The following is a 288,358-nucleotide window of genomic DNA, read 5'->3' as shown; positions in this document are numbered from 1 at the left end:
TATGGCCGAGAAATGTAATTTTGATGTTAACTCCCAAACCGCTGCGCTGAAGTAAACCAAACTTCACCCATTAGTGTATTGTATCACAATCTAGTAGTTACATGTGGAAATTTGGTTCTAGGACATTTGATTTTAGCGCAATCCTCAAACTTAGGTCAAAAAAGCCATTTAAGCCTTTTCACAGTGAGATCTATGCGATATGGCCGAGAAATGTAATTTTGATGTTAACTCCCAAACCGCTGCGCAGAAGTCAACTAAACTTCACCCAATAGTGTATTGTATCACATTCTAGTAGTTACATTTGAAAATTTCGTTCTAGGACATTTGGTTTGAGCGCAATCATTAAACTTAATTAAAAAAGTCATTTAAGCCTTTTCACAGTGAGATCTATGCGATATGGCCGAGAAATGTAATTTTGATGTTAACTACCAAACCGCTGCGCAGAAGTCAACCAAACTTCACCCAATAGTGTATTGTATCACAATCTAGTAGTTACATTTAAAAATTTTGTTCTAGGACATTTTGTTTGAGCGCAATCCTCAAACTTAGGTCAAAAAAGCCATTTAAGCCTTTTCACAGTGAGATCTATGCGATATGGCCGAGAAATGTAATTTTGATGTTAACTCCCAAACCGCTGCGCAGAAGTCAACCAAACTTCACCCAATAGTGTATTGTATCACAATCTAGTAGTTACATTTGAAAATTTCGTTCTAGGACATTTTGTTTGAACGCAATCATCAAACTTAATTAAAAAAGTCATTTAAGCCTTTTCACAGTGAGATCTATGCGATATGGCCGAGAAATGTAATTTTGATGTTAACTCCCAAACCGCTGCGCAGAAGTCAACCAAACTTCACCCAATAGTGTATTGTATCACAATCTAGTAGTTACATTTGAAAATTTTGTTCTAGAAAATTTTGTTTGAGCGCAATCATCAAACTTAATTAAAAAAGTCATTTAAGCCTTTTCACAGTGAGATCTATGCGATATGGCCGAGAAATGTAATTTTGATGTTAACTCCCAAACCGCTGCGCAGAAGTCAACCAAACTTCACCCATTAGTGTATTTTATCACAATCTAGTAGTTACATGTGGAAATTTGGTTCTAGGACATTTGATTTGAGCGCAATCCTCAAACTTAGGTCAAAAAAGCCATTTAAGCCTTTTCACAGTGAGATCTATGCGATATGGCCGAGAAATGTAATTTTGATGTTAACTCCCAAACCGCTGCGCAGAAGTCAACCAAACTTCACCCAATAGTGTATTGTATCACAATCTAGTAGTTACATTTAAAAATTTTGTTCTAGGACATTTTGTTTGAACGCAATCATCAAACTTAATTAAAAAAGTCATTTAAGCCTTTTCACAGTGAGATCTATGCGATATGGCCGAGAAATGTAATTTTGATGTTAACTCCCAAACCGCTGCGCAGAAGTCAACCAAACTTCACCCATTAGTGTATTGTATCACAATCTAGTAGTTACATGTGGAAATTTGGTTATAGGACATTTGATTTGAGCGCAATCCTCAAACTTAGGTCAAAAAAGCCATTTAAGCCTTTTCACAGTGAGATCTTTGCGATATGGCCGAGAAATGTAATTTTGATGTTAACTCCCAAACCGCTGCGCAGAAGTCAACCAAACTTCACCCAATAGTGTATTGTATCACATTCTAGTAGTTACATTTGAAAATTTCGTTCTAGGACATTTGGTTTGAGCGCAATCCTCAAACTTAGGTCAAAAAAGCCATTTAAGCCTTTTCACAGTGAGATCTATGCGATATGGCCGAGAAATGTAATTTTGATGTTAACTCCCAAACCCCTGCGCAGAAGTCAACCAAACTTCACCCAATAGTGTATTGTATCACAATCTAGTAGTTACATTTGAAAATTTTGTTCTAGGACATTTTGTTTGAACGCAATCATCAAACTTAATTAAAAAAGTCATTTAAGCCTTTTCACAGTGAGATCTATGCGATATGGCCGAGAAATGTAATTTTGATGTTAACTCCCAAACCGCTGCGCAGAAGTCAACCAAACTTCACCCAATAGTGTATTGTATCACAATCTAGTAGTTACATTTGAAAATTTTGTTCTAGGACATTTTGTTTGAGCGCAATCCTCAAACTTAGGTCAAAAAAGCCATTTAAGCCTTTTCACAGTGAGATCTATGCGATATGGCCGAGAAATGTAATTTTGATGTTAACTCCCAAACCGCTGCGCAGAAGTCAACCAAACTTCACCCAATAGTGTATTGTATCACAATCTAGTAGTTACATTTGAAAATTTTGTTCTAGGACATTTTGTTTGAACGCAATCATCAAACTTAATTAAAAAAGTCATTTAAGCCTTTTCACAGTGAGATCTATGCGATATGGCCGAGAATGTAATTTTGATGTTAACTCCCAAACCGCTGCGCAGAAGTCAACCAAACTTCACCCAATAGTGTATTGTATCACATTCTAGTAGTTACATTTGAAAATTTCGTTCTAGGACATTTGGTTTGAGCGCAATCCTCAAACTTAGGTCAAAAAAGCCATTTAAGCCTTTTCACAGTGAGATCTATGCGATATGGCCGAGAAATGTAATTTTGATGTTAACTCCCAAACCGCTGCGTAGAAGTCAACCAAACTTCACCCAATAGTGTATTGTATCACAATCTAGTAGTTACATTTGAAAATTTTGTTCTAGGACATTTTGTTTGAACGCAATCATCAAACTTAATTAAAAAAGTCATTTAAGCCTTTTCACAGTGAGATCTATGCGGTATGGCCGAGAAATGTAATTTTGATGTTAACTCCCAAACCGCTGCGCAGAAGTCAACCAAACTTCACCCAATAGTGTATTGTATCACAATCTAGTAGTTACATTTGAAAATTTCGTTCTAGGACATTTGGTTTGAGCGCAATCTTTAAAGTTAGGTCAAAAAAGCCATTTAAGCCTTTTCACAGTGAGATCTATGCGATATGGCCGAGAAATGTAATTTTGATGTTAACTCCCAAACCGCTGCGCAGAAGTCAACCAAACTTCACCCAATAGTGTATTGTATCACAATCTAGTAGTTACATTTGAAAATTTTGTTCTAGGAAATTTTGTTTGAGCGCAATCATCAAACTTAATTAAAAAAGTCATTTAAGCCTTTTCACAGTGAGATCTATGCGATATGGCCGAGAAATGTAATTTTGATGTTAACTCCCAAACCGCTGCGCAGAAGTCAACCAAACTTCACCCAATAGTGTATTGTATCACATTCTAGTAGTTACATTTGAAAATTTCGTTCTAGGACATTTTGTTTGAACGCAATCATCAAACTTAATTAAAAAAGTCATTTAAGCCTTTTCACAGTGAGATCTATGCGATATGGCCGAGAAATGTAATTTTGATGTTAACTCCCAAACCGCTGCGCAGAAGTCAACCAAACTTCACCCAATAGTGTATTGTATCACAATCTAGTAGTTACATTTGAAAATTTTGTTCTAGGAAATTTTGTTTGAGCGAAATCATCAAACTTAATTAAAAAAGTCATTTAAGCCTTTTCACAGTGAGATCTATGCGATATGGCCGAGAAATGTAATTTTGATGTTAACTCCCAAACCGCTGCGCAGAAGTCAACCAAACTTCACCCATTAGTGTATTGTATCACAATCTAGTAGTTACATTTGAAAATTTTGTTCTAGGACATTTTGTTTGAACGCAATCATCAAACTTAATTAAAAAAGTCATTTAAGCCTTTTCACAGTGAGATCTATGCGATATGGCCGAGAAATGTAATTTTGATGTTAACTCCCAAACCGCTGCGCAGAAGTCAACCAAACTTCACCCAATAGTGTATTGTATCACAATCTAGTAGTTACATTTGAAAATTTTGTTCTAGGACATTTTGTTTGAGCGCAATCCTCAAACTTAGGTCAAAAAAGCCATTTAAGCCTTTTCACAGTGAGATCTATGCGATATGGCCGAGAAATGTAATTTTGATGTTAACTCCCAAACCGCTGCGCAGAAGTCAACCAAACTTCACCCAATAGTGTATTGTATCACATTCTAGTAGTTACATTTTAAAATTTCGTTCAAGGACATTTGGTTTGAGCGCAATTATTAAACTTAGGTCAAAAAAGCCATTTAAGCCTTTTCACAGTGAGATCTATGCGATATGGCCGAGAAATGTAATTTTGATGTTAACTCCCAAACCGCTGCGCAGAAGTCAACCAAACTTCACCCATTAGTGTATTGTATCACAATCTAGTAGTTACATGTGGAAATTGGGTTCTAGGACATTTGATTTGAGCGCAATCCTCAAACTTAGGTCAAAAAAGCCATTTAAGCCTTTTCACAGTGAGATCTATGCGATATGGCCGAGAAATGTAATTTTGATGTTAACTCCCAAACCGCTGCGCAGAAGTCAACCAAACTTCACCCAATAGTGTATTGTATCACATTCTAGTAGTTACATTTGAAAATTTCGTTCTAGGACATTTGGTTTGAGCGCAATTATTAAACATAGGTCAAAAAAGCCATTTAAGCCTTTTCACAGTGAGATCTATGCGATATGGCCGAGAAATGTAATTTTGATGTTAACTCCCAAACCGCTGCGCTGAAGTAAACCAAACTTCACCCATTAGTGTATTGTATCACAATCTAGTAGTTACATGTGGAAATTTGGTTCTAGGACATTTGATTTTAGCGCAATCCTCAAACTTAGGTCAAAAAAGCCATTTAAGCCTTTTCACAGTGAGATCTATGCGATATGGCCGAGAAATGTAATTTTGATGTTAACTCCCAAACCGCTGCGCAGAAGTCAACTAAACTTCACCCAATAGTGTATTGTATCACATTCTAGTAGTTACATTTGAAAATTTCGTTCTAGGACATTTGGTTTGAGCGCAATCATTAAACTTAATTAAAAAAGTCATTTAAGCCTTTTCACAGTGAGATCTATGCGATATGGCCGAGAAATGTAATTTTGATGTTAACTACCAAACCGCTGCGCAGAAGTCAACCAAACTTCACCCAATAGTGTATTGTATCACAATCTAGTAGTTACATTTAAAAATTTTGTTCTAGGACATTTTGTTTGAGCGCAATCCTCAAACTTAGGTCAAAAAAGCCATTTAAGCCTTTTCACAGTGAGATCTATGCGATATGGCCGAGAAATGTAATTTTGATGTTAACTCCCAAACCGCTGCGCAGAAGTCAACCAAACTTCACCCAATAGTGTATTGTATCACAATCTAGTAGTTACATTTGAAAATTTTGTTCTAGAAAATTTTGTTTGAGCGCAATCATCAAACTTAATTAAAAAAGTCATTTAAGCCTTTTCACAGTGAGATCTATGCGATATGGCCGAGAAATGTAATTTTGATGTTAACTCCCAAACCGCTGCGCAGAAGTCAACCAAACTTCACCCATTAGTGTATTTTATCACAATCTAGTAGTTACATGTGGAAATTTGGTTCTAGGACATTTGATTTGAGCGCAATCCTCAAACTTAGGTCAAAAAAGCCATTTAAGCCTTTTCACAGTGAGATCTATGCGATATGGCCGAGAAATGTAATTTTGATGTTAACTCCCAAACCGCTGCGCAGAAGTCAACCAAACTTCACCCAATAGTGTATTGTATCACAATCTAGTAGTTACATTTAAAAATTTTGTTCTAGGACATTTTGTTTGAACGCAATCATCAAACTTAATTAAAAAAGTCATTTAAGCCTTTTCACAGTGAGATCTATGCGATATGGCCGAGAAATGTAATTTTGATGTTAACTCCCAAACCGCTGCGCAGAAGTCAACCAAACTTCACCCATTAGTGTATTGTATCACAATCTAGTAGTTACATGTGGAAATTTGGTTATAGGACATTTGATTTGAGCGCAATCCTCAAACTTAGGTCAAAAAAGCCATTTAAGCCTTTTCACAGTGAGATCTTTGCGATATGGCCGAGAAATGTAATTTTGATGTTAACTCCCAAACCGCTGCGCAGAAGTCAACCAAACTTCACCCAATAGTGTATTGTATCACATTCTAGTAGTTACATTTGAAAATTTCGTTCTAGGACATTTGGTTTGAGCGCAATCCTCAAACTTAGGTCAAAAAAGCCATTTAAGCCTTTTCACAGTGAGATCTATGCGATATGGCCGAGAAATGTAATTTTGATGTTAACTCCCAAACCCCTGCGCAGAAGTCAACCAAACTTCACCCAATAGTGTATTGTATCACAATCTAGTAGTTACATTTGAAAATTTTGTTCTAGGACATTTTGTTTGAACGCAATCATCAAACTTAATTAAAAAAGTCATTTAAGCCTTTTCACAGTGAGATCTATGCGATATGGCCGAGAAATGTAATTTTGATGTTAACTCCCAAACCGCTGCGCAGAAGTCAACCAAACTTCACCCAATAGTGTATTGTATCACAATCTAGTAGTTACATTTGAAAATTTTGTTCTAGGACATTTTGTTTGAGCGCAATCCTCAAACTTAGGTCAAAAAAGCCATTTAAGCCTTTTCACAGTGAGATCTATGCGATATGGCCGAGAAATGTAATTTTGATGTTAACTCCCAAACCGCTGCGCAGAAGTCAACCAAACTTCACCCAATAGTGTATTGTATCACATTCTAGTAGTTACATTTGAAAATTTCGTTCTAGGACATTTGGTTTGAGCGCAATTATTAAACATAGGTCAAAAAAGCCATTTAAGCCTTTTCACAGTGAGATCTATGCGATATGGCCGAGAAATGTAATTTTGATGTTAACTCCCAAACCGCTGCGCTGAAGTAAACCAAACTTCACCCATTAGTGTATTGTATCACAATCTAGTAGTTACATTTGAAAATTTTGTTCTAGGACATTTTGTTTGAGCGCAATCCTCAAACTTAGGTCAAAAAAGCCATTTAAGCCTTTTCACAGTGAGATCTATGCGATATGGCCGAGAAATGTAATTTTGATGTTAACTCCCAAACCGCTGCGCAGAAGTCAACCAAACTTCACCCAATAGTGTATTGTATCACATTCTAGTAGTTACATTTGAAAATTTCGTTCTAGGACATTTGGTTTGAGCGCAATCCTCAAACTTAGGTCAAAAAAGCCATTTAAGCCTTTTCACAGTGAGATCTATGCGATATGGCCGAGAAATGTAATTTTGATGTTAACTCCCAAACCGCTGCGTAGAAGTCAACCAAACTTCACCCAATAGTGTATTGTATCACAATCTAGTAGTTACATTTGAAAATTTTGTTCTAGGACATTTTGTTTGAACGCAATCATCAAACTTAATTAAAAAAGTCATTTAAGCCTTTTCACAGTGAGATCTATGCGGTATGGCCGAGAAATGTAATTTTGATGTTAACTCCCAAACCGCTGCGCAGAAGTCAACCAAACTTCACCCAATAGTGTATTGTATCACAATCTAGTAGTTACATTTGAAAATTTCGTTCTAGGACATTTGGTTTGAGCGCAATCTTTAAAGTTAGGTCAAAAAAGCCATTTAAGCCTTTTCACAGTGAGATCTATGCGATATGGCCGAGAAATGTAATTTTGATGTTAACTCCCAAACCGCTGCGCAGAAGTCAACCAAACTTCACCCAATAGTGTATTGTATCACAATCTAGTAGTTACATTTGAAAATTTTGTTCTAGGAAATTTTGTTTGAGCGCAATCATCAAACTTAATTAAAAAAGTCATTTAAGCCTTTTCACAGTGAGATCTATGCGATATGGCCGAGAAATGTAATTTTGATGTTAACTCCCAAACCGCTGCGCAGAAGTCAACCAAACTTCACCCAATAGTGTATTGTATCACATTCTAGTAGTTACATTTGAAAATTTCGTTCTAGGACATTTGGTTTGAGCGCAATCCTCAAACTTAGGTCAAAAAAGCCATTTAAGCCTTTTCACAGTGAGATCTATGCGATATGGCCGAGAAATGTAATTTTGATGTTAACTCCCAAACCGCTGCGCAGAAGTCAACCAAACTTCACCCAATAGTGTATTGTATCACAATCTAGTAGTTACATTTGAAAATTTTGTTCTAGGACATTTTGTTTGAACGCAATCATCAAACTTAATTAAAAAAGTCATTTAAGCCTTTTCACAGTGAGATCTATGCGATATGGCCGAGAAATGTAATTTTGATGTTAACTCCCAAACCGCTGCGCAGAAGTCAACCAAACTTCACCCAATAGTGTATTGTATCACAATCTAGTAGTTACATTTGAAAATTTTGTTCTAGGACATTTTGTTTGAGCGCAATCCTCAAACTTAGGTCAAAAAAGCCATTTAAGCCTTTTCACAGTGAGATCTATGCGATATGGCCGAGAAATGTAATTTTGATGTTAACTCCCAAACCGCTGCGCAGAAGTCAACCAAACTTCACCCAATAGTGTATTGTATCACATTCTAGTAGTTACATTTTAAAATTTCGTTCAAGGACATTTGGTTTGAGCGCAATTATTAAACTTAGGTCAAAAAAGCCATTTAAGCCTTTTCACAGTGAGATCTATGCGATATGGCCGAGAAATGTAATTTTGATGTTAACTCCCAAACCGCTGCGCAGAAGTCAACCAAACTTCACCCATTAGTGTATTGTATCACAATCTAGTAGTTACATGTGGAAATTGGGTTCTAGGACATTTGATTTGAGCGCAATCCTCAAACTTAGGTCAAAAAAGCCATTTAAGCCTTTTCACAGTGAGATCTATGCGATATGGCCGAGAAATGTAATTTTGATGTTAACTCCCAAACCGCTGCGCAGAAGTCAACCAAACTTCACCCAATAGTGTATTGTATCACATTCTAGTAGTTACATTTGAAAATTTCGTTCTAGGACATTTGGTTTGAGCGCAATTATTAAACATAGGTCAAAAAAGCCATTTAAGCCTTTTCACAGTGAGATCTATGCGATATGGCCGAGAAATGTAATTTTGATGTTAACTCCCAAACCGCTGCGCTGAAGTAAACCAAACTTCACCCATTAGTGTATTGTATCACAATCTAGTAGTTACATGTGGAAATTTGGTTCTAGGACATTTGATTTTAGCGCAATCCTCAAACTTAGGTCAAAAAAGCCATTTAAGCCTTTTCACAGTGAGATCTATGCGATATGGCCGAGAAATGTAATTTTGATGTTAACTCCCAAACCGCTGCGCAGAAGTCAACTAAACTTCACCCAATAGTGTATTGTATCACATTCTAGTAGTTACATTTGAAAATTTCGTTCTAGGACATTTGGTTTGAGCGCAATCATTAAACTTAATTAAAAAAGTCATTTAAGCCTTTTCACAGTGAGATCTATGCGATATGGCCGAGAAATGTAATTTTGATGTTAACTACCAAACCGCTGCGCAGAAGTCAACCAAACTTCACCCAATAGTGTATTGTATCACAATCTAGTAGTTACATTTAAAAATTTTGTTCTAGGACATTTTGTTTGAGCGCAATCCTCAAACTTAGGTCAAAAAAGCCATTTAAGCCTTTTCACAGTGAGATCTATGCGATATGGCCGAGAAATGTAATTTTGATGTTAACTCCCAAACCGCTGCGCAGAAGTCAACCAAACTTCACCCAATAGTGTATTGTATCACAATCTAGTAGTTACATTTGAAAATTTTGTTCTAGGACATTTTGTTTGAACGCAATCATCAAACTTAATTAAAAAAGTCATTTAAGCCTTTTCACAGTGAGATCTATGCGATATGGCCGAGAAATGTAATTTTGATGTTAACTCCCAAACCGCTGCGCAGAAGTCAACCAAACTTCACCCAATAGTGTATTGTATCACAATCTAGTAGTTACATTTGAAAATTTTGTTCTAGAAAATTTTGTTTGAGCGCAATCATCAAACTTAATTAAAAAAGTCATTTAAGCCTTTTCACAGTGAGATCTATGCGATATGGCCGAGAAATGTAATTTTGATGTTAACTCCCAAACCGCTGCGCAGAAGTCAACCAAACTTCACCCATTAGTGTATTTTATCACAATCTAGTAGTTACATGTGGAAATTTGGTTCTAGGACATTTGATTTGAGCGCAATCCTCAAACTTAGGTCAAAAAAGCCATTTAAGCCTTTTCACAGTGAGATCTATGCGATATGGCCGAGAAATGTAATTTTGATGTTAACTCCCAAACCGCTGCGCAGAAGTCAACCAAACTTCACCCAATAGTGTATTGTATCACAATCTAGTAGTTACATTTAAAAATTTTGTTCTAGGACATTTTGTTTGAACGCAATCATCAAACTTAATTAAAAAAGTCATTTAAGCCTTTTCACAGTGAGATCTATGCGATATGGCCGAGAAATGTAATTTTGATGTTAACTCCCAAACCGCTGCGCAGAAGTCAACCAAACTTCACCCATTAGTGTATTGTATCACAATCTAGTAGTTACATGTGGAAATTTGGTTATAGGACATTTGATTTGAGCGCAATCCTCAAACTTAGGTCAAAAAAGCCATTTAAGCCTTTTCACAGTGAGATCTTTGCGATATGGCCGAGAAATGTAATTTTGATGTTAACTCCCAAACCGCTGCGCAGAAGTCAACCAAACTTCACCCAATAGTGTATTGTATCACATTCTAGTAGTTACATTTGAAAATTTCGTTCTAGGACATTTGGTTTGAGCGCAATCCTCAAACTTAGGTCAAAAAAGCCATTTAAGCCTTTTCACAGTGAGATCTATGCGATATGGCCGAGAAATGTAATTTTGATGTTAACTCCCAAACCCCTGCGCAGAAGTCAACCAAACTTCACCCAATAGTGTATTGTATCACAATCTAGTAGTTACATTTGAAAATTTTGTTCTAGGACATTTTGTTTGAACGCAATCATCAAACTTAATTAAAAAAGTCATTTAAGCCTTTTCACAGTGAGATCTATGCGATATGGCCGAGAAATGTAATTTTGATGTTAACTCCCAAACCGCTGCGCAGAAGTCAACCAAACTTCACCCAATAGTGTATTGTATCACAATCTAGTAGTTACATTTGAAAATTTTGTTCTAGGACATTTTGTTTGAGCGCAATCCTCAAACTTAGGTCAAAAAAGCCATTTAAGCCTTTTCACAGTGAGATCTATGCGATATGGCCGAGAAATGTAATTTTGATGTTAACTCCCAAACCGCTGCGCAGAAGTCAACCAAACTTCACCCAATAGTGTATTGTATCACAATCTAGTAGTTACATTTGAAAATTTTGTTCTAGGACATTTTGTTTGAACGCAATCATCAAACTTAATTAAAAAAGTCATTTAAGCCTTTTCACAGTGAGATCTATGCGATATGGCCGAGAATGTAATTTTGATGTTAACTCCCAAACCGCTGCGCAGAAGTCAACCAAACTTCACCCAATAGTGTATTGTATCACATTCTAGTAGTTACATTTGAAAATTTCGTTCTAGGACATTTGGTTTGAGCGCAATCCTCAAACTTAGGTCAAAAAAGCCATTTAAGCCTTTTCACAGTGAGATCTATGCGATATGGCCGAGAAATGTAATTTTGATGTTAACTCCCAAACCGCTGCGTAGAAGTCAACCAAACTTCACCCAATAGTGTATTGTATCACAATCTAGTAGTTACATTTGAAAATTTTGTTCTAGGACATTTTGTTTGAACGCAATCATCAAACTTAATTAAAAAAGTCATTTAAGCCTTTTCACAGTGAGATCTATGCGGTATGGCCGAGAAATGTAATTTTGATGTTAACTCCCAAACCGCTGCGCAGAAGTCAACCAAACTTCACCCAATAGTGTATTGTATCACAATCTAGTAGTTACATTTGAAAATTTCGTTCTAGGACATTTGGTTTGAGCGCAATCTTTAAAGTTAGGTCAAAAAAGCCATTTAAGCCTTTTCACAGTGAGATCTATGCGATATGGCCGAGAAATGTAATTTTGATGTTAACTCCCAAACCGCTGCGCAGAAGTCAACCAAACTTCACCCAATAGTGTATTGTATCACAATCTAGTAGTTACATTTGAAAATTTTGTTCTAGGAAATTTTGTTTGAGCACAATCATCAAACTTAATTAAAAAAGTCATTTAAGCCTTTTCACAGTGAGATCTATGCGATATGGCCGAGAAATGTAATTTTGATGTTAACTCCCAAACCGCTGCGCAGAAGTCAACCAAACTTCACCCAATAGTGTATTGTATCACATTCTAGTAGTTACATTTGAAAATTTCGTTCTAGGACATTTGGTTTGAGCGCAATCCTCAAACTTAGGTCAAAAAAGCCATTTAAGCCTTTTCACAGTGAGATCTATGCGATATGGCCGAGAAATGTAATTTTGATGTTAACTCCCAAACCGCTGCGCAGAAGTCAACCAAACTTCACCCAATAGTGTATTGTATCACAATCTAGTAGTTACATTTGAAAATTTTGTTCTAGGACATTTTGTTTGAACGCAATCATCAAACTTAATTAAAAAAGTCATTTAAGCCTTTTCACAGTGAGATCTATGCGATATGGCCGAGAAATGTAATTTTGATGTTAACTCCCAAACCGCTGCGCAGAAGTCAACCAAACTTCACCCAATAGTGTATTGTATCACAATCTAGTAGTTACATTTGAAAATTTTGTTCTAGGACATTTTGTTTGAGCGCAATCCTCAAACTTAGGTCAAAAAAGCCATTTAAGCCTTTTCACAGTGAGATCTATGCGATATGGCCGAGAAATGTAATTTTGATGTTAACTCCCAAACCGCTGCGCAGAAGTCAACCAAACTTCACCCAATAGTGTATTGTATCACAATCTAGTAGTTACATTTGAAAATATTGTTCTAGGACATTTTGTTTGAACGCAATCATCAAACTTAATTAAAAAAGTCATTTAAGCCTTTTCACAGTGAGATCTATGCGATATGGCCGAGAATGTAATTTTGATGTTAACTCCCAAACCGCTGCGCAGAAGTCAACCAAACTTCACCCAATAGTGTATTGTATCACATTCTAGTAGTTACATTTGAAAATTTCGTTCTAGGACATTTGGTTTGAGCGCAATCCTCAAACTTAGGTCAAAAAAGCCATTTAAGCCTTTTCACAGTGAGATCTTTGCGATATGGCCGAGAAATGTAATTTTGATGTTAACTCCCAAACCGCTGCGCAGAAGTCAACCAAACTTCACCCAATAGTGTATTGTATCACATTCTAGTAGTTACATTTGAAAATTTCGTTCTAGGACATTTGGTTTGAGCGCAATCCTCAAACTTAGGTCAAAAAAGCCATTTAAGCCTTTTCACAGTGAGATCTATGCGATATGGCCGAGAAATGTAATTTTGATGTTAACTCCCAAACCCCTGCGCAGAAGTCAACCAAACTTCACCCAATAGTGTATTGTATCACAATCTAGTAGTTACATTTGAAAATTTTGTTCTAGGACATTTTGTTTGAACGCAATCATCAAACTTAATTAAAAAAGTCATTTAAGCCTTTTCACAGTGAGATCTATGCGATATGGCCGAGAATGTAATTTTGATGTTAACTCCCAAACCGCTGCGCAGAAGTCAACCAAACTTCACCCAATAGTGTATTGTATCACATTCTAGTAGTTACATTTGAAAATTTCGTTCTAGGACATTTGGTTTGAGCGCAATCCTCAAACTTAGGTCAAAAAAGCCATTTAAGCCTTTTCACAGTGAGATCTATGCGATATGGCCGAGAAATGTAATTTTGATGTTAACTCCCAAACCGCTGCGTAGAAGTCAACCAAACTTCACCCAATAGTGTATTGTATCACAATCTAGTAGTTACATTTGAAAATTTTGTTCTAGGACATTTTGTTTGAACGCAATCATCAAACTTAATTAAAAAAGTCATTTAAGCCTTTTCACAGTGAGATCTATGCGGTATGGCCGAGAAATGTAATTTTGATGTTAACTCCCAAACCGCTGCGCAGAAGTCAACCAAACTTCACCCAATAGTGTATTGTATCACAATCTAGTAGTTACATTTGAAAATTTCGTTCTAGGACATTTGGTTTGAGCGCAATCTTTAAAGTTAGGTCAAAAAAGCCATTTAAGCCTTTTCACAGTGAGATCTATGCGATATGGCCGAGAAATGTAATTTTGATGTTAACTCCCAAACCGCTGCGCAGAAGTCAACCAAACTTCACCCAATAGTGTATTGTATCACAATCTAGTAGGTACATTTGAAAATTTTGTTCTAGGAAATTTTGTTTGAGCGCAATCATCAAACTTAATTAAAAAAGTCATTTAAGCCTTTTCACAGTGAGATCTATGCGATATGGCCGAGAAATGTAATTTTGATGTTAACTCCCAAACCGCTGCGCAGAAGTCAACCAAACTTCACCCAATAGTGTATTGTATCACATTCTAGTAGTTACATTTGAAAATTTCGTTCTAGGACATTTGGTTTGAGCGCAATCCTCAAACTTAGGTCAAAAAAGCCATTTAAGCCTTTTCACAGTGAGATCTATGCGATATGGCCGAGAAATGTAATTTTGATGTTAACTCCCAAACCGCTGCGCAGAAGTCAACCAAACTTCACCCAATAGTGTATTGTATCACAATCTAGTAGTTACATTTGAAAATTTTGTTCTAGGACATTTTGTTTGAACGCAATCATCAAACTTAATTAAAAAAGTCATTTAAGCCTTTTCACAGTGAGATCTATGCGATATGGCCGAGAAATGTAATTTTGATGTTAACTCCCAAACCGCTGCGCAGAAGTCAACCAAACTTCACCCAATAGTGTATTGTATCACAATCTAGTAGTTACATTTGAAAATTTTGTTCTAGGACATTTTGTTTGAGCGCAATCCTCAAACTTAGGTCAAAAAAGCCATTTAAGCCTTTTCACAGTGAGATCTATGCGATATGGCCGAGAAATGTAATTTTGATGTTAACTCCCAAACCGCTGCGCAGAAGTCAACCAAACTTCACCCAATAGTGTATTGTATCACAATCTAGTAGTTACATTTGAAAATATTGTTCTAGGACATTTTGTTTGAACGCAATCATCAAACTTAATTAAAAAAGTCATTTAAGCCTTTTCACAGTGAGATCTATGCGATATGGCCGAGAATGTAATTTTGATGTTAACTCCCAAACCGCTGCGCAGAAGTCAACCAAACTTCACCCAATAGTGTATTGTATCACATTCTAGTAGTTACATTTGAAAATTTCGTTCTAGGACATTTGGTTTGAGCGCAATCCTCAAACTTAGGTCAAAAAAGCCATTTAAGCCTTTTCACAGTGAGATCTATGCGATATGGCCGAGAAATGTAATTTTGATGTTAACTCCCAAACCGCTGCGTAGAAGTCAACCAAACTTCACCCAATAGTGTATTGTATCACAATCTAGTAGTTACATTTGAAAATTTTGTTCTAGGACATTTTGTTTGAACGCAATCATCAAACTTAATTAAAAAAGTCATTTAAGCCTTTTCACAGTGAGATCTATGCGGTAAGGCCGAGAAATGTAATTTTGATGTTAACTCCCAAACCGCTGCGCAGAAGTCAACCAAACTTCACCCAATAGTGTATTGTATCACAATCTAGTAGTTACATTTGAAAATTTTGTTCTAGGAAATTTTGTTTGAGCGCAATCATCAAACTTAATTAAAAAAGTCATTTAAGCCTTTTCACAGTGAGATCTATGCGATATGGCCGAGAAATGTAATTTAATGTTAACTCCCAAACCGCTGCGCAGAAGTCAACCAAACTTCACCCATTAGTGTATTGTATCACAATCTAGTAGTTACATGTGGAAATTTGGTTATAGGACATTTGATTTGAGCGCAATCCTCAAACTTAGGTCAAAAAAGCCATTTAAGCCTTTTCACAGTGAGATCTATGCGATATGGCCGAGAAATGTAATTTTGATGTTAACTCCCAAACCGCTGTACAGAAGTCAACCAAACTTCACCCAATAGTGTATTGTATCAGATTCTAGTAGTTACATTTGAAAATTTCGTTCTAGGACATTTGGTTTGAGCGCAATCCTCAAACTTAGGTCAAAAAAGCCATTTAAGCCTTTTCACAGTGAGATCTATGCGATATGGCCGAGAAATGTAATTTTGATGTTAACTCCCAAACCGCTGCGCAGAAGTCAACTAAACTTCACCCAATAGTGTATTGTATCACATTCTAGTAGTTACATTTGAAAATTTCGTTCTAGGACATTTGGTTTGAGCGCAATCATTAAACTTAATAAAAAAAGTCATTTAAGCCTTTTCACAGTGAGATCTATGCGATGTGGCCGAGAAATGTAATTTTGATGTTAACTACCAAACCGCTGCGCAGAAGTCAACCAAACTTCACCCAATAGTGTATTGTATCACAATCTAGTAGTTACATTTGGAAATTTTGTTCTAGGACATTTTGTTTGAACGCAATCATCAAACTTAATTAAAAAAGTCATTTAAGCCTTTTCACAGTGAGATCTATGCGATATGGCCGAGAAATGTAATTTTGATGTTAACTCCCAAACCGCTGCGCAGAAGTCAACCAAACTTCACCCAATAGTGTATTGTATCACAATCTAGTAGTTACATTTGAAAATTTTGTTTTAGGAAATTTTGTTTGAGCGCAATCCTCAAACTTAGGTCAAAAAAGCCATTTAAGCCTTTTCACAGTGAGATCTATGCGATATGGCCGAGAAATGTAATTTTGATGTTAACTCCCAAACCGCTGCGCAGAAGTCAACCAAACTTCACCCAATAGTGTATTGTATCACAATCTAGTAGTTACATTTGAAAATTTTGTTTTAGGAAATTTTGTTTGAGCGCAATCATCAAACTTAATTAAAAAAGTCATTTAAGCCTTTTCACAGTGAGATCTATGCGATATGGCCGAGAAATGTAATTTTGATGTTAACTCCCAAACCGCTGCGCAGAAGTCAACCAAACTTCACCCATTAGTGTATTGTATCACAATCTAGTAGTTACATGTGGAAATTTGGTTATAGGACATTTGATTTGAGCGCAATCCTCAAACTTAGGTCAAAAAAGCCATTTAAGCCTTTTCACAGTGAGATCTATGCGATATGGCCGAGAAATGTAATTTTGATGTTAACTCCCAAACCGCTGCGCAGAAGTCAACCAAACTTCACCCAATAGTGTATTGTATCACAATCTAGTAGTTACATTTGAAAATTTTGTTCTAGGAAATTTTGTTTGAGCGCAATCATCAAACTTAATTAAAAAAGTCATTTAAGCCTTTTCACAGTGAGATCTATGCGATATGGCCGAGAAATGTAATTTTGATGTTAACTCCCAAACCGCTGCGCAGAAGTCAACCAAACTTCACCCATTAGTGTATTGTATCACAATCTAGTAGTTACATGTGGAAATTTGGTTATAGGACATTTGATTTGAGCGCAATCCTCAAACTTAGGTCAAAAAAGCCATTTAAGCCTTTTCACAGTGAGATCTATGCGATATGGCCGAGAAATGTAATTTTGATGTTAACTCCCAAACCGCTGTACAGAAGTCAACCAAACTTCACCCAATAGTGTATTGTATCAGATTCTAGTAGTTACATTTGAAAATTTCGTTCTAGGACATTTGGTTTGAGCGCAATCCTCAAACTTAGGTCAAAAAAGCCATTTAAGCCTTTTCACAGTGAGATCTATGCGATATGGCCGAGAAATGTAATTTTGATGTTAACTCCCAAACCGCTGCGCAGAAGTCAACCAAACTTCACCCAATAGTGTATTGTATCACAATCTAGTAGTTACATTTGAAAATTTTGTTCTAGGACATTTTGTTTGAACGCAATCATCAAACTTAATTTAAAAAGTTATTTAAGCCTTTTCACAGTGAGATCTATGCGATATGGCCGAGAAATGTAATTTTGATGTTAACTCCCAAACCGCTGCGCAGAAGTCAACCAAACTTCACCCAATAGTGTATTGTATCACAATCTAGTAGTTACATTTAAAAATTTTGTTCTAGGACATTTTGTTTGAGCGCAATCCTCAAACTTAGGTCAAAAAAGCCATTTAAGCCTTTTCACAGTGAGATCTATGCGATATGGCCGAGAAATGTAATTTTGATGTTAACTCCCAAACCGCTGCGCAGAAGTCAACCAAACTTCACCCAATAGTGTATTGTATCACAATCTAGTAGTTACATTTGAAAATTTTGTTCTAGAAAATTTTGTTTGAGCGCAATCATCAAACTTAATTAAAAAAGTCATTTAAGCCTTTTCACAGTGAGATCTATGCGATATGGCCGAGAAATGTAATTTTGATGTTAACTCCCAAACCGCTGCGCAGAAGTCAACCAAACTTCACCCATTAGTGTATTTTATCACAATCTAGTAGTTACATGTGGAAATTTGGTTCTAGGACATTTGATTTGAGCGCAATCCTCAAACTTAGGTCAAAAAAGCCATTTAAGCCTTTTCACAGTGAGATCTATGCGATATGGCCGAGAAATGTAATTTTGATGTTAACTCCCAAACCGCTGCGCAGAAGTCAACCAAACTTCACCCAATAGTGTATTGTATCACAATCTAGTAGTTACATTTAAAAATTTTGTTCTAGGACATTTTGTTTGAACGCAATCATCAAACTTAATTAAAAAAGTCATTTAAGCCTTTTCACAGTGAGATCTATGCGATATGGCCGAGAAATGTAATTTTGATGTTAACTCCCAAACCGCTGCGCAGAAGTCAACCAAACTTCACCCATTAGTGTATTGTATCACAATCTAGTAGTTACATGTGGAAATTTGGTTATAGGACATTTGATTTGAGCGCAATCCTCAAACTTAGGTCAAAAAAGCCATTTAAGCCTTTTCACAGTGAGATCTATGCGATATGGCCGAGAAATGTAATTTTGATAACTCCCAAACCGCTGCGCAGAAGTCAACCAAACTTCACCCAATAGTGTATTGTATCACATTCTAGTAGTTACATTTGAAAATTTCGTTCTAGGACATTTGGTTTGAGCGCAATCCTCAAACTTAGGTCAAAAAAGCCATTTAAGCCTTTTCACAGTGAGATCTATGCGATATGGCCGAGAAATGTAATTTTGATGTTAACTCCCAAACCCCTGCGCAGAAGTCAACCAAACTTCACCCAATAGTGTATTGTATCACAATCTAGTAGTTACATTTGAAAATTTTGTTCTAGGACATTTTGTTTGAACGCAATCATCAAACTTAATTAAAAAAGTCATTTAAGCCTTTTCACAGTGAGATCTATGCGATATGGCCGAGAAATGTAATTTTGATGTTAACTCCCAAACCGCTGCGCAGAAGTCAACCAAACTTCACCCAATAGTGTATTGTATCACAATCTAGTAGTTACATTTGAAAATTTTGTTCTAGGACATTTTGTTTGAGCGCAATCCTCAAACTTAGGTCAAAAAAGCCATTTAAGCCTTTTCACAGTGAGATCTATGCGATATGGCCGAGAAATGTAATTTTGATGTTAACTCCCAAACCGCTGCGCAGAAGTCAACCAAACTTCACCCAATAGTGTATTGTATCACAATCTAGTAGTTACATTTGAAAATTTTGTTCTAGGACATTTTGTTTGAACGCAATCATCAAACTTAATTAAAAAAGTCATTTAAGCCTTTTCACAGTGAGATCTATGCGATATGGCCGAGAATGTAATTTAAATGTTAACTCCCAAACCGCTGCGCAGAAGTCAACCAAACTTCACCCAATAGTGTATTGTATCACATTCTAGTAGTTACATTTGAAAATTTCGTTCTAGGACATTTGGTTTGAGCGCAATCCTCAAACTTAGGTCAAAAAAGCCATTTAAGCCTTTTCACAGTGAGATCTATGCGATATGGCCGAGAAATGTAATTTTGATGTTAACTCCCAAACCGCTGCGTAGAAGTCAACCAAACTTCACCCAATAGTGTATTGTATCACAATCTAGTAGTTACATTTGAAAATTTTGTTCTAGGACATTTTGTTTGAACGCAATCATCAAACTTAATTAAAAAAGTCATTTAAGCCTTTTCACAGTGAGATCTATGCGGTATGGCCGAGAAATGTAATTTTGATGTTAACTCCCAAACCGCTGCGCAGAAGTCAACCAAACTTCACCCAATAGTGTATTGTATCACAATCTAGTAGTTACATTTGAAAATTTCGTTCTAGGACATTTGGTTTGAGCGCAATCTTTAAACTTAGGTCAAAAAAGCCATTTAAGCCTTTTCACAGTGAGATCTATGCGATATGGCCGAGAAATGTAATTTTGATGTTAACTCCCAAACCGCTGCGCAGAAGTCAACCAAACTTCACCCAATAGTGTATTGTATCACAATCTAGTAGTTACATTTGAAAATTTTGTTCTAGGAAATTTTGTTTGAGCGCAATCATCAAACTTAATTAAAAAAGTCATTTAAGCCTTTTCACAGTGAGATCTATGCGATATGGCCGAGAAATGTAATTTTGATGTTAACTCCCAAACCGCTGCGCAGAAGTCAACCAAACTTCACCCAATAGTGTATTGTATCACATTCTAGTAGTTACATTTGAAAATTTCGTTCTAGGACATTTGGTTTGAGCGCAATCCTCAAACTTAGGTCAAAAAAGCCATTTAAGCCTTTTCACAGTGAGATCTATGCGATATGGCCGAGAAATGTAATTTTGATGTTAACTCCCAAACCGCTGCGCAGAAGTCAACCAAACTTCACCCAATAGTGTATTGTATCACAATCTAGTAGTTACATTTGAAAATTTTGTTCTAGGACATTTTGTTTGAACGCAATCATCAAACTTAATTAAAAAAGTCATTTAAGCCTTTTCACAGTGAGATCTATGCGATATGGCCGAGAAATGTAATTTTGATGTTAAATCCCAAACCGCTGCGCAGAAGTCAACCAAACTTCACCCAATAGTGTATTGTATCACAATCTAGTAGTTACATTTGAAAATTTTGTTCTAGGACATTTTGTTTGAGCGCAATCCTCAAACTTAGGTCAAAAAAGCCATTTAAGCCTTTTCACAGTGAGATCTATGCGATATGGCCGAGAAATGTAATTTTGATGTTAACTCCCAAACCGCTGCGCAGAAGTCAACCAAACTTCACCCAATAGTGTATTGTATCACAATCTAGTAGTTACATTTGAAAATATTGTTCTAGGACATTTTGTTTGAACGCAATCATCAAACTTAATTAAAAAAGTCATTTAAGCCTTTTCACAGTGAGATCTATGCGATATGGCCGAGAATGTAATTTTGATGTTAACTCCCAAACCGCTGCGCAGAAGTCAACCAAACTTCACCCAATAGTGTATTGTATCACATTCTAGTAGTTACATTTGAAAATTTTGTTCTAGGAAATTTTGTTTGAGCGCAATCATCAAACTTAATTAAAAAAGTCATTTAAGCCTTTTCACAGTGAGATCTATGCGATATGGCCGAGAAATGTAATTTTGATGTTAACTCCCAAACCGCTGCGCAGAAGTCAACCAAACTTCACCCATTAGTGTATTGTATCACAATCTAGTAGTTACATGTGGAAATTTGGTTATAGGACATTTGATTTGAGCGCAATCCTCAAACTTAGGTCAAAAAAGCCATTTAAGCCTTTTCACAGTGAGATCTATGCGATATGGCCGAGAAATGTAATTTTGATGTTAACTCCCAAACCGCTGTACAGAAGTCAACCAAACTTCACCCAATAGTGTATTGTATCAGATTCTAGTAGTTACATTTGAAAATTTCGTTCTAGGACATTTGGTTTGAGCGCAATCCTCAAACTTAGGTCAAAAAAGCCATTTAAGCCTTTTCACAGTGAGATCTATGCGATATGGCCGAGAAATGTAATTTTGATGTTAACTCCCAAACCGCTGCGCAGAAGTCAACCAAACTTCACCCAATAGTGTATTGTATCACAATCTAGTAGTTACATTTGAAAATTTTGTTCTAGGACATTTTGTTTGAACGCAATCATCAAACTTAATTTAAAAAGTTATTTAAGCCTTTTCACAGTTAGATCTATGCGATATGGCCGAGAAATGTAATTTTGATGTTAACTCCCAAACCGCTGCGCAGAAGTCAACCAAACTTCACCCAATAGTGTATTGTATCACAATCTAGTAGTTACATTTAAAAATTTTGTTCTAGGACATTTTGTTTGAGCGCAATCCTCAAACTTAGGTCAAAAAAGCCATTTAAGCCTTTTCACAGTGAGATCTATGCGATATGGCCGAGAAATGTAATTTTGATGTTAACTCCCAAACCGCTGCGCAGAAGTCAACCAAACTTCACCCAATAGTGTATTGTATCACAATCTAGTAGTTACATTTGAAAATTTTGTTCTAGAAAATTTTGTTTGAGCGCAATCATCAAACTTAATTAAAAAAGTCATTTAAGCCTTTTCACAGTGAGATCTATGCGATATGGCCGAGAAATGTAATTTTGATGTTAACTCCCAAACCGCTGCGCAGAAGTCAACCAAACTTCACCCATTAGTGTATTTTATCACAATCTAGTAGTTACATGTGGAAATTTGGTTCTAGGACATTTGATTTGAGCGCAATCCTCAAACTTAGGTCAAAAAAGCCATTTAAGCCTTTTCACAGTGAGATCTATGCGATATGGCCGAGAAATGTAATTTTGATGTTAACTCCCAAACCGCTGCGCAGAAGTCAACCAAACTTCACCCAATAGTGTATTGTATCACAATCTAGTAGTTACATTTAAAAATTTTGTTCTAGGACATTTTGTTTGAACGCAATCATCAAACTTAATTAAAAAAGTCATTTAAGCCTTTTCACAGTGAGATCTATGCGATATGGCCGAGAAATGTAATTTTGATGTTAACTCCCAAACCGCTGCGCAGAAGTCAACCAAACTTCACCCATTAGTGTATTGTATCACAATCTAGTAGTTACATGTGGAAATTTGGTTATAGGACATTTGATTTGAGCGCAATCCTCAAACTTAGGTCAAAAAAGCCATTTAAGCCTTTTCACAGTGAGATCTATGCGATATGGCCGAGAAATGTAATTTTGATGTTAACTCCCAAACCGCTGCGCAGAAGTCAACCAAACTTCACCCAATAGTGTATTGTATCACATTCTAGTAGTTACATTTGAAAATTTCGTTCTAGGACATTTGGTTTGAGCGCAATCCTCAAACTTAGGTCAAAAAAGCCATTTAAGCCTTTTCACAGTGAGATCTATGCGATATGGCCGAGAAATGTAATTTTGATGTTAACTCCCAAACCCCAGCGCAGAAGTCAACCAAACTTCACCCAATAGTGTATTGTATCACAATCTAGTAGTTACATTTGAAAATTTTGTTCTAGGACATTTTGTTTGAACGCAATCATCAAACTTAATTAAAAAAGTCATTTAAGCCTTTTCACAGTGAGATCTATGCGATATGGCCGAGAAATGTAATTTTGATGTTAACTCCCAAACCGCTGCGCAGAAGTCAACCAAACTTCACCCAATAGTGTATTGTATCACAATCTAGTAGTTACATTTGAAAATTTTGTTCTAGGACATTTTGTTTGAGCGCAATCCTCAAACTTAGGTCAAAAAAGCCATTTAAGCCTTTTCACAGTGAGATCTATGCGATATGGCCGAGAAATGTAATTTTGATGTTAACTCCCAAACCGCTGCGCAGAAGTCAACCAAACTTCACCCAATAGTGTATTGTATCACAATCTAGTAGTTACATTTGAAAATTTTGTTCTAGGACATTTTGTTTGAACGCAATCATCAAACTTAATTAAAAAAGTCATTTAAGCCTTTTCACAGTGAGATCTATGCGATATGGCCGAGAATGTAATTTAAATGTTAACTCCCAAACCGCTGCGCAGAAGTCAACCAAACTTCACCCAATAGTGTATTGTATCACATTCTAGTAGTTACATTTGAAAATTTCGTTCTAGGACATTTGGTTTGAGCGCAATCCTCAAACTTAGGTCAAAAAAGCCATTTAAGCCTTTTCACAGTGAGATCTATGCGATATGGCCGAGAAATGTAATTTTGATGTTAACTCCCAAACCGCTGCGTAGAAGTCAACCAAACTTCACCCAATAGTGTATTGTATCACAATCTAGTAGTTACATTTGAAAATTTTGTTCTAGGACATTTTGTTTGAACGCAATCATCAAACTTAATTAAAAAAGTCATTTAAGCCTTTTCACAGTGAGATCTATGCGGTATGGCCGAGAAATGTAATTTTGATGTTAACTCCCAAACCGCTGCGCAGAAGTCAACCAAACTTCACCCAATAGTGTATTGTATCACAATCTAGTAGTTACATTTGATAATTTCGTTCTAGGACATTTGGTTTGAGCGCAATCTTTAAACTTAGGTCAAAAAAGCCATTTAAGCCTTTTCACAGTGAGATCTATGCGATATGGCCGAGAAATGTAATTTTGATGTTAACTCCCAAACCGCTGCGCAGAAGTCAACCAAACTTCACCCAATAGTGTATTGTATCACAATCTAGTAGTTACATTTGAAAATTTTGTTCTAGGAAATTTTGTTTGAGCGCAATCATCAAACTTAATTAAAAAAGTCATTTAAGCCTTTTCACAGTGAGATCTATGCGATATGGCCGAGAAATGTAATTTTGATGTTAACTCCCAAACCGCTGCGCAGAAGTCAACCAAACTTCACCCAATAGTGTATTGTATCACATTCTAGTAGTTACATTTGAAAATTTCGTTCTAGGACATTTGGTTTGAGCGCAATCCTCAAACTTAGGTCAAAAAAGCCATTTAAGCCTTTTCACAGTGAGATCTATGCGATATGGCCGAGAAATGTAATTTTGATGTTAACTCCCAAACCGCTGCGCAGAAGTCAACCAAACTTCACCCAATAGTGTATTGTATCACAATCTAGTAGTTACATTTGAAAATTTTGTTCTAGGACATTTTGTTTGAACGCAATCATCAAACTTAATTAAAAAAGTCATTTAAGCCTTTTCACAGTGAGATCTATGCGATATGGCCGAGAAATGTAATTTTGATGTTAAATCCCAAACCGCTGCGCAGAAGTCAACCAAACTTCACCCAATAGTGTATTGTATCACAATCTAGTAGTTACATTTGAAAATTTTGTTCTAGGACATTTTGTTTGAGCGCAATCCTCAAACTTAGGTCAAAAAAGCCATTTAAGCCTTTTCACAGTGAGATCTATGCGATATGGCCGAGAAATGTAATTTTGATGTTAACTCCCAAACCGCTGCGCAGAAGTCAACCAAACTTCACCCAATAGTGTATTGTATCACAATCTAGTAGTTACATTTGAAAATATTGTTCTAGGACATTTTGTTTGAACGCAATCATCAAACTTAATTAAAAAAGTCATTTAAGCCTTTTCACAGTGAGATCTATGCGATATGGCCGAGAATGTAATTTTGATGTTAACTCCCAAACCGCTGCGCAGAAGTCAACCAAACTTCACCCAATAGTGTATTGTATCACATTCTAGTAGTTACATTTGAAAATTTCGTTCTAGGACATTTGGTTTGAGCGCAATCCTCAAACTTAGGTCAAAAAAGCCATTTAAGCCTTTTCACAGTGAGATCTATGCGATATGGCCGAGAAATGTAATTTTGATGTTAACTCCCAAACCGCTGCGTAGAAGTCAACCAAACTTCACCCAATAGTGTATTGTATCACAATCTAGTAGTTACATTTGAAAATTTTGTTCTAGGACATTTTGTTTGAACGCAATCATCAAACTTAATTAAAAAAGTCATTTAAGCCTTTTCACAGTGAGATCTATGCGGTAAGGCCGAGAAATGTAATTTTGATGTTAACTCCCAAACCGCTGCGCAGAAGTCAACCAAACTTCACCCAATAGTGTATTGTATCACAATCTAGTAGTTACATTTGAAAATTTCGTTCTAGGACATTTGGTTTGAGCGCAATCTTTAAACTTAGGTCAAAAAAGCCATTTAAGCCTTTTCACAGTGAGATCTATGCGATATGGCCGAGAAATGTAATTTTGATGTTAACTCCCAAACCGCTGCGCAGAAGTCAACCAAACTTCACCCAATAGTGTATTGTATCACAATCTAGTAGTTACATTTGAAAATTTTGTTCTAGGAAATTTTGTTTGAGCGCAATCATCAAACTTAATTTAAAAAGTCATTTAAGCCTTTTCACAGTGAGATCTATGCGATATGGCCGAGAAATGTAATTTTGATGTTAACTCCCAAACCGCTGCGCAGAAGTCAACCAAACTTCAGCCATTAGTGTATTGTATCACAATCTAGTAGTTACATTTGAAAATTTTGTTCTAGGACATTTTGTTTGAACGCAATCATCAAACTTAATTAAAAAAGTCATTTAAGCCTTTTCACAGTGAGATCTATGCGATATGGCCGAGAAATGTAATTTTGATGTTAACTCCCAAACCGCTGCGCAGAAGTCAACCAAACTTCACCCATTAGTGTATTTTATCACAATCTAGTAGTTACATGTGGAAATTTGGTTCTAAGACATTTGATTTGAGCGCAATCCTCAAACTTAGGTCAAAAAAGCCATTTAAGCCTTTTCACAGTGAGATCTATGCGATATGGCCGAGAAATGTAATTTTGATGTTAACTCCCAAACCGCTGCGCAGAAGTCAACCAAACTTCACCCAATAGTGTATTGTATCACATTCTAGTAGTTACATTTTAAAATTTCGTTCTAGGGCATTTGGTTTGAGCGCAATCCTCAAACTTAGGTCAAAAAAGCCATTTAAGCCTTTTCACAGTGAGATCTATGCGATATGGCCGAGAAATGTAATTTTGATGTTAACTCCCAAACCGCTTCGCAGAAGTCAACCAAACTTCACCCAATAGTGTATTGTATCACATTCTAGTAGTTACATTTGAAAATTTCGTTCTAGGACATTTGGTTTGAGCGCAATTATTAAACTTAGGTCAAAAAAGCCATTTAAGCCTTTTCACAGTGAGATCTATGCGATATGGCCGAGAAATGTAATTTTGATGTTAACTCCCAAACCGCTGCGCTGAAGTAAACCAAACTTCACCCATTAGTGTATTGTATCACAATCTAGTAGTTACATGTGGAAATTTGGTTCTAGGACATTTGATTTTAGCGCAATCCTCAAACTTAGGTCAAAAAAGCCATTTAAGCCTTTTCACAGTGAGATCTATGCGATATGGCCGAGAAATGTAATTTTGATGTTAACTCCCAAACCGCTGCGCAGAAGTCAACTAAACTTCACCCAATAGTGTATTGTATCACATTCTAGTAGTTACATTTGAAAATTTCGTTCTAGGACATTTGGTTTGAGCGCAATCATTAAACTTAATTAAAAAAGTCATTTAAGCCTTTTCACAGTGAGATCTATGCGATATGGCCGAGAAATGTAATTTTGATGTTAACTACCAAACCGCTGCGCAGAAGTCAACCAAACTTCACCCAATAGTGTATTGTATCACAATCTAGTAGTTACATTTGAAAATTTTGTTCTAGGACATTTTGTTTGAACGCAATCATCAAACTTAATTAAAAAAGTCATTTAAGCCTTTTCACAGTGAGATCTATGCGATATGGCCGAGAAATGTAATTTTGATGTTAACTCCCAAACCGCTGCGCAGAAGTCAACCAAACTTCACCCAATAGTGTATTGTATCACAATCTAGTAGTTACATTTGAAAATTTTGTTTTAGGAAATTTTGTTTGAGCGCAATCATCAAACTTAATTAAAAAAGTCATTTAAGCCTTTTCACAGTGAGATATATGCGATATGGCCGAGAAATGTAATTTTGATGTTCACTCCCAAACCGCTGCGCAGAAGACAACCAAACTTCACCCATTAGTGTATTGTATCACAATCTAGTAGTTACATGTGGAAATTTGGTTATAGGACATTTGATTTGAGCGCAATCCTCAAACTTAGGTCAAAAAAGCCATTTAAGCCTTTTCACAGTGAGATCTATGCGATATGGCCGAGAAATGTAATTTTGATGTTAACTCCCAAACCGCTGCGCAGAAGTCAACCAAACTTCACCCATTAGTGTATTGTATCACAATCTAGTAGTTACATTTGAAAATTTCGTTCTAGGACATTTGGTTTGAGCGCAATCTTTAAACTTAGGTCAAAAAAGCCATTTAAGCCTTTTCACAGTGAGATCTATGCGATATGGCCGAGAAATGTAATTTTGATGTTAACTCCCAAACCGCTGCGCAGAAGTCAACCAAACTTCACCCAATAGTGTATTGTATCACAATCTAGTAGTTACATTTGAAAATTTTGTTCTAGGACATTTTGTTTGAACGCAATCATCAAACTTAATTAAAAAAGTCATTTAAGCCTTTTCACAGTGAGATCTATGCGATATGGCCGAGAAATGTAATTTTGATGTTAACTCCCAAACCGCTGCGCAGAAGTCAACCAAACTTCACCCAATAGTGTATTGTATCACAATCTAGTAGTTACATTTGAAAATTTTGTTCTAGGAAATTTTGTTTGAGCGCAATCATCAAACTTAATTAAAAAAGTCATTTAAGCCTTTTCACAGTGAGATCTATGCGATATGGCCGAGAAATGTAATTTTGATGTTAACTCCCAAACCGCTGCGCAGAAGTCAACCAAACTTCACCCATTAGTGTATTTTATCACAATCTAGTAGTTACATGTGGAAATTTGGTTCTAGGACATTTGATTTGAGCGCAATCCTCAAACTTAGGTCAAAAAAGCCATTTAAGCCTTTTCACAGTGAGATCTATGCGATATGGCCGAGAAATGTAATTTTGATAACTCCCAAACCGCTGCGCAGAAGTCAACCAAACTTCACCCAATAGTGTATTGTATCACAATCTAGTAGTTACATTTGAAAATTTTGTTCTAGGAAATTTTGTTTGAGCGCAATCATCAAACTTAATTTAAAAAGTCATTTAAGCCTTTTCACAGTGAGATCTATGCGATATGGCCGAGAAATGTAATTTTGATGTTAACTCCCAAACCGCTGCGCAGAAGTCAACCAAACTTCACCCATTAGTGTATTGTATCACAATCTAGTAGTTACATTTGAAAATTTTGTTCTAGGACATTTTGTTTGAACGCAATCATCAAACTTAATTAAAAAAGTCATTTAAGCCTTTTCACAGTGAGATCTATGCGATATGGCCGAGAAATGTAATTTTGATGTTAACTCCCAAACCGCTGCGCAGAAGTCAACCAAACTTCACCCATTAGTGTATTTTATCACAATCTAGTAGTTACATGTGGAAATTTGGTTCTAAGACATTTGATTTGAGCGCAATCCTCAAACTTAGGTCAAAAAAGCCATTTAAGCCTTTTCACAGTGAGATCTATGCGATATGGCCGAGAAATGTAATTTTGATGTTAACTCCCAAACCGCTGCGCAGAAGTCAACCAAACTTCACCCAATAGTGTATTGTATCACATTCTAGTAGTTACATTTTAAAATTTCGTTCTAGGACATTTGGTTTGAGCGCAATCCTCAAACTTAGGTCAAAAAAGCCATTTAAGCCTTTTCACAGTGAGATCTATGCGATATGGCCGAGAAATGTAATTTTGATGTTAACTCCCAAACCGCTTCGCAGAAGTCAACCAAACTTCACCCAATAGTGTATTGTATCACATTCTAGTAGTTACATTTGAAAATTTCGTTCTAGGACATTTGGTTTGAGCGCAATTATTAAACTTAGGTCAAAAAAGCCATTTAAGCCTTTTCACAGTGAGATCTATGCGATATGGCCGAGAAATGTAATTTTGATGTTAACTCCCAAACCGCTGCGCTGAAGTAAACCAAACTTCACCCATTAGTGTATTGTATCACAATCTAGTAGTTACATGTGGAAATTTGGTTCTAGGACATTTGATTTTAGCGCAATCCTCAAACTTAGGTCAAAAAAGCCATTTAAGCCTTTTCACAGTGAGATCTATGCGATATGGCCGAGAAATGTAATTTTGATGTTAACTCCCAAACCGCTGCGCAGAAGTCAACTAAACTTCACCCAATAGTGTATTGTATCACATTCTAGTAGTTACATTTGAAAATTTCGTTCTAGGACATTTGGTTTGAGCGCAATCATTAAACTTAATTAAAAAAGTCATTTAAGCCTTTTCACAGTGAGATCTATGCGATATGGCCGAGAAATGTAATTTTGATGTTAACTACCAAACCGCTGCGCAGAAGTCAACCAAACTTCACCCAATAGTGTATTGTATCACAATCTAGTAGTTACATTTGAAAATTTTGTTCTAGGACATTTTGTTTGAACGCAATCATCAAACTTAATTAAAAAAGTCATTTAAGCCTTTTCACAGTGAGATCTATGCGATATGGCCGAGAAATGTAATTTTGATGTTAACTCCCAAACCGCTGCGCAGAAGTCAACCAAACTTCACCCAATAGTGTATTGTATCACAATCTAGTAGTTACATTTGAAAATTTTGTTTTAGGAAATTTTGTTTGAGCGCAATCATCAAACTTAATTAAAAAAGTCATTTAAGCCTTTTCACAGTGAGATCTATGCGGTAAGGCCGAGAAATGTAATTTTGATGTTAACTCCCAAACCGCTGCGCAGAAGTCAACCAAACTTCACCCAATAGTGTATTGTATCACAATCTAGTAGTTACATTTGAAAATTTCGTTCTAGGACATTTGGTTTGAGCGCAATCTTTAAACTTAGGTCAAAAAAGCCATTTAAGCCTTTTCACAGTGAGATCTATGCGATATGGCCGAGAAATGTAATTTTGATGTTAACTCCCAAACCGCTGCGCAGAAGTCAACCAAACTTCACCCAATAGTGTATTGTATCACAATCTAGTAGTTACATTTGAAAATTTTGTTCTAGGACATTTTGTTTGAACGCAATCATCAAACTTAATTAAAAAAGTCATTTAAGCCTTTTCACAGTGAGATCTATGCGATATGGCCGAGAAATGTAATTTTGATGTTAACTCCCAAACCGCTGCGCAGAAGTCAACCAAACTTTACCCAATAGTGTATTGTATCACAATCTAGTAGTTACATTTGAAAATTTTGTTCTAGGAAATTTTGTTTGAGCGCAATCATCAAACTTAATTTAAAAAGTCATTTAAGCCTTTTCACATTGAGATCTATGCGATATGGCCGAGAAATGTAATTTTGATGTTAACTCCCAAACCGCTGCGCAGAAGTCAACCAAACTTCACCCATTAGTGTATTGTATCACAATCTAGTAGTTACATTTGAAAATTTTGTTCTAGGACATTTTGTTTGAACGCAATCATCAAACTTAATTAAAAAAGTCATTTAAGCCTTTTCACAGTGAGATCTATGCGATATGGCCGAGAAATGTAATTTTGATGTTAACTCCCAAACCGCTGCGCAGAAGTCAACCAAACTTCACCCATTAGTGTATTTTATCACAATCTAGTAGTTACATGTGGAAATTTGGTTCTAAGACATTTGATTTGAGCGCAATCCTCAAACTTAGGTCAAAAAAGCCATTTAAGCCTTTTCACAGTGAGATCTATGCGATATGGCCGAGAAATGTAATTTTGATGTTAACTCCCAAACCGCTGCGCAGAAGTCAACCAAACTTCACCCAATAGTGTATTGTATCACATTCTAGTAGTTACATTTTAAAATTTCGTTCTAGGACATTTGGTTTGAGCGCAATCCTCAAACTTAGGTCAAAAAAGCCATTTAAGCCTTTTCACAGTGAGATCTATGCGATATGGCCGAGAAATGTAATTTTGATGTTAACTCCCAAACCGCTTCGCAGAAGTCAACCAAACTTCACCCAATAGTGTATTGTATCACATTCTAGTAGTTACATTTGAAAATTTCGTTCTAGGACATTTGGTTTGAGCGCAATTATTAAACTTAGGTCAAAAAAGCCATTTAAGCCTTTTCACAGTGAGATCTATGCGATATGGCCGAGAAATGTAATTTTGATGTTAACTCCCAAACCGCTGCGCTGAAGTAAACCAAACTTCACCCATTAGTGTATTGTATCACAATCTAGTAGTTACATGTGGAAATTTGGTTCTAGGACATTTGATTTTAGCGCAATCCTCAAACTTAGGTCAAAAAAGCCATTTAAGCCTTTTCACAGTGAGATCTATGCGATATGGCCGAGAAATGTAATTTTGATGTTAACTCCCAAACCGCTGCGCAGAAGTCAACTAAACTTCACCCAATAGTGTATTGTATCACATTCTAGTAGTTACATTTGAAAATTTCGTTCTAGGACATTTGGTTTGAGCGCAATCATTAAACTTAATTAAAAAAGTCATTTAAGCCTTTTCACAGTGAGATCTATGCGATATGGCCGAGAAATGTAATTTTGATGTTAACTACCAAACCGCTGCGCAGAACTCAACCAAACTTCACCCAATAGTGTATTGTATCACAATCTAGTAGTTACATTTGAAAATTTTGTTCTAGGACATTTTGTTTGAACGCAATCATCAAACTTAATTAAAAAAGTCATTTAAGCCTTTTCACAGTGAGATCTATGCGATATGGCCGAGAAATGTAATTTTGATGTTAACTCCCAAACCGCTGCGCAGAAGTCAACCAAACTTCACCCAATAGTGTATTGTATCACAATCTAGTAGTTACATTTGAAAATTTTGTTTTAGGAAATTTTGTTTGAGCGCAATCATCAAACTTAATTAAAAAAGTCATTTAAGCCTTTTCACAGTGAGATATATGCGATATGGCCGAGAAATGTAATTTTGATGTTCACTCCCAAACCGCTGCGCAGAAGACAACCAAACTTCACCCATTAGTGTATTGTATCACAATCTAGTAGTTACATGTGGAAATTTGGTTATAGGACATTTGATTTGAGCGCAATCCTCAAACTTAGGTCAAAAAAGCCATTTAAGCCTTTTCACAGTGAGATCTATGCGATATGGCCGAGAAATGTAATTTTGATGTTAACTCCCAAACCGCTGCGCAGAAGTCAACCAAACTTCACCCATTAGTGTATTGTATCACAATCTAGTAGTTACATTTGAAAATTTCGTTCTAGGACATTTGGTTTGAGCGCAATCTTTAAACTTAGGTCAAAAAAGCCATTTAAGCCTTTTCACAGTGAGATCTATGCGATATGGCCGAGAAATGTAATTTTGATGTTAACTCCCAAACCGCTGCGCAGAAGTCAACCAAACTTCACCCAATAGTGTATTGTATCACAATCTAGTAGTTACATTTGAAAATTTTGTTCTAGGACATTTTGTTTGAACGCAATCATCAAACTTAATTAAAAAAGTCATTTAAGCCTTTTCACAGTGAGATCTATGCGATATGGCCGAGAAATGTAATTTTGATGTTAACTCCCAAACCGCTGCGCAGAAGTCAACCAAACTTCACCCAATAGTGTATTGTATCACAATCTAGTAGTTACATTTGAAAATTTTGTTCTAGGAAATTTTGTTTGAGCGCAATCATCAAACTTAATTAAAAAAGTCATTTAAGCCTTTTCACAGTGAGATCTATGCGATATGGCCGAGAAATGTAATTTTGATGTTAACTCCCAAACCGCTGCGCAGAAGTCAACCAAACTTCACCCATTAGTGTATTTTATCACAATCTAGTAGTTACATGTGGAAATTTGGTTCTAGGACATTTGATTTGAGCGCAATCCTCAAACTTAGGTCAAAAAAGCCATTTAAGCCTTTTCACAGTGAGATCTATGCGATATGGCCGAGAAATGTAATTTTGATGTTAACTCCCAAACCGCTGCGCAGAAGTCAACCAAACTTCACCCAATAGTGTATTGTATCACAATCTAGTAGTTACATTTGAAAATTTTGTTCTAGGAAATTTTGTTTGAGCGCAATCATCAAACTTAATTAAAAAAGTCATTTAAGCCTTTTCACAGTGAGATCTATGCGATATGGCCAAGAAATGTAATTTTGATGTTAACTCCCAAACCGCTGCGCAGAAGTCAACCAAACTTCACCCATTAGTGTATTGTATCACAATCTAGTAGTTACATGTGGAAATTTGGTTATAGGACATTTGATTTGAGCGCAATCCTCAAACTTAGGTCAAAAAAGCCATTTAAGCCTTTTCACAGTGAGATCTATGCGATATGGCCGAGAAATGTAATTTTGATAACTCCCAAACCGCTGCGCAGAAGTCAACCAAACTTCACCCAATAGTGTATTGTATCACATTCTAGTAGTTACATTTTAAAATTTCGTTCAAGGACATTTGGTTTGAGCGCAATTATTAAACTTAGGTCAAAAAAGCCATTTAAGCCTTTTCACAGTGAGATCTATGCGATATGGCCGAGAAATGTAATTTTGATGTTAACTCCCAAACCGCTGCGCAGAAGTAAACCAAACTTCACCCATTAGTGTATTTTATCACAATCTAGTAGTTACATGTGGAAATTTGGTTCTAGGACATTTGATTTGAGCGCAATCCTCAAACTTAGGTCAAAAAAGCCATTTAAGCCTTTTCACAGTGAGATCTATGCGATATGGCCGAGAAATGTAATTTTGATGTTCACTCCCAAACCGCTGCGCAGAAGTCAACCAAACTTCACCCATTAGTGTATTGTATCACAATCTAGTAGTTACATGTGGAAATTTGGTTATAGGACATTTGATTTGAGCGCAATCCTCAAACTTAGGTCAAAAAAGCCATTTAAGCCTTTTCACAGTGAGATCTATGCGATATGGCCGAGAAATGTAATTTTGATGTTAACTCCCAAACCGCTGCGCAGAAGTCAACCAAACTTCACCCAATAGTGTATTGTATCACATTCTAGTAGTTACATTTTAAAATTTCGTTCAAGGACATTTTGTTTGAGCGCAATTATTAAACTTAGGTCAAAAAAGCCATTTAAGCCTTTTCACAGTGAGATCTATGCGATATGGCCGAGAAATGTAATTTTGATGTTAACTCCCAAACCGCTGCGCAGAAGTCAACCAAACTTCACCCAATAGTGTATTGTATCACAATCTAGTAGTTACATTTGAAAATTTTGTTCTAGGACATTTTGTTTGAACTCAATCATCAAACTTAATTAAAAAAGTCATTTAAGCCTTTTCACAGTGAGATCTATGCGATATGGCCGAGAAATGTAATTTTGATGTTAACTCCCAAACCGCTGCGCAGAAGTCAACCAAACTTCACCCAATAGTGTATTGTATCACAATCTAGTAGTTACATTTGAAAATTTTGTTCTAGGACATTTTGTTTGAACGCAATCATCAAACTTAATTAAAAAAGTCATTTAAGCCTTTTCACAGTGAGATCTATGCGATATGGCCGAGAAATGTAATTTTGATGTTAACTCCCAAACCGCTGCGCAGAAGTCAACCAAACTTCACCCAATAGTGTATTGTATCACAATCTAGTAGTTACATTTGAAAATTTTGTTCTAGGAAATTTTGTTTGAGCGCAATCATCAAACTTAATTAAAAAAGTCATTTAAGCCTTTTCACAGTGAGATCTATGCGATATGGCCGAGAAATGTAATTTTGATGTTAACTCCCAAACCGCTGCGCAGAAGTCAACCAAACTTCACCCATTAGTGTATTTTATCACAATCTAGTAGTTACATGTGGAAATTTGGTTATAGGACATTTGATTTGAGCGCAATCCTCAAACTTAGGTCAAAAAAGCCATTTAAGCCTTTTCACAGTGAGATCTATGCGATATGGCCGAGAAATGTAATTTTGATAACTCCCAAACCGCTGCGCAGAAGTCAACCAAACTTCACCCAATAGTGTATTGTATCACATTCTAGTAGTTACATTTTAAAATTTCGTTCAAGGACATTTGGTTTGAGCGCAATTATTAAACTTAGGTCAAAAAAGCCATTTAAGCCTTTTCACAGTGAGATCTATGCGATATGGCCGAGAAATGTAATTTTGATGTTAACTCCCAAACCGCTGCGCAGAAGTAAACCAAACTTCACCCATTAGTGTATTTTATCACAATCTAGTAGTTACATGTGGAAATTTGGTTCTAGGACATTTGATTTGAGCGCAATCCTCAAACTTAGGTCAAAAAAGCCATTTAAGCCTTTTCACAGTGAGATCTATGCGATATGGCCGAGAAATGTAATTTTGATGTTCACTCCCAAACCGCTGCGCAGAAGTCAACCAAACTTCACCCATTAGTGTATTGTATCACAATCTAGTAGTTACATGTGGAAATTTGGTTATAGGACATTTGATTTGAGCGCAATCCTCAAACTTAGGTCAAAAAAGCCATTTAAGCCTTTTCACAGTGAGATCTATGCGATATGGCCGAGAAATGTAATTTTGATGTTAACTCCCAAACCGCTGCGCAGAAGTCAACCAAACTTCACCCAATAGTGTATTGTATCACAATCTAGTAGTTACATTTGAAAATTTTGTTCTAGGACATTTTGTTTGAACGCAATCATCAAACTTAATTAAAAAAGTCATTTAAGCCTTTTCACAGTGAGATCTATGCGATATGGCCGAGAAATGTAATTTTGATGTTAACTCCCAAACCGCTGCGCAGAAGTCAACCAAACTTCACCCAATAGTGTATTGTATCACAATCTAGTAGTTACATGTGGAAATTTGGTTATAGGACATTTGATTTGAGCGCAATCCTCAAACTTAGGTCAAAAAAGCCATTTAAGCCTTTTCACAGTGAGATCTATGCGATATGGCCGAGAAATGTAATTTTGATGTTAACTCCCAAACCGCTGCGCAGAAGTCAACCAAACTTCACCCAATAGTGTATTGTATCACAATCTAGTAGTTACATTTGAAAATTTTGTTCTAGGACATTTTGTTTGAACGCAATCATCAAACTTAATTAAAAAAGTCATTTAAGCCTTTTCACAGTGAGATCTATGCGATATGGCCGAGAAATGTAATTTTGATGTTAACTCCCAAACCGCTGCGCAGAAGTCAACCAAACTTCACCCAATAGTGTATTGTATCACAATCTAGTAGTTACATTTGAAAATTTTGTTCTAGGAAATTTTGTTTGAGCGCAATCATAAAACTTAATTAAAAAAGTCATTTAAGCCTTTTCACAGTGAGATCTATGCGATATGGCCGAGAAATGTAATTTTGATGTTAACTCCCAAACCGCTGCGCAGAAGTCAACCAAACTTCACCCATTAGTGTATTGTATCACAATCTAGTAGTTACATTTGAAAATTTTGTTCTAGGACATTTTGTTTGAACGCAATCATCAAACTTAATTAAAAAAGTCATTTAAGCCTTTTCACAGTGAGATCTATGCGATATGGCCGAGAAATGTAATTTTGATGTTAACTCCCAAACCGCTGCGCAGAAGTCAACCAAACTTCACCCATTAGTGTATTGTATCACAATCTAGTAGTTACATGTGGAAATTTGGTTATAGGACATTTGATTTGAGCGCAATCCTCAAACTTAGGTCAAAAAAGCCATTTAAGCCTTTTCACAGTGAGATCTATGCGATATGGCCGAGAAATGTAATTTTGATGTTAACTCCCAAACCGCTGCGCAGAAGTCAACCAAACTTCACCCAATAGTGTATTGTATCACAATCTAGTAGTTACATTTGAAAATTTTGTTCTAGGAAATTTTGTTTGAGCGCAATCATCAAACTTAATTAAAAAAGTCATTTAAGCCTTTTCACAGTGAGATCTATGCGATATGGCCGAGAAATGTAATTTTGATGTTAACTCCCAAACCGCTGCGCAGAAGTCAACCAAACTTCACCCAATAGTGTATTGTATCACAATCTAGTAGTTACATTTGAAAATTTTGTTCTAGGACATTTTGTTTGAGCGCAATCCTCAAACTTAGGTCAAAAAAGCCATTTAAGCCTTTTCACAGTGAGATCTATGCGATATGGCCGAGAAATGTAATTTTGATGTTAACTCCCAAACCGCTGCGCAGAAGTCAACCAAACTTCACCCATTAGTGTATTGTATCACAATCTAGTAGTTACATGTGGAAATTTGGTTATAGGACATTTGATTTGAGCGCAATCCTCAAACTTAGGTCAAAAAAGCCATTTAAGCCTTTTCACAGTGAGATCTATGCGATATGGCCGAGAAATGTAATTTTGATGTTAACTCCCAAACCGCTGCGCAGAAGTCAACCAAACTTCACCCAATAGTGTATTGTATCACATTCTAGTAGTTACATTTTAAAATTTCGTTCAAGGACATTTTGTTTGAGCGCAATTATTAAACTTAGGTCAAAAAAGCCATTTAAGCCTTTTCACAGTGAGATCTATGCGATATGGCCGAGAAATGTAATTTTGATGTTAACTCCCAAACCGCTGCGCAGAAGTAAACCAAACTTCACCCATTAGTGTATTGTATCACAATCTAGTAGTTACATGTGGAAATTTGGTTCTAGGACATTTGATTTGAGCGCAATCCTCAAACTTAGGTCAAAAAAGCCATTTAAGCCTTTTCACAGTGAGATCTATGCGATATGGCCGAGAAATGTAATTTTGATGTTAACTCCCAAACCGCTGCGCAGAAGTCAACCAAACTTCACCCATTAGTGTATTGTATCACAATCTAGTAGTTACATTTGAAAATTTCGTTCTAGGACATTTGGTTTGAGCGCAATCTTTAAACTTAGGTCAAAAAAGCCATTTAAGCCTTTTCACAGTGAGATCTATGCGATATGGCCGAGAAATGTAATTTTGATGTTAACTCCCAAACCGCTGCGCAGAAGTCAACCAAACTTCACCCAATAGTGTATTGTATCACAATCTAGTAGTTACATTTGAAAATTTTGTTCTAGGACATTTTGTTTGAACTCAATCATCAAACTTAATTAAAAAAGTCATTTAAGCCTTTTCACAGTGAGATCTATGCGATATGGCCGAGAAATGTAATTTTGATGTTAACTCCCAAACCGCTGCGCAGAAGTCAACCAAACTTCACCCAATAGTGTATTGTATCACAATCTAGTAGTTACATTTGAAAATTTTGTTCTAGAAAATTTTGTTTGAGCGCAATCATCAAACTTAATTAAAAAAGCCATTTAAGCCTTTTCACAGTGAGATCTATGCGATATGGCCGAGAAATGTAATTTTGATGTTAACTCCCAAACCGCTGCGCAGAAGTCAACCAAACTTCACCCATTAGTGTATTTTATCACAATCTAGTAGTTACATGTGGAAATTTGGTTCTAGGACATTTGATTTGAGCGCAATCCTCAAACTTAGGTCAAAAAAGCCATTTAAGCCTTTTCACAGTGAGATCTATGCGATATGGCCGAGAAATGTAATTTTGATGTTAACTCCCAAACCGCTGCGCAGAAGTCAACCAAACTTCACCCAATAGTGTATTGTATCACAATCTAGTAGTTACATTTAAAAATTTTGTTCTAGGACATTTTGTTTGAACGCAATCATCAAACTTAATTAAAAAAGTCATTTAAGCCTTTTCACAGTGAGATCTATGCGATATGGCCGAGAAATGTAATTTTGATGTTAACTCCCAAACCGCTGCGCAGAAGTCAACCAAACTTCACCCATTAGTGTATTGTATCACAATCTAGTAGTTACATGTGGAAATTTGGTTATAGGACATTTGATTTGAGCGCAATCCTCAAACTTAGGTCAAAAAAGCCATTTAAGCCTTTTCACAGTGAGATCTATGCGATATGGCCGAGAAATGTAATTTTGATGTTAACTCCCAAACCGCTGCGCAGAAGTCAACCAAACTTCACCCAATAGTGTATTGTATCACATTCTAGTAGTTACATTTGAAAATTTCGTTCTAGGACATTTGGTTTGAGCGCAATCCTCAAACTTAGGTCAAAAAAGCCATTTAAGCCTTTTCACAGTGAGATCTATGCGATATGGCCGAGAAATGTAATTTTGATGTTAACTCCCAAACCCCTGCGCAGAAGTCAACCAAACTTCACCCAATAGTGTATTGTATCACAATCTAGTAGTTACATTTGAAAATTTTGTTCTAGGACATTTTGTTTGAACGCAATCATCAAACTTAATTAAAAAAGTCATTTAAGCCTTTTCACAGTGAGATCTATGCGATATGGCCGAGAAATGTAATTTTGATGTTAACTCCCAAACCGCTGCGCAGAAGTCAACCAAACTTCACCCAATAGTGTATTGTATCACAATCTAGTAGTTACATTTGAAAATTTTGTTCTAGGACATTTTGTTTGAGCGCAATCCTCAAACTTAGGTCAAAAAAGCCATTTAAGCCTTTTCACAGTGAGATCTATGCGATATGGCCGAGAAATGTAATTTTGATGTTAACTCCCAAACCGCTGCGCAGAAGTCAACCAAACTTCACCCAATAGTGTATTGTATCACAATCTAGTAGTTACATTTGAAAATTTTGTTCTAGGACATTTTGTTTGAACGCAATCATCAAACTTAATTAAAAAAGTCATTTAAGCCTTTTCACAGTGAGATCTATGCGATATGGCCGAGAATGTAATTTAAATGTTAACTCCCAAACCGCTGCGCAGAAGTCAACCAAACTTCACCCAATAGTGTATTGTATCACATTCTAGTAGTTACATTTGAAAATTTCGTTCTAGGACATTTGGTTTGAGCGCAATCTTTAAACTTAGGTCAAAAAAGCCATTTAAGCCTTTTCACAGTGAGATCTATGCGATATGGCCGAGAAATGTAATTTTGATGTTAACTCCCAAACCGCTGCGCAGAAGTCAACCAAACTTCACCCAATAGTGTATTGTATCACAATCTAGTAGTTACATTTGAAAATTTTGTTCTAGGACATTTTGTTTGAACTCAATCATCAAACTTAATTAAAAAAGTCATTTAAGCCTTTTCACAGTGAGATCTATGCGATATGGCCGAGAAATGTAATTTTGATGTTAACTCCCAAACCGCTGCGCAGAAGTCAACCAAACTTCACCCAATAGTGTATTGTATCACATTCTAGTAGTTACATTTGAAAATTTCGTTCTAGGACATTTGGTTTGAGCGCAATCCTCAAACTTAGGTCAAAAAAGCCATTTAAGCCTTTTCACAGTGAGATCTATGCGATATGGCCGAGAAATGTAATTTTGATGTTAACTCCCAAACCCCTGCGCAGAAGTCAACCAAACTTCACCCAATAGTGTATTGTATCACAATCTAGTAGTTACATTTGAAAATTTTGTTCTAGGACATTTTGTTTGAACGCAATCATCAAACTTAATTAAAAAAGTCATTTAAGCCTTTTCACAGTGAGATCTATGCGATATGGCCGAGAAATGTAATTTTGATGTTAACTCCCAAACCGCTGCGCAGAAGTCAACCAAACTTCACCCAATAGTGTATTGTATCACAATCTAGTAGTTACATTTGAAAATTTTGTTCTAGGACATTTTGTTTGAGCGCAATCCTCAAACTTAGGTCAAAAAAGCCATTTAAGCCTTTTCACAGTGAGATCTATGCGATATGGCCGAGAAATGTAATTTTGATGTTAACTCCCAAACCGCTGCGCAGAAGTCAACCAAACTTCACCCAATAGTGTATTGTATCACAATCTAGTAGTTACATTTGAAAATTTTGTTCTAGGACATTTTGTTTGAACGCAATCATCAAACTTAATTAAAAAAGTCATTTAAGCCTTTTCACAGTGAGATCTATGCGATATGGCCGAGAATGTAATTTAAATGTTAACTCCCAAACCGCTGCGCAGAAGTCAACCAAACTTCACCCAATAGTGTATTGTATCACATTCTAGTAGTTACATTTGAAAATTTCGTTCTAGGACATTTGGTTTGAGCGCAATCCTCAAACTTAGGTCAAAAAAGCCATTTAAGCCTTTTCACAGTGAGATCTATGCGATATGGCCGAGAAATGTAATTTTGATGTTAACTCCCAAACCGCTGCGTAGAAGTCAACCAAACTTCACCCAATAGTGTATTGTATCACAATCTAGTAGTTAGATTTGAAAATTTTGTTCTAGGACATTTTGTTTGAACGCAATCATCAAACTTAATTAAAAAAGTCATTTAAGCCTTTTCACAGTGAGATCTATGCGGTATGGCCGAGAAATGTAATTTTGATGTTAACTCCCAAACCGCTGCGCAGAAGTCAACCAAACTTCACCCAATAGTGTATTGTATCACAATCTAGTAGTTACATTTGAAAATTTCGTTCTAGGACATTTGGTTTGAGCGCAATCTTTAAACTTAGGTCAAAAAAGCCATTTAAGCCTTTTCACAGTGAGATCTATGCGATATGGCCGAGAAATGTAATTTTGATGTTAACTCCCAAACCGCTGCGCAGAAGTCAACCAAACTTCACCCAATAGTGTATTGTATCACAATCTAGTAGTTACATTTGAAAATTTTGTTCTAGGAAATTTTGTTTGAGCGCAATCATCAAACTTAATTAAAAAAGTCATTTAAGCCTTTTCACAGTGAGATCTATGCGATATGGCCGAGAAATGTAATTTTGATGTTAACTCCCAAACCGCTGCGCAGAAGTCAACCAAACTTCACCCAATAGTGTATTGTATCACATTCTAGTAGTTACATTTGAAAATTTCGTTCTAGGACATTTGGTTTGAGCGCAATCCTCAAACTTAGGTCAAAAAAGCCATTTAAGCCTTTTCACAGTGAGATCTATGCGATATGGCCGAGAAATGTAATTTTGATGTTAACTCCCAAACCGCTGCGCAGAAGTCAACCAAACTTCACCCAATAGTGTATTGTATCACAATCTAGTAGTTACATTTGAAAATTTTGTTCTAGGACATTTTGTTTGAACGCAATCATCAAACTTAATTAAAAAAGTCATTTAAGCCTTTTCACAGTGAGATCTATGCGATATGGCCGAGAAATGTAATTTTGATGTTAACTCCCAAACCGCTGCGCAGAAGTCAACCAAACTTCACCCAATAGTGTATTGTATCACAATCTAGTAGTTACATTTGAAAATTTTGTTCTAGGACATTTTGTTTGAGCGCAATCCTCAAACTTAGGTCAAAAAAGCCATTTAAGCCTTTTCACAGTGAGATCTATGCGATATGGCCGAGAAATGTAATTTTGATGTTAACTCCCAAACCGCTGCGCAGAAGTCAACCAAACTTCACCCAATAGTGTATTGTATCACAATCTAGTAGTTACATTTGAAAATATTGTTCTAGGACATTTTGTTTGAACGCAATCATCAAACTTAATTAAAAAAGTCATTTAAGCCTTTTCACAGTGAGATCTATGCGATATGGCCGAGAATGTAATTTTGATGTTAACTCCCAAACCGCTGCGCAGAAGTCAACCAAACTTCACCCAATAGTGTATTGTATCACATTCTAGTAGTTACATTTGAAAATTTCGTTCTAGGACATTTGGTTTGAGCGCAATCCTCAAACTTAGGTCAAAAAAGCCATTTAAGCCTTTTCACAGTGAGATCTATGCGATATGGCCGAGAAATGTAATTTTGATGTTAACTCCCAAACCGCTGCGCAGAAGTCAACCAAACTTCACCCATTAGTGTATTGTATCACAATCTAGTAGTTACATGTGGAAATTTGGTTATAGGACATTTGATTTGAGCGCAATCCTCAAACTTAGGTCAAAAAAGCCATTTAAGCCTTTTCACAGTGAGATCTATGCGATATGGCCGAGAAATGTAATTTTGATGTTAACTCCCAAACCGCTGCGCAGAAGTCAACCAAACTTCACCCAATAGTGTATTGTATCACATTCTAGTAGTTACATTTTAAAATTTCGTTCAAGGACATTTGGTTTGAGCGCAATTATTAAACTTAGGTCAAAAAAGCCATTTAAGCCTTTTCACAGTGAGATCTATGCGATATGGCCGAGAAATGTAATTTTGATGTTAACTCCCAAACCGCTGCGCAGAAGTAAACCAAACTTCACCCATTAGTGTATTGTATCACAATCTAGTAGTTACATGTAGAAATTTGGTTCTAGGACATTTGATTTGAGCGCAATCCTCAAACTTAGGTCAAAAAAGCCATTTAAGCCTTTTCACAGTGAGATCTATGCGATATGGCCGAGAAATGTAATTTTGATGTTAACTCCCAAACCGCTGCGCAGAAGTCAACCAAACTTCACCCATTAGTGTATTGTATCACAATCTAGTAGTTACATTTGAAAATTTCGTTCTAGGACATTTGGTTTGAGCGCAATCTTTAAACTTAGGTCAAAAAAGCCATTTAAGCCTTTTCACAGTGAGATCTATGCGATATGGCCGAGAAATGTAATTTTGATGTTAACTCCCAAACCGCTGCGCAGAAGTCAACCAAACTTCACCCAATAGTGTATTGTATCACAATCTAGTAGTTACATGTGGAAATTTGGTTATAGGACATTTGATTTGAGCGCAATCCTCAAACTTAGGTCAAAAAAGCCATTTAAGCCTTTTCACAGTGAGATCTATGCGATATGGCCGAGAAATGTAATTTTGATGTTAACTCCCAAACCGCTGCGCAGAAGTCAACCAAACTTCACCCAATAGTGTATTGTATCACAATCTAGTAGTTACATTTGAAAATTTTGTTCTAGGAAATTTTGTTTGAGCGCAATCATCAAACTTAATTAAAAAAGTCATTTAAGCCTTTTCACAGTGAGATCTATGCGATATGGCCGAGAAATGTAATTTTGATGTTAACTCCCAAACCGCTGCGCAGAAGTCAACCAAACTTCACCCAATAGTGTATTGTATCACAATCTAGTAGTTACATTTGAAAATTTCGTTCTAGGACATTTGGTTTGAGCGCAATCTTTAAACTTAGGTCAAAAAAGCCATTTAAGCCTTTTCACAGTGAGATCTATGCGATATGGCCGAGAAATGTAATTTTGATGTTAACTCCCAAACCGCTGCGCAGAAGTCAACCAAACTTCACCCAATAGTGTATTGTATCACAATCTAGTAGTTACATTTGAAAATTTTGTTCTAAGACATTTTGTTTGAGCGCAATCCTCAAACTTAGGTCAAAAAAGCCATTTAAGCCTTTTCACAGTGAGATCTATGCGATATGGCCGAGAAATGTAATTTTGATGTTAACTCCCAAACCGCTGCGCAGAAGTCAACCAAACTTCACCCAATAGTGTATTGTATCACAATCTAGTAGTTACATTTGAAAATATTGTTCTAGGACATTTTGTTTGAACGCAATCATCAAACTTAATTAAAAAAGTCATTTAAGCCTTTTCACAGTGAGATCTATGCGATATGGCCGAGAATGTAATTTTGATGTTAACTCCCAAACCGCTGCGCAGAAGTCAACCAAACTTCACCCAATAGTGTATTGTATCACATTCTAGTAGTTACATTTGAAAATTTCGTTCTAGGACATTTGGTTTGAGCGCAATCCTCAAACTTAGGTCAAAAAAGCCATTTAAGCCTTTTCACAGTGAGATCTATGCGATATGGCCGAGAAATGTAATTTTGATGTTAACTCCCAAACCGCTGCGCAGAAGTCAACCAAACTTCACCCATTAGTGTATTGTATCACAATCTAGTAGTTACATGTGGAAATTTGGTTATAGGACATTTGATTTGAGCGCAATCCTCAAACTTAGGTCAAAAAAGCCATTTAAGCCTTTTCACAGTGAGATCTATGCGATATGGCCGAGAAATGTAATTTTGATGTTAACTCCCAAACCGCTGCGCAGAAGTCAACCAAACTTCACCCAATAGTGTATTGTATCACATTCTAGTAGTTACATTTTAAAATTTCGTTCAAGGACATTTGGTTTGAGCGCAATTATTAAACTTAGGTCAAAAAAGCCATTTAAGCCTTTTCACAGTGAGATCTATGCGATATGGCCGAGAAATGTAATTTTGATGTTAACTCCCAAACCGCTGCGCAGAAGTAAACCAAACTTCACCCATTAGTGTATTGTATCACAATCTAGTAGTTACATGTGGAAATTTGGTTCTAGGACATTTGATTTGAGCGCAATCCTCAAACTTAGGTCAAAAAAGCCATTTAAGCCTTTTCACAGTGAGATCTATGCGATATGGCCGAGAAATGTAATTTTGATGTTAACTCCCAAACCGCTGCGCAGAAGTCAACCAAACTTCACCCATTAGTGTATTGTATCACAATCTAGTAGTTACATTTGAAAATTTCGTTCTAGGACATTTGGTTTGAGCGCAATCTTTAAACTTAGGTCAAAAAAGCCATTTAAGCCTTTTCACAGTGAGATCTATGCGATATGGCCGAGAAATGTAATTTTGATGTTAACTCCCAAACCGCTGCGCAGAAGTCAACCAAACTTCACCCAATAGTGTATTGTATCACAATCTAGTAGTTACATGTGGAAATTTGGTTATAGGACATTTGATTTGAGCGCAATCCTCAAACTTAGGTCAAAAAAGCCATTTAAGCCTTTTCACAGTGAGATCTATGCGATATGGCCGAGAAATGTAATTTTGATGTTAACTCCCAAACCGCTGCGCAGAAGTCAACCAAACTTCACCCAATAGTGTATTGTATCACAATCTAGTAGTTACATTTGAAAATTTTGTTCTAGGAAATTTTGTTTGAGCGCAATCATCAAACTTAATTAAAAAAGTCATTTAAGCCTTTTCACAGTGAGATCTATGCGATATGGCCGAGAAATGTAATTTTGATGTTAACTCCCAAACCGCTGCGCAGAAGTCAACCAAACTTCACCCATTAGTGTATTTTATCACAATCTAGTAGTTACATGTGGAAATTTGGTTCTAGGACATTTGATTTGAGCGCAATCCTCAAACTTAGGTCAAAAAAGCCATTTAAGCCTTTTCACAGTGAGATCTATGCGATATGGCCGAGAAATGTAATTTTGATGTTAACTCCCAAACCGCTGCGCAGAAGTCAACCAAACTTCACCCAATAGTGTATTGTATCACAATCTAGTAGTTACATTTAAAAATTTTGTTCTAGGACATTTTGTTTGAGCGCAATCCTCAAACTTAGGTCAAAAAAGCCATTTAAGCCTTTTCACAGTGAGATCTATGCGATATGGCCGAGAAATGTAATTTTGATGTTAACTCCCAAACCGCTGCGCAGAAGTCAACCAAACTTCACCCAATAGTGTATTGTATCACAATCTAGTAGTTACATTTGAAAATTTTGTTCTAGGACATTTTGTTTGAACGCAATCATCAAACTTAATTAAAAAAGTCATTTAAGCCTTTTCACAGTGAGATCTATGCGATATGGCCGAGAAATGTAATTTTGATGTTAACTCCCAAACCGCTGCGCAGAAGTCAACCAAACTTCACCCAATAGTGTATTGTATCACAATCTAGTAGTTACATTTGAAAATTTTGTTCTAGAAAATTTTGTTTGAGCGCAATCATCAAACTTAATTAAAAAAGTCATTTAAGCCTTTTCACAGTGAGATCTATGCGATATGGCCGAGAAATGTAATTTTGATGTTAACTCCCAAACCGCTGCGCAGAAGTCAACCAAACTTCACCCATTAGTGTATTTTATCACAATCTAGTAGTTACATGTGGAAATTTGGTTCTAGGACATTTGATTTGAGCGCAATCCTCAAACTTAGGTCAAAAAAGCCATTTAAGCCTTTTCACAGTGAGATCTATGCGATATGGCCGAGAAATGTAATTTTGATGTTAACTCCCAAACCGCTGCGCAGAAGTCAACCAAACTTCACCCAATAGTGTATTGTATCACAATCTAGTAGTTACATTTAAAAATGTTGTTCTAGGACATTTTGTTTGAACGCAATCATCAAACTTAATTAAAAAAGTCATTTAAGCCTTTTCACAGTGAGATCTATGCGATATGGCCGAGAAATGTAATTTTGATGTTAACTCCCAAACCGCTGCGCAGAAGTCAACCAAACTTCACCCATTAGTGTATTGTATCACAATCTAGTAGTTACATGTGGAAATTTGGTTATAGGACATTTGATTTGAGCGCAATCCTCAAACTTAGGTCAAAAAAGCCATTTAAGCCTTTTCACAGTGAGATCTATGCGATATGGCCGAGAAATGTAATTTTGATGTTAACTCCCAAACCGCTGCGCAGAAGTCAACCAAACTTCACCCAATAGTGTATTGTATCACATTCTAGTAGTTACATTTGAAAATTTCGTTCTAGGACATTTGGTTTGAGCGCAATCCTCAAACTTAGGTCAAAAAAGCCATTTAAGCCTTTTCACAGTGAGATCTATGCGATATGGCCGAGAAATGTAATTTTGATGTTAACTCCCAAACCCCTGCGCAGAAGTCAACCAAACTTCACCCAATAGTGTATTGTATCACAATCTAGTAGTTACATTTGAAAATTTTGTTCTAGGACATTTTGTTTGAACGCAATCATCAAACTTAATTAAAAAAGTCATTTAAGCCTTTTCACAGTGAGATCTATGCGATATGGCCGAGAAATGTAATTTTGATGTTAACTCCCAAACCGCTGCGCAGAAGTCAACCAAACTTCACCCAATAGTGTATTGTATCACAATCTAGTAGTTACATTTGAAAATTTCGTTCTAGGACATTTGGTTTGAGCGCAATTTTTAAACTTAGGTCAAAAAAGCCATTTAAGCCTTTTCACAGTGAGATCTATGCGATATGGCCGAGAAATGTAATTTTGATGTTAACTCCCAAACCGCTGCGCAGAAGTCAACCAAACTTCACCCAATAGTGTATTGTATCACAATCTAGTAGTTACATTTGAAAATTTTGTTCTAGGAAATTTTGTTTGAGCGCAATCATCAAACTTAATTAAAAAAGTCATTTAAGCCTTTTCACAGTGAGATCTATGCGATATGGCCGAGAAATGTAATTTTGATGTTAACTCCCAAACCGCTGCGCAGAAGTCAACCAAACTTCACCCAATAGTGTATTGTATCACATTCTAGTAGTTACATTTGAAAATTTCGTTCTAGGACATTTGGTTTGAGCGCAATCCTCAAACTTAGGTCAAAAAAGCCATTTAAGCCTTTTCACAGTGAGATCTATGCGATATGGCCGAGAAATGTAATTTTGATGTTAACTCCCAAACCGCTGCGCAGAAGTCAACCAAACTTCACCCAATAGTGTATTGTATCACAATCTAGTAGTTACATTTGAAAATTTTGTTCTAGGACATTTTGTTTGAACGCAATCATCAAACTTAATTAAAAAAGTCATTTAAGCCTTTTCACAGTGAGATCTATGCGATATGGCCGAGAAATGTAATTTTGATGTTAACTCCCAAACCGCTGCGCAGAAGTCAACCAAACTTCACCCAATAGTGTATTGTATCACAATCTAGTAGTTACATTTGAAAATTTTGTTCTAGGACATTTTGTTTGAGCGCAATCCTCAAACTTAGGTCAAAAAAGCCATTTAAGCCTTTTCACAGTGAGATCTATGCGATATGGCCGAGAAATGTAATTTTGATGTTAACTCCCAAACCGCTGCGCAGAAGTCAACCAAACTTCACCCAATAGTGTATTGTATCACAATCTAGTAGTTACATTTGAAAATATTGTTCTAGGACATTTTGTTTGAACGCAATCATCAAACTTAATTAAAAAAGTCATTTAAGCCTTTTCACAGTGAGATCTATGCGATATGGCCGAGAATGTAATTTTGATGTTAACTCCCAAACCGCTGCGCAGAAGTCAACCAAACTTCACCCAATAGTGTATTGTATCACATTCTAGTAGTTACATTTGAAAATTTCGTTCTAGGACATTTGGTTTGAGCGCAATCCTCAAACTTAGGTCAAAAAAGCCATTTAAGCCTTTTCACAGTGAGATCTATGCGATATGGCCGAGAAATGTAATTTTGATGTTAACTCCCAAACCGCTGCGCAGAAGTCAACCAAACTTCACCCATTAGTGTATTGTATCACAATCTAGTAGTTACATGTGGAAATTTGGTTATAGGACATTTGATTTGAGCGCAATCCTCAAACTTAGGTCAAAAAAGCCATTTAAGCCTTTTCACAGTGAGATCTATGCGATATGGCCGAGAAATGTAATTTTGATGTTAACTCCCAAACCGCTGCGCAGAAGTCAACCAAACTTCACCCAATAGTGTATTGTATCACATTCTAGTAGTTACATTTTAAAATTTCGTTCAAGGACATTTGGTTTGAGCGCAATTATTAAACTTAGGTCAAAAAAGCCATTTAAGCCTTTTCACAGTGAGATCTATGCGATATGGCCGAGAAATGTAATTTTGATGTTAACTCCCAAACCGCTGCGCAGAAGTAAACCAAACTTCATCCATTACTGTATTGTATCACAATCTAGTAGTTACATGTGGAAATTTGGTTCTAGGACATTTGATTTGAGCGCAATCCTCAAACTTAGGTCAAAAAAGCCATTTAAGCCTTTTCACAGTGAGATCTATGCGATATGGCCGAGAAATGTAATTTTGATGTTAACTCCCAAACCGCTGCGCAGAAGTCAACCAAACTTCACCCATTAGTGTATTGTATCACAATCTAGTAGTTACATTTGAAAATTTCGTTCTAGGACATTTGGTTTGAGCGCAATCTTTAAACTTAGGTCAAAAAAGCCATTTAAGCCTTTTCACAGTGAGATCTATGCGATATGGCCGAGAAATGTAATTTTGATGTTAACTCCCAAACCGCTGCGCAGAAGTCAACCAAACTTCACCCAATAGTGTATTGTATCACAATCTAGTAGTTACATGTGGAAATTTGGTTATAGGACATTTGATTTGAGCGCAATCCTCAAACTTAGGTCAAAAAAGCCATTTAAGCCTTTTCACAGTGAGATCTATGCGATATGGCCGAGAAATGTAATTTTGATGTTAACTCCCAAACCGCTGCGCAGAAGTCAACCAAACTTCACCCAATAGTGTATTGTATCACAATCTAGTAGTTACATTTGAAAATTTTGTTCTAGGAAATTTTGTTTGAGCGCAATCATCAAACTTAATTAAAAAAGTCATTTAAGCCTTTTCACAGTGAGATCTATGCGATATGGCCGAGAAATGTAATTTTGATGTTAACTCCCAAACCGCTGCGCAGAAGTCAACCAAACTTCACCCAATAGTGTATTGTATCACAATCTAGTAGTTACATTTGAAAATTTCGTTCTAGGACATTTGGTTTGAGCGCAATCTTTAAACTTAGGTCAAAAAAGCCATTTAAGCCTTTTCACAGTGAGATCTATGCGATATGGCCGAGAAATGTAATTTTGATGTTAACTCCCAAACCGCTGCGCAGAAGTCAACCAAACTTCACCCAATAGTGTATTGTATCACAATCTAGTAGTTACATTTGAAAATTTTGTTCTAGGACATTTTGTTTGAGCGCAATCCTCAAACTTAGGTCAAAAAAGCCATTTAAGCCTTTTCACAGTGAGATCTATGCGATATGGCCGAGAAATGTAATTTTGATGTTAACTTCCAAACCGCTGCGCAGAAGTCAACCAAACTTCACCCAATAGTGTATTGTATCACAATCTAGTAGTTACATTTGAAAATATTGTTCTAGGACATTTTGTTTGAACGCAATCATCAAACTTAATTAAAAAAGTCATTTAAGCCTTTTCACAGTGAGATCTATGCGATATGGCCGAGAATGTAATTTTGATGTTAACTCCCAAACCGCTGCGCAGAAGTCAACCAAACTTCACCCAATAGTGTATTGTATCACATTCTAGTAGTTACATTTGAAAATTTCGTTCTAGGACATTTGGTTTGAGCGCAATCCTCAAACTTAGGTCAAAAAAGCCATTTAAGCCTTTTCACAGTGAGATCTATGCGATATGGCCGAGAAATGTAATTTTGATGTTAACTCCCAAACCGCTGCGCAGAAGTCAACCAAACTTCACCCATTAGTGTATTGTATCACAATCTAGTAGTTACATGTGGAAATTTGGTTATAGGACATTTGATTTGAGCGCAATCCTCAAACTTAGGTCAAAAAAGCCATTTAAGCCTTTTCACAGTGAGATCTATGCGATATGGCCGAGAAATGTAATTTTGATGTTAACTCCCAAACCGCTGCGCAGAAGTCAACCAAACTTCACCCAATAGTGTATTGTATCACATTCTAGTAGTTACATTTTAAAATTTCGTTCAAGGACATTTGGTTTGAGCGCAATTATTAAACTTAGGTCAAAAAAGCCATTTAAGCCTTTTCACAGTGAGATCTATGCGATATGGCCGAGAAATGTAATTTTGATGTTAACTCCCAAACCGCTGCGCAGAAGTAAACCAAACTTCACCCATTAGTGTATTGTATCACAATCTAGTAGTTACATGTGGAAATTTGGTTCTAGGACATTTGATTTGAGCGCAATCCTCAAACTTAGGTCAAAAAAGCCATTTAAGCCTTTTCACAGTGAGATCTATGCGATATGGCCGAGAAATGTAATTTTGATGTTAACTCCCAAACCGCTGCGCAGAAGTCAACCAAACTTCACCCATTAGTGTATTGTATCACAATCTAGTAGTTACATTTGAAAATTTCGTTCTAGGACATTTGGTTTGAGCGCAATCTTTAAACTTAGGTCAAAAAAGCCATTTAAGCCTTTTCACAGTGAGATCTATGCGATATGGCCGAGAAATGTAATTTTGATGTTAACTCCCAAACCGCTGCGCAGAAGTCAACCAAACTTCACCCAATAGTGTACTGTATCACAATCTAGTAGTTACATGTGGAAATTTGGTTATAGGACATTTGATTTGAGCGCAATCCTCAAACTTAGGTCAAAAAAGCCATTTAAGCCTTTTCACAGTGAGATCTATGCGATATGGCCGAGAAATGTAATTTTGATGTTAACTCCCAAACCGCTGCGCAGAAGTCAACCAAACTTCACCCAATAGTGTATTGTATCACAATCTAGTAGTTACATTTGAAAATTTTGTTCTAGGAAATTTTGTTTGAGCGCAATCATCAAACTTAATTAAAAAAGTCATTTAAGCCTTTTCACAGTGAGATCTATGCGATATGGCCGAGAAATGTAATTTTGATGTTAACTCCCAAACCGCTGCGCAGAAGTCAACCAAACTTCACCCATTAGTGTATTTTATCACAATCTAGTAGTTACATGTGGAAATTTGGTTCTAGGACATTTGATTTGAGCGCAATCCTCAAACTTAGGTCAAAAAAGCCATTTAAGCCTTTTCACAGTGAGATCTATGCGATATGGCCGAGAAATGTAATTTTGATGTTAACTCCCAAACCGCTGCGCAGAAGTCAACCAAACTTCACCCAATAGTGTATTGTATCACAATCTAGTAGTTACATTTAAAAATTTTGTTCTAGGACATTTTGTTTGAGCGCAATCCTCAAACTTAGGTCAAAAAAGCCATTTAAGCCTTTTCACAGTGAGATCTATGCGATATGGCCGAGAAATGTAATTTTGATGTTAACTCCCAAACCGCTGCGCAGAAGTCAACCAAACTTCACCCAATAGTGTATTGTATCACAATCTAGTAGTTACATTTGAAAATTTTGTTCTAGGACATTTTGTTTGAACGCAATCATCAAACTTAATTAAAAAAGTCATTTAAGCCTTTTCACAGTGAGATCTATGCGATATGGCCGAGAAATGTAATTTTGATGTTAACTCCCAAACCGCTGCGCAGAAGTCAACCAAACTTCACCCAATAGTGTATTGTATCACAATCTAGTAGTTACATTTGAAAATTTTGTTCTAGAAAATTTTGTTTGAGCGCAATCATCAAACTTAATTAAAAAAGTCATTTAAGCCTTTTCACAGTGAGATCTATGCGATATGGCCGAGAAATGTAATTTTGATGTTAACTCCCAAACCGCTGCGCAGAAGTCAACCAAACTTCACCCATTAGTGTATTTTATCACAATCTAGTAGTTACATGTGGAAATTTGGTTCTAGGACATTTGATTTGAGCGCAATCCTCAAACTTAGGTCAAAAAAGCCATTTAAGCCTTTTCACAGTGAGATCTATGCGATATGGCCGAGAAATGTAATTTTGATGTTAACTCCCAAACCGCTGCGCAGAAGTCAACCAAACTTCACCCAATAGTGTATTGTATCACAATCTAGTAGTTACATTTAAAAATTTTGTTCTAGGACATTTTGTTTGAACGCAATCATCAAACTTAATTAAAAAAGTCATTTAAGCCTTTTCACAGTGAGATCTATGCGATATGGCCGAGAAATGTAATTTTGATGTTAACTCCCAAACCGCTGCGCAGAAGTCAACCAAACTTCACCCATTAGTGTATTGTATCACAATCTAGTAGTTACATGTGGAAATTTGGTTATAGGACATTTGATTTGAGCGCAATCCTCAAACTTAGGTCAAAAAAGCCATTTAAGCCTTTTCACAGTGAGATCTATGCGATATGGCCGAGAAATGTAATTTTGATGTTAACTCCCAAACCGCTGCGCAGAAGTCAACCAAACTTCACCCAATAGTGTATTGTATCACATTCTAGTAGTTACATTTGAAAATTTCGTTCTAGGACATTTGGTTTGAGCGCAATCCTCAAACTTAGGTCAAAAAAGCCATTTAAGCCTTTTCACAGTGAGATCTATGCGATATGGCCGAGAAATGTAATTTTGATGTTAACTCCCAAACCCCTGCGCAGAAGTCAACCAAACTTCACCCAATAGTGTATTGTATCACAATCTAGTAGTTACATTTGAAAATTTTGTTCTAGGACATTTTGTTTGAACGCAATCATCAAACTTAATTAAAAAAGTCATTTAAGCCTTTTCACAGTGAGATCTATGCGATATGGCCGAGAAATGTAATTTTGATGTTAACTCCCAAACCGCTGCGCAGAAGTCAACCAAACTTCACCCAATAGTGTATTGTATCACAATCTAGTAGTTACATTTGAAAATTTTGTTCTAGGACATTTTGTTTGAGCGCAATCCTCAAACTTAGGTCAAAAAAGCCATTTAAGCCTTTTCACAGTGAGATCTATGCGATATGGCCGAGAAATGTAATTTTGATGTTAACTCCCAAACCGCTGCGCAGAAGTCAACCAAACTTCACCCAATAGTGTATTGTATCACAATCTAGTAGTTACATTTGAAAATTTTGTTCTAGGACATTTTGTTTGAACGCAATCATCAAACTTAATTAAAAAAGTCATTTAAGCCTTTTCACAGTGAGATCTATGCGATATGGCCGAGAATGTAATTTAAATGTTAACTCCCAAACCGCTGCGCAGAAGTCAACCAAACTTCACCCAATAGTGTATTGTATCACATTCTAGTAGTTACATTTGAAAATTTCGTTCTAGGACATTTGGTTTGAGCGCAATCCTCAAACTTAGGTCAAAAAAGCCATTTAAGCCTTTTCACAGTGAGATCTATGCGATATGGCCGAGAAATGTAATTTTGATGTTAACTCCCAAACCGCTGCGTAGAAGTCAACCAAACTTCACCCAATAGTGTATTGTAACACAATCTAGTAGTTACATTTGAAAATTTTGTTCTAGGACATTTTGTTTGAACGCAATCATCAAACTTAATTAAAAAAGTCATTTAAGCCTTTTCACAGTGAGATCTATGCGGTATGGCCGAGAAATGTAATTTTGATGTTAACTCCCAAACCGCTGCGCAGAAGTCAACCAAACTTCACCCAATAGTGTATTGTATCACAATCTAGTAGTTACATTTGAAAATTTCGTTCTAGGACATTTGGTTTGAGCGCAATCTTTAAACTTAGGTCAAAAAAGCCATTTAAGCCTTTTCACAGTGAGATCTATGCGATATGGCCGAGAAATGTAATTTTGATGTTAACTCCCAAACCGCTGCGCAGAAGTCAACCAAACTTCACCCAATAGTGTATTGTATCACAATCTAGTAGTTACATTTGAAAATTTTGTTCTAGGAAATTTTGTTTGAGCGCAATCATCAAACTTAATTAAAAAAGTCATTTAAGCCTTTTCACAGTGAGAACTATGCGATATGGCCGAGAAATGTAATTTTGATGTTAACTCCCAAACCGCTGCGCAGAAGTCAACCAAACTTCACCCAATAGTGTATTGTATCACATTCTAGTAGTTACATTTGAAAATTTCGTTCTAGGACATTTGGTTTGAGCGCAATCCTCAAACTTAGGTCAAAAAAGCCATTTAAGCCTTTTCACAGTGAGATCTATGCGATATGGCCGAGAAATGTAATTTTGATGTTAACTCCCAAACCGCTGCGCAGAAGTCAACCAAACTTCACCCAATAGTGTATTGTATCACAATCTAGTAGTTACATTTGAAAATTTTGTTCTAGGACATTTTGTTTGAACGCAATCATCAAACTTAATTAAAAAAGTCATTTAAGCCTTTTCACAGTGAGATCTATGCGATATGGCCGAGAAATGTAATTTTGATGTTAACTCCCAAACCGCTGCGCAGAAGTCAACCAAACTTCACCCAATAGTGTATTGTATCACAATCTAGTAGTTACATTTGAAAATTTTGTTCTAGGACATTTTGTTTGAGCGCAATCCTCAAACTTAGGTCAAAAAAGCCATTTAAGCCTTTTCACAGTGAGATCTATGCGATATGGCCGAGAAATGTAATTTTGATGTTAACTCCCAAACCGCTGCGCAGAAGTCAACCAAACTTCACTCAATAGTGTATTGTATCACAATCTAGTAGTTACATTTGAAAATATTGTTCTAGGACATTTTGTTTGAACGCAATCATCAAACTTAATTAAAAAAGTCATTTAAGCCTTTTCACAGTGAGATCTATGCGATATGGCCGAGAATGTAATTTTGATGTTAACTCCCAAACCGCTGCGCAGAAGTCAACCAAACTTCACCCAATAGTGTATTGTATCACATTCTAGTAGTTACATTTAAAAATTTCGTTCTAGGACATTTGGTTTGAGCGCAATCCTCAAACTTAGGTCAAAAAAGCCATTTAAGCCTTTTCACAGTGAGATCTATGCGATATGGCCGAGAAATGTAATTTTGATGTTAACTCCCAAACCGCTGCGTAGAAGTCAACCAAACTTCACCCAATAGTGTATTGTATCACAATCTAGTAGTTACATTTGAAAATTTTGTTCTAGGACATTTTGTTTGAACGCAATCATCAAACTTAATTAAAAAAGTCATTTAAGCCTTTTCACAGTGAGATCTATGCGGTAAGGCCGAGAAATGTAATTTTGATGTTAACTCCCAAACCGCTGCGCAGAAGTCAACCAAACTTCACCCAATAGTGTATTGTATCACAATCTAGTAGTTACATTTGAAAATTTCGTTCTAGGACATTTGGTTTGAGCGCAATCTTTAAACTTAGGTCAAAAAAGCCATTTAAGCCTTTTCACAGTGAGATCTATGCGATATGGCCGAGAAATGTAATTTTGATGTTAACTCCCAAACCGCTGCGCAGAAGTCAACCAAACTTCACCCAATAGTGTATTGTATCACAATCTAGTAGTTACATTTGAAAATTTTGTTCTAGGACATTTTGTTTGAACGCAATCATCAAACTTAATTAAAAAAGTCATTTAAGCCTTTTCACAGTGAGATCTATGCGATATGGCCGAGAAATGTAATTTTGATGTTAACTCCCAAACCGCTGCGCAGAAGTCAACCAAACTTCACCCAATAGTGTATTGTATCACAATCTAGTAGTTACATTTGAAAATTTTGTTCTAGGAAATTTTGTTTGAGCGCAATCATCAAACTTAATTTAAAAAGTCATTTAAGCCTTTTCACAGTGAGATCTATGCGATATGGCCGAGAAATGTAATTTTGATGTTAACTCCCAAACCGCTGCGCAGAAGTCAACCAAACTTCACCCATTAGTGTATTGTATCACAATCTAGTAGTTACATTTGAAAATTTTGTTCTAGGACATTTTGTTTGAACGCAATCATCAAACTTAATTAAAAAAGTCATTTAAGCCTTTTCACAGTGAGATCTATGCGATATGGCCGAGAAATGTAATTTTGATGTTAACTCCCAAACCGCTGCGCAGAAGTCAACCAAACTTCACCCATTAGTGTATTTTATCACAATCTAGTAGTTACATGTGGAAATTTGGTTCTAAGACATTTGATTTGAGCGCAATCCTCAAACTTAGGTCAAAAAAGCCATTTAAGCCTTTTCACAGTGAGATCTATGCGATATGGCCGAGAAATGTAATTTTGATGTTAACTCCCAAACCGCTGCGCAGAAGTCAACCAAACTTCAACCAATAGTGTATTGTATCACATTCTAGTAGTTACATTTTAAAATTTCGTTCTAGGACATTTGGTTTGAGCGCAATCCTCAAACTTAGGTCAAAAAAGCCATGTAAGCCTTTTCACAGTGAGATCTATGCGATATGGCCGAGAAATGTAATTTTGATGTTAACTCCCAAACCGCTTCGCAGAAGTCAACCAAACTTCACCCAATAGTGTATTGTATCACATTCTAGTAGTTACATTTGAAAATTTCGTTCTAGGACATTTGGTTTGAGCGCAATTATTAAACTTAGGTCAAAAAAGCCATTTAAGCCTTTTCACAGTGAGATCTATGCGATATGGCAGAGAAATGTAATTTTGATGTTAACTCCCAAACCGCTGCGCTGAAGTAAACCAAACTTCACCCATTAGTGTATTGTATCACAATCTAGTAGTTACATGTGGAAATTTGGTTCTAGGACATTTGATTTTAGCGCAATCCTCAAACTTAGGTCAAAAAAGCCATTTAAGCCTTTTCACAGTGAGATCTATGCGATATGGCCGAGAAATGTAATTTTGATGTTAACTCCCAAACCGCTGCGCAGAAGTCAACTAAACTTCACCCAATAGTGTATTGTATCACATTCTAGTAGTTACATTTGAAAATTTCGTTCTAGGACATTTGGTTTGAGCGCAATCATTAAACTTAATTAAAAAAGTCATTTAAGCCTTTTCACAGTGAGATCTATGCGATATGGCCGAGAAATGTAATTTTGATGTTAACTACCAAACCGCTGCGCAGAAGTCAACCAAACTTCACCCAATAGTGTATTGTATCACAATCTAGTAGTTACATTTGAAAATTTTGTTCTAGGACATTTTGTTTGAACGCAATCATCAAACTTAATTAAAAAAGTCATTTAAGCCTTTTCACAGTGAGATCTATGCGATATGGCCGAGAAATGTAATTTTGATGTTAACTCCCAAACCGCTGCGCAGAAGTCAACCAAACTTCACCCAATAGTGTATTGTATCACAATCTAGTAGTTACATTTGAAAATTTTGTTTTAGGAAATTTTGTTTGAGCGCAATCATCAAACTTAATTAAAAAAGTCATTTAAGCCTTTTCACAGTGAGATATATGCGATATGGCCGAGAAATGTAATTTTGATGTTCACTCCCAAACCGCTGCGCAGAAGACAACCAAACTTCACCCATTAGTGTATTGTATCACAATCTAGTAGTTACATGTGGAAATTTGGTTATAGGACATTTGATTTGAGCGCAATCCTCAAACTTAGGTCAAAAAAGCCATTTAAGCCTTTTCACAGTGAGATCTATGCGATATGGCCGAGAAATGTAATTTTGATGTTAACTCCCAAACCGCTGCGCAGAAGTCAACCAAACTTCACCCATTAGTGTATTGTATCACAATCTAGTAGTTACATTTGAAAATTTCGTTCTAGGACATTTGGTTTGAGCGCAATCTTTAAACTTAGGTCAAAAAAGCCATTTAAGCCTTTTCACAGTGAGATCTATGCGATATGGCCGAGAAATGTAATTTTGATGTTAACTCCCAAACCGCTGCGCAGAAGTCAACCAAACTTCACCCAATAGTGTATTGTATCACAATCTAGTAGTTACATTTGAAAATTTTGTTCTAGGACATTTTGTTTGAACGCAATCATCAAACTTAATTAAAAAAGTCATTTAAGCCTTTTCACAGTGAGATCTATGCGATATGGCCGAGAAATGTAATTTTGATGTTAACTCCCAAACCGCTGCGCAGAAGTCAACCAAACTTCACCCAATAGTGTATTGTATCACAATCTAGTAGTTACATTTGAAAATTTTGTTCTAGGAAATTTTGTTTGAGCGCAATCATCAAACTTAATTAAAAAAGTCATTTAAGCCTTTTCACAGTGAGATCTATGCGATATGGCCGAGAAATGTAATTTTGATGTTAACTCCCAAACCGCTGCGCAGAAGTCAACCAAACTTCACCCATTAGTGTATTTTATCACAATCTAGTAGTTACATGTGGAAATTTGGTTCTAGGACATTTGATTTGAGCGCAATCCTCAAACTTAGGTCAAAAAAGCCATTTAAGCCTTTTCACAGTGAGATCTATGCGATATGGCCGAGAAATGTAATTTTGATGTTAACTCCCAAACCGCTGCGCAGAAGTCAACCAAACTTCACCCAATAGTGTATTGTATCACAATCTAGTAGTTACATTTGAAAATTTTGTTCTAGGAAATTTTGTTTGAGCGCAATCATCAAACTTAATTAAAAAAGTCATTTAAGCCTTTTCACAGTGAGATCTATGCGATATGGCCAAGAAATGTAATTTTGATGTTAACTCCCAAACCGCTGCGCAGAAGTCAACCAAACTTCACCCATTAGTGTATTGTATCACAATCTAGTAGTAACATGTGGAAATTTGGTTATAGGACATTTGATTTGAGCGCAATCCTCAAACTTAGGTCAAAAAAGCCATTTAAGCCTTTTCACAGTGAGATCTATGCGATATGGCCGAGAAATGTAATTTTGATAACTCCCAAACCGCTGCGCAGAAGTCAACCAAACTTCACCCAATAGTGTATTGTATCACATTCTAGTAGTTACATTTTAAAATTTCGTTCAAGGACATTTGGTTTGAGCGCAATTATTAAACTTAGGTCAAAAAAGCCATTTAAGCCTTTTCACAGTGAGATCTATGCGATATGGCCGAGAAATGTAATTTTGATGTTAACTCCCAAACCGCTGCGCAGAAGTAAACCAAACTTCACCCATTAGTGTATTTTATCACAATCTAGTAGTTACATGTGGAAATTTGGTTCTAGGACATTTGATTTGAGCGCAATCCTCAAACTTAGGTCAAAAAAGCCATTTAAGCCTTTTCACAGTGAGATCTATGCGATATGGCCGAGAAATGTAATTTTGATGTTCACTCCCAAACCGCTGCGCAGAAGTCAACCAAACTTCACCCATTAGTGTATTGTATCACAATCTAGTAGTTACATGTGGAAATTTGGTTATAGGACATTTGATTTGAGCGCAATCCTCAAACTTAGGTCAAAAAAGCCATTTAAGCCTTTTCACAGTGAGATCTATGCGATATGGCCGAGAAATGTAATTTTGATGTTAACTCCCAAACCGCTGCGCAGAAGTCAACCAAACTTCACCCAATAGTGTATTGTATCACAATCTAGTAGTTACATTTGAAAATTTTGTTCTAGGACATTTTGTTTGAACGCAATCATCAAACTTAATTAAAAAAGTCATTTAAGCCTTTTCACAGTGAGATCTATGCGATATGGCCGAGAAATGTAATTTTGATGTTAACTCCCAAACCGCTGCGCAGAAGTCAACCAAACTTCACCCAATAGTGTATTGTATCACAATCTAGTAGTTACATGTGGAAATTTGGTTATAGGACATTTGATTTGAGCGCAATCCTCAAACTTAGGTCAAAAAAGCCATTTAAGCCTTTTCACAGTGAGATCTATGCGATATGGCCGAGAAATGTAATTTTGATGTTAACTCCCAAACCGCTGCGCAGAAGTCAACCAAACTTCACCCAATAGTGTATTGTATCACAATCTAGTAGTTACATTTGAAAATTTTGTTCTAGGACATTTTGTTTGAACGCAATCATCAAACTTAATTAAAAAAGTCATTTAAGCCTTTTCACAGTGAGATCTATGCGATATGGCCGAGAAATGTAATTTTGATGTTAACTCCCAAACCGCTGCGCAGAAGTCAACCAAACTTCACCCAATAGTGTATTGTATCACAATCTAGTAGTTACATTTGAAAATTTTGTTCTAGGAAATTTTGTTTGAGCGCAATCATCAAACTTAATTAAAAAAGTCATTTAAGCCTTTTCACAGTGAGATCTATGCGATATGGCCGAGAAATGTAATTTTGATGTTAACTCCCAAACCGCTGCGCAGAAGTCAACCAAACTTCACCCATTAGTGTATTGTATCACAATCTAGTAGTTACATTTGAAAATTTTGTTCTAGGACATTTTGTTTGAACGCAATCATCAAACTTAATTAAAAAAGTCATTTAAGCCTTTTCACAGTGAGATCTATGCGATATGGCCGAGAAATGTAATTTTGATGTTAACTCCCAAACCGCTGCGCAGAAGTCAACCAAACTTCACCCATTAGTGTATTGTATCACAATCTAGTAGTTACATGTGGAAATTTGGTTATAGGACATTTGATTTGAGCGCAATCCTCAAACTTAGGTCAAAAAAGCCATTTAAGCCTTTTCACAGTGAGATCTATGCGATATGGCCGAGAAATGTAATTTTGATGTTAACTCCCAAACCGCTGCGCAGAAGTCAACCAAACTTCACCCAATAGTGTATTGTATCACAATCTAGTAGTTACATTTGAAAATTTTGTTCTAGGACATTTTGTTTGAACGCAATCATCAAACTTAATTAAAAAAGTCATTTAAGCCTTTTCACAGTGAGATCTATGCGATATGGCCGAGAAATGTAATTTTGATGTTAACTCCCAAACCGCTGCGCAGAAGTCAACCAAACTTCACCCAATAGTGTATTGTATCACAATCTAGTAGTTACATTTGAAAATTTTGTTCTAGGAAATTTTGTTTGAGCGCAATCATCAAACTTAATTTAAAAAGTCATTTAAGCCTTTTCACAGTGAGATCTATGCGATATGGCCGAGAAATGTAATTTTGATGTTAACTCCCAAACCGCTGCGCAGAAGTCAACCAAACTTCACCCATTAGTGTATTGTATCACAATCTAGTAGTTACATTTGAAAATTTTGTTCTAGGACATTTTGTTTGAACGCAATCATCAAACTTAATTAAAAAAGTCATTTAAGCCTTTTCACAGTGAGATCTATGCGATATGGCCGAGAAATGTAATTTTGATGTTAACTCCCAAACTGCTGCGCAGAAGTCAACCAAACTTCACCCATTAGTGTATTTTATCACAATCTAGTAGTTACATGTGGAAATTTGGTTCTAAGACATTTGATTTGAGCGCAATCCTCAAACTTAGGTCAAAAAAGCCATTTAAGCCTTTTCACAGTGAGATCTATGCGATATGGCCGAGAAATGTAATTTTGATGTTAACTCCCAAACCGCTGCGCAGAAGTCAACCAAACTTCACCCAATAGTGTATTGTATCACATTCTAGTAGTTACATTTTAAAATTTCGTTCTAGGACATTTGGTTTGAGCGCAATCCTCAAACTTAGGTCAAAAAAGCCATGTAAGCCTTTTCACAGTGAGATCTATGCGATATGGCCGAGAAATGTAATTTTGATGTTAACTCCCAAACCGCTTCGCAGAAGTCAACCAAACTTCACCCAATAGTGTATTGTATCACATTCTAGTAGTTACATTTGAAAATTTCGTTCTAGGACATTTGGTTTGAGCGCAATTATTAAACTTAGGTCAAAAAAGCCATTTAAGCCTTTTCACAGTGAGATCTATGCGATATGGCCGAGAAATGTAATTTTGATGTTAACTCCCAAACCGCTGCGCTGAAGTAAACCAAACTTCACCCATTAGTGTATTGTATCACAATCTAGTAGTTACATGTGGAAATTTGGTTCTAGGACATTTGATTTTAGCGCAATCCTCAAACTTAGGTCAAAAAAGCCATTTAAGCCTTTTCACAGTGAGATCTATGCGATATGGCCGAGAAATGTAATTTTGATGTTAACTCCCAAACCGCTGCGCAGAAGTCAACTAAACTTCACCCAATAGTGTATTGTATCACATTCTAGTAGTTACATTTGAAAATTTCGTTCTAGGACATTTGGTTTGAGCGCAATCATTAAACTTAATTAAAAAAGTCATTTAAGCCTTTTCACAGTGAGATCTATGCGATATGGCCGAGAAATGTAATTTTGATGTTAACTACCAAACCGCTGCGCAGAAGTCAACCAAACTTCACCCAATAGTGTATTGTATCACAATCTAGTAGTTACATTTGAAAATTTTGTTCTAGGACATTTTGTTTGAACGCAATCATCAAACTTAATTAAAAAAGTCATTTAAGCCTTTTCACAGTGAGATCTATGCGATATGGCCGAGAAATGTAATTTTGATGTTAACTCCCAAACCGCTGCGCAGAAGTCAACCAAACTTCACCCAATAGTGTATTGTATCACAATCTAGTAGTTACATTTGAAAATTTTGTTTTAGGAAATTTTGTTTGAGCGCAATCATCAAACTTAATTAAAAAAGTCATTTAAGCCTTTTCACAGTGAGATATATGCGATATGGCCGAGAAATGTAATTTTGATGTTCACTCCCAAACCGCTGCGCAGAAGACAACCAAACTTCACCCATTAGTGTATTGTATCACAATCTAGTAGTTACATGTGGAAATTTGGTTATAGGACATTTGATTTGAGCGCAATCCTCAAACTTAGGTCAAAAAAGCCATTTAAGCCTTTTCACAGTGAGATCTATGCGATATGGCCGAGAAATGTAATTTTGATGTTAACTCCCAAACCGCTGCGCAGAAGTCAACCAAACTTCACCCATTAGTGTATTGTATCACAATCTAGTAGTTACATTTGAAAATTTCGTTCTAGGACATTTGGTTTGAGCGCAATCTTTAAACTTAGGTCAAAAAAGCCATTTAAGCCTTTTCACAGTGAGATCTATGCGATATGGCCGAGAAATGTAATTTTGATGTTAACTCCCAAACCGCTGCGCAGAAGTCAACCAAACTTCACCCAATAGTGTATTGTATCACAATCTAGTAGTTACATTTGAAAATTTTGTTCTAGGACATTTTGTTTGAACGCAATCATCAAACTTAATTAAAAAAGTCATTTAAGCCTTTTCACAGTGAGATCTATGCGATATGGCCGAGAAATGTAATTTTGATGTTAACTCCCAAACCGCTGCGCAGAAGTCAACCAAACTTCACCCAATAGTGTATTGTATCACAATCTAGTAGTTACATTTGAAAATTTTGTTCTAGGAAATTTTGTTTGAGCGCAATCATCAAACTTAATTAAAAAAGTCATTTAAGCCTTTTCACAGTGAGATCTATGCGATATGGCCGAGAAATGTAATTTTGATGTTAACTCCCAAACCGCTGCGCAGAAGTCAACCAAACTTCACCCATTAGTGTATTTTATCACAATCTAGTAGTTACATGTGGAAATTTGGTTCTAGGACATTTGATTTGAGCGCAATCCTCAAACTTAGGTCAAAAAAGCCATTTAAGCCTTTTCACAGTGAGATCTATGCGATATGGCCGAGAAATGTAATTTTGATGTTAACTCCCAAACCGCTGCGCAGAAGTCAACCAAACTTCACCCAATAGTGTATTGTATCACAATCTAGTAGTTACATTTGAAAATTTTGTTCTAGGAAATTTTGTTTGAGCGCAATCATCAAACTTAATTAAAAAAGTCATTTAAGCCTTTTCACAGTGAGATCTATGCGATATGGCCAAGAAATGTAATTTTGATGTTAACTCCCAAACCGCTGCGCAGAAGTCAACCAAACTTCACCCATTAGTGTATTGTATCACAATCTAGTAGTAACATGTGGAAATTTGGTTATAGGACATTTGATTTGAGCGCAATCCTCAAACTTAGGTCAAAAAAGCCATTTAAGCCTTTTCACAGTGAGATCTATGCGATATGGCCGAGAAATGTAATTTTGATAACTCCCAAACCGCTGCGCAGAAGTCAACCAAACTTCACCCAATAGTGTATTGTATCACATTCTAGTAGTTACATTTTAAAATTTCGTTCAAGGACATTTGGTTTGAGCGCAATTATTAAACTTAGGTCAAAAAAGCCATTTAAGCCTTTTCACAGTGAGATCTATGCGATATGGCCGAGAAATGTAATTTTGATGTTAACTCCCAAACCGCTGCGCAGAAGTAAACCAAACTTCACCCATTAGTGTATTTTATCACAATCTAGTAGTTACATGTGGAAATTTGGTTCTAGGACATTTGATTTGAGCGCAATCCTCAAACTTAGGTCAAAAAAGCCATTTAAGCCTTTTCACAGTGAGATCTATGCGATATGGCCGAGAAATGTAATTTTGATGTTCACTCCCAAACCGCTCCGCAGAAGTCAACCAAACTTCACCCATTAGTGTATTGTATCACAATTTAGTAGTTACATGTAGAAATTTGGTTATAGGACATTTGATTTGAGCGCAATCCTCAAACTTAGGTCAAAAAAGCCATTTAAGCCTTTTCACAGTGAGATCTATGCGATATGGCCGAGAAATGTAATTTTGATGTTAACTCCCAAACCGCTGCGCAGAAGTCAACCAAACTTCACCCAATAGTGTATTGTATCACAATCTAGTAGTTACATTTGAAAATTTTGTTCTAGGACATTTTGTTTGAACGCAATCATCAAACTTAATTAAAAAAGTCATTTAAGCCTTTTCACAGTGAGATCTATGCGATATGGCCGAGAAATGTAATTTTGATGTTAACTCCCAAACCGCTGCGCAGAAGTCAACCAAACTTCACCCAATAGTGTATTGTATCACAATCTAGTAGTTACATGTGGAAATTTGGTTATAGGACATTTGATTTGAGCGCAATCCTCAAACTTAGGTCAAAAAAGCCATTTAAGCCTTTTCACAGTGAGATCTATGCGATATGGCCGAGAAATGTAATTTTGATGTTAACTCCCAAACCGCTGCGCAGAAGTCAACCAAACTTCACCCAATAGTGTATTGTATCACAATCTAGTAGTTACATTTGAAAATTTTGTTCTAGGACATTTTGTTTGAACGCAATCATCAAACTTAATTAAAAAAGTCATTTAAGCCTTTTCACAGTGAGATCTATGCGATATGGCCGAGAAATGTAATTTTGATGTTAACTCCCAAACCGCTGCGCAGAAGTCAACCAAACTTCACCCAATAGTGTATTGTATCACAATCTAGTAGTTACATTTGAAAATTTTGTTCTAGGAAATTTTGTTTGAGCGCAATCATCAAACTTAATTAAAAAAGTCATTTAAGCCTTTTCACAGTGAGATCTATGCGATATGGCCGAGAAATGTAATTTTGATGTTAACTCCCAAACCGCTGCGCAGAAGTCAACCAAACTTCACCCATTAGTGTATTGTATCACAATCTAGTAGTTACATTTGAAAATTTTGTTCTAGGACATTTTGTTTGAACGCAATCATCAAACTTAATTAAAAAAGTCATTTAAGCCTTTTCACAGTGAGATCTATGCGATATGGCCGAGAAATGTAATTTTGATGTTAACTCCCAAACCGCTGCGCAGAAGTCAACCAAACTTCACCCATTAGTGTATTGTATCACAATCTAGTAGTTACATGTGGAAATTTGGTTATAGGACATTTGATTTGAGCGCAATCCTCAAACTTAGGTCAAAAAAGCCATTTAAGCCTTTTCACAGTGAGATCTATGCGATATGGCCGAGAAATGTAATTTTGATGTTAACTCCCAAACCGCTGCGCAGAAGTCAACCAAACTTCACCCAATAGTGTATTGTATCACAATCTAGTAGTTACATTTGAAAATTTTGTTCTAGGAAATTTTGTTTGAGCGCAATCATCAAACTTAATTAAAAAAGTCATTTAAGCCTTTTCACAGTGAGATCTATGCGATATGGCCGAGAAATGTAATTTTGATGTTAACTCCCAAACCGCTGCGCAGAAGTCAACCAAACTTCACCCAATAGTGTATTGTATCACAATCTAGTAGTTACATTTGAAAATTTTGTTCTAGGACATTTTGTTTGAGCGCAATCCTCAAACTTAGGTCAAAAAAGCCATTTAAGCCTTTTCACAGTGAGATCTATGCGATATGGCCGAGAAATGTAATTTTGATGTTAACTCCCAAACCGCTGCGCAGAAGTCAACCAAACTTCACCCATTAGTGTATTGTATCACAATCTAGTAGTTACATGTGGAAATTTGGTTATAGGACATTTGATTTGAGCGCAATCCTCAAACTTAGGTCAAAAAAGCCATTTAAGCCTTTTCACAGTGAGATCTATGCGATATGGCCGAGAAATGTAATTTTGATGTTAACTCCCAAACCGCTGCGCAGAAGTCAACCAAACTTCACCCAATAGTGTATTGTATCACATTCTAGTAGTTACATTTTAAAATTTCGTTCAAGGACATTTGGTTTGAGCGCAATTATTAAACTTAGGTCAAAAAAGCCATTTAAGCCTTTTCACAGTGAGATCTATGCGATATGGCCGAGAAATGTAATTTTGATGTTAACTCCCAAACCGCTGCGCAGAAGTAAACCAAACTTCACCCATTAGTGTATTGTATCACAATCTAGTAGTTACATGTGGAAATTTGGTTCTAGGACATTTGATTTGAGCGCAATCCTCAAACTTAGGTCAAAAAAGCCATTTAAGCCTTTTCACAGTGAGATCTATGCGATATGGCCGAGAAATGTAATTTTGATGTTAACTCCCAAACCGCTGCGCAGAAGTCAACCAAACTTCACCCATTAGTGTATTGTATCACAATCTAGTAGTTACATTTGAAAATTTCGTTCTAGGACATTTGGTTTGAGCGCAATCTTTAAACTTAGGTCAAAAAAGTCATTTAAGCCTTTTCACAGTGAGATCTATGCGATATGGCCGAGAAATGTAATTTTGATGTTAACTCCCAAACCGCTGCGCAGAAGTCAACCAAACTTCACCCAATAGTGTATTGTATCACAATCTAGTAGTTACATGTGGAAATTTGGTTATAGGACATTTGATTTGAGCGCAATCCTCAAACTTAGGTCAAAAAAGCCATTTAAGCCTTTTCACAGTGAGATCTATGCGATATGGCCGAGAAATGTAATTTTGATGTTAACTCCCAAACCGCTGCGCAGAAGTCAACCAAACTTCATCCAATAGTGTATTGTATCACAATCTAGTAGTTACATTTGAAAATTTTGTTCTAGGACATTTTGTTTGAACGCAATCATCAAACTTAATTAAAAAAGTCATTTAAGCCTTTTCACAGTGAGATCTATGCGATATGGCCGAGAAATGTAATTTTGATGTTAACTCCCAAACCGCTGCGCAGAAGTCAACCAAACTTCACCCAATAGTGTATTGTATCACAATCTAGTAGTTACATTTGAAAATTTTGTTCTAGGAAATTTTGTTTGAGCGCAATCATCAAACTTAATTAAAAAAGTCATTTAAGCCTTTTCACAGTGAGATCTATGCGATATGGCCGAGAAATGTAATTTTGATGTTAACTCCCAAACCGCTGCGCAGAAGTCAACCAAACTTCACCCATTAGTGTATTGTATCACAATCTAGTAGTTACATTTGAAAATTTTGTTCTAGGACATTTTGTTTGAACGCAATCATCAAACTTAATTAAAAAAGTCATTTAAGCCTTTTCACAGTGAGATCTATGCGATATGGCCGAGAAATGTAATTTTGATGTTAACTCCCAAACCGCTGCGCAGAAGTCAACCAAACTTCACCCATTAGTGTATTGTATCACAATCTAGTAGTTACATGTGGAAATTTGGTTATAGGACATTTGATTTGAGCGCAATCCTCAAACTTAGGTCAAAAAAGCCATTTAAGCCTTTTCACAGTGAGATCTATGCGATATGGCCGAGAAATGTAATTTTGATGTTAACTCCCAAACCGCTGCGCAGAAGTCAACCAAACTTCACCCAATAGTGTATTGTATCACAATCTAGTAGTTACATTTGAAAATTTTGTTCTAGGAAATTTTGTTTGAGCGCAATCATCAAACTTAATTAAAAAAGTCATTTAAGCCTTTTCACAGTGAGATCTATGCGATATGGCCGAGAAATGTAATTTTGATGTTAACTCCCAAACCGCTGCGCAGAAGTCAACCAAACTTCACCCAATAGTGTATTGTATCACAATCTAGTAGTTACATTTGAAAATTTTGTTCTAGGACATTTTGTTTGAGCGCAATCCTCAAACTTAGGTCAAAAAAGCCATTTAAGCCTTTTCACAGTGAGATCTATGCGATATGGCCGAGAAATGTAATTTTGATGTTAACTCCCAAACCGCTGCGCAGAAGTCAACCAAACTTCACCCATTAGTGTATTGTATCACAATCTAGTAGTTACATGTGGAAATTTGGTTATAGGACATTTGATTTGAGCGCAATCCTCAAACTTAGGTCAAAAAAGCCATTTAAGCCTTTTCACAGTGAGATCTATGCGATATGGCCGAGAAATGTAATTTTGATGTTAACTCCCAAACCGCTGCGCAGAAGTCAACCAAACTTCACCCAATAGTGTATTGTATCACATTCTAGTAGTTACATTTTAAAATTTCGTTCAAGGACATTTGGTTTGAGCGCAATTATTAAACTTAGGTCAAAAAAGCCATTTAAGCCTTTTCACAGTGAGATCTATGCGATATGGCCGAGAAATGTAATTTTGATGTTAACTCCCAAACCGCTGCGCAGAAGTAAACCAAACTTCACCCATTAGTGTATTGTATCACAATCTAGTAGTTACATGTGGAAATTTGGTTCTAGGACATTTGATTTGAGCGCAATCCTCAAACTTAGGTCAAAAAAGCCATTTAAGCCTTTTCACAGTGAGATCTATGCGATATGGCCGAGAAATGTAATTTTGATGTTAACTCCCAAACCGCTGCGCAGAAGTCAACCAAACTTCACCCATTAGTGTATTGTATCACAATCTAGTAGTTACATTTGAAAATTTCGTTCTAGGACATTTGGTTTGAGCGCAATCTTTAAACTTAGGTCAAAAAAGCCATTTAAGCCTTTTCACAGTGAGATCTATGCGATATGGCCGAGAAATGTAATTTTGATGTTAACTCCCAAACCGCTGCGCAGAAGTCAACCAAACTTCACCCAATAGTGTATTGTATCACAATCTAGTAGTTACATGTGGAAATTTGGTTATAGGACATTTGATTTGAGCGCAATCCTCAAACTTAGGTCAAAAAAGCCATTTAAGCCTTTTCACAGTGAGATCTATGCGATATGGCCGAGAAATGTAATTTTGATGTTAACTCCCAAACCGCTGCGCAGAAGTCAACCAAACTTCACCCAATAGTGTATTGTATCACAATCTAGTAGTTACATTTGAAAATTTTGTTCTAGGAAATTTTGTTTGAGCGCAATCATCAAACTTAATTAAAAAAGTCATTTAAGCCTTTTCACAGTGAGATCTATGCGATATGGCCGAGAAATGTAATTTTGATGTTAACTCCCAAACCGCTGCGCAGAAGTCAACCAAACTTCACCCATTAGTGTATTTTATCACAATCTAGTAGTTACATGTGGAAATTTGGTTCTAGGACATTTGATTTGAGCGCAATCCTCAAACTTAGGTCAAAAAAGCCATTTAAGCCTTTTCACAGTGAGATCTATGCGATATGGCCGAGAAATGTAATTTTGATGTTAACTCCCAAACCGCTGCGCAGAAGTCAACCAAACTTCACCCAATAGTGTATTGTATCACATTCTAGTAGTTACATTTGAAAATTTCGTTCTAGGACATTTGGTTTGAGCGCAATCCTCAAACTTAGGTCAAAAAAGCCATTTAAGCCTTTTCACAGTGAGATCTATGCGATATGGCCGAGAAATGTAATTTTGATGTTAACTCCCAAACCGCTGCGCAGAAGTCAACCAAACTTCACCCAATAGTGTATTGTATCACAATCTAGTAGTTACATTTAAAAATTTTGTTCTAGGACATTTTGTTTGAACGCAATCATCAAACTTAATTAAAAAAGTCATTTAAGCCTTTTCACAGTGAGATCTATGCGATATGGCCGAGAAATGTAATTTTGATGTTAACTCCCAAACCGCTGCGCAGAAGTCAACCAAACTTCACCCAATAGTGTATTGTATCACAATCTAGTAGTTACATTTGAAAATTTTGTTCTAGGACATTTTGTTTGAGCGCAATCCTCAAACTTAGGTCAAAAAAGCCATTTAAGCCTTTTCACAGTGAGATCTATGCGATATGGCCGAGAAATGTAATTTTGATGTTAACTCCCAAACCGCTGCGCAGAAGTCAACCAAACTTCACCCATTAGTGTATTGTATCACAATCTAGTAGTTACATGTGGAAATTTGGTTATAGGACATTTGATTTGAGCGCAATCCTCAAACTTAGGTCAAAAAAGCCATTTAAGCCTTTTCACAGTGAGATCTATGCGATATGGCCGAGAAATGTAATTTTGATGTTAACTCCCAAACCGCTGCGCAGAAGTCAACCAAACTTCACCCAATAGTGTATTGTATCACATTCTAGTAGTTACATTTGAAAATTTCGTTCTAGGACATTTGGTTTGAGCGCAATCATTAAACTTAATTAAAAAAGTCATTTAAGCCTTTTCACAGTGAGATCTATGCGATATGGCCGAGAAATGTAATTTTGATGTTAACTCCCAAACCGCTGCGCAGAAGTCAACCAAACTTCACCCAATAGTGTATTGTATCACAATCTAGTAGTTACATTTGAAAATTTTGTTTTAGGAAATTTTGTTTGAGCGCAATCATCAAACTTAATTAAAAAAGTCATTTAAGCCTTTTCACAGTGAGATATATGCGATATGGCCGAGAAATGTAATTTTGATGTTCACTCCCAAACCGCTGCGCAGAAGACAACCAAACTTCACCCATTAGTGTATTGTATCACAATCTAGTAGTTACATGTGGAAATTTGGTTATAGGACATTTGATTTGAGCGCAATCCTCAAACTTAGGTCAAAAAAGCCATTTAAGCCTTTTCACAGTGAGATCTATGCGATATGGCCGAGAAATGTAATTTTGATGTTAACTCCCAAACCGCTGCGCAGAAGTCAACCAAACTTCACCCATTAGTGTATTGTATCACAATCTAGTAGTTACATTTGAAAATTTCGTTCTAGGACATTTGGTTTGAGCGCAATCTTTAAACTTAGGTCAAAAAAGCCATTTAAGCCTTTTCACAGTGAGATCTATGCGATATGGCCGAGAAATGTAATTTTGATGTTAACTCCCAAACCGCTGCGCAGAAGTCAACCAAACTTCACCCAATAGTGTATTGTATCACAATCTAGTAGTTACATTTGAAAATTTTGTTCTAGGAAATTTTGTTTGAGCGCAATCATCAAACTTAATTAAAAAAGTCATTTAAGCCTTTTCACAGTGAGATCTATGCGATATGGCCGAGAAATGTAATTTTGATGTTAACTCCCAAACCGCTGCGCAGAAGTCAACCAAACTTCACCCAATAGTGTATTGTATCACAATCTACTAGTTACATTTGAAAATTTCGTTCTAGGACATTTGGTTTGAGCGCAATCTTTAAACTTAGGTCAAAAAAGCCATTTAAGCCTTTTCACAGTGAGATCTATGCGATATGGCCGAGAAATGTAATTTTGATGTTAACTCCCAAACCGCTGCGCAGAAGTCAACCAAACTTCACCCAATAGTGTATTGTATCACAATCTAGTAGTTACATTTGAAAATTTTGTTCTAGGAAATTTTGTTTGAGCGCAATCATCAAACTTAATTAAAAAAGTCATTTAAGCCTTTTCACAGTGAGATCTATGCGATATGGCCGAGAAATGTAATTTTGATGTTAACTCCCAAACCGCTGCGCAGAAGTCAACCAAACTTCACCCAATAGTGTATTGTATCACATTCTAGTAGTTACATTTGAAAATTTCGTTCTAGGACATTTGGTTTGAGCGCAATCCTCAAACTTAGGTCAAAAAAGCCATTTAAGCCTTTTCACAGTGAGATCTATGCGATATGGCCGAGAAATGTAATTTTGATGTTAACTCCCAAACCGCTGCGCAGAAGTCAACCAAACTTCACCCAATAGTGTATTGTATCACAATCTAGTAGTTACATTTGAAAATTTTGTTCTAGGACATTTTGTTTGAACGCAATCATCAAACTTAATTAAAAAAGTCATTTAAGCCTTTTCACAGTGAGATCTATGCGATATGGCCGAGAAATGTAATTTTGATGTTAACTCCCAAACCGCTGCGCAGAAGTCAACCAAACTTCACCCAATAGTGTATTGTATCACAATCTAGTAGTTACATTTGAAAATTTTGTTCTAGGACATTTTGTTTGAGCGCAATCCTCAAACTTAGGTCAAAAAAGCCATTTAAGCCTTTTCACAGTGAGATCTATGCGATATGGCCGAGAAATGTAATTTTGATGTTCACTCCCAAACCGCTGCGCAGAAGACAACCAAACTTCACCCATTAGTGTATTGTATCACAATCTAGTAGTTACATGTGGAAATTTGGTTATAGGACATTTGATTTGAGCGCAATCCTCAAACTTAGGTCAAAAAAGCCATTTAAGCCTTTTCACAGTGAGATCTATGCGATATGGCCGAGAAATGTAATTTTGATGTTAACTCCCAAACCGCTGCGCAGAAGTCAACCAAACTTCACCCATTAGTGTATTGTATCACAATCTAGTAGTTACATTTGAAAATTTCGTTCTAGGACATTTGGTTTGAGCGCAATCTTTAAACTTAGGTCAAAAAAGCCATTTAAGCCTTTTCACAGTGAGATCTATGCGATATGGCCGAGAAATGTAATTTTGATGTTAACTCCCAAACCGCTGCGCAGAAGTCAACCAAACTTCACCCAATAGTGTATTGTATCACAATCTAGTAGTTACATTTGAAAATTTTGTTCTAGGAAATTTTGTTTGAGCGCAATCATCAAACTTAATTAAAAAAGTCATTTAAGCCTTTTCACAGTGAGATCTATGCGATATGGCCGAGAAATGTAATTTTGATGTTAACTCCCAAACCGCTGCGCAGAAGTCAACCAAACTTCACCCAATAGTGTATTGTATCACAATCTAGTAGTTACATTTGAAAATTTCGTTCTAGGACATTTGGTTTGAGCGCAATCTTTAAACTTAGGTCAAAAAAGCCATTTAAGCCTTTTCACAGTGAGATCTATGCGATATGGCCGAGAAATGTAATTTTGATGTTAACTCCCAAACCGCTGCGCAGAAGTCAACCAAACTTCACCCAATAGTGTATTGTATCACAATCTAGTAGTTACATTTGAAAATTTTGTTCTAGGAAATTTTGTTTGAGCGCAATCATCAAACTTAATTAAAAAAGTCATTTAAGCCTTTTCACAGTGAGATCTATGCGATATGGCCGAGAAATGTAATTTTGATGTTAACTCCCAAACCGCTGCGCAGAAGTCAACCAAACTTCACCCAATAGTGTATTGTATCACATTCTAGTAGTTACATTTGAAAATTTCGTTCTAGGACATTTGGTTTGAGCGCAATCCTCAAACTTAGGTCAAAAAAGCCATTTAAGCCTTTTCACAGTGAGATCTATGCGATATGGCCGAGAAATGTAATTTTGATGTTAACTCCCAAACCGCTGCGCAGAAGTCAACCAAACTTCACCCAATAGTGTATTGTATCACAATCTAGTAGTTACATTTGAAAATTTTGTTCTAGGACATTTTGTTTGAACGCAATCATCAAACTTAATTAAAAAAGTCATTTAAGCCTTTTCACAGTGAGATCTATGCGATATGGCCGAGAAATGTAATTTTGATGTTAACTCCCAAACCGCTGCGCAGAAGTCAACCAAACTTCACCCAATAGTGTATTGTATCACAATCTAGTAGTTACATTTGAAAATTTTGTTCTAGGACATTTTGTTTGAGCGCAATCCTCAAACTTAGGTCAAAAAAGCCATTTAAGCCTTTTCACAGTGAGATCTATGCGATATGGCCGAGAAATGTAATTTTGATGTTAACTCCCAAACCGCTGCGCAGAAGTCAACCAAACTTCACCCAATAGTGTATTGTATCACAATCTAGTAGTTACATTTGAAAATATTGTTCTAGGACATTTTGTTTGAACGCAATCATCAAACTTAATTAAAAAAGTCATTTAAGCCTTTTCACAGTGAGATCTATGCGATATGGCCGAGAATGTAATTTTGATGTTAACTCCCAAACCGCTGCGCAGAAGTCAACCAAACCTCACCCAATAGTGTATTGTATCACATTCTAGTAGTTACATTTGAAAATTTCGTTCTAGGACATTTGGTTTGAGCGCAATCCTCAAACTTAGGTCAAAAAAGCCATTTAAGCCTTTTCACAGTGAGATCTATGCGATATGGCCGAGAAATGTAATTTTGATGTTAACTCCCAAACCGCTGCGTAGAAGTCAACCAAACTTCACCCAATAGTGTATTGTATCACAATCTAGTAGTTACATTTGAAAATTTTGTTCTAGGACATTTTGTTTGAACGCAATCATCAAACTTAATTAAAAAAGTCATTTAAGCCTTTTCACAGTGAGATCTATGCGGTAAGGCCGAGAAATGTAATTTTGATGTTAACTCCCAAACCGCTGCGCAGAAGTCAACCAAACTTCACCCAATAGTGTATTGTATCACAATCTAGTAGTTACATTTGAAAATTTCGTTCTAGGACATTTGGTTTGAGCGCAATCTTTAAACTTAGGTCAAAAAAGCCATTTAAGCCTTTTCAGAGTGAGATCTATGCGATATGGCCGAGAAATGTAATTTTGATGTTAACTCCCAAACCGCTGCGCAGAAGTCAACCAAACTTCACCCAATAGTGTATTGTATCACAATCTAGTAGTTACATTTGAAAATTTTGTTCTAGGACATTTTGTTTGAACGCAATCATCAAACTTAATTAAAAAAGTCATTTAAGCCTTTTCACAGTGAGATCTATGCGATATGGCCGAGAAATGTAATTTTGATGTTAACTCCCAAACCGCTGCGCAGAAGTCAACCAAACTTCACCCAATAGTGTATTGTATCACAATCTAGTAGTTACATTTGAAAATTTTGTTCTAGGAAATTTTGTTTGAGCGCAATCATCAAACTTAATTTAAAAAGTCATTTAAGCCTTTTCACAGTGAGATCTATGCGATATGGCCGAGAAATGTAATTTTGATGTTAACTCCCAAACCGCTGCGCAGAAGTCAACCAAACTTCACCCATTAGTGTATTGTATCACAATCTAGTAGTTACATTTGAAAATTTTGTTCTAGGACATTTTGTTTGAACGCAATCATCAAACTTAATTAAAAAAGTCATTTAAGCCTTTTCACAGTGAGATCTATGCGATATGGCCGAGAAATGTAATTTTGATGTTAACTCCCAAACCGCTGCGCAGAAGTCAACCAAACTTCACCCATTAGTGTATTTTATCACAATCTAGTAGTTACATGTGGAAATTTGGTTCTAAGACATTTGATTTGAGCGCAATCCTCAAACTTAGGTCAAAAAAGCCATTTAAGCCTTTTCACAGTGAGATCTATGCGATATGGCCGAGAAATGTAATTTTGATGTTAACTCCCAAACCGCTGCGCAGAAGTCAACCAAACTTCACCCAATAGTGTATTGTATCACATTCTAGTAGTTACATTTTAAAATTTCGTTCTAGGACATTTGGTTTGAGCGCAATCCTCAAACTTAGGTCAAAAATGCCATGTAAGCCTTTTCACAGTGAGATCTATGCGATATGGCCGAGAAATGTAATTTTGATGTTAACTCCCAAACCGCTTCGCAGAAGTCAACCAAACTTCACCCAATAGTGTATTGTATCACATTCTAGTAGTTACATTTGAAAATTTCGTTCTAGGACATTTGGTTTGAGCGCAATTATTAAACTTAGGTCAAAAAAGCCATTTAAGCCTTTTCACAGTGAGATCTATGCGATATGGCCGAGAAATGTAATTTTGATGTTAACTCCCAAACCGCTGCGCTGAAGTAAACCAAACTTCACCCATTAGTGTATTGTATCACAATCTAGTAGTTACATGTGGAAATTTGGTTCTAGGACATTTGATTTTAGCGCAATCCTCAAACTTAGGTCAAAAAAGCCATTTAAGCCTTTTCACAGTGAGATCTATGCGATATGGCCGAGAAATGTAATTTTGATGTTAACTCCCAAACCGCTGCGCAGAAGTCAACTAAACTTCACCCAATAGTGTATTGTATCACATTCTAGTAGTTACATTTGAAAATTTCGTTCTAGGACATTTGGTTTGAGCGCAATCATTAAACTTAATTAAAAAAGTCATTTAAGCCTTTTCACAGTGAGATCTATGCGATATGGCCGAGAAATGTAATTTTGATGTTAACTACCAAACTGCTGCGCAGAAGTCAACCAAACTTCACCCAATAGTGTATTGTATCACAATCTAGTAGTTACATTTGAAAATTTTGTTCTAGGACATTTTGTTTGAACGCAATCATCAAACTTAATTAAAAAAGTCATTTAAGCCTTTTCACAGTGAGATATATGCGATATGGCCGAGAAATGTAATTTTGATGTTCACTCCCAAACCGCTGCGCAGAAGACAACCAAACTTCACCCATTAGTGTATTGTATCACAATCTAGTAGTTACATGTGGAAATTTGGTTATAGGACATTTGATTTGAGCGCAATCCTCAAACTTAGGTCAAAAAAGCCATTTAAGCCTTTTCACAGTGAGATCTATGCGATATGGCCGAGAAATGTAATTTTGATGTTAACTCCCAAACCGCTGCGCAGAAGTCAACCAAACTTCACCCATTAGTGTATTGTATCACAATCTAGTAGTTACATTTGAAAATTTCGTTCTAGGACATTTGGTTTGAGCGCAATCTTTAAACTTAGGTCAAAAAAGCCATTTAAGCCTTTTCACAGTGAGATCTATGCGATATGGCCGAGAAATGTAATTTTGATGTTAACTCCCAAACCGCTGCGCAGAAGTCAACCAAACTTCACCCAATAGTGTATTGTATCACAATCTAGTAGTTACATTTGAAAATTTTGTTCTAGGACATTTTGTTTGAACGCAATCATCAAACTTAATTAAAAAAGTCATTTAAGCCTTTTCACAGTGAGATCTATGCGATATGGCCGAGAAATGTAATTTTGATGTTAACTCCCAAACCGCTGCGCAGAAGTCAACCAAACTTCACCCAATAGTGTATTGTATCACAATCTAGTAGTTACATTTGAAAATTTTGTTCTAGGAAATTTTGTTTGAGCGCAATCATCAAACTTAATTAAAAAAGTCATTTAAGCCTTTTCACAGTGAGATCTATGCGATATGGCCGAGAAATGTAATTTTGATGTTAACTCCCAAACCGCTGCGCAGAAGTCAACCAAACTTCACCCATTAGTGTATTTTATCACAATCTAGTAGTTACATGTGGAAATTTGGTTCTAGGACATTTGATTTGAGCGCAATCCTCAAACTTAGGTCAAAAAAGCCATTTAAGCCTTTTCACAGTGAGATCTATGCGATATGGCCGAGAAATGTAATTTTGATAACTCCCAAACCGCTGCGCAGAAGTCAACCAAACTTCACCCATTAGTGTATTGTATCACAATCTAGTAGTTACATGTGGAAATTTGGTTATAGGACATTTGATTTGAGCGCAATCCTCAAACTTAGGTCAAAAAAGCCATTTAAGCCTTTTCACAGTGAGATCTATGCGATATGGCCGAGAAATGTAATTTTGATGTTAACTCCCAAACCGCTGCGCAGAAGTCAACCAAACTTCACCCAATAGTGTATTGTATCACATTCTAGTAGTTACATTTGAAAATTTCGTTCTAGGACATTTGGTTTGAGCGCAATCATTAAACTTAATTAAAAAAGTCATTTAAGCCTTTTCACAGTGAGATCTATGCGATATGGCCGAGAAATGTAATTTTGATGTTAACTCCCAAACCGCTGCGCAGAAGTCAACCAAACTTCACCCAATAGTGTATTGTATCACAATCTAGTAGTTACATTTGAAAATTTTGTTTTAGGAAATTTTGTTTGAGCGCAATCATCAAACTTAATTAAAAAAGTCATTTAAGCCTTTTCACAGTGAGATATATGCGATATGGCCGAGAAATGTAATTTTGATGTTCACTCCCAAACCGCTGCGCAGAAGACAACCAAACTTCACCCATTAGTGTATTGTATCACAATCTAGTAGTTACATGTGGAAATTTGGTTATAGGACATTTGATTTGAGCGCAATCCTCAAACTTAGGTCAAAAAAGCCATTTAAGCCTTTTCACAGTGAGATCTATGCGATATGGCCGAGAAATGTAATTTTGATGTTAACTCCCAAACCGCTGCGCAGAAGTCAACCAAACTTCACCCATTAGTGTATTGTATCACAATCTAGTAGTTACATTTGAAAATTTCGTTCTAGGACATTTGGTTTGAGCGCAATCTTTAAACTTAGGTCAAAAAAGCCATTTAAGCCTTTTCACAGTGAGATCTATGCGATATGGCCGAGAAATGTAATTTTGATGTTAACTCCCAAACCGCTGCGCAGAAGTCAACCAAACTTCACCCAATAGTGTATTGTATCACAATCTAGTAGTTACATTTGAAAATTTTGTTCTAGGAAATTTTGTTTGAGCGCAATCATCAAACTTAATTAAAAAAGTCATTTAAGCCTTTTCACAGTGAGATCTATGCGATATGGCCGAGAAATGTAATTTTGATGTTAACTCCCAAACCGCTGCGCAGAAGTCAACCAAACTTCACCCAATAGTGTATTGTATCACAATCTAGTAGTTACATTTGAAAATTTCGTTCTAGGACATTTGGTTTGAGCGCAATCTTTAAACTTAGGTCAAAAAAGCCATTTAAGCCTTTTCACAGTGAGATCTATGCGATATGGCCGAGAAATGTAATTTTGATGTTAACTCCCAAACCGCTGCGCAGAAGTCAACCAAACTTCACCCAATAGTGTATTGTATCACAATCTAGTAGTTACATTTGAAAATTTTGTTCTAGGAAATTTTGTTTGAGCGCAATCATCAAACTTAATTAAAAAAGTCATTTAAGCCTTTTCACAGTGAGATCTATGCGATATGGCCGAGAAATGTAATTTTGATGTTAACTCCCAAACCGCTGCGCAGAAGTCAACCAAACTTCACCCAATAGTGTATTGTATCACATTCTAGTAGTTACATTTGAAAATTTCGTTCTAGGACATTTGGTTTGAGCGCAATCCTCAAACTTAGGTCAAAAAAGCCATTTAAGCCTTTTCACAGTGAGATCTATGCGATATGGCCGAGAAATGTAATTTTGATGTTAACTCCCAAACCGCTGCGCAGAAGTCAACCAAACTTCACCCAATAGTGTATTGTATCACAATCTAGTAGTTACATTTGAAAATTTTGTTCTAGGACATTTTGTTTGAACGCAATCATCAAACTTAATTAAAAAAGTCATTTAAGCCTTTTCACAGTGAGATCTATGCGATATGGCCGAGAAATGTAATTTTGATGTTAACTCCCAAACCGCTGCGCAGAAGTCAACCAAACTTCACCCAATAGTGTATTGTATCACAATCTAGTAGTTACATTTGAAAATTTTGTTCTAGGACATTTTGTTTGAGCGCAATCCTCAAACTTAGGTCAAAAAAGCCATTTAAGCCTTTTCACAGTGAGATCTATGCGATATGGCCGAGAAATGTAATTTTGATGTTCACTCCCAAACCGCTGCGCAGAAGACAACCAAACTTCACCCATTAGTGTATTGTATCACAATCTAGTAGTTACATGTGGAAATTTGGTTATAGGACATTTGATTTGAGCGCAATCCTCAAACTTAGGTCAAAAAAGCCATTTAAGCCTTTTCACAGTGAGATCTATGCGATATGGCCGAGAAATGTAATTTTGATGTTAACTCCCAAACCGCTGCGCAGAAGTCAACCAAACTTCACCCATTAGTGTATTGTATCACAATCTAGTAGTTACATTTGAAAATTTCGTTCTAGGACATTTGGTTTGAGCGCAATCTTTAAACTTAGGTCAAAAAAGCCATTTAAGCCTTTTCACAGTGAGATCTATGCGATATGGCCGAGAAATGTAATTTTGATGTTAACTCCCAAACCGCTGCGCAGAAGTCAACCAATCTTCACCCAATAGTGTATTGTATCACAATCTAGTAGTTACATTTGAAAATTTTGTTCTAGGAAATTTTGTTTGAGCGCAATCATCAAACTTAATTAAAAAAGTCATTTAAGCCTTTTCACAGTGAGATCTATGCGATATGGCCGAGAAATGTAATTTTGATGTTAACTCCCAAACCGCTGCGCAGAAGTCAACCAAACTTCACCCAATAGTGTATTGTATCACAATCTAGTAGTTACATTTGAAAATTTCGTTCTAGGACATTTGGTTTGAGCGCAATCTTTAAACTTAGGTCAAAAAAGCCATTTAAGCCTTTTCACAGTGAGATCTATGCGATATGGCCGAGAAATGTAATTTTGATGTTAACTCCCAAACCGCTGCGCAGAAGTCAACCAAACTTCACCCAATAGTGTATTGTATCACAATCTAGTAGTTACATTTGAAAATTTTGTTCTAGGAAATTTTGTTTGAGCGCAATCATCAAACTTAATTAAAAAAGTCATTTAAGCCTTTTCACAGTGAGATCTATGCGATATGGCCGAGAAATGTAATTTTGATGTTAACTCCCAAACCGCTGCGCAGAAGTCAACCAAACTTCACCCAATAGTGTATTGTATCACATTCTAGTAGTTACATTTGAAAATTTCGTTCTAGGACATTTGGTTTGAGCGCAATCCTCAAACTTAGGTCAAAAAAGCCATTTAAGCCTTTTCACAGTGAGATCTATGCGATATGGCCGAGAAATGTAATTTTGATGTTAACTCCCAAACCGCTGCGCAGAAGTCAACCAAACTTCACCCAATAGTGTATTGTATCACAATCTAGTAGTTACATTTGAAAATTTTGTTCTAGGACATTTTGTTTGAACGCAATCATCAAACTTAATTAAAAAAGTCATTTAAGCCTTTTCACAGTGAGATCTATGCGATATGGCCGAGAAATGTAATTTTGATGTTAACTCCCAAACCGCTGCGCAGAAGTCAACCAAACTTCACCCAATAGTGTATTGTATCACAATCTAGTAGTTACATTTGAAAATTTTGTTCTAGGACATTTTGTTTGAGCGCAATCCTCAAACTTAGGTCAAAAAAGCCATTTAAGCCTTTTCACAGTGAGATCTATGCGATATGGCCGAGAAATGTAATTTTGATGTTAACTCCCAAACCGCTGCGCAGAAGTCAACCAAACTTCACCCAATAGTGTATTGTATCACAATCTAGTAGTTACATTTGAAAATATTGTTCTAGGACATTTTGTTTGAACGCAATCATCAAACTTAATTAAAAAAGTCATTTAAGCCTTTTCACAGTGAGATCTATGCGATATGGCCGAGAATGTAATTTTGATGTTAACTCCCAAACCGCTGCGCAGAAGTCAACCAAACCTCACCCAATAGTGTATTGTATCACATTCTAGTAGTTACATTTGAAAATTTCGTTCTAGGACATTTGGTTTGAGCGCAATCCTCAAACTTAGGTCAAAAAAGCCATTTAAGCCTTTTCACAGTGAGATCTATGCGATATGGCCGAGAAATGTAATTTTGATGTTAACTCCCAAACCGCTGCGTAGAAGTCAACCAAACTTCACCCAATAGTGTATTGTATCACAATCTAGTAGTTACATTTGAAAATTTTGTTCTAGGACATTTTGTTTGAACGCAATCATCAAACTTAATTAAAAAAGTCATTTAAGCCTTTTCACAGTGAGATCTATGCGGTAAGGCCGAGAAATGTAATTTTGATGTTAACTCCCAAACCGCTGCGCAGAAGTCAACCAAACTTCACCCAATAGTGTATTGTATCACAATCTAGTAGTTACATTTGAAAATTTCGTTCTAGGACATTTGGTTTGAGCGCAATCTTTAAACTTAGGTCAAAAAAGCCATTTAAGCCTTTTCAGAGTGAGATCTATGCGATATGGCCGAGAAATGTAATTTTGATGTTAACTCCCAAACCGCTGCGCAGAAGTCAACCAAACTTCACCCAATAGTGTATTGTATCACAATCTAGTAGTTACATTTGAAAATTTTGTTCTAGGACATTTTGTTTGAACGCAATCATCAAACTTAATTAAAAAAGTCATTTAAGCCTTTTCACAGTGAGATCTATGCGGTAAGGCCGAGAAATGTAATTTTGATGTTAACTCCCAAACCGCTGCGCAGAAGTCAACCAAACTTCACCCAATAGTGTATTGTATCACAATCTAGTAGTTACATTTGAAAATTTCGTTCTAGGACATTTGGTTTGAGCGCAATCTTTAAACTTAGGTCAAAAAAGCCATTTAAGCCTTTTCAGAGTGAGATCTATGCGATATGGCCGAGAAATGTAATTTTGATGTTAACTCCCAAACCGCTGCGCAGAAGTCAACCAAACTTCACCCAATAGTGTATTGTATCACAATCTAGTAGTTACATTTGAAAATTTTGTTCTAGGACATTTTGTTTGAACGCAATCATCAAACTTAATTAAAAAAGTCATTTAAGCCTTTTCACAGTGAGATCTATGCGATATGGCCGAGAAATGTAATTTTGATGTTAACTCCCAAACCGCTGCGCAGAAGTCAACCAAACTTCACCCAATAGTGTATTGTATCACAATCTAGTAGTTACATTTGAAAATTTTGTTCTAGGAAATTTTGTTTGAGCGCAATCATCAAACTTAATTTAAAAAGTCATTTAAGCCTTTTCACAGTGAGATCTATGCGATATGGCCGAGAAATGTAATTTTGATGTTAACTCCCAAACCGCTGCGCAGAAGTCAACCAAACTTCACCCATTAGTGTATTGTATCACAATCTAGTAGTTACATTTGAAAATTTTGTTCTAGGACATTTTGTTTGAACGCAATCATCAAACTTAATTAAAAAAGTCATTTAAGCCTTTTCACAGTGAGATCTATGCGATATGGCCGAGAAATGTAATTTTGATGTTAACTCCCAAACCGCTGCGCAGAAGTCAACCAAACTTCACCCATTAGTGTATTTTATCACAATCTAGTAGTTACATGTGGAAATTTGGTTCTAAGACATTTGATTTGAGCGCAATCCTCAAACTTAGGTCAAAAAAGCCATTTAAGCCTTTTCACAGTGAGATCTATGCGATATGGCCGAGAAATGTAATTTTGATGTTAACTCCCAAACCGCTGCGCAGAAGTCAACCAAACTTCACCCAATAGTGTATTGTATCACATTCTAGTAGTTACATTTTAAAATTTCGTTCTAGGACATTTGGTTTGAGCGCAATCCTCAAACTTAGGTCAAAAAAGCCATGTAAGCCTTTTCACAGTGAGATCTATGCGATATGGCCGAGAAATGTAATTTTGATGTTAACTCCCAAACCGCTTCGCAGAAGTCAACCAAACTTCACCCAATAGTGTATTGTATCACATTCTAGTAGTTACATTTGAAAATTTCGTTCTAGGACATTTGGTTTGAGCGCAATTATTAAACTTAGGTCAAAAAAGCCATTTAAGCCTTTTCACAGTGAGATCTATGCGATATGGCCGAGAAATGTAATTTTGATGTTAACTCCCAAACCGCTGCGCTGAAGTAAACCAAACTTCACCCATTAGTGTATTGTATCACAATCTAGTAGTTACATGTGGAAATTTGGTTCTAGGACATTTGATTTTAGCGCAATCCTCAAACTTAGGTCAAAAAAGCCATTTAAGCCTTTTCACAGTGAGATCTATGCGATATGGCCGAGAAATGTAATTTTGATGTTAACTCCCAAACCGCTGCGCAGAAGTCAACTAAACTTCACCCAATAGTGTATTGTATCACATTCTAGTAGTTACATTTTAAAATTTCGTTCTAGGACATTTGGTTTGAGCGCAATCTTTAAACTTAGGTCAAAAAAGCCATTTAAGCCTTTTCACAGTGAGATCTATGCGATATGGCCGAGAAATGTAATTTTGATGTTAACTCCCAAACCGCTGCGCAGAAGTCAACCAAACTTCACCCAATAGTGTATTGTATCACAATCTAGTAGTTACATTTGAAAATTTTGTTCTAGGAAATTTTGTTTGAGCGCAATCATCAAACTTAATTAAAAAAGTCATTTAAGCCTTTTCACAGTGAGATCTATGCGATATGGCCGAGAAATGTAATTTTGATGTTAACTCCCAAACCGCTGCGCAGAAGTCAACCAAACTTCACCCAATAGTGTATTGTATCACAATCTAGTAGTTACATTTGAAAATTTCGTTCTAGGACATTTGGTTTGAGCGCAATCTTTAAACTTAGGTCAAAAAAGCCATTTAAGCCTTTTCACAGTGAGATCTATGCGATATGGCCGAGAAATGTAATTTTGATGTTAACTCCCAAACCGCTGCGCAGAAGTCAACCAAACTTCACCCAATAGTGTATTGTATCACAATCTAGTAGTTACATTTGAAAATTTTGTTCTAGGAAATTTTGTTTGAGCGCAATCATCAAACTTAATTAAAAAAGTCATTTAAGCCTTTTCACAGTGAGATCTATGCGATATGGCCGAGAAATGTAATTTTGATGTTAACTCCCAAACCGCTGCGCAGAAGTCAACCAAACTTCACCCAATAGTGTATTGTATCACATTCTAGTAGTTACATTTGAAAATTTCGTTCTAGGACATTTGGTTTGAGCGCAATCCTCAAACTTAGGTCAAAAAAGCCATTTAAGCCTTTTCACAGTGAGATCTATGCGATATGGCCGAGAAATGTAATTTTGATGTTAACTCCCAAACCGCTGCGCAGAAGTCAACCAAACTTCACCCAATAGTGTATTGTATCACAATCTAGTAGTTACATTTGAAAATTTTGTTCTAGGACATTTTGTTTGAACGCAATCATCAAACTTAATTAAAAAAGTCATTTAAGCCTTTTCACAGTGAGATCTATGCGATATGGCCGAGAAATGTAATTTTGATGTTAACTCCCAAACCGCTGCGCAGAAGTCAACCAAACTTCACCCAATAGTGTATTGTATCACAATCTAGTAGTTACATTTGAAAATTTTGTTCTAGGACATTTTGTTTGAGCGCAATCCTCAAACTTAGGTCAAAAAAGCCATTTAAGCCTTTTCACAGTGAGATCTATGCGATATGGCCGAGAAATGTAATTTTGATGTTCACTCCCAAACCGCTGCGCAGAAGACAACCAAACTTCACCCATTAGTGTATTGTATCACAATCTAGTAGTTACATGTGGAAATTTGGTTATAGGACATTTGATTTGAGCGCAATCCTCAAACTTAGGTCAAAAAAGCCATTTAAGCCTTTTCACAGTGAGATCTATGCGATATGGCCGAGAAATGTAATTTTGATGTTAACTCCCAAACCGCTGCGCAGAAGTCAACCAAACTTCACCCATTAGTGTATTGTATCACAATCTAGTAGTTACATTTGAAAATTTCGTTCTAGGACATTTGGTTTGAGCGCAATCTTTAAACTTAGGTCAAAAAAGCCATTTAAGCCTTTTCACAGTGAGATCTATGCGATATGGCCGAGAAATGTAATTTTGATGTTAACTCCCAAACCGCTGCGCAGAAGTCAACCAAACTTCACCCAATAGTGTATTGTATCACAATCTAGTAGTTACATTTGAAAATTTTGTTCTAGGAAATTTTGTTTGAGCGCAATCATCAAACTTAATTAAAAAAGTCATTTAAGCCTTTTCACAGTGAGATCTATGCGATATGGCCGAGAAATGTAATTTTGATGTTAACTCCCAAACCGCTGCGCAGAAGTCAACCAAACTTCACCCAATAGTGTATTGTATCACAATCTAGTAGTTACATTTGAAAATTTCGTTCTAGGACATTTGGTTTGAGCGCAATCTTTAAACTTAGGTCAAAAAAGCCATTTAAGCCTTTTCACAGTGAGATCTATGCGATATGGCCGAGAAATGTAATTTTGATGTTAACTCCCAAACCGCTGCGCAGAAGTCAACCAAACTTCACCCAATAGTGTATTGTATCACAATCTAGTAGTTACATTTGAAAATTTTGTTCTAGGAAATTTTGTTTGAGCGCAATCATCAAACTTAATTAAAAAAGTCATTTAAGCCTTTTCACAGTGAGATCTATGCGATATGGCCGAGAAATGTAATTTTGATGTTAACTCCCAAACCGCTGCGCAGAAGTCAACCAAACTTCACCCAATAGTGTATTGTATCACATTCTAGTAGTTACATTTGAAAATTTCGTTCTAGGACATTTGGTTTGAGCGCAATCCTCAAACTTCGGTCAAAAAAGCCATTTAAGCCTTTTCACAGTGAGATCTATGCGATATGGCCGAGAAATGTAATTTTGATGTTAACTCCCAAACCGCTGCGCAGAAGTCAACCAAACTTCACCCAATAGTGTATTGTATCACAATCTAGTAGTTACATTTGAAAATTTTGTTCTAGGACATTTTGTTTGAACGCAATCATCAAACTTAATTAAAAAAGTCATTTAAGCCTTTTCACAGTGAGATCTATGCGATATGGCCGAGAAATGTAATTTTGATGTTAACTCCCAAACCGCTGCGCAGAAGTCAACCAAACTTCACCCAATAGTGTATTGTATCACAATCTAGTAGTTACATTTGAAAATTTTGTTCTAGGACATTTTGTTTGAGCGCAATCCTCAAACTTAGGTCAAAAAAGCCATTTAAGCCTTTTCACAGTGAGATCTATGCGATATGGCCGAGAAATGTAATTTTGATGTTAACTCCCAAACCGCTGCGCAGAAGTCAACCAAACTTCACCCAATAGTGTATTGTATCACAATCTAGTAGTTACATTTGAAAATATTGTTCTAGGACATTTTGTTTGAACGCAATCATCAAACTTAATTAAAAAAGTCATTTAAGCCTTTTCACAGTGAGATCTATGCGATATGGCCGAGAATGTAATTTTGATGTTAACTCCCAAACCGCTGCGCAGAAGTCAACCAAACCTCACCCAATAGTGTATTGTATCACATTCTAGTAGTTACATTTGAAAATTTCGTTCTAGGACATTTGGTTTGAGCGCAATCCTCAAACTTAGGTCAAAAAAGCCATTTAAGCCTTTTCACAGTGAGATCTATGCGATATGGCCGAGAAATGTAATTTTGATGTTAACTCCCAAACCGCTGCGTAGAAGTCAACCAAACTTCACCCAATAGTGTATTGTATCACAATCTAGTAGTTACATTTGAAAATTTTGTTCTAGGACATTTTGTTTGAACGCAATCATCAAACTTAATTAAAAAAGTCATTTAAGCCTTTTCACAGTGAGATCTATGCGGTAAGGCCGAGAAATGTAATTTTGATGTTAACTCCCAAACCGCTGCGCAGAAGTCAACCAAACTTCACCCAATAGTGTATTGTATCACAATCTAGTAGTTACATTTGAAAATTTCGTTCTAGGACATTTGGTTTGAGCGCAATCTTTAAACTTAGGTCAAAAAAGCCATTTAAGCCTTTTCAGAGTGAGATCTATGCGATATGGCCGAGAAATGTAATTTTGATGTTAACTCCCAAACCGCTGCGCAGAAGTCAACCAAACTTCACCCAATAGTGTATTGTATCACAATCTAGTAGTTACATTTGAAAATTTTGTTCTAGGACATTTTGTTTGAACGCAATCATCAAACTTAATTAAAAAAGTCATTTAAGCCTTTTCACAGTGAGATCTATGCGATATGGCCGAGAAATGTAATTTTGATGTTAACTCCCAAACCGCTGCGCAGAAGTCAACCAAACTTCACCCAATAGTGTATTGTATCACAATCTAGTAGTTACATTTGAAAATTTTGTTCTAGGAAATTTTGTTTGAGCGCAATCATCAAACTTAATTTAAAAAGTCATTTAAGCCTTTTCACAGTGAGATCTATGCGATATGGCCGAGAAATGTAATTTTGATGTTAACTCCCAAACCGCTGCGCAGAAGTCAACCAAACTTCACCCATTAGTGTATTGTATCACAATCTAGTAGTTACATTTGAAAATTTTGTTCTAGGACATTTTGTTTGAACGCAATCATCAAACTTAATTAAAAAAGTCATTTAAGCCTTTTCACAGTGAGATCTATGCGATATGGCCGAGAAATGTAATTTTGATGTTAACTCCCAAACCGCTGCGCAGAAGTCAACCAAACTTCACCCATTAGTGTATTTTATCACAATCTAGTAGTTACATGTGGAAATTTGGTTCTAAGACATTTGATTTGAGCGCAATCCTCAAACTTAGGTCAAAAAAGCCATTTAAGCCTTTTCACAGTGAGATCTATGCGATATGGCCGAGAAATGTAATTTTGATGTTAACTCCCAAACCGCTGCGCAGAAGTCAACCAAACTTCACCCAATAGTGTATTGTATCACATTCTAGTAGTTACATTTTAAAATTTCGTTCTAGGACATTTGGTTTGAGCGCAATCCTCAAACTTAGGTCAAAAAAGCCATGTAAGCCTTTTCACAGTGAGATCTATGCGATATGGCCGAGAAATGTAATTTTGATGTTAACTCCCAAACCGCTTCGCAGAAGTCAACCAAACTTCACCCAATAGTGTATTGTATCACATTCTAGTAGTTACATTTGAAAATTTCGTTCTAGGACATTTGGTTTGAGCGCAATTATTAAACTTAGGTCAAAAAAGCCATTTAAGCCTTTTCACAGTGAGATCTATGCGATATGGCCGAGAAATGTAATTTTGATGTTAACTCCCAAACCGCTGCGCTGAAGTAAACCAAACTTCACCCATTAGTGTATTGTATCACAATCTAGTAGTTACATGTGGAAATTTGGTTCTAGGACATTTCATTTTAGCGCAATCCTCAAACTTAGGTCAAAAAAGCCATTTAAGCCTTTTCACAGTGAGATCTATGCGATATGGCCGAGAAATGTAATTTTGATGTTAACTCCCAAACCGCTGCGCAGAAGTCAACTAAACTTCACCCAATAGTGTATTGTATCACATTCTAGTAGTTACATTTGAAAATTTCGTTCTAGGACATTTGGTTTGAGCGCAATCATTAAACTTAATTAAAAAAGTCATTTAAGCCTTTTCACAGTGAGATCTATGCGATATGGCCGAGAAATGTAATTTTGATGTTAACTACCAAACCGCTGCGCAGAAGTCAACCAAACTTCACCCAATAGTGTATTGTATCACAATCTAGTAGTTACATTTGAAAATTTTGTTCTAGGACATTTTGTTTGAACGCAATCATCAAACTTAATTAAAAAAGTCATTTAAGCCTTTTCACAGTGAGATATATGCGATATGGCCGAGAAATGTAATTTTGATGTTCACTCCCAAACCGCTGCGCAGAAGACAACCAAACTTCACCCATTAGTGTATTGTATCACAATCTAGTAGTTACATGTGGAAATTTGGTTATAGGACATTTGATTTGAGCGCAATCCTCAAACTTAGGTCAAAAAAGCCATTTAAGCCTTTTCACAGTGAGATCTATGCGATATGGCCGAGAAATGTAATTTTGATGTTAACTCCCAAACCGCTGCGCAGAAGTCAACCAAACTTCACCCATTAGTGTATTGTATCACAATCTAGTAGTTACATTTGAAAATTTCGTTCTAGGACATTTGGTTTGAGCGCAATCTTTAAACTTAGGTCAAAAAAGCCATTTAAGCCTTTTCACAGTGAGATCTATGCGATATGGCCGAGAAATGTAATTTTGATGTTAACTCCCAAACCGCTGCGCAGAAGTCAACCAAACTTCACCCAATAGTGTATTGTATCACAATCTAGTAGTTACATTTGAAAATTTTGTTCTAGGACATTTTGTTTGAACGCAATCATCAAACTTAATTAAAAAAGTCATTTAAGCCTTTTCACAGTGAGATCTATGCGATATGGCCGAGAAATGTAATTTTGATGTTAACTCCCAAACCGCTGCGCAGAAGTCAACCAAACTTCACCCAATAGTGTATTGTATCACAATCTAGTAGTTACATTTGAAAATTTTGTTCTAGGAAATTTTGTTTGAGCGCAATCATCAAACTTAATTAAAAAAGTCATTTAAGCCTTTTCACAGTGAGATCTATGCGATATGGCCGAGAAATGTAATTTTGATGTTAACTCCCAAACCGCTGCGCAGAAGTCAACCAAACTTCACCCATTAGTGTATTTTATCACAATCTAGTAGTTACATGTGGAAATTTGGTGCTAGGACATTTGATTTGAGCGCAATCCTCAAACTTAGGTCAAAAAAGCCATTTAAGCCTTTTCACAGTGAGATCTATGCGATATGGCCGAGAAATGTAATTTTGATGTTAACTCCCAAACCGCTGCGCAGAAGTCAACCAAACTTCACCCAATAGTGTATTGTATCACAATCTAGTAGTTACATTTGAAAATTTTGTTCTAGGAAATTTTGTTTGAGCGCAATCATCAAACTTAATTAAAAAAGTCATTTAAGCCTTTTCACAGTGAGATCTATGCGATATGGCCAAGAAATGTAATTTTGATGTTAACTCCCAAACCGCTGCGCAGAAGTCAACCAAACTTCACCCATTAGTGTATTGTATCACAATCTAGTAGTTACATGTGGAAATTTGGTTATAGGACATTTGATTTGAGCGCAATCCTCAAACTTAGGTCAAAAAAGCCATTTAAGCCTTTTCACAGTGAGATCTATGCGATATGGCCGAGAAATGTAATTTTGATAACTCCCAAACCGCTGCGCAGAAGTCAACCAAACTTCACCCAATAGTGTATTGTATCACATTCTAGTAGTTACATTTTAAAATTTCGTTCAAGGACATTTGGTTTGAGCGCAATTATTAAACTTAGGTCAAAAAAGCCATTTAAGCCTTTTCACAGTGAGATCTATGCGATATGGCCGAGAAATGTAATTTTGATGTTAACTCCCAAACCGCTGCGCAGAAGTAAACCAAACTTCACCCATTAGTGTATTTTATCACAATCTAGTAGTTACATGTGGAAATTTGGTTCTAGGACATTTGATTTGAGCGCAATCCTCAAACTTAGGTCAAAAAAGCCATTTAAGCCTTTTCACAGTGAGATCTATGCGATATGGCCGAGAAATGTAATTTTGATGTTCACTCCCAAACCGCTGCGCAGAAGTCAACCAAACTTCACCCATTAGTGTATTGTATCACAATCTAGTAGTTACATGTGGAAATTTGGTTATAGGACATTTGATTTGAGCGCAATCCTCAAACTTAGGTCAAAAAAGCCATTTAAGCCTTTTCACAGTGAGATCTATGCGATATGGCCGAGAAATGTAATTTTGATGTTAACTCCCAAACCGCTGCGCAGAAGTCAACCAAACTTCACCCAATAGTGTATTGTATCACAATCTAGTAGTTACATTTGAAAATTTTGTTCTAGGACATTTTGTTTGAACGCAATCATCAAACTTAATTAAAAAAGTCATTTAAGCCTTTTCACAGTGAGATCTATGCGATATGGCCGAGAAATGTAATTTTGATGTTAACTCCCAAACCGCTGCGCAGAAGTCAACCAAACTTCACCCAATAGTGTATTGTATCACAATCTAGTAGTTACATGTGGAAATTTGGTTATAGGACATTTGATTTGAGCGCAATCCTCAAACTTAGGTCAAAAAAGCCATTTAAGCCTTTTCACAGTGAGATCTATGCGATATGGCCGAGAAATGTAATTTTGATGTTAACTCCCAAACCGCTGCGCAGAAGTCAACCAAACTTCACCCAATAGTGTATTGTATCACAATCTAGTAGTTACATTTGAAAATTTTGTTCTAGGACATTTTGTTTGAACGCAATCATCAAACTTAATTAAAAAAGTCATTTAAGCCTTTTCACAGTGAGATCTATGCGATATGGCCGAGAAATGTAATTTTGATGTTAACTCCCAAACCGCTGCGCAGAAGTCAACCAAACTTCACCCAATAGTGTATTGTATCACAATCTAGTAGTTACATTTGAAAATTTTGTTCTAGGAAATTTTGTTTGAGCGCAATCATCAAACTTAATTAAAAAAGTCATTTAAGCCTTTTCACAGTGAGATCTATGCGATATGGCCGAGAAATGTAATTTTGATGTTAACTCCCAAACCGCTGCGCAGAAGTCAACCAAACTTCACCCATTAGTGTATTGTATCACAATCTAGTAGTTACATTTGAAAATTTTGTTCTAGGACATTTTGTTTGAACGCAATCATCAAACTTAATTAAAAAAGTCATTTAAGCCTTTTCACAGTGAGATCTATGCGATATGGCCGAGAAATGTAATTTTGATGTTAACTCCCAAACCGCTGCGCAGAAGTCAACCAAACTTCACCCAATAGTGTATTGTATCACAATCTAGTAGTTACATTTGAAAATTTTGTTCTAGGACATTTTGTTTGAGCGCAATCATCAAACTTAGGTCAAAAAAGCCATTTAAGCCTTTTCACAGTGAGATCTATGCGATATGGCCGAGAAATGTAATTTTGATGTTAACTCCCAAACCGCTGCGCAGAAGTCAACCAAACTTCACCCATTAGTGTATTGTATCACAATCTAGTAGTTACATGTGGAAATTTGGTTATAGGATATTTGATTTGAGCGCAATCCTCAAACTTAGGTCAAAAAAGCCATTTAAGCCTTTTCACAGTGAGATCTATGCGATATGGCCGAGAAATGTAATTTTGATGTTAACTCCCAAACCGCTGCGCAGAAGTCAACCAAACTTCACCCAATAGTGTATTGTATCACATTCTAGTAGTTACATTTTAAAATTTCGTTCAAGGACATTTGGTTTGAGCGCAATTATTAAACTTAGGTCAAAAAAGCCATTTAAGCCTTTTCACAGTGAGATCTATGCGATATGGCCGAGAAATGTAATTTTGATGTTAACTCCCAAACCGCTGCGCAGAAGTAAACCAAACTTCACCCATTAGTGTATTGTATCACAATCTAGTAGTTACATGTGGAAATTTGGTTCTAGGACATTTGATTTGAGCGCAATCCTCAAACTTAGGTCAAAAAAGCCATTTAAGCCTTTTCACAGTGAGATCTATGCGATATGGCCGAGAAATGTAATTTTGATGTTAACTCCCAAACCGCTGCGCAGAAGTCAACCAAACTTCACCCATTAGTGTATTGTATCACAATCTAGTAGTTACATTTGAAAATTTCGTTCTAGGACATTTGGTTTGAGCGCAATCTTTAAACTTAGGTCAAAAAAGCCATTTAAGCCTTTTCACAGTGAGATCTATGCGATATGGCCGAGAAATGTAATTTTGATGTTAACTCCCAAACCGCTGCGCAGAAGTCAACCAAACTTCACCCAATAGTGTATTGTATCACAATCTAGTAGTTACATGTGGAAATTTGGTTATAGGACATTTGATTTGAGCGCAATCCTCAAACTTAGGTCAAAAAAGCCATTTAAGCCTTTTCACAGTGAGATCTATGCGATATGGCCGAGAAATGTAATTTTGATGTTAACTCCCAAACCGCTGCGCAGAAGTCAACCAAACTTCACCCAATAGTGTATTGTATCACAATCTAGTAGTTACATTTGAAAATTTTGTTCTAGGAAATTTTGTTTGAGCGCAATCATCAAACTTAATTAAAAAAGTCATTTAAGCCTTTTCACAGTGAGATCTATGCGATATGGCCGAGAAATGTAATTTTGATGTTAACTCCCAAACCGCTGCGCAGAAGTCAACCAAACTTCACCCATTAGTGTATTTTATCACAATCTAGTAGTTACATGTGGAAATTTGGTTCTAGGACATTTGATTTGAGCGCAATCCTCAAACTTAGGTCAAAAAAGCCATTTAAGCCTTTTCACAGTGAGATCTATGCGATATGGCCGAGAAATGTAATTTTGATGTTAACTCCCAAACCGCTGCGCAGAAGTCAACCAAACTTCACCCAATAGTGTATTGTATCACATTCTAGTAGTTACATTTGAAAATTTCGTTCTAGGACATTTGGTTTGAGCGCAATCCTCAAACTTAGGTCAAAAAAGCCATTTAAGCCTTTTCACAGTGAGATCTATGCGATATGGCCGAGAAATGTAATGTTGATGTTAACTCCCAAACCGCTGCGCAGAAGTCAACCAAACTTCACCCAATAGTGTATTGTATCACAATCTAGTAGTTACATTTGAAAATTTTGTTCTAGGAAATTTTGTTTGAGCGCAATCATCAAACTTAATTAAAAAAGTCATTTAAGCCTTTTCACAGTGAGATATATGCGATATGGCCGAGAAATGTAATTTTGATGTTCACTCCCAAACCGCTGCGCAGAAGACAACCAAACTTCACCCATTAGTGTATTGTATCACAATCTAGTAGTTACATGTGGAAATTTGGTTATAGGACATTTGATTTGAGCGCAATCCTCAAACTTAGGTCAAAAAAGCCATTTAAGCCTTTTCACAGTGAGATCTATGCGATATGGCCGAGAAATGTAATTTTGATGTTAACTCCCAAACCGCTGCGCAGAAGTCAACCAAACTTCACCCATTAGTGTATTGTATCACAATCTAGTAGTTACATTTGAAAATTTCGTTCTAGGACATTTGGTTTGAGCGCAATCTTTAAACTTAGGTCAAAAAAGCCATTTAAGCCTTTTCACAGTGAGATCTATGCGATATGGCCGAGAAATGTAATTTTGATGTTAACTCCCAAACCGCTGCGCAGAAGTCAACCAAACTTCACCCAATAGTGTATTGTATCACAATCTAGTAGTTACATTTGAAAATTTTGTTCTAGGACATTTTGTTTGAACGCAATCATCAAACTTAATTAAAAAAGTCATTTAAGCCTTTTCACAGTGAGATCTATGCGATATGGCCGAGAAATGTAATTTTGATGTTAACTCCCAAACCGCTGCGCAGAAGTCAACCAAACTTCACCCAATAGTGTATTGTATCACAATCTAGTAGTTACATTTGAAAATTTTGTTCTAGGAAATTTTGTTTGAGCGCAATCATCAAACTTAATTAAAAAAGTCATTTAAGCCTTTTCACAGTGAGATCTATGCGATATGGCCGAGAAATGTAATTTTGATGTTAACTCCCAAACCGCTGCGCAGAAGTCAACCAAACTTCACCCATTAGTGTATTTTATCACAATCTAGTAGTTACATGTGGAAATTTGGTTCTAGGACATTTGATTTGAGCGCAATCCTCAAACTTAGGTCAAAAAAGCCATTTAAGCCTTTTCACAGTGAGATCTATGCGATATGGCCGAGAAATGTAATTTTGATGTTAACTCCCAAACCGCTGCGCAGAAGTCAACCAAACTTCACCCAATAGTGTATTGTATCACAATCTAGTAGTTACATTTGAAAATTTTGTTCTAGGAAATTTTGTTTGAGCGCAATCATCAAACTTAATTAAAAAAGTCATTTAAGCCTTTTCACAGTGAGATCTATGCGATATGGCCAAGAAATGTAATTTTGATGTTAACTCCCAAACCGCTGCGCAGAAGTCAACCAAACTTCACCCATTAGTGTATTGTATCACAATCTAGTAGTTACATGTGGAAATTTGGTTATAGGACATTTGATTTGAGCGCAATCCTCAAACTTAGGTCAAAAAAGCCATTTAAGCCTTTTCACAGTGAGATCTATGCGATATGGCCGAGAAATGTAATTTTGATAACTCCCAAACCGCTGCGCAGAAGTCAACCAAACTTCACCCAATAGTGTATTGTATCACATTCTAGTAGTTACATTTTAAAATTTCGTTCAAGGACATTTGGTTTGAGCGCAATTATTAAACTTAGGTCAAAAAAGCCATTTAAGCCTTTTCACAGTGAGATCTATGCGATATGGCCGAGAAATGTAATTTTGATGTTAACTCCCAAACCGCTGCGCAGAAGTAAACCAAACTTCACCCATTAGTGTATTTTATCACAATCTAGTAGTTACATGTGGAAATTTGGTTCTAGGACATTTGATTTGAGCGCAATCCTCAAACTTAGGTCAAAAAAGCCATTTAAGCCTTTTCACAGTGAGATCTATGCGATATGGCCGAGAAATGTAATTTTGATGTTAACTCCCAAACCGCTGCGCAGAAGTCAACCAAACTTCACCCATTAGTGTATTGTATCACAATCTAGTAGTTACATTTGAAAATTTCGTTCTAGGACATTTGGTTTGAGCGCAATCTTTAAACTTAGGTCAAAAAAGCCATTTAAGCCTTTTCACAGTGAGATCTATGCGATATGGCCGAGAAATGTAATTTTGATGTTAACTCCCAAACCGCTGCGCAGAAGTCAACCAAACTTCACCCAATAGTGTATTGTATCACAATCTAGTAGTTACATGTGGAAATTTGGTTATAGGACATTTGATTTGAGCGCAATCCTCAAACTTAGGTCAAAAAAGCCATTTAAGCCTTTTCACAGTGAGATCTATGCGATATGGCCGAGAAATGTAATTTTGATGTTAACTCCCAAACCGCTGCGCAGAAGTCAACCAAACTTCACCCAATAGTGTATTGTATCACAATCTAGTAGTTACATTTGAAAATTTTGTTCTAGGAAATTTTGTTTGAGCGCAATCATCAAACTTAATTAAAAAAGTCATTTAAGCCTTTTCACAGTGAGATCTATGCGATATGGCCGAGAAATGTAATTTTGATGTTAACTCCCAAACCGCTGCGCAGAAGTCAACCAAACTTCACCCATTAGTGTATTTTATCACAATCTAGTAGTTACATGTGGAAATTTGGTTCTAGGACATTTGATTTGAGCGCAATCCTCAAACTTAGGTCAAAAAAGCCATTTAAGCCTTTTCACAGTGAGATCTATGCGATATGGCCGAGAAATGTAATTTTGATGTTAACTCCCAAACCGCTGCGCAGAAGTCAACCAAACTTCACCCAATAGTGTATTGTATCACATTCTAGTAGTTACATTTGAAAATTTCGTTCTAGGACATTTGGTTTGAGCGCAATCCTCAAACTTAGGTCAAAAAAGCCATTTAAGCCTTTTCACAGTGAGATCTATGCGATATGGCCGAGAAATGTAATGTTGATGTTAACTCCCAAACCGCTGCGCAGAAGTCAACCAAACTTCACCCAATAGTGTATTGTATCACAATCTAGTAGTTACATTTGAAAATTTTGTTCTAGGAAATTTTGTTTGAGCGCAATCATCAAACTTAATTAAAAAAGTCATTTAAGCCTTTTCACAGTGAGATCTATGCGATATGGCCGAGAAATGTAATTTTGATGTTAACTCCCAAACCGCTGCGCAGAAGTCAACCAAACTTCACCCATTAGTGTATTGTATCACAATCTAGTAGTTACATTTGAAAATTTTGTTCTAGGACATTTTGTTTGAACGCAATCATCAAACTTAATTAAAAAAGTCATTTAAGCCTTTTCACAGTGAGATCTATGCGATATGGCCGAGAAATGTAATTTTGATGTTAACTCCCAAACCGCTGCGCAGAAGTCAACCAAACTTCACCCATTAGTGTATTGTATCACAATCTAGTAGTTACATGTGGAAATTTGGTTATAGGACATTTGATTTGAGCGCAATCCTCAAACTTAGGTCAAAAAAGCCATTTAAGCCTTTTCACAGTGAGATCTATGCGATATGGCCGAGAAATGTAATTTTGATGTTAACTCCCAAACCGCTGCGCAGAAGTCAACCAAACTTCACCCAATAGTGTATTGTATCACAATCTAGTAGTTACATTTGAAAATTTCGTTCTAGGACATTTGATTTGAGCGCAATCCTCAAACTTAGGTCAAAAAAGCCATTTAAGCCTTTTCACAGTGAGATCTATGCGATATGGCCGAGAAATGTAATTTTGATGTTAACTCCCAAACCGCTGCGCAGAAGTCAACCAAACTTCACCCAATAGTGTATTGTATCACAATCTAGTAGTTACATGTGGAAATTTGGTTATAGGACATTTGATTTGAGCGCAATCCTCAAACTTAGGTCAAAAAAGCCATTTAAGCCTTTTCACAGTGAGATCTATGCGATATGGCCGAGAAATGTAATTTTGATGTTAACTCCCAAACCGCTGCGCAGAAGTCAACCAAACTTCACCCAATAGTGTATTGTATCACAATCTAGTAGTTACATTTGAAAATTTTGTTCTAGGAAATTTTGTTTGAGCGCAATCATCAAACTTAATTAAAAAAGTCATTTAAGCCTTTTCACAGTGAGATCTATGCGATATGGCCGAGAAATGTAATTTTGATGTTAACTCCCAAACCGCTGCGCAGAAGTCAACCAAACTTCACCCATTAGTGTATTTTATCACAATCTAGTAGTTACATGTGGAAATTTGGTTCTAGGACATTTGATTTGAGCGCAATCCTCAAACTTAGGTCAAAAAAGCCATTTAAGCCTTTTCACAGTGAGATCTATGCGATATGGCCGAGAAATGTAATTTTGATGTTAACTCCCAAACCGCTGCGCAGAAGTCAACCAAACTTCACCCAATAGTGTATTGTATCACATTCTAGTAGTTACATTTGAAAATTTCGTTCTAGGACATTTGGTTTGAGCGCAATCCTCAAACTTAGGTCAAAAAAGCCATTTAAGCCTTTTCACAGTGAGATCTATGCGATATGGCCGAGAAATGTAATGTTGATGTTAACTCCCAAACCGCTGCGCAGAAGTCAACCAAACTTCACCCAATAGTGTATTGTATCACAATCTAGTAGTTACATTTAAAAATTTTGTTCTAGGACATTTTGTTTGAACGCAATCATCAAACTTAATTAAAAAAGTCATTTAAGCCTTTTCACAGTGAGATCTATGCGATATGGCCGAGAAATGTAATTTTGATGTTAACTCCCAAACCGCTGCGCAGAAGTCAACCAAACTTCACCCATTAGTGTATTGTATCACAATCTAGTAGTTACATGTGGAAATTTGGTTATAGGACATTTGATTTGAGCGCAATCCTCAAACTTAGGTCAAAAAAGCCATTTAAGCCTTTTCACAGTGAGATCTATGCGATATGGCCGAGAAATGTAATTTTGATGTTAACTCCCAAACCGCTGCGCAGAAGTCAACCAAACTTCACCCAATAGTGTATTGTATCACATTCTAGTAGTTACATTTGAAAATTTCGTTCTAGGACATTTGGTTTGAGCGCAATCATTAAACTTAATTAAAAAAGTCATTTAAGCCTTTTCACAGTGAGATCTATGCGATATGGCCGAGAAATGTAATTTTGATGTTAACTCCCAAACCGCTGCGCAGAAGTCAACCAAACTTCACCCAATAGTGTATTGTATCACAATCTAGTAGTTACATTTGAAAATTTTGTTTTAGGAAATTTTGTTTGAGCGCAATCATCAAACTTAATTAAAAAAGTCATTTAAGCCTTTTCACAGTGAGATATATGCGATATGGCCGAGAAATGTAATTTTGATGTTCACTCCCAAACCGCTGCGCAGAAGACAACCAAACTTCACCCATTAGTGTATTGTATCACAATCTAGTAGTTACATGTGGAAATTTGGTTATAGGACATTTGATTTGAGCGCAATCCTCAAACTTAGGTCAAAAAAGCCATTTAAGCCTTTTCACAGTGAGATCTATGCGATATGGCCGAGAAATGTAATTTTGATGTTAACTCCCAAACCGCTGCGCAGAAGTCAACCAAACTTCACCCATTAGTGTATTGTATCACAATCTAGTAGTTACATTTGAAAATTTCGTTCTAGGACATTTGGTTTGAGCGCAATCTTTAAACTTAGGTCAAAAAAGCCATTTAAGCCTTTTCACAGTGAGATCTATGCGATATGGCCGAGAAATGTAATTTTGATGTTAACTCCCAAACCGCTGCGCAGAAGTCAACCAAACTTCACCCAATAGTGTATTGTATCACAATCTAGTAGTTACATTTGAAAATTTTGTTCTAGGAAATTTTGTTTGAGCGCAATCATCAAACTTAATTAAAAAAGTCATTTAAGCCTTTTCACAGTGAGATCTATGCGATATGGCCGAGAAATGTAATTTTGATGTTAACTCCCAAACCGCTGCGCAGAAGTCAACCAAACTTCACCCATTAGTGTATTTTATCACAATCTAGTAGTTACATGTGGAAATTTGGTTCTAGGACATTTGATTTGAGCGCAATCCTCAAACTTAGGTCAAAAAAGCCATTTAAGCCTTTTCACAGTGAGATCTATGCGATATGGCCGAGAAATGTAATTTTGATGTTAACTCCCAAACCGCTGCGCAGAAGTCAACCAAACTTCACCCAATAGTGTATTGTATCACAATCTAGTAGTTACATTTGAAAATTTTGTTCTAGGAAATTTTGTTTGAGCGCAATCATCAAACTTAATTAAAAAAGTCATTTAAGCCTTTTCACAGTGAGATCTATGCGATATGGCCAAGAAATGTAATTTTGATGTTAACTCCCAAACCGCTGCGCAGAAGTCAACCAAACTTCACCCATTAGTGTATTGTATCACAATCTAGTAGTTACATGTGGAAATTTGGTTATAGGACATTTGATTTGAGCGCAATCCTCAAACTTAGGTCAAAAAAGCCATTTAAGCCTTTTCACAGTGAGATCTATGCGATATGGCCGAGAAATGTAATTTTGATAACTCCCAAACCGCTGCGCAGAAGTCAACCAAACTTCACCCAATAGTGTATTGTATCACATTCTAGTAGTTACATTTTAAAATTTCGTTCAAGGACATTTGGTTTGAGCGCAATTATTAAACTTAGGTCAAAAAAGCCATTTAAGCCTTTTCACAGTGAGATCTATGCGATATGGCCGAGAAATGTAATTTTGATGTTAACTCCCAAACCGCTGCGCAGAAGTAAACCAAACTTCACCCATTAGTGTATTTTATCACAATCTAGTAGTTACATGTGGAAATTTGGTTCTAGGACATTTGATTTGAGCGCAATCCTCAAACTTAGGTCAAAAAAGCCATTTAAGCCTTTTCACAGTGAGATCTATGCGATATGGCCGAGAAATGTAATTTTGATGTTCACTCCCAAACCGCTGCGCAGAAGTCAACCAAACTTCACCCATTAGTGTATTGTATCACAATCTAGTAGTTACATGTGGAAATTTGGTTATAGGACATTTGATTTGAGCGCAATCCTCAAACTTAGGTCAAAAAAGCCATTTAAGCCTTTTCACAGTGAGATCTATGCGATATGGCCGAGAAATGTAATTTTGATGTTAACTCCCAAACCGCTGCGCAGAAGTCAACCAAACTTCACCCAATAGTGTATTGTATCACAATCTAGTAGTTACATTTGAAAATTTTGTTCTAGGACATTTTGTTTGAACGCAATCATCAAACTTAATTAAAAAAGTCATTTAAGCCTTTTCACAGTGAGATCTATGCGATATGGCCGAGAAATGTAATTTTGATGTTAACTCCCAAACCGCTGCGCAGAAGTCAACCAAACTTCACCCAATAGTGTATTGTATCACAATCTAGTAGTTACATGTGGAAATTTGGTTATAGGACATTTGATTTGAGCGCAATCCTCAAACTTAGGTCAAAAAAGCCATTTAAGCCTTTTCACAGTGAGATCTATGCGATATGGCCGAGAAATGTAATTTTGATGTTAACTCCCAAACCGCTGCGCAGAAGTCAACCAAACTTCACCCAATAGTGTATTGTATCACAATCTAGTAGTTACATTTGAAAATTTTGTTCTAGGACATTTTGTTTGAACGCAATCATCAAACTTAATTAAAAAAGTCATTTAAGCCTTTTCACAGTGAGATCTATGCGATATGGCCGAGAAATGTAATTTTGATGTTAACTCCCAAACCGCTGCGCAGAAGTCAACCAAACTTCACCCAATAGTGTATTGTATCACAATCTAGTAGTTACATTTGAAAATTTTGTTCTAGGAAATTTTGTTTGAGCGCAATCATCAAACTTAATTAAAAAAGTCATTTAAGCCTTTTCACAGTGAGATCTATGCAATATGGCCGAGAAATGTAATTTTGATGTTAACTCCCAAACCGCTGCGCAGAAGTCAACCAAACTTCACCCATTAGTGTATTGTATCACAATCTAGTAGTTACATTTGAAAATTTTGTTCTAGGACATTTTGTTTGAACGCAATCATCAAACTTAATTAAAAAAGTCATTTAAGCCTTTTCACAGTGAGATCTATGCGATATGGCCGAGAAATGTAATTTTGATGTTAACTCCCAAACCGCTGCGCAGAAGTCAACCAAACTTCACCCATTAGTGTATTGTATCACAATCTAGTAGTTACATGTGGAAATTTGGTTATAGGACATTTGATTTGAGCGCAATCCTCAAACTTAGGTCAAAAAAGCCATTTAAGCCTTTTCACAGTGAGATCTATGCGATATGGCCGAGAAATGTAATTTTGATGTTAACTCCCAAACCGCTGCGCAGAAGTCAACCAAACTTCACCCAATAGTGTATTGTATCACAATCTAGTAGTTACATTTGAAAATTTTGTTCTAGGAAATTTTGTTTGAGCGCAATCATCAAACTTAATTAAAAAAGTCATTTAAGCCTTTTCACAGTGAGATCTATGCGATATGGCCGAGAAATGTAATTTTGATGTTAACTCCCAAACCGCTGCGCAGAAGTCAACCAAACTTCACCCAATAGTGTATTGTATCACAATCTAGTAGTTACATTTGAAAATTTTGTTCTAGGACATTTTGTTTGAGCGCAATCCTCAAACTTAGGTCAAAAAAGCCATTTAAGCCTTTTCACAGTGAGATCTATGCGATATGGCCGAGAAATGTAATTTTGATGTTAACTCCCAAACCGCTGCGCAGAAGTCAACCAAACTTCACCCATTAGTGTATTGTATCACAATCTAGTAGTTACATGTGGAAATTTGGTTATAGGACATTTGATTTGAGCGCAATCCTCAAACTTAGGTCAAAAAAGCCATTTAAGCCTTTTCACAGTGAGATCTATGCGATATGGCCGAGAAATGTAATTTTGATGTTAACTCCCAAACCGCTGCGCAGAAGTCAACCAAACTTCACCCAATAGTGTATTGTATCACATTCTAGTAGTTACATTTTAAAATTTCGTTCAAGGACATTTGGTTTGAGCGCAATTATTAAACTTAGGTCAAAAAAGCCATTTAAGCCTTTTCACAGTGAGATCTATGCGATATGGCCGAGAAATGTAATTTTGATGTTAACTCCCAAACCGCTGCGCAGAAGTAAACCAAACTTCACCCATTAGTGTATTGTATCACAATCTAGTAGTTACATGTGGAAATTTGGTTCTAGGACATTTGATTTGAGCGCAATCCTCAAACTTAGGTCAAAAAAGCCATTTAAGCCTTTTCACAGTGAGATCTATGCGATATGGCCGAGAAATGTAATTTTGATGTTAACTCCCAAACCGCTGCGCAGAAGTCAACCAAACTTCACCCATTAGTGTATTGTATCACAATCTAGTAGTTACATTTGAAAATTTCGTTCTAGGACATTTGGTTTGAGCGCAATCTTTAAACTTAGGTCAAAAAAGCCATTTAAGCCTTTTCACAGTGAGATCTATGCGATATGGCCGAGAAATGTAATTTTGATGTTAACTCCCAAACCGCTGCGCAGAAGTCAACCAAACTTCACCCAATAGTGTATTGTATCACAATCTAGTAGTTACATGTGGAAATTTGGTTATAGGACATTTGATTTGAGCGCAATCCTCAAACTTAGGTCAAAAAAGCCATTTAAGCCTTTTCACAGTGAGATCTATGCGATATGGCCGAGAAATGTAATTTTGAGGTTAACTCCCAAACCGCTGCGCAGAAGTCAACCAAACTTCACCCAATAGTGTATTGTATCACAATCTAGTAGTTACATTTGAAAATTTTGTTCTAGGAAATTTTGTTTGAGCGCAATCATCAAACTTAATTAAAAAAGTCATTTAAGCCTTTTCACAGTGAGATCTATGCGATATGGCCGAGAAATGTAATTTTGATGTTAACTCCCAAACCGCTGCGCAGAAGTCAACCAAACTTCACCCATTAGTGTATTTTATCACAATCTAGTAGTTACATGTGGAAATTTGGTTCTAGGACATTTGATTTGAGCGCAATCCTCAAACTTAGGTCAAAAAAGCCATTTAAGCCTTTTCACAGTGAGATCTATGCGATATGGCCGAGAAATGTAATTTTGATGTTAACTCCCAAACCGCTGCGCAGAAGTCAACCAAACTTCACCCAATAGTGTATTGTATCACATTCTAGTAGTTACATTTGAAAATTTCGTTCTAGGACATTTGGTTTGAGCGCAATCCTCAAACTTAGGTCAAAAAAGCCATTTAAGCCTTTTCACAGTGAGATCTATGCGATATGGCCGAGAAATGTAATGTTGATGTTAACTCCCAAACCGCTGCGCAGAAGTCAACCAAACTTCACCCAATAGTGTATTGTATCACAATCTAGTAGTTACATTTAAAAATTTTGTTCTAGGACATTTTGTTTGAACGCAATCATCAAACTTAATTAAAAAAGTCATTTAAGCCTTTTCACAGTGAGATCTATGCGATATGGCCGAGAAATGTAATTTTGATGTTAACTCCCAAACCGCTGCGCAGAAGTCAACCAAACTTCACCCAATAGTGTATTGTATCACAATCTAGTAGTTACATTTGAAAATTTTGTTCTAGGACATTTTGTTTGAGCGCAATCCTCAAACTTAGGTCAAAAAAGCCATTTAAGCCTTTTCACAGTGAGATCTATGCGATATGGCCGAGAAATGTAATTTTGATGTTAACTCCCAAACCGCTGCGCAGAAGTCAACCAAACTTCACCCATTAGTGTATTGTATCACAATCTAGTAGTTACATGTGGAAATTTGGTTATAGGACATTTGATTTGAGCGCAATCCTCAAACTTAGGTCAAAAAAGCCATTTAAGCCTTTTCACAGTGAGATCTATGCGATATGGCCGAGAAATGTAATTTTGATGTTAACTCCCAAACCGCTGCGCAGAAGTCAACCAAACTTCACCCAATAGTGTATTGTATCACATTCTAGTAGTTACATTTGAAAATTTCGTTCTAGGACATTTGGTTTGAGCGCAATCATTAAACTTAATTAAAAAAGTCATTTAAGCCTTTTCACAGTGAGATCTATGCGATATGGCCGAGAAATGTAATTTTGATGTTAACTCCCAAACCGCTGCGCAGAAGTCAACCAAACTTCACCCAATAGTGTATTGTATCACAATCTAGTAGTTACATTTGAAAATTTTGTTTTAGGAAATTTTGTTTGAGCGCAATCATCAAACTTAATTAAAAAAGTCATTTAAGCCTTTTCACAGTGAGATATATGCGATATGGCCGAGAAATGTAATTTTGATGTTCACTCCCAAACCGCTGCGCAGAAGACAACCAAACTTCACCCATTAGTGTATTGTATCACAATCTAGTAGTTACATGTGGAAATTTGGTTCTAGGACATTTGATTTGAGCGCAATCCTCAAACTTAGGTCAAAAAAGCCATTTAAGCCTTTTCACAGTGAGATCTATGCGATATGGCCGAGAAATGTAATTTTGATGTTAACTCCCAAACCGCTGCGCAGAAGTAAACCAAACTTCACCCATTAGTGTATTTTATCACAATCTAGTAGTTACATGTGGAAATTTGGTTCTAGGACATTTGATTTGAGCGCAATCCTCAAACTTAGGTCAAAAAAGCCATTTAAGCCTTTTCACAGTGAGATCTATGCGATATGGCCGAGAAATGTAATTTTGATGTTCACTCCCAAACCGCTGCGCAGAAGTCAACCAAACTTCACCCATTAGTGTATTGTATCACAATCTAGTAGTTACATGTGGAAATTTGGTTATAGGACATTTGATTTGAGCGCAATCCTCAAACTTAGGTCAAAAAAGCAATTTAAGCCTTTTCACAGTGAGATCTATGCGATATGGCCGAGAAATGTAATTTTGATGTTAACTCCCAAACCGCTGCGCAGAAGTCAACCAAACTTCACCCAATAGTGTATTGTATCACAATCTAGTAGTTACATTTGAAAATTTTTTTGTAGGACATTTTGTTTGAACGCAATCATCAAACTTAATTAAAAAAGTCATTTAAGCCTTTTCACAGTGAGATCTATGCGATATGGCCGAGAAATGTAATTTTGATGTTAACTCCCAAACCGCTGCGCAGAAGTCAACCAAACTTCACCCAATAGTGTATTGTTTCACAATCTAGTAGTTACATGTGGAAATTTGGTTATAGGACATTTGATTTGTGCGCAATCCTCAAACTTAGGTCAAAAAAGCCATTTAAGCCTTTTCACAGTGAGATCTATGCGATATGGCCGAGAAATGTAATTTTGATGTTAACTCCCAAACCGCTGCGCAGAAGTCAACCAAACTTCACCCAATAGTGTATTGTATCACAATCTAGTAGTTACATTTGAAAATTTTGTTCTAGGAAATTTTGTTTGAGCGCAATCATCAAACTTAATTAAAAAAGTCATTTAAGCCTTTTCACAGTGAGATCTATGCGATATGGCCGAGAAATGTAATTTTGATGTTAACTCCCAAACCGCTGCGCAGAAGTCAACCAAACTTCACCCATTAGTGTATTTTATCACAATCTAGTAGTTACATGTGGAAATTTGGTTCTAGGACATTTGATTTGAGCGCAATCCTCAAACTTAGGTCAAAAAAGCCATTTAAGCCTTTTCACAGTGAGATCTATGCGATATGGCCGAGAAATGTAATTTTGATGTTAACTCCCAAACCGCTGCGCAGAAGTCAACCAAACTTCACCCAATAGTGTATTGTATCACATTCTAGTAGTTACATTTGAAAATTTCGTTCTAGGACATTTGGTTTGAGCGCAATCCTCAAACTTAGGTCAAAAAAGCCATTTAAGCCTTTTCACAGTGAGATCTATGCGATATGGCCGAGAAATGTAATTTTGATGTTAACTCCCAAACCGCTGCGCAGAAGTCAACCAAACTTCACCCAATAGTGTATTGTATCACAATCTAGTAGTTACATTTAAAAATTTTGTTCTAGGACATTTTGTTTGAACGCAATCATCAAACTTAATTAAAAAAGTCATTTAAGCCTTTTCACAGTGAGATCTATGCGATATGGCCGAGAAATGTAATTTTGATGTTAACTCCCAAACCGCTGCGCAGAAGTCAACCAAACTTCACCCAATAGTGTATTGTATCACAATCTAGTAGTTACATTTGAAAATTTTGTTCTAGGACATTTTGTTTGAGTGCAATCCTCAAACTTAGGTCAAAAAAGTCATTTAAGCCTTTTCACAGTGAGATCTATGCGATATGGCCAAGAAATGTAATTTTGATGTTAACTCCCAAACCGCTGCGCAGAAGTCAACCAAACTTCACCCATTAGTGTATTGTATCACAATCTAGTAGTTACATGTGGAAATTTGGTTATAGGACATTTGATTTGAGCGCAATCCTCAAACTTAGGTCAAAAAAGCCATTTAAGCCTTTTCACAGTGAGATCTATGCGATATGGCCGAGAAATGTAATTTTGATAACTCCCAAACCGCTGCGCAGAAGTCAACCAAACTTCACCCAATAGTGTATTGTATCACATTCTAGTAGTTACATTTTAAAATTTCGTTCAAGGACATTTGGTTTGAGCGCAATTATTAAACTTAGGTCAAAAAAGCCATTTAAGCCTTTTCACAGTGAGATCTATGCGATATGGCCGAGAAATGTAATTTTGATGTTAACTCCCAAACCGCTGCGCAGAAGTAAACCAAACTTCACCCATTAGTGTATTTTATCACAATCTAGTAGTTACATGTGGAAATTTGGTTCTAGGACATTTGATTTGAGCGCAATCCTCAAACTTAGGTCAAAAAAGCCATTTAAGCCTTTTCACAGTGAGATCTATGCGATATGGCCGAGAAATGTAATTTTGATGTTCACTCCCAAACCGCTGCGCAGAAGTCAACCAAACTTCACCCATTAGTGTATTGTATCACAATCTAGTAGTTACATGTGGAAATTTGGTTATAGGACATTTGATTTGAGCGCAATCCTCAAACTTAGGTCAAAAAAGCCATTTAAGCCTTTTCACAGTGAGATCTATGCGATATGGCCGAGAAATGTAATTTTGATGTTAACTCCCAAACCGCTGCGCAGAAGTCAACCAAACTTCACCCAATAGTGTATTGTATCACAATCTAGTAGTTACATTTGAAAATTTTGTTCTAGGACATTTTGTTTGAACGCAATCATCAAACTTAATTAAAAAAGTCATTTAAGCCTTTTCACAGTGAGATCTATGCGATATGGCCGAGAAATGTAATTTTGATGTTAACTCCCAAACCGCTGCGCAGAAGTCAACCAAACTTCACCCAATAGTGTATTGTATCACAATCTAGTAGTTACATGTGGAAATTTGGTTATAGGACATTTGATTTGAGCGCAATCCTCAAACTTAGGTCAAAAAAGCCATTTAAGCCTTTTCACAGTGAGATCTATGCGATATGGCCGAGAAATGTAATTTTGATGTTAACTCCCAAACCGCTGCGCAGAAGTCAACCAAACTTCACCCAATAGTGTATTGTATCACATTCTAGTAGTTACATTTGAAAATTTCGTTCTAGGACATTTGGTTTGAGCGCAATCCTCAAACTTAGGTCAAAAAAGCCATTTAAGCCTTTTCACAGTGAGATCTATGCGATATGGCCGAGAAATGTAATTTTGATGTTAACTCCCAAACCGCTGCGCAGAAGTCAACCAAACTTCACCCAATAGTGTATTGTATCACAATCTAGTAGTTACATTTAAAAATTTTGTTCTAGGACATTTTGTTTGAACGCAATCATCAAACTTAATTAAAAAAGTCATTTAAGCCTTTTCACAGTGAGATCTATGCGATATGGCCGAGAAATGTAATTTTGATGTTAACTCCCAAACCGCTGCGCAGAAGTCAACCAAACTTCACCCAATAGTGTATTGTATCACAATCTAGTAGTTACATTTGAAAATTTTGTTCTAGGACATTTTGTTTGAGTGCAATCCTCAAACTTAGGTCAAAAAAGCCATTTAAGCCTTTTCACAGTGAGATCTATGCGATATGGCCGAGAAATGTAATTTTGATGTTAACTCCCAAACCGCTGCGCAGAAGTCAACCAAACTTCACCCATTAGTGTATTGTATCACAATCTAGTAGTTACATGTGGAAATTTGGTTATAGGACATTTGATTTGAGCGCAATCCTCAAACTTAGGTCAAAAAAGCCATTTAAGCCTTTTCACAGTGAGATCTATGCGATATGGCCGAGAAATGTAATTTTGATGTTAACTCCCAAACCGCTGCGCAGAAGTCAACCAAACTTCACCCAATAGTGTATTGTATCACATTCTAGTAGTTACATTTTAAAATTTCGTTCAAGGACATTTGGTTTGAGCGCAATTATTAAACTTAGGTCAAAAAAGCCATTTAAGCCTTTTCACAGTGAGATCTATGCGATATGGCCGAGAAATGTAATTTTGATGTTAACTCCCAAACCGCTGCGCAGAAGTAAACCAAACTTCACCCATTAGTGTATTGTATCACAATCTAGTAGTTACATGTGGAAATTTGGTTCTAGGACATTTGATTTGAGCGCAATCCTCAAACTTAGGTCAAAAAAGCCATTTAAGCCTTTTCACAGTGAGATCTATGCGATATGGCCGAGAAATGTAATTTTGATGTTAACTCCCAAACCGCTGCGCAGAAGTCAACCAAACTTCACCCAATAGTGTATTGTATCACATTCTAGTAGTTACATTTGAAAATTTCGTTCTAGGACATTTGGTTTGAGCGCAATTATTAAACTTAGGTCAAAAAAGCCATTTAAGTCTTTTTTACAGTGAGATCTATGCGATATGGCCGAGAAATGTAATTTTGATGTTAACTCCCAAACCGCTGCGCAGAAGTAAACCAAACTTCACCCATTAGTGTATTGTATCACAATCTAGTAGTTACATGTGGAAATTTGGTTCTAGGACATTTGATTTTAGCGCAATCCTCAAACTTAGGTCAAAAAAGCCATTTAAGCCTTTTCACAGTGAGATCTATGCGATATGGCCGAGAAATGTAATTTTGATGTTAACTCCCAAACCGCTGCGCAGAAGTCAACCAAACTTCACCCAATAGTGTATTGTATCACAATCTAGTAGTTACATTTGAAAATTTTGTTCTAGGAAATTTTGTTTGAGCGCAATCATCAAACTTAATTAAAAAAGTCATTTAAGCCTTTTCACAGTGAGATCTATGCGATATGGCCGAGAAATGTAATTTTGATGTTAACTCCCAAACCGCTGCGCAGAAGTCAACCAAACTTCACCCATTAGTGTATTGTATCACAATCTAGTAGTTACATGTGGAAATTTGGTTCTAGGACATTTGATTTGAGCGCAATCCTCAAACTTAGGTCAAAAAAGCCATTTAAGCCTTTTCACAGTGAGATCTATGCGATATGGCCGAGAAATGTAATTTTGATGTTAACTCCCAAACCGCTGCGCAGAAGTCAACCAAACTTCACCCAATAGTATATTGTATCACATTCTAGTAGTTACATTTTAAAATTTCGTTCTAGGACATTTGGTTTGAGCGCAATTATTAAACTTAGGTCAAAAAAGCCATTTAAGCCTTTTCACAGTGAGATCTATGCGATATGGCCGAGAAATGTAATTTTGATGTTAACTCCCAAACCGCTGCGCAGAAGTAAACCAAACTTCACCCATTTGTGTATTGTATCACAATCTAGTAGTTACATGTGGAAATTTGGTTCTAGGACATTTGATTTGAGCGCAATCCTCAAACTTAGGTCAAAAAAGCCATTTAAGCCTTTTCACAGTGAGATCTATGCGATATGGCCGAGAAATGTAATTTTGATGTTAACTCCCAAACCGCTGCGCAGAAGTCAACCAAACTTCACCCAATAGTGTATTGTATCACAATCTAGTAGTTACATTGGAAAATTTTGTTCTAGGACATTTTGTTTGAATGCTATCATCAAACTTAATTAAAAAAGTCATTTAAGCCTTTTCACAGTGAGATCTATGCGATATGGCCGAGAAATGTAATTTTGATGTTAACTCCCAAACCGCTGCGCAGAAGTCAACCAAACTTCACCCATTAGTGTATTGTATCACAATCTAGTAGTTACATGTGGAAATTTGGTTATAGGACATTTGATTTGAGCGCAATCCTCAAACTTAGGTCAAAAAAGCCATTTAAGCCTTTTCACAGTGAGATCTATGCGATATGGCCGAGAAATGTAATTTTGATGTTAACTCCCAAACCGCTGCGCAGAAGTCAACCAAACTTCACCCATTAGTGTATTTTATCACAATCTAGTAGTTACATGTGGAAATTTGGTTCTAGGACATTTGATTTGAGCGCAATCCTCAAACTTAGGTCAAAAAAGCCATTTAAGCCTTTTCACAGTGAGATCTATGCGATATGGCCGAGAAATGTAATTTTGATGTTCACTCCCAAACCGCTGCGCAGAAGTCAACCAAACTTCACCCATTAGTGTATTGTATCACAATCTAGTAGTTACATGTGGAAATTTGGTTCTAGGACATTTGATTTGAGCGCAATTATTAAACTTAGGTCAAAAAAGCCATTTAAGCCTTTTCACAGTGAGATCTATGCGATATGGCCGAGAAATGTAATTTTGATGTTAACTCCCAAACCGCTGCGCAGAAGTCAACTAAACTTCACCCAATAGTGTATTGTATCACATTCTAGTAGTTACATTTGAAAATTTCGTTCTAGGACATTTGGTTTGAGCGCAATCATTAAACTTAATTAAAAAAGTCATTTAAGCCTTTTCACAGTGAGATCTATGCGATATGGCCGAGAAATGTAATTTTGATGTTAACTACCTAACCGCTGCGCAGAAGTCAACCAAACTTCACCCAATAGTGTATTGTATCACAATCTAGTAGTTACATTTGAAAATTTTGTTCTAGGACATTTTGTTTGAACGCAATCATCAAACTTGATTAAAAAAGTCATTTAAGCCTTTTCACAGTGAGATCTATGCGATATGGCCGAGAAATGTAATTTTGATGTTAACTCCCAAACCGCTGCGCAGAAGTCAACCAAACTTCACCCAATAGTGTATTGTATCACAATCTAGTAGTTACATTTGAAAATTTTGTTCTAGGAAATTTTGTTTGAGCGCAATCATCAAACTTAATTAAAAAAGTCATTTAAGCCTTTTCACAGTGAGATCTATGCGATATGGCCGAGAAATGTAATTTTGATGTTAACTCCCAAACCGCTGCGCAGAAGTCAACCAAACTTCACCCATTAGTGTATTGTATCACAATCTAGTAGTTACATGTGGAAATTTGGTTCTAGGACATTTGATTTGAGCGCAATCCTCAAACTTAGGTCAAAAAAGCCATTTAAGCCTTTTCACAGTGAGATCTATGCGATATGGCCGAGAAATGTAATTTTGATGTTAACTCCCAAACCGCTGCGCAGAAGTCAACCAAACTTCACCCAATAGTGTATTGTATCACATTCTAGTAGTTACATTTTAAAATTTCGTTCTAGGACATTTGGTTTGAGCGCAATTATTAAACTTAGGTCAAAAAAGCCATTTAAGCCTTTTCACAGTGAGATCTATGCGATATGGCCGAGAAATGTAATTTTGATGTTAACTCCCAAACCGCTGCGCAGAAGTAAACCAAACTTCACCCATTTGTGTATTGTATCACAATCTAGTAGTTACATGTGGAAATTTGGTTCTAGGACATTTGATTTGAGCGCAATCCTCAAACTTAGGTCAAAAAAGCCATTTAAGCCTTTTCACAGTGAGATCTATGCGATATGGCCGAGAAATGTAATTTTGATGTTAACTCCCAAACCGCTGCGCAGAAGTCAACCAAACTTCACCCAGTAGTGTATTGTATCACAATCTAGTAGTTACATTGGAAAATTTTGTTCTAGGACATTTTGTTTGAATGCTATCATCAAACTTAATTAAAAAAGTCATTTAAGCCTTTTCACAGTGAGATCTATGCGATATGGCCGAGAAATGTAATTTTGATGTTAACTCCCAAACCGCTGCGCAGAAGTCAACCAAACTTCACCCATTAGTGTATTGTATCACAATCTAGTAGTTACATGTGGAAATTTGGTTATAGGACATTTGATTTGAGCGCAATCCTCAAACTTAGGTCAAAAAAGCCATTTAAGCCTTTTCACAGTGAGATCTATGCGATATGGCCGAGAAATGTAATTTTGATGTTAACTCCCAAACCGCTGCGCAGAAGTCAACTAAACTTCACCCAATAGTGTATTGTATCACATTCTAGTAGTTACATTTGAAAATTTCGTTCTAGGACATTTGGTTTGAGCGCAATCATTAAACTTAATTAAAAAAGTCATTTAAGCCTTTTCACAGTGAGATCTATGCGATATGGCCGAGAAATGTAATTTTGATGTTAACTACCTAACCGCTGCGCAGAAGTCAACCAAACTTCACCCAATAGTGTATTGTATCACAATCTAGTAGTTACATTTGAAAATTTTGTTCTAGGACATTTTGTTTGAACGCAATCATCAAACTTGATTAAAAAAGTCATTTAAGCCTTTTCACAGTGAGATCTATGCGATATGGCCGAGAAATGTAATTTTGATGTTAACTCCCAAACCGCTGCGCAGAAGTCAACCAAACTTCACCCAATAGTGTATTGTATCACAATCTAGTAGTTACATTTGAAAATTTTGTTTTAGGAAATTTTGTTTGAGCGCAATCATCAAACTTAATTAAAAAAGTCATTTAAGCCTTTTCACAGTGAGATATATGCGATATGGCCGAGAAATGTAATTTTGATGTTCACTCCCAAACCGCTGCGCAGAAGACAACCAAACTTCACCCATTAGTGTATTGTATCACAATCTAGTAGTTACATGTGGAAATTTGGTTATAGGACATTTGATTTGAGCGCAATCCTCAAACTTAGGTCAAAAAAGCCATTTAAGCCTTTTCACAGTGAGATCTATGCGATATGGCCGAGAAATGTAATTTTGATGTTAACTTCCAAACCGCTGCGCAGAAGTCAACCAAACTTCACCCATTAGTGTATTGTATCACAATCTAGTAGTTACATTTGAAAATTTCGTTCTAGGACATTTGGTTTGAGCGCAATCTTTAAACTTAAGTCAAAAAAGCCATTTAAGCCTTTTCACAGTGAGATCTATGCGATATGGCCGAGAAATGTAATTTTGATGTTAACTCCCAAACCGCTGCGCAGAAGTCAACCAAACTTCACCCAATAGTGTATTGTATCACAATCTAGTAGTTACATTTGAAAATTTTGTTCTAGGACATTTTGTTTGAACGCAATCATCAAACTTAATTAAAAAAGTCATTTAAGCCTTTTCACAGTGAGATCTATGCGATATGGCCGAGAAATGTAATTTTGATGTTAACTCCCAAACCGCTGCGCAGAAGTCAACCAAACTTCACCCAATAGTGTATTGTATCACAATCTAGTAGTTACATTTGAAAATTTTGTTCTAGGAAATTTTGTTTGAGCGCAATCATCAAACTTAATTAAAAAAGTCATTTAAGCCTTTTCACAGTGAGATCTATGCGATATGGCCGAGAAATGTAATTTTGATGTTAACTCCCAAACCGCTGCGCAGAAGTCAACCAAACTTCACCCATTAGTGTATTTTATCACAATCTAGTAGTTACATGTGGAAATTTGGTTCTAGGACATTTGATTTGAGCGCAATCCTCAAACTTAGGTCAAAAAAGCCATTTAAGCCTTTTCACAGTGAGATCTATGCGATATGGCCGAGAAATGTAATTTTGATGTTAACTCCCAAACCGCTGCGCAGAAGTCAACCAAACTTCACCCAATAGTGTATTGTATCACAATCTAGTAGTTACATTTGAAAATTTTGTTCTAGGACATTTTGTTTGAACGCAATCATCAAACTTAATTAAAAAAGTCATTTAAGCCTTTTCACAGTGAGATCTATGCGATATGGCCGAGAAATGTAATTTTGATGTTAACTCCCAAACCGCTGCGCAGAAGTCAACCAAACTTCACCCATTAGTGTATTGTATCACAATCTAGTAGTTACATGTGGAAATTTGGTTATAGGACATTTGATTTGAGCGCAATCCTCAAACTTAGGTCAAAAAAGCCATTTAAGCCTTTTCACAGTGAGATCTATGCGATATGGCCGAGAAATGTAATTTTGATGTTAACTCCCAAACCGCTGCGCAGAAGTCAACCAAACTTCACCCATTAGTGTATTGTATCACAATCTAGTAGTTACATGTGGAAATTTGGTTCTAGGACATTTGATTTGAGCGCAATCCTCAAACTTAGGTCAAAAAAGCCATTTAAGCCTTTTCACAGTGAGATCTATGCGATATGGCCGAGAAATGTAATTTTGATGTTCACTCCCAAACCGCTGCGCAGAAGTAAACCAAACTTCACCCATTAGTGTATTTTATCACAATCTAGTAGTTACATGTGGAAATTTGGTTCTAGGACATTTGATTTGAGCGCAATCCTCAAACTTAGGTCAAAAAAGCCATTTAAGCCTTTTCACAGTGAGATCTATGCGATATGGCCGAGAAATGTAATTTTGATGTTCACTCCCAAACCGCTGCGCAGAAGTCAACCAAACTTCACCCATTAGTGTATTGTATCACAATCTAGTAGTTACATGTGGAAATTTGGTTATAGGACATTTGATTTGAGCGCAATCCTCAAACTTAGGTCAAAAAAGCCATTTAAGCCTTTTCACAGTGAGATCTATGCGATATGGCCGAGAAATGTAATTTTGATGTTAACTCCCAAACCGCTGCGCAGAAGTCAACCAAACTTCACCCAATAGTGTATTGTATCACAATCTAGTAGTTACATTTGAAAATTTTGTTCTAGGACATTTTGTTTGAACGCAATCATCAAACTTAATTAAAAAAGTCATTTAAGCCTTTTCACAGTGAGATCTATGCGATATGGCCGAGAAATGTAATTTTGATGTTAACTCCCAAACCGCTGCGCAGAAGTCAACCAAACTTCACCCAATAGTGTATTGTATCACAATCTAGTAGTTACATGTGGAAATTTGGTTATAGGACATTTGATTTGAGCGCAATCCTCAAACTTAGGTCAAAAAAGCCATTTAAGCCTTTTCACAGTGAGATCTATGCGATATGGCCGAGAAATGTAATTTTGATGTTAACTCCCAAACCGCTGCGCAGAAGTCAACCAAACTTCACCCAATAGTGTATTGTATCACATTCTAGTAGTTACATTTGAAAATTTCGTTCTAGGACATTTGGTTTGAGCGCAATCCTCAAACTTAGGTCAAAAAAGCCATTTAAGCCTTTTCACAGTGAGATCTATGCGATATGGCCGAGAAATGTAATTTTGATGTTAACTCCCAAACCGCTGCGCAGAAGTCAACCAAACTTCACCCAATAGTGTATTGTATCACAATCTAGTAGTTACATTTAAAAATTTTGTTCTAGGACATTTTGTTTGAACGCAATCATCAAACTTAATTAAAAAAGTCATTTAAGCCTTTTCACAGTGAGATCTATGCGATATGGCCGAGAAATGTAATTTTGATGTTAACTCCCAAACCGCTGCGCAGAAGTCAACCAAACTTCACCCAATAGTGTATTGTATCACAATCTAGTAGTTACATTTGAAAATTTTGTTCTAGGACATTTTGTTTGAGTGCAATCCTCAAACTTAGGTCAAAAAAGCCATTTAAGCCTTTTCACAGTGAGATCTATGCGATATGGCCGAGAAATGTAATTTTGATGTTAACTCCCAAACCGCTGCGCAGAAGTCAACCAAACTTCACCCATTAGTGTATTGTATCACAATCTAGTAGTTACATGTGGAAATTTGGTTATAGGACATTTGATTTGAGCGCAATCCTCAAACTTAGGTCAAAAAAGCCATTTAAGCCTTTTCACAGTGAGATCTATGCGATATGGCCGAGAAATGTAATTTTGATGTTAACTCCCAAACCGCTGCGCAGAAGTCAACCAAACTTCACCCAATAGTGTATTGTATCACATTCTAGTAGTTACATTTTAAAATTTCGTTCAAGGACATTTGGTTTGAGCGCAATTATTAAACTTAGGTCAAAAAAGCCATTTAAGCCTTTTCACAGTGAGATCTATGCGATATGGCCGAGAAATGTAATTTTGATGTTAACTCCCAAACCGCTGCGCAGAAGTAAACCAAACTTCACCCATTAGTGTATTGTATCACAATCTAGTAGTTACATGTGGAAATTTGGTTCTAGGACATTTGATTTGAGCGCAATCCTCAAACTTAGGTCAAAAAAGCCATTTAAGCCTTTTCACAGTGAGATCTATGCGATATGGCCGAGAAATGTAATTTTGATGTTAACTCCCAAACCGCTGCGCAGAAGTCAACCAAACTTCACCCAATAGTGTATTGTATCACATTCTAGTAGTTACATTTGAAAATTTCGTTCTAGGACATTTGGTTTGAGCGCAATTATTAAACTTAGGTCAAAAAAGCCATTTAAGTCTTTTTTACAGTGAGATCTATGCGATATGGCCGAGAAATGTAATTTTGATGTTAACTCCCAAACCGCTGCGCAGAAGTAAACCAAACTTCACCCATTAGTGTATTGTATCACAATCTAGTAGTTACATGTGGAAATTTGGTTCTAGGACATTTGATTTTAGCGCAATCCTCAAACTTAGGTCAAAAAAGCCATTTAAGCCTTTTCACAGTGAGATCTATGCGATATGGCCGAGAAATGTAATTTTGATGTTAACTCCCAAACCGCTGCGCAGAAGTCAACCAAACTTCACCCAATAGTGTATTGTATCACAATCTAGTAGTTACATTTGAAAATTTTGTTCTAGGAAATTTTGTTTGAGCGCAATCATCAAACTTAATTAAAAAAGTCATTTAAGCCTTTTCACAGTGAGATCTATGCGATATGGCCGAGAAATGTAATTTTGATGTTAACTCCCAAACCGCTGCGCAGAAGTCAACCAAACTTCACCCATTAGTGTATTGTATCACAATCTAGTAGTTACATGTGGAAATTTGGTTCTAGGACATTTGATTTGAGCGCAATCCTCAAACTTAGGTCAAAAAAGCCATTTAAGCCTTTTCACAGTGAGATCTATGCGATATGGCCGAGAAATGTAATTTTGATGTTAACTCCCAAACCGCTGCGCAGAAGTCAACCAAACTTCACCCAATAGTGTATTGTATCACATTCTAGTAGTTACATTTTAAAATTTCGTTCTAGGACATTTGGTTTGAGCGCAATTATTAAACTTAGGTCAAAAAAGCCATTTAAGCCTTTTCACAGTGAGATCTATGCGATATGGCCGAGAAATGTAATTTTGATGTTAACTCCCAAACCGCTGCGCAGAAGTAAACCAAACTTCACCCATTTGTGTATTGTATCACAATCTAGTAGTTACATGTGGAAATTTGGTTCTAGGACATTTGATTTGAGCGCAATCCTCAAACTTAGGTCAAAAAAGCCATTTAAGCCTTTTCACAGTGAGATCTATGCGATATGGCCGAGAAATGTAATTTTGATGTTAACTCCCAAACCGCTGCGCAGAAGTCAACCAAACTTCACCCAATAGTGTATTGTATCACAATCTAGTAGTTACATTGGAAAATTTTGTTCTAGGACATTTTGTTTGAATGCTATCATCAAACTTAATTAAAAAAGTCATTTAAGCCTTTTCACAGTGAGATCTATGCGATATGGCCGAGAAATGTAATTTTGATGTTAACTCCCAAACCGCTGCGCAGAAGTCAACCAAACTTCACCCATTAGTGTATTGTATCACAATCTAGTAGTTACATGTGGAAATTTGGTTATAGGACATTTGATTTGAGCGCAATCCTCAAACTTAGGTCAAAAAAGCCATTTAAGCCTTTTCACAGTGAGATCTATGCGATATGGCCGAGAAATGTAATTTTGATGTTAACTCCCAAACCGCTGCGCAGAAGTCAACTAAACTTCACCCAATAGTGTATTGTATCACATTCTAGTAGTTACATTTGAAAATTTCGTTCTAGGACATTTGGTTTGAGCGCAATCATTAAACTTAATTAAAAAAGTCATTTAAGCCTTTTCACAGTGAGATCTATGCGATATGGCCGAGAAATGTAATTTTGATGTTAACTACCTATGTTCTGCCCCCTTTATTTGTCTGAACATTGTCATGTGTTTCACGGGTGCACTGCCCCTTTAAGAGAGTCAGGAAGTTTGTGCGCGGGAATGTGCGCCACTCTCGGTAGAACAGAAAAGCAAATGGTACTGTGCGGATGTGTGTCATCACTATTAGTTCTTACATTGGCATTCCCTGTAAGTATACGGACATTTATGTTAATATTTAAGAGGGATGTGCTGACTGAGAAGCACACTAATTTTTGTTGTGTATTTCAATGTTTCAGTTTTACACCTGCCATATAAATCGAGGTCCAAACCCATCCTGGCGTCTGTGACTTTTTGTGTGGAGGTGTTTAACTCGCTGGATAGCAGAAAGGCTCTGTGAGTCCAGTATAGTAAAAAGGGAATTCAGTAAAAAGGGAATCCAGTAAAAAGGTATTCCTGTAAAAAGGACACCAGTGAAAAGAGACCAAAGAATTGGGACGCCTTTTGAGGAGCTCCGTACCTCGCGCTGCACGTCATACGCTGTATCCTGACCAGCACGGCATACGCAGTATCATCGAGGGAGCTTAAAGGCACATCACACCCGCAAACACCATGGATCACGAAGTACGTTCTTCATCTTCAAGACAGTCAAGCCGTTCCACTGCATCCAGTGTAATACTAGCAGCTGCCACAGCTAGAGCCAAAGCAGAAGCTGCCCAAAAGAAAGCCGAGTTTGCGAGGAAAGAACTCGAGCTAAAAGTCGAAAAAGCCAAATTAGAGGCTAAGCTAGATGTGCTAGCAATGCAAGGAGAAGCTGAGGCTGCCGCTGTCGAAGCGGCAGTTCTGGAGTCAGTTGCTGCTGAGTTCAACACCAATGAGAGTCTGCGATCGAGGTTTCTACCGACAGAGATGCAAAGCACTCATGAACGAACTGCAGATTACGTCCAAAGACATCGTCGACCCAGTGATTCTGCTACAGCACCGTCAGAAATAATGGGTAACCAAGACGAAAGTGTGCATTCAGTCAAAGGGGAAGATTCACAAATGTCACGCGGAATTCCACCGAAAGTAACAAAAAGTTTTGAAAGTCCGAGATCGCCAGAAAATAATGACGCTAAACCCGTTTATTCACCAGAAAGAGTGGGAGAGCAATCCCAAGAAAATAATTATCAGCAGCGAAGACGTTATGTTTCTCCTGGTCTTACGCTGCCCTCTGTCGGCCAGTCTCAGCATTACACTCAGGCGCAACAAAGTGACACAAATGAACTTGCAAAGTATTTGTTGAAAAGCCAGTTGTTGACATCACAACTCAGCAAGTTCGATGACAAACCAGAGAACTATTTGTGTTGGAAATCGTCATTTTTCAATGCAATCAAGACACTCAATTTCAATGAAACAGAAGAAGTTGATCTCCTAATAAAGTCCCTCGGACCTGAATCCAGCAAGCATGCACAACGCATAAAAGCAGTGAATATAAACAAACCATATATGGCAGTCGACCTTATATGGGAGAGACTAGAACATGAGTATGGTTCACCAGAAGCCATAGAGGGCGCTCTTTTCACAAAACTGGAACATTTTCCTAAAATAGGAAACAGAGACAACAGAAAGCTAAGAGAATTAAGTGATCTTCTACTGGAAATTAATTCTGCAAAAGAAGAAGGATATTTGCACGGACTTTCTTACCTTGACACAGCAAGGGGGATCGCTCCAATTGTGGACAAACTTCCATTTGGACTACAGGACAAGTGGATGATGGAGGGTTCGCGTTACAAGCAACAGCATAAGGTAACCTTTCCCCCATTTGGATTCTTTCTGGATTTCATCGAAACACAAGCAAGGGCACGCAACGACCCAAGCTTTCATCCACACGTACTGGATGCTACTGGAGCTAATAGAGACAGATACAATGAGTGTCAAAATATCAGACGCAAGACTGTGTCAGTGCATAAAACCAATATTACTGCCCTGCCTGCTGAAGGACCGGACAAGCACTGTCCTCTGCATAATAAACCACATGCCTTGCAGCAGTGTAGAGGTTTCAGGGAGAAACCTCTCCAAGAACGAAAGACAATATTAAAGGAACACAATATCTGTTATAAATGCTGTGCGTCCAACAAACATGTGGCTCGTGACTGTGATGTTGTCGTTAAATGTTCAGAATGTCACAGTGAAAAGCATCCAACTGCTTTGCATTCAGATGTTCCTCACACCACCAAACTTCCCCAAGCCTCAGCAGATAACGGCGGGGAGTTTCAAGAAGAACAGGAGGAAACTGTTGTTTCAAGTTGTACTGAAGTGTGCGGAGTGGGATTTGCTGGGAAGTCATGCGCTAAAATATGCCTGGTCACCGTTTATCCTGAAAACAATCCCACAAATCGCAAGAAAATGTACGCTATGCTAGATGACCAAAGCAATGTGTCTCTCGCACGCTCCGAGTTTTTCGACACATTTAAAGTTCAAGGTAATGCGACACCTTACACCCTCCAAACATGTAGTGGTACAAACCTTACAGCTGGAAGAAGAGCCTTCGGCTACATAATCGAATCCATAGATGGCACGCTTGCCATTCCCTTACCCACGCTAACTGAGTGCAACATGATTCCAAACAAAAGAGAAGAAATCCCTACTCCAGCTGCTGCAAATGGGCATCGCCATCTTGAAAGCATTTCTCACAAAGTGCCTCCTTTAGACAGCAATGCTGAGATTTTGTTGCTACTTGGACGGGACATTTTGAGGGTTCATAAAGTGCGCAGTCAAATCAATGGTCCTCATGATGCTCCATACGCTCAGAGGTTGGATTTGGGATGGGTGATAGTAGGAGATGTGTGCTTGGGCAGTACTCATAAACCTCCACAAGTCACTACATTAAAGACTCACATCCTAACTAATGGGAGGCCCACACATTTCCTTCCATGTGAAAGCCACTTTGCTGTCAGACCTGTCATTCCCCATCCAAATGAACAAATGTCATTCATTAACACAACAGATGTGAAGGGCAACTCAAAAAACAACACAATAGGAAACGGTGTGTTTTGCCAAACTAAAAACGACAACAAAATTGCTCCATCAATGGAAGATCTGCTTTTCCTCGAATTGATGGACAAAGAGTGTTTTAAAGATGGAACACAAAGTTGGGTTGCTCCGCTGCCATTTCGCCAACCGAGGGCGGTGTTGCCTAACAATCGCCAATATGCAATCAGCCGCTTCAAGTCACTACAACGAATATTGAAGAAAAGGCCAGAGATGAAGGCTCATTTTTTGGACTTTATGCAGAAGATGTTAAACAATGGACACGCTGAGCTGGCACCTCCTATTGAGGAAGACAAAGAATATTGGTATTTGCCCTATTTCGGCGTATACCATCCACAAAAGCCATCACAAATTCGAGTAGTATTTGACTCCAGCGCACAGTTTCAAGGTACTTCACTCAATGCTGTACTTCTATCAGGCCCTAATTTGAACAACAGCTTGTTGGGGGTGCTTCTTAGGTTCAGGAAGCATCCAGTCGCTGTCACTGCAGACATTCAACAAATGTTCTATTGCTTCCTTGTGCGTGAAGACTGCAGGGATGTACTCAGGTTTATTTGGCACAAAGACAACAACACACAAAATGAACTCGTTGACTACAGAATGCGTGTTCACGTGTTTGGCAACAGTCCGTCGCCTGCTGTAGCTACCTACGGATTAAGGAGAGCTGCTCAACAGGGAGAAGACAAATACGGCACTGATGTCCGTCAATTTGTTGAACGTGATTTTTACGTGGATGATGCGTTAAAATCAGTTCCCACTGAGCATGAGGCCATTCACCTCTTAAAACGAACACAATCAATGCTGGCAGAATCAAATCTCCGCCTTCTAAAAATAGCGTCAAATAAGGTCAAAGTAATGGATGCATTCCCTGTTGAAGATCGTGCCAAAGATCTTCAGCATTTGGATCTATTCAAGGATGCTCTTCCAGATCAACGCAGCCTCGGTGTGAAGTGGAACGTAATGGAGGACTATTTCACCTTCCACATTCCACATGTCGAAAAACCCTACACACGCAGAGGAGTTCTCTCCACCGTGAACAGCGTGTTTGACCCTCTTGGGTTTTTGTCTCCAGTGATTATTGAAGGACGACTCCTTCTAAGAGAACTCTCACTTCAAACCACTGAGTGGGATTCACCTCTTCCGGAAGACATGAAAGACAGATGGATGACGTGGCACCAGTCACTTCAATGTCTCAGTAAGGTTTGTGTACCTCGTTCATATACTGAACTGTCAATGTATCAAGCCAAAAACATCGAACTGTGCATGTTTTCAGACGCATCAATGAAAGCAATTTGTGCAGTGTCATACCTCAAGGTCACTGCTCATGATGACACGATAGAGGTTGGATTTGTTTTAGGCAAATCACGTCTCGCTCCTCAGCCAGAGCTAACCGTTCCCAGACTAGAACTCTGTGCCGCTGTCATGGCAGTCGAAATGGCCGAAGTGATATGTGAAGAGATTGATCACTCAATAGACAATGTTAATTTCTACACAGACAGTAAAGTGGTCCTTGGTTATATCCACAACCAGTCACGGCGCTTTTATGTGTATGTAAACAATCGTGTCCGACGTATTAGAGAGTCAACGACTCCCGAACAATGGCACTTTGTCCCAACCAACCAGAATCCTGCTGACTATGGCTCATGGTCAGTCCCAGCTTCTGTGTTACAGACTACGTCGTGGTTCACCGGTCCATCCTTTCTCCACCGTCCTGCTGAAATACAGCTGGAGCAGCCAGAATTCATTTTGCAGGATCCTGACAATGACACAGAGGTTCGTCCAATCGTGCAAACATTCTATACTGACGTTTCAAAAACAGCTCTAAGTTCAGATTGTTTGGAGCGTTTCTCAACATGGAAGTCTCTTAGAAGAGCAGTGTCAAATCTTGTCCATATTGCAAAGGGGTTTTCTCAGTCTGCTAGTGATGAAATAAGCAAGTGTTCAGGATGGCACATTTGTAAAACAGCCATCACCCCTGAACTGTTAGAACAATCAGAGACTGTAATCATTAGGAATGTTCAGCTTCAAACATATGCAGATGAAATTAAATGCATCTCAGAAAGACAAAATCTTCCCAAAACCAGCCCACTTGTGAAGCTCAACCCCATCATTGGCAAAGACAAGCTTCTGAGAGTTGGTGGTCGTATAGCTCATGCTGGACTGGGAATCAAAGAAACAAATCCTATCATCTTACCAGGCAAACACCACGCCACAACCCTTTTAGTATGCCACCATCACGAAAAGGTGAACCATCAAGGCAGGCATTTTACAGAGGGCGCTGTTCGGGAAAGCGGTTTGTGGATTATAGGAGCAAAACGATGTATTGGCAAAGTCATCAGCAAGTGTGTGACATGCAAAAGACTGAGAGGAAGATTTGAAGAGCAAATAATGAGTGACCTGCCGGCCGACAGGCTTAAAATAGAGCCACCGTTCTCCTATGTAGGTATGGACATGTTTGGGCCATGGGAGGTATCTGCAAGGCGGACGAGAGGTGGACAGGCAAACAGCAAACGGTGGGCAGTGCTCTTCACATGCTTGTGCACCAGAGCCGTCCATATTGAAGTAGTGGAGGAAATGAGTTCTTCAAGTTTCATCAACGCATTGAGGCGCTTCCTTGCTCTTCGTGGGCCCGTGAAGCAACTACGCTCAGATTGCGGCACTAACTTTGTGGGTGCTCACAAGGAAATGTCAACTTTTGCATCAGAAGAGGACCAGGTACAACACTACCTGAAAGATCACATGTGCAAGTGGATCTTCAACCCGCCGCATTCATCCCATATGGGAGGAGTATGGGAGCGGATGATTGGCGTGGCACGCCGAATACTCAACAACATGCTAATGCAAGTGGGTCATGTTCAGCTCACTCATGAAATCCTGACCACATTTCTTGCAGAAGTAACAGCCATCATAAATGCACGTCCTTTGCTGCCAGTGTCATCTGACCCGGAAAATCCGCACATCTTGTCACCTGCGATGCTGCTGACACAAAAAACACAAGCTGCTTCCCAAATTTGTGACACTGTCAGCCAGAAAGAAATGCTTCGGAGCCACTGGAAACGTGTTCAATTCCTTGCTGACAACTTCTGGAGCAGATGGCGTAAGGAGTACCTGAACAGTCTTCAAGCTCGACAGAAATGGCATCGCAGAACACCTGACATCAAAGAAGGAGATGTTATTCTTCTAAAGGACAAACAAACAAAAAGGAATGAGTGGCCTCTGGGCGTGATAGTAAAGACGATTCCCAGTGAAGATGGAATCGTGAGGAAGGCTGAAGTTCGAGTAGCCTCCCAAGGGACTGTTAAGACTTTTTATAGGCCCATTTCAGAGATGGTATTGTTATTCTCGGGTGCTATTTAAGTTGTGGTATCCCTAAGATACCAGACGGGGAGTGTTCTGCCCCCTTTATTTGTCTGAACATTGTCATGTGTTTCACGGGTGCACTGCCCCTTTAAGAGAGTCAGGAAGTTTGTGCGCGGGAATGTGCGCCACTCTCGGTAGAACAGAAAAGCAAATGGTACTGTGCGGATGTGTGTCATCACTATTAGTTCTTACATTGGCATTCCCTGTAAGTATACGGACATTTATGTTAATATTTAAGAGGGATGTGCTGACTGAGAAGCACACTAATTTTTGTTGTGTATTTCAATGTTTCAGTTTTACACCTGCCATATAAATCGAGGTCCAAACCCATCCTGGCGTCTGTGACTTTTTGTGTGGAGGTGTTTAACTCGCTGGATAGCAGAAAGGCTCTGTGAGTCCAGTATAACCTAACCGCTGCGCAGAAGTCAACCAAACTTCACCCAATAGTGTATTGTATCACAATCTAGTAGTTACATTTGAAAATTTTGTTCTAGGACATTTTGTTTGAACGCAATCATCAAACTTGATTAAAAAAGTCATTTAAGCCTTTTCACAGTGAGATCTATGCGATATGGCCGAGAAATGTAATTTTGATGTTAACTCCCAAACCGCTGCGCAGAAGTCAACCAAACTTCACCCAATAGTGTATTGTATCACAATCTAGTAGTTACATTTGAAAATTTTGTTTTAGGAAATTTTGTTTGAGCGCAATCATCAAACTTAATTAAAAAAGTCATTTAAGCCTTTTCACAGTGAGATATATGCGATATGGCCGAGAAATGTAATTTTGATGTTCACTCCCAAACCGCTGCGCAGAAGACAACCAAACTTCACCCATTAGTGTATTGTATCACAATCTAGTAGTTACATGTGGAAATTTGGTTATAGGACATTTGATTTGAGCGCAATCCTCAAACTTAGGTCAAAAAAGCCATTTAAGCCTTTTCACAGTGAGATCTATGCGATATGGCCGAGAAATGTAATTTTGATGTTAACTTCCAAACCGCTGCGCAGAAGTCAACCAAACTTCACCCATTAGTGTATTGTATCACAATCTAGTAGTTACATTTGAAAATTTCGTTCTAGGACATTTGGTTTGAGCGCAATCTTTAAACTTAAGTCAAAAAAGCCATTTAAGCCTTTTCACAGTGAGATCTATGCGATATGGCCGAGAAATGTAATTTTGATGTTAACTCCCAAACCGCTGCGCAGAAGTCAACCAAACTTCACCCAATAGTGTATTGTATCACAATCTAGTAGTTACATTTGAAAATTTTGTTCTAGGACATTTTGTTTGAACGCAATCATCAAACTTAATTAAAAAAGTCATTTAAGCCTTTTCACAGTGAGATCTATGCGATATGGCCGAGAAATGTAATTTTGATGTTAACTCCCAAACCGCTGCGCAGAAGTCAACCAAACTTCACCCAATAGTGTATTGTATCACAATCTAGTAGTTACATTTGAAAATTTTGTTCTAGGAAATTTTGTTTGAGCGCAATCATCAAACTTAATTAAAAAAGTCATTTAAGCCTTTTCACAGTGAGATCTATGCGATATGGCCGAGAAATGTAATTTTGATGTTAACTCCCAAACCGCTGCGCAGAAGTCAACCAAACTTCACCCATTAGTGTATTTTATCACAATCTAGTAGTTACATGTGGAAATTTGGTTCTAGGACATTTGATTTGAGCGCAATCCTCAAACTTAGGTCAAAAAAGCCATTTAAGCCTTTTCACAGTGAGATCTATGCGATATGGCCGAGAAATGTAATTTTGATGTTAACTCCCAAACCGCTGCGCAGAAGTCAACCAAACTTCACCCAATAGTGTATTGTATCACAATCTAGTAGTTACATTTGAAAATTTTGTTCTAGGACATTTTGTTTGAACGCAATCATCAAACTTAATTAAAAAAGTCATTTAAGCCTTTTCACAGTGAGATCTATGCGATATGGCCGAGAAATGTAATTTTGATGTTAACTCCCAAACCGCTGCGCAGAAGTCAACCAAACTTCACCCATTAGTGTATTGTATCACAATCTAGTAGTTACATGTGGAAATTTGGTTATAGGACATTTGATTTGAGCGCAATCCTCAAACTTAGGTCAAAAAAGCCATTTAAGCCTTTTCACAGTGAGATCTATGCGATATGGCCGAGAAATGTAATTTTGATGTTAACTCCCAAACCGCTGCGCAGAAGTCAACCAAACTTCACCCATTAGTGTATTGTATCACAATCTAGTAGTTACATGTGGAAATTTGGTTCTAGGACATTTGATTTGAGCGCAATCCTCAAACTTAGGTCAAAAAAGCCATTTAAGCCTTTTCACAGTGAGATCTATGCGATATGGCCGAGAAATGTAATTTTGATGTTCACTCCCAAACCGCTGCGCAGAAGTAAACCAAACTTCACCCATTAGTGTATTTTATCACAATCTAGTAGTTACATGTGGAAATTTGGTTCTAGGACATTTGATTTGAGCGCAATCCTCAAACTTAGGTCAAAAAAGCCATTTAAGCCTTTTCACAGTGAGATCTATGCGATATGGCCGAGAAATGTAATTTTGATGTTCACTCCCAAACCGCTGCGCAGAAGTCAACCAAACTTCACCCATTAGTGTATTGTATCACAATCTAGTAGTTACATGTGGAAATTTGGTTATAGGACATTTGATTTGAGCGCAATCCTCAAACTTAGGTCAAAAAAGCCATTTAAGCCTTTTCACAGTGAGATCTATGCGATATGGCCGAGAAATGTAATTTTGATGTTAACTCCCAAACCGCTGCGCAGAAGTCAACCAAACTTCACCCAATAGTGTATTGTATCACAATCTAGTAGTTACATTTGAAAATTTTGTTCTAGGACATTTTGTTTGAACGCAATCATCAAACTTAATTAAAAAAGTCATTTAAGCCTTTTCACAGTGAGATCTATGCGATATGGCCGAGAAATGTAATTTTGATGTTAACTACCTAACCGCTGCGCAGAAGTCAACCAAACTTCACCCAATAGTGTATTGTATCACAATCTAGTAGTTACATTTGAAAATTTTGTTCTAGGACATTTTGTTTGAACGCAATCATCAAACTTGATTAAAAAAGTCATTTAAGCCTTTTCACAGTGAGATCTATGCGATATGGCCGAGAAATGTAATTTTGATGTTAACTCCCAAACCGCTGCGCAGAAGTCAACCAAACTTCACCCATTAGTGTATTGTATCACAATCTAGTAGTTACATGTGGAAATTTGGTTATAGGACATTTGATTTGAGCGCAATCCTCAAACTTAGGTCAAAAAAGCCATTTAAGCCTTTTCACAGTGAGATCTATGCGATATGGCCGAGAAATGTAATTTTGATGTTAACTCCTAAACCGCTGCGCAGAAGTCAACCAAACTTCACCCAATAGTGTATTGTATCACAATCTAGTAGTTACATTTGAAAATTTTGTTCTAGGAAATTTTGTTTGAGCGCAATCATCAAACTTAATTAAAAAAGTCATTTAAGCCTTTTCACAGTGAGATCTATGCGATATGGCCGAGAAATGTAATTTTGATGTTAACTCCCAAACCGCTGCGCAGAAGTCAACCAAACTTCACCCATTAGTGTATTTTATCACAATCTAGTAGTTACATGTGGAAATTTGGTTCTAGGACATTTGATTTGAGCGCAATCCTCAAACTTAGGTCAAAAAAGCCATTTAAGCCTTTTCACAGTGAGATCTATGCGATATGGCCGAGAAATGTAATTTTGATGTTCACTCCCAAACCGCTGCGCAGAAGTCAACCAAACTTCACCCATTAGTGTATTGTATCACAATCTAGTAGTTACATGTGGAAATTTGGTTCTAGGACATTTGATTTGAGCGCAATCCTCAAACTTAGGTCAAAAAAGCCATTTAAGCCTTTTCACAGTGAGATCTATGCGATATGGCCGAGAAATGTAATTTTGATGTTAACTCCCAAACCGCTGCGCAGAAGTCAACCAAACTTCACCCAATAGTGTATTGTATCACAATCTAGTAGTTACATTTGAAAATTTTGTTCTAGGACATTTTGTTTGAACGCAATCATCAAACTTAATTAAAAAAGTCATTTAAGCCTTTTCACAGTGAGATCTATGCGATATGGCCGAGAAATGTAATTTTGATGTTAACTCCCAAACCGCTGCGCAGAAGTCAACCAAACTTCACCCATTAGTGTATTGTATCATAATCTAGTAGTTACATGTGGAAATTTGGTTATAGGACATTTGATTTGAGCGCAATCCTCAAACTTAGGTCAAAAAAGCCATTTAAGCCTTTTCACAGTGAGATCTATGCGATATGGCCGAGAAATGTAATTTTGATGTTAACTCCCAAACCGCTGCGCAGAAGTCAACCAAACTTCACCCAATAGTGTATTGTATCACAATCTAGTAGTTACATTTGAAAATTTTGTTCTAGGAAATTTTGTTTGAGCGCAATCATCAAACTTAATTAAAAAAGTCATTTAAGCCTTTTCACAGTGAGATCTATGCGATATGGCCGAGAAATGTAATTTTGATGTTAACTCCCAAACCGCTGCGCAGAAGTCAACCAAACTTCACCCAATAGTGTATTGTATCACAATCTAGTAGTTACATTTGAAAATTTTGTTCTAGGAAATTTTGTTTGAGCGCAATCATCAAACTTAATTAAAAAAGTCATTTAAGCCTTTTCACAGTGAGATCTATGCGATATGGCCGAGAAATGTAATTTTGATGTTAACTCCCAAACCGCTGCGCAGAAGTCAACCAAACTTCACCCATTAGTGTATTTTATCACAATCTAGTAGTTACATGTGGAAATTTGGTTCTAGGACATTTGATTTGAGCGCAATCCTCAAACTTAGGTCAAAAAAGCCATTTAAGCCTTTTCACAGTGAGATCTATGCGATATGGCCGAGAAATGTAATTTTGATGTTCACTCCCAAACCGCTGCGCAGAAGTCAACCAAACTTCACCCATTAGTGTATTGTATCACAATCTAGTAGTTACATGTGGAAATTTGGTTATAGGACATTTGATTTGAGCGCAATCCTCAAACTTAGGTCAAAAAAGCCATTTAAGCCTTTTCACAGTGAGATCTATGCGATATGGCCGAGAAATGTAATTTTGATGTTAACTACCTAACCGCTGCGCAGAAGTCAACCAAACTTCACCCAATAGTGTATTGTATCACAATCTAGTAGTTACATTTGAAAATGTTGTTCTAGGACATTTTGTTTGAACGCAATCATCAAACTTGATTAAAAAAGTCATTTAAGCCTTTTCACAGTGAGATCTATGCGATATGGCCGAGAACGGTAATTTTGATGTTAACTCCCAAACCGCTGCGCAGAAGTCAACCAAACTTCACCCATTAGTGTATTGTATCACAATCTAGTAGTTACATGTGGAAATTTGGTTATAGGACATTTGATTTGAGCGCAATCCTCAAACTTAGGTCAAAAAAGCCATTTAAGCCTTTTCACAGTGAGATCTATGCGATATGGCCGAGAAATGTAATTTTGATGTTAACTCCCAAACCGCTGCGCAGAAGTCAACCAAACTTCACCCAATAGTGTATTGTATCACAATCTAGTAGTTACATTTGAAAATTTTGTTCTAGGAAATTTTGTTTGAGCGCAATCATCAAACTTAATTAAAAAAGTCATTTAAGCCTTTTCACAGTGAGATCTATGCGATATGGCCGAGAAATGTAATTTTGATGTTAACTCCCAAACCGCTGCGCAGAAGTCAACCAAACTTCACCCATTAGTGTATTTTATCACAATCTAGTAGTTACATGTGGAAATTTGGTTCTAGGACATTTGATTTGAGCGCAATCCTCAAACTTAGGTCAAAAAAGCCATTTAAGCCTTTTCACAGTGAGATCTATGCGATATGGCCGAGAAATGTAATTTTGATGTTCACTCCCAAACCGCTGCGCAGAAGTCAACCAAACTTCACCCATTAGTGTATTTTATCACAATCTAGTAGTTACATGTGGAAATTTGGTTCTAGGACATTTGATTTGAGCGCAATCCTCAAACTTAGGTCAAAAAAGCCATTTAAGCCTTTTCACAGTGAGATCTATGCGATATGGCCGAGAAATGTAATTTTGATGTTCACTCCCAAACCGCTGCGCAGAAGTCAACCAAACTTCACCCATTAGTGTATTGTATCACAATCTAGTAGTTACATGTGGAAATTTGGTTATAGGACATTTGATTTGAGCGCAATCCTCAAACTTAGGTCAAAAAAGCCATTTAAGCCTTTTCACAGTGAGATCTATGCGATATGGCCGAGAAATGTAATTTTGATGTTAACTCCCAAACCGCTGCGCAGAAGTCAACCAAACTTCACCCAATAGTGTATTGTATCACAATCTAGTAGTTACATTTGAAAATTTTGTTCTAGGACATTTTTTTTGAACGCAATCATCAAACTTAATTAAAAAAGTCATTTAAGCCTTTTCACAGTGAGATCTATGCGATATGGCCGAGAAATGTAATTTTGATGTTAACTACCTAACCGCTGCGCAGAAGTCAACCAAACTTCACCCAATAGTGTATTGTATCACAATCTAGTAGTTACATTTGAAAATTTTGTTTTAGGAAATTTTGTTTGAGCGCAATCATCAAACTTAATTAAAAAAGTCATTTAAGCCTTTTCACAGTGAGATATATGCGATATGGCCGAGAAATGTAATTTTGATGTTCACTCCCAAACCGCTGCGCAGAAGACAACCAAACTTCACCCATTAGTGTATTGTATCACAATCTAGTAGTTACATGTGGAAATTTGGTTATAGGACATTTGATTTGAGCGCAATCCTCAAACTTAGGTCAAAAAAGCCATTTAAGCCTTTTCACAGTGAGATCTCTGCGATATGACCGAGAAATGTAATTTTGATGTTAACTCCCAAACCGCTGCGCAGAAGTCAACCAAACTTCACCCATTAGTGTATTGTATCACAATCTAGTAGTTACATTTGAAAATTTCGTTCTAGGACATTTGGTTTGAGCGCAATCTTTAAACTTAGGTCAAAAAAGCCATTTAAGCCTTTTCACAGTGAGATCTATGCGATATGGCCGAGAAATGTAATTTTGATGTTAACTCCCAAACCGCTGCGCAGAAGTCAACCAAACTTCACCCAATAGTGTATTGTATCACAATCTAGTAGTTACATTTGAAAATTTTGTTCTAGGACATTTTGTTTGAACGCAATCATCAAACTTAATTAAAAAAGTCATTTAAGCCTTTTCACAGTGAGATCTATGCGATATGGCCGAGAAATGTAATTTTGATGTTAACTCCCAAACCGCTGCGCAGAAGTCAACCAAACTTCACCCAATAGTGTATTGTATCACAATCTAGTAGTTACATTTGAAAATTTTGTTCTAGGAAATTTTGTTTGAGCGCAATCATCAAACTTAATTAAAAAAGTCATTTAAGCCTTTTCACAGTGAGATCTATGCGATATGGCCGAGAAATGTAATTTTGATGTTAACTCCCAAACCGCTGCGCAGAAGTCAACCAAACTTCACCCATTAGTGTATTTTATCACAATCTAGTAGTTACATGTGGAAATTTGGTTCTAGGACATTTGATTTGAGCGCAATCCTCAAACTTAGGTCAAAAAAGCCATTTAAGCCTTTTCACAGTGAGATCTATGCGATATGGCCGAGAAATGTAATTTTGATGTTAACTCCCAAACCGCTGCGCAGAAGTCAACCAAACTTCACCCAATAGTGTATTGTATCACAATCTAGTAGTTACATTTGAAAATTTTGTTCTAGAAAATTTTGTTTGAGCGCAATCATCAAACTTAATTAAAAAAGTCATTTAAGCCTTTTCACAGTGAGATCTATGCGATATGGCCGAGAAATGTAATTTTGATGTTAACTCCCAAACCGCTGCGCAGAAGTCAACCAAACTTCACCCATTAGTGTATTTTATCACAATCTAGTAGTTACATGTGGAAATTTGGTTCTAGGACATTTGATTTGAGCGCAATCCTCAAACTTAGGTCAAAAAAGCCATTTAAGCCTTTTCACAGTGAGATCTATGCGATATGGCCGAGAAATGTAATTTTGATGTTAACTCCCAAACCGCTGCGCAGAAGTCAACCAAACTTCACCCAATAGTGTATTGTATCACAATCTAGTAGTTACATTTGAAAATTTTGTTCTAGAAAATTTTGTTTGAGCGCAATCATCAAACTTAATTAAAAAAGTCATTTAAGCCTTTTCACAGTGAGATCTATGCGATATGGCCGAGAAATGTAATTTTGATGTTAACTCCCAAACCGCTGCGCAGAAGTCAACCAAACTTCACCCAATAGTGTATTGTATCACAATCTAGTAGTTACATTTGAAAATTTTGTTCTAGAAAATTTTGTTTGAGCGCAATCATCAAACTTAATTAAAAAAGTCATTTAAGCCTTTTCACAGTGAGATCTATGCGATATGGCCGAGAAATGTAATTTTGATGTTAACTCCCATACCGCTGCGCAGAAGTCAACCAAACTTCACCCATTAGTGTATTTTATCACAATCTAGTAGTTACATGTGGAAATTTGGTTCTAGGACATTTGATTTGAGCGCAATCCTCAAACTTAGGTCAAAAAAGCCATTTAAGCCTTTTCACAGTGAGATCTATGCGATATGGCCGAGAAATGTAATTTTGATGTTAACTCCCAAACCGCTGCGCAGAAGTCAACCAAACTTCACCCAATAGTGTATTGTATCACAATCTAGTAGTTACATTTAAAAATTTTGTTCTAGGACATTTTGTTTGAACGCAATCATCAAACTTAATTAAAAAAGTCATTTAAGCCTTTTCACAGTGAGATCTATGCGATATGGCCGAGAAATGTAATTTTGATGTTAACTCCCAAACCGCTGCGCAGAAGTCAACCAAACTTCACCCATTAGTGTATTGTATCACAATCTAGTAGTTACATGTGGAAATTTGGTTATAGGACATTTGATTTGAGCGCAATCCTCAAACTTAGGTCAAAAAAGCCATTTAAGCCTTTTCACAGTGAGATCTATGCGATATGGCCGAGAAATGTAATTTTGATGTTAACTCCCAAACCGCTGCGCAGAAGTCAACCAAACTTCACCCAATAGTGTATTGTATCACAATCTAGTAGTTACATGTGGAAATTTGGTTATAGGACATTTGATTTGAGCGCAATCCTCAAACTTAGGTCAAAAAAGCCATTTAAGCCTTTTCACAGTGAGATCTATGCGATATGGCCGAGAAATGTAATTTTGATGTTAAGTCCCAAACCGCTGCGCAGAAGTCAACCAAACCACCCATTAGTGTATTTTATCACAATCTAGTAGTTACATGTGGAAATTTGGTTCTAGGACATTTGGTTTAAACGCAATCTTTAAACTTAGGTCAAAAAAGCCATTTAAGCCTTTTCACAGTGAGATCTATGCGATATGGCCGAGAAATGTAATTTTGATGTTAACTCCCAAACCGCTGCGCAGAAGTCAACCAAACTTCACCCAATAGTGTATTGTATCACAATCTAGTAGTTACATTTGAAAATTTTGTTCTAGGACATTTTGTTTGAACGCAATCATCAAACTTAATTAAAAAAGTCATTTAAGCCTTTTCACAGTGAGATCTATGCGATATGGCCGAGAAATGTAATTTTGATGTTAACTCCCAAACCGCTGCGCAGAAGTCAACCAAACTTCACCCAATAGTGTATTGTATCACAATCTAGTAGTTACATTTGAAAATTTTGTTCTAGGAAATTTTGTTTGAGCGCAATCATCAAACTTAATTAAAAAAGTCATTTAAGCCTTTTCACAGTGAGATCTATGCGATATGGCCGAGAAATGTAATTTTGATGTTAACTCCCAAACCGCTGCGCAGAAGTCAACCAAACTTCACCCATTAGTGTATTGTATCACATTCTAGTAGTTACATTTGAAAATTTCGTTCTAGGACATTTGGTTTGAGCGCAATCCTCAAACTTAGGTCAAAAAAGCCATTTAAGCCTTTTCACAGTGAGATCTATGCGATATGGCCGAGAAATGTAATGTTGATGTTAACTCCCAAACCGCTGCGCAGAAGTCAACCAAACTTCACCCAATAGTGTATTGTATCACAATCTAGTAGTTACATTTAAAAATTTTGTTCTAGGACATTTTGTTTGAACGCAATCATCAAACTTAATTAAAAAAGTCATTTAAGCCTTTTCACAGTGAGATCTATGCGATATGGCCGAGAAATGTAATTTTGATGTTAACTCCCAAACCGCTGCGCAGAAGTCAACCAAACTTCACCCAATAGTGTATTGTATCACAATCTAGTAGTTACATTTGAAAATTTTGTTCTAGGACATTTTGTTTGAGCGCAATCCTCAAACTTAGGTCAAAAAAGCCATTTAAGCCTTTTCACAGTGAGATCTATGCGATATGGCCGAGAAATGTAATTTTGATGTTAACTCCCAAACCGCTGCGCAGAAGTCAACCAAACTTCACCCATTAGTGTATTGTATCACAATCTAGTAGTTACATGTGGAAATTTGGTTATAGGACATTTGATTTGAGCGCAATCCTCAAACTTAGGTCAAAAAAGCCATTTAAGCCTTTTCACAGTGAGATCTATGCGATATGGCCGAGAAATGTAATTTTGATGTTAACTCCCAAACCGCTGCGCAGAAGTCAACCAAACTTCACCCAATAGTGTATTGTATCACATTCTAGTAGTTACATTTGAAAATTTCGTTCTAGGACATTTGGTTTGAGCGCAATCATTAAACTTAATTAAAAAAGTCATTTAAGCCTTTTCACAGTGAGATCTATGCGATATGGCCGAGAAATGTAATTTTGATGTTAACTCCCAAACCGCTGCGCAGAAGTCAACCAAACTTCACCCAATAGTGTATTGTATCACAATCTAGTAGTTACATTTGAAAATTTTGTTTTAGGAAATTTTGTTTGAGCGCAATCATCAAACTTAATTAAAAAAGTCATTTAAGCCTTTTCACAGTGAGATATATGCGATATGGCCGAGAAATGTAATTTTGATGTTCACTCCCAAACCGCTGCGCAGAAGACAACCAAACTTCACCCATTAGTGTATTGTATCACAATCTAGTAGTTACATGTGGAAATTTGGTTCTAGGACATTTGATTTGAGCGCAATCCTCAAACTTAGGTCAAAAAAGCCATTTAAGCCTTTTCACAGTGAGATCTATGCGATATGGCCGAGAAATGTAATTTTGATGTTAACTCCCAAACCGCTGCGCAGAAGTCAACCAAACTTCACCCAATAGTGTATTGTATCACAATCTAGTAGTTACATTTGAAAATTTTGTTCTAGGAAATTTTGTTTGAGCGCAATCATCAAACTTAATTAAAAAAGTCATTTAAGCCTTTTCACAGTGAGATCTATGCGATATGGCCAAGAAATGTAATTTTGATGTTAACTCCCAAACCGCTGCGCAGAAGTCAACCAAACTTCACCCATTAGTGTATTGTATCACAATCTAGTAGTTACATGTGGAAATTTGGTTATAGGACATTTGATTTGAGCGCAATCCTCAAACTTAGGTCAAAAAAGCCATTTAAGCCTTTTCACAGTGAGATCTATGCGATATGGCCGAGAAATGTAATTTTGATAACTCCCAAACCGCTGCGCAGAAGTCAACCAAACTTCACCCAATAGTGTATTGTATCACATTCTAGTAGTTACATTTTAAAATTTCGTTCAAGGACATTTGGTTTGAGCGCAATTATTAAACATAGGTCAAAAAAGCCATTTAAGCCTTTTCACAGTGAGATCTATGCGATATGGCCGAGAAATGTAATTTTGATGTTAACTCCCAAACCGCTGCGCAGAAGTAAACCAAACTTCACCCATTAGTGTATTTTATCACAATCTAGTAGTTACATGTGGAAATTTGGTTCTAGGACATTTGATTTGAGCGCAATCCTCAAACTTAGGTCAAAAAAGCCATTTAAGCCTTTTCACAGTGAGATCTATGCGATATGGCCGAGAAATGTAATTTTGATGTTCACTCCCAAACCGCTGCGCAGAAGTCAACCAAACTTCACCCATTAGTGTATTGTATCACAATCTAGTAGTTACATGTGGAAATTTGGTTATAGGACATTTGATTTGAGCGCAATCCTCAAACTTAGGTCAAAAAAGCAATTTAAGCCTTTTCACAGTGAGATCTATGCGATATGGCCGAGAAATGTAATTTTGATGTTAACTCCCAAACCGCTGCGCAGAAGTCAACCAAACTTCACCCAATAGTGTATTGTATCACAATCTAGTAGTTACATTTGAAAATTTTTTTGTAGGACATTTTGTTTGAACGCAATCATCAAACTTAATTAAAAAAGTCATTTAAGCCTTTTCACAGTGAGATCTATGCGATATGGCCGAGAAATGTAATTTTGATGTTAACTCCCAAACCGCTGCGCAGAAGTCAACCAAACTTCACCCAATAGTGTATTGTATCACAATCTAGTAGTTACATGTGGAAATTTGGTTATAGGACATTTGATTTGTGCGCAATCCTCAAACTTAGGTCAAAAAAGCCATTTAAGCCTTTTCACAGTGAGATCTATGCGATATGGCCGAGAAATGTAATTTTGATGTTAACTCCCAAACCGCTGCGCAGAAGTCAACCAAACTTCACCCAATAGTGTATTGTATCACAATCTAGTAGTTACATTTGAAAATTTTGTTCTAGGAAATTTTGTTTGAGCGCAATCATCAAACTTAATTAAAAAAGTCATTTAAGCCTTTTCACAGTGAGATCTATGCGATATGGCCGAGAAATGTAATTTTGATGTTAACTCCCAAACCGCTGCGCAGAAGTCAACCAAACTTAACCCATTAGTGTATTTTATCACAATCTAGTAGTTACATGTGGAAATTTGGTTCTAGGACATTTGATTTGAGCGCAATCCTCAAACTTAGGTCAAAAAAGCCATTTAAGCCTTTTCACAGTGAGATCTATGCGATATGGCCGAGAAATGTAATTTTGATGTTAACTCCCAAACCGCTGCGCAGAAGTCAACCAAACTTCACCCAATAGTGTATTGTATCACATTCTAGTAGTTACATTTGAAAATTTCGTTCTAGGACATTTGGTTTGAGCGCAATCCTCAAACTTAGGTCAAAAAAGCCATTTAAGCCTTTTCACAGTGAGATCTATGCGATATGGCCGAGAAATGTAATTTTGATGTTAACTCCCAAACCGCTGCGCAGAAGTCAACCAAACTTCACCCAATAGTGTATTGTATCACAATCTAGTAGTTACATTTAAAAATTTTGTTCTAGGACATTTTGTTTGAACGCAATCATCAAACTTAATTAAAAAAGTCATTTAAGCCTTTTCACAGTGAGATCTATGCGATATGGCCGAGAAATGTAATTTTGATGTTAACTCCCAAACCGCTGCGCAGAAGTCAACCAAACTTCACCCAATAGTGTATTGTATCACAATCTAGTAGTTACATTTGAAAATTTTGTTCTAGGACATTTTGTTTGAGTGCAATCCTCAAACTTAGGTCAAAAAAGTCATTTAAGCCTTTTCACAGTGAGATCTATGCGATATGGCCAAGAAATGTAATTTTGATGTTAACTCCCAAACCGCTGCGCAGAAGTCAACCAAACTTCACCCATTAGTGTATTGTATCACAATCTAGTAGTTACATGTGGAAATTTGGTTATAGGACATTTGATTTGAGCGCAATCCTCAAACTTAGGTCAAAAAAGCCATTTAAGCCTTTTCACAGTGAGATCTATGCGATATGGCCGAGAAATGTAATTTTGATAACTCCCAAACCGCTGCGCAGAAGTCAACCAAACTTCACCCAATAGTGTATTGTATCACATTCTAGTAGTTACATTTTAAAATTTCGTTCAAGGACATTTGGTTTGAGCGCAATTATTAAACTTAGGTCAAAAAAGCCATTTAAGCCTTTTCACAGTGAGATCTATGCGATATGGCCGAGAAATGTAATTTTGATGTTAACTCCCAAACCGCTGCGCAGAAGTAAACCAAACTTCACCCATTAGTGTATTTTATCACAATCTAGTAGTTACATGTGGAAATTTGGTTCTAGGACATTTGATTTGAGCGCAATCCTCAAACTTAGGTCAAAAAAGCCATTTAAGCCTTTTCACAGTGAGATCTATGCGATATGGCCGAGAAATGTAATTTTGATGTTAACTCCCAAACCGCTGCGCAGAAGTCAACCAAACTTCACCCATTAGTGTATTGTATCACAATCTAGTAGTTACATGTGGAAATTTGGTTATAGGACATTTGATTTGAGCGCAATCCTCAAACTTAGGTCAAAAAAGCCATTTAAGCCTTTTCACAGTGAGATCTATGCGATATGGCCGAGAAATGTAATTTTGATGTTAACTCCCAAACCGCTGCGCAGAAGTCAACCAAACTTCACCCAATAGTGTATTGTATCACATTCTAGTAGTTACATTTGAAAATTTCGTTCTAGGACATTTGGTTTGAGCGCAATCATTAAACTTAATTAAAAAAGTCATTTAAGCCTTTTCACAGTGAGATCTATGCGATATGGCCGAGAAATGTAATTTTGATGTTAACTCCCAAACCGCTGCGCAGAAGTCAACCAAACTTCACCCAATAGTGTATTGTATCACAATCTAGTAGTTACATTTGAAAATTTTGTTTTAGGAAATTTTGTTTGAGCGCAATCATCAAACTTAATTAAAAAAGTCATTTAAGCCTTTTCACAGTGAGATATATGCGATATGGCCGAGAAATGTAATTTTGATGTTCACTCCCAAACCGCTGCGCAGAAGACAACCAAACTTCACCCATTAGTGTTATGTATCACAATCTAGTAGTTACATGTGGAAATTTGGTTCTAGGACATTTGATTTGAGCGCAATCCTCAAACTTAGGTCAAAAAAGCCATTTAAGCCTTTTCACAGTGAGATCTATGCGATATGGCCGAGAAATGTAATTTTGATGTTAACTCCCAAACCGCTGCGCAGAAGTCAACCAAACTTCACCCAATAGTGTATTGTATCACAATCTAGTAGTTACATTTGAAAATTTTGTTCTAGGAAATTTTGTTTGAGCGCAATCATCAAACTTAATTAAAAAAGTCATTTAAGCCTTTTCACAGTGAGATCTATGCGATATGGCCAAGAAATGTAATTTTGATGTTAACTCCCAAACCGCTGCGCAGAAGTCAACCAAACTTCACCCATTAGTGTATTGTATCACAATCTAGTAGTTACATGTGGAAATTTGGTTATAGGACATTTGATTTGAGCGCAATCCTCAAACTTAGGTCAAAAAAGCCATTTAAGCCTTTTCACAGTGAGATCTATGCGATATGGCCGAGAAATGTAATTTTGATAACTCCCAAACCGCTGCGCAGAAGTCAACCAAACTTCACCCAATAGTGTATTGTATCACATTCTAGTAGTTACATTTTAAAATTTCGTTCAAGGACATTTGGTTTGAGCGCAATTATTAAACATAGGTCAAAAAAGCCATTTAAGCCTTTTCACAGTGAGATCTATGCGATATGGCCGAGAAATGTAATTTTGATGTTAACTCCCAAACCGCTGCGCAGAAGTAAACCAAACTTCACCCATTAGTGTATTTTATCACAATCTAGTAGTTACATGTGGAAATTTGGTTCTAGGACATTTGATTTGAGCGCAATCCTCAAACTTAGGTCAAAAAAGCCATTTAAGCCTTTTCACAGTGAGATCTATGCGATATGGCCGAGAAATGTAATTTTGATGTTCACTCCCAAACCGCTGCGCAGAAGTCAACCAAACTTCACCCATTAGTGTATTGTATCACAATCTAGTAGTTACATGTGGAAATTTGGTTATAGGACATTTGATTTGAGCGCAATCCTCAAACTTAGGTCAAAAAAGCAATTTAAGCCTTTTCACAGTGAGATCTATGCGATATGGCCGAGAAATGTAATTTTGATGTTAACTCCCAAACCGCTGCGCAGAAGTCAACCAAACTTCACCCAATAGTGTATTGTATCACAATCTAGTAGTTACATTTGAAAATTTTTTTGTAGGACATTTTGTTTGAACGCAATCATCAAACTTAATTAAAAAAGTCATTTAAGCCTTTTCACAGTGAGATCTATGCGATATGGCCGAGAAATGTAATTTTGATGTTAACTCCCAAACCGCTGCGCAGAAGTCAACCAAACTTCACCCAATAGTGTATTGTATCACAATCTAGTAGTTACATGTGGAAATTTGGTTATAGGACATTTGATTTGTGCGCAATCCTCAAACTTAGGTCAAAAAAGCCATTTAAGCCTTTTCACAGTGAGATCTATGCGATATGGCCGAGAAATGTAATTTTGATGTTAACTCCCAAACCGCTGCGCAGAAGTCAACCAAACTTCACCCAATAGTGTATTGTATCACAATCTAGTAGTTACATTTGAAAATTTTGTTCTAGGAAATTTTGTTTGAGCGCAATCATCAAACTTAATTAAAAAAGTCATTTAAGCCTTTTCACAGTGAGATCTATGCGATATGGCCGAGAAATGTAATTTTGATGTTAACTCCCAAACCGCTGCGCAGAAGTCAACCAAACTTCACCCATTAGTGTATTTTATCACAATCTAGTAGTTACATGTGGAAATTTGGTTCTAGGACATTTGATTTGAGCGCAATCCTCAAACTTAGGTCAAAAAAGCCATTTAAGCCTTTTCACAGTGAGATCTATGCGATATGGCCGAGAAATGTAATTTTGATGTTAACTCCCAAACCGCTGCGCAGAAGTCAACCAAACTTCACCCAATAGTGTATTGTATCACATTCTAGTAGTTACATTTGAAAATTTCGTTCTAGGACATTTGGTTTGAGCGCAATCCTCAAACTTAGGTCAAAAAAGCCATTTAAGCCTTTTCACAGTGAGATCTATGCGATATGGCCGAGAAATGTAATTTTGATGTTAACTCCCAAACCGCTGCGCAGAAGTCAACCAAACTTCACCCAATAGTGTATTGTATCACAATCTAGTAGTTACATTTAAAAATTTTGTTCTAGGACATTTTGTTTGAACGCAATCATCAAACTTAATTAAAAAAGTCATTTAAGCCTTTTCACAGTGAGATCTATGCGATATGGCCGAGAAATGTAATTTTGATGTTAACTCCCAAACCGCTGCGCAGAAGTCAACCAAACTTCACCCAATAGTGTATTGTATCACAATCTAGTAGTTACATTTGAAAATTTTGTTCTAGGACATTTTGTTTGAGTGCAATCCTCAAACTTAGGTCAAAAAAGTCATTTAAGCCTTTTCACAGTGAGATCTATGCGATATGGCCAAGAAATGTAATTTTGATGTTAACTCCCAAACCGCTGCGCAGAAGTCAACCAAACTTCACCCATTAGTGTATTGTATCACAATCTAGTAGTTACATGTGGAAATTTGGTTATAGGACATTTGATTTGAGCGCAATCCTCAAACTTAGGTCAAAAAAGCCATTTAAGCCTTTTCACAGTGAGATCTATGCGATATGGCCGAGAAATGTAATTTTGATAACTCCCAAACCGCTGCGCAGAAGTCAACCAAACTTCACCCAATAGTGTATTGTATCACATTCTAGTAGTTACATTTTAAAATTTCGTTCAAGGACATTTGGTTTGAGCGCAATTATTAAACTTAGGTCAAAAAAGCCATTTAAGCCTTTTCACAGTGAGATCTATGCGATATGGCCGAGAAATGTAATTTTGATGTTAACTCCCAAACCGCTGCGCAGAAGTAAACCAAACTTCACCCATTAGTGTATTTTATCACAATCTAGTAGTTACATGTGGAAATTTGGTTCTAGGACATTTGATTTGAGCGCAATCCTCAAACTTAGGTCAAAAAAGCCATTTAAGCCTTTTCACAGTGAGATCTATGCGATATGGCCGAGAAATGTAATTTTGATGTTCACTCCCAAACCGCTGCGCAGAAGTCAACCAAACTTCACCCATTAGTGTATTGTATCACAATCTAGTAGTTACATGTGGAAATTTGGTTATAGGACATTTGATTTGAGCGCAATCCTCAAACTTAGGTCAAAAAAGCCATTTAAGCCTTTTCACAGTGAGATCTATGCGATATGGCCGAGAAATGTAATTTTGATGTTAACTCCCAAACCGCTGCGCAGAAGTCAACCAAACTTCACCCAATAGTGTATTGTATCACAATCTAGTAGTTACATTTGAAAATTTTGTTCTAGGACATTTTGTTTGAACGCAATCATCAAACTTAATTAAAAAAGTCATTTAAGCCTTTTCACAGTGAGATCTATGCGATATGGCCGAGAAATGTAATTTTGATGTTAACTCCCAAACCGCTGCGCAGAAGTCAACCAAACTTCACCCATTAGTGTATTGTATCACAATCTAGTAGTTACATGTGGAAATTTGGTTATAGGACATTTGATTTGAGCGCAATCCTCAAACTTAGGTCAAAAAAGCCATTTAAGCCTTTTCACAGTGAGATCTATGCGATATGGCCGAGAAATGTAATTTTGATAACTCCCAAACCGCTGCGCAGAAGTCAACCAAACTTCACCCAATAGTGTATTGTATCACATTCTAGTAGTTACATTTTAAAATTTCGTTCAAGGACATTTGGTTTGAGCGCAATTATTAAACTTAGGTCAAAAAAGCCATTTAAGCCTTTTCACAGTGAGATCTATGCGATATGGCCGAGAAATGTAATTTTGATGTTAACTCCCAAACCGCTGCGCAGAAGTAAACCAAACTTCACCCATTAGTGTATTTTATCACAATCTAGTAGTTACATGTGGAAATTTGGTTCTAGGACATTTGATTTGAGCGCAATCCTCAAACTTAGGTCAAAAAAGCCATTTAAGCCTTTTCACAGTGAGATCTATGCGATATGGCCGAGAAATGTAATTTTGATGTTAACTCCCAAACCGCTGCGCAGAAGTCAACCAAACTTCACCCATTAGTGTATTGTATCACAATCTAGTAGTTACATGTGGAAATTTGGTTCTAGGACATTTGATTTGAGCGCAATCCTCAAACTTAGGTCAAAAAAGCCATTTAAGCCTTTTCACAGTGAGATCTATGCGATATGGCCGAGAAATGTAATTTTGATGTTAACTCCCAAACCGCTGCGCAGAAGTCAACCAAACTTCACCCAATAGTGTATTGTATCACATTCTAGTAGTTACATTTGAAAATTTCGTTCTAGGACATTTGGTTTGAGCGCAATCATTAAACTTAATTAAAAAAGTCATTTAAGCCTTTTCACAGTGAGATCTATGCGATATGGCCGAGAAATGTAATTTTGATGTTAACTCCCAAACCGCTGCGCAGAAGTCAACCAAACTTCACCCAATAGTGTATTGTATCACAATCTAGTAGTTACATTTGAAAATTTTGTTTTAGGAAATTTTGTTTGAGCGCAATCATCAAACTTAATTAAAAAAGTCATTTAAGCCTTTTCACAGTGAGATATATGCGATATGGCCGAGAAATGTAATTTTGATGTTCACTCCCAAACCGCTGCGCAGAAGACAACCAAACTTCACCCATTAGTGTATTGTATCACAATCTAGTAGTTACATGTGGAAATTTGGTTCTAGGACATTTGATTTGAGCGCAATCCTCAAACTTAGGTCAAAAAAGCCATTTAAGCCTTTTCACAGTGAGATCTATGCGATATGGCCGAGAAATGTAATTTTGATGTTAACTCCCAAACCGCTGCGCAGAAGTCAACCAAACTTCACCCAATAGTGTATTGTATCACAATCTAGTAGTTACATTTGAAAATTTTGTTCTAGGAAATTTTGTTTGAGCGCAATCATCAAACTTAATTAAAAAAGTCATTTAAGCCTTTTCACAGTGAGATCTATGCGATATGGCCAAGAAATGTAATTTTGATGTTAACTCCCAAACCGCTGCGCAGAAGTCAACCAAACTTCACCCATTAGTTTATTGTATCACAATCTAGTAGTTACATGTGGAAATTTGGTTATAGGACATTTGATTTGAGCGCAATCCTCAAACTTAGGTCAAAAAAGCCATTTAAGCCTTTTCACAGTGAGATCTATGCGATATGGCCGAGAAATGTAATTTTGATAACTCCCAAACCGCTGCGCAGAAGTCAACCAAACTTCACCCAATAGTGTATTGTATCACATTCTAGTAGTTACATTTTAAAATTTCGTTCAAGGACATTTGGTTTGAGCGCAATTATTAAACATAGGTCAAAAAAGCCATTTAAGCCTTTTCACAGTGAGATCTATGCGATATGGCCGAGAAATGTAATTTTGATGTTAACTCCCAAACCGCTGCGCAGAAGTAAACCAAACTTCACCCATTAGTGTATTTTATCACAATCTAGTAGTTACATGTGGAAATTTGGTTCTAGGACATTTGATTTGAGCGCAATCCTCAAACTTAGGTCAAAAAAGCCATTTAAGCCTTTTCACAGTGAGATCTATGCGATATGGCCGAGAAATGTAATTTTGATGTTCACTCCCAAACCGCTGCGCAGAAGTCAACCAAACTTCACCCATTAGTGTATTGTATCACAATCTAGTAGTTACATGTGGAAATTTGGTTATAGGACATTTGATTTGAGCGCAATCCTCAAACTTAGGTCAAAAAAGCAATTTAAGCCTTTTCACAGTGAGATCTATGCGATATGGCCGAGAAATGTAATTTTGATGTTAACTCCCAAACCGCTGCGCAGAAGTCAACCAAACTTCACCCAATAGTGTATTGTATCACAATCTAGTAGTTACATTTGAAAATTTTTTTGTAGGACATTTTGTTTGAACGCAATCATCAAACTTAATTAAAAAAGTCATTTAAGCCTTTTCACAGTGAGATCTATGCGATATGGCCGAGAAATGTAATTTTGATGTTAACTCCCAAACCGCTGCGCAGAAGTCAACCAAACTTCACCCAATAGTGTATTGTATCACAATCTAGTAGTTACATGTGGAAATTTGGTTATAGGACATTTGATTTGTGCGCAATCCTCAAACTTAGGTCAAAAAAGCCATTTAAGCCTTTTCACAGTGAGATCTATGCGATATGGCCGAGAAATGTAATTTTGATGTTAACTCCCAAACCGCTGCGCAGAAGTCAACCAAACTTCACCCAATAGTGTATTGTATCACAATCTAGTAGTTACATTTGAAAATTTTGTTCTAGGAAATTTTGTTTGAGCGCAATCATCAAACTTAATTAAAAAAGTCATTTAAGCCTTTTCACAGTGAGATCTATGCGATATGGCCGAGAAATGTAATTTTGATGTTAACTCCCAAACCGCTGCGCAGAAGTCAACCAAACTTCACCCATTAGTGTATTTTATCACAATCTAGTAGTTACATGTGGAAATTTGGTTCTAGGACATTTGATTTGAGCGCAATCCTCAAACTTAGGTCAAAAAAGCCATTTAAGCCTTTTCACAGTGAGATCTATGCGATATGGCCGAGAAATGTAATTTTGATGTTAACTCCCAAACCGCTGCGCAGAAGTCAACCAAACTTCACCCATTAGTGTATTGTATCACAATCTAGTAGTTACATGTGGAAATTTGGTTCTAGGACATTTGATTTGAGCGCAATCCTCAAACTTAGGTCAAAAAAGCCATTTAAGCCTTTTCACAGTGAGATCTATGCGATATGGCCGAGAAATGTAATTTTGATGTTAACTCCCAAACCGCTGCGCAGAAGTCAACCAAACTTCACCCAATAGTGTATTGTATCACATTCTAGTAGTTACATTTGAAAATTTCGTTCTAGGACATTTGGTTTGAGCGCAATCATTAAACTTAATTAAAAAAGTCATTTAAGCCTTTTCACAGTGAGATCTATGCGATATGGCCGAGAAATGTAATTTTGATGTTAACTCCCAAACCGCTGCGCAGAAGTCAACCAAACTTCACCCAATAGTGTATTGTATCACAATCTAGTAGTTACATTTGAAAATTTTGTTTTAGGAAATTTTGTTTGAGCGCAATCATCAAACTTAATTAAAAAAGTCATTTAAGCCTTTTCACAGTGAGATATATGCGATATGGCCGAGAAATGTAATTTTGATGTTCACTCCCAAACCGCTGCGCAGAAGACAACCAAACTTCACCCATTAGTGTATTGTATCACAATCTAGTAGTTACATGTGGAAATTTGGTTCTAGGACATTTGATTTGAGCGCAATCCTCAAACTTAGGTCAAAAAAGCCATTTAAGCCTTTTCACAGTGAGATCTATGCGATATGGCCGAGAAATGTAATTTTGATGTTAACTCCCAAACCGCTGCGCAGAAGTCAACCAAACTTCACCCAATAGTGTATTGTATCACAATCTAGTAGTTACATTTGAAAATTTTGTTCTAGGAAATTTTGTTTGAGCGCAATCATCAAACTTAATTAAAAAAGTCATTTAAGCCTTTTCACAGTGAGATCTATGCGATATGGCCAAGAAATGTAATTTTGATGTTAACTCCCAAACCGCTGCGCAGAAGTCAACCAAACTTCACCCATTAGTTTATTGTATCACAATCTAGTAGTTACATGTGGAAATTTGGTTATAGGACATTTGATTTGAGCGCAATCCTCAAACTTAGGTCAAAAAAGCCATTTAAGCCTTTTCACAGTGAGATCTATGCGATATGGCCGAGAAATGTAATTTTGATAACTCCCAAACCGCTGCGCAGAAGTCAACCAAACTTCACCCAATAGTGTATTGTATCACATTCTAGTAGTTACATTTTAAAATTTCGTTCAAGGACATTTGGTTTGAGCGCAATTATTAAACATAGGTCAAAAAAGCCATTTAAGCCTTTTCACAGTGAGATCTATGCGATATGGCCGAGAAATGTAATTTTGATGTTAACTCCCAAACCGCTGCGCAGAAGTAAACCAAACTTCACCCATTAGTGTATTTTATCACAATCTAGTAGTTACATGTGGAAATTTGGTTCTAGGACATTTGATTTGAGCGCAATCCTCAAACTTAGGTCAAAAAAGCCATTTAAGCCTTTTCACAGTGAGATCTATGCGATATGGCCGAGAAATGTAATTTTGATGTTCACTCCCAAACCGCTGCGCAGAAGTCAACCAAACTTCACCCATTAGTGTATTGTATCACAATCTAGTAGTTACATGTGGAAATTTGGTTATAGGACATTTGATTTGAGCGCAATCCTCAAACTTAGGTCAAAAAAGCAATTTAAGCCTTTTCACAGTGAGATCTATGCGATATGGCCGAGAAATGTAATTTTGATGTTAACTCCCAAACCGCTGCGCAGAAGTCAACCAAACTTCACCCAATAGTGTATTGTATCACAATCTAGTAGTTACATTTGAAAATTTTTTTGTAGGACATTTTGTTTGAACGCAATCATCAAACTTAATTAAAAAAGTCATTTAAGCCTTTTCACAGTGAGATCTATGCGATATGGCCGAGAAATGTAATTTTGATGTTAACTCCCAAACCGCTGCGCAGAAGTCAACCAAACTTCACCCAATAGTGTATTGTATCACAATCTAGTAGTTACATGTGGAAATTTGGTTATAGGACATTTGATTTGTGCGCAATCCTCAAACTTAGGTCAAAAAAGCCACTTAAGCCTTTTCACAGTGAGATCTATGCGATATGGCCGAGAAATGTAATTTTGATGTTAACTCCCAAACCGCTGCGCAGAAGTCAACCAAACTTCACCCAATAGTGTATTGTATCACAATCTAGTAGTTACATTTGAAAATTTTGTTCTAGGAAATTTTGTTTGAGCGCAATCATCAAACTTAATTAAAAAAGTCATTTAAGCCTTTTCACAGTGAGATCTATGCGATATGGCCGAGAAATGTAATTTTGATGTTAACTCCCAAACCGCTGCGCAGAAGTCAACCAAACTTCACCCATTAGTGTATTTTATCACAATCTAGTAGTTACATGTGGAAATTTGGTTCTAGGACATTTGATTTGAGCGCAATCCTCAAACTTAGGTCAAAAAAGCCATTTAAGCCTTTTCACAGTGAGATCTATGCGATATGGCCGAGAAATGTAATTTTGATGTTAACTCCCAAACCGCTGCGCAGAAGTCAACCAAACTTCACCCAATAGTGTATTGTATCACATTCTAGTAGTTACATTTGAAAATTTCGTTCTAGGACATTTGGTTTGAGCGCAATCCTCAAACTTAGGTCAAAAAAGCCATTTAAGCCTTTTCACAGTGAGATCTATGCGATATGGCCGAGAAATGTAATTTTGATGTTAACTCCCAAACCGCTGCGCAGAAGTCAACCAAACTTCACCCAATAGTGTATTGTATCACAATCTAGTAGTTACATTTAAAAATTTTGTTCTAGGACATTTTGTTTGAACGCAATCATCAAACTTAATTAAAAAAGTCATTTAAGCCTTTTCACAGTGAGATCTATGCGATATGGCCGAGAAATGTAATTTTGATGTTAACTCCCAAACCGCTGCGCAGAAGTCAACCAAACTTCACCCAATAGTGTATTGTATCACAATCTAGTAGTTACATTTGAAAATTTTGTTCTAGGACATTTTGTTTGAGTGCAATCCTCAAACTTAGGTCAAAAAAGTCATTTAAGCCTTTTCACAGTGAGATCTATGCGATATGGCCAAGAAATGTAATTTTGATGTTAACTCCCAAACCGCTGCGCAGAAGTCAACCAAACTTCACCCATTAGTGTATTGTATCACAATCTAGTAGTTACATGTGGAAATTTGGTTATAGGACATTTGATTTGAGCGCAATCCTCAAACTTAGGTCAAAAAAGCCATTTAAGCCTTTTCACAGTGAGATCTATGCGATATGGCCGAGAAATGTAATTTTGATAACTCCCAAACCGCTGCGCAGAAGTCAACCAAACTTCACCCAATAGTGTATTGTATCACATTCTAGTAGTTACATTTTAAAATTTCGTTCAAGGACATTTGGTTTGAGCGCAATTATTAAACTTAGGTCAAAAAAGCCATTTAAGCCTTTTCACAGTGAGATCTATGCGATATGGCCGAGAAATGTAATTTTGATGTTAACTCCCAAACCGCTGCGCAGAAGTAAACCAAAATTCACCCATTAGTGTATTTTATCACAATCTAGTAGTTACATGTGGAAATTTGGTTCTAGGATATTTGATTTGAGCGCAATCCTCAAACTTAGGTCAAAAAAGCCATTTAAGCCTTTTCACAGTGAGATCTATGCGATATGGCCGAGAAATGTAATTTTGATGTTCACTCCCAAACCGCTGCGCAGAAGTCAACCAAACTTCACCCATTAGTGTATTGTATCACAATCTAGTAGTTACATGTGGAAATTTGGTTATAGGACATTTGATTTGAGCGCAATCCTCAAACTTAGGTCAAAAAAGCCATTTAAGCCTTTTCACAGTGAGATCTATGCGATATGGCCGAGAAATGTAATTTTGATGTTAACTCCCAAACCGCTGCGCAGAAGTCAACCAAACTTCACCCAATAGTGTATTGTATCACAATCTAGTAGTTACATTTGAAAATTTTGTTCTAGGACATTTTGTTTGAACGCAATCATCAAACTTAATTAAAAAAGTCATTTAAGCCTTTTCACAGTGAGATCTATGCGATATGGCCGAGAAATGTAATTTTGATGTTAACTCCCAAACCGCTGCGCAGAAGTCAACCAAACTTCACCCAATAGTGTATTGTATCACAATCTAGTAGTTACATGTGGAAATTTGGTTATAGGACATTTGATTTGAGCGCAATCCTCAAACTTAGGTCAAAAAAGCCATTTAAGCCTTTTCACAGTGAGATCTATGCGATATGGCCGAGAAATGTAATTTTGATGTTAACTCCCAAACCGCTGCGCAGAAGTCAACCAAACTTCACCCAATAGTGTATTGTATCACATTCTAGTAGTTACATTTGAAAATTTCGTTCTAGGACATTTGGTTTGAGCGCAATCCTCAAACTTAGGTCAAAAAAGCCATTTAAGCCTTTTCACAGTGAGATCTATGCGATATGGCCGAGAAATGTAATTTTGATGTTAACTCCCAAACCGCTGCGCAGAAGTCAACCAAACTTCACCCAATAGTGTATTGTATCACAATCTAGTAGTTACATTTAAAAATTTTGTTCTAGGACATTTTGTTTGAACGCAATCATCAAACTTAATTAAAAAAGTCATTTAAGCCTTTTCACAGTGAGATCTATGCGATATGGCCGAGAAATGTAATTTTGATGTTAACTCCCAAACCGCTGCGCAGAAGTCAACCAAACTTCACCCAATAGTGTATTGTATCACAATCTAGTAGTTACATTTGAAAATTTTGTTCTAGGACATTTTGTTTGAGTGCAATCCTCAAACTTAGGTCAAAAAAGCCATTTAAGCCTTTTCACAGTGAGATCTATGCGATATGGCCGAGAAATGTAATTTTGATGTTAACTCCCAAACCGCTGCGCAGAAGTCAACCAAACTTCACCCATTAGTGTATTGTATCACAATCTAGTAGTTACATGTGGAAATTTGGTTATAGGACATTTGATTTGAGCGCAATCCTCAAACTTAGGTCAAAAAAGCCATTTAAGCCTTTTCACAGTGAGATCTATGCGATATGGCCGAGAAATGTAATTTTGATGTTAACTCCCAAACCGCTGCGCAGAAGTCAACCAAACTTCACCCAATAGTGTATTGTATCACATTCTAGTAGTTACATTTTAAAATTTCGTTCAAGGACATTTGGTTTGAGCGCAATTATTAAACTTAGGTCAAAAAAGCCATTTAAGCCTTTTCACAGTGAGATCTATGCGATATGGCCGAGAAATGTAATTTTGATGTTAACTCCCAAACCGCTGCGCAGAAGTAAACCAAACTTCACCCATTAGTGTATTGTATCACAATCTAGTAGTTACATGTGTAAATTTGGTTCTAGGACATTTGATTTGAGCGCAATCCTCAAACTTAGGTCAAAAAAGCCATTTAAGCCTTTTCACAGTGAGATCTATGCGATATGGCCGAGAAATGTAATTTTGATGTTAACTCCCAAACCGCTGCGCAGAAGTCAACCAAACTTCACCCAATAGTGTATTGTATCACATTCTAGTAGTTACATTTGAAAATTTCGTTCTAGGACATTTGGTTTGAGCGCAATTATTAAACTTAGGTCAAAAAAGCCATTTAAGTCTTTTTTACAGTGAGATCTATGCGATATGGCCGAGAAATGTAATTTTGATGTTAACTCCCAAACCGCTGCGCAGAAGTAAACCAAACTTCACCCATTAGTGTATTGTATCACAATCTAGTAGTTACATGTGGAAATTTGGTTCTAGGACATTTGATTTTAGCGCAATCCTCAAACTTAGGTCAAAAAAGCCATTTAAGCCTTTTCACAGTGAGATCTATGCGATATGGCCGAGAAATGTAATTTTGATGTTAACTCCCAAACCGCTGCGCAGAAGTCAACCAAACTTCACCCAATAGTGTATTGTATCACAATCTAGTAGTTACATTTGAAAATTTTGTTCTAGGAAATTTTGTTTGAGCGCAATCATCAAACTTAATTAAAAAAGTCATTTAAGCCTTTTCACAGTGAGATCTATGCGATATGGCCGAGAAATGTAATTTTGATGTTAACTCCCAAACCGCTGCGCAGAAGTCAACCAAACTTCACCCATTAGTGTATTGTATCACAATCTAGTAGTTACATGTGGAAATTTGGTTCTAGGACATTTGATTTGAGCGCAATCCTCAAACTTAGGTCAAAAAAGCCATTTAAGCCTTTTCACAGTGAGATCTATGCGATATGGCCGAGAAATGTAATTTTGATGTTAACTCCCAAACCGCTGCGCAGAAGTCAACCAAACTTCACCCAATAGTGTATTGTATCACATTCTAGTAGTTACATTTTAAAATTTCGTTCTAGGACATTTGGTTTGAGCGCAATTATTAAACTTAGGTCAAAAAAGCCATTTAAGCCTTTTCACAGTGAGATCTATGCGATATGGCCGAGAAATGTAATTTTGATGTTAACTCCCAAACCGCTGCGCAGAAGTAAACCAAACTTCACCCATTTGTGTATTGTATCACAATCTAGTAGTTACATGTGGAAATTTGGTTCTAGGACATTTGATTTGAGCGCAATCCTCAAACTTAGGTCAAAAAAGCCATTTAAGCCTTTTCACAGTGAGATCTATGCGATATGGCCGAGAAATGTAATTTTGATGTTAACTCCCAAACCGCTGCGCAGAAGTCAACCAAACTTCACCCAATAGTGTATTGTATCACAATCTAGTAGTTACATTGGAAAATTTTGTTCTAGGACATTTTGTTTGAATGCTATCATCAAACTTAATTAAAAAAGTCATTTAAGCCTTTTCACAGTGAGATCTATGCGATATGGCCGAGAAATGTAATTTTGATGTTAACTCCCAAACCGCTGCGCAGAAGTCAACCAAACTTCACCCATTAGTGTATTGTATCACAATCTAGTAGTTACATGTGGAAATTTGGTTATAGGACATTTGATTTGAGCGCAATCCTCAAACTTAGGTCAAAAAAGCCATTTAAGCCTTTTCACAGTGAGATCTATGCGATATGGCCGAGAAATGTAATTTTGATGTTAACTCCCAAACCGCTGCGCAGAAGTCAACTAAACTTCACCCAATAGTGTATTGTATCACATTCTAGTAGTTACATTTGAAAATTTCGTTCTAGGACATTTGGTTTGAGCGCAATCATTAAACTTAATTAAAAAAGTCATTTAAGCCTTTTCACAGTGAGATCTATGCGATATGGCCGAGAAATGTAATTTTGATGTTAACTACCTAACCGCTGCGCAGAAGTCAACCAAACTTCACCCAATAGTGTATTGTATCACAATCTAGTAGTTACATTTGAAAATTTTGTTCTAGGACATTTTGTTTGAACGCAATCATCAAACTTGATTAAAAAAGTCATTTAAGCCTTTTCACAGTGAGATCTATGCGATATGGCCGAGAAATGTAATTTTGATGTTAACTCCCAAACCGCTGCGCAGAAGTCAACCAAACTTCACCCAATAGTGTATTGTATCACAATCTAGTAGTTACATTTGAAAATTTTGTTCTAGGAAATTTTGTTTGAGCGCAATCATCAAACTTAATTAAAAAAGTCATTTAAGCCTTTTCACAGTGAGATCTATGCGATATGGCCGAGAAATGTAATTTTGATGTTAACTCCCAAACCGCTGCGCAGAAGTCAACCAAACTTCACCCATTAGTGTATTGTATCACAATCTAGTAGTTACATGTGGAAATTTGGTTCTAGGACATTTGATTTGAGCGCAATCCTCAAACTTAGGTCAAAAAAGCCATTTAAGCCTTTTCACAGTGAGATCTATGCGATATGGCCGAGAAATGTAATTTTGATGTTAACTCCCAAACCGCTGCGCAGAAGTCAACCAAACTTCACCCAATAGTGTATTGTATCACATTCTAGTAGTTACATTTTAAAATTTCGTTCTAGGACATTTGGTTTGAGCGCAATTATTAAACTTAGGTCAAAAAAGCCATTTAAGCCTTTTCACAGTGAGATCTATGCGATATGGCCGAGAAATGTAATTTTGATGTTAACTCCCAAACCGCTGCGCAGAAGTAAACCAAACTTCACCCATTTGTGTATTGTATCACAATCTAGTAGTTACATGTGGAAATTTGGTTCTAGGACATTTGATTTGAGCGCAATCCTCAAACTTAGGTCAAAAAAGCCATTTAAGCCTTTTCACAGTGAGATCTATGCGATATGGCCGAGAAATGTAATTTTGATGTTAACTCCCAAACCGCTGCGCAGAAGTCAACCAAACTTCACCCAATAGTGTATTGTATCACAATCTAGTAGTTACATTGGAAAATTTTGTTCTAGGACATTTTGTTTGAATGCTATCATCAAACTTAATTAAAAAAGTCATTTAAGCCTTTTCACAGTGAGATCTATGCGATATGGCCGAGAAATGTAATTTTGATGTTAACTCCCAAACCGCTGCGCAGAAGTCAACCAAACTTCACCCATTAGTGTATTGTATCACAATCTAGTAGTTACATGTGGAAATTTGGTTATAGGACATTTGATTTGAGCGCAATCCTCAAACTTAGGTCAAAAAAGCCATTTAAGCCTTTTCACAGTGAGATCTATGCGATATGGCCGAGAAATGTAATTTTGATGTTAACTCCCAAACCGCTGCGCAGAAGTCAACTAAACTTCACCCAATAGTGTATTGTATCACATTCTAGTAGTTACATTTGAAAATTTCGTTCTAGGACATTTGGTTTGAGCGCAATCATTAAACTTAATTAAAAAAGTCATTTAAGCCTTTTCACAGTGAGATCTATGCGATATGGCCGAGAAATGTAATTTTGATGTTAACTACCTAACCGCTGCGCAGAAGTCAACCAAACTTCACCCAATAGTGTATTGTATCACAATCTAGTAGTTACATTTGAAAATTTTGTTCTAGGACATTTTGTTTGAACGCAATCATCAAACTTGATTAAAAAAGTCATTTAAGCCTTTTCACAGTGAGATCTATGCGATATGGCCGAGAAATGTAATTTTGATGTTAACTCCCAAACCGCTGCGCAGAAGTCAACCAAACTTCACCCAATAGTGTATTGTATCACAATCTAGTAGTTACATTTGAAAATTTTGTTTTAGGAAATTTTGTTTGAGCGCAATCATCAAACTTAATTAAAAAAGTCATTTAAGCCTTTTCACAGTGAGATATATGCGATATGGCCGAGAAATGTAATTTTGATGTTCACTCCCAAACCGCTGCGCAGAAGACAACCAAACTTCACCCATTAGTGTATTGTATCACAATCTAGTAGTTACATGTGGAAATTTGGTTATAGGACATTTGATTTGAGCGCAATCCTCAAACTTAGGTCAAAAAAGCCATTTAAGCCTTTTCACAGTGAGATCTATGCGATATGGCCGAGAAATGTAATTTTGATGTTAACTTCCAAACCGCTGCGCAGAAGTCAACCAAACTTCACCCATTAGTGTATTGTATCACAATCTAGTAGTTACATTTGAAAATTTCGTTCTAGGACATTTGGTTTGAGCGCAATCTTTAAACTTAAGTCAAAAAAGCCATTTAAGCCTTTTCACAGTGAGATCTATGCGATATGGCCGAGAAATGTAATTTTGATGTTAACTCCCAAACCGCTGCGCAGAAGTCAACCAAACTTCACCCAATAGTGTATTGTATCACAATCTAGTAGTTACATTTGAAAATTTTGTTCTAGGACATTTTGTTTGAACGCAATCATCAAACTTAATTAAAAAAGTCATTTAAGCCTTTTCACAGTGAGATCTATGCGATATGGCCGAGAAATGTAATTTTGATGTTAACTCCCAAACCGCTGCGCAGAAGTCAACCAAACTTCACCCAATAGTGTATTGTATCACAATCTAGTAGTTACATTTGAAAATTTTGTTCTAGGAAATTTTGTTTGAGCGCAATCATCAAACTTAATTAAAAAAGTCATTTAAGCCTTTTCACAGTGAGATCTATGCGATATGGCCGAGAAATGTAATTTTGATGTTAACTCCCAAACCGCTGCGCAGAAGTCAACCAAACTTCACCCATTAGTGTATTGTATCACAATCTAGTAGTTACATGTGGAAATTTGGTTCTAGGACATTTGATTTGAGCGCAATCCTCAAACTTAGGTCAAAAAAGCCATTTAAGCCTTTTCACAGTGAGATCTATGCGATATGGCCGAGAAATGTAATTTTGATGTTAACTCCCAAACCGCTGCGCAGAAGTCAACCAAACTTCACCCAATAGTGTATTGTATCACATTCTAGTAGTTACATTTTAAAATTTCGTTCTAGGACATTTGGTTTGAGCGCAATTATTAAACTTAGGTCAAAAAAGCCATTTAAGCCTTTTCACAGTGAGATCTATGCGATATGGCCGAGAAATGTAATTTTGATGTTAACTCCCAAACCGCTGCGCAGAAGTAAACCAAACTTCACCCATTTGTGTATTGTATCACAATCTAGTAGTTACATGTGGAAATTTGGTTCTAGGACATTTGATTTGAGCGCAATCCTCAAACTTAGGTCAAAAAAGCCATTTAAGCCTTTTCACAGTGAGATCTATGCGATATGGCCGAGAAATGTAATTTTGATGTTAACTCCCAAACCGCTGCGCAGAAGTCAACCAAACTTCACCCAATAGTGTATTGTATCACAATCTAGTAGTTACATTGGAAAATTTTGTTCTAGGACATTTTGTTTGAATGCTATCATCAAACTTAATTAAAAAAGTCATTTAAGCCTTTTCACAGTGAGATCTATGCGATATGGCCGAGAAATGTAATTTTGATGTTAACTCCCAAACCTCTGCGCAGAAGTCAACCAAACTTCACCCATTAGTGTATTGTATCACAATCTAGTAGTTACATGTGGAAATTTGGTTATAGGACATTTGATTTGAGCGCAATCCTCAAACTTAGGTCAAAAAAGCCATTTAAGCCTTTTCACAGTGAGATCTATGCGATATGGCCGAGAAATGTAATTTTGATGTTAACTCCCAAACCGCTGCGCAGAAGTCAACTAAACTTCACCCAATAGTGTATTGTATCACATTCTAGTAGTTACATTTGAAAATTTCGTTCTAGGACATTTGGTTTGAGCGCAATCATTAAACTTAATTAAAAAAGTCATTTAAGCCTTTTCACAGTGAGATCTATGCGATATGGCCGAGAAATGTAATTTTGATGTTAACTACCTAACCGCTGCGCAGAAGTCAACCAAACTTCACCCAATAGTGTATTGTATCACAATCTAGTAGTTACATTTGAAAATTTTGTTCTAGGACATTTTGTTTGAACGCAATCATCAAACTTGATTAAAAAAGTCATTTAAGCCTTTTCACAGTGAGATCTATGCGATATGGCCGAGAAATGTAATTTTGATGTTAACTCCCAAACCGCTGCGCAGAAGTCAACCAAACTTCACCCAATAGTGTATTGTATCACAATCTAGTAGTTACATTTGAAAATTTTGTTCTAGGAAATTTTGTTTGAGCGCAATCATCAAACTTAATTAAAAAAGTCATTTAAGCCTTTTCACAGTGAGATCTATGCGATATGGCCGAGAAATGTAATTTTGATGTTAACTCCCAAACCGCTGCGCAGAAGTCAACCAAACTTCACCCATTAGTGTATTGTATCACAATCTAGTAGTTACATGTGGAAATTTGGTTCTAGGACATTTGATTTGAGCGCAATCCTCAAACTTAGGTCAAAAAAGCCATTTAAGCCTTTTCACAGTGAGATCTATGCGATATGGCCGAGAAATGTAATTTTGATGTTAACTCCCAAACCGCTGCGCAGAAGTCAACCAAACTTCACCCAATAGTGTATTGTATCACATTCTAGTAGTTACATTTTAAAATTTCGTTCTAGGACATTTGGTTTGAGCGCAATTATTAAACTTAGGTCAAAAAAGCCATTTAAGCCTTTTCACAGTGAGATCTATGCGATATGGCCGAGAAATGTAATTTTGATGTTAACTCCCAAACCGCTGCGCAGAAGTAAACCAAACTTCACCCATTTGTGTATTGTATCACAATCTAGTAGTTACATGTGGAAATTTGGTTCTAGGACATTTGATTTGAGCGCAATCCTCAAACTTAGGTCAAAAAAGCCATTTAAGCCTTTTCACAGTGAGATCTATGCGATATGGCCGAGAAATGTAATTTTGATGTTAACTTCCAAACCGCTGCGCAGAAGTCAACCAAACTTCACCCATTAGTGTATTGTATCACAATCTAGTAGTTACATTTGAAAATTTCGTTCTAGGACATTTGGTTTGAGCGCAATCTTTAAACTTAAGTCAAAAAAGCCATTTAAGCCTTTTCACAGTGAGATCTATGCGATATGGCCGAGAAATGTAATTTTGATGTTAACTCCCAAACCGCTGCGCAGAAGTCAACCAAACTTCACCCAATAGTGTATTGTATCACAATCTAGTAGTTACATTTGAAAATTTTGTTCTAGGACATTTTGTTTGAACGCAATCATCAAACTTAATTAAAAAAGTCATTTAAGCCTTTTCACAGTGAGATCTATGCGATATGGCCGAGAAATGTAATTTTGATGTTAACTCCCAAACCGCTGCGCAGAAGTCAACCAAACTTCACCCATTAGTGTATTGTATCACAATCTAGTAGTTACATGTGGAAATTTGGTTCTAGGACATTTGATTTGAGCGCAATCCTCAAACTTAGGTCAAAAAAGCCATTTAAGCCTTTTCACAGTGAGATCTATGCGATATGGCCGAGAAATGTAATTTTGATGTTAACTCCCAAACCGCTGCGCAGAAGTCAACCAAACTTCACCCAATAGTGTATTGTATCACATTCTAGTAGTTACATTTGAAAATTTCGTTCTAGGACATTTGGTTTGAGCGCAATTATTAAACTTAGGTCAAAAAAGCCATTTAAGTCTTTTTTACAGTGAGATCTATGCGATATGGCCGAGAAATGTAATTTTGATGTTAACTCCCAAACCGCTGCGCAGAAGTAAACCAAACTTCACCCATTAGTGTATTGTATCACAATCTAGTAGTTACATGTGGAAATTTGGTTCTAGGACATTTGATTTTAGCGCAATCCTCAAACTTAGGTCAAAAAAGCCATTTAAGCCTTTTCACAGTGAGATCTATGCGATATGGCCGAGAAATGTAATATTGATGTTAACTCCCAAACCGCTGCGCAGAAGTCAACCAAACTTCACCCAATAGTGTATTGTATCACAATCTAGTAGTTACATTTGAAAATTTTGTTCTAGGAAATTTTGTTTGAGCGCAATCATCAAACTTAATTAAAAAAGTCATTTAAGCCTTTTCACAGTGAGATCTATGCGATATGGCCGAGAAATGTAATTTTGATGTTAACTCCCAAACCGCTGCGCAGAAGTCAACCAAACTTCACCCATTAGTGTATTGTATCACAATCTAGTAGTTACATGTGGAAATTTGGTTCTAGGACATTTGATTTGAGCGCAATCCTCAAACTTAGGTCAAAAAAGCCATTTAAGCCTTTTCACAGTGAGATCTATGCGATATGGCCGAGAAATGTAATTTTGATGTTAACTCCCAAACCGCTGCGCAGAAGTCAACCAAACTTCACCCAATAGTGTATTGTATCACATTCTAGTAGTTACATTTTAAAATTTCGTTCTAGGACATTTGGTTTGAGCGCAATTATTAAACTTAGGTCAAAAAAGCCATTTAAGCCTTTTCACAGTGAGATCTATGCGATATGGCCGAGAAATGTAATTTTGATGTTAACTCCCAAACCGCTGCGCAGAAGTAAACCAAACTTCACCCATTTGTGTATTGTATCACAATCTAGTAGTTACATGTGGAAATTTGGTTCTAGGACATTTGATTTGAGCGCAATCCTCAAACTTAGGTCAAAAAAGCCATTTAAGCCTTTTCACAGTGAGATCTATGCGATATGGCCGAGAAATGTAATTTTGATGTTAACTCCCAAACCGCTGCGCAGAAGTCAACCAAACTTCACCCAATAGTGTATTGTATCACAATCTAGTAGTTACATTGGAAAATTTTGTTCTAGGACATTTTGTTTGAATGCTATCATCAAACTTAATTAAAAAAGTCATTTAAGCCTTTTCACAGTGAGATCTATGCGATATGGCCGAGAAATGTAATTTTGATGTTAACTCCCAAACCGCTGCGCAGAAGTCAACCAAACTTCACCCATTAGTGTATTGTATCACAATCTAGTAGTTACATGTGGAAATTTGGTTATAGGACATTTGATTTGAGCGCAATCCTCAAACTTAGGTCAAAAAAGCCATTTAAGCCTTTTCACAGTGAGATCTATGCGATATGGCCGAGAAATGTAATTTTGATGTTAACTCCCAAACCGCTGCGCAGAAGTCAACTAAACTTCACCCAATAGTGTACTGTATCACATTCTAGTAGTTACATTTGAAAATTTCGTTCTAGGACATTTGGTTTGAGCGCAATCATTAAACTTAATTAAAAAAGTCATTTAAGCCTTTTCACAGTGAGATCTATGCGATATGGCCGAGAAATGTAATTTTGATGTTAACTACCTAACCGCTGCGCAGAAGTCAACCAAACTTCACCCAATAGTGTATTGTATCACAATCTAGTAGTTACATTTGAAAATTTTGTTCTAGGACATTTTGTTTGAACGCAATCATCAAACTTGATTAAAAAAGTCATTTAAGCCTTTTCACAGTGAGATCTATGCGATATGGCCGAGAAATGTAATTTTGATGTTAACTCCCAAACCGCTGCGCAGAAGTCAACCAAACTTCACCCAATAGTGTATTGTATCACAATCTAGTAGTTACATTTGAAAATTTTGTTTTAGGAAATTTTGTTTGAGCGCAATCATCAAACTTAATTAAAAAAGTCATTTAAGCCTTTTCACAGTGAGATATATGCGATATGGCCGAGAAATGTAATTTTGATGTTCACTCCCAAACCGCTGCGCAGAAGACAACCAAACTTCACCCATTAGTGTATTGTATCACAATCTAGTAGTTACATGTGGAAATTTGGTTATAGGACATTTGATTTGAGCGCAATCCTCAAACTTAGGTCAAAAAAGCCATTTAAGCCTTTTCACAGTGAGATCTATGCGATATGGCCGAGAAATGTAATTTTGATGTTAACTTCCAAACCGCTGCGCAGAAGTCAACCAAACTTCACCCATTAGTGTATTGTATCACAATCTAGTAGTTACATTTGAAAATTTCGTTCTAGGACATTTGGTTTGAGCGCAATCTTTAAACTTAAGTCAAAAAAGCCATTTAAGCCTTTTCACAGTGAGATCTATGCGATATGGCCGAGAAATGTAATTTTGATGTTAACTCCCAAACCGCTGCGCAGAAGTCAACCAAACTTCACCCAATAGTGTATTGTATCACAATCTAGTAGTTACATTTGAAAATTTTGTTCTAGGACATTTTGTTTGAACGCAATCATCAAACTTAATTAAAAAAGTCATTTAAGCCTTTTCACAGTGAGATCTATGCGATATGGCCGAGAAATGTAATTTTGATGTTAACTCCCAAACCGCTGCGCAGAAGTCAACCAAACTTCACCCAATAGTGTATTGTATCACAATCTAGTAGTTACATTTGAAAATTTTGTTCTAGGAAATTTTGTTTGAGCGCAATCATCAAACTTAATTAAAAAAGTCATTTAAGCCTTTTCACAGTGAGATCTATGCGATATGGCCGAGAAATGTAATTTTGATGTTAACTCCCAAACCGCTGCGCAGAAGTCAACCAAACTTCACCCATTAGTGTATTTTATCACAATCTAGTAGTTACATGTGGAAATTTGGTTCTAGGACATTTGATTTGAGCGCAATCCTCAAACTTAGGTCAAAAAAGCCATTTAAGCCTTTTCACAGTGAGATCTATGCGATATGGCCGAGAAATGTAATTTTGATGTTAACTCCCAAACCGCTGCGCAGAAGTCAACCAAACTTCACCCAATAGTGTATTGTATCACAATCTAGTAGTTACATTTGAAAATTTTGTTCTAGGACATTTTGTTTGAACGCAATCATCAAACTTAATTAAAAAAGTCATTTAAGCCTTTTCACAGTGAGATCTATGCGATATGGCCGAGAAATGTAATTTTGATGTTAACTCCCAAACCGCTGCGCAGAAGTCAACCAAACTTCACCCATTAGTGTATTGTATCACAATCTAGTAGTTACATGTGGAAATTTGGTTATAGGACATTTGATTTGAGCGCAATCCTCAAACTTAGGTCAAAAAAGCCATTTAAGCCTTTTCACAGTGAGATCTATGCGATATGGCCGAGAAATGTAATTTTGATGTTAACTCCCAAACCGCTGCGCAGAAGTCAACCAAACTTCACCCATTAGTGTATTGTATCACAATCTAGTAGTTACATGTGGAAATTTGGTTCTAGGACATTTGATTTGAGCGCAATCCTCAAACTTAGGTCAAAAAAGCCATTTAAGCCTTTTCACAGTGAGATCTATGCGATATGGCCGAGAAATGTAATTTTGATGTTCACTCCCAAACCGCTGCGCAGAAGTCAACCAAACTTCACCCATTAGTGTATTGTATCACAATCTAGTAGTTACATGTGGAAATTTGGTTATAGGACATTTGATTTGAGCGCAATCCTCAAACTTAGGTCAAAAAAGCCATTTAAGCCTTTTCACAGTGAGATCTATGCGATATGGCCGAGAAATGTAATTTTGATGTTAACTCCCAAACCGCTGCGCAGAAGTCAACCAAACTTCACCCAATAGTGTATTGTATCACAATCTAGTAGTTACATTTGAAAATTTTGTTCTAGGACATTTTGTTTGAACGCAATCATCAAACTTAATTAAAAAAGTCATTTAAGCCTTTTCACAGTGAGATCTATGCGATATGGCCGAGAAATGTAATTTTGATGTTAACTACCTAACCGCTGCGCAGAAGTCAACCAAACTTCACCCAATAGTGTATTGTATCACAATCTAGTAGTTACATTTGAAAATTTTGTTCTAGGACATTTTGTTTGAACGCAATCATCAAACTTGATTAAAAAAGTCATTTAAGCCTTTTCACAGTGAGATCTATGCGATATGGCCGAGAAATGTAATTTTGATGTTAACTCCCAAACCGCTGCGCAGAAGTCAACCAAACTTCACCCATTAGTGTATTGTATCACAATCTAGTAGTTACATGTGGAAATTTGGTTATAGGACATTTGATTTGAGCGCAATCCTCAAACTTAGGTCAAAAAAGCCATTTAAGCCTTTTCACAGTGAGATCTATGCGATATGGCCGAGAAATGTAATTTTGATGTTAACTCCCAAACCGCTGCGCAGAAGTCAACCAAACTTCACCCAATAGTGTATTGTATCACAATCTAGTAGTTACATTTGAAAATTTTGTTCTAGGAAATTTTGTTTGAGCGCAATCATCAAACTTAATTAAAAAAGTCATTTAAGCCTTTTCACAGTGAGATCTATGCGATATGGCCGAGAAATGTAATTTTGATGTTAACTCCCAAACCGCTGCGCAGAAGTCAACCAAACTTCACCCATTAGTGTATTTTATCACAATCTAGTAGTTACATGTGGAAATTTGGTTCTAGGACATTTGATTTGAGCGCAATCCTCAAACTTAGGTCAAAAAAGCCATTTAAGCCTTTTCACAGTGAGATCTATGCGATATGGCCGAGAAATGTAATTTTGATGTTCACTCCCAAACCGCTGCGCAGAAGTCAACCAAACTTCACCCATTAGTGTATTGTATCACAATCTAGTAGTTACATGTGGAAATTTGGTTCTAGGACATTTGATTTGAGCGCAATCCTCAAACTTAGGTCAAAAAAGCCATTTAAGCCTTTTCACAGTGAGATCTATGCGATATGGCCGAGAAATGTAATTTTGATGTTAACTCCCAAACCGCTGCGCAGAAGTCAACCAAACTTCACCCAATAGTGTATTGTATCACAATCTAGTAGTTACATTTGAAAATTTTGTTCTAGGACATTTTGTTTGAACGCAATCATCAAACTTAATTAAAAAAGTCATTTAAGCCTTTTCACAGTGAGATCTATGCGATATGGCCGAGAAATGTAATTTTGATGTTAACTCCCAAACCGCTGCGCAGAAGTCAACCAAACTTCACCCATTAGTGTATTGTATCATAATCTAGTAGTTACATGTGGAAATTTGGTTATAGGACATTTGATTTGAGCGCAATCCTCAAACTTAGGTCAAAAAAGCCATTTAAGCCTTTTCACAGTGAGATCTATGCGATATGGCCGAGAAATGTAATTTTGATGTTAACTCCCAAACCGCTGCGCAGAAGTCAACCAAACTTCACCCAATAGTGTATTGTATCACAATCTAGTAGTTACATTTGAAAATTTTGTTCTAGGAAATTTTGTTTGAGCGCAATCATCAAACTTAATTAAAAAAGTCATTTAAGCCTTTTCACAGTGAGATCTATGCGATATGGCCGAGAAATGTAATTTTGATGTTAACTCCCAAACCGCTGCGCAGAAGTCAACCAAACTTCACCCAATAGTGTATTGTATCACAATCTAGTAGTTACATTTGAAAATTTTGTTCTAGGAAATTTTGTTTGAGCGCAATCATCAAACTTAATTAAAAAAGTCATTTAAGCCTTTTCACAGTGAGATCTATGCGATATGGCCGAGAAATGTAATTTTGATGTTAACTCCCAAACCGCTGCGCAGAAGTCAACCAAACTTCACCCATTAGTGTATTTTATCACAATCTAGTAGTTACATGTGGAAATTTGGTTCTAGGACATTTGATTTGAGCGCAATCCTCAAACTTAGGTCAAAAAAGCCATTTAAGCCTTTTCACAGTGAGATCTATGCGATATGGCCGAGAAATGTAATTTTGATGTTCACTCCCAAACCGCTGCGCAGAAGTCAACCAAACTTCACCCATTAGTGTATTGTATCACAATCTAGTAGTTACATGTGGAAATTTGGTTATAGGACATTTGATTTGAGCGCAATCCTCAAACTTAGGTCAAAAAAGCCATTTAAGCCTTTTCACAGTGAGATCTATGCGATATGGCCGAGAAATGTAATTTTGATGTTAACTACCTAACCGCTGCGCAGAAGTCAACCAAACTTCACCCAATAGTGTATTGTATCACAATCTAGTAGTTACATTTGAAAATGTTGTTCTAGGACATTTTGTTTGAACGCAATCATCAAACTTGATTAAAAAAGTCATTTAAGCCTTTTCACAGTGAGATCTATGCGATATGGCCGAGAACGGTAATTTTGATGTTAACTCCCAAACCGCTGCGCAGAAGTCAACCAAACTTCACCCATTAGTGTATTGTATCACAATCTAGTAGTTACATGTGGAAATTTGGTTATAGGACATTTGATTTGAGCGCAATCCTCAAACTTAGGTCAAAAAAGCCATTTAAGCCTTTTCACAGTGAGATCTATGCGATATGGCCGAGAAATGTAATTTTGATGTTAACTCCCAAACCGCTGCGCAGAAGTCAACCAAACTTCACCCAATAGTGTATTGTATCACAATCTAGTAGTTACATTTGAAAATTTTGTTCTAGGAAATTTTGTTTGAGCGCAATCATCAAACTTAATTAAAAAAGTCATTTAAGCCTTTTCACAGTGAGATCTATGCGATATGGCCGAGAAATGTAATTTTGATGTTAACTCCCAAACCGCTGCGCAGAAGTCAACCAAACTTCACCCATTAGTGTATTTTATCACAATCTAGTAGTTACATGTGGAAATTTGGTTCTAGGACATTTGATTTGAGCGCAATCCTCAAACTTAGGTCAAAAAAGCCATTTAAGCCTTTTCACAGTGAGATCTATGCGATATGGCCGAGAAATGTAATTTTGATGTTCACTCCCAAACCGCTGCGCAGAAGTCAACCAAACTTCACCCATTAGTGTATTTTATCACAATCTAGTAGTTACATGTGGAAATTTGGTTCTAGGACATTTGATTTGAGCGCAATCCTCAAACTTAGGTCAAAAAAGCCATTTAAGCCTTTTCACAGTGAGATCTATGCGATATGGCCGAGAAATGTAATTTTGATGTTCACTCCCAAACCGCTGCGCAGAAGTCAACCAAACTTCACCCATTAGTGTATTGTATCACAATCTAGTAGTTACATGTGGAAATTTGGTTATAGGACATTTGATTTGAGCGCAATCCTCAAACTTAGGTCAAAAAAGCCATTTAAGCCTTTTCACAGTGAGATCTATGCGATATGGCCGAGAAATGTAATTTTGATGTTAACTCCCAAACCGCTGCGCAGAAGTCAACCAAACTTCACCCAATAGTGTATTGTATCACAATCTAGTAGTTACATTTGAAAATTTTGTTCTAGGACATTTTGTTTGAACGCAATCATCAAACTTAATTAAAAAAGTCATTTAAGCCTTTTCACAGTGAGATCTATGCGATATGGCCGAGAAATGTAATTTTGATGTTAACTACCTAACCGCTGCGCAGAAGTCAACCAAACTTCACCCAATAGTGTATTGTATCACAATCTAGTAGTTACATTTGAAAATTTTGTTTTAGGAAATTTTGTTTGAGCGCAATCATCAAACTTAATTAAAAAAGTCATTTAAGCCTTTTCACAGTGAGATATATGCGATATGGCCGAGAAATGTAATTTTGATGTTCACTCCCAAACCGCTGCGCAGAAGACAACCAAACTTCACCCATTAGTGTATTGTATCACAATCTAGTAGTTACATGTGGAAATTTGGTTATAGGACATTTGATTTGAGCGCAATCCTCAAACTTAGGTCAAAAAAGCCATTTAAGCCTTTTCACAGTGAGATCTCTGCGATATGACCGAGAAATGTAATTTTGATGTTAACTCCCAAACCGCTGCGCAGAAGTCAACCAAACTTCACCCATTAGTGTATTGTATCACAATCTAGTAGTTACATTTGAAAATTTCGTTCTAGGACATTTGGTTTGAGCGCAATCTTTAAACTTAGGTCAAAAAAGCCATTTAAGCCTTTTCACAGTGAGATCTATGCGATATGGCCGAGAAATGTAATTTTGATGTTAACTCCCAAACCGCTGCGCAGAAGTCAACCAAACTTCACCCAATAGTGTCTTGTATCACAATCTAGTAGTTACATTTGAAAATTTTGTTCTAGGACATTTTGTTTGAACGCAATCATCAAACTTAATTAAAAAAGTCATTTAAGCCTTTTCACAGTGAGATCTATGCGATATGGCCGAGAAATGTAATTTTGATGTTAACTCCCAAACCGCTGCGCAGAAGTCAACCAAACTTCACCCAATAGTGTATTGTATCACAATCTAGTAGTTACATTTGAAAATTTTGTTCTAGGAAATTTTGTTTGAGCGCAATCATCAAACTTAATTAAAAAAGTCATTTAAGCCTTTTCACAGTGAGATCTATGCGATATGGCCGAGAAATGTAATTTTGATGTTAACTCCCAAACCGCTGCGCAGAAGTCAACCAAACTTCACCCATTAGTGTATTTTATCACAATCTAGTAGTTACATGTGGAAATTTGGTTCTAGGACATTTGATTTGAGCGCAATCCTCAAACTTAGGTCAAAAAAGCCATTTAAGCCTTTTCACAGTGAGATCTATGCGATATGGCCGAGAAATGTAATTTTGATGTTAACTCCCAAACCGCTGCGCAGAAGTCAACCAAACTTCACCCAATAGTGTATTGTATCACAGTCTAGTAGTTACATTTGAAAATTTTGTTCTAGAAAATTTTGTTTGAGCGCAATCATCAAACTTAATTAAAAAAGTCATTTAAGCCTTTTCACAGTGAGATCTATGCGATATGGCCGAGAAATGTAATTTTGATGTTAACTCCCAAACCGCTGCGCAGAAGTCAACCAAACTTCACCCATTAGTGTATTTTATCACAATCTAGTAGTTACATGTGGAAATTTGGTTCTAGGACATTTGATTTGAGCGCAATCCTCAAACTTAGGTCAAAAAAGCCATTTAAGCCTTTTCACAGTGAGATCTATGCGATATGGCCGAGAAATGTAATTTTGATGTTAACTCCCAAACCGCTGCGCAGAAGTCAACCAAACTTCACCCAATAGTGTATTGTATCACAATCTAGTAGTTACATTTAAAAATTTTGTTCTAGGACATTTTGTTTGAACGCAATCATCAAACTTAATTAAAAAAGTCATTTAAGCCTTTTCACAGTGAGATCTATGCGATATGGCCGAGAAATGTAATTTTGATGTTAACTCCCAAACCGCTGCGCAGAAGTCAACCAAACTTCACCCATTAGTGTATTGTATCACAATCTAGTAGTTACATGTGGAAATTTGGTTATAGGACATTTGATTTGAGCGCAATCCTCAAACTTAGGTCAAAAAAGCCATTTAAGCCTTTTCACAGTGAGATCTATGCGATATGGCCGAGAAATGTAATTTTGATGTTAACTCCCAAACCGCTGCGCAGAAGTCAACCAAACTTCACCCAATAGTGTATTGTATCACAATCTAGTAGTTACATGTGGAAATTTGGTTATAGGACATTTGATTTGAGCGCAATCCTCAAACTTAGGTCAAAAAAGCCATTTAAGCCTTTTCACAGTGAGATCTATGCGATATGGCCGAGAAATGTAATTTTGATGTTAAGTCCCAAACCGCTGCGCAGAAGTCAACCAAACCACCCATTAGTGTATTTTATCACAATCTAGTAGTTACATGTGGAAATTTGGTTCTAGGACATTTGGTTTAAACGCAATCTTTAAACTTAGGTCAAAAAAGCCATTTAAGCCTTTTCACAGTGAGATCTATGCGATATGGCCGAGAAATGTAATTTTGATGTTAACTCCCAAACCGCTGCGCAGAAGTCAACCAAACTTCACCCAATAGTGTATTGTATCACAATCTAGTAGTTACATTTGAAAATTTTGTTCTAGGACATTTTGTTTGAACGCAATCATCAAACTTAATTAAAAAAGTCATTTAAGCCTTTTCACAGTGAGATCTATGCGATATGGCCGAGAAATGTAATTTTGATGTTAACTCCCAAACCGCTGCGCAGAAGTCAACCAAACTTCACCCAATAGTGTATTGTATCACAATCTAGTAGTTACATTTGAAAATTTTGTTCTAGGAAATTTTGTTTGAGCGCAATCATCAAACTTAATTAAAAAAGTCATTTAAGCCTTTTCACAGTGAGATCTATGCGATATGGCCGAGAAATGTAATTTTGATGTTAACTCCCAAACCGCTGCGCAGAAGTCAACCAAACTTCACCCATTAGTGTATTTTATCACAATCTAGTAGTTACATGTGGAAATTTGGTTCTAGGACATTTGATTTGAGCGAAATCCTCAAACTTAGGTCAAAAAAGCCATTTAAGCCTTTTCACAGTGAGATCTATGCGATATGGCCGAGAAATGTAATTTTGATGTTAACTCCCAAACCGCTGCGCAGAAGTCAACCAAACTTCACCCAATAGTGTATTGTATCACAATCTAGTAGTTACATTTAAAAATTTTGTTCTAGGACATTTTGTTTGAACGCAATCATCAAACTTAATTAAAAAAGTCATTTAAGCCTTTTCACAGTGAGATCTATGCGATATGGCCGAGAAATGTAATTTTGATGTTAACTCCCAAACCGCTGCGCAGAAGTCAACCAAACTTCACCCATTAGTGTATTGTATCACAATCTAGTAGTTACATGTGGAAATTTGGTTATAGGACATTTGATTTGAGCGCAATCCTCAAACTTAGGTCAAAAAAGCCATTTAAGCCTTTTCACAGTGAGATCTATGCGATATGGCCGAGGGATGTAATTTTGATGTTAACTCCCAAACCGCTGCGCAGAAGTCAACCAAACTTCACCCAATAGTGTATTGTATCACAATCTAGTAGTTACATTTGAAAATTTTGTTCTAGGAAATTTTGTTTGAGCGCAATCATCAAACTTAATTAAAAAAGTCATTTAAGCCTTTTCACAGTGAGATCTATGCGATATGGCCGAGAAATGTAATTTTGATGTTAACTCCCAAACCGCTGCGCAGAAGTCAACCAAACTTCACCCAATAGTGTATTGTATCACATTCTAGTAGTTACATTTGAAAATTTCGTTCTAGGACATTTGGTTTGAGCGCAATCCTCAAACTTAGGTCAAAAAAGCCATTTAAGCCTTTTCACAGTGAGATCTATGCGATATGGCCGAGAAATGTAATTTTGATGTTAACTCCCAAACCGCTGCGCAGAAGTCAACCAAACTTCACCCAATAGTGTATTGTATCACAATCTAGTAGTTACATTTGAAAATTTTGTTCTAGGACATTTTGTTTGAACGCAATCATCAAACTTAATTAAAAAAGTCATTTAAGCCTTTTCACAGTGAGATCTATGCGATATGGCCGAGAAATGTAATTTTGATGTTAACTCCCAAACCGCTGCGCAGAAAACCAAACTTCACCCAATAGTGTATTGTATCACAATCTAGTAGTTACATTTGAAAATTTTGTTCTAGGAAATTTTGTTTGAGCGCAATCATCAAACTTAATTTAAAAAGTCATTTAAGCCTTTTCACAGTGAGATCTATGCGATATGGCCGAGATATGTAATTTTGATGTTAACTCCCAAACCGCTGCGCAGAAGTCAACCAAACTTCACCCATTAGTGTATTTTATCACAATCTAGTAGTTACATGTGGAAATTTGGTTCTAGGACATTTGATTTGAGCGCAATCCTCAAACTTAGGTCAAAAAAGCCATTTAAGCCTTTTCACAGTGAGATCTATGCGATATGGCCGAGAAATGTAATTTTGATGTTCACTCCCAAACCGCTGCGCAGAAGTCAACCAAACTTCACCCATTAGTGTATTGTATCACAATCTTGTAGTTACATGTGGAAATTTGGTTATAGGACATTTGATTTGAGCGCAATCCTCAAACTTAGGTCAAAAAAGCCATTTAAGCCTTTTCACAGTGAGATCTATGCGATATGGCCGAGAAATGTAATTTTGATGTTAACTCCCAAACCGCTGCGCAGAAGTCAACCAAACTTCACCCATTAGTGTATTGTATCACAATCTAGTAGTTACATTTGAAAATTTCGTTCTAGGACATTTGGTTTGAGCGCAATCTTTAAACTTAGGTCAAAAAAGCCATTTAAGCCTTTTCACAGTGAGATCTATGCGATATGGCCGAGAAATGTAATTTTGATGTTAACTCCCAAACCGCTGCGCAGAAGTCAACCAAACTTCACCCAATAGTGTATTGTATCACAATCTAGTAGTTAAATTTGAAAATTTTGTTCTAGGACATTTTGTTTGAACGCAATCATCAAACTTAATTAAAAAAGTCATTTAAGCCTTTTCACAGTGAGATCTATGCGATATGGCCGAGAAATGTAATTTTGATGTTAACTCCCAAACCGCTGCGCAGAAGTCAACCAAACTTCACCCAATAGTGTATTGTATCACAATCTAGTAGTTACATTTGAAAATTTTGTTCTAGGAAATTTTGTTTGAGCGCAATCATCAAACTTAATTAAAAAAGTCATTTAAGCCTTTTCACAGTGAGATCTATGCGATATGGCCGAGAAATGTAATTTTGATGTTAACTCCCAAACCGCTGCGCAGAAGTCAACCAAACTTCACCCATTAGTGTATTTTATCACAATCTAGTAGTTACATGTGGAAATTTGGTTCTAGGACATTTGATTTGAGCGCAATCCTCAAACTTAGGTCAAAAAAGCCATTTAAGCCTTTTCACAGTGAGATCTATGCGATATGGCCGAGAAATGTAATTTTGATGTTAACTCCCAAACCGCTGCGCAGAAGTCAACCAAACTTCACCCAATAGTGTATTGTATCACAATCTAGTAGTTACATTTGAAAATTTTGTTCTAGGAAATTTTGTTTGAGCGCAATCATCAAACTTAATTAAAAAAGTCATTTAAGCCTTTTCACAGTGAGATCTATGCGATATGGCCGAGAAATGTAATTTTGATGTTAACTCCCAAACCGCTGCGCAGAAGTCAACCAAACTTCACCCAATAGTGTATTGTATCACAATCTAGTAGTTACATGTGGAAATTTGGTTATAGGACATTTGATTTGAGCGCAATCCTCAAACTTAGGTCAAAAAAGCCATTTAAGCCTTTTCACAGTGAGATCTATGCGATATGGCCGAGAAATGTAATTTTGATGTTAACTCCCAAACCGCTGCGCAGAAGTCAACCAAACTTCACCCAATAGTGTATTGTATCACATTCTAGTAGTTACATTTGAAAATTTCGTTCTAGGACATTTGGTTTGAGCGCAATCCTCAAACTTAGGTCAAAAAAGCCATTTAAGCCTTTTCACAGTGAGATCTATGCGATATGGCCGAGAAATGTAATTTTGATGTTAACTCCCAAACCGCTGCGCAGAAGTCAACCAAACTTCACCCAATAGTGTATTGTATCACAATCTAGTAGTTACATTTAAAAATTTTGTTCTAGGACATTTTGTTTGAACGCAATCATCAAACTTAATTAAAAAAGTCATTTAAGCCTTTTCACAGTGAGATCTATGCGATATGGCCGAGAAATGTAATTTTGATGTTAACTCCCAAACCGCTGCGCAGAAGTCAACCAAACTTCACCCATTAGTGTATTGTATCACAATCTAGTAGTTACATGTGGAAATTTGGTTATAGGACATTTGATTTGAGCGCAATCCTCAAACTTAGGTCAAAAAAGCCATTTAAGCCTTTTCACAGTGAGATCTATGCGATATGGCCGAGAAATGTAATTTTGATGTTAACTCCCAAACCGCTGCGCAGAAAACCAAACTTCACCCAATAGTGTATTGTATCACAATCTAGTAGTTACATTTGAAAATTTTGTTCTAGGAAATTTTGTTTGAGCGCAATCATCAAACTTAATTTAAAAAGTCATTTAAGCCTTTTCACAGTGAGATCTATGCGATATGGCCGAGAAATGTAATTTTGATGTTAACTCCCAAACCGCTGCGCAGAAGTCAACCAAACTTCACCCATTAGTGTATTTTATCACAATCTAGTAGTTACATGTGGAAATTTGGTTCTAGGACATTTGATTTGAGCGCAATCCTCAAACTTAGGTCAAAAAAGCCATTTAAGCCTTTCACAGTGAGATCTATGCGATATGGCCGAGAAATGTAATTTTGATGTTCACTCCCAAACCGCTGCGCAGAAGTCAACCAAACTTCACCCATTAGTGTATTGTATCACAATCTAGTAGTTACATGTGGAAATTTGGTTATAGGACATTTGATTTGAGCGCAATCCTCAAACTTAGGTCAAAAAAGCCATTTAAGCCTTTTCACAGTGAGATCTATGCGATATGGCCGAGAAATGTAATTTTGATGTTAACTCCCAAACCGCTGCGCAGAAGTCAACCAAACTTCACCCATTAGTGTATTGTATCACAATCTAGTAGTTACATGTTGAAATTTGGTTATAGGACATTTGATTTGAGCGCAATCCTCAAACTTAGGTCAAAAAAGCCATTTAAGCCTTTTCACAGTGAGATCTATGCGATATGGCCGAGAAATGTAATTTTGATGTTAACTCCTAAACCGCTGCGCAGAAGTCAACCAAACTTCACCCAATAGTGTATTGTATCACAATCTAGTAGTTACATTTGAAAATTTTGTTCTAGGAAATTTTGTTTGAGCGCAATCATCAAACTTAATTAAAAAAGTCATTTAAGCCTTTTCACAGTGAGATCTATGCGATATGGCCGAGAAATGTCATTTTGATGTTAACTCCCAAACCGCTGCGCAGAAGTCAACCAAACTTCACCCATTAGTGTATTTTATCACAATCTAGTAGTTACATGTGGAAATTTGGTTCTAGGACATTTGATTTGAGCGCAATCCTCAAACTTAGGTCAAAAAAGCCATTTAAGCCTTTTCACAGTGAGATCTATGCGATATGGCCGAGAAATGTAATTTTGATGTTCACTCCCAAACCGCTGCGCAGAAGTCAACCAAACTTCACCCAATAGTGTATTGTATCACAATCTAGTAGTTACATTTGAAAATTTTGTTCTAGGAAATTTTGTTTGAGCGCAATCATCAAACTTAATTAAAAAAGTCATTTAAGCCTTTTCACAGTGAGATCTATGCGATATGGCCGAGAAATGTAATTTTGATGTTAACTCCCAAACCGCTGCGCAGAAGTCAACCAAACTTCACCCATTAGTGTATTTTATCACAATCTAGTAGTTACATGTGGAAATTTGGTTCTAGGACATTTGATTTGAGCGCAATCCTCAAACTTAGGTCAAAAAAGCCATTTAAGCCTTTTCACAGTGAGATCTATGCGATATGGCCGAGAAATGTAATTTTGATGTTAACTCCCAAACCGCTGCGCAGAAGTCAACCAAACTTCACCCAATAGTGTATTGTATCACATTCTAGTAGTTACATTTGAAAATTTCGTTCTAGGACATTTGGTTTGAGCGCAATCCTCAAACTTAGGTCAAAAAAGCCATTTAAGCCTTTTCACAGTGAGATCTATGCGATATGGCCGAGAAATGTAATTTTGATGTTAACTCCCAAACCGCTGCGCAGAAGTCAACCAAACTTCACCCAATAGTGTATTGTATCACAATCTAGTAGTTACATTTGAAAATTTTGTTCTAGGAAATTTTGTTTGAACGCAATCATCAAACTTAATTAAAAAAGTCATTTAAGCCTTTTCACAGTGAGATCTATGCGATATGGCCGAGAAATGTAATCTTGATGTTAACTCCCAAACCGCTGCGCAGAAGTCAACCAAACTTCACCCAATAGTGTATTGTATCACATTCTAGTAGTTACATTTGAAAATTTCGTTCAAGGACATTTGGTTTGAGCGCAATTATTAAACTTAGGTCAAAAAAGCCATTTAAGCCTTTTCACAGTGAGATCTATGCGATATGGCCGAGAAATGTAATTTTGATGTTAACTCCCAAACCGCTGCGCAGAAGTAAACCAAACTTCACCCATTAGTGTATTGTATCACAATCTAGTAGTTACATGTGGAAATTTGGTTCTAGGACATTTGATTTGAGCGCAATCCTCAAACTTAGGTCAAAAAAGCCATTTAAGCCTTTTCACAGTGAGATCTATGCGATATGGCCGAGAAATGTAATTTTGATGTTAACTCCCAAACCGCTGCGCAGAAGTCAACCAAACTTCACCCAATAGTGTATTGTATCACATTCTAGTAGTTACATTTGAAAATTTCGTTCTAGGACATTTGGTTTGAGCGCAATCATCAAACTTAATTAAAAAAGTCATTTAAGCCTTTTCACAGTGAGATATATGCGATATGGCCGAGAAATGTAATTTTGATGTTCACTCCCAAACCGCTGCGCAGAAGACAACCAAACTTCACCCATTAGTGTATTGTATCACAATCTAGTAGTTACATGTGGAAATTTGGTTATAGGACATTTGATTTGAGCGCAATCCTCAAACTTAGGTCAAAAAAGCCATTTAAGCCTTTTCACAGTGAGATCTATGCGATATGGCCGAGAAATGTAATTTTGATGTTAACTCCCAAACCGCTGCGCAGAAGTCAACCAAACTTCACCCATTAGTGTATTGTATCACAATCTAGTAGTTACATTTGAAAATTTCGTTCTAGGACATTTGGTTTGAGCGCAATCTTTAAACTTAGGTCAAAAAAGCCATTTAAGCCTTTTCACAGTGAGATCTATGCGATATGGCCGAGAAATGTAATCTTGATGTTAACTCCCAAACCGCTGCGCAGAAGTCAACCAAACTTCACCCAATAGTGTATTGTATCACATTCTAGTAGTTACATTTGAAAATTTCGTTCAAGGACATTTGGTTTGAGCGCAATTATTAAACTTAGGTCAAAAAAGCCATTTAAGCCTTTTCACAGTGAGATCTATGCGATATGGCCGAGAAATGTAATTTTGATGTTAACTCCCAAACCGCTGCGCAGAAGTAAACCAAACTTCACCCATTAGTGTATTGTATCACAATCTAGTAGTTACATGTGGAAATTTGGTTCTAGGACATTTGATTTGAGCGCAATCCTCAAACTTAGGTCAAAAAAGCCATTTAAGCCTTTTCACAGTGAGATCTATGCGATATGGCCGAGAAATGTAATTTTGATGTTAACTCCCAAACCGCTGCGCAGAAAACCAAACTTCACCCAATAGTGTATTGTATCACAATCTAGTAGTTACATTTGAAAATTTTGTTCTAGGAAATTTTGTTTGAGCGCAATCATCAAACTTAATTTAAAAAGTCATTTAAGCCTTTTCACAGTGAGATCTATGCGATATGGCCGAGAAATGTAATTTTGATGTTAACTCCCAAACCGCTGCGCAGAAGTCAACCAAACTTCACCCATTAGTGTATTTTATCACAATCTAGTAGTTACATGTGGAAATTTGGTTCTAGGACATTTGATTTGAGCGCAATCCTCAAACTTAGGTCAAAAAAGCCATTTAAGCCTTTTCACAGTGAGATCTATGCGATATGGCCGAGAAATGTAATTTTGATGTTCACTCCCAAACCGCTGCGCAGAAGTCAACCAAACTTCACCCATTAGTGTATTGTATCACAATCTAGTAGTTACATGTGGAAATTTGGTTATAGGACATTTGATTTGAGCGCAATCCTCAAACTTAGGTCAAAAAAGCCATTTAAGCCTTTTCACAGTGAGATCTATGCGATATGGCCGAGAAATGTAATTTTGATGTTAACTCCCAAACCGCTGCGCAGAAGTCAACCAAACTTCACCCATTAGTGTATTGTATCACAATCTAGTAGTTACATTTGAAAATTTCGTTCTAGGACATTTGGTTTGAGCGCAATCTTTAAACTTAGGTCAAAAAAGCCATTTAAGCCTTTTCACAGTGAGATCTATGCGATATGGCCGAGAAATGTAATTTTGATGTTAACTCCCAAACCGCTGCGCAGAAGTCAACCAAACTTCACCCAATAGTGTATTGTATCACAATCTAGTAGTTAAATTTGAAAATTTTGTTCTAGGACATTTTGTTTGAACGCAATCATCAAACTTAATTAAAAAAGTCATTTAAGCCTTTTCACAGTGAGATCTATGCGATATGGCCGAGAAATGTAATTTTGATGTTAACTCCCAAACCGCTGCGCAGAAGTCAACCAAACTTCACCCAATAGTGTATTGTATCACAATCTAGTAGTTACATTTGAAAATTTTGTTCTAGGAAATTTTGTTTGAGCGCAATCATCAAACTTAATTAAAAAAGTCATTTAAGCCTTTTCACAGTGAGATCTATGCGATATGGCCGAGAAATGTAATTTTGATGTTAACTCCCAAACCGCTGCGCAGAAGTCAACCAAACTTCACCCATTAGTGTATTTTATCACAATCTAGTAGTTACATGTGGAAATTTGGTTCTAGGACATTTGATTTGAGCGCAATCCTCAAACTTAGGTCAAAAAAGCCATTTAAGCCTTTTCACAGTGAGATCTATGCGATATGGCCGAGAAATGTAATTTTGATGTTAACTCCCAAACCGCTGCGCAGAAGTCAACCAAACTTCACCCAATAGTGTATTGTATCACAATCTAGTAGTTACATTTGAAAATTTTGTTCTAGGAAATTTTGTTTGAGCGCAATCATCAAACTTAATTAAAAAAGTCATTTAAGCCTTTTCACAGTGAGATCTATGCGATATGGCCGAGAAATGTAATTTTGATGTTAACTCCCAAACCGCTGCGCAGAAGTCAACCAAACTTCACCCAATAGTGTATTGTATCACAATCTAGTAGTTACATGTGGAAATTTGGTTATAGGACATTTGATTTGAGCGCAATCCTCAAACTTAGGTCAAAAAAGCCATTTAAGCCTTTTCACAGTGAGATCTATGCGATATGGCCGAGAAATGTAATTTTGATGTTCACTCCCAAACCGCTGCGCAGAAGTCAACCAAACTTCACCCAATAGTGTATTGTATCACATTCTAGTAGTTACATTTGAAAATTTCGTTCTAGGACATTTGGTTTGAGCGCAATCCTCAAACTTAGGTCAAAAAAGCCATTTAAGCCTTTTCACAGTGAGATCTATGCGATATGGCCGAGAAATGTAATTTTGATGTTAACTCCCAAACCGCTGCGCAGAAGTCAACCAAACTTCACCCAATAGTGTATTGTATCACAATCTAGTAGTTACATTTAAAAATTTTGTTCTAGGACATTTTGTTTGAACGCAATCATCAAACTTAATTAAAAAAGTCATTTAAGCCTTTTCACAGTGAGATCTATGCGATATGGCCGAGAAATGTAATTTTGATGTTAACTCCCAAACCGCTGCGCAGAAGTCAACCAAACTTCACCCATTAGTGTATTGTATCACAATCTAGTAGTTACATGTGGAAATTTGGTTATAGGACATTTGATTTGAGCGCAATCCTCAAACTTAGGTCAAAAAAGCCATTTAAGCCTTTTCACAGTGAGATCTATGCGATATGGCCGAGAAATGTAATTTTGATGTTAACTCCCAAACCGCTGCGCAGAAAACCAAACTTCACCCAATAGTGTATTGTATCACAATCTAGTAGTTACATTTGAAAATTTTGTTCTAGGAAATTTTGTTTGAGCGCAATCATCAAACTTAATTTAAAAAGTCATTTAAGCCTTTTCACAGTGAGATCTATGCGATATGGCCGAGAAATGTAATTTTGATGTTAACTCCCAAACCGCTGCGCAGAAGTCAACCAAACTTCACCCAATAGTGTATTGTATCACATTCTAGTAGTTACATTTGAAAATTTCGTTCAAGGACATTTGGTTTGAGCGCAATTATTAAACTTAGGTCAAAAAAGCCATTTAAGCCTTTTCACAGTGAGATCTATGCGATATGGCCGAGAAATGTAATTTTGATGTTAACTCCCAAACCGCTGCGCAGAAGTAAACCAAACTTCACCCATTAGTGTATTGTATCACAATCTAGTAGTTACATGTGGAAATTTGGTTCTAGGACATTTGATTTGAGCGCAATCCTCAAACTTAGGTCAAAAAAGCCATTTAAGCCTTTTCACAGTGAGATCTATGCGATATGGCCGAGAAATGTAATTTTGATGTTAACTCCCAAACCGCTGCGCAGAAAACCAAACTTCACCCAATAGTGTATTGTATCACAATCTAGTAGTTACATTTGAAAATTTTGTTCTAGGAAATTTTGTTTGAGCGCAATCATCAAACTTAATTTAAAAAGTCATTTAAGCCTTTTCACAGTGAGATCTATGCGATATGGCCGAGAAATGTAATTTTGATGTTAACTCCCAAACCGCTGCGCAGAAGTCAACCAAACTTCACCCATTAGTGTATTTTATCACAATCTAGTAGTTACATGTGGAAATTTGGTTCTAGGACATTTGATTTGAGCGCAATCCTCAAACTTAGGTCAAAAAAGCCATTTAAGCCTTTTCACAGTGAGATCTATGCGATATGGCCGAGAAATGTAATTTTGATGTTCACTCCCAAACCGCTGCGCAGAAGTCAACCAAACTTCACCCATTAGTGTATTGTATCACAATCTAGTAGTTACATGTGGAAATTTGGTTATAGGACATTTGATTTGAGCGCAATCCTCAAACTTAGGTCAAAAAAGCCATTTAAGCCTTTTCACAGTGAGATCTATGCGATATGGCCGAGAAATGTAATTTTGATGTTAACTCCCAAACCGCTGCGCAGAAGTCAACCAAACTTCACCCATTAGTGTATTGTATCACAATCTAGTAGTTACATTTGAAAATTTCGTTCTAGGACATTTGGTTTGAGCGCAATCTTTAAACTTAGGTCAAAAAAGCCATTTAAGCCTTTTCACAGTGAGATCTATGCGATATGGCCGAGAAATGTAATTTTGATGTTAACTCCCAAACCGCTGCGCAGAAGTCAACCAAACTTCACCCAATAGTGTATTGTATCACAATCTAGTAGTTAAATTTGAAAATTTTGTTCTAGGACATTTTGTTTGAACGCAATCATCAAACTTAATTAAAAAAGTCATTTAAGCCTTTTCACAGTGAGATCTATGCGATATGGCCGAGAAATGTAATTTTGATGTTAACTCCCAAACCGCTGCGCAGAAGTCAACCAAACTTCACCCAATAGTGTATTGTATCACAATCTAGTAGTTACATTTGAAAATTTTGTTCTAGGAAATTTTGTTTGAGCGCAATCATCAAACTTAATTAAAAAAGTCATTTAAGCCTTTTCACAGTGAGATCTATGCGATATGGCCGAGAAATGTAATTTTGATGTTAACTCCCAAACCGCTGCGCAGAAGTCAACCAAACTTCACCCATTAGTGTATTTTATCACAATCTAGTAGTTACATGTGGAAATTTGGTTCTAGGACATTTGATTTGAGCGCAATCCTCAAACTTAGGTCAAAAAAGCCATTTAAGCCTTTTCACAGTGAGATCTATGCGATATGGCCGAGAAATGTAATTTTGATGTTAACTCCCAAACCGCTGCGCAGAAGTCAACCAAACTTCACCCAATAGTGTATTGTATCACAATCTAGTAGTTACATTTGAAAATTTTGTTCTAGGAAATTTTGTTTGAGCGCAATCATCAAACTTAATTAAAAAAGTCATTTAAGCCTTTTCACAGTGAGATCTATGCGATATGGCCGAGAAATGTAATTTTGATGTTAACTCCCAAACCGCTGCGCAGAAGTCAACCAAACTTCACCCAATAGTGTATTGTATCACAATCTAGTAGTTACATGTGGAAATTTGGTTATAGGACATTTGATTTGAGCGCAATCCTCAAACTTAGGTCAAAAAAGCCATTTAAGCCTTTTCACAGTGAGATCTATGCGATATGGCCGAGAAATGTAATTTTGATGTTAACTCCCAAACCGCTGCGCAGAAGTCAACCAAACTTCACCCAATAGTGTATTGTATCACATTCTAGTAGTTACATTTGAAAATTTCGTTCTAGGACATTTGGTTTGAGCGCAATCCTCAAACTTAGGTCAAAAAAGCCATTTAAGCCTTTTCACAGTGAGATCTATGCGATATGGCCGAGAAATGTAATTTTGATGTTAACTCCCAAACCGCTGCGCAGAAGTCAACCAAACTTCACCCAATAGTGTATTGTATCACAATCTAGTAGTTACATTTAAAAATTTTGTTCTAGGACATTTTGTTTGAACGCAATCATCAAACTTAATTAAAAAAGTCATTTAAGCCTTTTCACAGTGAGATCTATGCGATATGGCCGAGAAATGTAATTTTGATGTTAACTCCCAAACCGCTGCGCAGAAGTCAACCAAACTTCACCCATTAGTGTATTGTATCACAATCTAGTAGTTACATGTGGAAATTTGGTTATAGGACATTTGATTTGAGCGCAATCCTCAAACTTAGGTCAAAAAAGCCATTTAAGCCTTTTCACAGTGAGATCTATGCGATATGGCCGAGAAATGTAATTTTGATGTTAACTCCCAAACCGCTGCGCAGAAAACCAAACTTCACCCAATAGTGTATTGTATCACAATCTAGTAGTTACATTTGAAAATTTTGTTCTAGGAAATTTTGTTTGAGCGCAATCATCAAACTTAATTTAAAAAGTCATTTAAGCCTTTTCACAGTGAGATCTATGCGATATGGCCGAGAAATGTAATTTTGATGTTAACTCCCAAACCGCTGCGCAGAAGTCAACCAAACTTCACCCATTAGTGTATTTTATCACAATCTAGTAGTTACATGTGGAAATTTGGTTCTAGGACATTTGATTTGAGCGCAATCCTCAAACTTAGGTCAAAAAAGCCATTTAAGCCTTTCACAGTGAGATCTATGCGATATGGCCGAGAAATGTAATTTTGATGTTCACTCCCAAACCGCTGCGCAGAAGTCAACCAAACTTCACCCATTAGTGTATTGTATCACAATCTAGTAGTTACATGTGGAAATTTGGTTATAGGACATTTGATTTGAGCGCAATCCTCAAACTTAGGTCAAAAAAGCCATTTAAGCCTTTTCACAGTGAGATCTATGCGATATGGCCGAGAAATGTAATTTTGATGTTAACTCCCAAACCGCTGCGCAGAAGTCAACCAAACTTCACCCATTAGTGTATTGTATCACAATCTAGTAGTTACATGTTGAAATTTGGTTATAGGACATTTGATTTGAGCGCAATCCTCAAACTTAGGTCAAAAAAGCCATTTAAGCCTTTTCACAGTGAGATCTATGCGATATGGCCGAGAAATGTAATTTTGATGTTAACTCCTAAACCGCTGCGCAGAAGTCAACCAAACTTCACCCAATAGTGTATTGTATCACAATCTAGTAGTTACATTTGAAAATTTTGTTCTAGGAAATTTTGTTTGAGCGCAATCATCAAACTTAATTAAAAAAGTCATTTAAGCCTTTTCACAGTGAGATCTATGCGATATGGCCGAGAAATGTCATTTTGATGTTAACTCCCAAACCGCTGCGCAGAAGTCAACCAAACTTCACCCATTAGTGTATTTTATCACAATCTAGTAGTTACATGTGGAAATTTGGTTCTAGGACATTTGATTTGAGCGCAATCCTCAAACTTAGGTCAAAAAAGCCATTTAAGCCTTTTCACAGTGAGATCTATGCGATATGGCCGAGAAATGTAATTTTGATGTTCACTCCCAAACCGCTGCGCAGAAGTCAACCAAACTTCACCCAATAGTGTATTGTATCACAATCTAGTAGTTACATTTGAAAATTTTGTTCTAGGAAATTTTGTTTGAGCGCAATCATCAAACTTAATTAAAAAAGTCATTTAAGCCTTTTCACAGTGAGATCTATGCGATATGGCCGAGAAATGTAATTTTGATGTTAACTCCCAAACCGCTGCGCAGAAGTCAACCAAACTTCACCCATTAGTGTATTTTATCACAATCTAGTAGTTACATGTGGAAATTTGGTTCTAGGTCATTTGATTTGAGCGCAATCCTCAAACTTAGGTCAAAAAAGCCATTTAAGCCTTTTCACAGTGAGATCTATGCGATATGGCCGAGAAATGTAATTTTGATGTTAACTCCCAAACCGCTGCGCAGAAGTCAACCAAACTTCACCCAATAGTGTATTGTATCACATTCTAGTAGTTACATTTGAAAATTTCGTTCTAGGACATTTGGTTTGAGCGCAATCCTCAAACTTAGGTCAAAAAAGCCATTTAAGCCTTTTCACAGTGAGATCTATGCGATATGGCCGAGAAATGTAATTTTGATGTTAACTCCCAAACCGCTGCGCAGAAGTCAACCAAACTTCACCCAATAGTGTATTGTATCACAATCTAGTAGTTACATTTGAAAATTTTGTTCTAGGAAATTTTGTTTGAACGCAATCATCAAACTTAATTAAAAAAGTCATTTAAGCCTTTTCACAGTGAGATCTATGCGATATGGCCGAGAAATGTAATCTTGATGTTAACTCCCAAACCGCTGCGCAGAAGTCAACCAAACTTCACCCAATAGTGTATTGTATCACATTCTAGTAGTTACATTTGAAAATTTCGTTCAAGGACATTTGGTTTGAGCGCAATTATTAAACTTAGGTCAAAAAAGCCATTTAAGCCTTTTCACAGTGAGATCTATGCGATATGGCCGAGAAATGTAATTTTGATGTTAACTCCCAAACCGCTGCGCAGAAGTAAACCAAACTTCACCCATTAGTGTATTGTATCACAATCTAGTAGTTACATGTGGAAATTTGGTTCTAGGACATTTGATTTGAGCGCAATCCTCAAACTTAGGTCAAAAAAGCCATTTAAGCCTTTTCACAGTGAGATCTATGCGATATGGCCGAGAAATGTAATTTTGATGTTAACTCCCAAACCGCTGCGCAGAAGTCAACCAAACTTCACCCAATAGTGTATTGTATCACATTCTAGTAGTTACATTTGAAAATTTCGTTCTAGGACATTTGGTTTGAGCGCAATCATCAAACTTAATTAAAAAAGTCATTTAAGCCTTTTCACAGTGAGATATATGCGATATGGCCGAGAAATGTAATTTTGATGTTCACTCCCAAACCGCTGCGCAGAAGACAACCAAACTTCACCCATTAGTGTATTGTATCACAATCTAGTAGTTACATGTGGAAATTTGGTTATAGGACATTTGATTTGAGCGCAATCCTCAAACTTAGGTCAAAAAAGCCATTTAAGCCTTTTCACAGTGAGATCTATGCGATATGGCCGAGAAATGTAATTTTGATGTTAACTCCCAAACCGCTGCGCAGAAGTCAACCAAACTTCACCCATTAGTGTATTGTATCACAATCTAGTAGTTACATTTGAAAATTTCGTTCTAGGACATTTGGTTTGAGCGCAATCTTTAAACTTAGGTCAAAAAAGCCATTTAAGCCTTTTCACAGTGAGATCTATGCGATATGGCCGAGAAATGTAATCTTGATGTTAACTCCCAAACCGCTGCGCAGAAGTCAACCAAACTTCACCCAATAGTGTATTGTATCACATTCTAGTAGTTACATTTGAAAATTTCGTTCAAGGACATTTGGTTTGAGCGCAATTATTAAACTTAGGTCAAAAAAGCCATTTAAGCCTTTTCACAGTGAGATCTATGCGATATGGCCGAGAAATGTAATTTTGATGTTAACTCCCAAACCGCTGCGCAGAAGTAAACCAAACTTCACCCATTAGTGTATTGTATCACAATCTAGTAGTTACATGTGGAAATTTGGTTCTAGGACATTTGATTTGAGCGCAATCCTCAAACTTAGGTCAAAAAAGCCATTTAAGCCTTTTCACAGTGAGATCTATGCGATATGGCCGAGAAATGTAATTTTGATGTTAACTCCCAAACCGCTGCGCAGAAGTAAACCAAACTTCACCCAATAGTGTATTGTATCACAATCTAGTAGTTACATTTGAAAATTTTGTTCTAGGAAATTTTGTTTGAGCGCAATCATCAAACTTAATTAAAAAAGTCATTTAAGCCTTTTCAAAGTGAGATCTATGCGATATGGCCGAGAAATGTAATTTTGATGTTAACTCCCAAACCGCTGCGCAGAAGTCAACCAAACTTCACCCAATAGTGTATTGTATCACATTCTAGTAGTTACATTTGAAAATTTCGTTCTAGGACATTTGGTTTGAGCGCAATCATCAAACTTAATTAAAAAAGTCATTTGAGCCTTTTCACAGTGAGATCTATGCGATATGGCCGAGAAATGTAATTTTGATGTTAACTCCCAAACCGCTGCGCAGAAGTCAACCAAACTTCACCCAATAGTGTATTGTATCACAATCTAGTAGTTACATTTAAAAATTTTGTTCTAGGACATTTTGTTTGAGCGCAATCCTCAAACTTAGGTCAAAAAAGCCATTTAAGCCTTTTCACAGTGAGATCTATGCGATATGGCCGAGAAATGTAATTTTGATGTTCACTCCCAAACCGCTGCGCAGAAGACAACCAAACTTCACCCATTAGTGTATTGTATCACAATCTAGTAGTTACATGTGGAAATTTGGTTATAGGACATTTGATTTGAGCGCAATCCTCAAACTTAGGTCAAAAAAGCCATTTAAGCCTTTTCACAGTGAGATCTCTGCGATATGACCGAGAAATGTAATTTTGATGTTAACTCCCAAACCGCTGCGCAGAAGTCAACCAAACTTCACCCATTAGTGTATTGTATCACAATCTAGTAGTTACATTTGAAAATTTCGTTCTAGGACATTTGGTTTGAGCGCAATCTTTAAACTTAGGTCAAAAAAGCCATTTAAGCCTTTTCACAGTGAGATCTATGCGATATGGCCGAGAAATGTAATTTTGATGTTAACTCCCAAACCGCTGCGCAGAAGTCAACCAAACTTCACCCAATAGTGTATTGTATCACAATCTAGTAGTTACATGTGGAAATTTGGTTATAGGACATTTGATTTGAGCGCAATCCTCAAACTTAGGTCAAAAAAGCCATTTAAGCCTTTTCACAGTGAGATCTATGCGATATGGCCGAGAAATGTAATTTTGATGTTAACTCCCAAACCGCTGCGCAGAAAACCAAACTTCACCCAATAGTGTATTGTATCACAATCTAGTAGTTACATTTGAAAATTTTGTTCTAGGAAATTTTGTTTGAGCGCAATCATCAAACTTAATTTAAAAAGTCATTTAAGCCTTTTCACAGTGAGATCTATGCGATATGGCCGAGAAATGTAATTTTGATGTTAACTCCCAAACCGCTGCGCAGAAGTCAACCAAACTTCACCCAATAGTGTATTGTATCACATTCTAGTAGTTACATTTGAAAATTTCGTTCAAGGACATTTGGTTTGAGCGCAATTATTAAACTTAGGTCAAAAAAGCCATTTAAGCCTTTTCACAGTGAGATCTATGCGATATGGCCGAGAAATGTAATTTTGATGTTAACTCCCAAACCGCTGCGCAGAAGTAAACCAAACTTCACCCATTAGTGTATTGTATCACAATCTAGTAGTTACATGTGGAAATTTGGTTCTAGGACATTTGATTTGAGCGCAATCCTCAAACTTAGGTCAAAAAAGCCATTTAAGCCTTTTCACAGTGAGATCTATGCGATATGGCCGAGAAATGTAATTTTGATGTTAACTCCCAAACCGCTGCGCAGAAAACCAAACTTCACCCAATAGTGTATTGTATCACAATCTAGTAGTTACATTTGAAAATTTTGTTCTAGGAAATTTTGTTTGAGCGCAATCATCAAACTTAATTTAAAAAGTCATTTAAGCCTTTTCACAGTGAGATCTATGCGATATGGCCGAGAAATGTAATTTTGATGTTAACTCCCAAACCGCTGCGCAGAAGTCAACCAAACTTCACCCATTAGTGTATTTTATCACAATCTAGTAGTTACATGTGGAAATTTGGTTCTAGGACATTTGATTTGAGCGCAATCCTCAAACTTAGGTCAAAAAAGCCATTTAAGCCTTTTCACAGTGAGATCTATGCGATATGGCCGAGAAATGTAATTTTGATGTTCACTCCCAAACCGCTGCGCAGAAGTCAACCAAACTTCACCCATTAGTGTATTGTATCACAATCTAGTAGTTACATGTGGAAATTTGGTTATAGGACATTTGATTTGAGCGCAATCCTCAAACTTAGGTCAAAAAAGCCATTTAAGCCTTTTCACAGTGAGATCTATGCGATATGGCCGAGAAATGTAATTTTGATGTTAACTCCCAAACCGCTGCGCAGAAGTCAACCAAACTTCACCCATTAGTGTATTGTATCACAATCTAGTAGTTACATTTGAAAATTTCGTTCTAGGACATTTGGTTTGAGCGCAATCTTTAAACTTAGGTCAAAAAAGCCATTTAAGCCTTTTCACAGTGAGATCTATGCGATATGGCCGAGAAATGTAATTTTGATGTTAACTCCCAAACCGCTGCGCAGAAGTCAACCAAACTTCACCCAATAGTGTATTGTATCACAATCTAGTAGTTAAATTTGAAAATTTTGTTCTAGGACATTTTGTTTGAACGCAATCATCAAACTTAATTAAAAAAGTCATTTAAGCCTTTTCACAGTGAGATCTATGCGATATGGCCGAGAAATGTAATTTTGATGTTAACTCCCAAACCGCTGCGCAGAAGTCAACCAAACTTCACCCAATAGTGTATTGTATCACAATCTAGTAGTTACATTTGAAAATTTTGTTCTAGGAAATTTTGTTTGAGCGCAATCATCAAACTTAATTAAAAAAGTCATTTAAGCCTTTTCACAGTGAGATCTATGCGATATGGCCGAGAAATGTAATTTTGATGTTAACTCCCAAACCGCTGCGCAGAAGTCAACCAAACTTCACCCATTAGTGTATTTTATCACAATCTAGTAGTTACATGTGGAAATTTGGTTCTAGGACATTTGATTTGAGCGCAATCCTCAAACTTAGGTCAAAAAAGCCATTTAAGCCTTTTCACAGTGAGATCTATGCGATATGGCCGAGAAATGTAATTTTGATGTTAACTCCCAAACCGCTGCGCAGAAGTCAACCAAACTTCACCCAATAGTGTATTGTATCACAATCTAGTAGTTACATTTGAAAATTTTGTTCTAGGAAATTTTGTTTGAGCGCAATCATCAAACTTAATTAAAAAAGTCATTTAAGCCTTTTCACAGTGAGATCTATGCGATATGGCCGAGAAATGTAATTTTGATGTTAACTCCCAAACCGCTGCGCAGAAGTCAACCAAACTTCACCCAATAGTGTATTGTATCACAATCTAGTAGTTACATGTGGAAATTTGGTTATAGGACATTTGATTTGAGCGCAATCCTCAAACTTAGGTCAAAAAAGCCATTTAAGCCTTTTCACAGTGAGATCTATGCGATATGGCCGAGAAATGTAATTTTGATGTTAACTCCCAAACCGCTGCGCAGAAGTCAACCAAACTTCACCCAATAGTGTATTGTATCACATTCTAGTAGTTACATTTGAAAATTTCGTTCTAGGACATTTGGTTTGAGCGCAATCCTCAAACTTAGGTCAAAAAAGCCATTTAAGCCTTTTCACAGTGAGATCTATGCGATATGGCCGAGAAATGTAATTTTGATGTTAACTCCCAAACCGCTGCGCAGAAGTCAACCAAACTTCACCCAATAGTGTATTGTATCACAATCTAGTAGTTACATTTAAAAATTTTGTTCTAGGACATTTTGTTTGAACGCAATCATCAAACTTAATTAAAAAAGTCATTTAAGCCTTTTCACAGTGAGATCTATGCGATATGGCCGAGAAATGTAATTTTGATGTTAACTCCCAAACCGCTGCGCAGAAGTCAACCAAACTTCACCCATTAGTGTATTGTATCACAATCTAGTAGTTACATGTGGAAATTTGGTTATAGGACATTTGATTTGAGCGCAATCCTCAAACTTAGGTCAAAAAAGCCATTTAAGCCTTTTCACAGTGAGATCTATGCGATATGGCCGAGAAATGTAATTTTGATGTTAACTCCCAAACCGCTGCGCAGAAAACCAAACTTCACCCAATAGTGTATTGTATCACAATCTAGTAGTTACATTTGAAAATTTTGTTCTAGGAAATTTTGTTTGAGCGCAATCATCAAACTTAATTTAAAAAGTCATTTAAGCCTTTTCACAGTGAGATCTATGCGATATGGCCGAGAAATGTAATTTTGATGTTAACTCCCAAACCGCTGCGCAGAAGTCAACCAAACTTCACCCATTAGTGTATTTTATCACAATCTAGTAGTTACATGTGGAAATTTGGTTCTAGGACATTTGATTTGAGCGCAATCCTCAAACTTAGGTCAAAAAAGCCATTTAAGCCTTTCACAGTGAGATCTATGCGATATGGCCGAGAAATGTAATTTTGATGTTCACTCCCAAACCGCTGCGCAGAAGTCAACCAAACTTCACCCATTAGTGTATTGTATCACAATCTAGTAGTTACATGTGGAAATTTGGTTATAGGACATTTGATTTGAGCGCAATCCTCAAACTTAGGTCAAAAAAGCCATTTAAGCCTTTTCACAGTGAGATCTATGCGATATGGCCGAGAAATGTAATTTTGATGTTAACTCCCAAACCGCTGCGCAGAAGTCAACCAAACTTCACCCATTAGTGTATTGTATCACAATCTAGTAGTTACATGTTGAAATTTGGTTATAGGACATTTGATTTGAGCGCAATCCTCAAACTTAGGTCAAAAAAGCCATTTAAGCCTTTTCACAGTGAGATCTATGCGATATGGCCGAGAAATGTAATTTTGATGTTAACTCCTAAACCGCTGCGCAGAAGTCAACCAAACTTCACCCAATAGTGTATTGTATCACAATCTAGTAGTTACATTTGAAAATTTTGTTCTAGGAAATTTTGTTTGAGCGCAATCATCAAACTTAATTAAAAAAGTCATTTAAGCCTTTTCACAGTGAGATCTATGCGATATGGCCGAGAAATGTCATTTTGATGTTAACTCCCAAACCGCTGCGCAGAAGTCAACCAAACTTCACCCATTAGTGTATTTTATCACAATCTAGTAGTTACATGTGGAAATTTGGTTCTAGGACATTTGATTTGAGCGCAATCCTCAAACTTAGGTCAAAAAAGCCATTTAAGCCTTTTCACAGTGAGATCTATGCGATATGGCCGAGAAATGTAATTTTGATGTTCACTCCCAAACCGCTGCGCAGAAGTCAACCAAACTTCACCCAATAGTGTATTGTATCACAATCTAGTAGTTACATTTGAAAATTTTGTTCTAGGAAATTTTGTTTGAGCGCAATCATCAAACTTAATTAAAAAAGTCATTTAAGCCTTTTCACAGTGAGATCTATGCGATATGGCCGAGAAATGTAATTTTGATGTTAACTCCCAAACCGCTGCGCAGAAGTCAACCAAACTTCACCCATTAGTGTATTTTATCACAATCTAGTAGTTACATGTGGAAATTTGGTTCTAGGTCATTTGATTTGAGCGCAATCCTCAAACTTAGGTCAAAAAAGCCATTTAAGCCTTTTCACAGTGAGATCTATGCGATATGGCCGAGAAATGTAATTTTGATGTTAACTCCCAAACCGCTGCGCAGAAGTCAACCAAACTTCACCCAATAGTGTATTGTATCACATTCTAGTAGTTACATTTGAAAATTTCGTTCTAGGACATTTGGTTTGAGCGCAATCCTCAAACTTAGGTCAAAAAAGCCATTTAAGCCTTTTCACAGTGAGATCTATGCGATATGGCCGAGAAATGTAATTTTGATGTTAACTCCCAAACCGCTGCGCAGAAGTCAACCAAACTTCACCCAATAGTGTATTGTATCACAATCTAGTAGTTACATTTGAAAATTTTGTTCTAGGAAATTTTGTTTGAACGCAATCATCAAACTTAATTAAAAAAGTCATTTAAGCCTTTTCACAGTGAGATCTATGCGATATGGCCGAGAAATGTAATCTTGATGTTAACTCCCAAACCGCTGCGCAGAAGTCAACCAAACTTCACCCAATAGTGTATTGTATCACATTCTAGTAGTTACATTTGAAAATTTCGTTCAAGGACATTTGGTTTGAGCGCAATTATTAAACTTAGGTCAAAAAAGCCATTTAAGCCTTTTCACAGTGAGATCTATGCGATATGGCCGAGAAATGTAATTTTGATGTTAACTCCCAAACCGCTGCGCAGAAGTAAACCAAACTTCACCCATTAGTGTATTGTATCACAATCTAGTAGTTACATGTGGAAATTTGGTTCTAGGACATTTGATTTGAGCGCAATCCTCAAACTTAGGTCAAAAAAGCCATTTAAGCCTTTTCACAGTGAGATCTATGCGATATGGCCGAGAAATGTAATTTTGATGTTAACTCCCAAACCGCTGCGCAGAAGTCAACCAAACTTCACCCAATAGTGTATTGTATCACATTCTAGTAGTTACATTTGAAAATTTCGTTCTAGGACATTTGGTTTGAGCGCAATCATCAAACTTAATTAAAAAAGTCATTTAAGCCTTTTCACAGTGAGATATATGCGATATGGCCGAGAAATGTAATTTTGATGTTCACTCCCAAACCGCTGCGCAGAAGACAACCAAACTTCACCCATTAGTGTATTGTATCACAATCTAGTAGTTACATGTGGAAATTTGGTTATAGGACATTTGATTTGAGCGCAATCCTCAAACTTAGGTCAAAAAAGCCATTTAAGCCTTTTCACAGTGAGATCTATGCGATATGGCCGAGAAATGTAATTTTGATGTTAACTCCCAAACCGCTGCGCAGAAGTCAACCAAACTTCACCCATTAGTGTATTGTATCACAATCTAGTAGTTACATTTGAAAATTTCGTTCTAGGACATTTGGTTTGAGCGCAATCTTTAAACTTAGGTCAAAAAAGCCATTTAAGCCTTTTCACAGTGAGATCTATGCGATATGGCCGAGAAATGTAATCTTGATGTTAACTCCCAAACCGCTGCGCAGAAGTCAACCAAACTTCACCCAATAGTGTATTGTATCACATTCTAGTAGTTACATTTGAAAATTTCGTTCAAGGACATTTGGTTTGAGCGCAATTATTAAACTTAGGTCAAAAAAGCCATTTAAGCCTTTTCACAGTGAGATCTATGCGATATGGCCGAGAAATGTAATTTTGATGTTAACTCCCAAACCGCTGCGCAGAAGTAAACCAAACTTCACCCATTAGTGTATTGTATCACAATCTAGTAGTTACATGTGGAAATTTGGTTCTAGGACATTTGATTTGAGCGCAATCCTCAAACTTAGGTCAAAAAAGCCATTTAAGCCTTTTCACAGTGAGATCTATGCGATATGGCCGAGAAATGTAATTTTGATGTTAACTCCCAAACCGCTGCGCAGAAGTAAACCAAACTTCACCCAATAGTGTATTGTATCACAATCTAGTAGTTACATTTGAAAATTTTGTTCTAGGAAATTTTGTTTGAGCGCAATCATCAAACTTAATTAAAAAAGTCATTTAAGCCTTTTCAAAGTGAGATCTATGCGATATGGCCGAGAAATGTAATTTTGATGTTAACTCCCAAACCGCTGCGCAGAAGTCAACCAAACTTCACCCAATAGTGTATTGTATCACATTCTAGTAGTTACATTTGAAAATTTCGTTCTAGGACATTTGGTTTGAGCGCAATCATCAAACTTAATTAAAAAAGTCATTTGAGCCTTTTCACAGTGAGATCTATGCGATATGGCCGAGAAATGTAATTTTGATGTTAACTCCCAAACCGCTGCGCAGAAGTCAACCAAACTTCACCCAATAGTGTATTGTATCACAATCTAGTAGTTACATTTAAAAATTTTGTTCTAGGACATTTTGTTTGAGCGCAATCCTCAAACTTAGGTCAAAAAAGCCATTTAAGCCTTTTCACAGTGAGATCTATGCGATATGGCCGAGAAATGTAATTTTGATGTTCACTCCCAAACCGCTGCGCAGAAGACAACCAAACTTCACCCATTAGTGTATTGTATCACAATCTAGTAGTTACATGTGGAAATTTGGTTATAGGACATTTGATTTGAGCGCAATCCTCAAACTTAGGTCAAAAAAGCCATTTAAGCCTTTTCACAGTGAGATCTCTGCGATATGACCGAGAAATGTAATTTTGATGTTAACTCCCAAACCGCTGCGCAGAAGTCAACCAAACTTCACCCATTAGTGTATTGTATCACAATCTAGTAGTTACATTTGAAAATTTCGTTCTAGGACATTTGGTTTGAGCGCAATCTTTAAACTTAGGTCAAAAAAGCCATTTAAGCCTTTTCACAGTGAGATCTATGCGATATGGCCGAGAAATGTAATTTTGATGTTAACTCCCAAACCGCTGCGCAGAAGTCAACCAAACTTCACCCAATAGTGTATTGTATCACAATCTAGTAGTTACATTTGAAAATTTTGTTCTAGGACATTTTGTTTGAACGCAATCATCAAACTTAATTAAAAAAGTCATTTAAGCCTTTTCACAGTGAGATCTATGCGATATGGCCGAGAAATGTAATTTTGATGTTAACTCCCAAACCGCTGCGCAGAAGTCAACCAAACTTCACCCAATAGTGTATTGTATCACAATCTAGTAGTTACATTTGAAAATTTTGTTCTAGGAAATTTTGTTTGAGCGCAATCATCAAACTTAATTAAAAAAGTCATTTAAGCCTTTTCACAGTGAGATCTATGCGATATGGCCGAGAAATGTAATTTTGATGTTAACTCCCAAACCGCTGCGCAGAAGTCAACCAAACTTCACCCATTAGTGTATTTTATCACAATCTAGTAGTTACATGTGGAAATTTGGTTCTAGGACATTTGATTTGAGCGCAATCCTCAAACTTAGGTCAAAAAAGCCATTTAAGCCTTTTCACAGTGAGATCTATGCGATATGGCCGAGAAATGTAATTTTGATGTTAACTCCCAAACCGCTGCGCAGAAGTCAACCAAACTTCACCCAATAGTGTATTGTATCACAATCTAGTAGTTACATTTGAAAATTTTGTTCTAGAAAATTTTGTTTGAGCGCAATCATCAAACTTAATTAAAAAAGTCATTTAAGCCTTTTCACAGTGAGATCTATGCGATATGGCCGAGAAATGTAATTTTGATGTTAACTCCCAAACCGCTGCGCAGAAGTCAACCAAACTTCACCCATTAGTGTATTTTATCACAATCTAGTAGTTACATGTGGAAATTTGGTTCTAGGACATTTGATTTGAGCGCAATCCTCAAACTTAGGTCAAAAAAGCCATTTAAGCCTTTTCACAGTGAGATCTATGCGATATGGCCGAGAAATGTAATTTTGATGTTAACTCCCAAACCGCTGCGCAGAAGTCAACCAAACTTCACCCAATAGTGTATTGTATCACAATCTAGTAGTTACATTTAAAAATTTTGTTCTAGGACATTTTGTTTGAACGCAATCATCAAACTTAATTAAAAAAGTCATTTAAGCCTTTTCACAGTGAGATCTATGCGATATGGCCGAGAAATGTAATTTTGATGTTAACTCCCAAACCGCTGCGCAGAAGTCAACCAAACTTCACCCATTAGTGTATTGTATCACAATCTAGTAGTTACATGTGGAAATTTGGTTATAGGACATTTGATTTGAGCGCAATCCTCAAACTTAGGTCAAAAAAGCCATTTAAGCCTTTTCACAGTGAGATCTATGCGATATGGCCGAGAAATGTAATTTTGATGTTAACTCCCAAACCGCTGCGCAGAAGTCAACCAAACTTCACCCATTAGTGTATTTTATCACAATCTAGTAGTTACATGTGGAAATTTGGTTCTAGGACATTTGATTTGAGCGAAATCCTCAAACTTAGGTCAAAAAAGCCATTTAAGCCTTTTCACAGTGAGATCTATGCGATATGGCCGAGAAATGTAATTTTGATGTTAACTCCCAAACCGCTGCGCAGAAGTCAACCAAACTTCACCCAATAGTGTATTGTATCACAATCTAGTAGTTACATTTAAAAATTTTGTTCTAGGACATTTTGTTTGAACGCAATCATCAAACTTAATTAAAAAAGTCATTTAAGCCTTTTCACAGTGAGATCTATGCGATATGGCCGAGAAATGTAATTTTGATGTTAACTCCCAAACCGCTGCGCAGAAGTCAACCAAACTTCACCCATTAGTGTATTGTATCACAATCTAGTAGTTACATGTGGAAATTTGGTTATAGGACATTTGATTTGAGCGCAATCCTCAAACTTAGGTCAAAAAAGCCATTTAAGCCTTTTCACAGTGAGATCTATGCGATATGGCCGAGGGATGTAATTTTGATGTTAACTCCCAAACCGCTGCGCAGAAGTCAACCAAACTTCACCCAATAGTGTATTGTATCACAATCTAGTAGTTACATTTGAAAATTTTGTTCTAGGAAATTTTGTTTGAGCGCAATCATCAAACTTAATTAAAAAAGTCATTTAAGCCTTTTCACAGTGAGATCTATGCGATATGGCCGAGAAATGTAATTTTGATGTTAACTCCCAAACCGCTGCGCAGAAGTCAACCAAACTTCACCCAATAGTGTATTGTATCACATTCTAGTAGTTACATTTGAAAATTTCGTTCTAGGACATTTGGTTTGAGCGCAATCCTCAAACTTAGGTCAAAAAAGCCATTTAAGCCTTTTCACAGTGAGATCTATGCGATATGGCCGAGAAATGTAATTTTGATGTTAACTCCCAAACCGCTGCGCAGAAGTCAACCAAACTTCACCCAATAGTGTATTGTATCACAATATAGTAGTTACATTTGAAAATTTTGTTCTAGGACATTTTGTTTGAACGCAATCATCAAACTTAATTAAAAAAGTCATTTAAGCCTTTTCACAGTGAGATCTATGCGATATGGCCGAGAAATGTAATTTTGATGTTAACTCCCAAACCGCTGCGCAGAAAACCAAACTTCACCCAATAGTGTATTGTATCACAATCTAGTAGTTACATTTGAAAATTTTGTTCTAGGAAATTTTGTTTGAGCGCAATCATCAAACTTAATTTAAAAAGTCATTTAAGCCTTTTCACAGTGAGATCTATGCGATATGGCCGAGAAATGTAATTTTGATGTTAACTCCCAAACCGCTGCGCAGAAGTCAACCAAACTTCACCCATTAGTGTATTTTATCACAATCTAGTAGTTACATGTGGAAATTTGGTTCTAGGACATTTGATTTGAGCGCAATCCTCAAACTTAGGTCAAAAAAGCCATTTAAGCCTTTTCACAGTGAGATCTATGCGATATGGCCGAGAAATGTAATTTTGATGTTCACTCCCAAACCGCTGCGCAGAAGTCAACCAAACTTCACCCATTAGTGTATTGTATCACAATCTAGTAGTTACATGTGGAAATTTGGTTATAGGACATTTGATTTGAGCGCAATCCTCAAACTTAGGTCAAAAAAGCCATTTAAGCCTTTTCACAGTGAGATCTATGCGATATGGCCGAGAAATGTAATTTTGATGTTAACTCCCAAACCGCTGCGCAGAAGTCAACCAAACTTCACCCATTAGTGTATTGTATCACAATCTAGTAGTTACATTTGAAAATTTCGTTCTAGGACATTTGGTTTGAGCGCAATCTTTAAACTTAGGTCAAAAAAGCCATTTAAGCCTTTTCACAGTGAGATCTATGCGATATGGCCGAGAAATGTAATTTTGATGTTAACTCCCAAACCGCTGCGCAGAAGTCAACCAAACTTCACCCAATAGTGTATTGTATCACAATCTAGTAGTTACATTTGAAAATTTTGTTCTAGGACATTTTGTTTGAACGCAATCATCAAACTTAATTAAAAAAGTCATTTAAGCCTTTTCACAGTGAGATCTATGCGATATGGCCGAGAAATGTAATTTTGATGTTAACTCCCAAACCGCTGCGCAGAAGTCAACCAAACTTCACCCAATAGTGTATTGTATCACAATCTAGTAGTTACATTTGAAAATTTTGTTCTAGGAAATTTTGTTTGAGCGCAATCATCAAACTTAATTAAAAAAGTCATTTAAGCCTTTTCACAGTGAGATCTATGCGATATGGCCGAGAAATGTAATTTTGATGTTAACTCCCAAACCGCTGCGCAGAAGTCAACCAAACTTCACCCATTAGTGTATTTTATCACAATCTAGTAGTTACATGTGGAAATTTGGTTCTAGGACATTTGATTTGAGCGCAATCCTCAAACTTAGGTCAAAAAAGCCATTTAAGCCTTTTCACAGTGAGATCTATGCGATATGGCCGAGAAATGTAATTTTGATGTTAACTCCCAAACCGCTGCGCAGAAGTCAACCAAACTTCACCCAATAGTGTATTGTATCACAATCTAGTAGTTACATTTGAAAATTTTGTTCTAGGAAATTTTGTTTGAGCGCAATCATCAAACTTAATTAAAAAAGTCATTTAAGCCTTTTCACAGTGAGATCTATGCGATATGGCCGAGAAATGTAATTTTGATGTTAACTCCCAAACCGCTGCGCAGAAGTCAACCAAACTTCACCCAATAGTGTATTGTATCACAATCTAGTAGTTACATGTGGAAATTTGGTTATAGGACATTTGATTTGAGCGCAATCCTCAAACTTAGGTCAAAAAAGCCATTTAAGCCTTTTCACAGTGAGATCTATGCGATATGGCCGAGAAATGTAATTTTGATGTTAACTCCCAAACCGCTGCGCAGAAGTCAACCAAACTTCACCCAATAGTGTATTGTATCACATTCTAGTAGTTACATTTGAAAATTTCGTTCTAGGACATTTGGTTTGAGCGCAATCCTCAAACTTAGGTCAAAAAAGCCATTTAAGCCTTTTCACAGTGAGATCTATGCGATATGGCCGAGAAATGTAATTTTGATGTTAACTCCCAAACCGCTGCGCAGAAGTCAACCAAACTTCACCCAATAGTGTATTGTATCACAATCTAGTAGTTACATTTAAAAATTTTGTTCTAGGACATTTTGTTTGAACGCAATCATCAAACTTAATTAAAAAAGTCATTTAAGCCTTTTCACAGTGAGATCTATGCGATATGGCCGAGAAATGTAATTTTGATGTTAACTCCCAAACCGCTGCGCAGAAGTCAACCAAACTTCACCCATTAGTGTATTGTATCACAATCTAGTAGTTACATGTGGAAATTTGGTTATAGGACATTTGATTTGAGCGCAATCCTCAAACTTAGGTCAAAAAAGCCATTTAAGCCTTTTCACAGTGAGATCTATGCGATATGGCCGAGAAATGTAATTTTGATGTTAACTCCCAAACCGCTGCGCAGAAAACCAAACTTCACCAAATAGTGTATTGTATCACAATCTAGTAGTTACATTTGAAAATTTTGTTCTAGGAAATTTTGTTTGAGCGCAATCATCAAACTTTATTTAAAAAGTCATTTAAGCCTTTTCACAGTGAGATCTATGCGATATGGCCGAGAAATGTAATTTTGATGTTAACTCCCAAACCGCTGCGCAGAAGTCAACCAAACTTCACCCATTAGTGTATTTTATCACAATCTAGTAGTTACATGTGGAAATTTGGTTCTAGGACATTTGATTTGAGCGCAATCCTCAAACTTAGGTCAAAAAAGCCATTTAAGCCTTTCACAGTGAGATCTATGCGATATGGCCGAGAAATGTAATTTTGATGTTCACTCCCAAACCGCTGCGCAGAAGTCAACCAAACTTCACCCATTAGTGTATTGTATCACAATCTAGTAGTTACATGTGGAAATTTGGTTATAGGACATTTGATTTGAGCGCAATCCTCAAACTTAGGTCAAAAAAGCCATTTAAGCCTTTTCACAGTGAGATCTATGCGATATGGCCGAGAAATGTAATTTTGATGTTAACTCCCAAACCGCTGCGCAGAAGTCAACCAAACTTCACCCATTAGTGTATTGTATCACAATCTAGTAGTTACATGTGGAAATTTGGTTATAGGACATTTGATTTGAGCGCAATCCTCAAACTTAGGTCAAAAAAGCCATTTAAGCCTTTTCACAGTGAGATCTATGCGATATGGCCGAGAAATGTAATTTTGATGTTAACTCCTAAACCGCTGCGCAGAAGTCAACCAAACTTCACCCAATAGTGTATTGTATCACAATCTAGTAGTTACATTTGAAAATTTTGTTCTAGGAAATTTTGTTTGAGCGCAATCATCAAACTTAATTAAAAAAGTCATTTAAGCCTTTTCACAGTGAGATCTATGCGATATGGCCGAGAAATGTCATTTTGATGTTAACTCCCAAACCGCTGCGCAGAAGTCAACCAAACTTCACCCATTAGTGTATTTTATCACAATCTAGTAGTTACATGTGGAAATTTGGTTCTAGGACATTTGATTTGAGCGCAATCCTCAAACTTAGGTCAAAAAAGCCATTTAAGCCTTTTCACAGTGAGATCTATGCGATATGGCCGAGAAATGTAATTTTGATGTTAACTCCCAAACCGCTGCGCAGAAGTCAACCAAACTTCACCCATTAGTGTATTTTATCACAATCTAGTAGTTACATGTGGAAATTTGGTTCTAGGACATTTGATTTGAGCGCAATCCTCAAACTTAGGTCAAAAAAGCCATTTAAGCCTTTTCACAGTGAGATCTATGCGATATGGCCGAGAAATGTAATTTTGATGTTAACTCCCAAACCGCTGCGCAGAAGTCAACCAAACTTCACCCAATAGTGTATTGTATCACATTCTAGTAGTTACATTTGAAAATTTCGTTCTAGGACATTTGGTTTGAGCGCAATCCTCAAACTTAGGTCAAAAAAGCCATTTAAGCCTTTTCACAGTGAGATCTATGCGATATGGCCGAGAAATGTAATTTTGATGTTAACTCCCAAACCGCTGCGCAGAAGTCAACCAAACTTCACCCAATAGTGTATTGTATCACAATCTAGTAGTTACATTTGAAAATTTTGTTCTAGGAAATTTTGTTTGAACGCAATCATCAAACTTAATTAAAAAAGTCATTTAAGCCTTTTCACAGTGAGATCTATGCGATATGGCCGAGAAATGTAATCTTGATGTTAACTCCCAAACCGCTGCGCAGAAGTCAACCAAACTTCACCCAATAGTGTATTGTATCACATTCTAGTAGTTACATTTGAAAATTTCGTTCAAGGACATTTGGTTTGAGCGCAATTATTAAACTTAGGTCAAAAAAGCCATTTAAGCCTTTTCACAGTGAGATCTATGCGATATGGCCGAGAAATGTAATTTTGATGTTAACTCCCAAACCGCTGCGCAGAAGTAAACCAAACTTCACCCATTAGTGTATTGTATCACAATCTAGTAGTTACATGTGGAAATTTGGTTCTAGGACATTTGATTTGAGCGCAATCCTCAAACTTAGGTCAAAAAAGCCATTTAAGCCTTTTCACAGTGAGATCTATGCGATATGGCCGAGAAATGTAATTTTGATGTTAACTCCCAAACCGCTGCGCAGAAGTCAACCAAACTTCACCCAATAGTGTATTGTATCACAATCTAGTAGTTACATTTAAAAATTTTGTTCTAGGACATTTTGTTTGAGCGCAATCCTCAAACTTAGGTCAAAAAAGCCATTTAAGCCTTTTCACAGTGAGATCTATGCGATATGGCCGAGAAATGTAATTTTGATGTTAACTCCCAAACCGCTGCGCAGAAGTCAACCAAACTTCACCCAATAGTGTATTGTATCACAATCTAGTAGTTACATTTGAAAATTTTGTTCTAGAAAATTTTGTTTGAGCGCAATCATCAAACTTAATTAAAAAAGTCATTTAAGCCTTTTCACAGTGAGATCTATGCGATATGGCCGAGAAATGTAATTTTGATGTTAACTCCCAAACCGCTGCGCAGAAGTCAACCAAACTTCACCCATTAGTGTATTTTATCACAATCTAGTAGTTACATGTGGAAATTTGGTTCTAGGACATTTGATTTGACCGCAATCCTCAAACTTAGGTCAAAAAAGCCATTTAAGCCTATTCACAGTGAGATCTATGCGATATGGCCGAGAAATGTAATTTTGATGTTAACTCCCAAACCGCTGCGCAGAAGTCAACCAAACTTCACCCAATAGTGTATTGTATCACAATCTAGTAGTTACATTTAAAAAATTTGTTCTAGGACATTTTGTTTGAACGCAATCATCAAACTTAATTAAAAAAGTCATTTAAGCCTTTTCACAGTGAGATCTATGCGATATGGCCGAGAAATGTAATTTTGATGTTAACTCCCAAACCGCTGCGCAGAAGTCAACCAAACTTCACCCATTAGTGTATTGTATCACAATCTAGTAGTTACATGTGGAAATTTGGTTATAGGACATTTGATTTGAGCGCAATCCTCAAACTTAGGTCAAAAAAGCCATTTAAGCCTTTTCACAGTGAGATCTATGCGATATGGCCGAGAAATGTAATTTTGATGTTAACTCCCAAACCGCTGCGCAGAAGTCAACCAAACTTCACCCAATAGTGTATTGTATCACAATCTAGTAGTTACATTTGAAAATTTTGTTCTAGGAAATTTTGTTTGAGCGCAATCATCAAACTTAATTAAAAAAGTCATTTAAGCCTTTTCACAGTGAGATCTATGCGATATGGCCGAGAAATGTAATTTTGATGTTAACTCCCAAACCGCTGCGCAGAAGTCAACCAAACTTCACCCATTAGTGTATTTTATCACAATCTAGTAGTTACATGTGGAAATTTGGTTCTAGGACATTTGATTTGAGCGCAATCCTCAAACTTAGGTCAAAAAAGCCATTTAAGCCTTTTCACAGTGAGATCTATGCGATATGGCCGAGAAATGTAATTTTGATGTTAACTCCCAAACCGCTGCGCAGAAGTCAACCAAACTTCACCCAATAGTGTATTGTATCACATTCTAGTAGTTACATTTGAAAATTTCGTTCTAGGACATTTGGTTTGAGCGCAATCCTCAAACTTAGGTCAAAAAAGCCATTTAAGCCTTTTCACAGTGAGATCTATGCGATATGGCCGAGAAATGTAATTTTGATTTTAACTCCCAAACCGCTGCGCAGAAGTCAACCAAACTTCACCCAATAGTGTATTGTATCACAATCTAGTAGTTACATTTGAAAATTTTGTTCTAGGACATTTTGTTTGAACGCAATCATCAAACTTAATTAAAAAAGTCATTTAAGCCTTTTCACAGTGAGATCTATGCGATATGGCCGAGAAATGTAATTTTGATGTTAACTCCCAAACCGCTGCGCAGAAGTCAACCAAACTTCACCCAATAGTGTATTGTATCACAATCTAGTAGTTACATTTGAAAATTTTGTTCTAGGACATTTTGTTTGAGCGCAATCCTCAAACTTAGGTCAAAAAAGCCATTTAAGCCTTTTCACAGTGAGATCTATGCGATATGGCCGAGAAATGTAATTTTGATGTTAACTCCCAAACCGCTGCGCAGAAGTCAACCAAACTTCACCCAATAGTGTATTGTATCACAATCTAGTAGTTACATTTGAAAATTTTGTTCTAGGACATTTTGTTTGAACGCAATCATCAAACTTAATTAAAAAAGTCATTTAAGCCTTTTCACAGTGAGATCTATGCGATATGGCCGAGAAATGTAATTTTGATGTTAACTCCCAAACCGCTGCGCAGAAGTCAACCAAACTTCACCCAATAGTGTATTGTATCACAATCTAGTAGTTACATTTGAAAATTTTGTTCTAGGAAATTTTGTTTGAGCGCAATCATCAAACTTAATTAAAAAAGTCATTTAAGCCTTTTCACAGTGAGATCTATGCGATATGGCCGAGAAATGTAATTTTGATGTTAACTCCCAAACCGCTTCGCAAAAGTCAACCAAACTTCACCCATTAGTGTATTTTATCACAATCTAGTAGTTACATGTGGAAATTTGGTTCTAGGACATTTGATTTGAGCGCAATCCTCAAACTTAGGTCAAAAAAGCCATTTAAGCCTTTTCACAGTGAGATCTATGCGATATGGCCGAGAAATGTAATTTTGATGTTAACTCCCAAACCGCTGCGCAGAAGTCAACCAAACTTCACCCAATAGTGTATTGTATCACAATCTAGTAGTTACATTTAAAAATTTTGTTCTAGGACATTTTGTTTGAACGCAATCATCAAACTTAATTAAAAAAGTCATTTAAGCCTTTTCACAGTGAGATCTATGCGATATGGCCGAGAAATGTAATTTTGATGTTAACTCCCAAACCGCTGCGCAGAAGTCAACCAAACTTCACCCATTAGTGTATTGTATCACAATCTAGTAGTTACATGTGGAAATTTGGTTATAGGACATTTGATTTGAGCGCAATCCTCAAACTTAGGTCAAAAAAGCCATTTAAGCCTTTTCACAGTGAGATCTATGCGATATGGCCGAGAAATGTAATTTTGATGTTAACTCCCAAACCGCTGCGCAGAAGTCAACCAAACTTCACCCAATAGTGTATTGTATCACAATCTAGTAGTTACATTTGAAAATTTTGTTCTAGGAAATTTTGTTTGAGCGCAATCATCAAACTTAATTAAAAAAGTCATTTAAGCCTTTTCACAGTGAGATCTATGCGATATGGCCGAGAAATGTAATTTTGATGTTAACTCCCAAACCGCTGCGCAGAAGTCAACCAAACTTCACCCATTAGTGTATTTTATCACAATCTAGTAGTTACATGTGGAAATTTGGTTCTAGGACATTTGATTTGAGCGCAATCCTCAAACTTAGGTCAAAAAAGCCATTTAAGCCTTTTCACAGTGAGATCTATGCGATATGGCCGAGAAATGTAATTTTGATGTTCACTCCCAAACCGCTGCGCAGAAGTCAACCAAACTTCACCCAATAGTGTATTGTATCACAATCTAGTAGTTACATTTGAAAATTTTGTTCTAGGAAATTTTGTTTGAGCGCAATCATCAAACTTAATTAAAAAAGTCATTTAAGCCTTTTCACAGTGAGATCTATGCGATATGGCCGAGAAATGTAATTTTGATGTTAACTCCCAAACCGCTGCGCAGAAGTCAACCAAACTTCACCCATTAGTGTATTTTATCACAATCTAGTAGTTACATGTGGAAATTTGGTTCTAGGACATTTGATTTGAGCGCAATCCTCAAACTTAGGTCAAAAAAGCCATTTAAGCCTTTTCACAGTGAGATCTATGCGATATGGCCGAGAAATGTAATTTTGATGTTAACTCCCAAACCGCAGCGCAGAAGTCAACCAAACTTCACCCAATAGTGTATTGTATCACATTCTAGTAGTTACATTTGAAAATTTCGTTCTAGGACATTTGGTTTGAGCGCAATCCTCAAACTTAGGTCAAAAAAGCCATTTAAGCCTTTTCACAGTGAGATCTATGCGATATGGCCGAGAAATGTAATTTTGATGTTAACTCCCAAACCGCTGCGCAGAAGTCAACCAAACTTCACCCAATAGTGTATTGTATCACAATCTAGTAGTTACATTTGAAAATTTTGTTCTAGGAAATTTTGTTTGAACGCAATCATCAAACTTAATTAAAAAAGTCATTTAAGCCTTTTCACAGTGAGATCTATGCGATATGGCCGAGAAATGTAATCTTGATGTTAACTCCCAAACCGCTGCGCAGAAGTCAACCAAACTTCACCCAATAGTGTATTGTATCACATTCTAGTAGTTACATTTGAAAATTTCGTTCAAGGACATTTGGTTTGAGCGCAATTATTAAACTTAGGTCAAAAAAGCCATTTAAGCCTTTTCACAGTGAGATCTATGCGATATGGCCGAGAAATGTAATTTTGATGTTAACTCCCAAACCGCTGCGCAGAAGTAAACCAAACTTCACCCATTAGTGTATTGTATCACAATCTAGTAGTTACATGTGGAAATTTGGTTCTAGGACATTTGATTTGAGCGCAATCCTCAAACTTAGGTCAAAAAAGCCATTTAAGCCTTTTCACAGTGAGATCTATGCGATATGGCCGAGAAATGTAATTTTGATGTTAACTCCCAAACCGCTGCGCAGAAGTCAACCAAACTTCACCCAATAGTGTATTGTATCACATTCTAGTAGTTACATTTGAAAATTTCGTTCTAGGACATTTGGTTTGAGCGCAATCATCAAACTTAATTAAAAAAGTCATTTAAGCCTTTTCACAGTGAGATATATGCGATATGGCCGAGAAATGTAATTTTGATGTTCACTCCCAAACCGCTGCGCAGAAGACAACCAAACTTCACCCATTAGTGTATTGTATCACAATCTAGTAGTTACATGTGGAAATTTGGTTATAGGACATTTGATTTGAGCGCAATCCTCAAACTTAGGTCAAAAAAGCCATTTAAGCCTTTTCACAGTGAGATCTATGCGATATGGCCGAGAAATGTAATTTTGATGTTAACTCCCAAACCGCTGCGCAGAAGTCAACCAAACTTCACCCATTAGTGTATTGTATCACAATCTAGTAGTTACATTTGAAAATTTCGTTCTAGGACATTTGGTTTGAGCGCAATCTTTAAACTTAGGTCAAAAAAGCCATTTAAGCCTTTTCACAGTGAGATCTATGCGATATGGCCGAGAAATGTAATCTTGATGTTAACTCCCAAACCGCTGCGCAGAAGTCAACCAAACTTCACCCAATAGTGTATTGTATCACATTCTAGTAGTTACATTTGAAAATTTCGTTCAAGGACATTTGGTTTGAGCGCAATTATTAAACTTAGGTCAAAAAAGCCATTTAAGCCTTTTCACAGTGAGATCTATGCGATATGGCCGAGAAATGTAATTTTGATGTTAACTCCCAAACCGCTGCGCAGAAGTAAACCAAACTTCACCCATTAGTGTATTGTATCACAATCTAGTAGTTACATGTGGAAATTTGGTTCTAGGACATTTGATTTGAGCGCAATCCTCAAACTTAGGTCAAAAAAGCCATTTAAGCCTTTTCACAGTGAGATCTATGCGATATGGCCGAGAAATGTAATTTTGATGTTAACTCCCAAACCGCTGCGCAGAAGTAAACCAAACTTCACCCAATAGTGTATTGTATCACAATCTAGTAGTTACATTTGAAAATTTTGTTCTAGGAAATTTTGTTTGAGCGCAATCATCAAACTTAATTAAAAAAGTCATTTAAGCCTTTTCAAAGTGAGATCTATGCGATATGGCCGAGAAATGTAATTTTGATGTTAACTCCCAAACCGCTGCGCAGAAGTCAACCAAACTTCACCCAATAGTGTATTGTATCACATTCTAGTAGTTACATTTGAAAATTTCGTTCTAGGACATTTGGTTTGAGCGCAATCATCAAACTTAATTAAAAAAGTCATTTGAGCCTTTTCACAGTGAGATCTATGCGATATGGCCGAGAAATGTAATTTTGATGTTAACTCCCAAACCGCTGCGCAGAAGTCAACCAAACTTCACCCAATAGTGTATTGTATCACAATCTAGTAGTTACATTTAAAAATTTTGTTCTAGGACATTTTGTTTGAGCGCAATCCTCAAACTTAGGTCAAAAAAGTCATTTAAGCCTTTTCACAGTGAGATCTATGCGATATGGCCGAGAAATGTAATTTTGATGTTAACTCCCAAACCGCTGCGCAGAAGTCAACCAAACTTCACCCAATAGTGTATTGTATCACAATCTAGTAGTTACATTTGAAAATTTTGTTCTAGAAAATTTTGTTTGAGCGCAATCATCAAACTTAATTAAAAAAGTCATTTAAGCCTTTTCACAGTGAGATCTATGCGATATGGCCGAGAAATGTAATTTTGATGTTAACTCCCAAACCGCTGCGCAGAAGTCAACCAAACTTCACCCATTAGTGTATTTTATCACAATCTAGTAGTTACATGTGGAAATTTGGTTCTAGGACATTTGATTTGACCGCAATCCTCAAACTTAGGTCAAAAAAGCCATTTAAGCCTATTCACAGTGAGATCTATGCGATATGGCCGAGAAATGTAATTTTGATGTTAACTCCCAAACCGCTGCGCAGAAGTCAACCAAACTTCACCCAATAGTGTATTGTATCACAATCTAGTAGTTACATTTAAAAATTTTGTTCTAGGACATTTTGTTTGAACGCAATCATCAAACTTAATTAAAAAAGTCATTTAAGCCTTTTCACAGTGAGATCTATGCGATATGGCCGAGAAATGTAATTTTGATGTTAACTCCCAAACCGCTGCGCAGAAGTCAACCAAACTTCACCCATTAGTGTATTGTATCACAATCTAGTAGTTACATGTGGAAATTTGGTTATAGGACATTTGATTTGAGCGCAATCCTCAAACTTAGGTCAAAAAAGCCATTTAAGCCTTTTCACAGTGAGATCTATGCGATATGGCCGAGAAATGTAATTTTGATGTTAACTCCCAAACCGCTGCGCAGAAGTCAACCAAACTTCACCCAATAGTGTATTGTATCACAATCTAGTAGTTACATTTGAAAATTTTGTTCTAGGAAATTTTGTTTGAGCGCAATCATCAAACTTAATTAAAAAAGTCATTTAAGCCTTTTCACAGTGAGATCTATGCGATATGGCCGAGAAATGTAATTTTGATGTTAACTCCCAAACCGCTGCGCAGAAGTCAACCAAACTTCACCCATTAGTGTATTTTATCACAATCTAGTAGTTACATGTGGAAATTTGGTTCTAGGACATTTGATTTGAGCGCAATCCTCAAACTTAGGTCAAAAAAGCCATTTAAGCCTTTTCACAGTGAGATCTATGCGATATGGCCGAGAAATGTAATTTTGATGTTAACTCCCAAACCGCTGCGCAGAAGTCAACCAAACTTCACCCAATAGTGTATTGTATCACATTCTAGTAGTTACATTTGAAAATTTCGTTCTAGGACATTTGGTTTGAGCGCAATCCTCAAACTTAGGTCAAAAAAGCCATTTAAGCCTTTTCACAGTGAGATCTATGCGATATGGCCGAGAAATGTAATTTTGATTTTAACTCCCAAACCGCTGCGCAGAAGTCAACCAAACTTCACCCAATAGTGTATTGTATCACAATCTAGTAGTTACATTTGAAAATTTTGTTCTAGGACATTTTGTTTGAACGCAATCATCAAACTTAATTAAAAAAGTCATTTAAGCCTTTTCACAGTGAGATCTATGCGATATGGCCGAGAAATGTAATTTTGATGTTAACTCCCAAACCGCTGCGCAGAAGTCAACCAAACTTCACCCAATAGTGTATTGTATCACAATCTAGTAGTTACATTTAAAAATTTTGTTCTAGGACATTTTGTTTGAGCGCAATCCTCAAACTTAGGTCAAAAAAGCCATTTAAGCCTTTTCACAGTGAGATCTATGCGATATGGCCGAGAAATGTAATTTTGATGTTAACTCCCAAACCGCTGCGCAGAAGTCAACCAAACTTCACCCAATAGTGTATTGTATCACAATCTAGTAGTTACATTTGAAAATTTTGTTCTAGGACATTTTGTTTGAACGCAATCATCAAACTTAATTAAAAAAGTCATTTAAGCCTTTTCACAGTGAGATCTATGCGATATGGCCGAGAAATGTAATTTTGATGTTAACTCCCAAACCGCTGCGCAGAAGTCAACCAAACTTCACCCAATAGTGTATTGTATCACAATCTAGTAGTTACATTTGAAAATTTTGTTCTAGGACATTTTGTTTGAGCGCAATCCTCAAACTTAGGTCAAAAAAGCCATTTAAGCCTTTTCACAGTGAGATCTATGCGATATGGCCGAGAAATGTAATTTTGATGTTAACTCCCAAACCGCTGCGCAGAAGTCAACCAAACTTCACCCAATAGTGTATTGTATCACAATCTAGTAGTTACATTTGAAAATTTTGTTCTAGGACATTTTGTTTGAACGCAATCATCAAACTTAATTAAAAAAGTCATTTAAGCCTTTTCACAGTGAGATCTATGCGATATGGCCAAGAAATGTAATTTTGATGTTAACTCCCAAACCTCTGCGCAGAAGTCAACCAAACTTCACCCAATAGTGTATTTTATCACAATCTAGTAGTTACATGTGGAAATTTGGTTCTAGGACATTTGATTTGAGCGCAATCCTCAAACTTAGGTCAAAAAAGCCATTTAAGCCTTTTCACAGTGAGATCTATGCGATATGGCCGAGAAATGTAATTTTGATGTTCACTCCCAAACCGCTGCGCAGAAGTCAACCAAACTTCACCCATTAGTGTATTGTATCACAATCTAGTAGTTACATGTGGAAATTTGGTTATAGGACATTTGATTTGAGCGCAATCCTCAAACTTAGGTCAAAAAAGCCATTTAAGCCTTTTCACAGTGAGATCTATGCGATATGGCCGAGAAATGTAATTTTGATGTTAACTCCTAAACCGCTGCGCAGAAGTCAACCAAACTTCACCCAATAGTGTATTGTATCACAATCTAGTAGTTACATTTGAAAATTTTGTTCTAGGAAATTTTGTTTGAGCGCAATCATCAAACTTAATTAAAAAAGTCATTTAAGCCTTTTCACAGTGAGATCTATGCGATATGGCCGAGAAATGTCATTTTGATGTTAACTCCCAAACCGCTGCGCAGAAGTCAACCAAACTTCACCCATTAGTGTATTTTATCACAATCTAGTAGTTACATGTGGAAATTTGGTTCTAGGACATTTGATTTGAGCGCAATCCTCAAACTTAGGTCAAAAAAGCCATTTAAGCCTTTTCACAGTGAGATCTATGCGATATGGCCGAGAAATGTAATTTTGATGTTCACTCCCAAACCGCTGCGCAGAAGTCAACCAAACTTCACCCAATAGTGTATTGTATCACAATCTAGTAGTTACATTTGAAAATTTTGTTCTAGGAAATTTTGTTTGAGCGCAATCATCAAACTTAATTAAAAAAGTCATTTAAGCCTTTTCACAGTGAGATCTATGCGATATGGCCGAGAAATGTAATTTTGATGTTAACTCCCAAACCGCTGCGCAGAAGTCAACCAAACTTCACCCATTAGTGTATTTTATCACAATCTAGTAGTTACATGTGGAAATTTGGTTCTAGGACATTTGATTTGAGCGCAATCCTCAAACTTAGGTCAAAAAAGCCATTTAAGCCTTTTCACAGTGAGATCTATGCGATATGGCCGAGAAATGTAATTTTGATGTTAACTCCCAAACCGCTGCGCAGAAGTCAACCAAACTTCACCCAATAGTGTATTGTATCACATTCTAGTAGTTACATTTGAAAATTTCGTTCTAGGACATTTGGTTTGAGCGCAATCCTCAAACTTAGGTCAAAAAAGCCATTTAAGCCTTTTCACAGTGAGATCTATGCGATATGGCCGAGAAATGTAATTTTGATGTTAACTCCCAAACCGCTGCGCAGAAGTCAACCAAACTTCACCCAATAGTGTATTGTATCACAATCTAGTAGTTACATTTGAAAATTTTGTTCTAGGAAATTTTGTTTGAACGCAATCATCAAACTTAATTAAAAAAGTCATTTAAGCCTTTTCACAGTGAGATCTATGCGATATGGCCGAGAAATGTAATCTTGATGTTAACTCCCAAACCGCTGCGCAGAAGTCAACCAAACTTCACCCAATAGTGTATTGTATCACATTCTAGTAGTTACATTTGAAAATTTCGTTCAAGGACATTTGGTTTGAGCGCAATTATTAAACTTAGGTCAAAAAAGCCATTTAAGCCTTTTCACAGTGAGATCTATGCGATATGGCAGAGAAATGTAATTTTGATGTTAACTCCCAAACCGCTGCGCAGAAGTAAACCAAACTTCACCCATTAGTGTATTGTATCACAATCTAGTAGTTACATGTGGAAATTTGGTTCTAGGACATTTGATTTGAGCGCAATCCTCAAACTTAGGTCAAAAAAGCCATTTAAGCCTTTTCACAGTGAGATCTATGCGATATGGCCGAGAAATGTAATTTTGATGTTAACTCCCAAACCGCTGCGCAGAAGTCAACCAAACTTCACCCAATAGTGTATTGTATCACATTCTAGTAGTTACATTTGAAAATTTCGTTCTAGGACATTTGGTTTGAGCGCAATCATCAAACTTAATTAAAAAAGTCATTTAAGCCTTTTCACAGTGAGATATATGCGATATGGCCGAGAAATGTAATTTTGATGTTCACTCCCAAACCGCTGCGCAGAAGACAACCAAACTTCACCCATTAGTGTATTGTATCACAATCTAGTAGTTACATGTGGAAATTTGGTTATAGGACATTTGATTTGAGCGCAATCCTCAAACTTAGGTCAAAAAAGCCATTTAAGCCTTTTCACAGTGAGATCTATGCGATATGGCCGAGAAATGTAATTTTGATGTTAACTCCCAAACCGCTGCGCAGAAAACAACCAAACTTCACCCATTAGTGTATTGTATCACAATCTAGTAGTTACATGTGGAAATTTGGTTATAGGACATTTGATTTGAGCGCAATCCTCAAACTTAGGTCAAAAAAGCCATTTAAGCCTTTTCACAGTGAGATCTATGCGATATGGCCGAGAAATGTAATTTTGATGTTAACTCCCAAACCGCTGCGCAGAAGTCAACCAAACTTCACCCAATAGTGTATTGTATCACAATCTAGTAGTTACATTTGAAAATTTTGTTCTAGGAAATTTTGTTTGAGCGCAATCATCAAACTTAATTAAAAAAGTCATTTAAGCCTTTTCACAGTGAGATCTATGCGATATGGCCGAGAAATGTAATTTTGATGTTAACTCCCAAACCGCTGCGCAGAAGTCAACCAAACTTCACCCAATAGTGTATTGTATCACAATCTAGTAGTTACATGTGGAAATTTGGTTATAGGACATTTGATTTGAGCGCAATCCTCAAACTTAGGTCAAAAAAGCCATTTAAGCCTTTTCACAGTGAGATCTATGCGATATGGCCGAGAAATGTAATTTTGATGTTAACTCCCAAACCGCTGCGCAGAAGTCAACCAAACTTCACCCAATAGTGTATTGTATCACATTCTAGTAGTTACATTTGAAAATTTCGTTCTAGGACATTTGGTTTGAGCGCAATCCTCAAACTTAGGTCAAAAAAGCCAATTAAGCCTTTTCACAGTGAGATCTATGCGATATGGCCGAGAAATGTAATTTTGATGTTAACTCCCAAACCGCTGCGCAGAAGTCAACCAAACTTCTCCCAATAGTGTATTGTATCACAATCTAGTAGTTACATTTGAAAATTTTGTTCTAGGACATTTTGTTTGAACGCAATCATCAAACTTAATTAAAAAAGTCATTTAAGCCTTTTCACAGTGAGATCTATGCGATATGGCCGAGAAATGTAATTTTGATGTTAACTCCCAAACCGCTGCGCAGAAGTCAACCAAACTTCACCCAATAGTGTATTGTATCACAATCTAGTAGTTACATTTAAAAATTTTGTTCTAGGACATTTTGTTTGAGCGCAATCCTCAAACTTAGGTCAAAAAAGCCATTTAAGCCTTTTCACAGTGAGATCTATGCGATATGGCCGAGAAATGTAATTTTGATGTTAACTCCCAAACCGCTGCGCAGAAGTCAACCAAACTTCACCCAATAGTGTATTGTATCACAATCTAGTAGTTACATTTGAAAATTTTGTTCTAGGACATTTTGTTTGAACGCAATCATCAAACTTAATTAAAAAAGTCATTTAAGCCTTTTCACAGTGAGATCTATGCGATATGGCCGAGAAATGTAATTTTGATGTTAACTCCCAAACCGCTGCGCAGAAGTCAACCAAACTTCACCCAATAGTGTATTGTATCACAATCTAGTAGTTACATTTGAAAATTTTGTTCTAGGACATTTTGTTTGAGCGCAATCCTCAAACTTAGGTCAAAAAAGCCATTTAAGCCTTTTCACAGTGAGATCTATGCGATATGGCCGAGAAATGTAATTTTGATGTTAACTCCCAAACCGCTGCGCAGAAGTCAACCAAACTTCACCCAATAGTGTATTGTATCACAATCTAGTAGTTACATTTGAAAATTTTGTTCTAGGACATTTTGTTTGAACGCAATCATCAAACTTAATTAAAAAAGTCATTTAAGCCTTTTCACAGTGAGATCTATGCGATATGGCCAAGAAATGTAATTTTGATGTTAACTCCCAAACCTCTGCGCAGAAGTCAACCAAACTTCACCCAATAGTGTATTTTATCACAATCTAGTAGTTACATGTGGAAATTTGGTTCTAGGACATTTGATTTGAGCGCAATCCTCAAACTTAGGTCAAAAAAGCCATTTAAGCCTTTTCACAGTGAGATCTATGCGATATGGCCGAGAAATGTAATTTTGATGTTCACTCCCAAACCGCTGCGCAGAAGTCAACCAAACTTCACCCATTAGTGTATTGTATCACAATCTAGTAGTTACATGTGGAAATTTGGTTATAGGACATTTGATTTGAGCGCAATCCTCAAACTTAGGTCAAAAAAGCCATTTAAGCCTTTTCACAGTGAGATCTATGCGATATGGCCGAGAAATGTAATTTTGATGTTAACTCCTAAACCGCTGCGCAGAAGTCAACCAAACTTCACCCAATAGTGTATTGTATCACAATCTAGTAGTTACATTTGAAAATTTTGTTCTAGGAAATTTTGTTTGAGCGCAATCATCAAACTTAATTAAAAAAGTCATTTAAGCCTTTTCACAGTGAGATCTATGCGATATGGCCGAGAAATGTCATTTTGATGTTAACTCCCAAACCGCTGCGCAGAAGTCAACCAAACTTCACCCATTAGTGTATTTTATCACAATCTAGTAGTTACATGTGGAAATTTGGTTCTAGGACATTTGATTTGAGCGCAATCCTCAAACTTAGGTCAAAAAAGCCATTTAAGCCTTTTCACAGTGAGATCTATGCGATATGGCCGAGAAATGTAATTTTGATGTTCACTCCCAAACCGCTGCGCAGAAGTCAACCAAACTTCACCCAATAGTGTATTGTATCACAATCTAGTAGTTACATTTGAAAATTTTGTTCTAGGAAATTTTGTTTGAGCGCAATCATCAAACTTAATTAAAAAAGTCATTTAAGCCTTTTCACAGTGAGATCTATGCGATATGGCCGAGAAATGTAATTTTGATGTTAACTCCCAAACCGCTGCGCAGAAGTCAACCAAACTTCACCCATTAGTGTATTTTATCACAATCTAGTAGTTACATGTGGAAATTTGGTTCTAGGACATTTGATTTGAGCGCAATCCTCAAACTTAGGTCAAAAAAGCCATTTAAGCCTTTTCACAGTGAGATCTATGCGATATGGCCGAGAAATGTAATTTTGATGTTAACTCCCAAACCGCTGCGCAGAAGTCAACCAAACTTCACCCAATAGTGTATTGTATCACATTCTAGTAGTTACATTTGAAAATTTCGTTCTAGGACATTTGGTTTGAGCGCAATCCTCAAACTTAGGTCAAAAAAGCCATTTAAGCCTTTTCACAGTGAGATCTATGCGATATGGCCGAGAAATGTAATTTTGATGTTAACTCCCAAACCGCTGCGCAGAAGTCAACCAAACTTCACCCAATAGTGTATTGTATCACAATCTAGTAGTTACATTTGAAAATTTTGTTCTAGGAAATTTTGTTTGAACGCAATCATCAAACTTAATTAAAAAAGTCATTTAAGCCTTTTCACAGTGAGATCTATGCGATATGGCCGAGAAATGTAATCTTGATGTTAACTCCCAAACCGCTGCGCAGAAGTCAACCAAACTTCACCCAATAGTGTATTGTATCACATTCTAGTAGTTACATTTGAAAATTTCGTTCAAGGACATTTGGTTTGAGCGCAATTATTAAACTTAGGTCAAAAAAGCCATTTAAGCCTTTTCACAGTGAGATCTATGCGATATGGCAGAGAAATGTAATTTTGATGTTAACTCCCAAACCGCTGCGCAGAAGTAAACCAAACTTCACCCATTAGTGTATTGTATCACAATCTAGTAGTTACATGTGGAAATTTGGTTCTAGGACATTTGATTTGAGCGCAATCCTCAAACTTAGGTCAAAAAAGCCATTTAAGCCTTTTCACAGTGAGATCTATGCGATATGGCCGAGAAATGTAATTTTGATGTTAACTCCCAAACCGCTGCGCAGAAGTCAACCAAACTTCACCCAATAGTGTATTGTATCACATTCTAGTAGTTACATTTGAAAATTTCGTTCTAGGACATTTGGTTTGAGCGCAATCATCAAACTTAATTAAAAAAGTCATTTAAGCCTTTTCACAGTGAGATATATGCGATATGGCCGAGAAATGTAATTTTGATGTTCACTCCCAAACCGCTGCGCAGAAGACAACCAAACTTCACCCATTAGTGTATTGTATCACAATCTAGTAGTTACATGTGGAAATTTGGTTATAGGACATTTGATTTGAGCGCAATCCTCAAACTTAGGTCAAAAAAGCCATTTAAGCCTTTTCACAGTGAGATCTATGCGATATGGCCGAGAAATGTAATTTTGATGTTAACTCCCAAACCGCTGCGCAGAAGTCAACCAAACTTCACCCATTAGTGTATTGTATCACAATCTAGTAGTTACATTTGAAAATTTCGTTCTAGGACATTTGGTTTGAGCGCAATCTTTAAACTTAGGTCAAAAAAGCCATTTAAGCCTTTTCACAGTGAGATCTATGCGATATGGCCGAGAAATGTAATCTTGATGTTAACTCCCAAACCGCTGCGCAGAAGTCAACCAAACTTCACCCAATAGTGTATTGTATCACATTCTAGTAGTTACATTTGAAAATTTCGTTCAAGGACATTTGGTTTGAGCGCAATTATTAAACTTAGGTCAAAAAAGCCATTTAAGCCTTTTCACAGTGAGATCTATGCGATATGGCCGAGAAATGTAATTTTGATGTTAACTCCCAAACCGCTGCGCAGAAGTAAACCAAACTTCACCCATTAGTGTATTGTATCACAATCTAGTAGTTACATGTGGAAATTTGGTTCTAGGACATTTGATTTGAGCGCAATCCTCAAACTTAGGTCAAAAAAGCCATTTAAGCCTTTTCACAGTGAGATCTATGCGATATGGCCGAGAAATGTAATTTTGATGTTAACTCCCAAACCGCTGCGCAGAAGTAAACCAAACTTCACCCAATAGTGTATTGTATCACAATCTAGTAGTTACATTTGAAAATTTTGTTCTAGGAAATTTTGTTTGAGCGCAATCATCAAACTTAATTAAAAAAGTCATTTAAGCCTTTTCAAAGTGAGATCTATGCGATATGGCCGAGAAATGTAATTTTGATGTTAACTCCCAAACCGCTGCGCAGAAGTCAACCAAACTTCACCCAATAGTGTATTGTATCACATTCTAGTAGTTACATTTGAAAATTTCGTTCTAGGACATTTGGTTTGAGCGCAATCATCAAACTTAATTAAAAAAGTCATTTGAGCCTTTTCACAGTGAGATCTATGCGATATGGCCGAGAAATGTAATTTTGATTTTAACTCCCAAACCGCTGCGCAGAAGTCAACCAAACTTCACCCAATAGTGTATTGTATCACAATCTAGTAGTTACATTTGAAAATTTTGTTCTAGGACATTTTGTTTGAACGCAATCATCAAACTTAATTAAAAAAGTCATTTAAGCCTTTTCACAGTGAGATCTATGCGATATGGCCGAGAAATGTAATTTTGATGTTAACTCCCAAACCGCTGCGCAGAAGTCAACCAAACTTCACCCAATAGTGTATTGTATCACAATCTAGTAGTTACATTTGAAAATTTTGTTCTAGGACATTTTGTTTGAGCGCAATCCTCAAACTTAGGTCAAAAAAGCCATTTAAGCCTTTTCACAGTGAGATCTATGCGATATGGCCGAGAAATGTAATTTTGATGTTAACTCCCAAACCGCTGCGCAGAAGTCAACCAAACTTCACCCAATAGTGTATTGTATCACAATCTAGTAGTTACATTTGAAAATTTTGTTCTAGGACATTTTGTTTGAACGCAATCATCAAACTTAATTAAAAAAGTCATTTAAGCCTTTTCACAGTGAGATCTATGCGATATGGCCGAGAAATGTAATTTTGATGTTAACTCCCAAACCGCTGCGCAGAAGTCAACCAAACTTCACCCAATAGTGTATTGTATCACAATCTAGTAGTTACATTTGAAAATTTTGTTCTAGGAAATTTTGTTTGAGCGCAATCATCAAACTTAATTAAAAAAGTCATTTAAGCCTTTTCACAGTGAGATCTATGCGATATGGCCGAGAAATGTAATTTTGATGTTAACTCCCAAACCGCTTCGCAGAAGTCAACCAAACTTCACCCATTAGTGTATTTTATCACAATCTAGTAGTTACATGTGGAAATTTGGTTCTAGGACATTTGATTTGAGCGCAATCCTCAAACTTAGGTCAAAAAAGCCATTTAAGCCTTTTCACAGTGAGATCTATGCGATATGGCCGAGAAATGTAATTTTGATGTTAACTCCCAAACCGCTGCGCAGAAGTCAACCAAACTTCACCCAATAGTGTATTGTATCACAATCTAGTAGTTACATTTAAAAATTTTGTTCTAGGACATTTTGTTTGAACGCAATCATCAAACTTAATTAAAAAAGTCATTTAAGCCTTTTCACAGTGAGATCTATGCGATATGGCCGAGAAATGTAATTTTGATGTTAACTCCCAAACCGCTGCGCAGAAGTCAACCAAACTTCACCCATTAGTGTATTGTATCACAATCTAGTAGTTACATGTGGAAATTTGGTTATAGGACATTTGATTTGAGCGCAATCCTCAAACTTAGGTCAAAAAAGCCATTTAAGCCTTTTCACAGTGAGATCTATGCGATATGGCCGAGAAATGTAATTTTGATGTTAACTCCCAAACCGCTGCGCAGAAAACCAAACTTCACCCAATAGTGTATTGTATCACAATCTAGTAGTTACATTTGAAAATTTTGTTCTAGGAAATTTTGTTTGAGCGCAATCATCAAACTTAATTAAAAAAGTCATTTAAGCCTTTTCACAGTGAGATCTATGCGATATGGCCGAGAAATGTAATTTTGATGTTAACTCCCAAACCGCTGCGCAGAAGTCAACCAAACTTCACCCAATAGTGTATTGTATCACATTCTAGTAGTTACATTTGAAAATTTCGTTCTAGGACATTTGGTTTGAGCGCAATCCTCAAACTTAGGTCAAAAAAGCCATTTAAGCCTTTTCACAGTGAGATCTATGCGATATGGCCGAGAAATGTAATTTTGATGTTAACTCCCAAACCGCTGCGCAGAAGTCAACCAAACTTCACCCAATAGTGTATTGTATCACAATCTAGTAGTTACATTTGAAAATTTTGTTCTAGGAAATTTTGTTTGAACGCAATCATCAAACTTAATTAAAAAAGTCATTTAAGCCTTTTCACAGTGAGATCTATGCGATATGGCCGAGAAATGTAATCTTGATGTTAACTCCCAAACCGCTGCGCAGAAGTCAACCAAACTTCACCCAATAGTGTATTGTATCACATTCTAGTAGTTACATTTGAAAATTTCGTTCAAGGACATTTGGTTTGAGCGCAATTATTAAACTTAGGTCAAAAAAGCCATTTAAGCCTTTTCACAGTGAGATCTATGCGATATGGCAGAGAAATGTAATTTTGATGTTAACTCCCAAACCGCTGCGCAGAAGTAAACCAAACTTCACCCATTAGTGTATTGTATCACAATCTAGTAGTTACATGTGGAAATTTGGTTCTAGGACATTTGATTTGAGCGCAATCCTCAAACTTAGGTCAAAAAAGCCATTTAAGCCTTTTCACAGTGAGATCTATGCGATATGGCCGAGAAATGTAATTTTGATGTTAACTCCCAAACCGCTGCGCAGAAGTCAACCAAACTTCACCCAATAGTGTATTGTATCACATTCTAGTAGTTACATTTGAAAATTTCGTTCTAGGACATTTGGTTTGAGCGCAATCATCAAACTTAATTAAAAAAGTCATTTAAGCCTTTTCACAGTGAGATATATGCGATATGGCCGAGAAATGTAATTTTGATGTTCACTCCCAAACCGCTGCGCAGAAGACAACCAAACTTCACCCATTAGTGTATTGTATCACAATCTAGTAGTTACATGTGGAAATTTGGTTATAGGACATTTGATTTGAGCGCAATCCTCAAACTTAGGTCAAAAAAGCCATTTAAGCCTTTTCACAGTGAGATCTATGCGATATGGCCGAGAAATGTAATTTTGATGTTAACTCCCAAACCGCTGCGCAGAAGTCAACCAAACTTCACCCATTAGTGTATTGTATCACAATCTAGTAGTTACATTTGAAAATTTCGTTCTAGGACATTTGGTTTGAGCGCAATCTTTAAACTTAGGTCAAAAAAGCCATTTAAGCCTTTTCACAGTGAGATCTATGCGATATGGCCGAGAAATGTAATCTTGATGTTAACTCCCAAACCGCTGCGCAGAAGTCAACCAAACTTCACCCAATAGTGTATTGTATCACATTCTAGTAGTTACATTTGAAAATTTCGTTCAAGGACATTTGGTTTGAGCGCAATTATTAAACTTAGGTCAAAAAAGCCATTTAAGCCTTTTCACCGTGAGATCTATGCGATATGGCCGAGAAATGTAATTTTGATGTTAACTCCCAAACCGCTGCGCAGAAGTAAACCAAACTTCACCCATTAGTGTATTGTATCACAATCTAGTAGTTACTTGTGGAAATTTGGTTCTAGGACATTTGATTTGAGCGCAATCCTCAAACTTAGGTCAAAAAAGCCATTTAAGCCTTTTCACAGTGAGATCTATGCGATATGGCCGAGAAATGTAATTTTGATGTTAACTCCCAAACCGCTGCGCAGAAGTAAACCAAACTTCACCCAATAGTGTATTGTATCACAATCTAGTAGTTACATTTGAAAATTTTGTTCTAGGAAATTTTGTTTGAGCGCAATCATCAAACTTAATTAAAAAAGTCATTTAAGCCTTTTCAAAGTGAGATCTATGCGATATGGCCGAGAAATGTAATTTTGATGTTAACTCCCAAACCGCTGCGCAGAAGTCAACCAAACTTCACCCAATAGTGTATTGTATCACATTCTAGTAGTTACATTTGAAAATTTCGTTCTAGGACATTTGGTTTGAGCGCAATCATCAAACTTAATTAAAAAAGTCATTTGAGCCTTTTCACAGTGAGATCTATGCGATATGGCCGAGAAATGTAATTTTGATTTTAACTCCCAAACCGCTGCGCAGAAGTCAACCAAACTTCACCCAATAGTGTATTGTATCACAATCTAGTAGTTACATTTGAAAATTTTGTTCTAGGACATTTTGTTTGAACGCAATCATCAAACTTAATTAAAAAAGTCATTTAAGCCTTTTCACAGTGAGATCTATGCGATATGGCCGAGAAATGTAATTTTGATGTTAACTCCCAAACCGCTGCGCAGAAGTCAACCAAACTTCACCCAATAGTGTATTGTATCACAATCTAGTAGTTACATTTGAAAATTTTGTTCTAGGACATTTTGTTTGAGCGCAATCCTCAAACTTAGGTCAAAAAAGCCATTTAAGCCTTTTCACAGTGAGATCTATGCGATATGGCCGAGAAATGTAATTTTGATGTTAACTCCCAAACCGCTGCGCAGAAGTCAACCAAACTTCACCCAATAGTGTATTGTATCACAATCTAGTAGTTACATTTGAAAATTTTGTTCTAGGACATTTTGTTTGAACGCAATCATCAAACTTAATTAAAAAAGTCATTTAAGCCTTTTCACAGTGAGATCTATGCGATATGGCCGAGAAATGTAATTTTGATGTTAACTCCCAAACCGCTGCGCAGAAGTCAACCAAACTTCACCCAATAGTGTATTGTATCACAATCTAGTAGTTACATTTGAAAATTTTGTTCTAGGAAATTTTGTTTGAGCGCAATCATCAAACTTAATTAAAAAAGTCATTTAAGCCTTTTCACAGTGAGATCTATGCGATATGGCCGAGAAATGTAATTTTGATGTTAACTCCCAAACCGCTTCGCAGAAGTCAACCAAACTTCACCCATTAGTGTATTTTATCACAATCTAGTAGTTACATGTGGAAATTTGGTTCTAGGACATTTGATTTGAGCGCAATCCTCAAACTTAGGTCAAAAAAGCCATTTAAGCCTTTTCACAGTGAGATCTATGCGATATGGCCGAGAAATGTAATTTTGATGTTAACTCCCAAACCGCTGCGCAGAAGTCAACCAAACTTCACCCAATAGTGTATTGTATCACAATCTAGTAGTTACATTTAAAAATTTTGTTCTAGGACATTTTGTTTGAACGCAATCATCAAACTTAATTAAAAAAGTCATTTAAGCCTTTTCACAGTGAGATCTATGCGATATGGCCGAGAAATGTAATTTTGATGTTAACTCCCAAACCGCTGCGCAGAAGTCAACCAAACTTCACCCATTAGTGTATTGTATCACAATCTAGTAGTTACATGTGGAAATTTGGTTATAGGACATTTGATTTGAGCGCAATCCTCAAACTTAGGTCAAAAAAGCCATTTAAGCCTTTTCACAGTGAGATCTATGCGATATTGCCGAGAAATGTAATTTTGATGTTAACTCCCAAACCGCTGCGCAGAAGTCAACCAAACTTCACCCAATAGTGTATTGTATCACAATCTAGTAGTTACATTTGAAAATTTTGTTCTAGGAAATTTTGTTTGAGCGCAATCATCAAACTTAATTAAAAAAGTCATTTAAGCCTTTTCACAGTGAGATCTATGCGATATGGCCGAGAAATGTAATTTTGATGTTAACTCCCAAACCGCTGCGCAGAAGTCAACCAAACTTCACCCATTAGTGTATTTTATCACAATCTAGTAGTTACATGTGGAAATTTGGTTCTAGGACATTTGATTTGAGCGCAATCCTCAAACTTAGGTCAAAAAAGCCATTTAAGCCTTTTCACAGTGAGATCTATGCGATATGGCCGAGAAATGTAATTTTGATGTTCACTCCCAAACCGCTGCGCAGAAGTCAACCAAACTCACCCAATAGTGTATTGTATCACAATCTAGTAGTTACATTTGAAAATTTTGTTCTAGGAAATTTTGTTTGAGCGCAATCATCAAACTTAATTAAAAAAGTCATTTAAGCCTTTTCACAGTGAGATCTATGCGATATGGCCGAGAAATGTAATTTTGATGTTAACTCCCAAACCGCTGCGCAGAAGTCAACCAAACTTCACCCATTAGTGTATTTTATCACAATCTAGTAGTTACATGTGGAAATTTGGTTCTAGGACATTTGATTTGAGCGCAATCCTCAAACTTAGGTCAAAAAAGCCATTTAAGCCTTTTCACAGTGAGATCTATGCGATATGGCCGAGAAATGTAATTTTGATGTTAACTCCCAAACCGCTGCGCAGAAGTCAACCAAACTTCACCCAATAGTGTATTGTATCACATTCTAGTAGTTACATTTGAAAATTTCGTTCTAGGACATTTGGTTTGAGCGCAATCCTCAAACTTAGGTCAAAAAAGCCATTTAAGCCTTTTCACAGTGAGATCTATGCGATATGGCCGAGAAATGTAATTTTGATGTTAACTCCCAAACCGCTGCGCAGAAGTCAACCAAACTTCACCCATTAGTGTATTGTATCACAATCTAGTAGTTACATGTGGAAATTTGGTTATAGGACATTTGATTTGAGCGCAATCCTCAAACTTAGGTCAAAAAAGCCATTTAAGCCTTTTCACAGTGAGATCTATGCGATATGGCCGAGAAATGTAATTTTGATGTTAACTCCCAAACCGCTGCGCAGAAGTCAACCAAACTTCACCCAATAGTGTATTGTATCACATTCTAGTAGTTACATTTGAAAATTTTGTTCTAGGAAATTTTGTTTGAGCGCAATCATCAAACTTAATTAAAAAAGTCATTTAAGCCTTTTCACAGTGAGATCTATGCGATATGGCCGAGAAATGTAATTTTGATGTTAACTCCCAAACCGCTGCGCAGAAGTCAACCAAACTTCACCCATTAGTGTATTTTATCACAATCTAGTAGTTACATGTGGAAATTTGGTTCTAGGACATTTGATTTGAGCGCAATCCTCAAACTTAGGTCAAAAAAGCCATTTAAGCCTTTTCACAGTGAGATCTATGCGATATGGCCGAGAAATGTAATTTTGATGTTAACTCCCAAACCGCTGCGCAGAAGTCAACCAAACTTCACCCAATAGTGTATTGTATCACATTCTAGTAGTTACATTTGAAAATTTCGTTCTAGGACATTTGGTTTGAGCGCAATCCTCAAACTTAGGTCAAAAAAGCCATTTAAGCCTTTTCACAGTGAGATCTATGCGATATGGCCGAGAAATGTAATTTTGATGTTAACTACCCAAAACGCTGCGCAGAAGTCAACCAAACTTCAACCAATAGTGTATTGTATCACAATCTAGTAGTTACATTTGAAAATTTTGTTCTAGGAAATTTTGTTTGAACGCAATCATCAAACTTAATTAAAAAAGTCATTTAAGCCTTTTCACAGTGAGATCTATGCGATATGGCCGAGAAATGTAATTTTGATGTTAACTCCCAAACCGCTGCGCAGAAGTCAACCAAACTTCACCCAATAGTGTATTGTATCACATTCTAGTAGTTACATTTGAAAATTTCGTTCTAGGACATTTGGTTTGAGCGCAATTATTAAACTTAGGTCAAAAAAGCCATTTAAGCCTTTTCACAGTGAGATCTATGCGATATGGCCGAGAAATGTAATTTTGATGTTAACTCCCAAACCGCTGCGCTGAAGTAAACCAAACTTCACCCATTAGTGTATTGTATCACAATCTAGTAGTTACATGTGGAAATTTGGTTCTAGGACATTTGATTTTAGCGCAATCCTCAAACTTAGGTCAAAAAAGCCATTTAAGCCTTTTCACAGTGAGATCTATGCGATATGGCCGAGAAATGTAATTTTGATGTTAACTCCCAAACCGCTGCGCAGAAGTCAACTAAACTTCACCCAATAGTGTATTGTATCACATTCTAGTAGTTACATTTGAAAATTTCGTTCTAGGACATTTGGTTTGAGCGCAATCATTAAACTTAATTAAAAAAGTCATTTAAGCCTTTTCACAGTGAGATCTATGCGATATGGCCGAGAAATGTAATTTTTATGTTAACTACCAAACCGCTGCGCTGAAGTAAACCAAACTTCACCCATTAGTGTATTTTATCACAATCTAGTAGTTACATGTGGAAATTTGGTTCTAGGACATTTGATTTGAGCGCAATCCTCAAACTTAGGTCAAAAAAGCCATTTAAGCCTTTTCACAGTGAGATCTATGCGATATGGCCGAGAAATGTAATTTTGATGTTAACTCCCAAACCGCTGCGCAGAAGTCAACCAAACTTCACCCAATAGTGTATTGTATCACATTCTAGTAGTTACATTTGAAAATTTCGTTCTAGGACATTTGGTTTGAGCGCAATCCTCAAACTTAGGTCAAAAAAGCCATTTAAGCCTTTTCACAGTGAGATCTATGCGATATGGCCGAGAAATGTAATTTTGATGTTAACTCCCAAACCGCTGCGCAGAAGTCAACCAAACTTCACCCAATAGTGTATTGTATCACAATCTAGTAGTTACATTTGAAAATTTTGTTCTAGGAAATTTTGTTTGAACGCAATCATCAAACTTAATTAAAAAAGTCATTTAAGCCTTTTCACAGTGAGATCTATGCGATATGGCCGAGAAATGTAATTTTGATGTTAACTCCCAAACCGCTGCGCAGAAGTCAACCAAACTTCACCCAATAGTGTATTGTATCACATTCTAGTAGTTACATTTGAAAATTTCGTTCTAGGACATTTGGTTTGAGCGCAATTATTAAACTTAGGTCAAAAAAGCCATTTAAGCCTTTTCACAGTGAGATCTATGCGATATGGCCGAGAAATGTAATTTTGATGTTAACTCCCAAACCGCTGCGCTGAAGTAAACCAAACTTCACCCATTAGTGTATTGTATCACAATCTAGTAGTTACATGTGGAAATTTGGTTCTAGGACATTTGATTTTAGCGCAATCCTCAAACTTAGGTCAAAAAAGCCATTTAAGCCTTTTCACAGTGAGATCTATGCGATATGGCCGAGAAATGTAATTTTGATGTTAACTCCCAAACCGCTGCGCAGAAGTCAACTAAACTTCACCCAATAGTGTATTGTATCACATTCTAGTAGTTACATTTGAAAATTTCGTTCTAGGACATTTGGTTTGAGCGCAATCATTAAACTTAATTAAAAAAGTCATTTAAGCCTTTTCACAGTGAGATCTATGCGATATGGCCGAGAAATGTAATTTTGATGTTAACTACCAAACCGCTGCGCAGAAGTCAACCAAACTTCACCCAATAGTGTATTGTATCACAATCTAGTAGTTACATTTGAAAATTTTGTTCTAGGACATTTTGTTTGAACGCAATCATCAAACTTAATTAAAAAAGTCATTTAAGCCTTTTCACAGTGAGATCTATGCGATATGGCCGAGAAATGTAATTTTGATGTTAACTCCCAAACCGCTGCGCAGAAGTCAACCAAACTTCACCCAATAGTGTATTGTATCACAATCTAGTAGTTACATTTGAAAATTTTGTTTTAGGAAATTTTGTTTGAGCGCAATCATCAAACTTAATTAAAAAAGTCATTTAAGCCTTTTCACAGTGAGATATATGCGATATGGCCGAGAAATGTAATTTTGATGTTCACTCCCAAACCGCTGCGCAGAAGACAACCAAACTTCACCCATTAGTGTATTGTATCACAATATAGTAGTTACATGTGGAAATTTGGTTATAGGACATTTGATTTGAGCGCAATCCTCAAACTTAGGTCAAAAAAGCCATTTAAGCCTTTTCACAGTGAGATCTATGCGATATGGCCGAGAAATGTAATTTTGATGTTAACTCCCAAACCGCTGCGCAGAAGTCAACCAAACTTCACCCATTAGTGTATTGTATCACAATCTAGTAGTTACATTTGAAAATTTCGTTCTAGGACATTTGGTTTGAGCGCAATCTTTAAACTTAGGTCAAAAAAGCCATTTAAGCCTTTTCACAGTGAGATCTATGCGATATGGCCGAGAAATGTAATTTTGATGTTAACTCCCAAACCGCTGCGCAGAAGTCAACCAAACTTCACCCAATAGTGTATTGTATCACAATCTAGTAGTTACATTTGAAAATTTTGTTCTAGGACATTTTGTTTGAACGCAATCATCAAACTTAATTAAAAAAGTCATTTAAGCCTTTTCACAGTGAGATCTATGCGATATGGCCGAGAAATGTAATTTTGATGTTAACTCCCAAACCGCTGCGCAGAAGTCAACCAAACTTCACCCAATAGTGTATTGTATCACAATCTAGTAGTTACATTTGAAAATTTTGTTCTAGGAAATTTTGTTTGAGCGCAATCATCAAACTTAATTAAAAAAGTCATTTAAGCCTTTTCACAGTGAGATCTATGCGATATGGCCGAGAAATGTAATTTTGATGTTAACTCCCAAACCGCTGCGCAGAAGTCAACCAAACTTCACCCATTAGTGTATTTTATCACAATCTAGTAGTTACATGTGGAAATTTGGTTCTAAGACATTTGATTTGAGCGCAATCCTCAAACTTAGGTCAAAAAAGCCATTTAAGCCTTTTCACAGTGAGATCTATGCGATATGGCCGAGAAATGTAATTTTGATGTTAACTCCCAAACCGCTGCGCAGAAGTCAACCAAACTTCACCCAATAGTGTATTGTATCACATTCTAGTAGTTACATTTTAAAATTTCGTTCTAGGACATTTGGTTTGAGCTAATCCTCAAACTTAGGTCAAAAAAGCCATTTAAGCCTTTTCACAGTGAGATCTATGCGATATGGCCGAGAAATGTAATTTTGATGTTAACTCCCAAACCGCTGCGCAGAAGTCAACCAAACTTCACCCAATCGTGTATTGTATCACAATCTAGTAGTTACATTTGAAAATTTTGTTCTAGGACATTTTGTTTGAACGCAATCATCAAACTTAATTAAAAAAGTCATTTAAGCCTTTTCACAGTGAGATCTATGCGATATGGCCGAGAAATGTAATTTTGATGTTAACTCCCAAACCGCTGCGCAGAAGTCAACCAAACTTCACCCAATAGTGTATTGTATCACAATCTAGTAGTTACATTTGAAAATTTTGTTCTAGGACATTTTGTTTGAGCGCAATCCTCAAACTTAGGTCAAAAAAGCCATTTAAGCCTTTTCACAGTGAGATCTATGCGATATGGCCGAGAAATGTAATTTTGATGTTAACTCCCAAACCGCTGCGCAGAAGTCAACCAAACTTCACCCTATAGTGTATTGTATCACATTCTAGTAGTTACATTTGAAAATTTCGTTCTAGGACATTTGGTTTGAGCGCAATTATTAAACTTAGGTCAAAAAAGCCATTTAAGCCTTTTCACAGTGAGATCTATGCGATATGGCCGAGAAATGTAATTTTGATGTTAACTCCCAAACCGCTGCGCTGAAGTAAACCAAACTTCACCCATTAGTGTATTGTATCACAATCTAGTAGTTACATGTGGAAATTTGGTTCTAGGACATTTGATTTTAGCGCAATCCTCAAACTTAGGTCAAAAAAGCCATTTAAGCCTTTTCACAGTGAGATCTATGCGATATGGCCGAGAAATGTAATTTTGATGTTAACACCCAAACCGCTGCGCAGAAGTCAACCAAACTTCACCCAATAGTGTATTGTATCACATTCTAGTAGTTACATTTGAAAATTTCGTTCTAGGACATTTGGTTTGAGCGCAATCATTAAACTTAATTAAAAAAGTCATTTAAGCCTTTTCACAGTGAGATCTATGCGATATGGCCGAGAAATGTAATTTTGATGTTAACTACCAAACCGCTGCGCAGAAGTCAACCAAACTTCACCCAATAGTGTATTGTATCACAATCTAGTAGTTACATTTGAAAATTTTGTTCTAGGACATTTTGTTTGAACGCAATCATCAAACTTAATTAAAAAAGTCATTTAAGCCTTTTCACAGTGAGATCTATGCGATATGGCCGAGAAATGTAATTTTGATGTTAACTCCCAAACCGCTGCGCAGAAGTCAACCAAACTTCACCCAATAGTGTATTGTATCACAATCTAGTAGTTACATTTGAAAATTTTGTTTTAGGAAATTTTGTTTGAATGCAATCATCAAACTTAATTAAAAAAGTCATTTAAGCCTTTTCACAGTGAGATATATGCGATATGGCCGAGAAATGTAATTTTGATGTTCACTCCCAAACCGCTGCGCAGAAGACAACCAAACTTCACCCATTAGTGTATTGTATCACAATCTAGTAGTTACATGTGGAAATTTGGTTATAGGACATTTGATTTGAGCGCAATCCTCAAACTTAGGTCAAAAAAGCCATTTAAGCCTTTTCACAGTGAGATCTATGCGATATGGCCGAGAAATGTAATTTTGATGTTAACTCCCAAACCGCTGCGCAGAAGTCAACCAAACTTCACCCATTAGTGTATTGTATCACAATCTAGTAGTTACATTTGAAAATTTCGTTCTAGGACATTTGGTTTGAGCGCAATCTTTAAACTTAGGTCAAAAAAGCCATTTAAGCCTTTTCACAGTGAGATCTATGCGATATGGCCGAGAAATGTAATTTTGATGTTAACTCCCAAACCGCTGCGCAGAAGTCAACCAAACTTCACCCAATAGTGTATTGTATCACAATCTAGTAGTTACATTTGAAAATTTTGTTCTAGGACATTTTGTTTGAACGCAATCATCAAACTTAATTAAAAAAGTCATTTAAGCCTTTTCACAGTGAGATCTATGCGATATGGCCGAGAAATGTAATTTTGATGTTAACTCCCAAACCGCTGCGCAGAAGTCAACCAAACTTCACCCAATAGTGTATTGTATCACAGTCTAGTAGTTACATTTGAAAATTTTGTTCTAGGAAATTTTGTTTGAGCGCAATCATCAAACTTAATTAAAAAAGTCATTTAAGCCTTTTCACAGTGAGATCTATGCGATATGGCCGAGAAATGTAATTTTGATGTTAACTCCCAAACCGCTGCGCAGAAGTCAACCAAACTTCACCCATTAGTGTATTTTATCACAATCTAGTAGTTACATGTGGAAATTTGGTTCTAGGACATTTGATTTGAGCGCAATCCTCAAACTTAGGTCAAAAAAGCCATTTAAGCCTTTTCACAGTGAGATCTATGCGATATGGCCGAGAAATGTAATTTGGTGTTAACTCCCAAACCGCTGCGCAGAAGTCAACCAAACTTCACCCAATAGTGTATTGTATCACAATCTAGTAGTTACATTTGAAAATTTTGTTCTAGGACATTTTGTTTGAACGCAATCATCAAACAATTAAAAAAGTCATTTAAGCCTTTTCACAGTGAGATCTATGCGATATGGCCAAGAAATGTAATTTTGATGTTAACTCCCAAACCGCTGCGCAGAAGTCAACCAAACTTCACCCATTAGTGTATTGTATCACAATCTAGTAGTTACATGTGGAAATTTGGTTATAGGACATTTGATTTGAGCGCAATCCTCAAACTTAGGTCAAAAAAGCCATTTAAGCCTTTTCACAGTGAGATCTATGCGATATGGCCGAGAAATGTAATTTTGATGTTAACTCCCAAACCGCTGCGCAGAAGTCAACCAAACTTCACCCAATAGTGTATTGTATCACAATCTAGTAGTTACATTTGAAAATTTTGTTCTAGGAAATTTTGTTTGAGCGCAATCATCAAACTTAATTAAAAAAGTCATTTAAGCCTTTTCACAGTGAGATCTATGCGATATGGCCGAGAAATGTAATTTTGATGTTAACTCCCAAACCGCTGCGCAGAAGTCAACCAAACTTCACCCATTAGTGTATTTTATCACAATCTAGTAGTTACATGTGGAAATTTGGTTCTAGGACATTTGATTTGAGCGCAATCCTCAAACTTAGGTCAAAAAAGCCATTTAAGCCTTTTCACAGTGAGATCTATGCGATATGGCCGAGAAATGTAATTTTGATGTTCACTCCCAAACCGCTGCGCAGAAGTCAACCAAACTTCACCCATTAGTGTATTGTATCACAATCTAGTAGTTACATGTGGAAATTTGGTTCTAGGACATTTGATTTGAGCGCAATCCTCAAACTTAGGTCAAAAAAGCCATTTAAGCCTTTTCACAGTGAGATCTATGCGATATGGCCGAGAAATGTAATTTTGATGTTAACTCCCAAACCGCTGCGCAGAAGTCAACCAAACTTCACCCAATAGTGTATTGTATCACAATCTAGTAGTTACATTTGAAAATTTTGTTCTAGGACATTTTGTTTGAACGCAATCATCAAACTTAATTAAAAAAGTCATTTAAGCCTTTTCACAGTGAGATCTATGCGATATGGCCGAGAAATGTAATTTTGATGTTAACTCCCAAACCGCTGCGCAGAAGTCAACCAAACTTCACCCAATAGTGTATTGTATCACAATCTAGTAGTTACATGTGGAAATTTGGTTATAGGACATTTGATTTGAGCGCAATCCTCAAACTTAGGTCAAAAAAGCCATTTAAGCCTTTTCACAGTGAGATCTATGCGATATGGCCGAGAAATGTAATTTTGATGTTAACTCCCAAACCGCTGCGCAGAAGTCAACCAAACTTCACCCAATAGTGTATTGTATCACAATCTAGTAGTTACATTTGAAAATTTTGTTCTAGGAAATTTTGTTTGAGCGCAATCATCAAACTTAATTAAAAAAGTCATTTAAGCCTTTTCACAGTGAGATCTATGCGATATGGCCGAGAAATGTAATTTTGATGTTAACTCCCAAACCGCTGCGCAGAAGTCAACCAAACTTCACCCATTAGTGTATTTTATCACAATCTAGTAGTTACATGTGGAAATTTGGTTCTAGGACATTTGATTTTAGCGCAATCCTCAAACTTAGGTCAAAAAAGCCATTTAAGCCTTTTCACAGTGAGATCTATGCGATATGGCCGAGAAATGTAATTTTGATGTTAACTCCCAAACCGCTGCGCAGAAGTCAACCAAACTTCACCCATTAGTGTATTGTATCACAATCTAGTAGTTACATGTGGAAATTTGGTTATAGGACATTTGATTTGAGCGCAATCCTCAAACTTAGGTCAAAAAAGCCATTTAAGCCTTTTCACAGTGAGATCTATGCGATATGGCCGAGAAATGTAATTTTGATGTTAACTCCCAAACCGCTGCGCAGAAGTCAACCAAACTTCACCCAATAGTGTATTGTATCACATTCTAGTAGTTACATTTTAAAATTTCGTTCAAGGACATTTGGTTTGAGCGCAATTATTAAACTTAGGTCAAAAAAGCCATTTAAGCCTTTTCACAGTGAGATCTATGCGATATGGCCGAGAAATGTAATTTTGATGTTAACTCCCAAACCGCTGCGCAGAAGTAAACCAAACTTCACCCATTAGTGTATTGTATCACAATCTAGTAGTTACATGTGGAAATTTGGTTCTAGGACATTTGATTTGAGCGCAATCCTCAAACTTAGGTCAAAAAAGCCATTTAAGCCTTTTCACAGTGAGATCTATGCGATATGGCCGAGAAATGTAATTTTGATGTTAACTCCCAAACCGCTGCGCAGAAGTCAACCAAACTTCACCCAATAGTGTATTGTATCACATTCTAGTAGTTACATTTGAAAATTTCGTTCTAGGACATTTGGTTTGAGCGCAATTATTAAACTTAGGTCAAAAAAGCCATTTAAGCCTTTTCACAGTGAGATCTATGCGATATGGCCGAGAAATGTAATTTTGATGTTAACTCCCAAACCGCTGCGCTGAAGTAAACCAAACTTCACCCATTAGTGTATTGTATCACAATCTAGTAGTTACATGTGGAAATTTGGTTCTAGGACATTTGATTTGAGCGCAATCCTCAAACTTAGGTCAAAAAAGCCATTTAAGCCTTTTCACAGTGAGATCTATGCGATATGGCCGAGAAATGTAATTTTGATGTTAACTCCCAAACCGCTGCGCAGAAGTCAACCAAACTTCACCCAATAGTGTATTGTATCACATTCTAGTAGTTACATTTGAAAATTTCGTTCTAGGACATTTGGTTTGAGCGCAATCATTAAACTTAATTAAAAAAGTCATTTAAGCCTTTTCACAGTGAGATCTATGCGATATGGCCGAGAAATGTAATTTTGATGTTAACTACCAAACCGCTGCGCAGAAGTCAACCAAACTTCACCCAATAGTGTATTGTATCACAATCTAGTAGATACATTTGAAAATTTTGTTCTAGGACATTTTGTTTGAACGCAATCATCAAACTTAATTAAAAAAGTCATTTAAGCCTTTTCACAGTGAGATCTATGCGATATGGCCGAGAAATGTAATTTTGATGTTAACTCCCAAACCGCTGCGCAGAAGTCAACCAAACTTCACCCAATAGTGTATTGTATCACAATCTAGTAGTTACATTTGAAAATTTTGTTTTAGGAAATTTTGTTTGAGCGCAATCATCAAACTTAATTAAAAAAGTCATTTAAGCCTTTTCACAGTGAGATATATGCGATATGGCCGAGAAATGTAATTTTGATGTTCACTCCCAAACCGCTGCGCAGAAGACAACCAAACTTCACCCATTAGTGTATTGTATCACAATCTAGTAGTTACATGTGGAAATTTGGTTATAGGACATTTGATTTGAGCGCAATCCTCAAACTTAGGTCAAAAAAGCCATTTAAGCCTTTTCACAGTGAGATCTATGCGATATGGCCGAGAAATGTAATTTTGATGTTAACTCCCAAACCGCTGCGCAGAAGTCAACCAAACTTCACCCATTAGTGTATTGTATCACAATCTAGTAGTTACATTTGAAAATTTCGTTCTAGGACATTTGGTTTGAGCGCAATCTTTAAACTTAGGTCAAAAAAGCCATTTAAGCCTTTTCACAGTGAGATCTATGCGATATGGCCGAGAAATGTAATTTTGATGTTAACTCCCAAACCGCTGCGCAGAAGTCAACCAAACTTCACCCAATAGTGTATTGTATCACAATCTAGTAGTTACATTTGAAAATTTTGTTCTAGGACATTTTGTTTGAACGCAATCATCAAACTTAATTAAAAAAGTCATTTAAGCCTTTTCACAGTGAGATCTATGCGATATGGCCGAGAAATGTAATTTTGATGTTAACTCCCAAACCGCTGCGCAGAAGTCAACCAAACTTCACCCAATAGTGTATTGTATCACAATCTAGTAGTTACATTTGAAAATTTTGTTCTAGGAAATTTTGTTTGAGCGCAATCATCAAACTTAATTAAAAAAGTCATTTAAGCCTTTTCACAGTGAGATCTATGCGATATGGCCGAGAAATGTAATTTTGATGTTAACTCCCAAACCGCTGCGCAGAAGTCAACCAAACTTCACCCAATAGTGTATTGTATCACAATCTAGTAGTTACATTTGAAAATTTTGTTCTAGGAAATTTTGTTTGAGCGCAATCATCAAACTTAATTAAAAAAGTCATTTAAGCCTTTTCACAGTGAGATCTATGCGATATGGCCGAGAAATGTAATTTTGATGTTAACTCCCAAACCGCTGCGCAGAAGTCAACCAAACTTCACCCATTAGTGTATTTTATCACAATCTAGTAGTTACATGTGGAAATTTGGTTCTAGGACATTTGATTTGAGCGCAATCCTCAAACTTAGGTCAAAAAAGCCATTTAAGCCTTTTCACAGTGAGATCTATGCGATATGGCCGAGAAATGTAATTTTGATGTTAACTCCCAAACCGCTGCGCAGAAGTCAACCAAACTTCACCCAATAGTGTATTGTATCACAATCTAGTAGTTACATTTGAAAATTTTGTTCTAGGACATTTTGTTTGAACGCAATCATCAAACTTAATTAAAAAAGTCATTTAAGCCTTTTCACAGTGAGATCTATGCGATATGGCCAAGAAATGTAATTTTGATGTTAACTCCCAAACCGCTGCGCAGAAGTCAACCAAACTTCACCCATTAGTGTATTGTATCACAATCTAGTAGTTACATGTGGAAATTTGGTTATAGGACATTTGATTTGAGCGCAATCCTCAAACTTAGGTCAAAAAAGCCATTTAAGCCTTTTCACAGTGAGATCTATGCGATATGGCCGAGAAATGTAATTTTGATGTTAACTCCCAAACCGCTGCGCAGAAGTCAACCAAACTTCACCCAATAGTGTATTGTATCACAATCTAGTAGTTACATTTGAAAATTTTGTTCTAGGACATTTTGTTTGAGCGCAATCCTCAAACTTAGGTCAAAAAAGCCATTTAAGCCTTTTCACAGTGAGATCTATGCGATATGGCCGAGAAATGTAATTTTGATGTTAACTCCCAAACCGCTGCGCAGAAGTCAACCAAACTTCACCCATTAGTGTATTGTATCACAATCTAGTAGTTACATGTGGAAATTTGGTTATAGGACATTTGATTTGAGCGCAATCCTCAAACTTAGGTCAAAAAAGCCATTTAAGCCTTTTCACAGTGAGATCTATGCGATATGGCCGAGAAATGTAATTTTGATGTTAACTCCCAAACCGCTGCGCAGAAGTCAACCAAACTTCACCCAATAGTGTATTGTATCACATTCTAGTAGTTACATTTTAAAATTTCGTTCAAGGACATTTGGTTTGAGCGCAATTATTAAACTTAGGTCAAAAAAGCCATTTAAGCCTTTTCACAGTGAGATCTATGCGATATGGCCGAGAAATGTAATTTTGATGTTCACTCCCAAACCGCTGCGCAGAAGTAAACCAAACTTCACCCATTAGTGTATTGTATCACAATCTAGTAGTTACATGTGGAAATTTGGTCCTAGGACATTTGATTTGAGCGCAATCCTCAAACTTAGGTCAAAAAAGCCATTTAAGCCTTTTCACAGTGAGATCTATGCGATATGGACGAGAAATGTAATTTTGATGTTAACTCCCAAACCGCTGCGCAGAAGTCAACCAAACTTCACCCAATAGTGTATTGTATCACATTCTAGTAGTTACATTTGAAAATTTCGTTCTAGGACATTTGGTTTGAGCGCAATTATTAAACTTAGGTCAAAAAAGCCATTTAAGCCTTTTCACAGTGAGATCTATGCGATATGGCCGAGAAATGTAATTTTGATGTTAACTCCCAAACCGCTGCGCAGAAGTAAACCAAACTTCACCCATTAGTGTATTGTATCACAATCTAGTAGTTACATGTGGAAATTTGGTTCTAGGACATTTGATTTTAGCGCAATCCTCAAACTTAGGTCAAAAAAGCCATTTAAGCCTTTTCACAGTGAGATCTATGCGATATGGCCGAGAAATGTAATTTTGATGTTAACTCCCAAACCGCTGCGCAGAAGTCAACCAAACTTCACCCAATAGTGTATTGTATCACAATCTAGTAGTTACATTTGAAAATTTTGTTCTAGGAAATTTTGTTTGAGCGCAATCATCAAACTTAATTAAAAAAGTCATTTAAGCCTTTTCACAGTGAGATCTATGCGATATGGCCGAGAAATGTAATTTTGATGTTAACTCCCAAACCGCTGCGCAGAAGTCAACCAAACTTCACCCATTAGTGTATTGTATCACAATCTAGTAGTTACATGTGGAAATTTGGTTCTAGGACATTTGATTTGAGCGCAATCCTCAAACTTAGGTCAAAAAAGCCATTTAAGCCTTTTCACAGTGAGATCTATGCGATATGGCCGAGAAATGTAATTTTGATGTTAACTCCCAAACCGCTGCGCAGAAGTCAACCAAACTTCACCCAATAGTGTATTGTATCACATTCTAGTAGTTAAATTTTAAAATTTCGTTCTAGGACATTTGGTTTGAGCGCAATTATTAAACTTAGGTCAAAAAAGCCATTTAAGCCTTTTCACAGTGAGATCTATGCGATATGGCCGAAAAATGTAATTTTGATGTTAACTCCCAAACCGCTGCGCAGAAGTAAACCAAACTTCACCCATTAGTGTATTGTATCACAATCTAGTAGTTACATGTGGAAATTTGGTTCTAGGACATTCGATTTGAGCGCAATCCTCAAACTTAGGTCAAAAAAGCCATTTAAGCCTTTTCACAGTGAGATCTATGCGATATGGCCGAGAAATGTAATTTTGATGTTAACTCCCAAACCGCTGCGCAGAAGTCAACCAAACTTCACCCAATAGTGTATTGTATCACAATCTAGTAGTTACATTTGAAAATTTTGTTCTAGGACATTTTGTTTGAATGCAATCATCAAACTTAATTAAAAAAGTCATTTAAGCCTTTTCACAGTGAGATCTATGCGATATGGCCGAGAAATGTAATTTTGATGTTAACTCCCAAACCGCTGCGCAGAAGTCAACCAAACTTCACCCATTAGTGTATTGTATCACAATCTAGTAGTTACATGTGGAAATTTGGTTATAGGACATTTGATTTGAGCGCAATCCTCAAACTTAGGTCAAAAAAGCCATTTAAGCCTTTTCACAGTGAGATCTATGCGATATGGCCGAGAAATGTAATTTTGATGTTAACTCCCAAACCGCTGCGCAGGTCAACTAAACTTCACCCAATAGTGTATTGTATCACATTCTAGTAGTTACATTTGAAAATTTCGTTCTAGGACATTTGGTTTGAGCGCAATCATTAAACTTAATTAAAAAAGTCATTTAATCCTTTTCACAGTGAGATCTATGCGATATGGCCGAGAAATGTAATTTTGATGTTAACTACCTAACCGCTGCGCAGAAGTCAACCAAACTTCACCCAATAGTGTATTGTATCACAATCTAGTAGTTACATTTGAAAATTTTGTTCTAGGACATTTTGTTTGAACGCAATCATCAAACTTGATTAAAAAAGTCATTTAAGCCTTTTCACAGTGAGATCTATGCGATATGGCCGAGAAATGTAATTTTGATGTTAACTCCCAAACCGCTGCGCAGAAGTCAACCAAACTTCACCCAATAGTGTATTGTATCACAATCTAGTAGTTACATTTGAAAATTTTGTTTTAGGAAATTTTGTTTGAGCGCAATCATCAAACTTAATTAAAAAAGTCATTTAAGCCTTTTCACAGTGAGATATATGCGATATGGCCGAGAAATGTAATTTTGATGTTCACTCCCAAACCGCTGCGCAGAAGTCAACCAAACTTCACCCAATAGTGTATTGTATCACAATCTAGTAGTTACATTTAAAAATTTTGTTCTAGGACATTTTGTTTGAACGCAATCATCAAACTTAATTAAAAAAGTCATTTAAGCCTTTTCACAGTGAGATCTATGCGATATGGCCGAGAAATGTAATTTTGATGTTAACTCCCAAACCGCTGCGCAGAAGTCAACCAAACTTCACCCATTAGTGTATTGTATCACAATCTAGTAGTTACATGTGGAAATTTGGTTATAGGACATTTGATTTGAGCGCAATCCTCAAACTTAGGTCAAAAAGGCCATTTAAGCCTTTTCACAGTGAGATCTATGCGATATGGCCGAGAAATGTAATTTTGATGTTAACTCCCAAACCGCTGCGCAGAAGTCAACCAAACTTCACCCAATAGTGTATTGTATCACAATCTAGTAGTTACATTTGAAAATTTTGTTCTAGGAAATTTTGTTTGAGCGCAATCATCAAACTTAATTAAAAAAGTCATTTAAGCCTTTTCACAGTGAGATCTATGCGATATGGCCGAGAAATGTAATTTTGATGTTAACTCCCAAACCGCTGCGCAGAAGTCAACCAAACTTCACCCATTAGTGTATTGTATCACAATCTAGTAGTTACATGTGGAAATTTGGTTCTAGGACATTTGATTTGAGCGCAATCCTCAAACTTAGGTCAAAAAAGCCATTTAAGCCTTTTCACAGTGAGATCTATGCGATATGGCCGAGAAATGTAATTTTGATGTTAACTCCCAAACCGCTGCGCAGAAGTCAACCAAACTTCACCCAATAGTGTATTGTATCACATTCTAGTAGTTACATTTTAAAATTTCGTTCTAGGACATTTGGTTTGAGCGCAATTATTAAACTTAGGTCAAAAAAGCCATTTAAGCCTTTTCACAGTGAGATCTATGCGATATGGCCGAGAAATGTAATTTTGATGTTAACTCCCAAACCGCTGCGCAGAAGTAAACCAAACTTCACCCATTAGTGTATTGTATCACAATCTAGTAGTTACATGTGGAAATTTGGTTCTAGGACATTTGATTTGAGCGCAATCCTCAAACTTAGGTCAAAAAAGCCATTTAAGCCTTTTCACAGTGAGATCTATGCGATATGGCCGAGAAATGTAATTTTGATGTTAACTCCCAAACCGCTGCGCAGAAGTCAACCAAACTTCACCCAGTAGTGTATTGTATCACAATCTAGTAGTTACATTTGAAAATTTTGTTCTAGGACATTTTGTTTGAATGCAATCATCAAACTTAATTAAAAAAGTCATTTAAGCCTTTTCACAGTGAGATCTATGCGATATGGCCGAGAAATGTAATTTTGATGTTAACTCCCAAACCGCTGCGCAGAAGTCAACCAAACTTCACCCATTAGTGTATTGTATCACAATCTAGTAGTTACATGTGGAAATTTGGTTATAGGACATTTGATTTGAGCGCAATCCTCAAACTTAGGTCAAAAAAGCCATTTAAGCCTTTTCACAGTGAGATCTATGCGATATGGCCGAGAAATGTAATTTTGATGTTAACTCCCAAACCGCTGCGCAGAAGTCAACTAAACTTCACCCAATAGTGTATTGTATCACATTCTAGTAGTTACATTTGAAAATTTTGTTCTAGGACATTTGGTTTGAGCGCAATCATTAAACTTAATTAAAAAAGTCATTTAATCCTTTTCACAGTGAGATCTATGCGATATGGCCGAGAAATGTAATTTTGATGTTAACTACCTAACCGCTGCGCAGAAGTCAACCAAACTTCACCCAATAGTGTATTGTATCACAATCTAGTAGTTACATTTGAAAATTTTGTTCTAGGACATTTTGTTTGAACGCAATCATCAAACTTGATTAAAAAAGTCATTTAAGCCTTTTCACAGTGAGATCTATGCGATATGGCCGAGAAATGTAATTTTGATGTTAACTCCCAAACCGCTGCGCAGAAGTCAACCAAACTTCACCCAATAGTGTATTGTATCACAATCTAGTAGTTACATTTGAAAATTTTGTTTTAGGAAATTTTGTTTGAGCGCAATCATCAAACTTAATTAAAAAAGTCATTTAAGCCTTTTCACAGTGAGATCTATGCGATATGGCCGAGAAATGTAATTTTGATGTTAACTCCCAAACCGCTGCGCAGAAGTCAACCAAACTTCACCCAATAGTGTATTGTATCACAATCTAGTAGTTACATTTGAAAATTTTGTTTTAGGAAATTTTGTTTGAGCGCAATCATCAAACTTAATTAAAAAAGTCATTTAAGCCTTTTCACAGTGAGATATATGCGATATGGCCGAGAAATGTAATTTTGATGTTCACTCCCAAACCGCTGCGCAGAAGTCAACCAAACTTCACCCAATAGTGTATTGTATCACAATCTAGTAGTTACATTTAAAAATTTTGTTCTAGGACATTTTGTTTGAACGCAATCATCAAACTTAATTAAAAAAGTCATTTAAGCCTTTTCACAGTGAGATCTATGCGATATGGCCGAGAAATGTAATTTTGATGTTAACTCCCAAACCGCTGCGCAGAAGTCAACCAAACTTCACCCATTAGTGTATTGTATCACAATCTAGTAGTTACATGTGGAAATTTGGTTATAGGACATTTGATTTGAGCGCAATCCTCAAACTTAGGTCAAAAAAGCCATTTAAGCCTTTTCACAGTGAGATCTATGCGATATGGCCGAGAAATGTAATTTTGATGTTAACTCCCAAACCGCTGCGCAGAAGTCAACCAAACTTCACCCAATAGTGTATTGTATCACAATCTAGTAGTTACATTTGAAAATTTTGTTCTAGGAAATTTTGTTTGACCGCAATCATCAAACTTAATTAAAAAAGTCATTTAAGCCTTTTCACAGTGAGATCTATGCGATATGGCCGAGAAATGTAATTTTGATGTTAACTCCCAAACCGCTGCGCAGAAGTCAACCAAACTTCACCCATTAGTGTATTTTATCACAATCTAGTAGTTACATGTGGAAATTTGGTTCTAGGACATTTGATTTGAGCGCAATCCTCAAACTTAGGTCAAAAAAGCCATTTAAGCCTTTTCACAGTGAGATCTATGCGATATGGCCGAGAAATGTAATTTTGATGTTAACTCCCAAACCGCTGCGCAGAAGTCAACCAAACTTCACCCAATAGTGTATTGTATCACAATCTAGTAGTTACATTTGAAAATTTTGTTCTAGGACATTTTGTTTGAATGCAATCATCAAACTTAATTAAAAAAGTCATTTAAGCCTTTTCACAGTGAGATCTATGCGATATGGCCGAGAAATGTAATTTTGATGTTAACTCCCAAACCGCTGCGCAGAAGTCAACCAAACTTCACCCATTAGTGTATTGTATCACAATCTAGTAGTTACATGTGGAAATTTGGTTATAGGACATTTGATTTGAGCGCAATCCTCAAACTTAGGTCAAAAAAGCCATTTAAGCCTTTTCACAGTGAGATCTATGCGATATGGCCGAGAAATGTAATTTTGATGTTAACTCCCAAACCGCTGCGCAGAAGTCAACCAAACTTCACCCAATAGTGTATTGTATCACATTCTAGTAGTTACATTTTAAAATTTCGTTCTAGGACATTTGGTTTGAGCGCAATTATTAAACTTAGGTCAAAAAAGCCATTTAAGCCTTTTCACAGTGAGATCTATGCGATATGGCCGAGAAATGTAATTTTGATGTTAACTCCCAAACCGCTGCGCAGAAGTAAACCAAACTTCACCCATTAGTGTATTGTATCACAATCTAGTAGTTACATGTGGAAATTTGGTTCTAGGACATTTGATTTGAGCGCAATCCTCAAACTTAGGTCAAAAAAGCCATTTAAGCCTTTTCACAGTGAGATCTATGCGATATGGCCGAGAAATGTAATTTTGATGTTAACTCCCAAACCGCTGCGCAGAAGTCAACCAAACTTCACCCAGTAGTGTATTGTATCACAATCTAGTAGTTACATTTGAAAATTTTGTTCTAGGACATTTTGTTTGAATGCAATCATCAAACTTAATTAAAAAAGTCATTTAAGCCTTTTCACAGTGAGATCTATGCGATATGGCCGAGAAATGTAATTTTGATGTTAACTCCCAAACCGCTGCGCAGAAGTCAACCAAACTTCACCCATTAGTGTATTGTATCACAATCTAGTAGTTACATGTGGAAATTTGGTTATAGGACATTTGATTTGAGCGCAATCCTCAAACTTAGGTCAAAAAAGCCATTTAAGCCTTTTCACAGTGAGATCTATGCGATATGGCCGAGAAATGTAATTTTGATGTTAACTCCCAAACCGCTGCGCAGAAGTCAACTAAACTTCACCCAATAGTGTATTGTATCACATTCTAGTAGTTACATTTGAAAATTTTGTTCTAGGACATTTGGTTTGAGCGCAATCATTAAACTTAATTAAAAAAGTCATTTAATCCTTTTCACAGTGAGATCTATGCGATATGGCCGAGAAATGTAATTTTGATGTTAACTACCTAACCGCTGCGCAGAAGTCAACCAAACTTCACCCAATAGTGTATTGTATCACAATCTAGTAGTTACATTTGAAAATTTTGTTCTAGGACATTTTGTTTGAACGCAATCATCAAACTTGATTAAAAAAGTCATTTAAGCCTTTTCACAGTGAGATCTATGCGATATGGCCGAGAAATGTAATTTTGATGTTAACTCCCAAACCGCTGCGCAGAAGTCAACCAAACTTCACCCAATAGTGTATTGTATCACAATCTAGTAGTTACATTTGAAAATTTTGTTTTAGGAAATTTTGTTTGAGCGCAATCATCAAACTTAATTAAAAAAGTCATTTAAGCCTTTTCACAGTGAGATCTATGCGATATGGCCGAGAAATGTAATTTTGATGTTAACTCCCAAACCGCTGCGCAGAAGTCAACCAAACTTCACCCAATAGTGTATTGTATCACAATCTAGTAGTTACATTTGAAAATTTTGTTTTAGGAAATTTTGTTTGAGCGCAATCATCAAACTTAATTAAAAAAGTCATTTAAGCCTTTTCACAGTGAGATATATGCGATATGGCCGAGAAATGTAATTTTGATGTTCACTCCCAAACCGCTGCGCAGAAGTCAACCAAACTTCACCCAATAGTGTATTGTATCACAATCTAGTAGTTACATTTAAAAATTTTGTTCTAGGACATTTTGTTTGAACGCAATCATCAAACTTAATTAAAAAAGTCATTTAAGCCTTTTCACAGTGAGATCTATGCGATATGGCCGAGAAATGTAATTTTGATGTTAACTCCCAAACCGCTGCGCAGAAGTCAACCAAACTTCACCCATTAGTGTATTGTATCACAATCTAGTAGTTACATGTGGAAATTTGGTTATAGGACATTTGATTTGAGCGCAATCCTCAAACTTAGGTCAAAAAAGCCATTTAAGCCTTTTCACAGTGAGATCTATGCGATATGGCCGAGAAATGTAATTTTGATGTTAACTCCCAAACCGCTGCGCAGAAGTCAACCAAACTTCACCCAATAGTGTATTGTATCACAATCTAGTAGTTACATTTGAAAATTTTGTTCTAGGAAATTTTGTTTGACCGCAATCATCAAACTTAATTAAAAAAGTCATTTAAGCCTTTTCACAGTGAGATCTATGCGATATGGCCGAGAAATGTAATTTTGATGTTAACTCCCAAACCGCTGCGCAGAAGTCAACCAAACTTCACCCATTAGTGTATTTTATCACAATCTAGTAGTTACATGTGGAAATTTGGTTCTAGGACATTTGATTTGAGCGCAATCCTCAAACTTAGGTCAAAAAAGCCATTTAAGCCTTTTCACAGTGAGATCTATGCGATATGGCCGAGAAATGTAATTTTGATGTTAACTCCCAAACCGCTGCGCAGAAGTCAACCAAACTTCACCCAATAGTGTATTGTATCACAATCTAGTAGTTACATTTGAAAATTTTGTTCTAGGACATTTTGTTTGAATGCAATCATCAAACTTAATTAAAAAAGTCATTTAAGCCTTTTCACAGTGAGATCTATGCGATATGGCCGAGAAATGTAATTTTGATGTTAACTCCCAAACCGCTGCGCAGAAGTCAACCAAACTTCACCCATTAGTGTATTGTATCACAATCTAGTAGTTACATGTGGAAATTTGGTTATAGGACATTTGATTTGAGCGCAATCCTCAAACTTAGGTCAAAAAAGCCATTTAAGCCTTTTCACAGTGAGATCTATGCGATATGGCCGAGAAATGTAATTTTGATGTTAACTCCCAAACCGCTGCGCAGAAGTCAACTAAACTTCACCCAATAGTGTATTGTATCACATTCTAGTAGTTACATTTGAAAATTTCGTTCTAGGACATTTGGTTTGAGCGCAATCATTAAACTTAATTAAAAAAGTCATTTAATCCTTTTCACAGTGAGATCTATGCGATATGGCCGAGAAATGTAATTTTGATGTTCACTCCCAAACCGCTGCGCAGAAGTCAACCAAACTTCACCCAATAGTGTATTGTATCACAATCTAGTAGTTACATTTAAAAATTTTGTTCTAGGACATTTTGTTTGAACGCAATCATCAAACTTAATTAAAAAAGTCATTTAAGCCTTTTCACAGTGAGATCTATGCGATATGGCCGAGAAATGTAATTTTGATGTTAACTCCCAAACCGCTGCGCAGAAGTCAACCAAACTTCACCCATTAGTGTATTGTATCACAATCTAGTAGTTACATGTGGAAATTTGGTTATAGGACATTTGATTTGAGCGCAATCCTCAAACTTAGGTCAAAAAAGCCATTTAAGCCTTTTCACAGTGAGATCTATGCGATATGGCCGAGAAATGTAATTTTGATGTTAACTCCCAAACCGCTGCGCAGAAGTCAACCAAACTTCACCCAATAGTGTATTGTATCACAATCTAGTAGGTACATTCGAAAATTTTGTTCTAGGAAATTTTGTTTGACCGCAATCATCAAACTTAATTAAAAAAGTCATTTAAGCCTTTTCACAGTGAGATCTATGCGATATGGCCGAGAAATGTAATTTTGATGTTAACTCCCAAACCGCTGCGCAGAAGTCAACCAAACTTCACCCATTAGTGTATTTTATCACAATCTAGTAGTTACATGTGGAAATTTGGTTCTAGGACATTTGATTTGAGCGCAATCCTCAAACTTAGGTCAAAAAAGCCATTTAAGCCTTTTCACAGTGAGATCTATGCGATATGGCCGAGAAATGTAATTTTGATGTTAACTCCCAAACCGCTGCGCAGAAGTCAACCAAACTTCACCCAATAGTGTATTGTATCACAATCTAGTAGTTACATTTGAAAATTTTGTTCTAGGACATTTTGTTTGAATGCAATCATCAAACTTAATTAAAAAAGTCATTTAAGCCTTTTCACAGTGAGATCTATGCGATATGGCCGAGAAATGTAATTTTGATGTTAACTCCCAAACCGCTGCGCAGAAGTCAACCAAACTTCACCCATTAGTGTATTGTATCACAATCTAGTAGTTACATGTGGAAATTTGGTTATAGGACATTTGATTTGAGCGCAATCCTCAAACTTAGGTCAAAAAAGCCATTTAAGCCTTTTCACAGTGAGATCTATGCGATATGGCCGAGAAATGTAATTTTGATGTTAACTCCCAAACCGCTGCGCAGAAGTCAACTAAACTTCACCCAATAGTGTATTGTATCACATTCTAGTAGTTACATTTGAAAATTTCGTTCTAGGACATTTGGTTTGAGCGCAATCATTAAACTTAATTAAAAAAGTCATTTAATCCTTTTCACAGTGAGATCTATGCGATATGGCCGAGAAATGTAATTTTGATGTTAACTACCTAACCGCTGCGCAGAAGTCAACCAAACTTCACCCAATAGTGTATTGTATCACAATCTAGTAGTTACATTTGAAAATTTTGTTCTAGGACATTTTGTTTGAACGCAATCATCAAACTTGATTAAAAAAGTCATTTAAGCCTTTTCACAGTGAGATCTATGCGATATGGCCGAGAAATGTAATTTTGATGTTAACTCCCAAACCGCTGCGCAGAAGTCAACCAAACTTCACCCAATAGTGTATTGTATCACAATCTAGTAGTTACATTTGAAAATTTTGTTTTAGGAAATTTTGTTTGAGCGCAATCATCAAACTTAATTAAAAAAGTCATTTAAGCCTTTTCACAGTGAGATATATGCGATATGGCCGAGAAATGTAATTTTGATGTTCACTCCCAAACCGCTGCGCAGAAGTCAACCAAACTTCACCCAATAGTGTATTGTATCACAATCTAGTAGTTACATTTAAAAATTTTGTTCTAGGACATTTTGTTTGAACGCAATCATCAAACTTAATTAAAAAAGTCATTTAAGCCTTTTCACAGTGAGATCTATGCGATATGGCCGAGAAATGTAATTTTGATGTTAACTCCCAAACCGCTGCGCAGAAGTCAACCAAACTTCACCCATTAGTGTATTGTATCACAATCTAGTAGTTACATGTGGAAATTTGGTTATAGGACATTTGATTTGAGCGCAATCCTCAAACTTAGGTCAAAAAAGCCATTTAAGCCTTTTCACAGTGAGATCTATGCGATATGGCCGAGAAATGTAATTTTGATGTTAACTCCCAAACCGCTGCGCAGAAGTCAACCAAACTTCACCCAATAGTGTATTGTATCACAATCTAGTAGTTACATTTGAAAATTTTGTTCTAGGAAATTTTGTTTGAGCGCAATCATCAAACTTAATTAAAAAAGTCATTTAAGCCTTTTCACAGTGAGATCTATGCGATATGGCCGAGAAATGTAATTTTGATGTTAACTCCCAAACCGCTGCGCAGAAGTCAACCAAACTTCACCCATTAGTGTATTGTATCACAATCTAGTAGTTACATGTGGAAATTTGGTTCTAGGACATTTGATTTGAGCGCAATCCTCAAACTTAGGTCAAAAAAGCCATTTAAGCCTTTTCACAGTGAGATCTATGCGATATGGCCGAGAAATGTAATTTTGATGTTAACTCCCAAACCGCTGCGCAGAAGTCAACCAAACTTCACCCAATAGTGTATTGTATCACATTCTAGTAGTTACATTTTAAAATTTCGTTCTAGGACATTTGGTTTGAGCGCAATTATTAAACTTAGGTCAAAAAAGCCATTTAAGCCTTTTCACAGTGAGATCTATGCGATATGGCCGAGAAATGTAATTTTGATGTTAACTCCCAAACCGCTGCGCAGAAGTAAACCAAACTTCACCCATTAGTGTATTGTATCACAATCTAGTAGTTACATGTGGAAATTTGGTTCTAGGACATTTGATTTGAGCGCAATCCTCAAACTTAGGTCAAAAAAGCCATTTAAGCCTTTTCACAGTGAGATCTATGCGATATGGCCGAGAAATGTAATTTTGATGTTAACTCCCAAACCGCTGCGCAGAAGTCAACCAAACTTCACCCAATAGTGTATTGTATCACAATCTAGTAGTTACATTTGAAAATTTTGTTCTAGGACATTTTGTTTGAATGCAATCATCAAACTTAATTAAAAAAGTCATTTAAGCCTTTTCACAGTGAGATCTATGCGATATGGCCGAGAAATGTAATTTTGATGTTAACTCCCAAACCGCTGCGCAGAAGTCAACCAAACTTCACCCATTAGTGTATTGTATCACAATCTAGTAGTTACATGTGGAAATTTGGTTATAGGACATTTGATTTGAGCGCAATCCTCAAACTTAGGTCAAAAAAGCCATTTAAGCCTTTTCACAGTGAGATCTATGCGATATGGCCGAGAAATGTAATTTTGATGTTAACTCCCAAACCGTTGCGCAGAAGTCAACTAAACTTCACCCAATAGTGTATTGTATCACATTCTAGTAGTTACATTTGAAAATTTCGTTCTAGGACATTTGGTTTGAGCGCAATCATTAAACTTAATTAAAAAAGTCATTTAATCCTTTTCACAGTGAGATCTATGCGATATGGCCGAGAAATGTAATTTTGATGTTAACTACCTAACCGCTGCGCAGAAGTCAACCAAACTTCACCCAATAGTGTATTGTATCACAATCTAGTAGTTACATTTGAAAATTTTGTTCTAGGACATTTTGTTTGAACGCAATCATCAAACTTGATTAAAAAAGTCATTTAAGCCTTTTCACAGTGAGATCTATGCGATATGGCCGAGAAATGTAATTTTGATGTTAACTCCCAAACCGCTGCGCAGAAGTCAACCAAACTTCACCCAATAGTGTATTGTATCACAATCTAGTAGTTACATTTGAAAATTTTGTTTTAGGAAATTTTGTTTGAGCGCAATCATCAAACTTAATTAAAAAAGTCATTTAAGCCTTTTCACAGTGAGATATATGCGATATGGCCGAGAAATGTAATTTTGATGTTCACTCCCAAACCGCTGCGCAGAAGTCAACCAAACTTCACCCAATAGTGTATTGTATCACAATCTAGTAGTTACATTTAAAAATTTTGTTCTAGGACATTTTGTTTGAACGCAATCATCAAACTTAATTAAAAAAGTCATTTAAGCCTTTTCACAGTGAGATCTATGCGATATGGCCGAGAAATGTAATTTTGATGTTAACTCCCAAACCGCTGCGCAGAAGTCAACCAAACTTCACCCATTAGTGTATTGTATCACAATCTAGTAGTTACATGTGGAAATTTGGTTATAGGACATTTGATTTGAGCGCAATCCTCAAACTTAGGTCAAAAAAGCCATTTAAGCCTTTTCACAGTGAGATCTATGCGATATGGCCGAGAAATGTAATTTTGATGTTAACTCCCAAACCGCTGCGCAGAAGTCAACCAAACTTCACCCAATAGTGTATTGTATCACAATCTAGTAGTTACATTTGAAAATTTTGTTCTAGGAAATTTTGTTTGAGCGCAATCATCAAACTTAATTAAAAAAGTCATTTAAGCCTTTTCACAGTGAGATCTATGCGATATGGCCGAGAAATGTAATTTTGATGTTAACTCCCAAACCGCTGCGCAGAAGTCAACCAAACTTCACCCATTAGTGTATTGTATCACAATCTAGTAGTTACATGTGGAAATTTGGTTCTAGGACATTTGATTTGAGCGCAATCCTCAAACTTAGGTCAAAAAAGCCATTTAAGCCTTTTCACAGTGAGATCTATGCGATATGGCCGAGAAATGTAATTTTGATGTTAACTCCCAAACCGCTGCGCAGAAGTCAACCAAACTTCACCCAATAGTGTATTGTATCACATTCTAGTAGTTACATTTTAAAATTTCGTTCTAGGACATTTGGTTTGAGCGCAATTATTAAACTTAGGTCAAAAAAGCCATTTAAGCCTTTTCACAGTGAGATCTATGCGATATGGCCGAGAAATGTAATTTTGATGTTAACTCCCAAACCGCTGCGCAGAAGTAAACCAAACTTCACCCATTAGTGTATTGTATCACAATCTAGTAGTTACATGTGGAAATTTGGTTCTAGGACATTTGATTTGAGCGCAATCCTCAAACTTAGGTCAAAAAAGCCATTTAAGCCTTTTCACAGTGAGATCTATGCGATATGGCCGAGAAATGTAATTTTGATGTTAACTCCCAAACCGCTGCGCAGAAGTCAACCAAACTTCACCCAATAGTGTATTGTATCACAATCTAGTAGTTACATTTGAAAATTTTGTTCTAGGACATTTTGTTTGAATGCAATCATCAAACTTAATTAAAAAAGTCATTTAAGCCTTATCACAGTGAGATCTATGCGATATGGCCGAGAAATGTAATTTTGATGTTAACTCCCAAACCGCTGCGCAGAAGTCAACCAAACTTCACCCATTAGTGTATTGTATCACAATCTAGTAGTTACATGTGGAAATTTGGTTATAGGACATTTGATTTGAGCGCAATCCTCAAACTTAGGTCAAAAAAGCCATTTAAGCCTTTTCACAGTGAGATCTATGCGATATGGCCGAGAAATGTAATTTTGATGTTAACTCCCAAACCGCTGCGCAGAAGTCAACTAAACTTCACCCAATAGTGTATTGTATCACATTCTAGTAGTTACATTTGAAAATTTCGTTCTAGGACATTTGGTTTGAGCGCAATCATTAAACTTAATTAAAAAAGTCATTTAATCCTTTTCACAGTGAGATCTATGCGATATGGCCGAGAAATGTAATTTTGATGTTAACTACCTAACCGCTGCGCAGAAGTCAACCAAACTTCACCCAATAGTGTATTGTATCACAAGTTAGTAGTTACATTTGAAAATTTTGTTCTAGGACATTTTGTTTGAACGCAATCATCAAACTTGATTAAAAAAGTCATTTAAGCCTTTTCACAGTGAGATCTATGCGATATGGCCGAGAAATGTAATTTTGATGTTAACTCCCAAACCGCTGCGCAGAAGTCAACCAAACTTCACCCAATAGTGTATTGTATCACAATCTAGTAGTTACATTTGAAAATTTTGTTTTAGGAAATTTTGTTTGAGCGCAATCATCAAACTTAATTAAAAAAGTCATTAAAGCCTTTTCACAGTGAGATATATGCGATATGGCCGAGAAATGTAATTTTGATGTTCACTCCCAAACCGCTGCGCAGAAGTCAACCAAACTTCACCCATTAGTGTATTGTATCACAATCTAGTAGTTACATTTAAAAATTTTGTTCTAGGACATTTTGTTTGAACGCAATCATCAAACTTAATTAAAAAAGTCATTTAAGCCTTTTCACAGTGAGATCTATGCGATATGGCCGAGAAATGTAATTTTGATGTTAACTCCCAAACCGCTGCGCAGAAGTCAACCAAACTTCACCCATTAGTGTATTGTATCACAATCTAGTAGTTACATGTGGAAATTTGGTTATAGGACATTTGATTTGAGCGCAATCCTCAAACTTAGGTCAAAAAAGCCATTTAAGCCTTTTCACAGTGAGATCTATGCGATATGGCCGAGAAATGTAATTTTGATGTTAACTCCCAAACCGCTGCGCAGAAGTCAACCAAACTTCACCCAATAGTGTATTGTATCACAATCTAGTAGTTACATTTGAAAATTTTGTTCTAGGAAATTTTGTTTGAGCGCAATCATCAAACTTAATTAAAAAAGTCATTTAAGCCTTTTCACAGTGAGATCTATGCGATATGGCCGAGAAATGTAATTTTGATGTTAACTCCCAAACCGCTGCGCAGAAGTCAACCAAACTTCACCCATTAGTGTATTGTATCACAATCTAGTAGTTACATGTGGAAATTTGGTTCTAGGACATTTGATTTGAGCGCAATCCTCAAACTTTGGTCAAAAAAGCCATTTAAGCCTTTTCACAGTGAGATCTATGCGATATGGCCGAGAAATGTAATTTTGATGTTAACTCCCAAACCGCTGCGCAGAAGTCAACCAAACTTCACCCAATAGTGTATTGTATCACATTCTAGTAGTTACATTTTAAAATTTCGTTCTAGGACATTTGGTTTGAGCGCAATTATTAAACTTAGGTCAAAAAAGCCATTTAAGCCTTTTCACAGTGAGATCTATGCGATATGGCCGAGAAATGTAATTTTGATGTTAACTCCCAAACCGCTGCGCAGAAGTAAACCAAACTTCACCCATTAGTGTATTGTATCACAATCTAGTAGTTACATGTGGAAATTTGGTTCTAGGACATTTGATTTGAGCGCAATCCTCAAACTTAGGTCAAAAAAGCCATTTAAGCCTTTTCACAGTGAGATCTATGCGATATGGCCGAGAAATGTAATTTTGATGTTAACTCCCAAACCGCTGCGCAGAAGTCAACCAAACTTCACCCAATAGTGTATTGTATCACAATCTAGTAGTTACATTTGAAAATTTTGTTCTAGGACATTTTGTTTGAATGCAATCATCAAACTTAATTAAAAAAGTCATTTAAGCCTTTTCACAGTGAGATCTATGCGATATGGCCGAGAAATGTAATTTTGATGTTAACTCCCAAACCGCTGCGCAGAAGTCAACCAAACTTCACCCATTAGTGTATTGTATCACAATCTAGTAGTTACATGTGGAAATTTGGTTATAGGACATTTGATTTGAGCGCAATCCTCAAACTTAGGTCAAAAAAGCCATTTAAGCCTTTTCACAGTGAGATCTATGCGATATGGCCGAGAAATGTAATTTTGATGTTAACTCCCAAACCGCTGCGCAGAAGTCAACTAAACTTCACCCAATAGTGTATTGTATCACATTCTAGTAGTTACATTTGAAAATTTCGTTCTAGGACATTTGGTTTGAGCGCAATCATTAAACTTAATTAAAAAAGTCATTTAATCCTTTTCACAGTGAGATCTATGCGATATGGCCGAGAAATGTAATTTTGATGTTAACTACCTAACCGCTGCGCAGAAGTCAACCAAACTTCACCCAATAGTGTATTGTATCACAATCTAGTAGTTACATTTGAAAATTTTGTTCTAGGACATTTTGTTTGAACGCAATCATCAAACTTGATTAAAAAAGTCATTTAAGCCTTTTCACAGTGAGATCTATGCGATATGGCCGAGAAATGTAATTTTGATGTTAACTCCCAAACCGCTGCGCAGAAGTCAACCAAACTTCACCCAATAGTGTATTGTATCACAATCTAGTAGTTACATTTGAAACTTTTGTTTTAGGAAATTTTGTTTGAGCGCAATCATCAAACTTAATTAAAAAAGTCATTTAAGCCTTTTCACAGTGAGATATATGCGATATGGCCGAGAAATGTAATTTTGATGTTCACTCCCAAACCGCTGCGCAGAAGTCAACCAAACTTCACCCAATAGTGTATTGTATCACAATCTAGTAGTTACATTTAAAAATTTTGTTCTAGGACATTTTGTTTGAACGCAATCATCAAACTTAATTAAAAAAGTCATTTAAGCCTTTTCACAGTGAGATCTATGCGATATGGCCGAGAAATGTAATTTTGATGTTAACTCCCAAACCGCTGCGCAGAAGTCAACCAAACTTCACCCATTAGTGTATTGTATCACAATCTAGTAGTTACATGTGGAAATTTGGTTATAGGACATTTGATTTGAGCGCAATCCTCAAACTTAGGTCAAAAAAGCCATTTAAGCCTTTTCACAGTGAGATCTATGCGATATGGCCGAGAAATGTAATTTTGATGTTAACTCCCAAACCGCTGCGCAGAAGTCAACCAAACTTCACCCAATAGTGTATTGTATCACAATCTAGTAGTTACATTTGAAAATTTTGTTCTAGGACATTTTGTTTGAATGCAATCATCAAACTTAATTAAAAAAGTCATTTAAGCCTTTTCACAGTGAGATCTATGCGATATGGCCGAGAAATGTAATTTTGATGTTAACTCCCAAACCGCTGCGCAGAAGTCAACCAAACTTCACCCATTAGTGTATTGTATCACAATCTAGTAGTTACATGTGGAAATTTGGTTATAGGACATTTGATTTGAGCGCAATCCTCAAACTTAGGTCAAAAAAGCCATTTAAGCCTTTTCACAGTGAGATCTATGCGATATGGCCGAGAAATGTAATTTTGATGTTAACTCCCAAACCGCTGCGCAGAAGTCAACTAAACTTCACCCAATAGTGTATTGTATCACATTCTAGTAGTTACATTTGAAAATTTCGTTCTAGGACATTTGGTTTGAGCGCAATCATTAAACTTAATTAAAAAAGTCATTTAATCCTTTTCACAGTGAGATCTATGCGATATGGCCGAGAAATGTAATTTTGATGTTAACTACCTAACCGCTGCGCAGAAGTCAACCAAACTTCACCCAATAGTGTATTGTATCACAATCTAGTAGTTACATTTGAAAATTTTGTTCTAGGACATTTTGTTTGAACGCAATCATCAAACTTGATTAAAAAAGTCATTTAAGCCTTTTCACAGTGAGATCTATGCGATATGGCCGAGAAATGTAATTTTGATGTTAACTCCCAAACCGCTGCGCAGAAGTCAACCAAACTTCACCCAATAGTGTATTGTATCACAATCTAGTAGTTACATTTGAAAATTTTGTTTTAGGAAATTTTGTTTGAGCGCAATCATCAAACTTAATTAAAAAAGTCATTTAAGCCTTTTCACAGTGAGATATATGCGATATGGCCGAGAAATGTAATTTTGATGTTCACTCCCAAACCGCTGCGCAGAAGTCAACCAAACTTCACCCAATAGTGTATTGTATCACAATCTAGTAGTTACATTTAAAAATTTTGTTCTAGGACATTTTGTTTGAACGCAATCATCAAACTTAATTAAAAAAGTCATTTAAGCCTTTTCACAGTGAGATCTATGCGATATGGCCGAGAAATGTAATTTTGATGTTAACTCCCAAACCGCTGCGCAGAAGTCAACCAAACTTCACCCATTAGTGTATTGTATCACAATCTAGTAGTTACATGTGGAAATTTGGTTATAGGACATTTGATTTGAGCGCAATCCTCAAACTTAGGTCAAAAAAGCCATTTAAGCCTTTTCACAGTGAGATCTATGCGATATGGCCGAGAAATGTAATTTTGATGTTAACTCCCAAACCGCTGCGCAGAAGTCAACCAAACTTCACCCAATAGTGTATTGTATCACAATCTAGTAGTTACATTTGAAAATTTTGTTCTAGGAAATTTTGTTTGAGCGCAATCATCAAACTTAATTAAAAAAGTCATTTAAGCCTTTTCACAGTGAGATCTATGCGATATGGCCGAGAAATGTAATTTTGATGTTAACTCCCAAACCGCTGCGCAGAAGTCAACCAAACTTCACCCATTAGTGTATTGTATCACAATCTAGTAGTTACATGTGGAAATTTGGTTCTAGGACATTTGATTTGAGCGCAATCCTCAAACTTAGGTCAAAAAAGCCATTTAAGCCTTTTCACAGTGAGATCTATGCGATATGGCCGAGAAATGTAATTTTGATGTTAACTCCCAAACCGCTGCGCAGAAGTCAACCAAACTTCACCCAATAGTGTATTGTATCACATTCTAGTAGTTACATTTTAAAATTTCGTTCTAGGACATTTGGTTTGAGCGCAATTATTAAACTTAGGTCAAAAAAGCCATTTAAGCCTTTTCACAGTGAGATCTATGCGATATGGCCGAGAAATGTAATTTTGATGTTAACTCCCAAACCGCTGCGCAGAAGTAAACCAAACTTCACCCATTAGTGTATTGTATCACAATCTAGTAGTTACATGTGGAAATTTGGTTCTAGGACATTTGATTTGAGCGCAATCCTCAAACTTAGGTCAAAAAAGCCATTTAAGCCTTTTCACAGTGAGATCTATGCGATATGGCCGAGAAATGTAATTTTGATGTTAACTCCCAAACCGCTGCGCAGAAGTCAACCAAACTTCACCCAATAGTGTATTGTATCACAATCTAGTAGTTACATTTGAAAATTTTGTTCTAGGACATTTTGTTTGAATGCAATCATCAAACTTAATTAAAAAAGTCATTTAAGCCTTATCACAGTGAGATCTATGCGATATGGCCGAGAAATGTAATTTTGATGTTAACTCCCAAACCGCTGCGCAGAAGTCAACCAAACTTCACCCATTAGTGTATTGTATCACAATCTAGTAGTTACATGTGGAAATTTGGTTATAGGACATTTGATTTGAGCGCAATCCTCAAACTTAGGTCAAAAAAGCCATTTAAGCCTTTTCACAGTGAGATCTATGCGATATGGCCGAGAAATGTAATTTTGATGTTAACTCCCAAACCGCTGCGCAGAAGTCAACTAAACTTCACCCAATAGTGTATTGTATCACATTCTAGTAGTTACATTTGAAAATTTCGTTCTAGGACATTTGGTTTGAGCGCAATCATTAAACTTAATTAAAAAAGTCATTTAATCCTTTTCACAGTGAGATCTATGCGATATGGCCGAGAAATGTAATTTTGATGTTAACTACCTAACCGCTGCGCAGAAGTCAACCAAACTTCACCCAATAGTGTATTGTATCACAAGTTAGTAGTTACATTTGAAAATTTTGTTCTAGGACATTTTGTTTGAACGCAATCATCAAACTTGATTAAAAAAGTCATTTAAGCCTTTTCACAGTGAGATCTATGCGATATGGCCGAGAAATGTAATTTTGATGTTAACTCCCAAACCGCTGCGCAGAAGTCAACCAAACTTCACCCAATAGTGTATTGTATCACAATCTAGTAGTTACATTTGAAAATTTTGTTTTAGGAAATTTTGTTTGAGCGCAATCATCAAACTTAATTAAAAAAGTCATTAAAGCCTTTTCACAGTGAGATATATGCGATATGGCCGAGAAATGTAATTTTGATGTTCACTCCCAAACCGCTGCGCAGAAGTCAACCAAACTTCACCCAATAGTGTATTGTATCACAATCTAGTAGTTACATTTAAAAATTTTGTTCTAGGACATTTTGTTTGAACGCAATCATCAAACTTAATTAAAAAAGTCATTTAAGCCTTTTCACAGTGAGATCTATGCGATATGGCCGAGAAATGTAATTTTGATGTTAACTCCCAAACCGCTGCGCAGAAGTCAACCAAACTTCACCCATTAGTGTATTGTATCACAATCTAGTAGTTACATGTGGAAATTTGGTTATAGGACATTTGATTTGAGCGCAATCCTCAAACTTAGGTCAAAAAAGCCATTTAAGCCTTTTCACAGTGAGATCTATGCGATATGGCCGAGAAATGTAATTTTGATGTTAACTCCCAAACCGCTGCGCAGAAGTCAACCAAACTTCACCCAATAGTGTATTGTATCACAATCTAGTAGTTACATTTGAAAATTTTGTTCTAGGAAATTTTGTTTGAGCGCAATCATCAAACTTAATTAAAAAAGTCATTTAAGCCTTTTCACAGTGAGATCTATGCGATATGGCCGAGAAATGTAATTTTGATGTTAACTCCCAAACCGCTGCGCAGAAGTCAACCAAACTTCACCCATTAGTGTATTGTATCACAATCTAGTAGTTACATGTGGAAATTTGGTTCTAGGACATTTGATTTGAGCGCAATCCTCAAACTTTGGTCAAAAAAGCCATTTAAGCCTTTTCACAGTGAGATCTATGCGATATGGCCGAGAAATGTAATTTTGATGTTAACTCCCAAACCGCTGCGCAGAAGTCAACCAAACTTCACCCAATAGTGTATTGTATCACATTCTAGTAGTTACATTTTAAAATTTCGTTCTAGGACATTTGGTTTGAGCGCAATTATTAAACTTAGGTCAAAAAAGCCATTTAAGCCTTTTCACAGTGAGATCTATGCGATATGGCCGAGAAATGTAATTTTGATGTTAACTCCCAAACCGCTGCGCAGAAGTAAACCAAACTTCACCCATTAGTGTATTGTATCACAATCTAGTAGTTACATGTGGAAATTTGGTTCTAGGACATTTGATTTGAGCGCAATCCTCAAACTTAGGTCAAAAAAGCCATTTAAGCCTTTTCACAGTGAGATCTATGCGATATGGCCGAGAAATGTAATTTTGATGTTAACTCCCAAACCGCTGCGCAGAAGTCAACCAAACTTCACCCAATAGTGTATTGTATCACAATCTAGTAGTTACATTTGAAAATTTTGTTCTAGGACATTTTGTTTGAATGCAATCATCAAACTTAATTAAAAAAGTCATTTAAGCCTTTTCACAGTGAGATCTATGCGATATGGCCGAGAAATGTAATTTTGATGTTAACTCCCAAACCGCTGCGCAGAAGTCAACCAAACTTCACCCATTAGTGTATTGTATCACAATCTAGTAGTTACATGTGGAAATTTGGTTATAGGACATTTGATTTGAGCGCAATCCTCAAACTTAGGTCAAAAAAGCCATTTAAGCCTTTTCACAGTGAGATCTATGCGATATGGCCGAGAAATGTAATTTTGATGTTAACTCCCAAACCGCTGCGCAGAAGTCAACTAAACTTCACCCAATAGTGTATTGTATCACATTCTAGTAGTTACATTTGAAAATTTCGTTCTAGGACATTTGGTTTGAGCGCAATCATTAAACTTAATTAAAAAAGTCATTTAATCCTTTTCACAGTGAGATCTATGCGATATGGCCGAGAAATGTAATTTTGATGTTAACTACCTAACCGCTGCGCAGAAGTCAACCAAACTTCACCCAATAGTGTATTGTATCACAATCTAGTAGTTACATTTGAAAATTTTGTTCTAGGACATTTTGTTTGAACGCAATCATCAAACTTGATTAAAAAAGTCATTTAAGCCTTTTCACAGTGAGATCTATGCGATATGGCCGAGAAATGTAATTTTGATGTTAACTCCCAAACCGCTGCGCAGAAGTCAACCAAACTTCACCCAATAGTGTATTGTATCACAATCTAGTAGTTACATTTGAAACTTTTGTTTTAGGAAATTTTGTTTGAGCGCAATCATCAAACTTAATTAAAAAAGTCATTTAAGCCTTTTCACAGTGAGATATATGCGATATGGCCGAGAAATGTAATTTTGATGTTCACTCCCAAACCGCTGCGCAGAAGTCAACCAAACTTCACCCAATAGTGTATTGTATCACAATCTAGTAGTTACATTTAAAAATTTTGTTCTAGGACATTTTGTTTGAACGCAATCATCAAACTTAATTAAAAAAGTCATTTAAGCCTTTTCACAGTGAGATCTATGCGATATGGCCGAGAAATGTAATTTTGATGTTAACTCCCAAACCGCTGCGCAGAAGTCAACCAAACTTCACCCATTAGTGTATTGTATCACAATCTAGTAGTTACATGTGGAAATTTGGTTATAGGACATTTGATTTGAGCGCAATCCTCAAACTTAGGTCAAAAAAGCCATTTAAGCCTTTTCACAGTGAGATCTATGCGATATGGCCGAGAAATGTAATTTTGATGTTAACTCCCAAACCGCTGCGCAGAAGTCAACCAAACTTCACCCAATAGTGTATTGTATCACAATCTAGTAGTTACATTTGAAAATTTTGTTCTAGGAAATTTTGTTTGACCGCAATCATCAAACTTAATTAAAAAAGTCATTTAAGCCTTTTCACAGTGAGATCTATGCGATATGGCCGAGAAATGTAATTTTGATGTTAACTCCCAAACCGCTGCGCAGAAGTCAACCAAACTTCACCCATTAGTGTATTTTATCACAATCTAGTAGTTACATGTGGAAATTTGGTTCTAGGACATTTGATTTGAGCGCAATCCTCAAACTTAGGTCAAAAAAGCCATTTAAGCCTTTTCACAGTGAGATCTATGCGATATGGCCGAGAAATGTAATTTTGATGTTAACTCCCAAACCGCTGCGCAGAAGTCAACCAAACTTCACCCAATAGTGTATTGTATCACATTCTAGTAGTTACATTTGAAAATTTCGTTCTAGGACATTTGGTTTGAGCGCAATCCTCAAACTTAGGTCAAAAAAGCCATTTAAGCCTTTTCACAGTGAGATCTATGCGATATGGCCGAGAAATGTAATTTTGATGTTAACTCCCAAACCGCTGCGCAGAAGTCAACCAAACTTCACCCAATAGTGTATTGTATCACAATCTAGTAGTTACATTTGAAAATTTTGTTTTAGGACATTTTGTTTGAGCGCAATCCTCAAACTTAGGTCAAAAAAGCCATTTAAGCCTTTTCACAGTGAGATCTATGCGATATGGCCGAGAAATGTAATTTTGATGTTAACTCCCAAACCGCTGCGCAGAAGTCAACCAAACTTCACCCAATAGTGTATTGTATCACAATCTAGTAGTTACATTTGAAAATTTTGTTCTAGGACATTTTGTTTGAGCGCAATCCTCAAACTTAGGTCAAAAAAGCCATTTAAGCCTTTTCACAGTGAGATCTATGCGATATGGCCGAGAAATGTAATTTTGATGTTAACTCCCAAACCGCTGCGCAGAAGTCAACCAAACTTCACCCAATAGTGTATTGTATCACAATCTAGTAGTTACATTTGAAAATTTTGTTCTAGGAAATTTTGTTTGAGCGCAATCATCAAACTTAATTAAAAAAGTCATTTAAGCCTTTTCACAGTGAGATCTATGCGATATGGCCGAGAAATGTAATTTTGATGTTAACTCCCAAACCGCTTCGCAGAAGTCAACCAAACTTCACCCATTAGTGTATTTTATCACAATCTAGTAGTTACATGTGGAAATTTGGTTCTAGGACATTTGATTTGAGCGCAATCCTCAAACTTAGGTCAAAAAAGCCATTTAAGCCTTTTCACAGTGAGATCTATGCGATATGGCCGAGAAATGTAATTTTGATGTTAACTCCCAAACCGCTGCGCAGAAGTCAACCAAACTTCACCCAATAGTGTATTGTATCACAATCTAGTAGTTACATTTAAAAATTTTGTTCTAGGACATTTTGTTTGAACGCAATCATCAAACTTAATTAAAAAAGTCATTTAAGCCTTTTCACAGTAAGATCTATGCGATATGGCCGAGAAATGTAATTTTGATGTTAACTCCCAAACCGCTGCGCAGAAGTCAACCAAACTTCACCCATTAGTGTATTGTATCACAATCTAGTAGTTACATGTGGAAATTTGGTTATAGGACATTTGATTTGAGCGCAATCCTCAAACTTAGGTCAAAAAAGCCATTTAAGCCTTTTCACAGTGAGATCTATGCGATATGGCCGAGAAATGTAATTTTGATGTTAACTCCTAAACCGCTGCGCAGAAGTCAACCAAACTTCACCCAATAGTGTATTGTATCACAATCTAGTAGTTACATTTGAAAATTTTGTTCTAGGACATTTTGTTTGAACGCAATCATCAAACTTAATTAAAAAAGTCATTTAAGCCTTTTCACAGTGAGATCTATGCGATATGGCCGAGAAATGTAATTTTGATGTTAACTCCCAAACCGCTGCGCAGAAGTCAACCAAACTTCACCCAATAGTGTATTGTATCACAATCTAGTAGTTACATGTGGAAATTTGGTTATAGGACATTTGATTTGAGCGCAATCCTCAAACTTAGGTCAAAAAAGCCATTTAAGCCTTTTCACAGTGAGATCTATGCGATATGGCCGAGAAATGTAATTTTGATGTTAACTCCCAAACCGCTGCGCAGAAGTCAACCAAACTTCACCCATTAGTGTATTTTATCACAATCTAGTAGTTACATGTGGAAATTTGGTTCTAGGACATTTGATTTGAGCGCAATCCTCAAACTTAGGTCAAAAAAGCCATTTAAGCCTTTTCACAGTGAGATCTATGCGATATGGCCGAGAAATGTAATTTTGATGTTAACTCCCAAACCGCTGCGCAGAAGTCAACCAAACTTCACCCAATAGTGTATTGTATCACAATCTAGTAGTTACATTTGAAAATTTTGTTCTAGGAAATTTTGTTTGACCGCAATCATCAAACTTAATTAAAAAAGTCATTTAAGACTTTTCACAGTGAGATCTCTGCGATATGGCCGAGAAATGTAATTTTGATGTTAACTCCCAAACCGCTGCGCAGAAGTCAACCAAACTTCACCCATTAGTGTATTTTATCACAATCTAGTAGTTACATGTGGAAATTTGGTTCTAGGACATTTGATTTGAGCGCAATCCTCAAACTTAGGTCAAAAAAGCCATTTAAGCCTTTTCACAGTGAGATCTATGCGATATGGCCGAGAAATGTAATTTTGATGTTAACTCCCAAACCGCTGCGCAGAAGTCAACCAAACTTCACCCAATAGTGTATTGTATCACAATCTAGTAGTTACATTTGAAAATTTTGTTCTAGGACATTTTGTTTGAACGCAATCATCAAACTTAATTAAAAAAGTCATTTAAGCCTTTTCACAGTGAGATCTATGCGATATGGCCAAGAAATGTAATCTTGATGTTAACTCCCAAACCTCTGCGCAGAAGTCAACCAAACTTCACCCAATAGTGTATTGTATCACAATCTAGTAGTTACATTTGAAAATTTTGTTCTAGGAAATTTTGTTTGAGCGCAATCATCAAACTTAATTAAAAAAGTCATTTAAGCCTTTTCACAGTGAGATCTATGCGATATGGCCGAGAAATGTAATTTTGATGTTAACTCCCAAACCGCTGCGCAGAAGTCAACCAAACTTCACCCATTAGTGTATTTTATCACAATCTAGTAGTTACATGTGGAAATTTGGTTCTAGGACATTTGATTTGAGCGCAATCCTCAAACTTAGGTCAAAAAAGCCATTTAAGCCTTTTCACAGTGAGATCTATGCGATATGGCCGAGAAATGTAATTTTGATGTTAACTCCCAAACCGCTGCGCAGAAGTCAACCAAACTTCACCCAATAGTGTATTGTATCACAATCTAGTAGTTACATTTGAAAATTTTGTTCTAGGACATTTTGTTTGAACGCAATCATCAAACTTAATTAAAAAAGTCATTTAAGCCTTTTCACAGTGAGATCTATGCGATATGGCCAAGAAATGTAATTTTGATGTTAACTCCCAAACCTCTGCGCAGAAGTCAACCAAACTTCACCCAATAGTGTATTGTATCACAATCTAGTAGTTACATTTGAAAATTTTGTTCTAGGAAATTTTGTTTGAGCGCAATCATCAAACTTAATTAAAAAAGTCATTTAAGCCTTTTCACAGTGAGATCTATGCGATATGGCCGAGAAATGTAATTTTGATGTTAACTCCCAAACCGCTGCGCAGAAGTCAACCAAACTTCACCCATTAGTGTATTGTATCACAATCTAGTAGTTACATGTGGAAATTTGGTTATAGGACATTTGATTTGAGCGCAATCCTCAAACTTAGGTCAAAAAAGCCATTTAAGCCTTTTCACAGTGAGATCTATGCGATATGGCCGAGAAATGTAATTTTGATGTTAACTCCCAAACCGCTGCGCAGAAGTCAACCAAACTTCACCCAATAGTGTATTGTATCACATTCTAGTAGTTACATTTGAAAATTTCGTTCTAGGACATTTGGTTTGAGCGCAATCCTCAAACTTAGGTCAAAAAAGCCATTTAAGCCTTTTCACAGTGAGATCTATGCGATATGGCCGAGAAATGTAATTTTGATGTTAACTCCCAAACCGCTGCGCAGAAGTCAACCAAACTTCACCCAATAGTGTATTGTATCACAATCTAGTAGTTACATTTAAAAATTTTGTTCTAGGACATTTTGTTTGAACGCAATCATCAAACTTAATTAAAAAAGTCATTTAAGCCTTTTCACAGTGAGATCTATGCGATATGGCCGAGAAATGTAATTTTGATGTTAACTCCCAAACCGCTGCGCAGAAGTCAACCAAACTTCACCCAATAGTGTATTGTATCACAATCTAGTAGTTACATTTTAAAATTTTGTTCTAGGACATTTTGTTTGAGCGCAATCCTCAAACTTAGGTCAAAAAAGCCATTTAAGCCTTTTCACAGTGAGATCTATGCGATATGGCCGAGAAATGTAATTTTGATGTTAACTCCCAAACCGCTGCGCAGAAGTCAACCAAACTTCACCCATTAGTGTATTGTATCACAATCTAGTAGTTACATGTGGAAATTTGGTTATAGGACATTTGATTTGAGCGCAATCCTCAAACTTAGGTCAAAAAAGCCATTTAAGCCTTTTCACAGTGAGATCTATGCGATATGGCCGAGAAATGTAATTTTGATGTTAACTCCCAAACCGCTGCGCAGAAGTCAACCAAACTTCACCCAATAGTGTATTGTATCACAATCTAGTAGTTACATTTGAAAATTTTGTTCTAGGACATTTTGTTTGAATGCAATCATCAAACTTAATTAAAAAAGTCATTTAAGCCTTTTCACAGTGAGATCTATGCGATATGGCCGAGAAATGTAATTTTGATGTTAACTCCCAAACCGCTGCGCAGAAGTCAACCAAACTTCACCCATTAGTGTATTGTATCACAATCTAGTAGTTACATGTTGAAATTTGGTTATAGGACATTTGATTTGAGCGCAATCCTCAAACTTAGGTCAAAAAAGCCATTTAAGCCTTTTCACAGTGAGATCTATGCGATATGGCCGAGAAATGTAATTTTGATGTTAACTCCCAAACCGCTGCGCAGAAGTCAACTAAACTTCACCCAATAGTGTATTGTATCACATTCTAGTAGTTACATTTGAAAATTTCGTTCTAGGACATTTGGTTTGAGCGCAATCATTAAACTTAATTAAAAAAGTCATTTAATCCTTTTCACAGTGAGATCTATGCGATATGGCCGAGAAATGTAATTTTGATGTTAACTACCTAACCGCTGCGCAGAAGTCAACCAAACTTCACCCAATAGTGTATTGTATCACAATCTAGTAGTTACATTTGAAAATTTTGTTCTAGGACATTTTGTTTGAGCGCAATCATCAAACTTAATTAAAAAAGTCATTTAAGCCTTTTCACAGTGAGATATATGCGATATGGCCGAGAAATGTAATTTTGATGTTCACTCCCAAACCGCTGCGCAGAAGTCAACCAAACTTCACCCAATAGTGTATTGTATCACAATCTAGTAGTTACATTTAAAAATTTTGTTCTAGGACATTTTGTTTGAACGCAATCATCAAACTTAATTAAAAAAGTCATTTAAGCCTTTTCACAGTGAGATCTATGCGATATGGCCGAGAAATGTAATTTTGATGTTAACTCCCAAACCGCTGCGCAGAAGTCAACCAAACTTCACCCATTAGTGTATTGTATCACAATCTAGTAGTTACATGTGGAAATTTGGTTATAGGACATTTGATTTGAGCGCAATCCTCAAACTTAGGTCAAAAAAGCCATTTAAGCCTTTTCACAGTGAGATCTATGCGATATGGCCGAGAAATGTAATTTTGATGTTAACTCCCAAACCGCTGCGCAGAAGTCAACCAAACTTCACCCAATAGTGTATTGTATCACAATCTAGTAGTTACATTTGAAAATTTTGTTCTAGGAAATTTTGTTTGAGCGCAATCATCAAACTTAATTAAAAAAGTCATTTAAGCCTTTTCACAGTGAGATCTATGCGATATGGCCGAGAAATGTAATTTTGATGTTAACTCCCAAACCGCTGCGCAGAAGTCAACCAAACTTCACCCATTAGTGTATTGTATCACAATCTAGTAGTTACATGTGGAAATTTGGTTCTAGGACATTTGATTTGAGCGCAATCCTCAAACTTAGGTCAAAAAAGCCATTTAAGCCTTTTCACAGTGAGATCTATGCGATATGGCCGAGAAATGTAATTTTGATGTTAACTCCCAAACCGCTGCGCAGAAGTCAACCAAACTTCACCCAATAGTGTATTGTATCACATTCTAGTAGTTACATTTTAAAATTTCGTTCTAGGACATTTGGTTTGAGCGCAATTATTAAACTTAGGTCAAAAAAGCCATTTAAGCCTTTTCACAGTGAGATCTATGCGATATGGCCGAGAAATGTAATTTTGATGTTAACTCCCAAACCGCTGCGCAGAAGTAAACCAAACTTCACCCATTAGTGTATTGTATCACAATCTAGTAGTTACATGTGGAAATTTGGTTCTAGGACATTTGATTTTAGCGCAATCCTCAAACTTAGGTCAAAAAAGCCATTTAAGCCTTTTCACAGTGAGATCTATGCGATATGGCCGAGAAATGTAATTTTGATGTTAACTCCCAAACCGCTGCGCAGAAGTCAACCAAACTTCACCCAATAGTGTATTGTATCACAATCTAGTAGTTACATTTGAAAATTTTGTTCTAGGACATTTTGTTTGAATGCAATCATCAAAGTTAATTAAAAAAGTCATTTAAGCCTTTTCACAGTGAGATCTATGCGATATGGCCGAGAAATGTAATTTTGATGTTAACTCCCAAACCGCTGCGCAGAAGTCAACCAAACTTCACCCATTAGTGTATTGTATCACAATCTAGTAGTTACATGTGGAAATTTGGTTATAGGACATTTGATTTGAGCGCAATCCTCAAACTTAGGTCAAAAAAGCCATTTAAGCCTTTTCACAGTGAGATCTATGCGATATGGCCGAGAAATGTAATTTTGATGTTAACTCCCAAATCGCTGCGCAGAAGTCAACTAAACTTCACCCAATAGTGTATTGTATCACATTCTAGTAGTTACATTTGAAAATTTCGTTCTAGGACATTTGGTTTGAGCGCAATCATTAAACTTAATTAAAAAAGTCATTTAATCCTTTTCACAGTGAGATCTATGCGATATGGCCGAGAAATGTAATTTTGATGTTAACTACCTAACCGCTGCGCAGAAGTCAACCAAACTTCACCCAATAGTGTATTGTATCACAATCTAGTAGTTACATTTGAAAATTTTGTTCTAGGACATTTTGTTTGAACGCAATCATCAAACTTGATTAAAAAAGTCATTTAAGCCTTTTCACAGTGAGATCTATGCGATATGGCCGAGAAATGTAATTTTGATGTTAACTCCCAAACCGCTGCGCAGAAGTCAACCAAACTTCACCCAATAGTGTATTGTATCACAATCTAGTAGTTACATTTGAAAATTTTGTTTTAGGAAATTTTGTTTGAGCGCAATCATCAAACTTAATTAAAAAAGTCATTTAAGCCTTTTCACAGTGAGATCTATGCGATATGGCCGAGAAATGTAATTTTGATGTTCACTCCCAAACCGCTGCGCAGAAGTCAACCAAACTTCACCCAATAGTGTATTGTATCACAATCTAGTAGTTACATGTGGAAATTTGGTTATAGGACATTTGATTTGAGCGCAATCCTCAAACTTAGGTCAAAAAAGCCATTTAAGCCTTTTCACAGTGAGATCTATGCGATATGGCCGAGAAATGTAATTTTGATGTTAACTTCCAAAATTCGCTGCGCAGAAGTCAACCAAACTTCACCCAATAGTGTATTGTATCACAATCTAGTAGTTACATTTGAAAATTTTGTTCTAGGACATTTTGTTTGAATGCAATCATCAAACTTAATTAAAAAAGTCATTTAAGCCTTTTCACAGTGAGATCTATGCGATATGGCCGAGAAATGTAATTTTGATGTTAACTCCCAAACCGCTGCGCAGAAGTCAACCAAACTTCACCCATTAGTGTATTGTATCACAATCTAGTAGTTACATGTTGAAATTTGGTTATAGGACATTTGATTTGAGCGCAATCCTCAAACTTAGGTCAAAAAAGCCATTTAAGCCTTTTCACAGTGAGATCTATGCGATATGGCCGAGAAATGTAAGTTTGATGTTAACTCCCAAACCGCTGCGCAGAAGTCAACTAAACTTCACCCAATAGTGTATTGTATCACATTCTAGTAGTTACATTTGAAAATTTCGTTCTAGGACATTTGGTTTGAGCGCAATCATTAAACTTAATTAAAAAAGTCATTTAATCCTTTTCACAGTGAGATCTATGCGATATGGCCGAGAAATGTAATTTTGATGTTAACTACCTAACCGCTGCGCAGAAGTCAACCAAACTTCACCCAATAGTGTATTGTATCACAATCTAGTAGTTACATTTGAAAATTTTGTTCTAGGACATTTTGTTTGAGCGCAATCATCAAACTTAATTAAAAAAGTCATTTAAGCCTTTTCACAGTGAGATATATGCGATATGGCCGAGAAATGTAATTTTGATGTTCACTCCCAAACCGCTGCGCAGAAGTCAACCAAACTTCACCCAATAGTGTATTGTATCACAATCTAGTAGTTACATTTAAAAATTTTGTTCTAGGACATTTTGTTTGAACGCAATCATCAAACTTAATTAAAAAAGTCATTTAAGCCTTTTCACAGTGAGATCTATGCGATATGGCCGAGAAATGTAATTTTGATGTTAACTCCCAAACCGCTGCGCAGAAGTCAACCAAACTTCACCCATTAGTGTATTGTATCACAATCTAGTAGTTACATGTGGAAATTTGGTTATAGGACATTTGATTTGAGCGCAATCCTCAAACTTAGGTCAAAAAAGCCATTTAAGCCTTTTCACAGTGAGATCTATGCGATATGGCCGAGAAATGTAATTTTGATGTTAACTCCCAAACCGCTGCGCAGAAGTCAACCAAACTTCACCCAATAGTGTATTGTATCACAATCTAGTAGTTACATTTGAAAATTTTGTTCTAGGAAATTTTGTTTGAGCGCAATCATCAAACTTAATTAAAAAAGTCATTTAAGCCTTTTCACAGTGAGATCTATGCGATATGGCCGAGAAATGTAATTTTGATGTTAACTCCCAAACCGCTGCGCAGAAGTCAACCAAACTTCACCCATTAGTGTATTGTATCACAATCTAGTAGTTACATGTGGAAATTTGGTTCTAGGACATTTGATTTGAGCGCAATCCTCAAACTTAGGTCAAAAAAGCCATTTAAGCCTTTTCACAGTGAGATCTATGCGATATGGCCGAGAAATGTAATTTTGATGTTAACTCCCAAACCGCTGCGCAGAAGTCAACCAAACTTCACCCAATAGTGTATTGTATCACATTCTAGTAGTTACATTTTAAAATTTCGTTCTAGGACATTTGGTTTGAGCGCAATTATTAAACTTAGGTCAAAAAAGCCATTTAAGCCTTTTCACAGTGAGATCTATGCGATATGGCCGAGAAATGTAATTTTGATGTTAACTCCCAAACCGCTGCGCAGAAGTAAACCAAACTTCACCCATTAGTGTATTGTATCACAATCTAGTAGTTACATGTGGAAATTTGGTTCTAGGACATTTGATTTTAGCGCAATCCTCAAACTTAGGTCAAAAAAGCCATTTAAGCCTTTTCACAGTGAGATCTATGCGATATGGCCGAGAAATGTAATTTTGATGTTAACTCCCAAACCGCTGCGCAGAAGTCAACCAAACTTCACCCAATAGTGTATTGTATCACAATCTAGTAGTTACATTTGAAAATTTTGTTCTAGGACATTTTGTTTGAATGCAATCATCAAAGTTAATTAAAAAAGTCATTTAAGCCTTTTCACAGTGAGATCTATGCGATATGGCCGAGAAATGTAATTTTGATGTTAACTCCCAAACCGCTGCGCAGAAGTCAACCAAACTTCACCCATTAGTGTATTGTATCACAATCTAGTAGTTACATGTGGAAATTTGGTTATAGGACATTTGATTTGAGCGCAATCCTCAAACTTAGGTCAAAAAAGCCATTTAAGCCTTTTCACAGTGAGATCTATGCGATATGGCCGAGAAATGTAATTTTGATGTTAACTCCCAAACCGCTGCGCAGAAGTCAACTAAACTTCACCCAATAGTGTATTGTATCACATTCTAGTAGTTACATTTGAAAATTTCGTTCTAGGACATTTGGTTTGAGCGCAATCATTAAACTTAATTAAAAAAGTCATTTAATCCTTTTCACAGTGAGATCTATGCGATATGGCCGAGAAATGTAATTTTGATGTTAACTACCTAACCGCTGCGCAGAAGTCAACCAAACTTCACCCAATAGTGTATTGTATCACAATCTAGTAGTTACATTTGAAAATTTTGTTCTAGGACATTTTGTTTGAACGCAATCATCAAACTTGATTAAAAAAGTCATTTAAGCCTTTTCACAGTGAGATCTATGCGATATGGCCGAGAAATGTAATTTTGATGTTAACTCCCAAACCGCTGCGCAGAAGTCAACCAAACTTCACCCAATAGTGTATTGTATCACAATCTAGTAGTTACATTTGAAAATTTTGTTTTAGGAAATTTTGTTTGAGCGCAATCATCAAACTTAATTAAAAAAGTCATTTAAGCCTTTTCACAGTGAGATCTATGCGATATGGCCGAGAAATGTAATTTTGATGTTCACTCCCAAACCGCTGCGCAGAAGTCAACCAAACTTCACCCAATAGTGTATTGTATCACAATCTAGTAGTTACATGTGGAAATTTGGTTATAGGACATTTGATTTGAGCGCAATCCTCAAACTTAGGTCAAAAAAGCCATTTAAGCCTTTTCACAGTGAGATCTATGCGATATGGCCGAGAAATGTAATTTTGATGTTAACTTCCAAAATGCGCTGCGCAGAAGTCAACCAAAATTAACCCAATAGTGTATTGTATCACAATCTAGTAGTTACATTTGAAAATTTTGTTCTAGGAAATTTTGTTTGAGCGCAATCATCAAACTTAATTAAAAAAGTCATTTAAGCCTTTTCACAGTGAGATCTATGCGATATGGCCGAGAAATGTAATTTTGATGTTAACTCCCAAACCGCTGCGCAGAAGTCAACCAAACTTCACCCATTAGTGTATTGTATCACAATCTAGTAGTTACATGTGGAAATTTGGTTCTAGGACATTTGATTTGAGCGCAATCCTCAAACTTAGGTCAAAAAAGCCATTTAAGCCTTTTCACAGTGAGATCTATGCGATATGGCCGAGAAATGTAATTTTGATGTTAACTCCCAAACCGCTGCGCAGAAGTCAACCAAACTTCACCCAATAGTGTATTGTATCACAATCTAGTAGTTACATTTGAAAATTTTGTTTTAGGAAATTTTGTTTGAGCGCAATCATCAAACTTAATTAAAAAAGTCATTTAAGCCTTTTCACAGTGAGATATATGCGATATGGCCGAGAAATGTAATTTTGATGTTCACTCCCAAACCGCTGCGCAGAAGTCAACCAAACTTCACCCAATAGTGTATTGTATCACAATCTAGTAGTTACATTTAAAAATTTTGTTCTAGGACATTTTGTTTGAACGCAATCATCAAACTTAATTAAAAAAGTCATTTAAGCCTTTTCACAGTGAGATCTATGCGATATGGCCGAGAAATGTAATTTTGATGTTAACTCCCAAACCGCTGCGCAGAAGTCAACCAAACTTCACCCATTAGTGTATTGTATCACAATCTAGTAGTTACATGTGGAAATTTGGTTATAGGACATTTGATTTGAGCGCAATCCTCAAACTTAGGTCAAAAAAGCCATTTAAGCCTTTTCACAGTGAGATCTATGCGATATGGCCGAGAAATGTAATTTTGATGTTAACTCCCAAACCGCTGCGCAGAAGTCAACCAAACTTCACCCAATAGTGTATTGTATCACAATCTAGTAGTTACATTTGAAAATTTTGTTCTAGGAAATTTTGTTTGAGCGCAATCATCAAACTTAATTAAAAAAGTCATTTAAGCCTTTTCACAGTGAGATCTATGCGATATGGCCGAGAAATGTAATTTTGATGTTAACTCCCAAACCGCTGCGCAGAAGTCAACCAAACTTCACCCATTAGTGTATTGTATCACAATCTAGTAGTTACATGTGGAAATTTGGTTCTAGGACATTTGATTTGAGCGCAATCCTCAAACTTAGGTCAAAAAAGCCATTTAAGCCTTTTCACAGTGAGATCTATGCGATATGGCCGAGAAATGTAATTTTGATGTTAACTCCCAAACCGCTGCGCAGAAGTCAACCAAACTTCACCCAATAGTGTATTGTATCACATTCTAGTAGTTACATTTTAAAATTTCGTTCTAGGACATTTGGTTTGAGCGCAATTATTAAACTTAGGTCAAAAAAGCCATTTAAGCCTTTTCACAGTGAGATCTATGCGATATGGCCGAGAAATGTAATTTTGATGTTAACTCCCAAACCGCTGCGCAGAAGTAAACCAAACTTCACCCATTAGTGTATTGTATCACAATCTAGTAGTTACATGTGGAAATTTGGTTCTAGGACATTTGATTTGAGCGCAATCCTCAAACTTAGGTCAAAAAAGCCATTTAAGCCTTTTCACAGTGAGATCTATGCGATATGGCCGAGAAATGTAATTTTGATGTTAACTCCCAAACCGCTGCGCAGAAGTCAACCAAACTTCACCCAATAGTGTATTGTATCACAATCTAGTAGTTACATTTGAATTTTTTGTTCTAGGACATTTTGTTTGAATGCAATCATCAAAATTAAAAAAGTCATTTAAGCCTTTTCACAGTGAGATCTATGCGATATGGCCGAGAAATGTAATTTTTATGTTAACTCCCAAACTGCTGCGCAGAAGTCAACCAAACTTCACCCATTAGTGTATTGTATCACAATCTAGTAGTTACATGTGGAAATTTGGTTATAGGACATTTGATTTGAGCGCAATCCTCAAACTTAGGTCAAAAAAGCCATTTAAGCCTTTTCACAGTGAGATCTATGCGATATGGCCGAGAAATGTAATTTTGATGTTAACTCCCAAACCGCTGCGCAGAAGTCACATAAACTTCACCCAATAGTGTATTTTATCACAATCTAGTAGTTACATTTGGAAATTTAGTTCTAGGACATTTGATTTGAGCGCAATCTTCAAACTTAATTAAAAAAAGTCATTTAAGCCTTTTCACAGTGAGATCTATGCGATATGGCCGAGAAATGTAATTTTGATGTTCACTCCCAAACCGCTGCGCAGAAGTCAACCAAACTTCACCCAATAGTGTATTGTATCACAATCTAGTAGTTACATTTGAAAATTTTGTTCTAGGACATTTTGTTTGAGCACAATCCTCTAAATTAGGTCAAAAAAGCCATTTAAGCCTTTTCACAGTGAGATCTATGCGATATGGCCGAGAAATGTAATTTTGATGTTAACTCCCAAACCGCTGTGCAGAAGTCAACCAAACTTCACCCAATAGTGTATTGTATCACAATCTAGTAGTTACATTTAAAAATTTTGTTCTAGAAAATTTTGTTTGAGCGCAATCATCAAACTTAATTAAAAAAGTCATTTAAGCCTTTTCACAGTGAGATCTATGCGATATGGCCGAGAAATGTAATTTTGATGTTAACTCCCAAACCGCTGCGCAGAAGTCAACCAAACTTCACCCATTAGTGTATTTTATCACAATCTAGTAGTTACATGTGGAAATTTGGTTCTAGGACATTTGATTTGAGCGCAATCCTCAAACTTAGGTCAAAAAAGCCATTTAAGCCTTTTCACAGTGAGATCTATGCGATATGGCCGAGAAATGTAATTTTGATGTTAACTCCCAAACCGCTGCGCAGAAGTCAACCAAACTTCACCCAATAGTGTATTGTATCACATTCTAGTAGTTACATTTTAAAATTTCGTTCAAGGACATTTGGTTTGAGCGCAATTATTAAACTTAGGTCAAAAAAGCCATTTAAGCCTTTTCACAGTGAGATCTATGCGATATGGCCGAGAAATGTAATTTTGATGTTAACTCCCAAACCGCTGCGCAGAAGTCAACCAAACTTCACCCAATAGTGTATTGTATCACAATCTAGTAGTTACATTTGAAAATTTTGTTTTAGGAAATTTTGTTTGAGCGCAATCATCAAACTTAATTAAAAAAGTCATTTAAGCCTTTTCACAGTGAGATCTATGCGATATGGCCGAGAAATGTAATTTTGATGTTCACTCCCAAACCGCTGCGCAGAAGTCAACCAAACTTCACCCATTAGTGTATTGTATCACAATCTAGTAGTTACATGTGGAAATTTGGTTCTAGGACATTTGATTTGAGCGCAATCCTCAAACTTAGGTAAAAAAGCCATTTAAGCCTTTTCACAGTGAGATCTATGCGATATGGCCGAGAAATGTAATTTTGATGTTAACTCCCAAACCGCTGCGCAGAAGTCAACCAAACTTCACCCAATAGTGTATTGTATCACATTCTAGTAGTTACATTTGAAAATTTCGTTCTAGGACATTTGGTTTGAGTGCAATTATTAAACTTAATTAAAAAAGTCATTTAAGCCTTTTCACAGTGAGATCTATGCGATATGGCCGAGAAATGTAATTTTGATGTTAACTCCCAAACCGCTGTGCAGAAGTCAACCAAACTTCACCCAATAGTGTATTGTATCACAATCTAGTAGTTACATTTGAAAATTTTGTTCTAGGACATTTTGTTTGAGCACAATCCTCTAAATTAGGTCAAAAAAGCCATTTAAGCCTTTTCACAGTGAGATCTATGCGATATGGCCGAGAAATGTAATTTTGATGTTAACTCCCAAACCGCTTTGCAGAAGTCAACCAAACTTCACCCAATAGTGTATTGTATCACAATCTAGTAGTTACATTTAAAAATTTTGTTCTAGAAAATTTTGTTTGAGCGCAATCATCAAACTTAATTAAAAAAGTCATTTAAGCCTTTTCACAGTGAGATCTATGCGATATGGCCGAGAAATGTAATTTTGATGTTAACTCCCAAACCGCTGCGCAGAAGTCAACCAAACTTCACCCATTAGTGTATTTTATCACAATCTAGTAGTTACATGTGGAAATTTGGTTCTAGGACATTTGATTTGAGCGCAATCCTCAAACTTAGGTCAAAAAAGCCATTTAAGCCTTTTCACAGTGAGATCTATGCGATATGGCCGAGAAATGTAATTTTGATGTTAACTCCCAAACCGCTGCGCAGAAGTCAACCAAACTTCACCCAATAGTGTATTGTATCACAATCTAGTAGTTACATTTAAAAATTTTGTTCTAGGACATTTTGTTTGAACGCAATCATCAAACTTAATTAAAAAAGTCATTTAAGCCTTTTCACAGTGAGATCTATGCGATATGGCCGAGAAATGTAATTTTGATGTTAACTCCCAAACCGCTGCGCAGAAGTCAACCAAACTTCACCCATTAGTGTATTGTATCACAATCTAGTAGTTACATGTGGAAATTTGGTTATAGGACATTTGATTTGAGCGCAATCCTCAAACTTAGGTCAAAAAAGCCATTTAAGCCTTTTCACAGTGAGATCTATGCGATATGGCCGAGAAATGTAATTTTGATGTTAACTCCCAAACCGCTGCGCAGAAGTCAACCAAACTTCACCCAATAGTGTATTGTATCACAATCTAGTAGTTACATTTGAAAATTTTGTTCTAGGAAATTTTGTTTGAGCGCAATCATCAAACTTAATTAAAAAAGTCATTTAAGCCTTTTCACAGTGAGATCTATGCGATATGGCCGAGAAATGTAATTTTGATGTTAACTCCCAAACCGCTGCGCAGAAGTCAACCAAACTTCACCCATTAGTGTATTTTATCACAATCTAGTAGTTACATGTGGAAATTTGGTTCTAGGACATTTGATTTGAGCGCAATCCTCAAACTTAGGTCAAAAAAGCCATTTAAGCCTTTTCACAGTGAGATCTATGCGATATGGCCGAGAAATGTAATTTTGATGTTAACTCCCAAACCGCTGCGCAGAAGTCAACCAAACTTCACCCAAAAGTGTATTGTATCACATTCTAGTAGTTACATTTGAAAATTTCGTTCTAGGACATTTGGTTTGAGCGCAATCCTCAAACTTAGGTCAAAAAAGCCATTTAAGCCTTTTCACAGTGAGATCTATGCGATATGGCCGAGAAATGTAATTTTGATGTTAACTCCCAAACCGCTGCGCAGAAGTCAACCAAACTTCACCCAATAGTGTATTGTATCACAATCTAGTAGTTACATTTGAAAATTTTGTTCTAGGACATTTTGTTTGAACGCAATCATCAAACTTAATTAAAAAAGTCATTTAAGCCTTTTCACAGTGAGATCTATGCGATATGGCCGAGAAATGTAATTTTGATGTTAACTCCCAAACCGCTGCGCAGAAGTCAACCAAACTTCACCCAATAGTGTATTGTATCACAATCTAGTAGTTACATTTGAAAATTTTGTTCTAGGACATTTTGTTTGAGCGCAATCCTCAAACTTAGGTCAAAAAAGCCATTTAAGCCTTTTCACAGTGAGATCTATGCGATATGGCCGAGAAATGTAATTTTGATGTTAACTCCCAAACCGCTGCGCAGAAGTCAACCAAACTTCACCCAATAGTGTATTGTATCACAATCTAGTAGTTACATTTGAAAATTTTGTTCTAGGACATTTTGTTTGAACGCAATCATCAAACTTAATTAAAAAAGTCATTTAAGCCTTTTCACAGTGAGATCTATGCGATATGGCCGAGAAATGTAATTTTGATGTTAACTCCCAAACCGCTGCGCAGAAGTCAACCAAACTTCACCCAATAGTGTATTGTATCACAATCTAGTAGTTACATTTAAAAATTTTGTTCTAGGAAATTTTGTTTGAGCGCAATCATCAAACTTAATTAAAAAAGTCATTTAAGCCTTTTCACAGTGAGATCTATGCGATATGGCCGAGAAATGTAATTTTGATGTTAACTCCCAAACCGCTTCGCAGAAGTCAACCAAACTTCACCCATTAGTGTATTTTATCACAATCTAGTAGTTACATGTGGAAATTTGGTTCTAGGACATTTGATTTGAGCGCAATCCTCAAACTTAGGTCAAAAAAGCCATTTAAGCCTTTTCACAGTGAGATCTATGCGATATGGCCGAGAAATGTAATTTTGATGTTAACTCCCAAACCGCTGCGCAGAAGTCAACCATACTTCACCAAATAGTGTATTGTATCACAATCTAGTAGTTACATTTAAAAATTTTGTTCTAGGACATTTTGTTTGAACGCAATCATCAAACTTAATTAAAAAAGTCATTTAAGCCTTTTCACAGTGAGATCTATGCGATATGGCCGAGAAATGTAATTTTGATGTTAACTCCCAAACCGCTGCGCAGAAGTCAACCAAACTTCACCCATTAGTGTATTGTATCACAATCTAGTAGTTACATGTGGAAATTTGGTTATAGGACATTTGATTTGAGCGCAATCCTCAAACTTAGGTCAAAAAAGCCATTTAAGCCTTTTCACAGTGAGATCTATGCGATATGGCCGAGAAATGTAATTTTGATGTTAACTCCCAAACCGCTGCGCAGAAGTCAACCAAACTTCACCCAATAGTGTATTGTATCACAATCTAGTAGTTACATTTGAAAATTTTGTTCTAGGAAATTTTGTTTGAGCGCAATCATCAAACTTAATTAAAAAAGTCATTTAAGCCTTTTCACAGTGAGATCTATGCGATATGGCCGAGAAATGTAATTTTGATGTTAACTCCCAAACCGCTGCGCAGAAGTCAACCAAACTTCACCCATTAGTGTATTTTATCACAATCTAGTAGTTACATGTGGAAATTTGGTTCTAGGACATTTGATTTGAGCGCAATCCTCAAACTTAGGTCAAAAAAGCCATTTAAGCCTTTTCACAGTGAGATCTATGCGATATGGCCGAGAAATGTAATTTTGATGTTCACTCCCAAACCGCTGCGCAGAAGTCAACCAAACTTCACCCAATAGTGTATTGTATCACAATCTAGTAGTTACATTTGAAAATTTTGTTCTAGGAAATTTTGTTTGAGCGCAATCATCAAACTTAATTAAAAAAGTCATTTAAGCCTTTTCACAGTGAGATCTATGCGATATGGCCGAGAAATGTAATTTTGATGTTAACTCCCAAACCGCTGCGCAGAAGTCAACCAAACTTCACCCATTAGTGTATTTTATCACAATCTAGTAGTTACATGTGGAAATTTGGTTCTAGGACATTTGATTTGAGCGCAATCCTCAAACTTAGGTCAAAAAAGCCATTTAAGCCTTTTCACAGTGAGATCTATGCGATATGGCCGAGAAATGTAATTTTGATGTTAACTCCCAAACCGCTGCGCAGAAGTCAACCAAACTTCACCCAATAACGTATTGTATCACATTCTAGTAGTTACATTTGAAAATTTCGTTCTAGGACATTTGGTTTGAGCGCAATCCTCAAACTTAGGTCAAAAAAGCCATTTAAGCCTTTTCACAGTGAGATCTATGCGATATGGCCGAGAAATGTAATTTTGATGTTAACTCCCAAACCGCTGCGCAGAAGTCAACCAAACTTCACCCAATAGTGTATTGTATCACAATCTAGTAGTTACATTTGAAAATTTTGTTCTAGAACATTTTGTTTGAACGCAATCATCAAACTTAATTAAAAAAGTCATTTAAGCCTTTTCACAGTGAGATCTATGCGATATGGCCGAGAAATGTAATTTTGATGTTAACTCCCAAACCGCTGCGCAGAAGTCAACCAAACTTCACCCAATAGTGTATTGTATCACATTCTAGTAGTTACATTTGAAAATTTCGTTCAAGGACATTTGGTTTGAGCGCAATTATTAAACTTAGGTCAAAAAAGCCATTTAAGCCTTTTCACAGTGAGATCTATGCGATATGGCCGAGAAATGTAATTTTGATGTTAACTCCCAAACCGCTGCGCAGAAGTAAACCAAACTTCACCCATTAGTGTATTGTATCACAATCTAGTAGTTACATTTGAAAATTTTGTTCTAGAAAATTTTGTTTGAGCGCAATCATCAAACTTAATTAAAAAAGTCATTTAAGCCTTTTCACAGTGAGATCTATGCGATATGGCCGAGAAATGTAATTTTGATGTTAACTCCCAAACCGCTGCGCAGAAGTCAACCAAACTTCACCCATTAGTGTATTTTATCACAATCTAGTACTTACATGTGGAAATTTGGTTCTAGGACATTTGATTTGAGCGCAATCCTCAAACTTAGGTCAAAAAAGCCATTTAAGCCTTTTCACAGTGAGATCTATGCGATATGGCCGAGAAATGTAATTTTGATGTTAACTCCCAAACCGCTGCGCAGAAGTCAACCAAACTTCACCCAATAGTGTATTGTATCACAATCTAGTAGTTACATTTAAAAATTTTGTTCTAGGACATTTTGTTTGAGCGCAATCATCAAACTTAATTAAAAAAGTCATTTAAGCCTTTTCACAGTGAGATCTATGCGATATGGCCGAGAAATGTAATTTTGATGTTAACTCCCAAACCGCTTCGCAGAAGTCAACCAAACTTCACCCATTAGTGTATTTTATCACAATCTAGTAGTTACATGTGGAAATTTGGTTCTAGGACATTTGATTTGAGCGCAATCCTCAAACTTAGGTCAAAAAAGCCATTTAAGCCTTTTCACAGTGAGATCTATGCGATATGGCCGAGAAATGTAATTTTGATGTTAACTCCCAAACCGCTGCGCAGAAGTCAACCAAACTTCACCCAATAGTGTATTGTATCACATTCTAGTAGTTACATTTTAAAATTTCGTTCTAGGACATTTGGTTTGAGCGCAATTATTAAACTTAGGTCAAAAAAGCCATTTAAGCCTTTTCACAGTGAGATCTATGCGATATGGCCGAGAAATGTAATTTTGATGTTAACTCCCAAACCGCTGCGCAGAAGTAAACCAAACTTCACCCATTAGTGTATTGTATCACAATCTAGTAGTTACATGTGGAAATTTGGTTCTAGGACATTTGATTTTAGCGCAATCCTCAAACTTAGGTCAAAAAAGCCATTTAAGCCTTTTCACAGTGAGATCTATGCGATATGGCCGAGAAATGTAATTTTGATGTTAACTCCCAAACCGCTGCGCAGAAGTCAACCAAACTTCACCCAATAGTGTATTGTATCACAATCTAGTAGTTACATTTGAAAATTTTGTTCTAGGACATTTTGTTTGAATGCAATCATCAAAGTTAATTAAAAAAGTCATTTAAGCCTTTTCACAGTGAGATCTATGCGATATGGCCGAGAAATGTAATTTTGATGTTAACTCCCAAACCGCTGCGCAGAAGTCAACCAAACTTCACCCATTAGTGTATTGTATCACAATCTAGTAGTTACATGTGGAAATTTGGTTATAGGACATTTGATTTGAGCGCAATCCTCAAACTTAGGTCAAAAAAGCCATTTAAGCCTTTTCACAGTGAGATCTATGCGATATGGCCGAGAAATGTAATTTTGATGTTAACTCCCAAACCGCTGCGCAGAAGTCAACTAAACTTCACCCAATAGTGTATTGTATCACATTCTAGTAGTTACATTTGAAAATTTCGTTCTAGGACATTTGGTTTGAGCGCAATCATTAAACTTAATTAAAAAAGTCATTTAATCCTTTTCACAGTGAGATCTATGCGATATGGCCGAGAAATGTAATTTTGATGTTAACTACCTAACCGCTGCGCAGAAGTCAACCAAACTTCACCCAATAGTGTATTGTATCACAATCTAGTAGTTACATTTGAAAATTTTGTTCTAGGACATTTTGTTTGAACGCAATCATCAAACTTGATTAAAAAAGTCATTTAAGCCTTTTCACAGTGAGATCTATGCGATATGGCCGAGAAATGTAATTTTGATGTTAACTCCCAAACCGCTGCGCAGAAGTCAACCAAACTTCACCCAATAGTGTATTGTATCACAATCTAGTAGTTACATTTGAAAATTTTGTTTTAGGAAATTTTGTTTGAGCGCAATCATCAAACTTAATTAAAAAAGTCATTTAAGCCTTTTCACAGTGAGATCTATGCGATATGGCCGAGAAATGTAATTTTGATGTTCACTCCCAAACCGCTGCGCAGAAGTCAACCAAACTTCACCCAATAGTGTATTGTATCACAATCTAGTAGTTACATGTGGAAATTTGGTTATAGGACATTTGATTTGAGCGCAATCCTCAAACTTAGGTCAAAAAAGCCATTTAAGCCTTTTCACAGTGAGATCTATGCGATATGGCCGAGAAATGTAATTTTGATGTTAACTTCCAAAATGCGCTGCGCAGAAGTCAACCAAAATTAACCCAATAGTGTATTGTATCACAATCTAGTAGTTACATTTGAAAATTTTGTTCTAGGAAATTTTGTTTGAGCGCAATCATCAAACTTAATTAAAAAAGTCATTTAAGCCTTTTCACAGTGAGATCTATGCGATATGGCCGAGAAATGTAATTTTGATGTTAACTCCCAAACCGCTGCGCAGAAGTCAACCAAACTTCACCCATTAGTGTATTGTATCACAATCTAGTAGTTACATGTGGAAATTTGGTTCTAGGACATTTGATTTGAGCGCAATCCTCAAACTTAGGTCAAAAAAGCCATTTAAGCCTTTTCACAGTGAGATCTATGCGATATGGCCGAGAAATGTAATTTTGATGTTAACTCCCAAACCGCTGCGCAGAAGTCAACCAAACTTCACCCAATAGTGTATTGTATCACAATCTAGTAGTTACATTTGAAAATTTTGTTTTAGGAAATTTTGTTTGAGCGCAATCATCAAACTTAATTAAAAAAGTCATTTAAGCCTTTTCACAGTGAGATATATGCGATATGGCCGAGAAATGTAATTTTGATGTTCACTCCCAAACCGCTGCGCAGAAGTCAACCAAACTTCACCCAATAGTGTATTGTATCACAATCTAGTAGTTACATTTAAAAATTTTGTTCTAGGACATTTTGTTTGAACGCAATCATCAAACTTAATTAAAAAAGTCATTTAAGCCTTTTCACAGTGAGATCTATGCGATATGGCCGAGAAATGTAATTTTGATGTTAACTCCCAAACCGCTGCGCAGAAGTCAACCAAACTTCACCCATTAGTGTATTGTATCACAATCTAGTAGTTACATGTGGAAATTTGGTTATAGGACATTTGATTTGAGCGCAATCCTCAAACTTAGGTCAAAAAAGCCATTTAAGCCTTTTCACAGTGAGATCTATGCGATATGGCCGAGAAATGTAATTTTGATGTTAACTCCCAAACCGCTGCGCAGAAGTCAACCAAACTTCACCCAATAGTGTATTGTATCACAATCTAGTAGTTACATTTGAAAATTTTGTTCTAGGAAATTTTGTTTGAGCGCAATCATCAAACTTAATTAAAAAAGTCATTTAAGCCTTTTCACAGTGAGATCTATGCGATATGGCCGAGAAATGTAATTTTGATGTTAACTCCCAAACCGCTGCGCAGAAGTCAACCAAACTTCACCCATTAGTGTATTGTATCACAATCTAGTAGTTACATGTGGAAATTTGGTTCTAGGACATTTGATTTGAGCGCAATCCTCAAACTTAGGTCAAAAAAGCCATTTAAGCCTTTTCACAGTGAGATCTATGCGATATGGCCGAGAAATGTAATTTTGATGTTAACTCCCAAACCGCTGCGCAGAAGTCAACCAAACTTCACCCAATAGTGTATTGTATCACATTCTAGTAGTTACATTTTAAAATTTCGTTCTAGGACATTTGGTTTGAGCGCAATTATTAAACTTAGGTCAAAAAAGCCATTTAAGCCTTTTCACAGTGAGATCTATGCGATATGGCCGAGAAATGTAATTTTGATGTTAACTCCCAAACCGCTGCGCAGAAGTAAACCAAACTTCACCCATTAGTGTATTGTATCACAATCTAGTAGTTACATGTGGAAATTTGGTTCTAGGACATTTGATTTGAGCGCAATCCTCAAACTTAGGTCAAAAAAGCCATTTAAGCCTTTTCACAGTGAGATCTATGCGATATGGCCGAGAAATGTAATTTTGATGTTAACTCCCAAACCGCTGCGCAGAAGTCAACCAAACTTCACCCAATAGTGTATTGTATCACAATCTAGTAGTTACATTTGAATTTTTTGTTCTAGGACATTTTGTTTGAATGCAATCATCAAAATTAAAAAAGTCATTTAAGCCTTTTCACAGTGAGATCTATGCGATATGGCCGAGAAATGTAATTTTTATGTTAACTCCCAAACTGCTGCGCAGAAGTCAACCAAACTTCACCCATTAGTGTATTGTATCACAATCTAGTAGTTACATGTGGAAATTTGGTTATAGGACATTTGATTTGAGCGCAATCCTCAAACTTAGGTCAAAAAAGCCATTTAAGCCTTTTCACAGTGAGATCTATGCGATATGGCCGAGAAATGTAATTTTGATGTTAACTCCCAAACCGCTGCGCAGAAGTCACATAAACTTCACCCAATAGTGTATTTTATCACAATCTAGTAGTTACATTTGGAAATTTAGTTCTAGGACATTTGATTTGAGCGCAATCTTCAAACTTAATTAAAAAAAGTCATTTAAGCCTTTTCACAGTGAGATCTATGCGATATGGCCGAGAAATGTAATTTTGATGTTCACTCCCAAACCGCTGCGCAGAAGTCAACCAAACTTCACCCAATAGTGTATTGTATCACAATCTAGTAGTTACATTTGAAAATTTTGTTCTAGGACATTTTGTTTGAGCACAATCCTCTAAATTAGGTCAAAAAAGCCATTTAAGCCTTTTCACAGTGAGATCTATGCGATATGGCCGAGAAATGTAATTTTGATGTTAACTCCCAAACCGCTGTGCAGAAGTCAACCAAACTTCACCCAATAGTGTATTGTATCACAATCTAGTAGTTACATTTAAAAATTTTGTTCTAGAAAATTTTGTTTGAGCGCAATCATCAAACTTAATTAAAAAAGTCATTTAAGCCTTTTCACAGTGAGATCTATGCGATATGGCCGAGAAATGTAATTTTGATGTTAACTCCCAAACCGCTGCGCAGAAGTCAACCAAACTTCACCCATTAGTGTATTTTATCACAATCTAGTAGTTACATGTGGAAATTTGGTTCTAGGACATTTGATTTGAGCGCAATCCTCAAACTTAGGTCAAAAAAGCCATTTAAGCCTTTTCACAGTGAGATCTATGCGATATGGCCGAGAAATGTAATTTTGATGTTAACTCCCAAACCGCTGCGCAGAAGTCAACCAAACTTCACCCAATAGTGTATTGTATCACATTCTAGTAGTTACATTTTAAAATTTCGTTCAAGGACATTTGGTTTGAGCGCAATTATTAAACTTAGGTCAAAAAAGCCATTTAAGCCTTTTCACAGTGAGATCTATGCGATATGGCCGAGAAATGTAATTTTGATGTTAACTCCCAAACCGCTGCGCAGAAGTCAACCAAACTTCACCCAATAGTGTATTGTATCACAATCTAGTAGTTACATTTGAAAATTTTGTTTTAGGAAATTTTGTTTGAGCGCAATCATCAAACTTAATTAAAAAAGTCATTTAAGCCTTTTCACAGTGAGATCTATGCGATATGGCCGAGAAATGTAATTTTGATGTTCACTCCCAAACCGCTGCGCAGAAGTCAACCAAACTTCACCCATTAGTGTATTGTATCACAATCTAGTAGTTACATGTGGAAATTTGGTTCTAGGACATTTGATTTGAGCGCAATCCTCAAACTTAGGTAAAAAAGCCATTTAAGCCTTTTCACAGTGAGATCTATGCGATATGGCCGAGAAATGTAATTTTGATGTTAACTCCCAAACCGCTGCGCAGAAGTCAACCAAACTTCACCCAATAGTGTATTGTATCACATTCTAGTAGTTACATTTGAAAATTTCGTTCTAGGACATTTGGTTTGAGTGCAATTATTAAACTTAATTAAAAAAGTCATTTAAGCCTTTTCACAGTGAGATCTATGCGATATGGCCGAGAAATGTAATTTTGATGTTAACTCCCAAACCGCTGTGCAGAAGTCAACCAAACTTCACCCAATAGTGTATTGTATCACAATCTAGTAGTTACATTTGAAAATTTTGTTCTAGGACATTTTGTTTGAGCACAATCCTCTAAATTAGGTCAAAAAAGCCATTTAAGCCTTTTCACAGTGAGATCTATGCGATATGGCCGAGAAATGTAATTTTGATGTTAACTCCCAAACCGCTTTGCAGAAGTCAACCAAACTTCACCCAATAGTGTATTGTATCACAATCTAGTAGTTACATTTAAAAATTTTGTTCTAGAAAATTTTGTTTGAGCGCAATCATCAAACTTAATTAAAAAAGTCATTTAAGCCTTTTCACAGTGAGATCTATGCGATATGGCCGAGAAATGTAATTTTGATGTTAACTCCCAAACCGCTGCGCAGAAGTCAACCAAACTTCACCCATTAGTGTATTTTATCACAATCTAGTAGTTACATGTGGAAATTTGGTTCTAGGACATTTGATTTGAGCGCAATCCTCAAACTTAGGTCAAAAAAGCCATTTAAGCCTTTTCACAGTGAGATCTATGCGATATGGCCGAGAAATGTAATTTTGATGTTAACTCCCAAACCGCTGCGCAGAAGTCAACCAAACTTCACCCAATAGTGTATTGTATCACAATCTAGTAGTTACATTTAAAAATTTTGTTCTAGGACATTTTGTTTGAACGCAATCATCAAACTTAATTAAAAAAGTCATTTAAGCCTTTTCACAGTGAGATCTATGCGATATGGCCGAGAAATGTAATTTTGATGTTAACTCCCAAACCGCTGCGCAGAAGTCAACCAAACTTCACCCATTAGTGTATTGTATCACAATCTAGTAGTTACATGTGGAAATTTGGTTATAGGACATTTGATTTGAGCGCAATCCTCAAACTTAGGTCAAAAAAGCCATTTAAGCCTTTTCACAGTGAGATCTATGCGATATGGCCGAGAAATGTAATTTTGATGTTAACTCCCAAACCGCTGCGCAGAAGTCAACCAAACTTCACCCAATAGTGTATTGTATCACAATCTAGTAGTTACATTTGAAAATTTTGTTCTAGGAAATTTTGTTTGAGCGCAATCATCAAACTTAATTAAAAAAGTCATTTAAGCCTTTTCACAGTGAGATCTATGCGATATGGCCGAGAAATGTAATTTTGATGTTAACTCCCAAACCGCTGCGCAGAAGTCAACCAAACTTCACCCATTAGTGTATTTTATCACAATCTAGTAGTTACATGTGGAAATTTGGTTCTAGGACATTTGATTTGAGCGCAATCCTCAAACTTAGGTCAAAAAAGCCATTTAAGCCTTTTCACAGTGAGATCTATGCGATATGGCCGAGAAATGTAATTTTGATGTTAACTCCCAAACCGCTGCGCAGAAGTCAACCAAACTTCACCCAAAAGTGTATTGTATCACATTCTAGTAGTTACATTTGAAAATTTCGTTCTAGGACATTTGGTTTGAGCGCAATCCTCAAACTTAGGTCAAAAAAGCCATTTAAGCCTTTTCACAGTGAGATCTATGCGATATGGCCGAGAAATGTAATTTTGATGTTAACTCCCAAACCGCTGCGCAGAAGTCAACCAAACTTCACCCAATAGTGTATTGTATCACAATCTAGTAGTTACATTTGAAAATTTTGTTCTAGGACATTTTGTTTGAACGCAATCATCAAACTTAATTAAAAAAGTCATTTAAGCCTTTTCACAGTGAGATCTATGCGATATGGCCGAGAAATGTAATTTTGATGTTAACTCCCAAACCGCTGCGCAGAAGTCAACCAAACTTCACCCAATAGTGTATTGTATCACAATCTAGTAGTTACATTTGAAAATTTTGTTCTAGGACATTTTGTTTGAGCGCAATCCTCAAACTTAGGTCAAAAAAGCCATTTAAGCCTTTTCACAGTGAGATCTATGCGATATGGCCGAGAAATGTAATTTTGATGTTAACTCCCAAACCGCTGCGCAGAAGTCAACCAAACTTCACCCAATAGTGTATTGTATCACAATCTAGTAGTTACATTTGAAAATTTTGTTCTAGGACATTTTGTTTGAACGCAATCATCAAACTTAATTAAAAAAGTCATTTAAG

Source organism: Corythoichthys intestinalis, chromosome 6 (genome assembly GCF_030265065.1).
Source record: "Corythoichthys intestinalis isolate RoL2023-P3 chromosome 6, ASM3026506v1, whole genome shotgun sequence".
Classification (NCBI taxonomy): domain Eukaryota; kingdom Metazoa; phylum Chordata; class Actinopteri; order Syngnathiformes; family Syngnathidae; genus Corythoichthys; species Corythoichthys intestinalis.
The sequence above is the reverse complement of the archived record's forward strand: the minus strand, read 5'-3'. Positions refer to the sequence as shown.